This window comes from Myotis nattereri (genome assembly GCF_964212035.1).
Source record: "Myotis nattereri genome assembly, chromosome: 8".
Lineage (NCBI taxonomy): Eukaryota > Metazoa > Chordata > Mammalia > Chiroptera > Vespertilionidae > Myotis > Myotis nattereri.
This window is the reverse complement of record NC_138083.1, coordinates 83,443,373-83,730,840: the sequence shown is the minus strand read 5'-3', so window position 1 is coordinate 83,730,840 and position 287,468 is coordinate 83,443,373. Positions and strand designations below refer to the sequence as shown.

Sequence of the window (287,468 nt, the reverse complement as noted above, 5' to 3'; positions counted from 1 at the left end):
AGCAGCTGGAATGCACCTATGGTTAGTTTCAACCAGTTTAACTCTTGATTTTCCCACTTCAGGTGTGTATGCTGTAGCTTCCGAACCAGGCAGCGGCCCTCTGAGTAGGTGCGGCACCCTTCTAAGGTGCTGTGCTGGGTAGTGCAGTGATGTCATTGTCAGTGCCCATGGATTATGGAACTCCTTGTCTCATGAGAGAGCAGAGGGGGGCCCTGGTGTAGTGCAGGAGGCATGGAGTCTTCACCTTTCTTAGAGCCATAAGGCTGATTTGCAGGAGGGAGAGGAGCGGGTGGAGTTGCCTGAAACTTACCCACGTTTCTTGCTTTGGGTAGAGAGTGTCAAGGCGACATGGTGGTGCAGGTGACAAGGCTTCCCCTGTGGGGTGTGAGCTGTGTGGGTTGTAAGATTGTCGGGAGAGCTGGGTGCCCATCAAGGAGTACCCTGTGACTGGGCGGGAGTGAGCTCACTGAACAGGGTCCCACTTTTGAAGAGGAGAGAAGCCCATATATGGGAAGGCCTGGGCAGCGGGCTGGGGTTCGAGTCAGTTGTGTCCCGGGGGTTCCTCTGCAGCTGGGCTGTCTTTGTCCCATAAAGATAACCAACTTTGGGGCAGGTGTTTCATGTCTTTAAGCCTCAGCACATCTGCACAAAGCGGAGAAATACCCAAACCTGCCTTCGCTGTGGCAGAGCGTTGGGAAGGTGCTGGGATTACACGCTGGGCGGCGATTTCCTCTGGTGGTGGGCTTGTGTGTTTGGCCGCACTCGCTGGATCTGGGCAGCTTGGGTCCTCCCTGTCCCTCTCCCTGTCCCAGGAGCCCTCCTGGGCTGTCTTTTCCTCCACATTAGGGTTCTGAGCCCCCCCTCTGTGTGGCCTCCCTGGATGCCTCTGATGCCCCCACCCCGGAAGTCCTGGGAGCAGCCTGGGCTTGGTATTTATCTTTTTAAAAATTGTGTTTATTGATTTAGGGAGAGAGGAAGGGAGAGGGATAGAGAGATAGACACACCGATGAGAGTTTCTTCCTGCACACCCCTACTGGGGATTGATCCCGTAACCCGGGAATGTGCCCTGATCGGGGATCGAACCTGCAACCTCTTGGTTCATAGGTTGATGCAGAACCACTGGGCCACACCAGCTGGGCTGGGCTTGGTGTTTCTTTAAAGGATCCCCATGGGATTCCAGTGTGCCTTGGGTTGAGACCTACTGAGAGATAGTTTGTCAAAGCTCATGGGCAGCATATGAACCTAGAAAAAAAATTTTAAAGCACATTTATTAGATGCCATGCCATGTTTTAAACCTGACACTGGGTGTATTTTGCAAGGTTAAATAAAACTAAAGGAGTACTTCGGAGTTTTATGTTTATTGGAAGACTGTTTGGGTGAGTTAATGTGAGTCTCCCCTGGGATCTGAGAGTTGAGACGGAGGGAGGGACTCGGAGCCCGGCAGGCTGGATGCGAAGGTTGCCTCCATCACCTACTCGCTTGGTGAGTCTGGGGAAGCTTCCCCATCTATCACGGGGGAGTATTGGTGCCTGTCTCACAGAATCATTGTGAAGAACAAGTGAGATCATTCATGAAAACATTTTGAGAAACCAAGACTTCTACACAAATGAAAATATTGCATAAAAACAGTGTGTTCTGTATTTGTCAACTGTGACTCTCTGGACACCATCCCTTAGGATTTGTGGCTGACACAGGGAGACCAGATGTCCCGAATTCCTGGGCTCTTGCTCAGGTTTATACCACCATGTGCATTCCAGACCTCATCCACTCCTGGCAGCACTGACCAGCCCCCGCTTCCTTCACCCCAATCTTGAAATTCCAATGTCCTTCACTGTTCCTCCCCTCAGGACAGACACGTGTTGCTCTCTCCCACAGTAAAAATGAAACACACCTGTGACCATTGGGCCCCTTCTATCTCCATCCTTCCCCCTTTGCCTTGCAATCAGGTCTCTTGGACATATAACTCAAGTGGAGACCTCCCTTTTCTTTCCACCTATGCCCTCGCAGAGGCCACCAGTGACCCATGGCTGCCAGCTGCTCTCTCCTTATTTATCTGGGTCTCTTCAGTATGTGTCCTATGGACCATACCCTTCATGACACACTGTCCTAACAAGGCATAGTGACTTCTGGATGTTCAAGGAAAGGTCCATTTACCTTCATATTGTTCATGTATTACAATGCATGGAAAGTAGTTACCTTCCCATGGGATCTATTGCTAGCACAGCTGGCAAGAGTCTTGAATTTCCAGACTCTGCCATGTTCTGATCTCGGCAGACAGCTGGGAGCTTCCTCCATGAAGGCCCCATTCATGAAAAATTCTGGAGATACGCACGTCCTAGGATGCTGTGGCGGGGCCTGTGGAAGCATCCAGAATACTGCAGCTCTGAGCCAGGGAGAAGCTCCAATGTCCTGTCAGCTTTTCTGGATTCTTTTTCCCAGGTCTAATGCCTCGCATGGTAAGTCCCCATAAGAAGGGCAGTGGTCTCTGGTCTCTGGCTTCTCCTTGCCCCTCCTCTGTGCCTGCACTGTCTCTCTTCGACCTCAACACAGATAGTTTCTTGTTCCTATTTGAACCACCCATAGCTTCCTTTCCAAGTCCTCTCCCACCTTCTCTCTGTAGGTACAAGGGAAGGGATGGCTGTTGGAGTTACAAAGCGTCATTACAGAATGGATGCTGCCCTAACAAGGGGCCATACTTGCAGAGCGGGCATTCTCTGGCCTCCCTGTGTATCCTTGATCTGTTGGAAGGCCCAACTGTTGTTAAACTCATTCTTGAAGTTCTCCTTTGTACGTTCACATCTCACTCTTACTGTGGCACCTGTCATGTTGCCTTCACTATAAAACCTTTACTTTCAATTTCCTGTTATACATAAGTAAAATAGATCCTTTGTGCAGGGGTTAGGGGCACTGACCACCTGTGCAATAGAAAATTTGAGTGTAACTTATGACTCCCCAAGAACTTAACTGTTACTAGCCTACTCTTGACTGGAAGCCTTACCAATAATGTGAATAGTCTAGTAACACATATTTGCATATGCATTACATACTGTATTCCTACAATAAAGGAAGCCAGAGAAAAGAAAATGTTAATAAGAAAATCATAAGTTTCATCTATAAGTTTTTTCAAATTGTTGCAAATCTCCTAAAAAGTTTCCAATATCTATATATTTTAAAAATTGCATGTAGCCCTGGCTGGATTTTCTCAGTGGTCAGAGTGTTGGCCTGTGGACTGAAGAGTCTTGGGTTCCATTCCTGGTCAAGAGCACGTACCTCAGTTGCAGGTTCTCCAGCTCTGGTAGGAGCATGTGTGGGAGACAACCAATCAATGTGTCTTTCACACTGATGTTTCTCCCTCTCTCCTGCTCCTTCCTCCCTTCCACTCTCTCTCTCTAGAAATCTATGGAAAAAAATATCCGCAGATCAGGATTTTTAAAAAAAATTGTGTGGTAAGTGGACCCGTGCAGTTCCAACTCATATTGAATGTTGTACATTGTAAGACTGTACAGTTATATATTGCAATAATGTCCCCTGCCATCATCTTTGAAAATCATATCTTGACTGTCTTCATGGTTTCCTCTTTCTAAACTTGCTCTGAAAGCTCTCCTTCATCTTGGATGAAAATGACAAATAGGAGGAGAAAGTTTGGTTCCTCCTTGGGGAGGAGGGGGTGAACTCTGTTGGAGAAACGTCTGCAGCAGTTCTGGTGGCTGTGCCTGTGCACGTGTGGGTCCTGTGGTCATTAGCTCTCTGTCTGCTGGCTCTTGGCAGGCCTGTCCTTCCTGTACCCCTTGTTGTGGGGTGGGGCCACGAGACGAGTCCGGTTAGTAGGTTGTGAGTGTCATTTGGGCTTCACGTCCAGTCAGAGCATTTGATCACCCGTGGGAGGGCCTCCCGAGCTGGCAGGACAGTCGGCAACTTTGGAAGTGGTGGCTACTGCCTAGGCCTGAAGCCCTGGGTGACTGCCACAGGCACAATGGTTGGTTGTTGTTGCTGTAGCCTAACCTAGCCTATCCTGACTGGCATGGAAACTGTGCTGTGTAACATAATGCCAACTATGTGCCATTTGTGTAGAGCAAACATGAACATGAAAAGGTTGGAGTGTTGGTGGGCATGTACCATGAGCATGAAATCACTTTTGTGGGATGTTTTGAAGGCCAGTGAGAACGTCCTGGAGCCCACTGCAGGCTCCTCATCTCGGCAGTCACCTTCTGTGCCACGGCGAAGCCCGTCCTGTGCCCTGCACCGCACGGCGCCCTGTGAGGATTCCCTGGGCCCTGTGAGACAGGACCGACAGGCGTGTGTTCTCCTTGGAGCTTCTCGTTGTCTCTGTTTCACTGTCACCTTTTCGTATGTGTCCGCATTAGGGCTCTTGAGAGCCAGAGGTGAGAGAGTGTGAGCTCTGTGTCCCATTTCCCAGCTGTGTTTTTCCAGGCTTTGGTCTGAGCAGAATTAAGGAGAAAGTCCTTTGTCCTTTGGCCCCTTCCACCCTCCACCCAGCTTCTCCCCCACGGCGGGCCTCCCTCCTGGCCTTCTTTACCTGTTCTGCAGTGGCTGTTTGTTTCCATCAGAATGTATGTTCCCTCCCCGCCCCACTCACACATCTCCCAGTGCATTTCAAATGGACAATGTGTAGGTTCATCTCAGCACCTATGCTAATGAAGAGTGTGGGCCATGGGGTGGGGGTGGGTTATTGAAGCTCCCCTGTGCCCAGAACTGAGCACAGTACCATGGCAGAGGGGTGGGGGTGGGGGGACCCTGTCAGATCAATGCAGGAGGAAGAACTGAGCAGAGTGTTGAGAAGTGTGGCGTAGGGCACCGTGCGTTAGAAACTGCGTGTATTCTGGGGGCTGAGAGGGTGGAGAGGCTGCTCTGTGGTCTGGGCTGGTCAGGGAATGCCAAGTTGCTGCCCAGGGGCCTCAGTTTCCCCACGTGTTAGATAAAGGAGGGTGGGCTCGTTGGGTGTTTTTTGGTGGCCTGATGATGAGAATGACCAGGGAGACTCGGGGCTCCCAGGCCCCTCCTAGAGATTCGAATTGAGTGAGTCTGGGGCAGGGCAGGCCACCTGGTTCTTTATTTCTTGTCTGGCTTCCTCTCCCCACCCCAGTTTTGCCCCAGAGCTGGGATGTTGGGGGCTTGGCCTGGGCAGGCTGGGAAAGGTGTGGGGGAGTTAGAGGAGGCCCCTCGAGGTGCCCAGCTCTGTCAGAACAGCACCTACCGCACTGGGGCAGGTCACTGGAAGGGAGACAGGGACATTGTTAAGTGCGATTGGTTGATGGATGACTTACCTACGGAGCTCCCAGGACCAGGGGGAGGTTGTGGAACAAGCTTTGCTTCCTTTGGAGGAGAACGGCAGGCAGCTGGCTGCTCCGAGCTTCATGTTCCGCCTTCACATGATGACACCAGGCTGCTGGGAAGGCTGTCCGGGGAAATTCACTCTGATTCTTTAGAGCAAACATGGGAGCTGGGTCCTCATGACAGACCAATGGAGTGGACAGCCTCAGCTGGGCCAGCTCCTTTCCCAGGTGGAAAACCCTGCGAATCAATTCAGCAAATCCAGCAGGGTACACGGAGGAGCCTATTCCTAGAGGTCCTCAAACTTCCTCGAATTGCCGACAAGGGTGCTGGGTCCACCTCCAGAGCATCTGATTCAAAAGGTTGGGGTGAGGGAGCCAAGACTGTGTTTCTCACAGGTGGCAGGGTGCTGCTGCTGGTCCCAGGACCATACTTTGAATACCAGTGATTTCTACAGACTCGGACCCAGTTACTGCCCCCAGGGCACTTCTACTCTAACCAGGAGCTACTCCCACCCACCCAGTCGAGAGACTGTGAGGCAGTGAGTGTCAAGGTCCTGGCATGAGCTGAAGACGTGAAGCACCAGGGAATCTGGGGAGAGGGTGTGCAGGGGGGCTCCTGGAGCAGAGGGCGGTGGGGTGGCACCCCCTGGAATTGTGCAGTGCAGTGGCTCTGGTGAGTGAGAGGGCCCTGGGCTGGGCCGTGTGCAGGGGACAGAGCAGAAAGCCCAGAGGAGGCTGGGGCATCGCGCGGAAGCCAGCACCCGGTGGCGCTCCTAGCAGGGGCAGGAGGGAGAGAAGGCTTTATAGGGGGTGGCCCGTGGCAGGCCTGACATGCTTGGGTGAGGAGTTCAGACTTCATTACATAGTGAACTGGGAACAAATCAACAACAGTTTGGCTGCCCACAGCAGACATCTGGAAATCGACTCTTTTAAAAGGTTTGAAAAACAGATTTTCAGTAGTAGCTCGCAGCCTGTTTGTGACACGATTTCAAGGCTCCGTGAGACTTCTCTGTTGTTCCCCTCCTCTCTCACCACCCTGTTTCTCCCCCACAGTCCTTGAAATGTCACTCCTGGAGATGATATCCTTTTGTTCTCAACGTCACCCTCTCCAAGGGGCTTGTGTTATGAACCAGAAAGGCCCCAGAAGAAAGTCACTAACCTTGGCATGCTATGCTGGGCCACTTCAGAGGAGGTTTCCATGCCAGGCCTCTTCTCCAAGGACCAGCGGGCAGGGCAACCAAGGCCAGGGAAGCTTGGATGAACCTGGAGGCAGAGGAGGGAAGACCAGGTGCGGCAGAGGTGGAGCACCACAGCTCCCTGTCAGAGGAGTACAAGACAGAGTGGGTGTCGGGAAAGCCCTCGGAGACCTGGTCAGCAAGGTTGTTCTTGGGGTGGGTTAGGCCAGGGGGCCTGGGTGCCGATGGCATAGGAGGGCATCAGCATGCTTGGCCGGCTCACAATAGCTCAGCCCCGTTTCTTTGTCCCCATTCCTCATCTTCCTTCCTTTCTTCAGAACATTGAGGGGAAGTGTACTGCTCTGTTTCAGACCCTGACATCCCAGCCTTCTCCTCTCCTGCTTAACAGGCTCCACGGGCTGGAATTGGTGCTAGATTTGCCGTCAGGAAGCAGGAAATAGCCACGTCTCTCCATCATGTTCCCGAGTCCATTAGATACATATGCTGCGCAAACGGAGTAGGAAGGGAAACTCTGTTCTAATTTTATTTGGGGATGATGTGTTGACAAGGAGATACCAGATGAGCCCTTTTGCCAGGTGATTAATCACCTCCTTATTTTCCTGTTTCCAAGTCAAGGTTTTCCATATCAGATGGTCTGTACGTGAGAACATAAAGTTCCAACAGGAAGCTGTAATGAACTAAGCCATTAATTGTGTTCGTGTTGAGATTGGTCACATCAGCCTACCACACCTGTTTACATGGGTCCTGTAGGTGGATGGAGTTTTGCCCACAGGTGTGAATTTCATAGGTGGATTCCCGGGCAGTCTCACCGCGAGATGATGCTTTCATAGAATGAGAAACTGGAGGCTGATTTCTGCTCCCCCTTGAATGTCTCTTGTGTCACATAATTTACGGAAAGAGGAAACTTTGGAAGGCCCAGGAGGCGGCTTGGAGTGGGGATAAAGCCTTTTTGGGGGAGGTGGTGGTGATAAGAGGCCTGACGCTGCCCCCATGGAAAATGCAGGGATGGCCCTCTGGGCCCAACCACTTCAGGCTGATGACGGCTGTGGGCAGGCCATGCAAGCATCTGCTCCTCCTCTGTTCTAACACTGCCCTGATATAGCTGAGAGAACGTGCCCGGGGTGACCTGACGGAACCTGGTAGGTGCCTCTCAGTGAAGGCAGCTCTGCCCTGCCCTCCGTGTCGTCACAAAAGGACCAAGGCCCTTTGAGGAATGCCCTGAGTGCACTTTCCTGAAGCCGCCTAGATTAGGGTCATTACGTGGTTTTAGCATCAAAGATACATAGAATTAGAGGAAATGGGGGGACAGAGAAGGTCTCACAGTCCCACAGTGGGTCAGGGGCTGATCCCAGCCTGCAGCTGCATCAAGATGTTCTGCCCACCTTCTCCCCCCGCCCCCACACTGCTGGTTACAAAGAGCCTGGGAAAGCTCACTCAACAATCAACAGATTTGGGGAAAGTGACAGGATTGAAGAGGAGGAGGGCTTTTGGCACAGATAGAGGCTGTGGTTCTAAGCAATGCCGGGACATCTCGGGGGTGGCACAAGGAACACTTTATTTGGAGTTAGAAGACCTGGATACTGCTCTCAGCTCAGCCCCTTGATATCGGTGTGATTCTGCACTGGAACGAGCTGCACCGCAGCTTTTACATCTGTAAACTGGGTCTGACTATCCTTTCCTGTCTCCTAGTGTTGCTTTGAGGACCAGGAGGCACTGGATCAGAAGCTCCAGGCAGACTGCAACGCATGACAAAAACAACAAATTATTATTATAACAGCTTCTGTTTCTATACTGCTTCCAGGGTTCCGAGAACTTCCTCACCTACTCTCTTACTTAATGTATAGCAGTTGATAATATGGCTCTGGTATAAGGTGTCTAAGGCTGATGGCTTGCCCAGGCTCCCCTGAAAGCCAGGGGTGAGGTAGGCCTGGGGCCGGCCCTCCGACACAGTGAGAACAGCTTTTTGGCTCACCTCTGAGCCTAGCATCACTTTGCTCACCTGCTTGTACATCACGTGTGTTTTAACTTTGGTCACTTCTGTTCTTCTCTAAAGTTCAGCTCTTACCCTGGCACCCTCCGAGGCACCTGTTCATGTCCTGGTGCCTGATGCTCCCAAACTGCCCATGGGATGCCCACTGATGTCTGCCCCGCACCCCTGGCAGTATCCTGGGCCTAGATCTAACCCCCACTCCTGTGCCCCACCCTTCACTGGCTGAACTGCTAAAGAGGACCACTGAGTGGCAGTGTGACTTCTCTTGGGGACAGAACTTCCTGGAGGTGATGCTGCCACTAAAAAGAGTGGCTCAAACAATGGTCTTGGGGGCCATGGCGGCATTTTAGGACAAGAAGCCCCATTGGAATTCCTTCGATGCCCCCAGGGCCTAACACAGTGGTTGGTGCCAGGTAAGGCTATGAACATTTGCCTAGGTTGGAGGGTGGCACCGTTAGGGCAGGTGGCCATTCTGACTGCTTCTGGGACTCGGTTTCATTCCCTCATCAAGCATTTATTGAGCACTTAGTGGGCAGCAAGTATTGTCCCTTCAGAAAGTTCACAGTCCAGTGGATGCCAAGTCAGGTGGATCAGACAGGTCACATTTCAGGGTCAAAGATGCTCTAGGAACATGAGAGGCACCTACTGAATCCTGGCTTGTGGCTTCCTGGGAGAGAGGACCCTGGAGCTGAACATAGAAGGTCAAATAGAATGAGAGAGGGGGCTGGGCAGGGGCATGGCACCTTCTGGCCTGCCATGCCCCTCAGGAGTCTGTCCTCCCAGCCTCCTCCATGCTCTGTGAGAGCGAAATCTCCCAGTGGCTAGGACTCTGGGTCCTGGGCCCAGCCCGAGTTTATTCTGTTGCCGAGGTGGGGCCAGGCCACACTGGTGGGGGGAATGGGCACTTTCTGGGCTCCCCAGGCCCCACAACTGCTGCTAGGAAATCTTAATCAATTACTCTGATCAAGGTTTCATGTCTTCCAGAATAAGTGATCCAACTTATCCTTTAGGTCGCGATTGACTTCCACACATAAAAGGTTCATTCAGTTTGAAGCAACATGTCCGCCAGGAAAGGATTAAGAGCAAGAACACGGTTCTGTCTTAGCACAGGTGCAGCTGGGACTTTAGAAACCCAAAATCACTTGCAATCTCCTTTCGGAGCAGGTCAGCGCTGAGGGCCCCCCTTGGGTCGGTGGTAATATTCTCTCCCCACTGGGGAACCCGTTGGTTCCCAACCCTGAGATGGCCATGTGGGAGGAGCCGTTTGGCTGGTTGAGGTGCACAAGGCCACTGTTCTTCAAAAGTTTTTGAACTTGGGCCCCTCCTTTGCTGGCTGCTGCCTTCATCCTCCTTTCCATTCCCTGCCCCCGTCACCAATGGGAGTCCAGGGAATTGTGAGCAGTGGTGACTCCCACGGGCTTTCTGAATCTGTCCCTGGAATGATTACCGTGGGGGACACGGAGGATATGTGAGCCGCGGCTTCCCTCCCAACGCAAGCGTACATGTCACGCACGCCCAGGGTTGGAGGAGAAAGTGTGTGTGTGTGAATTGATTGAACTCTATGGGGGGGCAATTCAACAGTGGCTGTGAAATTTTAATGCACAAATCCTTTGACTCGGGAGTCTGCTTCTATGAATTTATCCTACAGATTCCAGCATGTATAGGAAAGGACATATGGATAAGCTTGTTCATTGCAGTGATGTGTATAAGAGCAAATATTTGAAACTACAAATGTTTATTAGTGGGAGACTAGATTTTTCATGCAGGGACACAGCAGGGTCCCCTGGAACAAAGCAGCCGCAGCCACTGTCCTGGGCCCGGGAGAGGAGCATGGGCTGCAGGGAAGCGCGGTGGTCCAGGGGCATTCCTGGGAGGCAGGTGGCCCGGGTTTGAATCCTCCTCATTTATGAGCTGGGAGGCCTTGGGTGCTCACCCTTCCTGAGCCGCAGTTTGCTTATCTGTGAAAGCGGGAGCTGGACCCAGGGCTGGGCTGACGGCAGGGATGTGCAGAGTTGGGGTTGAATTCTGAACCCGAGCTGGCGTTCTGGTCTGGCCCTTGTGGTGACGTCAGCTCTGACGGTTAAAAACCCTGCTTCTGGGAAACCCCACACAAAGCAGAAACAGGTGCGAGGTCAGGGCAGGGGCAGCTGTGATGACCGGCTGACCTACCTGTGGGAAACGCCTGGCTTTCGGTGGCCGTTATGCTTTTGCAAGGTTCATGCCACTCTCTTGGCTCATTTCTTTGCTGCCAGACCCAGCAGGGATGTGGGTTTGCGGAGCCCCTTCCTGGAAGCCCTCTGGGTGGAATCTTGGGTTCAGTCCATTCGTCAAACATGATGCTAAACCCGCCGTCACATCATATGCCCTCCCGGCCTCCGCAGCCCCCTTCCCCGGCTGTGTATCCATCACTCGCCTCTTTCCTCGGCAGCCTCCCACGGGTCCGCCAGGCCTCCTCTGCCCCATTTCCTGCCCTTTTTTCTTGCCGACCTCAGCATTTTGCAAACCATCTCCCACCTTGGTCTCAAAGTGCCTTTCTTTCCTGTTTCATTCCTGGAAGCTCCCCCTCCTGGAGTTGGCAGCCTGGCCTTGTCATAAAGCCCTCCGTTCAGAACTGCCACCTCCCGCTCGCAAACCCCAAAGTCCTCCTTTCTGACCACAACCTCCAGGCCCCTGCTGGCGTCCTGCAGAGAATTAGTGATGCGGTGGGCCCCGTCACGCATGGAACAGGGAGTTCACGTGTGTCCAAGGACGTGGGGGTCGGTGATAAAGCAGAGGCGACCAGGTCAGGTAGGAGAAGTGTCCCCCAGAAGCTCCGTGTGCAGAGGGGACAGGAGGCGCTTGTTGGTGGCTGTTGGCTCCCACCTGGGATCGTGGGGCAGAGGCAGAGGGCGGAGGCTCTGGGCTGCCTTGTGGGCACATGGATTGCTCTGCCACGTGTGTCTGGTCCGGGGTGAGCCTGCATCAGGTCTGGTCTTCTGGTGGCTTCCTGGGGAGAGCAGGGAGAAGAGCGCCGGATTGGGAATTGGAGCACCTCTTAGGGCAGCGGTTCTCAAGCTGTGGGTCGCGACCCCTTTGGTGGTCGAATGACCCTTTCACAGGGGTCGCCTAAGACCATCCTGCATATCAGATATTTACATGACGATTCATAACAGTAGCAACATTACAGTTATGAAGTAGCAACGAAAATAATTTTATGGTTGGGTCACAACATGAGGAACTGTATTTAAAGGGCCTGAAGGTTGAGAACTACTGTCTTAGGGGAAGAAGCAGGCAAGGGCATATTGAAACTGGGGGTCAGTTTGCAGAACACTCCTTTCCGACAGCAGGAACGTATGGAGTTGGGGTTGGATGCTAAGCCTGAGCTTACCTCTAGTCCGCCCATGTGCTAAAGTCTGCAGTTCTCACAGTCTCTAAACCACACAGCCAGTGAGGCGGGGATAAGTGCCTGTTCCGGTGAGGGCTCAAGGCAGGGACTGCGCGCATCCAGAGGTCGGCCTGCCATGGCCCCTCTTACCCAGCACAGAGCTGTCAGCGGGAGGGAGACGTACCTCTGAGCATGGCCGAAACCGTGCTCCTCGTTCCTAAGGACACCCCTGCCGCTGACCCTGCTCGGCGTCCCAGGGTGGCCTGGCCTGGGAGTATTCCGAGTCGCACGTGGAAGCAGGGGGAGCTCCCGTGGGCAGGCACACCCAGGCAGGCACAGTAGGGCGCCTCACTGTGGAAAGCGGCAGGTGGAAGAGGAGAGAGACCCGAATGTCAGGGACCAATCGCCCACACAGCAGAGCCTGGCAGAGGTGTCAGAGGGCCGCCAAGACAGGTTGCCTTATGGTTAGCACCTCAGCCTCGCAAGGAGCAACGCTGGGACAGGTGTTTTTGAACGTGTGTGTGTGTGTGTGTGTGTGTGTGTGTGTGTGTAACAGAGCTGGGGAGAGACGTGCACAAACAAATTTTAGGTTTTATATTCCTTGCCACAAGAGGAAGAGAAGTATATGAACATTAAAGAAATATGTTGTGCAGTAGGGTTGAAACAAAACACATTTTGTTGCTGGAAGGACAATTTCAGTCATCTAGAAAATTCTCGTTAGTGAAATAACTCGTGTGTACGGCTAGATAAAGGCTGTTCCTGACGGCATCATAGAGTGTTAAGGCTGGAAGAGACCATGCGATTCCGTACACCCACTGGAAACTCTTTATAGATGATGCAATCGAGGCTCAGAGCTGTGAAGTGCTTTGCCCAAGGTTCTAGAGCCAGATGGCGGCAGAATGGGGCTTTGAACTTGATTCACTAGCATGCAAAATGGATTCAGGGGCTGGGTTCAGACATGGTACCTCGGGCAGGAGCAGCCAGACCAGGGCTGGGACCCCCTCCGGCCTCCTAGAGGTCAGAGCCACGGGGTGGATGGGAGATTGGGGGCCTGAGACATCTGCCCAAGGACAAGTTGCAGAGACACTGTGCAGAATGGGATGGGGCCCAGTGAATGGGAGGGTGGTGCTGGTGAGCCAGGAGAGCTGACCCGAGGTGCACAGGGCGGTCTGGAGACAGGGAGTTGGACAGGGTGTGAGCCTATCACTATATCAGTGAACCCCAGGCATCCACCCCATGGACAGAAGCTTTGATACCTATTCTAGAACAGCCCCCCTTCAGGCATGTCAGGAACGGGTTTGAAAGGCAGCTTACAGCCCTGAAGTGGGAAACAAAGAAGAAAATGACGAGCACTCCTTGTACCTTCGTGGGAGCCAGCTCCTGGAGTCGGATTCTTGTTTTCTATTTCCTGCGAGAGAGGCGGAGAGGGCTCCAACCCCGGCCCGTCCAGTGCAAACCTGCGGCAGCTTTTTCCTGAACATCTGCCACAGACTTCCCATTTCTACTCTTAATAACCACAAGCTCGGGGTTACCAGGGTCTCCTTGTTGCTATAGTGACAGGTGATAGCGCCAGACTTCCAATGCGCTGGACCCTTGGCTTCGAGGGAAAACAGAATCTGGGTTGCTTTATTTATGGGTTTGATTGAGAAGGTTTAAGGCACCATTTCCCAGCTCTTGTAACTATAGCAGTTGGTGCTCGACATGTACCAAACCTCCGTATCACAGCATAACGGACAAGTTGGGGGAAGTGGGCATCTGAGAATGTATAGAAGATACATTTTAAATTACAAAAACGATAAAACTTCTTTAAGAACATCTAGAAAATGACAAATAAATAATTTTGGGAAAGTGTGGTTACCTTACTGTGACACGGCCTTGGTGGCCCTGAGCCGCAGCCTCCATCGGGTTTCTTAAACGTGCATTTGGCAGAGTGGACGGTGAGCATGCATGGGGTTGCCGGTCTGCTTTTTCAGTTACCATGTCCTACGCATCTTTCTGAGTTGCGGCGTTACCTCAATAAACATTATTTGTATTGGTTGGGTGATATCACATCTTTTCAAAAACATTCTCCCACTTTGCCTCTTCAGTGTCTCTTGAACCCATCATGCCATCGCTGTGAAAATTCTACTCCTTATGATTTGGCCAGCTGGCCAGCTTTGTCCCTGTCCCTGTCCAAACGTGTGTCTCCCCCCCCCCCCCCCGCGCCCCCCCCCCCTCCCCGCGGAAACGAACACACACACACACACACACACACACACACACGAACGCCAGGATTTCCTCTGCTCTACAGACTTGCTAATCAAAGGGTGGTCCCAGACCAGTGGCATGGGCACCCCTGGGAGCTTGTTAGAGATGCAGAATCTTAGACCCCACGTGGGACCTACTCAATCAGAATCTACATCTGTATTTGGACAAGATCCCCAGGTGATTCATAAGCACGTTTTAAAAATATATGCATATTTTTAATTGATTTCAGAGAGGAAAGGAGAGGGAGAGAGAGATAGAAGCATCAGTGATGAGAGAGAATCAATAATCAGTTGCTTCTTCCACACTGCGGATCCAGCCCGCAACCTGGGCATGTACCCTGACTGAGAATCGAACTGTGACCTCCTGGTTCATAGGTCAACACTCCAGCACTGAGCCACGCCAGCTGTACCATAAGCACATTAAAGCTTGAGAAGCACTGACCTGAAACACACCTTCCCCATGGCCCCAGGACAGAATCGACACTCCTGGCCAGGCGAACAACCTGCTGAGTGGAGACCAAATGGCGAGGGGGCAGGGTGAATAGGGCCAGGATCCTTGGAGAGGTTGTGCGGAGGGGGAGGTCTGTGAAGGAAGGTCGGTAAGTCAAATCCGTGGAAGATGCAGGATTGAAACTGAGGGCCCAGCTGGCTAGTAGGGGCAGGAATGTGAGCTGGGGTAGCACCACCACCACAATCACGCCCACTGTATAGATGAAGAAGCCGAAGCACAGAGAAATACAGTTCCTGCCCAAGGTCACAGCGAATGGGTGGTGGAGCTGGCGTACAAACCTGAACCCAGAGCCCTCACTCTTAACCACCCTGCAGTGCAGTGTAGGGTACCGACCGGAGGAAGAAAAGAATAAAAGGATGTTAAGCTCCTACAATAAGCCGGGTACTGTTTTATTTTATTACATAGAATAGTTATAGTAGCCTTTGGATGTGAGTATTCTTACTCCAGTTATAAGTGAGGAAGTCGATTTTACCAGGGATAAACTCTTAAGTTCACATTGTTACTATCAGCTGGAGTCAGGATTAGAACTCAGGGCATTTTGGGTACTGAGGGATGTGCTTTCTACCTTGCAAACTTCATCAGCAAGGTATGGAGTTGGTCTCTGCCCTCAAAACAGCTTCTCTTCTTCCTACCTAGCTCCTGCTTTAAAACCCCACCTCTGGCCCTAGCCGATTTGGCTCAGTGGATAGAGCGTTGGCTTGTGGACCAAAGGGTCCCGTGTTCAATTCTGGTCAAGGGTACGTACCTTGGTGGTCGCCTCCTCCCTGGCTCTGGCCCTGGTCAGGGCTCCTGCAGGAGGCAACCAATCGATGTGTTTCTCTCATATCAATGTTTCTCTCTGTTTTTCTGGACACATTCTCTTTGCCCATTAAGGATAAACATGGGCCAAGTCTCAGATGTTCTGTGAAATGCTAGGATGTCAGAAGGTACCTGGTTTAGCATTTAATCCAACTCCCTCATTTAAAAGGCAAGGAAATTGAAGACCAGAGAACTCAAGTGACTTGTCTGAGGTCACACAGCCAGCTAGTTACAGATCCGAGACTCTGGACTCAGCGCTCCTTTCCTGACTCTGGGCTGTATTTTTATCTGTTGCCCCTTCAGGCCAGCCAGCACCAGGCAATGTTGAGTTGCCAGGTTAGTCCAAGTTCAGGCTTAAGTTTAGGCTGGAGGATGCAATGGATGAACCTCCGTTTCATAAAACAAACTAGTTAAAATAATGTCTGCTTGTCGTTAAAAATCCAAGCAGTGTAGAAGTATGTCCGGAAACACTTGAAAACCCTCCTCCGGGCCGTCCCCAGCCCACTCCCTGGGGGTAACCACTTAGCTCTGTCTTCAATGTCTCCTTAACTTTCCTGCCAGCGTTGGGTCTTGCAGGATCCGTGCACAGCAAGGCTATTTTTAACAAGCATCCCAGGCTTCAGGGGGTTGAGGAGAGGGGAAGAAAAAATATTCCATTTGTGTATTTTTAATCCATGCACATTTGAGGAGGCAGTGGCTTCCTGTCCACCCTGCCAAGGGTTTCGGGAAATTTATTAGACTTTCTGGGTGCAAGGTAATCCTTTCTCTTCCCTAATGAGGCTGGAAGGCCAGGGAGGGGTGCAGGTGGTGTATCCGGGGCTGGTGGCTGTCTCCGCTGGCTGCCTCCTGATCCCGCCTGCCCCCTGCCCTCACCCTCCCGCAGCCTCAGAAATCCTGGCTGGGTCTCCCAGGGCAGAGGAGGCCTGGGAACCTGACTCCTTGTGCCAGGCTCATATTTGGAAATGTCTCCAGCCAGAGGTTGGCATCTGTCCCGCTTGGGCTCTGGGCAGGGGGTGCGGTCACATGTGCTGCCTTCGAGTGGGCAGATTCTGAGTGGGCAACAGCCCACTTTGAATATAAACACACTCCTTTATACCGAGGCGCTGGCATCTGAGCCGGTGCTCCTGGTACTGACTGAGGCCAGTGCTGGTAGCCAGACGGGCGGCAGGGAGAGGCAAAGAAGATGCCCTGTGGCTCAAACTGGTCAGAATGGTGGTGGAGAGCAGTCCCAGCTGCCTGCCCCACCCCAGTTGCAGGGGGTGGGGCGGGGCGGGAGGGGTGGGGGTGGGGAGCAACAGTGCCTTGTTCTTTCCTGTCCTCCAGGGGCAATCTAGGAGGTGGTGTGGAGTGAGACAGGGTACGACCTGGATGTGGGGCCACCTGTGGCAGGGTCTCTTCCACCTCTCCCCATCTGTGAGCCACCAGCCCTTTACTTTCTCCAGGCGGCACCTGCAAAACATGGCCCCAGGTGACATCATCATGAAGGCTCTGACAGAGAAGGTTCTACAATTCCTTGCTCACCCTGCCTTCTTTTCCATGACAGTGCACGACGATGGATGGACGAGACCAAATGATCCCAGCCTTCAGCAGGAGACTCCTGGGTGGCAGGCGTCATGCCTCAGCCCTTCCATTCACTCAGGCCTCCGTAGTTCGTGAGGACCTGCGAGGTGCAGCCCTGGCTGTCACTTGCCCGCCCGCGGTGGCTGTTAGGAACTTTCAGCTCTCCTTATACCGCACGCCTCCACCTCTGCAGGCCTGCCCTGGGGGCCGCAGGGCTTGCTCATCAAATTCAGCTCTCTGTAGCGGAGGCTGCCTTCCTGCAGCCAAATCTTCAGAGAGAATCCAAATGCAGCATCAGGACTTCCCTCCTAAGCCTTATGCCAAGCGAGCGTCAAGTCCTCAAGCCCCTGGCAGCCCCCACCTTCCTGCCCCCTCCTTCCCTCCTCTCCCCACAACCCAGAGGAAGAAAGCTCAAGTAGTGGTCAAGAAGGGCGAATAAATATTTTCTTTGTACCACCTGGGAGAAACATGGTAAATACACAATAACAGGATGGATGGATGGATGGGTGGATGGATGGATGGATGGATGGAAGAACAAGTGAGTGGATGGATGGATGGATGGATGGATGGATGGAAGAATAAGTGAGTGAATGAATGAATGGATGGATGGGTGAATGAACAGATGAATAAGTGAGTGAATGAATGAAGGAGGGAACAAATGGCAATTCAGTCTCTGCTCTAAAGGAACTTAAATTCGAAGGAAAAGAGCTGGGTTTGTGGGCCTGAAGGGGACCCCAGGAATCCAGGGATCAGAGTCACACCCTCCTTTTATGGCAAAGGAAATGCAGGCTCAGAGGCGGGAGGGGCTGCGGTGCAATGCCTGTGGCCGACCTTGGGGGTTAGAGGGTGGCGAAATCACCCAGGGAGAGTGAGATCCGGAACCCAACACAAGGCTGCCCTATTTTCCCTGTGCCGCTGCCCTAAGTGTCCCTCGTCCTTGGAAAAAAATTGCCTTTTCATGTGGTTGGGAGTGGACGGTGCAATTTTTCTTCGAGGGTTAATTGTTTTGCTGACAGCACAGATAATTAGGAATGAGAATCCCGGAGTGAGGACGACAGCACCATCTGCTGTGAATATGTTTCAGCCCCACCTTGCAGGAGGGCTCGAGGGCTCCTATTCTCACCCTCCCCACCCCCAGCAAAAACGGATGTGCTCCGGGCGGCTGGCTTCAGGAGCTGCCACCAGGTGACCTGCAGCCAGCGGGGTGGGTCGGCTGGTGGCCGGCTTCTAAAGGGTGCAGCATGGTCTCCCTCCTGCATGGCACCCGGTGCACACAGTAGGCCCACTAAGATCTGCAAGGATGAATGAGGCCCCTGGGGCTATCCGGGACACAGAGCGCTGACACCAGGAGGTGCCTTTCTCTTCTTCCTGTGGCCTGATGCTCTGAGGTCTGGTCCTCTGTTGGCTGGAGGTGGGCGTGTGGGGAGACTCTGCCTCCCCTCGCCTGGTAGGAATTTCCTCGGTCGGGACTTCCTCTGTGTCAGTAGAAGCAGAGCCGCTTTGGAATCCAGCAGAGAATTCCACTGCCAGGGGCAGCCGAGATCTTGCTTCACGTATACGGGTGGGACTGCATGGTCCCCCCCCTTCCGCCCCCCATTGTTATTATTTAGAAATAAGTCATATATACAAAAGAGCATTGGCACATACATGTGCTTTTTGAAGGTAATAGTAATAATTTCTTTGTTCTTTCAAAGGGACTTCTAAGCCCCAGTGCTGCCTTGCCCAGAAATGCCTCGGACACCAGAGCCACTGGGAGCCAGGCCACCCAGGGGCTCAAGGTCAGCACAGGCCCGAAGCATGGCTATTTGTCACTGCCAGTTTCCTCTGCCCGGGCTGCTCCTGGCGGCTGGGAGCCTCCACAGCCCTGTCTTCCCTATTTATCACTTGTTCTCTCTGTACTTTCTCCTCCTAGACTCTCCTGTCAGGGGAGGAACCAAAGGCATGTTTGTGCTCTTCTCCCCATCCCCCCATCGCAGGCCAAGCCTGTCTCTGTCCCCGCCTTCCCACTCCTATCGGCTGGCCACACCCCAGAGGGGACATGAAATTACCCTAGGATCATGGAACTTGATGGAAAGAATGATAATTGGGAATCAAGAATTCCAATCTTGACTCTTTCATTAACTTACTGTGTGACCTTTAGTGAGATTCTTAACCTCTCTGTGCTTCTGTTGTCTCATCTTTAAAATACCCCTTTACATTCCAATGGATGCAAACACAGCTTGAAGGGTATAAACCATTATAGGTGTTGTAAGACATGGCCATCCTTGTGTTTACAAAATCCATGGGACTTCCTGTGCCTGCCTTCCTTCCCCACCCCCACCCCTGTCCATGGTGCTTCCTCTTATCTACAGTGCTGGGTGCCCTGGCAGAGCTGTCCACCTGCTACAGCCCCTTCTCAGCAGGGTTAGGGTTAAGGTTAGGAGCCTGAGATTTGCGTGGAGCTCAGGGTCACAGCCATGAGACAGCAGGAGCCCTTCCCTCCCCTCCCTAGTTGCTGGAGCCTGTGCCTGGTCAGAGGTGCAGGGCTGAGCAGACCTCTACAACAGGGCAGGGCTGCTTCTAGCTGGAGCCCCTTACCACCCACCCCCACACCCCATAGTGTGAGCCACAGTCTTGGCTGTGAAATGTGGTCACTCAGTGTCCAGTGTCTGTGTCCCTCACCCGGTGAGGTCTGCACCCTCCACTCTTGTCTCTCGCTCTGCGTGAAGGTCTATGAAATGAGGCTCTCCATCAGCCATAGGTCGGGGGCCTTCTGGAGCCCCCAAACCACAGCATACCGGAAGCCTTGCCCCAGGGACCTGGGCTACCAGAGTTGAGGACGGTCCCCAGTAGACATGTTCTTGTTCTTTGTGGTCTCGTTGGTGGAGGAGAGCACCCCAGTCCTTCCTCTTTCCTGAGCAGTGAGGTTCTGTTGGTGATTATGAGCCAAACTCTGAATGGTGGTTAGGATGAGTGAGTAAAGGTGGGTCTTTCAGGAAGATAAGAAATATGCAGGGTAAGAAGACAGGAATACAGGTGTGTGTGTGTGTGTGTGTGTGTACATGCAGGCTGAGGCTTGGGGATTGTGTTGGTGGGTGGGACATGGACAGTGAAGAAAGACTCTGGCTGATGTAGAATTCACATAGTCACCAGGAATTGCAAGACCTAATAATAAAGAGCAATGAGAAGATAGCTGGAAAGTTCTAGAACAGTTAAAACTTGGACATGTGTCTTTGGCCCTGGTAACAGAGACCTCCGTTCTTCCGCAGGTCCCCTCTGAGGCAGCTGGGCTCTCAGGAGGCCTCACCACCCCTGAGGAGTGGGCCCGCCAGCAAAGCTGGAAGGGATGGCGTGGAGCCCTCCCAGGGCCTGAGGAGAGCGTGTAACCCACAGCCCGTTGGACCCGGAGCCTCTAAGTCAGTGGGGGGCTGCACCAGCCAGGAGACAAGAAGAATGGATGCTTCGGCCCCTGGCGACATGCACACGGTGTAATGACAGGTAATGAACCTGCGGCTCATCTATTCTTCCTGAATGATATGACAGGTAGGAGAATACATCAGCTTGCAGGAGACATAAAACGTCAACCCTTGGGAAGATAACTATGCAAACAAACCTTGTAAGGCCTGATAAGATGATAGATGGATGCTTCCCAGTTATTAGTTTCTGCCCCGTGTGCTTGCTGGAGCCAGGCCCCGGAAGATTTAGCATCAGGTGGGTTCGCTTCCTGTGCCTAATGGGAAGGCCTGATGCCGTGATGTATGTAACACCTCTTGTTTGAAGAACTCAGGGCAACAAATCAAGAAGTCATTACTCCCCGTCAGATCCCCTGGGAACCAGGGAATTTGGTGGCAGGGAATCAGGGAGCAGAGGCAGCTATAGGCACAGGAGTTCTTCGTGCCTTGGTGATACCTGAGGGCTGGACTGGGGACTCCCTGGGTGGGAAGCCTGACGATTGGTTCAGATTTTTCAAATGACAGAGTGAAGCGATGGGTCGGTATTTCTTGTAAAAAAAAAAAGGGGGGAGGGAAGGGGGACTTTGTGGCTCCCTCCATCCCTGCAAGGATGCCAGGGCAAGGAGCCGATGATCAGGGATGGCTGGGGGAGGTCATGAGTAGGGGTCTGGAGTGCCCGGGAGAAGCTGACAGACACAGTGGGAAGGCGGCTAAGACAGGAAGCATTGAGCAGGTCCCCAGAGCCTAGAAGGCAGGGCCTGAGTCTGGAAGGATGGGGGACAGTGGGACTGGATACCCCAAAGATGACCTCTGTCCCATTGGTCTTCTGGTCTTTACTGTGTGTGTTTTACAGTGCGCCACTCTGGCAACTTCCACCGGGAAAATGGCAAGCTGGGGTGGGAGCAAAAATAGCTTGGGGCCTTGGGAAACTGACCAGGGCAGGGGGAGAGAGCCAATGACCTGGGGCAGGAGGCCCGAGGGGGTGTGGCAAATTCCTTTCCAGCACAGGCCAGGGTCAGGGTCCACAGGGTCGAGGCCGGGGGTGGGGAGGGGCAGAGTATTAAGACTTCTGGGTGGCCTTGTTCTAAATCAGGCAGAAAGAATTAGATGAAGAAGGAATCCAGAAATCTGAGCCCAGCTCTAGGAAATGGAGCAGCTACAGGCATCAGGCAGACTCAGGGCTTGGCTCCTGTCTATATGAGGAAATGGACAGGGAATCGAGTTCCAGGGACCCAGCCAGGATAGTCAGGGGACTTGTTACACCTAAAGGGGCTTAGCGAGGGAGCTGGCAGCTCCACAGGTGCCCGGGATAGCTGTGTCCCTCAGTACCCCAGACCATAGTGTACTGGCCCTGGGCCACTCCCAGACCCCTCCTCTCAGCGGGGCAGGTGGTCTGTGCATCTCAGACTTGACTGGGGATCTGAGCAGGCCTGACCCTGTGGGGCTTCATGGTGGGAGGCGATGGAGGTTATGGGGAGACCGGAAAGGCCCAGCCCTGCAGGTGGATGAGTGAGGACTTCATCATGCATGAGGCCAGAAAGGTAAGGGGCAACATACGTCTTGATCAAGGCAAGAAAGAGCATAGGATTTGGTCTATCAGAAGGTTCTTAACCTAGTTTACCAGTATTTACCGCATACCTATTATGCACTGGGCACTGTGCTAGGTACCAGAAAAGCAAAGATCCCTGAGGGATGTCTGCCCGTGGGGAGGGGTACGTATGGGGCAGAGGAAAAAGCATGGGAATGGAGACAGATCCACGACTCTGAGAGCTTAAGGCTCCTATCTTCACAACAGGCCAATACTTACTCACAGGATGGGTGAGAGAATTATAAAATAAAATAACATAAAACATGCAAATCACTTGGCACAGCAGCGGTGCCCTCACAAGCGATCAATGCATTTAGTTTACCTGCCGTGTTCTGCTTTGGAGGAGCTCACAGTCTGGCAGGGGTGGGAGCAAAGGAGGCTGGGAGAAACGTCGGGTGCTAACAGGGTGTGAGACCTGGGCATGGACACCTGCTTATGACACTTCCCCTGGCCGTGGACAGTGTGGTTTCAGGTGGATCCGAACACTCAGTACTGGTGCCTGCACTTCACATGACCCCCTGGCAGTTACTGGGCTGGAGACTCTTCATGGACACTGAGTGTGGGTGGGAGGACGGAGACCAGGAATTTCCAGAAGAGTCCAGAAGAGACGAATTGTCGGAATGTTTGGGAGGCTTGCCTCCCCGGCTTGCAGCGTGGCTTTTGGGAGTGGGGCAGGGGGAGGTGGGTAACACCCATCAGAGACGTGGCACTGGGAGCAGCGCTGCCCAGGAGGGGCTGAGCATGAGCCACGCATTATTTGTAATTTTCTAGTAGCCACCTGAATAAAGGTAAGCACAGCAAGTGAAATTCCTTGTAGTAATGTGGTTCGTTTAACTCAACCTGGTCCAAGTATGACCCTTGCAACTTGTAACCAATACACAAATCATAAGCGATAGTTTACATTCGTCTTTGAGGTCCAGAGGGTATTGGACGCCGAGTGTACATCTCAGTTTGGACCAGACACGTTCCAAGTGCTCAGTAGCTCTGTGTGCTAGTGGCAGCTCTACTGGACAGCTCAGGTCCCTGATCTAGACTAGAATCTGGAATATCTTGCCAAGGGGAGTCCGGAAGTGGGGTGAACCCTGAGCTGAGCAACAGGATTTACTATTATGGCCTCTTCTTGTGGCACAGCTGGAGTGAATCCCTGGGGAAACTGGCTTGAATGAGGAGAGATGCGTTGAATCACTTGTTCTAGATCAGTGGTTCTCAACCTTCTGGCCCTTTAAATACAGTTCCTCATGTTGTGACCCAACCATAAAATTATTTTCATTGCTACCTCATAACTGTAATGTTGCTACCGTTATGAATCGTCATGTAAATATCTGATATGCAGGATGGTCTTAGGCGACCCCTGTGAAAGGGTCGTTCGACCGCCAAAGGGGTTGCGATCCCCAGGTTAAGAACCACTGTTCTAGATGGTGATGTGTTTTCTGGAACCAGCCCTGGCTGCGTCTCACCTCCTGGGCTCAGAGCGCTGCCACCTGTGCTGGTCCTGGCGCTGACCGCAGGCAGTTCCTCAGACTCTCTGGGCCTCAGAAGCTTCATTCAAAGTGGGACTAGTCCAGGGGTGGGCAAACTTTTTGACTCGAGGGCCACAATGGGTTCTTAAACTGGACCGGAGGGCCGGAACAAAAGCATGGATGGAATGTTTGTGTGAACTAATATAAATTCAAAGTAAACATCATTACATAAAAGGGTATGGTCTTTCTTTTTTTTAGTTTTATTCATTTCAAACGGGCCGGATCTGGCCCGCGGGCCGTAGTTTGCCCACGGCTGGACTAGTCGTTTCTATCTTGTTGGGTAACTATCGGGACTAAATCAAATAATGAATAATTGCTTGGTGCCTTTTTATTTTTCTAAATCCAATGAAAGCCCATTTGAGTTCCCCTACTGGCTAATCGGTAAACTTTTCCTAGCAGGTACGTCTGGTGCTCCCTCTCCAGCCTTCTGCTGTTTGAGGACATGGTGCTGTTGGGTCAGGACAGATGGGGAGGGGTGAGGCTTGGACCTTGGCCCAGGGTAGTGGCAGCTGCCTGTGGCCCCTCCTTATCCAGACCTGGTCATCTGGAGGAGCCAAGCCCTGCAGGCAGCTTGTGTCTCTATGTCAGCTCTGCCATACAGAATGCTACCCCCCACCCCCACAAGCCCGCACCTTAAGGTGGGACACCACCAAGGCGCTGTGCTCCTGTGGAGTGGGGGTTATCAGCCACTCCAGGCTTATCACCTGTCCTAAGGCATCTTGGGACCCAGCCCAGGGATCCTACTCCCAAAGCTGTATATCCGCAGACCTTCTTTCTTCTGGAAAAAAGTCCCCTCCTTACCTTACCTGCCCATTTTCTTTGCCTCATCATAACAACGCAAGTAACTCCCCCTTAGGGCCAGGGAGCCCTTTGTCACAGAATATGGCTGTTCTTTCTGGGCGTGGGGAAGTACATTTTTTATTATTCTGTGAATGACAGCTGCTCCAGCCACTGGCCCCCAACAGCAGCAGAAAGTAATTGCTGTGTATGTTTATTCACATAGGCTCAGGGTCGGCACTCCACAAAATCAAGTTCTCCTATGCCCAGCCCACTCCAAAGAATGAATTACATAATTTCTGCCTTCTGGGGGTGTTTCTGAGACTCAAGTGAGATCGGGTATGTGAAAGTCCTTTGTAAAGTTATGAAATGTTATTGAGACTCTTAATTCCCTACCTGGGGCTATTTTCTGGGCCGGAAGCTGGGCTGGTTCTCCAGACGCCCTTGCACTCAGGATCACCAGCTCTGTCCTCGCTGCAGCCTGGGCTGGTGCTCCCTCTGGGTGACCCTCTCCCCCAGGGGCCACCTTGGAATTAGCCCCTGTCTCCTGTTCTCCTCTGGGGATGTTTTCCTGACACCTGGGTTTGGAATCCACCCAGATTATCGTGAAAATTCATAATTCGCCCTTCTGGGCCTGAGGGGAGCGGGGCAGCCATCTACGGAAGTTCTGTGGGTCCTTCTCTCTGACCTGGTCTGGGTGTGGTGAGGATTCTGCGATAGGGAAGGAGGTTTGAAGGGAGTGTGTGCAGGCAGACGCCACGTCCTCAGGGCCTGGCGTGGAGGGAGCAGGGGAAGGCAGTACAAGTCAGTGATGTAAAGCTGACTTCGGTGTCAGCTGCACTGGAGTCAGTGCAGAATCTACAGAATGAATGGAAGTTCTGCAGGCTCAGGGGCCGAAATGGTGTCTTTAAGGCTGGGTCAACATGACATGAGTGTGGCTGGGTCAGGGGTCCTTGGGTGCTCACCGTCATGATCTGTGGGTGCCTGTGCTGCTGCCTCTCTAGACTGGGGTTCCTCACGTTGGAGCAGCTGGCTCCCGATTCCTGGGGCCGGAGCACTCAAGGCTGTCACGAATCATAAGAGAGTCCTACAAACCAGTGTCATTATGACAACATCTATTTAAGAAACCAATTTATGAAGTATTTGGGGAACGGTGAGGGGGTTTTACTGAACCAAGCACATTTAGATAGAGATGTAATTCTGGCTCCTTCCCAGCTTGCGCTGTGACCCCATGCAGAACTCTCACCTTGCCCAGGCCTTCAGGGTCTCGTCTATGAAATGGGCATGAGAAGTACTGCAATGATTGCATCCTGTTGCTGGGTCTGCCTGCATTTATTTGAAAAGCAAGAGGCGTTATGAATCTTAATCTCCAAAGATTTGAGAGTGTTACATGGCGACGCCCTTTCCGTGCCAAGCCCGCGCTGCGTAATTCTGCTCTGAGTCTCTTTATTGCTTCCTGGGGGCCCTCGGGGGAACGGCCTCTGATCTGTCACCTTAAAATGCTGCAGCAGGGAGAGGCGGAAAGGCACATTGCCCTTGACTGACAACCTTCCTGTGACTATTTAACAATTTTAATTTTTCATGATTCCTCTGATAAAAATAGTGCCCGACTAAAAACAAATACATTTGTATTTTCCATCTCTTTAATTCGTTTCTAATTTGGGGGTTCTTATTAGCTTAAAATTATCTCGCTGAAATGGCCTTTGGGTGGTAAAAAAAAAACACAACAACGTGAAAACCACAATCAATTCTAGAGTGATCGTACTATTTAATTATGCTGATTGGAGCACTAGAGACCCCTGGCAGACGAACCTCTCAGAATAAGCTTGATTTGTGTAATTTGGTTTTTAAAACTTTTGGATGCATATTTATGGTGTTGAACTATGTGTTCCTGTTCTCCTTGAGATTCTGACTCCTCTGAGAGGTGGCTGGGGAAATCCACAGGCTGAGACCCTGGAACCCTTAAGCCCCCGGAGTCACTGGTAGGCCCTGACCTGAAGGGAACACAGGCTCCCAGCTTGTCTGTCCATTTAAAAATGTCTTTTCCTTAAAGGAAAAAAGAGGAAAGGTAGAGGGTCGCTTAGAGACAGCCTAGGAAAGGACAGGTGGTAGAATTTTGGAGCTCGATGGTAGGAGAGACCCTTCCATAAAATCATAGAAAACGGGAAAATCCTGGGTCAGAGATGACTCTAGGACCCGATTCTAGCATGTGACAGAACTGTGGCGACACCGGGAGGACCCGGTTGCTCGAAAAGGATGTGCCCCTCCATCCAAAGTCAGGGATCAATATTAGCTTTGCTGCAGTTGGACAGCGAGGGGGGACGTAATAGGAAAGACACAACACCACTCCCGATGTTTTCTTGCCGTAAAGCTGAGCCGCAACGTGTCCGAGCCCGTAGATCTAACCACCACCTTGTGCAGGGACTGCAGGAACATGTGAAACTCCGCCACGGGGGTCATCCCCAAACCCAGACCACGCGCAGCTCCGAACTTCTCTGACAGGGTGGCGAGGGGGGGAGTAAGAGGGTGGGGGAGAGGGAGTTGTTCTAAATTAGCAGACTTTTAAGAGCCTTTTAAGAGCGCTCTGTGGGGCTGGTGTGAGTCCTGATTCAAGCTGGCTGCTGTAGAAGGGCAGGCATGAGAGAATCGAGGAGGCGGGGTGTTCGTTATTCAGGAATCATTGCTAATGTTTTTAGGGGGCGTGATATTGTGGCGGTGTTACTACTGAAGTAGCATTTGCAGAGGACATGATATGCTATCTCGGATTTTCCTTTAAGTATTTCAGAAAAAGAGGGTGGGAGAAGCAAATACAGACCGTTGAATATTGTTGAAGCCAGTTTGGTGATTGGTGATGGCTATGTAGGGATTTATGGTGCTCTACTATTTTTATATATTTGAAACATTCAGTAATAACAGGTAAAAAAACAGTAATAAGAAATGTTCTTATGAGCTGGCTGAGCCCTGACATTTCACCGTTAGAGCCTTGCTCACCTAGCTGAAGCCTTTCTCAGTCTGTAACCTACAGTTCTCCTGGGAGCGCGGTTCACACACACCCCCTCCCCACACCACACCCCCCCCCCCCACCTCCCCCGCAAAAGGTCCCATGCAAAGGGTCCAGGAAAGGAAAGTTTGGAGAAGGTTGTGTTGAACGAAACGCAAAAGGTTTCTTCAGCGCTTCGGTTATGCTATGACACACCGTGCATCTTGGATGGGGGTGAGCTGCAGCAACGCAGTGTCCCCCGAACCATGTGTCATGTGCTTTGAAGGAGATGGACACCTCCAGACTCTCCCCAGAAAATGTGGACGTAGGCAGACACCTGGCATCCAGAGCTGTTTCTGTGTACTCACTGCTCACTGGGCAGTCACTACCGCTTTTGAGCCTCAGCTTTCTTAACTGTAAAATGAGCTTCAGATCACCTGCCACCTACCCGATAAGATTATGAAAGGGCGTCGTACAGTATAAAAGCCAAGGCCCAGGTTAAGTGGTGTGATTATTCCGCGGTACCATTTTCTGAAACTTGGTCCACGATGCTGACTTGGGAGCCGTGGGTCTGCACACAGGTGTAGTCTAACATCACCCAAGGTGCGGACTGGTGTGGGTGTCACCTGCTCAGAAGATACAGAGATGGTAAAAACAGGTTCTCTGACCTTGGGGCTCCTGATAGCATCGGGGCGGTGAGAAGAATAAGCAGTGATGGGGACCGGCTCTAGGGATAAATGACAAGGTCAGGTTCAGAGGAGAGAGGGTAGCTCTTAGCTGGGGTGGTGGTCCTGGCAGGCCACCTGGAGGAGGTGGCACTTGACCTGGGCCTTGAGGCTTGGGGAGGATTTGGACAGGCCATCCGTTTTTGGTTATGGATCACTCAGCTGGAACGCTTCCCTTCTCCCGCCTCCACGCTCCCACAGTCTGCAGCTGAGCACATAAACCTTGTTTGGATTACAGCCTTATCTGACTTGGGAGCCCGAGTCCTCCCTATCCGGAACTGGGGTCAAGGCTCTCTCTTCTCTGCCCGGCCCTCCCAGCCTCTCCCCGGCTCTGCCTCCACCCCTCGTTTTCATCTTTCCACCAGAGCTGAGAGAGGCTGGGATTACTCACACCGTCCACTCACTCACTCCAGCCCCCTCTCTAAGTTTTTTTTAAAAAATAGATAAACCACAGAAACAAAGCAATGAATTATGACTCAGAGACACCCAAGCCTTCATGTGAAAATGTTTATCATCATCAAATCATGCCTTAGGGCAGTGAGAGAAGACATGCTGCGTGGAAATCTTGGAAAAGGTGGGCAGCAGCTGCATAGGTCAAGGTGGAAGAGTTTGAGGCGCTCCTGGGAGCTGACATGGTTTCTTGGGTGCAGGGAGCTGGTTGGGGGGGCTCTGACTTCCCCTGCAAGGTGTGCCTGGGTCATTCAGGATGTGAGTAGCAGTCCAGGGGACTTGTTATCCAAGAGCCCACACTGACCTTCAGTTTACACCGAAGGAATGAAAGGAGGGGCCTAGGAAAGGACAGGGCTGGGGTGGACGCTTCACGTCAACAAGGAGGCCCAGCTCTGTGCCACGTGAGGACTCGGAGACGAGCTGGACACATTCCTTGTCCGCCGGAGTCCTGCACGGGCAGATCTCAGCCCTCGCCTGGTGCATGCGAAGGCTCAGAAAGCTAGGATTGATCCTAGATTGTTAGGATTGATATTTTGAGAAAGGACTCACCCAGTGCCTGGCACAAAGTTGGCCCCACTGCGGACGTTCACAACCACCCCAGACCTCAGTGTTGGGCTCCGGGGGCCCTGGTGTTGAGTTCTGGCTCCGACACTCTGGGCAGGTGTCTCTGACTCTCTTGAGTCTCAGCGTCCTCCAGTGTAAGATGGGGTAACAGGGCCTCCCTCCCAGGATGCTGGGGCAGATGAAATGAAATGATGTAGAGAGCCCTTGGCCTCCATGGACCCTTAACAACATTTAGTTTTCCTCTCTCCCCGTCTGCCACTGAGAGGAACAGGCCTGGGACAGAATGTGCCAGGCCCCAGTTTCCTTACCTGACAAATGGGAATAACTACATCACTTGTCCTGCTGACATCATTTAACCTTGAAGAAAGAGTTTAATGGGCAGTGTATGTAAAACACTTCAAGGGTATACAGAGTTAGTCAAACATTTAAAAAATGCACACACATGTATTCATATACTCAAACCCACATACACAAACCATACTCAGAAGACGAGATCTGAGTGGCAAAATGTGCCCACATCATGGTGCTGGTGGTCTGGGCGGGAGAGATGTGCCACCTCACTCTAGACTGGTCGTATCATGGTTTTCGGCTGTTTCACTTTCCCTGAGGTGGTTTGTCCACTTTTCTGGGCCTGTAGCCCCTGACAGGCGGGGGTGTAGGAGAAGCGCATAGCCAGGCCTGGAAGATCTAGCATCCAGATCTGCCTCCGACAGTGCCCAGGTGACCCTGAGCTAGTCATGTGGCCACCTCCTGAGACACAGAATGAAGGTCAAGACTGCTGGTCACAGGGCATCAAGAGGATCCCATAGGACAAGGAGCCAAGCAGGAACCAAATGGGAGAGGTCACCATCCTTGTAACTGCCAGCCAGGCCTTCGGAACCTAGTGCAAGAAAAGATTTAATAGTGCTCGTTAATTGATTAATATGCCTCCTGCCATGTCAGCTGCCCGTTGGGGAGACAGTGGTGATTAGTTTTCTGTCAGAGAGACACACCGTAAAGAAGCCTCCCCTGACCCTGACCCTGACCCTGACCCTGACCCTGACCCTGACCCTGTTGCGTTTCTGAGTCAGACGGTATGTCTTCTCCCGGCTTGGTGGTCACTGTCAGGTGAGCGCTGGGGAAAACCAGCCTCGCATTCTCCCACTTGGTCTAATTTTCTTTGTAACTAGCACTCACTCTGGGGCTCTGATTTACAGTTAATGTTCACCTTTAATGAACACTTGTCCGGAACCTTCCATCAGTCAATGGTGGTGGCATGGACCTGGCTGCCAGGTTCCATGGGGCCAAGTCTATTTTTGCTTTTTGGCCAACATTTCCCCTCCCAGCTACATAGAGAACCCTCCACAGATATGCACTTATGTAATCTCCAGGCCACAGGGCACGGTGGAGAGAGCCCAGGGCTGAGCCTGAGAGAGGCGCGGCCAGCTGTGGCGCCCTGCAGGAAGGCCGGCTGCCCTTGGGCTTCAGGTTCCCTCTGCTGATGGCACGGGGGTTTGGGAGTCGGCTTCTCTCCCCGAGTCTCTGACTCGGCACACAGGCCCAACCTGGTATGCAGTGATGAGAGAGATCTGTGTGCAGATTACAAAAATAATAACCGCTTTGTATAAGAAACAATTCAAACAATATAGAACTATTTCATGGAGAAAGTGTTAGAAATTGTGAAACTCTCCCTCCCTCTTCAGAGCTCACCCCTAGCAACAATCCAGGGAATTGTTACATCCATATCGCCGTCCGTATCTGTATTGCGACCTTGGAGATGGAAAGGATATCTCTATTTCACAGATATGGGATTAAGCTACATATTATGTTCTGCAGCTCGTTTTTACTTAATAGTTTTTTTAAAAAATTGCTCATACACCCTGCTCTAAGTTTTTATAATATGGATATAACTTATTAATAGGCTAGAATTAATTTCACCTCCTCGATGAATGTCTGGGTGCTAGCAGTTCGTTTCCATTGATCTGATGGTTGGCCGCCCCCTCCTACTCCAGGAGCAGGTCATTTCGTTTACACACAAAGCCGCCATCCTTCGCTGAGGGTGCTGCCCTTTGCCTCTCTGGATTCTTCTCCCACAAGGACTGTAGCTGAGCCCCAGTGGGGCACAGGGCACTGCCCCCCAGAACCGAAGGCACCTGGGCCAAGCTGGGACGGAGTGAGGAAGGCTGGGTGGGGTGGCTGGAGCTGTGGGTCAGAGTGTGCTGGACGGGCAGGAGCCTGAGAAGGTGAACATGGCGCTTGCAGTTTGGTTGCTCCTGGAACCATGTGCTGTCAGGAGCTGGGGTAACAGTGATCCAGGGCTGAGTCAGCAGATGTGGGCACAGCCCTGCAGAGATGGGCAGGCCTTGGGTGGCACTGGTTTGGCACTGACCCGGTCCTTCTACCCTCTTAGTTTCCCCCAGTGACGAGATAGGGAGGCCAGGCCACTGTGGCCAGGCTGAGCTGCCTGCCCACCCGCAGGCTGTCTCCAGCCTCCTCCTGGCTAGAGGCTGTGATATACCGTCCACTCCTGGGCCCGGGCCTGGCACTATAAGCATCCATTTCTGGCTTATTCTTCCAGTGTTTCTTTATGCTATAATACAGAAATTTGATATCTATTCTTAGTTTATCACTTTACCATACACAAGAGCGCCTAGTGTGTATTCTGCACCTTGCTTTTTTATTTCCTTAAACTTATATCCTTGAAATATCTCCATATGAGTTCACAGAGCACTGCCTGTTTTTAATAGCTGTGTAGTATTCCACTGTGTATGTACGGACAGAGTTGTGGTAGTGGTTGTTGTTGTTTAATCAGCCTCCTATAGAGAGACACTTGGGTCATTTCTAGTTTTTTTTTAATTAAAAATAATTCTTCAATCTGATGTCACTCTGAGCTATTCTGTTGTGTGTGTGTTGAATTACAAACTGCCCCCAATTGTTTCTAGAAGTAGGCAGAGTACACATCCTATATAATAAAAGGCTAATATGCAAATGGTCCCCTCAACTGGGAGTTCGACCAGGGAGCTGGCCGGCTGGCCAACCGCCAGCGCCCCTCCCCTTCCCACCCACCCCCACCTCCCCACCCCGCCAGGATGCACTGTCCTTTGCCTTCCCGGACTGTTAGAAACAGTCTCCACTCCCATTTTCTCCTCTGATTTCACTGACGACTTAGGAACCCTGAGCTCTGGAGATGTGGAACGTCTAGCGAGGCTGGCCGGGGTCCTGACATAGGGAGAGAAGCAGCGTGGCCTGGACTAGTGAGATCTGCCCTGAGGAGCTGGCATCCCTGCTCAGGCCACTCCCCTCATCCCTCACACAGACGAGGTGAGTGGCCCCACACCTGGACCCCTCGTCCTGTGAATAGCCCACCATCCACTCTGTCCACCAGGGCTCCGGCTTCATCCTGACAGTCAGTGGTTCTAGGTGCAAACACATGGTGTTAAACACATGTTTAAACCCTCAGGTCCTGGGTTGCAATCAAGTGTCACTTTCTCAAGGAGGGACCTTGTGCTGGTGTTTCTGCACCTCCTGGTGGCTGGGGTGCTTTCCTAACCTGAACCCAAAGCTTCAACAAGCTGGCTGGTAGGTGGTGATAAAACGATGCCCATGTGCAGACTCCCATTACTCACAAGTACTTGCATTTGGCTGGAGATTTGTGAAGTCCTTTCATTGCTAGTGCATGAAAAAGGGATATTTCACACATGTTTTACATTAGCACCGTGATTTAGCTTCTGAGTGAATAAGAATCAATGCAACAGCCAGCTGCCACCCGAGAGCCCATTTATATTGTATTACAGGCTGCGGCGGCCCCACCTTTGGCTGCGATCTTGTCAGAGCTGATAAGGTAATAGTAATAATAATTTATATTTTCATTTGGTGGACTTGGTCCCCGGGCTTGGCCGCCTGCACACAGGCCTTCTCTGTGGTCTGTCTGTCCCTGTCCAGGCTGTGTCCTGAGTCAGGGGTGGAGGCCTCACAGTGAGCGTCCCCCTAGGAAAGAGGTCTGGGCGTCATTTATCAATGAATCAGTTATTAGATCAATGAGTTACTCAGTGCAACGTTGTTGGGCACAGCATCTCTGAAACGCAAGGCACCGGTGAGGGTGAGGAACTCCTGCCCTCGATCCCACCCCTGACCCTTCCTCCTGTGAATAGCACCACTGGCCACTCTGCCCACCAGGCCTCCAGCTTCAGCCTCACCTGCTGCCCTCTGCTCTGCATGTTAAATGCCCCTGAAGTCTGCCCTTCTCCCCACCCCCCTGTCATCATGCAGCCCAGGTCACCCTCCCCTGGACCAGCCAGCAGCCCAACAGGTGTCCCTGCATTTTCTCTTGCATACCATCCCCCTGCCTTCCCCTACCCCCCCCCCCAAGTCTCCACGCAGCACACTGGGGTTTCTCTGGTCAGTATATTCATCGGATCATGTCACTCTTTATTTAAACCCTCCAATGGCCTCTTGTTGCTTCTAGGTTAAAGGTAGAGATTTTCACCAGGGCCCACAGGGCCTGTCCACCTCCTCCAACTCCTCTGCACCCTCTTCCCTTTGGGTCCTAGAACCCACCCTAGGCTGTGGGCACGGCTCTCCCTTGGCGCACAGGCATCTCTCACCTTCGGGGCCTGTGGGTCTGTCACAGAGCAGCGAGGCTGTCCCTTCTCTGACCCTCTGGGCTGGGTCACGCCCCCTGTTGGCTCTCATTGTAGTTGTACATGAACGTCTAACAGGCTGTTTAATACTGCCTCCTCCCTGGAGGGTAAACTCCATGCCTCACTGACAGCTGGACCCTGGCATGGCACTTAGAACATGGTAGGAGCATACGGACTGAGGGAAGGTGTGTGCTCGTGCGGTCCTGGAGGGCGGGGCCAGGGGACACGGGATGCAGGACACCCAGTGGACACCCTTTTATATCAGCAACATCAAATGAATGGCAGAGTCACAGAATTGCCACGGACCTCAGAGGTGGTCTCAGGCACAGTCCCCTCGCTAGGGAGGGGGACCGACTGTGGATAAGACCATGGGCTTTGGAGTCCAACTGCCTGCCGTCTCCTTGTGTGCTCTCGACCAAGTTGCCTGACCTCCCTGAGCCTCGATTTCCTCCTCTGTAAAAGAGGGACAGTACCTTTTCCAGGAAAATGTTGTGAGGATTAAATGAGAAAATACACGAAAGGTGCCTAGCACAGGGCCAGCCCGGAGCCCATGTTGGCTGTTACGTGATTACAGAGGACGATGCTGAAGCCCAGAGAGGTTAGGCCTCCTGAGCAAGCTCACACAGCCACTAATGTGCAGCGGGCTTTCTGTACTGCCACGGACTGCACTGTCTCTCAGAAGCGCGGGCACAGTCCCTGCCTTCCAGAGGTCCCCGGTATACTGCTATAGCTCAGTGGTTCTCAACTGGGGTGATGTCGCTCACCCCCTCTCCGCAGGACATTTGGTGATGTCTGGAGACAGGTTGGGGAGGCTGGCACTACTAGCATTTAGTGGGTAGAAGCTAGGGATGCTGCGAAACATCCTACAATGCACAGGCCAGTCCCCCACAATGACGAAGCCCCAGTGTCAGCAGTGCCTCTGTTGAGAAATCCCACTGAGGCCACCAGCCGCTGACCGGTGAAGGGTGCCCTTTCTAAAAGGCAGGAGGAGGGGCCTATCTGCCTTTGTCCAGGGCGAATGGCCTTTACCGTTCGGGGCTGAGCAGGGATGGGAGCCTGGGGATGGAACTGAGGAGTGGATGAGAGTCAAAGTAGCCGTTTGGAGCAAAGAGAAAGTGGATTGGGGCAGCCTGACCGGTGTGCATGGGGCTTGGAGAATGCGGGTAATTTCCCTGAGTGCTGTCTTTGCTGGAACCTTACAGACACCAGCATCCATCTTCCCCTAGTCGTTCCTCCAAAGGGCCTTGGGCTCACTTGGGCCTTGGGGGCACTCACGCAGAGATGTGACTTCTGGCTGGTGGGGTGCAGCCTGCGCCGTCCTACCCACCTGCCAGTTCGGTTCGGGCTGCCCTTGGGAGGTGTGAGGACTCAGGGTGAGTGTAAATCACACTCCCTCCAGTTTCCCCACCCCCAGCCCGGCACCATTTTCACCTAGGAAAAGCTTAATAAAAATGCATTCCAGTCTTAGGCCTGGAGGAGGAAGATGGGAGGAGCTGGGGAGGAGAGCCAGCCTGGCCTTGATTAAATGCATCTGAGCCGCAGGGCTTTTCTGGCCTCAGAAGCAGCCTCGGGGCCCCTGGAAGCGGGTGGTCCTGGGTACCGCTCCACTCTCCAGGCCTGTGGGGCAGCCCTGCAGAAAGCCCCCGAGTCCCAGCCCACGGTGGGAGGTAGGTGGGCGCAGGCTCTGCCCTGCCCAGCCCCCACCCGTGTGGGCACTCTCAGCTCATCTCAGGGCTGGCCAGGCTCTGCCAAGGCGCCTCGCCTCCGGGGAGATGCAGCAGCCAGGACGTTGCCTGGGAGGGCAAGTGACAGGGGAGAGGCTTGTGGGCATGAGCTCCTGCAAGGGATGGGGGTGGGGAAGCTTGACCAGGCCACTGGAGCAGTGGCTCTCAGCCCTGACTGCACGTGAGACTCACCTGGAAGCTGAGAAGATTCCAGTGCCCAGGCCAATAGGCAGGCTCTGGGGTGGCACTCGGGCTCCTGTCATCTTTCAATTTCTTCAGGGGATTTCCAGCCCAGATTGAGAACCACTGGTTTAAAGCTTCCCCTGGGATCTCCAACAGTCGAGCCACAATGAGGCCTCTAATGAGGGCACTCGGGAACCTTGTTGGGGTTCGGTGGGGGAGGGGGGGCAATCAGGGGCCAGGCAAACTCGGTGGGGAGGGAATGCGGCCGGTCTGACTGCATAGGTGACCAGCATTTCTGGTCAGGTTGGCTGCAAGAGGGTTCAGGGAAGAGCTGGAGGACCCCGAGGTGGAGGCTGCCCAGCCAGGGTCTGAGGAGCGGGCCGAGGCGGCCAGCACTCCCTGCGCCTGGCTGGGTGCTCTCCTGTTGGGGCTCGGGACTGCTGTAGAGTTTACGGTAGGTTTTGTTTTGTGGTTATTTGCACATGTGTCTGGTCTTTGCTGCCAGCCGGGGAGTCCCAGGAGAGCAGCAGCCGGGCCATCATTCTCTCTGGGTTTGGGCACTGGTCTCCTCGCGGTTATCTCTCCGGTGCCAGCGGCCCCTTCTCTCACCTGGGCTGTTACAACAGCCTCCTGACTGGTGTCCCAGCCTCCGCCTCTGCCCAACCATCTATTCTCAGGGCAGCGGCCTTTCAAACATGTCAGATAGTTTCCTCCTTTGCTCAGAGCCTTTCAGTGGCTCCCGAGTAAAAGCCAAGGTCCTCAGAGTGGCCTGCAAGGCCCCACTGCAGCTGCACCGGCCGCCTCTGATCTCCAGGGTCTTTGCTGAATGTTCCCTCTGATCAGAAGGTCAGCCCCCAGCACTCTGCAAGCCCCCTCCTTCCTCTTCTCTGGGCCTTTGCTCGAATGTCACTTTTTCAGTGAGGCCTTCCCAGACCGCCTGCTTCCTGTCCCCGGGATCTTCATTGTCCCACTGCACTCACATGCCGACACCGTGTGTTTGCTTTCTGTCTGTCTCCACACTAGCCTGTGAGTCCAAGAAGGTGGGGTTTTTATTCTATTACATTCCCTGGTGTAGACGCAGAGCCTGGGACAGTGTCTAGCCTGTGATGGCTGCCCAATACATTTGTTTCTGTTTCCCAGGGACTGTTGATGGTCAGGACTGGGGTACTCACAGTCTTTGGCTCCCGACATTCTCTCCATTGGTCCAGGCCCAGTCTGCTTTTATTTAATTATGTAGTTATGTAGTTATTTTTATTAATGTAATAAGCACCCAAGAGCTCATCACCCATAACAAAGCTAAGATTCGACAAATCCTACATCCAAACATAAGATCCTGCCTCAGACCCGCCCCGCCCCCCTGCCGCCCACCCGAGGAATCATCCCATCCTTATTCTCCTGCGTTTCCTTTATCTAGTTTTATTGCCTCCATATGTATTCCTAAAAAGCATATTTTCTTGTAGCTATTTTTAGTCTCATAGACAGCCCTGTGCCGTGAATAATCTTTGGCGTCCGTTTCACTTGATGTTGTTTTGTTAAGATCCACCTACATTGTTGCATGGGCTGGGGCTCATTGCTCTTGGTGACAAAAAATATTGGTGGAATGAATATTTAACATTATGCCCCCACAGTGCCAGGTGCCTAATAACAGCCAACATCTATTAACTCCTTCTTCTGTGCAGGGCACTCTGCTAAGTGCCTTATTAGCCCCACTTAACAGATGGGAAAACTGACACTCGAGAGGGGAGCAACTGGCATAAGGTCACACCCGAATGACTCAGGAGACAGAGGCAGGAATTGACTTTGCATTGTGTGCCTCTGGTGGCCTTGCCCCTGCCCCTGTATCACACTGTTTCTCTAAATGAATGATTGAATGAATGAGCTTATACACAGACTTACCACCACAGCCCCTTAGGAATCCCACCAAATGACTTGGTTACAAATTGAGATTCAACACACACACACACACACACACACACACACACACACACACGCAAACATTTTGGAATTGCTCACAAATACTTGTTAATTGACAGTAAGTTTACAGTAGGAGAAATAGGCCTTACCTTCTGATGCTTGCCAAGATCTGTCTGTCTGACCCTGTCTTTCTCTGTCCATCTTCTCTCTATTAAAAGAAAAGGTCAGCTGGGCCTGGTGCTCACAGGGGCTGGAGGCTCAGAACCGATACCTACAGTCTGTGCCTTGGGTGTGGCTCCCGGGAGGGGAGCCGGCTGGGGCCTATGCCCTTGGTCTGTGGGAGGAAGAGGCTCACTCAGGGCAGAGTGTACCTCCCTCTACACCAGGGCCAGGCTGACTGCAGCAGCTCACTGAGCCAAGCTGAGCTTGCAGCAACCAGAGTAGGCAAGGGCCGACCCTGTCAGGGACCCCTGGCCACTGGGAGCATCTGCTCAGGGGTGAGACTCTATTTACATTAGGAACGAACAGAAGTGATGGGGAACCAGAGGGCTGAGCATGGGGTGGAGCAAACGACAGATATGTTCCAAGAACGATTGCCCCTGCTCCAGGGGGCATACCCAGCAGGGCCGAGGTCAGGCAAACAAATGAACATTTTGGTAACTGTGATCCCGAACCCAATACTGGGCTTGAGTGAGCCAGGTTTGACCATGGGGAGGATAGGGCCATGGATTTTACCATTCCATGTGCAGAATGGCCTGTCCACCAAGCCAGCATTTGCCCAGGCCTGGTGCAGAGCTGGTGTGGGAGGGGCTGGCTGGGAGTTGCCTTACTGATCACTGGGGAAGGAAGAGGAGCCCCTCTAGGAAGCCAGACGCCTGAGTACAGAGCGGGTGGAGGAGGCCCGAAGCTTCACCTGGAGGGATGAGGGCAGGGCCAGGTCAGAAGCAGGTGGATCCTAGACCAATCTGGTGAGAGGAGGAAAGTGAGAACTGTGACATGTTCCGCTGGCTGGTATCAATAGGGGGTGACAGAGAGCAAGAGACAAACAGCTGGGCCTCTGCTGGTGTTTTTACCCAGCCTCAGTTTCCCCTTAGCACCTGTGCACCTAGAAGCCTTCCAGCTGGGTACATGTGTGGCATGGTGGAAGGGGGCAGGGCCTATTGCTAGTGTGTATGCACTTAAGTGAGACTATGTGGGGGGGGTGGGGGGGAAGAGGCAGGGAATCCTCCGGGAGAGGGAAAGGACTGATTAAGCTCAGGGTGAGTTTCCCCAACCCAGGTTGCATCCTGGAACTGTCCCAGGGAGCTTCTAGAATATTGAGGCCCTGATTCATCGGACTAATGGCATACTGGCACTACCAGCCTGAGTGGCCAAGAGGGATGTTCCCCACCTCAGGCTCACCAGAGACCTCGCCAGAGACCTCGCCAGAGACCTCGCCAGAGCAGGAGCAGAGGAGAAACCCTAGGCTTAGTGGCAGAAGTGCCGAAAAATATGTCCTAAAAGGAAACTCAGAAAAGCCATTGGGCTTGGGTGAGGGCTCATCTCTTGGGCATTCTGAACGGGGGCTGCTCGCCATCCTTTGGAGAAAACAAGTAGCCAACCGTCTTTCTCTCCCCGGCTTTTGTAAGCTCCAGGGAAGAAAGAAGGCTGTGTCCCCACAGTAGCCTTTCTTTGGAAGTCTCGCACACAGCTCTCCTTTCCACTTGAACCCACTTCTTACAGTTCTGGTTTTAAAATCCAGACCTCCCCGAACAGCCGGGAAGACAGAAAGAGGAAGGAATGGTTCTCACTTGCCCAGAAGGAGTGGCAAGAAACGAAAGCTGCCCCCAAACCTAATAATAATAAAACAAATGCGATTTAAAAAAAAACAAAAAAAACAATGGCGATGACAGATCACAACCAATTCCTGAGTGCCTGGTGTGTGCAGTTCTCACCAGACCACCTCCTGCCCCTCTCATGGGTGGGCACCCCATGTCTGATGCTGCCCAGGTAGCCTGTGGGGAAACCAGGATTCAGCTCCTGGTCTAGGAAGAAATAAGAAAAATAAACATAATGCAGTGAGTTTTTCATAAGGTTAAGTTTATCTCCCTTAAAAGGGTTGCCCTTTATCCTGAAATTTACATTCTTTCAATAATTCTGATAATAAGATATACTACCTTTTATGATACTGTGGACACAGTAGATGTTGGCAACAATGAAAATGCGGTGCTCTCCCTCTTAAGACATTGAGATTACGGAATTCTGTGGAATTCCTAAATCCGGCATCCCTTCGTGCGTGGGACGCTCAGATCACCAAGAACAACCCGGGCTGCCCCATTCCATCAGTAGCCACTGTCCCCACTTCTCTGCTTCTCTCCCTTTTTCACACTTTTGCTCAGGGTTATGGACTTGTCAGAGAGGGAGGGTGAGGGGCAGAAAGCAGGAAAAATGATTAGTGACAACCCTTAGGGCAGCAGTGGTTTTCTAAGAAAAGATTGTAATTCTGTTGAAAATTGCTAGAGAAGAGAGTGCAGTCCAAGTAGGCCTATGCAAATGATATGCAAATTATGCAGAGCCCTCCTATTTCATAACCTGGATGTAGCCCTTGGGAAAATGCTAATGGAGAATGGTGGTCTCCCTCCAGCCTCCCTTGGCGATCTCCAGGAGTCTGGCCCTAATTAAAGAGTATTTTCCCGGCAGTGTGTGGCTCCAATGATCTTTATTTTATAACTTTTTCCTCCCTTCCTCATCTGCGCAGGCCCATGGCCCAGCCTGAGCGGGCGCTTCTCCTTCCATGGCAAGTGGGGTGAGGAAGGTGGCCAGCAGACTTGACCTCTGTATGGCTGGCTCCTTGGGTCCCAGCCCAGCTGACTCTGAGAAGAGGCTGCTCAAGGCTTTGTTCGCACACTAGAGCAGGCATCGGAATCACGTGGAGGGCTTGTTTCAGACGCAGGTGCCTGGGCCCCACCCCAGAGTTACAGATCCTCAAGGTCTGAGGTGGGCTCATGAACTGGCATTTCCCTTAAGTTTCTAAGCGATGCCCCAAGCTGCTGGTATGGAGACCATAATTTGAGAACCACTGGCCTAGAATGAGCAGTGCTACTCAGTGTGGTCCACTGGTTACCAGTCAGCGGTAGAAATGAAGTACAGATATTAAGAATAAACATATAGAAACTTTTCTTGAAGTTTGACATTGCCATGGCATTCAAGCACTTGATTATTTTTCTGTTAATTCGTTTGTGTGGTCTTTCACAAAAGTGTTGGCCTATGATGGTTCAGTAGTTTAAAAAAACAGCAAGTCTTTTGTCACAGACCGCAACTTGGTGACTCTGATCCAGAGGGCCCAGCCTCATGGCCAGGGTTCGGGCAGCCCCAGGCTGGCAGAGAATTGGAATGCCCATCAAGAACCCCAGGCAAAGGGGCTCTGTGCAGGCGGGCATGCAGTGGACTGGCCCTAGAAGGTGTTTGGAAACACGGGGGAGGGGAGCAAGGGGAGGGGATTGGTTGTCACATGACTGCTGGAGTTGGAGGAAAACTGGCATTTAATGGCTGAGTGCTGGGCACAGGTACCACGGGGAATTGTCCTGCCCTAAACGCCAGTAGAACCTCTCTTGAGGAACAATAGCTGGGGAGGGTTGGAGCTAAGAAGCTGGCCTGACTCCAGACCCCCTGCCTTCTCTTGGCGGGGGGGGACTGGGGGCAAGGAGGGGAGGGGGGGGTGCACTGGTCAGAACGAGCTCGACCAGAGAGCCCTTGTTTGTACACAGTAACCTGGTGTGTGTATGCCTCTGCGTGGTGATGTGCATACATTGTTGGAACCTGATGGGTACCTCCTACGTTATGCAAAACCAGTATACAAAAAAGCTCCTGCGTAGGAAAGGGAGAGATTGGCAGGAGCATGGGCATAATTCCTTTTTAAAAAGAGTAATTGTAGGCATCCCTGCTCCATAAAAACAATGTGCCAAGAAGCAGTGCGTGCATGGCTTCCCGGACAGCTAGTTGCACCCTTAGGGACACCCGTTCTCACCGAGGGAGGGGGCAGTACTTAACGGTGGTGTGATTTTAGACGGCATTGTGAATTGTGTAGCTGGTCTAATGGCAGCCGATACCATGATAACAAGTGATTCTAGGACCTCGGTGGACGGGATCCAGCCTGAGTCTGGCACTTGGCAGCCTGTTTCGTCACCGGCCCTCACTCGACCCCCGGCCTGGGCAGCGCCTTTTCAGCTGGGAAAGAAAGTGCTGCGATTCTGACCTGCCAGCATTTTGACATTTTCTGGAGACAGTGTGAGTGAGAAGTAATTAGCTGTCTTGTGCTTTGGGGCCTATGGGGAGGCCCCCAGCCCCTCAAGCTCAGAATCAGAGAATTCGGAGGCTGGACGGGGCTTAGCATTGAGCAGCCCCTCACTGTACAGGGTGGAAAAGTGAGGCGCTGGAGGCTGCAAACTGGCCCCACGTCCAGCTGTGTCAAGGCAGGCAGCGGGCCTATTGTGGGAGGCTTACCGTGTAATTAATGGGATTTGGAGCAATTACAGGGACAGTAAAGCCCCTCATTTGTTTCTTGGGCCAGACATGAGATTCCTTAGGAGGGTGGGGTGGGAGGGCGGAGCGGAGGTGGTAAGAAGGTGGCAGAGAGTTGGCGAATCATCTCTGGCCAGGCCTGTTCCTGGCCCGCTGGCTTCCATGTTATCCTGGGCGCCCCAAATCCCGGCGCAGCGGTGCATGACTGTCCAAGGTGCCCCACCTAGTTTTCCTCCAGGGCTCATTCTTGTTGGTTTTCAATGCGGTGCTCTACAGAGCCTGCTTTTCTCTTTTCTTTTTCGGTGAACATCAACTAGGACATCATAAAAGTTGGCATCATTCTAGGGAGGGCTGTGCCCGCTCCTTTCTGGGCTTGCGGACGGTGGCTGAGCTCGAGCTGAACAGTCGCCAATGGGGAGAGGAGACAGAGCTGGTGTGTGATGGGAAGGTCACCACATCGAGGTTTTGCAGCTGAATGGGATTCTGTGTCAGAGCCAGACCACCGCCAGGCACCTGAACCCTGGATCATTCAGCAAGTATTCACTGAGCACCCACTCTCTCCCAGCCATTGTGCTAACTGGAAATGGATGGAGTGGTGATTGCACAAGAGCATGAATGTACTTAATGCCACGCAACTGAATACTTAAATATAGTTAAACGGTAAATTTTATGTTGTGTATACAAGGTAGGGCAAAAGTAGGTGTGCAGTTGTTTGTATGGAAAATAATACAGTAATTAATAAATAATAATACAAGAATAAACTTTGTTTCGTGTACGCACAACTGTAAACCTACTTTTGCCCCACCTTGTATTTTACTGAAAGAGGGAGGGAGAAAGAAGAGAGAGAGAGAGAGAGAATAGGGTCTCTGCTTCCTGGAAGTATCTCAGATTCTGCAAGCCCCCCCTAACTGTGGCCTGGGCTGAGCAATGGGGGTGACTAGCCCCCATGGTGGGGGTTTTCAGGAGGAGGTATGGGAGGCTTGGACCCAGGGCCGGCAGGGGCTGCCTGTCTGCATCCCCATTAAAGGAGACGTCTGTGCAACTGTCTTGAGACGCATTTCTCGCTAAAATGTGATTTTGAAATGTCGCCAGCATAGGGACAGTGCTCCCCTTTGAATCTCTGTATGGAACTAACAGACATTTCAAGTGGTAAAAACCTTGGGTTGCAACCATGGTGACACCCAGAGCTGGGCTCTGGTCTCCTCTTTCCAGGATGTGTTTCTGAGTTTCTCTCACAAAGGCGGGTGAGCAGAGGCTGTGTGGTATGAGGCATGGCCTTCCTCGTGCTTCCTGGGCATTAGTCAGTCACGTGCATGCCACCGGTGGGGCCGAGGGGGCCTGGGCCAGTGACGTCAGCTTCCTGAGCCTCAGTTTCCCTGTCTGTACCAAACCCTTCGGAGGCTCTGAGCACATGGATGGAGGGCATGGAGAGAGCATGTAGCCACTGGCCTGCCATGCTGCATCAGTCTTGCTACTGTCAGCTTGGAGTGTTACCACTCAGTGGGCATTGCCATAACCTGTCTTACAACGAACCATGTATTATTTAACATTTTCCCCTTGTTAATGTTTTCTCCACTCGGGTTGCCTAGCACACAGGAGGGGTACCACCTCTTCGTGTGCCCACTGTGGCTCTCAGTGGTGGGCACATGGCAAGTGCCCTGCCAATGGTATCAGCTGGTTGAATAGTCTGTTTCTAAAGCCACAGCCGGGGCAGTGTTTGCAAGGGTAGCCCTGCTACTTCGCTGGCAGAGCACCCCCGCTCCGGGCCTCAGGGTCAGGTGTTTGGGCGGTCAGTCCTGCAGGGCCGCTGGCTGGGCCCCGCCAGCTCTGTAACTGTTTCATTTGGGAACTTTACCTCTGGCCCCTTCCATGGGCTCAGGCGATGATGGCGGGTCACCCAGCAACAGCCACTCAGATAATTACACGGGTTTCAAATTGTTCACCACTTTCCGTCCTCAAAGCAATTTCAGAATCAATTTGAGGTTTGACAGGGGGCTGGTGGCAGTCTCACGGGCCTGGGATGGCGTGCTGCGCCTGCTTAGCGCTCGTTATAATTCTTGTGGCAGGCCCCGCGCGCCCGGGGAGCAGGGGCGCTGTCCTCTGCTGCAGCTCAGGGAAGAAAATCAATCAATCAATCAATGAGCGCTCACCTAATTAAAGGTAACAAAGGCTCTGGGCACCTCATCCCCGCCCCCCTTCCCCGCAGTGTCAGGCCTGTAGAGCGCCAGAAGGAAAACCAGCCTTGTCTCAGACTGGATTAAATGAAGTCCCCGTGCCAGGATCCAATCTAGCAAGGCTGCCTTTTTAACAGCAGAGGCCTGTCCCACACTGGAGTGGAGAATCCCTTCCCACGTGCCCTCTTAAAGTGGACCTAGACCGTTATCTGCTCTCAGAGAATAAGGATGCGACCGAGCCACACTGTACCCCTTGTGCACGGATGAGAACATTGGCAGCCTGGCACGTGTGGTGTGCTCGCAGACCCAGCAGGCTGTGTGCCCGCAGAGGGTGATGGCCAAGAAGTGGGCTCGAGAGCCAGACTGCCTGGGCTCATTCCTGCCTCTGCCACTCACCCACCAGCTGCCCCCAGCTGCCTGCCCCGAGATCTTCATCAGCACAACAGGGGTGGTCCTAGCTCCCACCTCCTGCTCTCGGAAGGATGACATGAGTCCGAGCACTGAGAGCAGCACCTGGCACAGAGCAGTCTTGCTGCTCTTATTATCACAGAACCGTTTCCCCAACAAGGGAACCTGTAAAGCCACCCTCCACTCTGCAAGGAGCAAGAAAGGTTTGTTGTTGGTTTCACCTTGAGAAAAGGATACGGAGGCTTTGAGGGGTGAGTTAGCCCAAGTTCACAGAGCAGAGTGGATGTGGCGCTGAGCCAGGACCTGTGGCCTGGTCACCCCCTCCTGCAGGGCACCCTGGCTCTGTCCCCAGTCTTCTTCGGAACCTTGCTCTGGGATCTTCCACCGCCTCATTTTTTCCCGCCGAGATGAACCCAAAGCATCACCTGTTGCTGCGCCCTTTGTATTTTCACAGGGTCAACCCTGTGAGGGAGAGGGGACTGGCCTGTCTTCCCCTGCTCCTCCAGTCTGATGGATGAGCAGGTCAGGAGGCAAGGCAGAGACGATGATATCACTGAGCAGGAAAATACACAGAAGTCGAGAAATTCGAAGATATGTGCTCCACGGTGTAGCAAATCGGTCCTGTTGCCCGGGTGCATGTGAAGCGCTCCCAGCGATAGAAAAGGCATGGGAGGGGGGAGGGGGGAGAGGAGAGGGGGGAGGGGAGCGGGAAGCTTTGGCCTGACCTACACGTGCTGAGCCACCATCATAGCGCTGCTTTCATTCTCCCCTGCTTGCGTCATTCCTCACACCCGTGGGCACTCATGGGACTAGAACCTTCCAAGACCAAATGCTATGCTTGGATGGTGAGCTCTGGGCTTGCAAAGGGAGATGACCCTGCTGACCCCAGGCCAAAGGATGGAGCCGCCGATCGCATCCAGGGAACAGAACAGAACTGCAAATAAATGGCTCACAGACACCTGCCAGGTCCAGAGCTCTCCTGGGACTTCGCCAGCAGCGAACTGGGGGGCAGCGGTGGAGTGCAGTGTTGGGGGAACAGGCTTTGCGGAGGAATGTTATGTGAATCCACTTGAGACATTCAAGTTCAGATTCCTACGTTCACAGTTCACACCCTGCCAATGCATGCTCGCTCACCAGATAGAGAGCAGACATCGATCCGGCCCGACTGGGCCGGCTCTGTTATCGGACATGCAAGGAGGAGAAAAATTATTATTTTCTATGCTGGCGTTAGTGCCCTCCCAGGGAAAGGACTGCTTTCACTGAAGAGCTACCTTGATATGTCATTTGGGTGAGAGATGAGGTCTTGAGGGCATGTGTAGAAAGATAAAAAAATAATACATATATAGGGAAAAACAGTGTAAATGCGAGTGGGAATGCCATTAGCCGGAGAGGAAGTGTGGGCAGGGCACTCAGGCACACCCCGCAGAATCCCAGTGGGTTGGATTTCCAGTGGGAGGTGACTGTAAAGATAGGAGGTCCTTAAACAGCCAGGTGTCGAGCCCTGGGCTGCCTTCTGAGCCCAGCCCGCCACATTAGCGCCATAGCCATGTCCACCCACGAGGGCCTCTGTGGGAGGAACAATGGGTAAGTCAGTCCCCAGCCCCAGACTAGAGCAAGACAAATAAGGCATGCCTGGCCCATGTGCTCAGCGTTTGAGCATCGACCCATGAGCCAGGAGGTTGCGGTTCGATTCCAATTCCCAATCAGGGCACATGCCTGGGTTGCAGGCTCAATCCCCAGGAGGGGGTGTGCAGGAGGCAGCCGATGGATGACTCCCTCTCATCACTGATGTTTCTCTCTCTCTCCCTCTCCCCTCCTCTCTCTGAAATCAGCAAGAAACATATTAAAAAAAACACAGGACTAACAAGGCAGTCAACTCAGAGCCCTTTCTTTGATCTCACACCACATAGTGACTAAAGCAAAGAGATGAAGCTTGCATTTCGCAGCTACCGCAGGCATTTATTGCGTGACACAGATCATACCAAAACCGAGGCACGTGTTTTCATAAAGGACCTCCTCCAAAGCAGCGAAGAGCCTGGCCCAATCGGAGCAACATTTCATCCTCCTAACGAGGGTGTAAGCAGAAGGAGAATTCATAAAGTTAAGGTTTCTGCCTTCCTGCAGGGATATTTGCAAGCATTGATTTTTAGCCGTGATGTATGCCACTGGCAGTGACTTCTGACTGAAGGGGACAATGCTGTTTGGGAGTCTGTGAGGTTTAAAACATCCTGCAATTGCCTGGTGCTGTGCAATGCCGAGCCCGGCTCTAATAGCACCTCATTTGTTAAGGTAACAGGGAAATCACTGTGAAAGCTGCCGATTCCAAACCAACGACCTCTAAAACCACTGAGCGCATCGTAGCCCAGGAGGGATTTCCTCAGGTAGGAGGGGGGAGTAGGAAGGTGGGAGACTATACACAGCCAGTGCATCAGAGAGTTTCTCTCTGGGGAGGGAGGAGCAGGGAACCCGACCAGGGATGGGTCCATGGGACCTCAACCATACGTGTAACATTTTATTTCTAAAATCCAAATCCAAAGGCAAACACAGCCCGTAATGGGATCACATAAGATGTAATGAAACTGGAGGGGTGTTCAAGGATGTTTTGTTGTGACTCACTATCTGTCAATATATTGGGGATATTTTATAATTAAGCAAAAATATAAAAGAAAAAAGCAAGGCCCAGGGCAGTTTGTGCAGGAAGCCACTACCTGTGGAGAAAGAGATGGCTTGTGAAAATCCTGGCATACAGTTGGCAGATCTCTGGAGAATTCACAGGACACGGGGGGGCAGAGGTCTCCTCACAGAGCACACATTACAGGAGAGAAAGTGCACTCGGTCCATAGGCGGATACGTTCCAAGACCCCCAGTGGGTGCCTGAAACCACCGCTAGCACCAAACCCTTGATATAAGATGGTTTTTCCTGTACAGACAAACCGATGATAAAGTTTAACTTGTGAATTAGGCATAGTAAGAGATTAACAACAGTAGCTAATAATAAGAATAGAATAATTATAACAATACTAGTAGCCCCGCACACGAATCCATGCACCAGTAGCTCGCTGCCGCCCTCCTGTAGCTCTCCCCGCCCCCCCCCCCCTCATAGCTTGCTCCCCTGCCCCCTCCTGTAGCTCTCCACCACCCACTTGCAGCTCACTGCCCCACCCTTCTGCTGATCCATGATCCGGTCATTATGCTGTCGTTATGTAATGACCATTTGCATATTACATCTTTATTATATAGGATACTGTAACAAAAGTTAAGAGAATGGCTTTGGGGTCATTCTTAAGTAAAACAAAGGTTGTCTGAACACAAGCACTGTGATATGGTGACAGTTGATCCATCACCAAGATGACTATGAAGTGACTTACAGACACGAAGCGACTTACAGACACGAAGCGTCTATGGAGGGGAGACTCCCGGACAAAGGGCTGAGTCACGTCCCAGGTGGGATGGAGTGGGTGGCATGAGGCGGCATCACACTGCTCAGAACAGTGCGCAACTTGAAGCTTACGAATTGTTCATTTCTGGAATTTTTATTTAATATTTTTGGACCGTAGTTGACAATGGGTAACTGAAACCGCGGATGAGAGGGGGACTACGGTATGTCCTTTCATGCTTTTCAGAAGTTGTGCTGTGTGCCTGCATTACCTGGTTTTTAAAATGAACATAATTATTTCCAAAAGTTAAGAAAAGCCGAATAGAGAGGGGTTAGGAACCCAAAAGGAGAAACTTAAAAAAAAAAAAAAGGAGGGGAGAGATTAATGAAATGCCGGAACTCATCCTGGACACTCGGTAGTTAAAGTTTAGCAGCGGCCGTCAAGGCTCCCTCCAGTCAGGAGCCCTTCGTAGAGCAGCTTTCTGAGGACACAGAAAGGCAGCCTGGAAGCAGAGGCTGCCTGGCTGGACAGGCGCCTGGGGACCCTCTCCCCTCCTGCCCCCAGCAGCCCTGATCTGCTCCGCCTGCTGGGCTTTCCCGATGCCTTCCAGCCTGAGTGGGGAGTGGGGACAAGGAAGGTGGGGATGGAGGGTGTGGGTGCAGTCCAGGTGACAGGTTCTTTCTGTCGGAGGGAACCCACTGGCCCGGACATGCTTCCTTTCTGGGCTCTGACTGTTGGGTGCCCGTGGAGAAGGGCATATGTGGTAGGGCAGATTTAACACCTGATCCCAGGCTGTGTCCCTGTTGGCCCAACACAGCACTCCTTCCTGGGATTTTTCAGGCACTCAGAGAAGGACCCCTTTCCACCGCCTCGCCCCACCCACCCCGCTCAGCTGCTGACAGAGCTGGAAGGGGAGCGGTCAGAGGGGGCAGCGCTTTTGCTCTTGAGCTGCCTCAGGCCTGCCATCTAGACTTTAAGCTCCCGGGATTTGGGCTGCTTTAGGTCTCCTAAACCATTTGAGCCCCAAAGTGGGCCAGGTGCCTAGAAGGAGGTCTCAACGGTTTGTTGAGTTGAATTTGACCTCTGAGAGCAGCTGACCCAGGCAAGGCTTCTTGGGTTGGAGTCCCAGGAGGCAGCGGCTCTGTGGGTGGCCAGGGAAGAGAGAAGCACCCAGCTCCCTGCCCCCATGGACCCCATGGAGGAAGCCTCCTGGAAGGAACCCTGAACTGGAGCTCATGGGGCACCAGGAGTCTGGTCCTACTTCTGTCCCCACAAAATGCTGCCCAGCAAGTCCAAACAAATTGCCAGGGATAAGCCCGGGTGACAGCCATCACCCAGAGCAGCTGCTCTCCAAGTGTGGTCCCTGTGCCTGCACCATCAGCATCACCTGGGAGCCTATGAGGATGCAAATTCTCAGCCCCACCCTGCACCTGCTGGGGCAGAGACGCTGGGGCAGGGCCAGCGCTCTGTGTTAACCAAGCTTGCAGGTGATGGGGAAGGAGAGTGGAATTCGAGACCTGAGCTTTTCCATTGTACAGGAGGAAGGGGGTGGGGCAGACGCAGGTTTGAGTGATGCTGACTTCCACCCTGGGTCTCCTAATTCCTATTCAGTTGCATCAGGTTTATGAATGAAAGGGATGATGGTGAATGGCGGGGTGGTGCGTGCAGGGGAAATTACAGATTCTGAAGGGAAGGGTCTCAGTCAAAAATCTGGAAACCAATAGCTCGATCAGCAGACCCTAGGAACAGTAGTCACCTTCCCGGCCACACCCAAGGGGCTGCTCAGAGGTCAACAGGTGCTGGAGGGGCTGAGGCCTCTGTGCAGGGACAGACAATGACCAGGGAAGGGCCAGCGCAGGCAGGTCACAGAATGCTTGTCCTGATGTGAGGGTCCTGCCTTGCTGGCGGGGTGGAGGGGGCCCTGGTGCGGGGTTGGCCTGGCCTTGCAAATGGCCTTGCTCCCGGCACTCCGCACTGCGGGAGCGGCCAGGACAGCTGGGAATTGTGCTTCCTTCCAGCGCCAGCACCAGAGGAGCTGGCCTGGGGCACCTGTCAAGGGGATCAGCGTCTGGAGGCCCATGTTATAATGTGAGCCAAGCTAGAAACAGAAAAATCCCACCTGGGAACGGGGCCTGGAGGGTGGAAGGGGGTGTGCAGGACTAATTTAATTAAGTCCTGCTTTGGGGACCAGGTTAAATTTAGCAGCTGCCTTGACTGCTGGTTTGACTCCTTCCCTGTAACTCCCTCCCATCTGCCCACTATGCCTCCTGCAGGTGATTAATTCAGAATTCTGGGCTGGAATGTGCAGACCCACCTTCTGGTGGCTCAGTCCCCTCTCCAGCCTCTGCTGCCTTCTCCCTGGGTCCCAGAGCCACCGGCTCGCTCTCCTCCGGGGATGTAAACACCTCGTCCCTCCGAATGACTCCTGCAGTGGCTGCAGCAGGCCCAGCCCAGGCCCCAGCACTTGGCTGAGAAAGCGCCACCATCATGGGCCTGGATCTCTAGTTTGTTTCATTTCATTGTTCTCAGGGGAGTTAAAAACGTTGATAAATCTTCGCAGTGTTCTGCACCAGAAGACTGATGGTGCAAAGCCTCGCGGCCTGCACCTCCTAGGGAGAAGGTGAGAGGCTCTTTTGCTACAATTTTTTGTTCCGATTCTATCCTCTCCCCCTTTGACAATTCATGTATTTTCAATATTTGGACTTTTGTTTTTTCCTCCTGATTCCCCGCTTTCTTATTTGGGGGCCGCTCTGAAGTTTGTTAGTATTTCTACCAGATGGAAGTGGTATCAGAAAGAGAAAGAAGTGAGGTGGGAGATGAGGTGAATAATAATAAATGCCAAATGATGATTCACAGGTTGGAGCATTCCGGAATCAGACCTTCATTGAGGGTCTATAGTTAACACACTAACAGAGAAGCTTCAATACTGAGCAAGACATGGGTCTTGCCCTCAGAGAAATGGCCATCTATGGAGGGTGGACACAGCAAGGTCAGTTACAACCAGGTGACGTGTCCGCACAGTGCCTGCCCCTGGGTGAGGGATCCAAAAATAGTTAAGAGTCATCGTAGTAGCTGATGGTTTTAGTGCTTTGTGCCATGAGCCAGGGCCCATGGGCAAAATCATAGAAGAGCTTTCTTTTTCTCGCCTCACTGTATATTTCATACCACTTCCTGGGCTCTTCTCTCCAGTCCCTGTATCAAATCTTGGGCAGACCCCTAGCTTTCCTGGTCAGACCCGGTATTAAGGAATGGCTTCATTCTTAGGTATTGTAAGTCCAGTCCAGTTTAAAACCCAAATCTCAATCTCTCTCCCCATTTCCAGCTCCAGCTCCGTCTCTACCCGCCTCACCCCCAGGCCCCTGCCCATATTTGGAATCTGCAGAGGAGCATGGGCGCAGTGGCACCTTTGCTCTCTGCTTGCCCCTCCTGCCTTCTTGCCAGCTGCTGTTTCTGGCCTCTCCAAGGTCAGGTGCAGGAGAAGGGGGTAGAAGAACAAAGCAGAGTCCTCTGTGGCCAATTCTGGGGTAAAACTGGGCCCCTCTGGGAGGCAGGTGCCTACATACAGGTGTTTCTCTTTTGGGGTGCTTTTGTGGATCTGGGCAACTTGGAGGCTAGAGAGGCAGGGGCTCATGGTGAAAAGCTTGGAGTCAGACAGGCCCAGTCCCAAACCTTCCTCTGTCCTCATTAGTAGTATTACCTTGGGCAAGTGGCTTAACCTCTCTCTTCTTTGGTTTCCCCCGAATGCCTGCCTCCCAGAGGTGCTTGGTTTTCGAGGTTTAACAGAATGCCTTTCCATGTCAATACATGTAGACCTGCCTCATTCCTTTCCCTTGTTGCATAATATTTCTCAGATCATCAAACCATTCTCTTGTTGATGGACATTTAGGGTGCATCTACTTCTGTCACTGTTTCAACGCTGTGATGAATGTCCTTGAACTTGTCTCCAGGTGCGTACGTGTGAGACTGGAAATGAAGAACATATCTAGAAGTGAGTTTGCTGGGTAATTGGAGACACGGGTCTTTATTTATTTTTATGTCACCCCGTTGCTCCTCAGTGTTTTTAAAACCCATTTACACTCCCAGTAACAGTGTGTGGGTATTCCCACCTATCCTCTTCAATGCCGGGGACTATGGGTTGGAGGGCAAGTGGTGTCACATTGCCCTGATTGGCCAGCGAAGTTCCGTCAGCAGTTTCCACTTTTTTTTTTTATTTCAATAGATGTTAATTCTTCCTAATACCAAATTATATCTATTTAAAAATTATTTTTAGGAATATAATAATACAATTGATGTATATATTGATCCTAAAACTAGCAACCTTCCTATTCTTATTTATTCTAATACATTGCTATATATTTTTTTACATCTCTGTGGAAGGTTATGTCCTATTTAAATAATGATAGTTTTTTTTCTTCCTTTCCAATTTGTATGTCCTTCATTTTTTTCTTGCCTAAATGGGCTGGCTAGGGATGCCCAGGTCTGAGTTGAATAGAGGCAGAGATAATGGGCAGTCTTGTGTGGTTTCCCATAGTAAAGAGAATGCTCTCCATTAGGTATCATGGATGCAATATGCTAGGTGACCTTTATCAGGTTAGGCAAGCTCCATTCTATTGCTAGGTTGCTAAAAGTTTAATCTGTATTGACCATTGTACTTTCTCACATGCTCTTTCCCCTTTTCTGAGATGATTATATGATTAATCTCCTTTAATTCCTTACTATGGTGAATTACACTAGCAGATTTTCTAATGTTAGACTATTATTTCCAATTCCTTGAAAAAAATTCACATTGATAAAGATATATATTTTAAAAATATATTTCTGTATTTAGCTTATCAATTATTTTTCCACTTTACTCATGAATGAGATTGGCCTGGTAATTTTTTTCTTTTTCACACTTTCCTGGTCTGAAGGTTTTATTAGTCTTACAACATAGGCCTTCTTTTCTTATCCTCTAAGAGGACTATCTAGATGAGATCATTTACTCATAGTGTGTCAGAGAGAACTTGCCTATAAAACCATCTGTACCTCTTGTTGTTTTTGTGGGAAGATTTTTAAAATTACTTAACATATTTACTGGTTATAAGATTCATCAGGTTTTCTACTTGTTTTAAAAACCATTTTTGTAAATCCATTATAATCTTCCAGGAAATTGCCCTAGATTTTCAAATATATTGGCCTAAAGTTCTTCATATCATTTTCTTGTGATCTTTTAAAACCATTATAGATCCTAAAATTAGTCCCCCCTTTCTTTCCTAATACTTGATTTTCTTCTCCTCCCTCTCTTCAATCAGTTTCACCAGAGGCTAGTCTTTTAAAGAGACATCTATTTGCTTTGCTAATTTTCTCTATTGTATCTTTATTTTGTATTTTGTTAATTCCTTCTTTTTATGTTTCTCACTATAGTCTTTGGTTTTATTTTGTTTATTTTTTCTAATTTAGTTCATTATTAAATAATTTCTCTTTATAGTGTCAGAATTTAAGGCTATAAATTTCCCTCTACATATTGCTTTATCTTCATCCCTCAAGCTTGATAGATAGTATTTTCATTATCATTCAGTTCTAAGTATTTCAAATTTTCTATTATGATTTTTACTTTGATCAGTGTTTTTAAATTTACAAGTGTAATTTTTGTTTCTTCTCTCTCTCTCTCTCTTTTTTAAGTGGGAGCTGAAGTCAAATGACTCATTAGGTATAGACATCTAATATACGGTAAAATGAATACAAACTGAAGTTCTAAACCCATCAAGGGGAGGGGAGCTCAGGTCCTAGTATTTGGGAAAATAATGGCCTAATTCCAGGAGTCACAAAGGGTAGTTTCTTCTGTAAAATAAGAACCATGAACACTCTCACTCATCAGCCCAAGGAATCCACAAAAAAATGTACCATCTTCCAAGGACCAGGACTGAAAAGCAAACAAAAACTAAAAAAAAAGTTTGAGAAATGGAACCCCAAGCTGATACCATACCACAAACAGATAAAATTTCTCATTAAAAAGAAACTTTTGTATTAAAAAAAGAATTTTTAAAAAGGACAAAATCCAGGTATATGCTATTTATAAGATACAGGTACAATTTCATGACACAAGAATATTGAAAGCCAAAGGTTGTAAGAGAATATGTATATCATGCAGATACCAAAAGTAATCTGGTGATGCAACGTTAATTACAATGCAGAATATAAGGAGAAAAGTATAAATAGAGAAAGTAGATTATTGCTTAAAGATGAAAGGGACAGTCCACTCAGACATATAATAATCACGAATCTTAATGTGTCTAAAACATAGCTTTAAAATAAGAGAAGCAGAGATTGAAAAATTGAAAGAAGAAAAGGACAAATCCACAATTCCTGGAGGAGATTTTTAGCACACCTTGCAGATCAAGGAGATAGAAAGTTGTAAAGCTATAAAAGGTTCAAATAAGACAAGCAACAAGCATCAGCCAGTGGATCTATTTATAAGCCTGCACTCTATAAACGGAAACTATGCCTTCTTTTCAGGCGCACGTTATAGAAACTGAGCTTGGACAAGGCCACTGAGGAAATCTCAGCAAATGTCAAAGAACCCACATCACTCAGACCACATTCTCCACCACCATGCAATGCACATAGAATTCAATAATAGGAAGAACTTCCCATCTGCCTTTAATTACTAGTCATTCTACTATGGATGCTGGCACTGAGAGCAAGCTCAGGGGAGCGTGGCGTAACCTTGAGGCAGGAGGAAGTCTTGGGGGGAGGCAGGGGTTAGTGATGTTTCTTAATAGAACTGGAGAGCATGTGTGCCCTTTCCTTCAAGACATGAAGGCTCACCTGATCATGATATTGGGCCAACATCTTCAGGGCACACTCAGTAGAGTTTTCTGTGCAGCCAATGACGTCAGGGTGAGGTAGCCGGGAAAGCCCTTATTATATTCATTTTACAGGTAAAAAAAATGATGACTAGAGAGAAGCAGCTCACCTACCAAGGTGCTGAAAAAAAAAGTAAATGGTAGAGCTGAGACCAGAATCATGTAATATGACTTCAGATTAGTTGTTCTTCCTATTTCATCAGCTGTGAATAATTCACATTCAACTTCAAGTCTGACTACACTCAAGTACTTGAGGCCCTAAGCCATATTCATTACTCTCCCCAGTGCCTGGCAATGGAATATTTATTTCAGTACATACATGTTCAATGGCTGATGAATTAATTTATTAATTTCTGCATGGCTATCTGCGTTTATCCTCCTATCTAATAATAGACAAACATGGTAATTGACCGTACCTTCGCTACGCCTCCCATCGGCTAATCAGCATGATATGCAAATTAACTGCCAACAAAGATGGCAGTTAATTTGCATACATAGGCTCCAAGGGGTGCAGTGAAGCCTGATGGCCCGGGGCCGGCAGAGCAGCGAGGCCTCACGGCTCCGGGGACGGCAGAGCAGCAAAGCCTAATGTTTCTGGGGCTGGCTCCGGCCAGAACTCGGCCAGAGCAAAGGCCTGGGCCCAGGGTGCCGGAGGCAAACCGGTGCCAGCAGCCAGGGGAAAGGAAGGCCTATTGCACGAATCTCTTTGTGCAACAGGCCTCTAGTTCATTTATAAATCGGGCTTTTCTCATGTGATACATTGTTATTAAATATTTTACAAAACATAGTTTAGTGGCTGCATAATAAGTATACACATGCCCTACATTTATTTAGGTTATTTCCAAAATTTCCCTCTCACAAATAATCCTATGACAAGTGCCATACTCTCATTATTTCCTGAAGACAAATTCCTAGAGCTAGAATTACTAGGTCAAAGGATATGAAGTTTCCGAAGGTTTTGATAAATATTGCTGGATTCCCTTTCTTAAAACTATACTAATTTACATCCCTAATGTGAGAAAATATCCATTTCTGTGCACTCTCATCAATAGTGCTTTTTTCCTTTTTTCATGCTTTAAGATAAACTTTTTCATTGCAGTATTACATTCATAGAAAAATGCAGACATCATTAGTGTTTGGCTCACAGAGTAAATATACTCATGAACCAGCACCTAGATCATGACATGGAGTATGATCAGCATCCAAGAAGCCACCTTCCAGTCATTGTCATTTCCCTAAGGGTAACCACTGTCCTTTCAACATCATAGCTCAGTCTTGACCATGTTTGAACTTTATCTAAATGGAATCATGTTCAAATAAATAAATAAATACATACATACATACATATATGGAATCATGTTTGGTTACACCGTGTCTGCCTGATTTCACTCACTACATGTGTGAGGATTCATCCATATTGTTTTGTGTAGTTGTATCATTTACGTTGCTCATACTGCATTTCATTATGTGACTGTGCCATAATTCACCCCTCTTTCTTTAGATGGGTATGTGGATAATTTCTAGATCGGGACTATAACAATCAGTTACAGCTGCCATGATTCTTCTTGTACACGTCTTTTGGTGAATGATTGTAAGCATTTCTGTTTGCTTTATACCTAGGACTCGAATTACTAGGTCAAAACACTAAGTGTTTTTAATTTTTAAAAAATTGCCTAGTCAAGCTCAAGTCAACAAGTAATAGCCAATAGGAAATTTCAGACCATCTGGGTGTTGGGCCTGGGGTCCTGCCCTGGATTAGATAAATCATGGTTGGGGCTGCGGGTCTGAGTAAGTGAACTGTGCGAATACAGAGACCCTGGTGTTCAAGGTTATCATCTAGAAAGGAAATGTTCATAAATATATAAGTAAATGTGGTAAAGTTGGGCTGGAGCTAGTCACATGGTTGTGTAGGTAACTGTGGACAGAGGTTGACCTTTGGTTCCAGGTGTGCTCTGAGGAATTGATGGACTGGGGCACATTGTCTAGGGGGTCTGAGGTTTCACGGAACAGTCAGCGCTCTGTGTTCTGAGGAGAGGGGTTGGGCGGGGGGCGGGGCGGGGGGGGGGGACCAGCTCCATGGGGCTGCCCCCCAGGCCCTGGGAAGGTCCACACCATGGACTTCCTCCCTCTGAGCACATGTGACACACCTGTGATAGTGTCCGGGCAACCGATTCCCCCTCAGGCAGGGCTCTTTCCATCTCAAATCAATTTTCCCTGTCCCCAGCAAGATTCTCCAGCTGATGAATTTAAGAACAAAAAAGCAGACACAAAATCAAAACTAAAACCATTCCAGTCCCCCAGGGCACAGCCTGGGAGAGATTAGTTGGCAGGAGAGCGCAGTTGGTTGGTGTTTTTACCTACTGCTACACAGCAAACCGTCCCCAGATAGCGTGGCTTGAAACAGTCATTTGCTCACAGTCATGCGGCTCAGGCATTCAGGCAGGACTCTGCAGGACGGCTTTTGTGTCTCCCATATGGGTCACTCAGCTGGGCTGGAGGGTCTGAGGGAGGGAGTGGGGGCTCGGGAGTGGGGGATCGGTGCTGGAGCCTCAAGTTTTCTGCACGTGGCCCCTCAGTCCTCAGGACCTCTCTCTCCTGGGCCTCTCTCTGCAGGAAGTAGAACAGCCGGACTTCTTTATGTGGCTGAAACCTGCTTCTGTGAAAGTGGAAGCTGGACCATTCTATTGGTCGATCAAAACAAATCATAGGGCCAGACCAAGGGGAGGGGGATACCCATCTATTGGCAGGAGATTGCAGTGGCCATCTTTGGGAATTATCTGTCTGTTGGAGCCACCTGAGTGTTTCCTGCAGCCATCCTGCTGAGTGCGCCTATATTCCTCACCCACCGACTCCTGCTCCACCTGCCCTCAGTGCCCAGAAAGAGAGGATGCTGCTAGCTGGCAGAAAGGAGGTTGGTTTTTTAAAAAGGCTGCTGTGTTATTTTTGCGGTTCCAAATTAATTTTGGAGTGCTAGAACTCCATTGTTCATTATCAACCTAGTGTGCCTGTCTCTAAGGTTAGCCGTGGGAGGAATGCTTTCCGCCTTCTGTTGCAGGAAACTCCAAAGCTGCTGTGAGGCAGGGCCGAAGCTACGCGCCCCTTTCTCACGTTCAGGTGTGTCCCCACCAGCCCGTGTTGTCCTTAATTATGCAGCCGCAAACGTGCACCTCGCACACTGTTACACAGCTTATGAGGAGGTCTAGCCTTCCCCGGAATAGCTGCGAATTCTCAAAATCTACGCAGAAGAGCTATTTATTTTGCACTTTTATTTGGGACAGAACATCTCGGAGTAAACTTAGGAACACACCTGCAGCCCTGCGAGGGCCATTTCGCAGCTGGAAAACAAGAAAGTGAGAGTGGGAATGAGAAGCGTTGTTTTTCACGAGGTAGGGGAAGGATTTTTACAATAGGAGGATTCTGGAAGTGACTTTGGATCATAAAATCTGAGGCCATGGTATTGTCCTGGTGATCTGTGCCTCATCATGGTTGCCGCTGTTTTTGTCATCTGCCTTGTCCTCCTCCAGCACCTCACAGCCCATCCTTCTCTCCTTCTGAGTCCATATCCTGAGCCCATTTCTGGGATTCCACTCCTAAGATGTTTCCAAAAGCAATTTTCCAAAATCAGATTAGCCTTCGAGGAGAGGAAGCAGGTCTGTAGTTTGTTGGTCCCCGTTGCTTAATGTTCTCACCATGATGCTGCTCGGCAGGTGATTGGAATGTCAGAGGCTTCTGTTTTTCATTGATTTTAAATGTGGCATCTTTACCTGCCAAGGAAAGAACGCGCAGGCTCACCCAGGGCGCACGTCTGCACTGCGCCCGCTGTTTACCTGCGCGTTGGAAGACGGTGCTGAGCAGTCCTTTCTGGGTCACGTAGTGCTAGAAAAGCACATCAAGTGCAGGCAGAGAAAGTTTGAAACCTTTTTCCTCCTTTGAACACATAACATAGTGTGGACCGAGGGTCAGGGGATCTGCGTGTGCTGATCTCACTCTATCAAAAGTGAACCCTGAAATCTTAGGCAAGTCGCCGACCTCTCCGGGCTTCAACTCTTCTCTTTAATCAGAGATTTGGATTCGACTCATTTTATCACATTCCGGGTCAGGCATGGTGCAGGGCACTGGGCTTAGATTCCGAGAGCTGGGCTGTGTCCTGCGTGCGGGGAACTCAGGGGAATGAATGATCTTTGAGGCCCCTCGATGCTCGAAATTCCCCACTGCATGCACGCCCTGATGCTCTGCAGAGCCCTGCACCAACCCCGGCCTCCACAGAGGGCAACCACACTGAGTAGGAAGTAGTCTGACACCTTCTAGGAAACCATCGGTTTAAGAAGACTATCCTGGCATTGGCCATTAGCATTCATATCTGTTTTTGCAGGGTTTGTTTATGTAAGCACTTTACCAGTTCAGCTAGGGCTGTTTTGATGATCTGTTAATTAATTAACCAATTATATTTTCATTGCTAAAGATCGGGCCTTTCCATTAATTGTCATTGTTTTTGCTCACTCGTGACTCTTTTCTGGCAGTAAGTACGTCTTGTAATTAGGAAAAATAAATTTAGCTTCAAGTTGGAAGATGACAAAGCCCCGAGAGTAAGTCTCTGTGACAAGAACCAGGGGCCATGTGGGGTGGAGTGTGTGTGGGGGTGGGGGAAGGGGGGAGGGAAGGGGGTAGTGAGGACACTTTTGCAAATAGATCCTCAGCCAGAACAAGATTAGATGCTCACTGATTTAATAAACACCCCAAACCTGAGAGCCAGGACCCTCGTCTAGGGACCAGACTCCTATTCTTTGCTTTCTAAACAAGGGTCCAAAGGTTGTAAGCTAGAGTTCTGGGGAGAGGGGATGGTGGCCTGGATCATATCAGTGACAGGAGCATGGAGACAAGTGTGTGGAACTGAGATATACTTTAGAGACACGCTCAGCAGAATTTGGTGATGGGTTGGATGTCAACAGTGATGAGATGGATGGATGGGGACTGGGAAGGAAGAGGCCAAGTCAGGGATAATTCCCAAAAGTTTCTGGATTGAGCTACCATGGGCCAAGGTGGCACTTATGAAAAGAAGGAAAACTGGGAAAGGTTTGGGTGAAATGTAAACAGCTTAGTTTTGCCAGCGTGGAGTTTGAGATGCCTGATGAATCATACTGATGGAGATGACCCAAACCAATAGCTGGTTGCAACTCTTCCAAGAGAGGTCAGGGTGGAAATGGTGACTTCTGGGAACCTTTGAACTAACTTGCTATCATAATGCTGTTTCAGTGAGAAACTAGGGTTCAAGTTCAAAGTACCTGATTTAACAGATACACCATAAAGCAGATACTTGGGAGCAGCTGTATGCATTTATATCAATGGCTGTTTGGTTTGTCAAGAGGTAGTTTGGTGCAGTCAAAAAAGCATGAGATTAAGGATCCTTAAATATTAGTCCTTGAACCCAGCTCCATCCATAATAACCATGTGTAACCAGAACAAACCATTTATTGGCAAACTTTGCCTATCTGCTTCACACACTTATGAAACACATGGATGGAAGTGGCATGTAAAGAATAACACACCATGGAGTTTACAGAAATTATCATTTTATTCAGGTTACAGTGTGTTTCTTAGTGAGATAGCAGCGACCGGGTGGATTGTTTCCCTTTTTGATAGGTCACATGTTCTCCCGTCTTAGCAAAACAACACCTGCTTATCCTAAAGGAGGAAAATACAGAAAAATAGAAAGAAGAAGAAAATCACCCATGTTTTCACTACTCCGAGAAAATCATTCTAAATATTGTGGCATATTTCCTGCAGGTAATATTTTCATGGAAGTTTAAAAGTTAGGAATGATTTCAAACATGCATTAATGTACAGGGAAATTACATAACTATGATCCATATTCCATGAGCTATAATTAGTCAGCGTTAACATTTCTGCCATATTTAACTTGGATCCCTTGTTTTCTTTTTTTAGAAATAAAGTATCATGGTTATCATTGAAACCCCTCCTTTACTCTTTCCTTCACTGTGGGCCTGGTTATATTTATTTATTTGTATATATCCATATATGCATTGATTTTTATATCTCTATCTCTATATCCAATTATATCTATCTCTAGCACTATATATCTATATCTATATCTATATCTATATCTATATCTATATCTATATCTATATCTATACACCTACATGCAAAACTAAAAAATATCTACTCTACAAAGTTAATTATAACACAAGGGAAAAATGAAACTGGGTGTGGGAGCAAGGAAAAAGAAATTTATTCCTACCCTTCTAAGTTCTTCTGACTGGACTAATAATCAAATTGACATGAGACAGGTTAACAGGAGAAAATGACCAAGTTTATTACATATGTACATATGTAGGTTCCATAAGACTATGAGACCCAGAGAACAAATCAGAGCTTATATGCCTGAGCAGGAAAGCAATGCCTGTGGAGATGGAAGAGCAAATGTTTGGTAAATGCTGGGCCATCTTTAACAATGGAGCACAGGGCAGACTTTGATCAAGCGCACTTGTTCATGCAAAACTATAGCTATCTATAATATCTCCCTTCTCAGAGCAGGTCTTCCATCTAAATTCTTTTAGGCAATGAGGAGGAAGGTGAAAGGTTTTCCCTGAGTCTTTCATTTTTAAAAAATAACCAGCTTAAAATAACCAATATTCTGAAAGGAATATTTTGTAGGTGCATTGATCTAATTTGTAGGTGCCTTATCTTTCACAAAGAAAGTGACTCATACTAAAGTCCTGTAAACTAAGTCAGTGCAGCATTGCTATTGTGATGAGGATTCTTTAAAATGGTGAATAAAACAAAGTACAATTTTTCTACAGTGCTAGTGTAACCAGACAATCAATGGGTCCATGCTGCCTATCACTACTTGAGCCAATTAAGCAGAGACAGGGTTGAATCATATGAGCGTTTATTCCAATACTGCCAGCAATATGGGAGAGCAGCAGGGCATCCATAAAAATCTGCTCTGCCTCTCCCCATAAACAGCTGCTTATATTGAGCAGAAGGACAAAGATTACATGGGGAAGTAGGCAAAAGGGTGTGCCAATGGACAGTTTACAGGTAATAAAGGAGATTTGCAAAGGCCTGCGGGCATGCAAAGACTGTGGGCCTTCAAAGGGCTTAGTGATATGCAAAGGGCTGGAGGTCTTCAAAGGGCTATCCATTCTGGTTTCTGCAACAAGGTTGTTAATCTTTTCATGATAATCTGCATTTCCAGGTGAGCTCCCAGGTCCCACATGCAACTCCCAGCCAGGTTAGAATGTGCCTTCTTTAATTAGAACAAAACAATCACAGTTAACAGAGCATGATCAGTATTTCTTACAATTATAGCTGGTCCCCAATATTCTATTTCTGCTCCTATCACTAGGATGCAGGGCAAGTCTCGGCTGTGTGGGATCATGGATATCCTGTACCCATACTTCCCATCATCCAGGCTGTGTTGGTGCCCTTGTTAAGGAACTCAGGGTCATAACTCAGCTGGGCTGGGCGATGAAGCTGGGAAAGAATGAACTGGGCAAGCGCCAACAAAAGACAAAGATGAGTTGAGAATGAAATGCGGCTCCCCAGCCCCACGGACTTGACCTGCAGGGTTGTGATGGGCTGAGGAGCCCAGTGGGAGAGGAGGTCCCTCACCTCCAAGTGCCTCTAGCCAGGCAGGGCTCATGCTAGGATGCCTTTCAGGAGCTCGGTGTTCAGGGGACAGAGTTGTAAACCTGCCCTCCGCTTTGTGAGTGGGGGTCACAGACACCCTGCAAAGAAATGCTGTGCCCTCTGGAAAACATCGAGCTTCCTCCGGACTTCCACATCTCATCAGCACGCCCCTCCCCTGGCTGCACCCTATTCTCTGTTCCCAGCCGACTCCCCCATCTTTGAGTGTTTTGCTCCAGCTCTGGATCCCAGATGCCTCGTCATAGATCGGCAAGCTGTGGTTCTCACAATGTGGTCCCAAACTAGCAGCCTCAGGGAGCTGGGAACTTGTCGGAAATGCAAATTCTGGAGCCCCCCCCACCCCCCCACTGAACCAAAAATTCTGGGGTGGGGCCAAGGAATCTGTTTTAATAGGCCCTGCAGGTTCTTGAATTCTGGCTCAAGCTTGAGCCCCAGGGCATTAGCGAGAAGGGGACAGAGGGCAGTGGCTTCTGACAGGAACCCAGAGATGGGCTCCATTCTCTCACCCCATTCGAGGCGCCGCCTGGCCTTTACCTTTTCCTGGAGTGCGTATCATCCCGTCCTTCACCAAGTGCACATGGTCACGCCAGGACCTCACGGCCTTGCTGGGGTGGGGTGCGGGTGGGCTGCACTTGGGACCAAGATCCTTTTAAAACACACTGGCCAGCAAAAATTCCTCTGCTTAGAAGAGAGGTTAACTGGGAAAAGCTGCAGAGGAAAAGGAGAAACAGAGGTTTTTGTCTCTTCAGGGGGGAAGTTGCTCCTGCTTTGGAAAAATAAAATAAAGCCAAACAAAACAAGGGTGCCATTCTACATTGCTGGGTCCGGCATCGCCCCAGGGAGATCCAGGTCTTGGCGCCAATGGAGAGCTCACCCTGAATTCAAGTCCATTCCTGGGATGGCGATGTCCACTCTGCTACTTTCTGCAGGATCACTGGCCCTTCAGAGGTTCCCAGACACATGCCCTCAGGTTCCTACGAGTTGTCACTGAAGTCTTCGCCAGGCTGACGTGAAGTGAGAAAAATGAGTCTGTACAGTCATGCCTCACTCTATTGCGCTTCACAGCTGTTGCATGCCTTTGCAAACCGAAGGCAAGACCCTCCGCCAGCAAAAGGTTACCCGTCGATTTACCACGATTCTCCCTTCATTCCAAGGTTCTGGAGAGAACCCACAATATCTCTGAGGTACACCTGTAATGCTAAATATATCCAAATAAAGGATTATTCTTTATTTTGAGATTTTGCCCTTTCTATTTGGAGGGAGTTAAAGCGTCTTCTTTTTTAGAAAATATAGTGATACTGGATGGTTTAGAGTGGACAGAGAGTAGATATGCATGGTTTGTAATGTAACTATGGCAAGCCTGGCTACCTTAGGTTGGAACTCCCACTTTTATTTTTGCACTACACAGTTTAATCTGAAAGCCTAGTGTCTCTGGCTCCTGTCCAGCCCTCCATTTCCCCCTTAACCAGAGAGGTGAAGTGAGATACCCAGGGTGTGGCACCACCAGGAATAGAACACATCCTCCTCCAACCTCACCTTCTCCCAGTGTCTGCCCAGATAGGTGGGCCTCACTCACCTGTGAACTCCCCAGACAACTCACCCTTTCTGTCTTTCCCTTTCTCATCTGCAACCCCTGTCCTTCCACCACCCTCCTGCCTGTGGGGCTGAATTGAGACAAGGGTGGCAAAGTGCCTGCGAAGGCCTCTGTGAAGGTAAAAGAGTATAGGCCGCCCTCTCTCTCGCTCACAGGCACAAGCCTGTGGGGAGTGTCTGCCACATGGAGAAGCAGTTAGTCACAGTCCCTGTGAGAGCAGACCAGTTGGTGGGGGCTGGCCGGGTTAGGGAGGGTGATGCCAGGGAGACTGTTGCCATGGTGACTTGGTGGTAGCCCTCCCCAGCTTCCCTAATCCCAACCCCTGCAGCCAGCTTTTCCGAAGCACCACCACTTTCCAGCACATGGAAAAGCTGTTTCCCCACCTCTGCGAAACCAGGATGGTGCCTGACAGCGGAACCCAGCCACTCAGAAGAGCCCAGGAGGTCCTTCATCCAGCTGAGCCTGGGGAGAGTGGCGAGCCTGGCTGGGCGTGTGAGGATGTGCTGTGACACAGCCAGCTGTGTGAAGTGACGTGCGGCGAGTGCTCCTTCCTTTGTTTCTCTCTGATTTATCCCAGTTTTGTTTATAAAGGTGATTTGATTCTGTGGTCTTTTTAAACAATGAGCAGCTCAGTCTGATCCACCCCATGATTACGGCCCGGCCTTTGACTGTAATTGATGTGAGCCAGGCTGGCTAATGTTATATCTTACAAAGACGGGCTCATTAATTGACTGGAGAGATGTCACCCACACACTGGAGGCATTAACAGTCGGGGCCTAGAGTAGTGCTGATTCAGCAGCGGTGGCTGAGAGAGAGGCTGTGCAGGCCTCCAGGATGAAATCCCAGTGGTGGGATTACTAGGTCACAGGGCACGAATATCGAGATGGGTCTTGATATGTTTTGCTAAATATTTTCTCCCAAATGTTGCACCAGGTCTTAATGTCATTAGTCATTGATGAATGTTCTCATTTCCTCACAGTCCTACCAACATTTGGTATGTTGATTCCATTTTTGGGGCTAATTAATAAGTATAAAATGGTACATGATGGCCTTACTTTGCATTTGAGGGGGCTTGAGTGGTTAATTTGCATATCGTTGATTACTGATTTATTCTACATGTTGGTTTATTATTTTATTTCCTCCTGTGTATTGTCTATGTCCTTTGCTCCTCTAGCAGCTTTACTGTCACCCAGGAGCCCCATGGACTGACCACATATAGTACCCCAGAGCCTAGAGAGCAGGTAGCCCACCAGCAGCCCTAACACTACTCACCCCTCAGCGCTCTGCTGCAGTAGGTGGATGGGGCCAAGGGAGGGTGGGTAGTCATTTTAAGGCTGCCATAGAGCTCAGCTGCATGCACTCATTACGTTTGTTGTTGAAGGTCCTTGGTTCCTTCAGCTGAAAAAAAGAAAGGGATGACTAGGTCACCTCTGCGTCTGTTCCCGTCCCCTAAGCCTTAATTCTGGAGACTCATTGGGCAGGTGCAAGATGACCACAGCGTGAGGCTGCCCTCGGGGTGCTGGGATCATAAGTGGGAGGATGCATGAGCATGTCACTGCCCGTCCACTCCCATGACGCCACTTGCAAGGGTACTGGAGACCGGGAGGACGGAGAGGGCCACGCGAGCTATAGCAGTCCGGGCATGGAGGACAGTCCCGAAGAATGTGTCAGATTTAGCCAGATGGAGAGGCAAGAAGGGTGTTCTGGGCGAGGGGAAATCACCCTCCAAGCTCTGGTGTTTGTGGTACCGGGAGGAATCAAGTCAGGCCCCAGGCACAGGGCTCCCATGGGAGCTGGGGCCACTCTAGGCCAGGGAAGAGAGGGGGCCAGGCCAGGTGGAGGTGATTCATGAGGGAGCACAGAAGGCTCTCCAGTGGCGGAGCATGAAGTGACAGCAGTGTTGCAGGAGGCCTGGGAAGGTAGAGACTGCCAAGGTAGATGGCTCTCCAGCGGGACCCGCGGAGGCTCTGGGCCAGTAGGTTCTACGCCAGCAGATATTGGCTGGTATTAGGCTTTGTGAGTGGTCCAGGATATGCTCTGTGGGCTTGGGCTTGGTGCAGCCTGACACTCCCCCAGTCTGGCCCCATATCACTAGAAACAATGACAGCGGCATGAGTGAGTGTGACCTTGCATCTCCTAGAGAGTGCTTATGCTATGTTGGTGGTTGCGTGTTAATGGGTACTTATCTGTAGGCTATGTCCAAGAAGACAGGAAGGCTGAGAAATGTTTTTTTTGTTTTTTTGTGTTTTTATTTATTTATTTATTTTTTTTCTGAGAAATGTTTTTGTGCATGCTGGTTATTTGGGGGGACATTTATTTATGAAGTGGGCCCATAAGAACACTCTACTGGTTCCATTTTCTTGGCATTTTCACATGCCCTGTCTCTCAAATGATGCTTGATTTTATATACCGCCCGACGTTTCTCACAGAGGGTTTCTTGTGGCTCAGCCTCTCCTCCTTGGGAGAGAGTAAGCTCTCCGAGGGCAGGTCAATAAGTCTTTTCCCTGAAGTTCCCACAGGGCCTGTCCATAGGGCAGAGACTCAGTAAGTGTCCAAGACACACCTGTTGCTTGATTGTGGGCCACCTCTCAGGTGTCTCATCCTTCAACTTCACTAACCTGCTGAACGACCCAAAGCACAATGCGACAGAATGGACCATGAGACAGGGACCAGGGCCCACGTCAAGTGGTACAGCCTTGAGTTGGCCATTTTATCCTCCTGAGCTTGATTTCCTCAGGTATAAACTGAGAGCATTGTTGTAAAATGGGGGCAAGGACACCTCAGGCTCTTTTCCATCTTCATGTTCTTTCACGTGCTCATGAGACTTCCCAGGGTTAGGAATCCCAGCCCTGTGTCCAGACAATGCCCAGAATGTATCAAAGAATAGAGAAAGTCACCTTTCCTCCTCCTGGCCCTTCTGCTCTGTCCCCATTCACTGAACCTGAGATGGGCCTGTCCAAGGCATTTTGTCCAGACCGCCTGCTCCCATTGGGTGCAGGAAATAGACCTCAATGAGATTGGGAAGACTCGGAGTGACTACATCCCTAAAATGCCTTTTCATCATGACCACATCCCTACTTGGAGGGGAGGTGGGCAGTGTTTGGGAGGCCTTCGGAGTCCAAGTGGAAGCCCCTGACACTTACTTCCCAAGAAGAAGTGGCAGGCAGAGCTAGGGGTCTCTGCCAGCCTGGAGCCCAGGATGAGAAGACACACTGTGATGCAGGGCCTGACTCCAAGGAGAGGAGCCTTTGTGGGGGGAGTCTAGGGTGGGAGGCATCTTTCCAATGAACTCTTATTTTACAAAACATGGTCCTCAGAGAAAACAGCTCTCCGAAGCCTGTGACTTAGTGCCGTCTTCCCCACATAGTTCTGGCAGCTCCAGGCTGTTATTACACACTACAGCAATAATCATCACCATGATAATAACAACACTGCATTTGTTCAGTCTCTTAACTTGAAAATAAATAAGACAGCCGATCCAGGGTGAGTTCCAACTCCAGTCTCTCTCCCCCATCATCACTTAATAATGATTACAGAGGCTCCCCTGGGCAAACGGCGCCCTGCCCAGCACTCCAGATATTAAATCCACCTAGAAGCAGGGTGTAATAATGCTGACCCCGCAGGGATGTTTCAAGAATTAATTCCTGCGGGCTCTTCATCCCGCTCTTCTCCGATGCATTCAATCTTAGGAACCCAAGAGTTGGTGACGTTTACACCATGAATTAAGACATTCCGCTGTTGCCCCTGGAACTCTTCATTACAATCCTGGGCCGATCAATGGCAAAGAGGAATACTATTTATTAGTTAAGTGGATGCTATTGAATTCTTAATTTAAGTGGCTTTTAATTCAGTGTTTTACTTGCTGTCCTTCATTTTGCCCCTGTTCATACAAATTTGCCCATTAAAAGCTGGTATGAGGCCATGATGCTGTCTTTTATCACAGTTTTGTTTTTCTGGAGAACAGTTTTCAGCTGGGAAGAAGGCAGAGATTCTCAGAGTGGGCAGGGAGGCCAGACGTCCAGGCCTAGAACAGGCGTCCCTGCTATCTGTGGGGAGGAAGTGGGTGACAGAGGAGGGGTGAGTCCATCAAAACACCTTCTCGATAAGGTCCTACAGCTCCTTTGGCCTTCACTGTGTTTCTCGCTTTGGTTTTACCGGCTTGAAAACTTAACTGCAGTTCTCCCACTCAGACATGAGTCACAGAGACAGTAAGTGGGAGGCGTGGGCTGTCTCCATGACCAGAAGGAGGCTCTGACTGGCTCCTGCATGGTGGCCGCTGGGGTCTGGCTTAACCCCCTTCTGTGGGATACCCAGTAGCAGCTGATAATAGCCACTCCTCACTGTAGTGCACATTGTTTATAACAGCTTCACTGCTGTATAATTGAAATATAATAAGTTGTACTTGTTCAAGTGTACAATTTGATAAGTTTTGACATATATACAACTGTGACATCAGCATCGTAATGAAAATAATGAACAAATTCTTCACCTCCTGCCCCTTTGTAATCATCTACTCTCACTCTTCCTGTCCCTGGGGAGCAGGGGATGCTGTATGACAGATTTGCTTTCTGTCACTGCATATTATTTGCATCTTCTAGAATATTATATAAATAGAATCACACAGTGTGTACTTACTCTTTTTTATCTGGCTTCTTTCACTCAACACAATTATTTTAGTTTAATTCATGTTGTGGCAAGTATCAATAATTCCTTCGTTTTTATTGCTGAGTAGTATTCCATTGTATGGATAGATTATGGGTGTTTATCCACTCACCTGATGGACACTTGGCTATTACAAATGAAGTTGCTGCAAACATTCCTACATGAATCTTCATGTGCACATGTTTTCATTTCTCTTGGAGACAGAGACTAGAATGACTGGATTACCTGATAGGTAACTTTAACTTTTTAGGTAACTGCCAAGCTGTTTTCCAAAATGGTTGTACCATTGACCACTCCCTCCAGCAGCACTCTGAGAGCTCTAGTCATCCCACATACTCCCCAATACTTGGTATGCTCAGTTTTCTTAATTTTAATCATTCTAATTGTTGTATAGTGGTGTTTCATTGTGATTTTAATATGTATTTCTCTTGGCTGGGTAGTTCAGTTGGTTAGAGCATTGTTCCAACACACCAAGATTATGGGTTTAATCCCTGGCCAGGGCACATACTAGTATAAGAATCATATAATGAATGCATAAATAAGTGGAACAACAAATCGATGTTTCTATCTATCTATCTATCTATCTATCTATCTATCTATCATCTATCTATCTATCATATATCTCTCCCTTTTCCTCTCTCTCTCTAAAATCAATCAATAAATTTTTTTTAAATTTGTATTTCCCTTTCAATGAATGATATTGGTTATCTTTTCATGTGCTTATTTGATATTCGCATATCTATAGCTACTATGCTTTCCTTTGATTAGTGTTAGCATAGTATACCTTTTTTATCTTTTTATTTTTATCTATTTATTTCTTTATATTTAAAGTGAGTTTGTGTAGGCAGCATATAACTGAGTCTTTTTAACCCCATCTCTACCTTTTAATTATAGTACATAGAGCACTTATGTTCAATGTGATTATTGATGGTTAAATTTAAATCTATCATCTTCCTATTTGTTTTCTATTCAGCCCATCTCTTATTTTATTCTTCCTGCTTTTATGTGGATTACTTTTCATGATTCTCTTTTATCTCCTTTGTTAACTTAATTATCTATAACTCTTTGCTTTGTTATTTTAATGGTTGCCTTCAGGTTCATAATACAAATTTTTAACCTCGCATCTATCTTCAAATGATATTGTGTCACTTCATGTATAAGTATATGAACCTTACAATAGTACATTTCCATTTCTTTCCCACTTCTCCTCCTTCCATTTCTTCCCAAAGACCTCCTGACCTTTATGCTAGTGTTATCATACATTCCACTTTTACATAATTATAAATGCCATACTACTTTGCCATTATTTTTTGTAGAAATACTCAACTATTTTAAAAAATACAGCTACAAATGTAATTACCATTTCTGATACTATTATTGCTTGGTGTATGTCCACCTGATATCATTTTCATTTTGCTTAAAGAATGTCCTTTAATATTTCTTTTAGTGTGGGTGTGCTGATTATTATTTTTTTCAGCTTTCATATGTTTGAAAAAGTATTTCACCTTTGCTTTTGAAAGATATTTTCTCTGTGTAGAAAATTCTAGGTTGAAAGTTTTTTTCTTTTAGTGCTTTAATGATAGTGCTTTTTGTCTGAATTATTGTTTATGAAAAAGATGCTATAATTCTTATATTTATTGCTCTGAATGTAACATGTCCTTCATCTCTGGCTGTTTTTAAGGTTTTCTCTTTATTATTGGTTTTGAACAAATTGATTATGATATGTCTTAGTATGCTTTTCTTCATATTTCTTGTGTTTTAGGTTTGTTGAGCTTCTTGGATCTGTGGTTCTATAGTTTTTGTTTTGTTTTTAATTCAAGTTTAGTGATTTTCTGGCTATTACTTTTTCAAATACTTTTTTCTTCTTTCTTTTGGGGACTTCAATCACACATACGTTAGGCTGCCTGAAGTTATCCCTACAGGGCACTGGTGCTCTTTCTGTTTATTGTTTTTCATTCTTTTTTTGTCTGTGTGTTTCTTTTTTAGATAGCTTCTATTGCTATGTATTCCAGTTCTTTATTCTTCATCTTTTCCTTTTATTTTTTTAAAGTCTAATCTGTGTCAATATCATCCAGTACAATTGTCATTTTAAACATTGTAATTTTTCATCTCTAGAAGTTTGATTTTGGTCTTTTTTACCTCTTAACTTTGTGAGCATATGGAATACAGTTAAAAACTGTATACTTTTACTACTTATACTTTGCTAATTCTAACTTCTGTGTTAGTTCTGTGTCTGTTTGGTTTGATTGCCTTTTTCCTCCTTATTGTGGGTCATATTTTCCTGCTTCTTTTTATACCTGGCAGTTTTTGATTGGATATAAAGCTTTATGGATTTTATCTTGTGTGCTGGATATTTTTGTATTCTTTTTAATATTCTTAAATGATATTTTGGGACTCAATTAAATTATTGGGAATAGTTTGATGCTATTGGACCTTCCATTTCAGATTTGTGAGGGAGGGACCGGATTTGTGTACAGTCCAGTGTTAAGACCTTTCTGAGTCCTCTAACCAATGCCCTGTGAGTTGTGAGGTTTCCCAGTCTGGTCTGTTCCTGCTCCATGTGAGTGCCAGATACTGGTCCCTGGAGTCCTGTTGGGTGGTTCTTCCCCTGGCTTTGGATGTGTTTTGTCACATGTGTGCATTGACCATTCTCTGATGAATACTTGCAGGGAACTCCTTGCAGCTCTCTGCGTTCTCTCCCTGTGCCACTCTTCTACCTGGCACTCTGTCCTATGAACTTCAACTGCTTTGGCCTCCCTGGACTCTCAGCTCTGCCTCAATTCCACCTTCCTGCTCTGTGGCCTGGACACTCCCATGGCTGTAATTGGGGCAATTGTAGGGCTCGCATCAATTTTTTCTCATCTTTCAGGTATCACCGTCCTTCAGTGCTGGATGCCCAGTGTCTTAAAACTATTATTTTGTGCATTTTGTCCAGTAATTTGGCTTTTTCGGGCAGGGGGGGGGGGGTAAGTCCGGTTTCTGTTTCTCCATCTTGGCTAGAAGCAAAAGTCTACCTTGAGCTTTACTCACTTTGTAAAGCCTTTTTATGTCCATTCTCTTATTTTTTCCTCACTGTATCCCTGGCCTGCGAGGGACTTTTAAGTTCTCACTTATGGATAAGGAAACTGAGGCCGAGAGAGAGAAAGTGACCTTCCCAATGTCACATAGGGAGTCCCAGTGGCAAGAGAGGAAAGTAAAATGTTTTGAGGTTCAGATGTTTCTGACATGGTGTTACACTCTCTACACAAGTCGTCCCAACTCATGACACCTCTCCAACCTGTGATCATCCTGTATGTGATGAAGAAATGGGCGCTCAGGAAGGTGAAGACACTTTCCCCAGGCCTCACAGCTAACCATGAATTTTCAATCTATAGTTGAATCCATAGTCAGCAGTGCCTTGTAATTGTGCCTCCATTCTTCTAGATAAGTGCTTTTTTCATTTGTTTTTAAAGATTTGTTCTCTAATCATTTAATATCTTAACCAACAGTGATTGACTATTTTTTATGTATTGTTTACAGTATTAAGTTCTGGATAAAAATATGGCTAAAAACAAGTATGGTTTCTGCCTCCCAGGGTCCTTATTCTAATATGAAAATTAGAAAAGAATACAAATAAATGCTATTAACTGTTTTATGTACTGTAATAGGTTTCTTAAATTTTTTTTCACACATTTTACTTTTAAACATGTATCAAGGTTTTAGTTCAAACAGGTCACAAGTAAGGAGGCTTAAGCCTTCAAGATTGTCCCAAAGAAAAATTTTATAGGGAAACAGAATGATTAGGTTATCACTGTTAGACTGGATACAAGAAAAAGGATTGTTTCCAGATCATTAGATTCCGACTGACAGTCCACTGAGTGGGTGGGTATCTGGCTTCCCAGAAGAGGTCTTAATCTCATTAAAGTTTATCAGAAAATTGCTTAAGCATTTTATCAATGCTAATTTCTTCCCAGAAGGAGGTTGGGGATTACATCATGCCAAAAGTTTTGTCCCGTACCAGGTTTGGGACCGTGTTTCTTTATTAGGAATGTGTATGGAATAGAGTGGAGAGGAGGGATGGTGAATTCCACCCAGGGATGATAGCACAGTGGTAACTAACATTGTGTGAGTGGGTGTTTATCAGATGGCAGGCACTCTTCCCTTTGCTTGGAAGACATTAACTCATTTAATTCTTGCATAGCGCTGTGAGGTAGGGGCTTTCGCTATCCCCATTTTACGGAGGAGGCACAGAGTTTAAGGAACTTGCTCAAGCTCTCAGGAGTGGGATGTGGTGGAAAGGTCAGGAAGGTACTATAATGAAGGCCGGGGAATCTGTTCTCCAGATGGATGACAGGGAGGAAAGCATTCTGGGCAGACAGATATGCACCCTTACTTATGCCATCAAACCGTGTTGGTCTGCACTGGTGCTGAGGGTCTGGGCTAGTCTGCCTCCAATGCATGATGACCAGCCGGGAAATCTATTTGGGCTTGTCTCATTGGCTGTAGAGGTGGTTGACTCAACTCCCAGCTGTGTTTTCGGAACATGTTTTCTGGCTTGGGCAGAATAGAGAGCTCCTTCCACCTAGAACAGCGGTTCTCAACCTGTGGTTCACGACCCCTTTGGGGGTCGAACTACCCTTTCACAGGGGTCGCCTAAGACCATTGGAAAACACGTATATAGTTACATATTGTTTTTGTGATTAATCACCATGCTTTAATTATGTTCAATTTGTAACAATGAAATTGGGGGTCACCACAGCATGAGGAACTGTATTAAAGGGTCGTGGCATTAGGAAGGTTGAGGACCACTGACCTAGAAGCTTTCGGAGATACAAGCAAAGTTTCTGGCCAAGGCAAAGCCCCGTTAGCCCAGCTGGCCACAAACAGGCTGCTTGAGTGGTTATGAGGGTCACTTTCGATGTAGCCCGAGTGTTGTTTTGTTTATTGCTTTGTTTGACATGTTTCTGCATCTTTGCCATAGCAGAGGGAGTGCTGAAAGTGGTGGTAACTGGGGCCCTACTATTGTAGTGTAAATGAGTAAAGGCAATAAAGGTTTACAGGAATGTAGACAAATTGGTAGTTTGTGCCTTGTTATGTCAGGCACAAGATCTAACTTGTTAGAAATCTCAGGAGCTTCTGGGTAGAAATTTAAAGAGAACATTTAAAAAATAATATTTTTTATAACTCACTATAAAATTCCACTAACCTCTATCCAACCAGTATATTATTTGTGCCTATTATCTTCTAAATGCATATACATGCTGGGTGTTTTGGTCATGGTACATACCGACTGTTTTGTATTCTGCTTGTTTTCAATGACCAGTGGATCATAAACATTTTTCATGTTTCTGCATAATTATCATTTTAATGGCCACATAATATTCCATTGTGCGGAGGTACTGTAATTTATTAAACCATTCCCCTTAATGTTGGCCATTTATGTTTCCGTTGGAGCTTTTATAGATAACACTGAGCATCTTCTTGTAAATAGCTTTTTGCTGCTATTGAATTTCCATAGGAATAATTCCTAATAGAGAAATTACTGGTAAAGGACACAGACATCCCTGTGGCTTTTTCTCTATATGGCTGAATTGTTTTACAAAAATATTGTTTAATACAGTGTCACCACTCTGGGATGTGTCTACTAGTTTCATCTCAACTTCAGAAGCAGTTAGCCAAAAATATATACATGTATGCAAATTTGAGAGAGAAAACGGTAACCCAATTTGCTTTAATTTACATTTCTTTGTTTACTACTGAAGGTTATGATTTCTTTATGTGTTCATTTATAATGTATTGAATTATCTGTGAATTATCTCTTGTTTTATCTATTACGGTCTTGGTGCTTTTCGTATAAATTTAAATGGGCTCTTTATAGATTATAAGTATTAATCACTTTTTGTCCTGTTGGTTCAAATATTTATCCTAGTTTGTTGCCCTCTTATTTTAATTTTCATGATAGAGAAGCTCTATATTGTTATATATAGGAATTGTTGATCTCATTTTAACACAGAAGAGAAAGTGATTCCTCTAAGATCTTTGGAGTATTTTATATGCCTTCCATTTAATCATTTATTCGACACAGAGTTATCTAATGCCTTTTATGGGCCAGATATCCTTCTAGGCTCCAAGGATATAAAATTCCCATTTTCTTGGAGCTTTCATTCTAGTGAGAAGAGCAACGATAAGCAAATATGTAACTAACATGCCAGGTGGCAATAAATCTTACAAAGAGAAAATGAAGAATAACAAGGTAAAAATGTAGTGCTCAGGAAAGACCATTCACAGAATGACATCTGAGATAGTGACCGTCAATGGGCATCATTTGAGCTGAGGCCCGGATGAGATGGCTGAGGAAACAGCAAGTGCGAAGGTCCTGAGATGGGGACATACCTAGCATATGGAGGAAATAAGGAAGCCATGTGTCTGGAGAGGAGCAGACAAGGTAGAAAATGGGGGGACATGAGGTTGTCACCAGGGGATATGGGGCCCTAGTAAGGACACTGGGTTTAATCTCAATGAGATGGGACACTACTGGAGTTGAGAGAATATGAGTGATAAAACCTGTTACACTTTAGCAGAATCACTAGGTATTTTTACATCTGAATCATCTTGGCTGATTTAATTGTCTAGGTGTATAATCACATCATACACAAGCAATATTTTTCTCTCTTCTTTTTCAGTATTGATTTCTCTGACACTGTTTTTATTTCTTTTTTGACAAAAACTTTCAAGATAATGCTAAGTAATTACATATTTATTAATTATTTCAATAATTAATGGCAGGCATTTTTATATGTTCTGAAATTTAAAGGCATTATTACTAATTTAGTATAAATATGGAGGCTGTGTGCTACCAACAGAAATTTTTTTTATTCTAGGCCTTAAAGTTTTATTATAAATGATTGTTGAATTCTATAAAATATCTTATAAGTACACATTATAATTATAATATACTTTTCCTATTTAACATCCTGATATGATGTAGCATATGAATAGAACTCTTGTATGAAGCAATTCTTGCTTGTAGCCCTGGAGTCATCCTACTCATCATGGTATAATTTTAATGTATTGAATATATGTCTATTCTTTTATGACTGTACTATCTGTGCTGATAGTCAGTGAAGCCTGGTGCCTTCCATCTATGACTATGGAAGATGACAATTTAGCTCTCTTTACCCTAGATCACACCGTAGGCACAGGTTTCCTGTGTCCCCATCCTTATATCATAACTGTAGTTAGATCAATATGTACTGTTTACATTATTGTAACCATGTTCTCTGATTGTAATGCCCAGCATCATGGCTGTACATACAGTTGTAACCATACTACCTGGGCAATGTAGGATATTTTATGGTTCCTTTCTGACACAACTTTTTGTTTTCCCTGGAGTTCATAATTATCTTTGGTTTTGCTTATATATTTGGTTAGTTTTCTGTGAATTTACCATTAATTCACCCCCCGATGTTCCCTTAGTTAGGTAAACACCTTCCCAATCCTTTCAGATACATCAGGCAATCTGTCAAGTTCATCTCCTGAGGAAATCTCTCTGCAGACCTCTGACCTGCTCCATTCTTGTCTGGTGGCTCTGCTGCATAACTGCCTGTGTGGAATCATCTTCCATCATCATTTTAAGGACTCCCTTCCTCTCTCTCCTGTTCAGAACTCCTGTTTTCTAGATTTAGTATCTGCTTTCTGGGTTTGCTCTCTTGTTTTGATGATACACATCCTCCAGGAGCTTCATGAAAAAGGGTGCTGGAGACACTTCCTGCCTCCATTCCTCCATCTTTTTTATTTTAAATTTTTATTCTTAAACATAGAAAAGTGCATAACATTTGTACATACAGGTTAGCATATAGCGATAATGCAAACATCCAAAACTACTGTATTAAAAAAAAAACACATGGAAACTCCTTCTCTCTCCTGAAAGGTAACTATTAGCCTTAATTTTTCTAGTAATAATTTCCTTGCTTTTCTTTTACCCGCTGTGCTTTCATCTTTATCATTTAGATCTGCCTGGTGAAAATGGAATCATTATGTATGCCTTCTTTTAAGTCTTGGTCTTTAGTCAACATTCACTTTCTTGGACTCATCCATTTGGTTGTGTATAATTGTAGCTCATTTTCATTATTGTATACCATTTATGAATAAACAAGGATACACAGTAACTCTTTTATATGGCTTCTATTCTTGATTGGATTATTTATTATTTCCACTTTGGGGAAAATACACACAAACTGCTGTAAGTCTTCTTGGCACGTACCCACGTGGTACCCATTGCTGTTATGTATATAGCCAGGGATGGAGTTGTTTAACTTAGAGTATGCCTAGCTTCCTTTCTACTAGGTAATGCCAAACTGTTCTTTTCCAAAAACGTTTATATCAAATTATATTTCCACAAGCAGGCAAAGACTATATAACAAATTACATTCTCCATTGCCCCACCTTTTTGCCAACACTGGGTATTGTCAGATCTTTTAATTTTTGCCATTCTGATGTATGTATAGTATGGTTTATATTTCATGTCCCTGATGCCTGAAGTTGAGCATCTCTCAAAAGGAGCCAGAAAATCTCTGTTTCCTGAGGCTGGAGTGGGTTTTATGTTGTGTCTTTGTTGACTTCCTGAGCTGTGAGTTTATTTCCCTAAGGTTCATACATCTATCTTGTCAACAAAGATCATCAGACTCCTAGATGATCAGGCTGGACCGTGAGCCTCCTCCGATTGGTCCTCCTGCATGTCAGGTCTCCCTGCTCATCCTTCCTGTAGCAGCTTCCAAGCCCTTAGTCCAGATGAGGTCGGGGCAGGGCCTGTAGAGATGGGCAACTTCTAGTGGCCAGGGTGAGGGCTCCATGCTGCTGACCTTGGACAAATCCTTCCTCTTAGAGCATCACTAGCTGCTCAGCTCCACCCATTGACGGTTCATGTCCCTGCATTGGATGTGGTGATGTCCCATCTGCCCCCTCGCCCATCCTTTCACTGGTCTGGCATGTTACCTTCAAGCCCCTTCAACAAACTTGTCCTGAATACCAGTTGTGGCCAAATATCTGTTCTCCTCACAGGGGCAGCGCACTGGTCATGGCACTGGGAACTGGAAAAAGACCAGAAACATCATGTTGCTCACTGACTTTATTTTAAAGGGGAAACTGAGGGTCAGAGAGGGGAAGGAGTACATGGGGATTCTGCAGGAGAGCAGAGGTTTAAGCTCAACCACCCTTCTGTTTGTTCCAGGGCTGCTTCCCAAACCACTTGGTCCCTGCTCCCTTGGTCCTGTTTCCCTGGCAAACCTGCCCAGGCACTGAGGGTCCCTGGGTGGGGGGTGGGGGTGGGGGTGTCCACAGAGCCTCTGAGGACAGGGCTGGGCAGGTTGGGGCTTCCAAGCCTTCTTCAGGGCAGAGTTGTTTGATGAGCCTGTAAGGAATTTTGATTCCTGCACTTAGTTCCTCTTTATTGCTAATCTGCACAAAGAAACGTTAATGATTTTAATTATGAGGTCGGGTTAATACATCATGTAAATGACTTTATTTAGAAAATGCAGACTAATCCCCTTTGCAGAAAGACTTTGCCTGGCTGGGCCATGGGAGGGAGGCGGGAGGGTGGGGTGGTTGCCTCCCTGGCCACGTGTAGGACGCATTCCCCACGACAAGGAGGCCCAAAGGGAAGCTGGGTCCTCCGGACATGCCCCGAGCGCCTGCGCAGTGCCGTCTGTCCCCTGGACTGCTGGTCTCCGGAGGCTGCGGACCCACCGCGTCTTCCCCGCTCCTTCCCGTGGACTCTGAGGCAATTCCCGCCACCAGGGCTGATTATTCCTCAATTTGTTCCAACCTGAAAATAAAGACAGATAAAGTGAAAATATTCCGGGAACAATGCCAAGCCAAAGGCATTAAATTATTAAGCGATCTCTATCTGAGTAATGGATTTATGCCTTTTAACAACTTTAAAAGAAATATAATGTTTTTCAATACCCTCTTTTAGGGAACTTCTTATAAATGAACTGTCCATTTTATTAGTATTAAAGGAAATAGGGGTTGAATCAGAGCTTCTAGGGCGGGTGATTATCTGCAGATTTCTCCTTACAGCTGGAAAATTAACAACAGGGTCTAATCCATGCATTTTGTTAAGGACACTTTACAAGATACTGTACAATAAATTGGAAAATGTATGACTATCCATCAAGGTAAATCTTGGGAATAAAATAATTAGAAATCATACAACCATAACCAGGGAAGATTGGAGCTAAAATTGGACTTGTGTGGCTGTTTTAGACATCACCAGAGTGGGTGCTGGGGGCAGAAGGGGGCAGGAGGGTGCGTGAGCAGACACAGGAAGGGAGTTGGAGTCGGGGCGAGCTGCCCAGGTGGACATGGGGGTGCTGTGTGGGGCCTTTGGGGGGCAGGTTTGAGGAGGCTGAATGGGCTTTTTGGATTGGAATCTGACAGCTGCCTTGCTTTCTCTCCTCCCCGCCTCTGACCTGGCTGTCTTCACTCTCCGCCTGGCACAGTCCTTCCCTGCCTGTCTTTCCAGATGGTTCGAAGTGCTATGGTTGCCACTGGAGAGCCAGATGGATTCCTTTTGTGGAGGTGGAGCATAAAGGAAGGGGGAAGACATGTCCTTATTGTTAAGTCTAGAGTGCGTGTGTGTTGTGAGTGTGTGGATATGCATGTGTGGGTATGTATATCTATGTGAAAGTATGCTGGTATGAGTGTATGTGTATGTGGGTATGTATGTGTGTGTGAATGTATGCATGTGTGGGTGAGTGGTGTATGTGCATATGTATGACTGTGGGTGTATGTGTGTGTGCATGTGGATGTGTGGATGTGTATGTCTGTGGGTGTATGTGTGTGTGAATGTGTATGTCTGTGTGTGTGAATATGCATGTGTGGGTGAGTGGGTATGTGTGAGTATGTATGACTATGGGTGAGTGAGTGTGTGTGTGTATGTATGACTATGGGTGTGTGAGTGGGTGTGCGTATGTATGACTGTGGGTGTATGTGTGTGTGGGTGTGTATGTGTGTGTGTGTATGTGTGTGTGTATGCATGTGTGGGTGAGTGGGTATGTGAGTGTGTATGACTGTGGGTGTGTAAGTGGGTGTGCATATTATATGACTGCAGGTATATATGTGTGTGTGCAGGTGTATATGTGGGTGTGTATGTCTGTGTGTATGTGAATGTAGGCATGTGTGATTCAGTGTGTGCCCATGTATGTGTAGGGGTGTATGTCTGTGTGTGAGTGTGTGTGTGGAATGCCCTCTAAGCTGGACGACCACCTCTGTCTTTGCTTTTACTTCTGCTCAGAGCCTCCTGACTCCTGGCCTCCAAGGCAGGGGTGTGGTGGGCAGGAGGAGGCCACCCCAATGTCCCAGGGCTCCTTCTGTTCTTCCTGCTGCAGCCTCCACCCTTGGCAGGGCTGTGAGGCCAGTGGGTGGGGTGGGCAGGCATAGAGATCCCCCAGGGAGGAAGAAGTGGGGTAAAGGAAGGGAAGAGACTCTGCCCTACCCTTTAGCAGCCAGCCCAGCAGTCCCATGACCCTCTCCCAGGGCAAGGACTGGGTGCCATCTATGCCGAGATGGTGAGCAAAACCCTCCCTACCAGAGGCAGGCTTGGGAAGGGATTTCCCCCAAGGGCTGACCCCTAATAGTGACCCATGGTCAGAACCAGCAACTGGCCGTAGAAATATAGCCCATTCCTCCCACGTACAGATGACAAGACGGAGGCCCACACAAGTGAAGTGCAAGGATGTAAGTGAAGTGCCTGTTGGTTACTGTGATTGTCGTGCTCATTATTGCCCAAGGCCCCACTTTCTTTTCTTTTCTATAGAGATGTTCTTGTGGATTTTTAGAGACAGAGGAAGAAACATCGATGGGAGAGGAACATCACTGATAGGCTGCCTCCCGCAAGCCCCCTGCTGGGGATTGAGCCTGCACCCCGGCGTGTGCCCTGACGGGGAATGGTATCAGTGACGGCTTGTTTCATGGGTCATTGCTCAGCCACTGAGCCCCGCCAGCCAGGCCCCAAGCCCTACTTTCTGCCAGTGCTGTCTCCCTGGCTGGGGAGCCGCGCTGTAGAGAACACCCCCCTACAATCCAATGTTGCTTAATGGCAGCCTCTTCCTTCCTGGAGGTACTGGGAGCACCCGAGGGTCCCTGGAGGGTCTCCCCAGCACCCGCTTAGCCCTGAGCTCTCTCTGTGGTACCCAGGCCCCTTCTCCTAGTGCCACATTGCAGCACCGCACAGAGCTCACCCTCTCTGGTCAAGAGCCAGCTGCCTGAATCGGGCTTTTGTATGGACTAAGGAGTTGTGCCCTTAAGTGCCCCCCCCCGCCCCTCCTATCCAGATATTTCATTCTGACTCCTCAATCTGAGACGGAGGGAGAAGCAGAGGGAAGGGGACCCTTCTTCCTGCCATGCCCGCAAATACTGTAATACCTTCCAGACAGCTTTTTAATTCCTTTAAATGCTTTTTTTCTTTTCCTAATTTTCTTATTTTTCCCTTTAGTTACTAGAAGGTAAAGACTAGTCCAGTGAGAATCCCTATGGTAAAGCAGGGGTTAGTAAAACAACTATTTAGGATCTGAAAGAATCATCACAACTCTGAAAGGTGGTCAGCGTATTCCCTATCGTTATAGGCTGCAGGCCATAATAATGGTCATTATACTAATACCAAACAACCGTGTAAACAGTTGTTGGTACCATTAAGTTCATTGGAAACACCTGTGGGCCAGGGGAGCCCAGGCGCAGACAGACCCACCAGCTCTGACGATAATTCCCAGTGTTAGGTGGAGGCCATCACTAACAAGGAGCACCATGACTCTCCTCCTGCCCTTCGTGACTAGAGAGCCAGCCAAAAGGAAGGGATGGATCAACCTGGCTCAACCACAGACTCTCAGAAGTGTATGGGTACCTGGCTAGAGGGTGGAGCCGAAAAGCAATGGGAGGACGTTGGCGAAAGTGCTCTCTGAATTGCTGAGCTCTGCAACATGTCAGCCAGCAGTGGGAGCACATCCTGTCGGACACAGTGGCATTGCTCTCTTCTCTGATGGACACACTGTGACCCTTCAGTTCCCAAATACTCGTCCGGCCCCTCCTGGCCCAGAGAGCCTTGCCTGGACTCCTCTGAGGGTGGCTCTTCTGTGGCTGAAGGCAGAAGGAGGTAGGCAGTTGCTGTATTTTAGGGGTGCAGAGTGGGGTGTTAACTACCTGGATGAGGACAGTCACTCTCTCAGGGAACATAAACTGGCCACCCACTGTGGGCGAGGCTCCATGTGGCACCTGGAGGGTGCTAAGGTATGTGACAGGCATACCTTACCCACAGGTGCTTCCAGTCCAGGTGGGGAGAATAATCATGAACATACAATTTAAATTCCCTGGCCCTCAGTTTTAAAAGGCCAGCGTTGGCCTTAGATGCCTCTGTAGTTCCTCCCTTCCAGCCCTACCCTTGTTTGAAACGCCTTTGACTGAGATGGGAATCCCCAGCTCCTTAACAACATAGCATTTGGTTCGTGTGTCTGGGTTAAGGCCTAAGACCGTGGACGGCAAACTGCGGCTCATGAGCCACATGGGGCTCTTTGGCCCCTCGAGTGTGGCTCTTCCTGAGACTTAGGCGCACCCTAATTAAGTTAATAACAATGTACCTACCTATATAGTTTAAGTTTAAAAAATTTGGCTCTCAAAAGAAATTTCAATCATTGTACTGTTGATATTTGGCTCTGTTGACTAATGAGCTTGCCGACCACTGGCCTAAGACATTGGGAGAAAGTGAGAACCACAATGGGAGGGGAGGGCAGCTATTTGGTGTTGTCATTGCATAATAGCCTGGGATGGAGGAGGTGAGAAGACACCTTGGAGAGGTTTCCAGGGTTGACCTATATCAGTGATCTACTGCTGTGTAACAAACAGTCCCAAAACGTAGTGGCTTCAACCATAATTGTTTATGTGTTTACTGTTCTGTGGTTAGCAGTTCGGATGGGGCTCTAGGTGCTGTTGGTTGGCTCATTCCCATGTCTGGGCTCAGGTGGAATGGTGCGAGATGGCTGGGATCCTCTTTTCGTGTGTTTCTCACCCTTGAGGACGCTAGATTATGTGTCTTCATGTGACGGTGACAGCATTCTGAGAGGAAGAGAAAAGCTGTAAGACGCCTTGACCCCAAGTTTCAGAAGTTACACAAGTCACTTTCGTTGCATTCTATTGGTCAAAGCAAGTCACACAGCCAACCTATATTCTGTTGGAAACATTTCAAATATGTATAGAATAGAAGTAGCTGCCTGGTTGATAGAGAATAGGGAACCCTTCCCGGCAAAGACTTGTTAATTGGTTATCTCTGTGAAGCAGGCACTGCCTGCTGCTGGCGGTGTGAGAGCCAGGGAGTCTGGGCTGGAGCCCTTGGGGTTACAGGATATGCCAATGATGGTGATTCGAAGAAGGGGTGTGGGTGGGGACCTCCCTCGCCTCTATTCTAACACCTCTGTCTTTGCTGATCCCTCACCCACACTCCTGGGTCTCAGGCTGACCAGGCCCTGCATTTCACCTATCCCTTCTGCAAACCCCAGGGTCAAACCACCTTCCAGGTCTTCCCTAAGGAAGCTGAGCAGCTCTTCTGGGCCCTGTGTAGTTACTGGGCTGGGCGGGGATGATAAATCTACTCTTCGGGGTTGGTTGGCTGGGTTTTTATTAGTGCTGCTGGCACAGTGCCTGGGCTCGGGCCTGCTATCTCATAGGCCAGCTCCCCTGTCTCCTCCTCTTCCCTCCTCAGATTTCTAGCTACTCCTCTGAGGTTCCTTTGGGTGCAGAGCCCAGGGCACAAGGGTGTCAGAGCTGGTCCCGTGCAAGGTCCTGTGGGGTGATAACACTGAAGGAGATGCGTTCTCATGCCCTGGAGTAGGGGGCTGCTTGTAAATTCTGGTAATGACCCCGTCTCAGTCACGAAAGTACACACTGGAACAGGAATAGACTGTGCAAGCCCACAGGTATCGGTTCCTTAGTGTGGGCTGGTGCACGGAGCTCTGAATCTGCCGCCTGGGCCTGAATCCTCTCCCCACCACGTACAGGCCATGTGACCTGGGAAGGCACGTAAGCGGTGCACTCCGTGTGCTGCCCTGGAGCGTGGAGATAGCGATGGGGAGTGGCAGGAATCAGTGAGTTACTACGTGCGAGTGCCTGGACCAGGGCCCTTCCCATGACGGCACTCATTAGATGCTGGTGTTGCTGTTGTCATCGTTATTATTACTCTTTCTCCAGCCAGCTGTGGCCTGGCTTGGCTCAGAGGCTGAGATCAGGGCAGTGAGGGCAGGAGCCAGCAGTGTGTGCACTGCAGGAGGAGAGATTTGGTCTCAGAATGGGGACACCTGCCGGGGCAGACGGCTCACCTTCAGCTCTTGCTGCTGCATCTATAAAATGGAGATCATAGGAATCTTAACTCAGCCCCCAGCCACATCCCAAACATGAGGGCTCAATAATACTGCAGATAGGAAGGGCCTTGTGGCAGAGACTGTTATTGTTATAAAGGTGGGATTGGCAGCCAGTTCCTGTTAACCGTGGGAAGGGGATAAGGCCCTGCAGTGAAAGGGGGGGGGGGAGGGGAGGGAGGAAGGGAGGGCCCCTGTGTGCCTTTGCTGAGAGCTGCTGTGACAGAGGCCTTCCCTCTCAGCACCCAGCAGCACCCTTCAACACATATTATGAGTCGCTGCCAGGCAGCCCCAGCGGCTAGAGGGCTGAGGGCAAGGGATCAGGCATGTGCTGGGCCGGGGTATGGGAGCTGCCATGGCAAGAATGAGCACAGAAGGCTGTTAGGTGGGGTGCATCGGCCGGACCCACGGCTGGAACTGAAAGGGAAGATCTCAGACAGAGGGGAGCAGATGCAGGACTGGGGGACACAACAGCTGCTTTTAGGGGAATAGAGGGAAAATGTGCTTTTAGTTCAAACAACAATGACAACAGTAAACAATACAGGCTTGCTACCAGCAGAGGCAACTTTCCAGGCACCTGTCTGTCCTGTGTGGTGAGAGGCTGGGCCAGGTGACCCCCACGCTTCCACCCATCATTCACACATTTCCTCCTCTGACAAGCTGTGTGGAAGGCTTTCCCTGGGCCTGCTCCTGTGCTGGCTCCTCTGCCTTGGGCAGCTCTCATTACAGGAGAGGTATCGAGAAATGGTGTTGAGGGGACAGAGTCAGCGCCCCCGGGACGAGAGGAAGTAGTCAGCCAGGGCCTCTGGCATGTGCTGGGCTGTGTCTTGCATTGCTTTTGAGGTTCCGCGTTGGGAGCACTGATTTTCTGCAAAACATCAGGGATGCTTCAGGGGAATGGGCTGTGACCCTGACCTCCCAGGCCTGGAGTGAGGGTTGAGAACATAACTCCACAGGGGCAGCTGAAACGGATGCTGGCAGCACCAGTGGGCCACCCTGGAACCCTGCTGTTCAGATGCTGATTTTCACCCAGGCCCATGGATGACAGGGGCAGGGAGGGAGAGAGGCCCGGGCAGGTCTGGCACCCGAATCCCTCCAGAGTGGGACGGCAGCCTCTCTGAGTCATCGCCGTCCTTTGCCGAGGCTCTCTCCACCTCAGTGCACCCAGTTGGCTATCCTGGGTCTTTTGCCTCTCCATAGAAATTTTATGGATTTTTAAAAAAACAGCTTAATTGAGATAAAATGTATGTCATGCAATTTATCCATTTAAAGCATATAATTCAATGGTTTTTAATAAATCCACAGAGTTTGCAACCAGTGCCACTAATTCCATAATGTTCCCATCACCCCGAAAAGGTATCCCTTATCCGTTAGCAGTCATTCCCCATTCTCCCCTTCTTCAGTCCCTGGCAACCAATTAATGTGCTTTCTGTCTCTATAGATTTTTCTATTCTGGGCATTTCATATAAATGGAATAATATGTGGTCTTTTGTGATGGCTTCTTTCACTTGGCATGTTTTTAAGGTCCATCCATGTTGTAACATGTATCAGAATGTCATTCCTTTTTATGGCTGGATAATATTTCACTGTAGGAATATACCACAATTTATTTATCCATTCATTAGTCAGTGGACATCTGTTTTCACACTTGGCTATTTTGAATAATGCTGCTATGAATATTCATGTGCAAACTTATGTGTGGACATATGTTTTCATTTCTTTTGGGTATATACCTACGAGTAGAATTGCTGCATCAAATGATAACTCTGCACTTACCCTTTTAAGGAACTGCCTAACTTTTCCAAAGTGGCTGCACTATTTTACATTTCTACTAGCTGGATATGAGGTTCCAAAGTATCCACACCCTTGCCAACATTTGCTATTAGCCGACTTCTTGATTCTAGCCACCCTAATAGCTGTGAAGTGGTAACTCACTGTGGTTATGATGTGCATACTTCTCGTAGGTAATGATATTGAGCATCTTTTCATGTGCTTATTGGCCATTTGTATACCTTCTTTGGAGAAATGTCTATTCAGGTCCCTTGACCATGTTTTTAAAATTGGATTATCCTTTATTTTTGAGTTCTAAGAGGTTTTTATACATTCTAGGTGTAAGATATATTGATTTGCAGATTGTTCTCCCATTCTGTGAGTCATCTTTTCACTTTCTTGATGCTGTCCATTGAAGAAAAAAAGATTAATTCTGATGAAGTCTAATGTATTTCCTCTTTTGTCGCTTGTGCTTTTGGCATTGTATGACTTGAATTTCTAAATGAACTTCATTGTGAGCTTGGGGTAACTTTGCGTCATGCTAACTCAACTAAATTGTAAGTTTGTCAAGGGCAGAAAATTCCTGTGAAATTCATTATTATGTCGGCTTCAGCCTCTGAACCGGACTTGATTTGGATGCGCCTTCTACCTGGAGTCAGAATGCAAACACTCATCTCACCCAGGTTCCCAGACAACAGCTGCCTCTTCCGACGCATTAGCCTCTGCACAGTCACAGTCTGAGCCTGAGGGCTGAGTCCCAGGTGCCAGCACGGATCATCCATCACCTTGTTGGCATCCGAGAGGGTTAAATGATGCCGCATTCGACGGGAACCCGTTCTTCTCACTCCCATTCTGTAATACCCATCTCCATATAAATATATCCAGGGGAATATATTCTATTTTGCCTTATGGGCAACAGCTGCTGTTTTTGCCAGGCTGTCATCTATTTGGTTGTTACTTTTTTGACTTTATTTTTAAACAGTGGAGCATGGAGTACAGCAACACTGCGCGTGGGACAGATGGAGAGCAAATCCAAATAACAGACTTCCAGAGCCACCCTAATATAAGCGACTGGGCTGGGTGGGGGAATACAACCAGATTGTCAGCTTGCTCAACGCAAACAAATATCAATAAATCACAATCTAAGCGGGGAAAGGGGCAGCAAATAAGGAAGTGGCACACCTAAGCCATTCTGCCACCGAGAGTCTGGGAAGGGGGTGGATGAGCCCACGTTGCCAGGGGCTGCCAGACCAGGCTAGGATGAAAGGAAGTGCCGACAAAGCCCTCCTGGGTTTGGCCACAGGTTCCACATTTAGTGGGTGGGGAGGAGCTGGCAGGAGAGAAATGGCCTGCAAAGCCACCTCTCTCTTCCTCTCTCTTATCTGGGTGGGGAGGCCCCAGGCTCCGTGCCAGCTAAGATATTCCCCCCCTTTATCTCATGGGGAATAAGTGGAAGTTAGAGAGAAATGAGTTTGCAGGTTGGGGCTTTTTAAAAAGGAGAAAAGAAAACGCCTTTTATTGGTTTCCTCTAGAGCAGCCAGCACTTGGTATAAGCCTGGGGCCGGGATAGAGGCCTCTGTGTACAGTCCCCACAGTGGCAGCTGCTTCATGGCCCCTCTCCCAAAGCCACTCTTGTTTACTTGCCTTTTCAAAGTGGACCAGGTGCTGGTGAAACGTGCCTTTATATTTTAGGGGCTGGCCCTCAATGCTGTAAACATCTTACTGAAATGCTGCCCCTTCCCCACGGCTCCTGGGCACAGGGCAGGCCCCCAAGGACAGCTTCAACTCTCAGATATTCCCTGACTGCTCCTGCCTCATTCTCTCCCTTGTCCTCTGATTACAGTCTTGTCCTCCCACCCACCCACCCATCCTCTTTTTCGTAGAGTGCCCAAATCTTAAGTGTACAGCTTGAAGAATTTTTACATAAGTAAACACTCTTGTCATCAGACCATGATCATGTTACAGAACATTTCCAGCCCTGTGGACAGCTCCCTCTTGCCTCCTTCCAGTCAGTGCCCCATCAAGAGTAACTGATTTCTGCCATGCAATAGTTTCGCTGTTTTGAACTCATATAAATGGACTCACCCACATTCACTCCTTTTGTACTTGACTTGGCATTATATCCAGGAGATTTATCCATGTGGTAGAATATGCCAAAAGTTCCTTCTTTGTCATTGCTGTGTAGTATTTCTGGTTTGACTATTCCTCAGTTGATTTACCCATTCTATTGTTGGTGGACATTTGGGTCACTTCTAGTTTGAGACTATTTTGAAAAAAAAAAAAAAAGCCTCTGTGAATCCCTTATTGTTCATGTCTTTTGCTGTACGTAAGTACAATTTCTGTTGGGCATATAGGTAAGAGTGGAATTGCTGAGTTACATGGTATGTGTATAGTTAGCTTTCATAAGTATCGCCAATCACTTTTTTGAAGTAGATGTATGTATAGATTTACAACCTCACAGTAATTTAAGAGGTTAATTGCTCCACAGTCTCGTCAATACTTGGTGTTTTATTTTAGCCTTTCTGGTTGGTGTGGTGAGGTGTCACTGTGGTCTTACTAGTATTTTTTGCATTTGCATATTTAATGTTTATTGGCTATTTTGATATCCTCTTCTGTATGGCGCCTGTTCAAATATTTTCCCAATTTTTAATGGATATGTCTGTCTTTTTCTTATTTGTAGGCTTTTCTTTGTTCTGCATGTCAGTCCCCTCTCATGTGTCTTCTATCTATGGCTTGCTTTTTTGCTCTCTTAAGGGTGTCTTTAAATAGATGAAGGCAGCAAGAGGGAGAGGTAGAAACATCAATGATAAGAGAGAGTCATCAGTCCACTGCCCCCTGCATGACCACCACCGGGGAGCTTTTGATTAACAGGTGTTGTTAATTTTAATGAAGTCAAATCTATCAGTCTTGTCTTTCTGGTTAGTGCTTCTCCTGCCCTGTTTAAGGAACCTCCTTGCCTACCCAAGGTCATGAAGCTCTATTCTCCTATGTTTTCTTTGACCAGCTTTATTGGTTTTACCTTTCACGTTTATTTCTGTGATCCATCCCAAATTATTTTTTGTTTGGTGTGAGGTTGAGATCAAGGTTTATTGTTTAACAGAGATTTGGTTGACTCAGCCCATTCATTGGAACACCATTCTTTCCCATTGAATTGCAGTGGAGTCTTTGTCATCAGTGACCATGTATGATTGTGTCTATTTCTGGACTCCTTTCATTGGCCTACTGTCTATCCTTGCAGTCTGTCTCATTGCTGACACTTTATAGAGTTCTGACATCGGGCAGTGGAATTTCTCCAGCTTCATTCTTCACTATGGCCTTGGCTAGTCTAGGTCTTTTGCATTTCTATATAATTTCAAAATCACTTGTCAGTTTCCACACACACACACACACACACACATATACAAACACATGCGCACAAATCTGCCGGGTCTTTAATTGGACTTGCGATGAATCTGTAGATGAAATTGAGAAAAACAGATATCTTAACACTCCTGAGTCTTTCAACCCATGAACGTACTGCTCCCACTTACTAAGTATTTTATCTCTCTCAGTATTGTTTCACACTTCTCAGGGTAGAGGTTGTGTCAATATTTCATGGATATATTTATTAGGTATTTAATTTTTTGGGTGCTATTGTAAGTGCTATTTTAAATTCTTTTTTTTTCCTCCCATTTGTTTGCTACTAGCCTATAGAAAATACAATTGATTTTTGTTTATTGACCTAGTATCCAGCAACCTTGAGAAATTCATTTACTATTTCTAGTTGACTTAACAAAGCGGGAAACTAACTGGGGAGAGCACCCCTAACCTCTTCTGCAGAATGCTGGGCTTCAGTAAATAGTCACTGGCTGTCCTGAAAACCTCCTCACAGCAGGAGGAGGGGAAGTGGGATGTCCTGGGGGGCCTGGAGGCTCAAATCATAAGCCCCCTCGAGGTTGCTCTCCACCAGCTCCTAAGCTGGCTTGCTTTTGTTACAATACACAGTCCCTTGTCACAGTAAAATGAGTATTTACCTCTTTGTTTAGTGGCTAAGAGAAGTCAAGCAAACACCAAATGAAAATCACCCGTGGGCCCAAAGGAGAGAATTTACATACCCTTTTTCTCAGCTTGAGGGATCTCAGCTGCGTTTCTGCGGGGCTGCGGTGGGGGCTGAGCTGTGTTGGCAAGGGAAGGTGGCACAGACACTGAGGAGTGGGTGTGTCAGATTGAGACCTTGGAACGCGTGCCACAACCACTCACCAGATATTCGCCACGGCCCTGCTCTGGGCAACCCTTTGCTTGGCCCTCAAGTAGGGCTACCGCAGGGTGTGCAGCACGGTCCCGCTCTTCCAGGATTGTGCGGCGGATAAGGAGGCAAGCGCCAACCTACATGGAGAGGAGGGCTCCCTGAACCAACGGCAGGAGACCTGGGGTTCGGGCTATCGCCAACGGGCTCAGAGCCACCAATGTGTGCCCTCCCCTCTGCATGGCCCTGCTCCCAGCGAGGTTATGGGGGGATCCATTGTTCTTTACAGTGCCATTCAGCTCTGAGGGTGTCCCTTAGAAGCAGTCCAGAGGGAACATTCCTGCTCAGTGGCCAGATGAGCAGACAGCGAGAGCAATGCGTACTTAGCTGGAAACATCAATGTGGCTGGGGCATCGGGAAGGCTCATGAAGGCGGGCCCTGAGCAAGAGCTTGGGCGTGGAGTTGGATGGGTGGAGAGGAGGGGCCAGAGTTCCAGTGAGACTACTGTCTGTTCAAAGACACTCTCCCCCCGGAGACTCTGACCTGGTAGGGGAGCCTGGGTGTAAGTCAGGGATGGGAAGGATGCAGAAGAGGGTGGGCACCTCAGAGAGAATGGGTGAGGACCATGAGGTGAGGGCCCCCCTCTGCTGGGAGTGTGAGGGAGGCATTATACTATGGTTCCCAGGTTGGGACACCTGGTTCAGGCCCAGAGGCCCAAGAGAATGGTTGGGGAAGGTCTACAGCTGTCACTGAAGAATCGCCAGAGAAATTGTGGGGGGAGGAGACACGCAGACTCCCCTCCTTGAAGCCCTGCGAAGCACAGGCCACTTGGGGTGGCCCTTCCTGCATTTACCCCCATGGAGCCTCTCCTGCGGCTGGATGCTGGGCCGATAAAAACGAGTAAGACACGGCTCATTCTGGGGAATGACTTACAAGATGGTGCAGTGGGGGAGGTGGTGGAGCTCAGTGCTGGTTCACAGGAATACCCAGCCCTGATGGTGGGGCTGAGCATGGGCTGGCCCCGGGTCAGTGTGAGCGAGGGAGGGGTGGGCGGCTGTAGACCAGTGGCAGGGCCTCATGGGGAACAAGGCCAGGAGTGCAGGTGGGAGGTGGTGGTGAACTCCAGTCTGGATACATGCAGGGGTGAGGAAGGCACCCTCGCTCCCTGCCCCCTGCCCAGGGCAATGGGTGCCAGGTACCGTGGGAGACTCCTGGCTGACCCTTTGTCTCCAGGAGTGGACTGCAGGTGAGCGCCTATTCAGCGGTCATCTTCCGTCTCTGCCCAGGCAGTGCCAGTGTCAACAGTGTGGTCAGTGTCCGAGCTGCCCTTCCATGTCCTCCCACAGGCTGTGTGCAGAGGGGCCAGGTGTGGAGGGCGGGTGGGAAAGCAATGACAACGGTCTTCTTAACACACACAGCCAGTGTCTGAGAACAAGGGCAGGCCTGGCCGAGGTGGGGGCCTAGCATTCTTAGCATCAAAACCCACCCCCTTGGCCCACTGCCACCCAAGACCCTGCCCAGCCTGCTCTTCTTGCCTGCCTCATCTCGTCCTCTCCACCTGGCTGGGCTAGCCTTCTCTGCTCCCTCTCCCCACCCTATCTCTGTTGATTCATGGCTTGTCCTTCTGGGTTTCTCTCAATCCCACCCACTCCTTGAGCTCAGGCTCCAACCCTTCTCAGCCTCTCCAGGCTCATTAGCCTCCATTCTCACTGCACAGGTGGGTCCCCCAGGTCCCCCTAACTCTGCTTTGGCTGCCTCTGTGCAAGTGTCCATTGTCCCCAAGAGGCTGTGAGGCCTTGGGAAGCAGAGCGTCCTTCTGTCGCCTCCTCTCCAGCCCCTGCCCTGTGACTGATGCACAGAGGGGCCATGTGGTCCAGCCCTGGCGGTATCACCCAGGTGTGACTTCTAACCTGGCAGGACCCCAAGCAAGCCACGCCCCTCTGGGACAGGGAATCACAGAAGGAGCTGGCAGGCTGGAAGCTGGGAGCTGTGTGCAGCCATGAATGGTAGAGACAGAATTCATGCAGAAAGTCCAGGTGACAGCTGGCTGGGCCTTGGATTTGTGCTGTGACCTGGGCTTTTTCCAAGGAAGAAATGGAACAAAGGCTGCTAGGAATTGTGGTGTCAGAAAGGGAGGTGGGCCCGGGATTAGAAAAGCTGCCTTTTGTTTACGTAGCCAGGTGGTGGGAACACAGGTGTTTGTTATATGAGTTCTGAGCCTTTTTGTATGCCGGGAATATTTCATAACAAATTTTTAAAGGAAAGAGGTGCCTGAGGCCAAGACAAAGGAGTGGCTCTGGAAAAGATGGAGGGAAGAGGCAGGAGGAAGGCAGGACACCTGGAGTCAGGTGGAAGGAGGGGCAGGGTCCAGGGGGAGGAGGAAGCAGCAGGAAACCAGCGGCATGAGTCACTGGGGCTCCGTCAGGAAGTCGCCAGAGTGTGGACGGTGGCCGGGACAGAGCCCGAGGTGATGGCATCATGGGAATGGACAACAGATGAGGTTCGATCGAGTGGGTTAGGGTACAACAGAAACCCTCTGTGGCTGCCACCCTGCTCCCAGGAACATGGGCATGGCTGTTGGTCGGGTGGAAAGTTCCTTTATTGTCGTTGTTATTGTTTAAAAGACAAAAACAACACATTTAAAAGTAAGTGGGTTTCCTTTTCAGCGAGCCTGGTGTTCAGAGTCTGAACCTCTAAAGAACAGGGGCAACAATTCACTTTCCAAAATTGAGGTATTTACGTAACAATGCCTTCAGCGGCTTCAATGAGATCTGCGGCGCCGGGCAGTTTGCAGCCAATCTTGTGTGGAGAGTAGAGTTCACCCGCACAGGTGCGGTGACCCAAGCTGCCGTTGGCATGTTCTGCCTCTGTGTTGGGCCCTGAGAGGGCAGTGTCCAGGGCGCTGGCCTTGCCCTTCATGGTGCTGTGGTGAGCCACTCGCCATTGGCCTCTCCGCAACTAAATGGGAACCACGTTTGTTGCTTTTCATGAATGTTGACGGCCGCACAAGGGACCCAGCCATGATCTGCCCTCCAGCCAGTGTGAGCACTGGAGAGGGGCCTGTGGACCCTGAATTGGGAAGTATGCTAGGAACTGGCTGCCCAGCATGGGCAGTATGGCCTGAGCTGGGAACTGGCTGCCCAGCAGGGACAGTGCGGCCTGGGCCGGGGCAGTGTGGCCTGAGCTGGGAACTGGCTGCCTAGGCCCGGGCAGTGTGGCGCGTGTGCTCTGAGCTGTGGCAGGTGCCTATCATGCAGCTGTGTGCGAAGCCGGGCACCCTCTGCCTCTTGGGACTGAAACCCCACCTAGAACAGTCCAAAGATCAAAGAGAGGCTTTCTCATTAAACATGGTGCGTTGGCCACGTCCATTTATCTCTGCCCCCTTCCTAGTCACCCCTCACTCATGGCATTGAGAAAATGACAAAGCCTAACTCTGCAAGGACGAGGAGAACATGGGAGAGCTGACCGCAGGAAAGAGACGTCAGTAAGTCTGTAGAGGCCAGGAAGGCTGTGGATGGGTGGTTACTCATCTAGTGGAGGAGACCTGAGGTCACTTGCTTTGAGATGGAGAGAAGGAGCCAGGAGCCAAAGACTGTGGGCGCGTCTAGACGCTGGACAAGGCGAGGAAACAGACCCTCTTCTCCCCTGGAGTCTTCAGAGTAAATGCCACCTGCCACACCTGGATTTTAGCCCAGCGAGACCTGTTTCAGACGCCTGACCTCCAGAACCAGAAGATAATAAATGTGTTGCTTTAAGCCACTTCGTATGTGTGATCTGTTACAGCAGCAATGGAATGAATGCACCTTGGGTTCCCTCACTGGGACACAAGGGATCTCATGTATGAAGTCCCAGGTGACAGCAGTGCTGCAGGCTCAGGTCCAGACTGGAGCCAGAGGATGGGGGACTCTGGATGGGATGACTCCTGAAAACGGAACTGACAGATTCCTACTGCACTGCAATGTGTGGGAGTGCACTTGTGTGTAAATAAGTGTTAGGTGCATATGAAGCTATTTTTAACACTGGAGAAAACAAGTTATGCAAGAAAGGAAATATAATGTGGCTCATCGATGACCAACAGCTGCACCGTCACAATGCTGGGAACACAGACAATTGATTTAACCAAAAATGGTGGGATCCCTGCATTGGGAGGACACAGGAAACAGAAATGTGGGTTTAGAGGAGGTGGAGTTGGGGGCATAAGAGATAGAAACTCATTTTCCATTACAGAGCTCTAACAGATAATACCCAAAAGTGGGAGTCTAGAAATAGTAGCTTGTGCTATGAACGGAATTGTGTTTCCCCCAAAATTCATAGGTTGAATCCCTGACCTCCAGTGTGGCTGTATAAGGAAGCAGTTAAGGCTAATGGGGTCTAAGGGTGCAGCCCTGATCCAGTAGGATTGTCATCCTTATGAGAAGAGACACCAGCGAGCTCACTGTCTCTTCACCATGGGAGCAAATGTGAGAAGGTGGTTGTCTGCAAGCCGGGAAGCAGGCTCTCACCAGAGACCAAATGGCACCTTGGCCTTCGACTCCCCAGCCTCTAGGACTGTGAGAAGTAAATTCGTGTGGGATAAGCCACCTAGCTTATGGTGTTTTGTTATGGCAGCCCTAGCTAACTAATACACCGTGTTATTTAGAAACACGGAGTAAAGAACTTAAGGAGTAACTGAAATAAGTGGAACTCAGTGTGGGAAGGGCTGGAGCGAGGACTGATATTTGTCATGGTTGGGCTTTTATTCCTTTTGATTTTTCAGGCCATGTCTATGTATTAGTTTAATTCCCTTGAAGTTAATCAATTAAAAACCACTAAAGGGAATTTATCGGCTGAGGTAAATGAAGAGTTCAGAAGCCCGATGACGTTCAGTAGCTTGATGAGTCTCCGGCTCCTTGTTCTGCGGCACAGTGCTGCCCTCTGAACTCGGTAATAGTAACAACACGGCTGCACAGCTCCAGGCTCAGTGTGTGCCCTCAACCACTCACTCCACTGACGGAGCTTCTCCCCCAGAGGTCCCAGCAAATATCTCCTTGCAGCTGATGAGGTGGAATTTGTTCCAATCACCATGGCCAGGGAGCTGAGCTGAGCTGAGCTGAGCTGACCAGCTTAAGCCAATCATGACCCACCCCTGAAACACATTGGCTGTTGGGGCAGGTCGTGACCAGGGAGGCAATTAGGGTGCTCTTCCCAAGAGGAAGAGGGAAAGAATGACAGGTGGTTCAACACAGCCAATGTCCACCGCAAATGTGTTCCTCTGGGGGAGGGCTTTCCTTCGTCTCCCTGTGAGCTGTCAGTGCTGCTAATGCTTACGATTGATTGGTTGGTTGGTTTGATGGCATTTGAGTTAAATGTTAACATGTTCTGTGTGACCCATGACATGGGGAAGACTGCATATAGAGAAAAACGACTTTGATAATGGAGGTTAAAAGAGGGGAGACATCCCATGCTACCATATAAGGGGCTTGGGAAACAAAGAAGAAAGCAGAGGTGAGTCCATAGCCCCATCTCCTAAGGGGAGGTGAGAAGTAAATTCATGTTGGTTTGACCTGGGCCTCTGGAGTGGGACATGGTCAACAATTTCTGCCTCGGGAAGATGGTGTGATTGAGGGACGACTCCTAGACGTTCCCCTGACTCCACATCTCTCCCCAGACAACTTACTACAGATGCCTGACATGACATCATTAGAAACTCCTTTCTGGGAGAAGTTCCCATCATCTCTGGGAGGGTGGTACATTTGGCTACTGCCTGTCACTAAAGCTGTGGTGTTGGTTTGCCAAATCCTTCCTAGACAGCTGCAATGGGTGGGAGCCTTGGGAGTAGGAGGGGAAGAGGCGAAAAGCATCTGGAGGGCCAGGGCCCGCTCAGCATGGGGTGGAGGTGGGAGGAAGCAGAACCAGGTGAGGACCAGCATGGGGGACAGGGCGGCATCAGGTCCTTAGTCCCTGGAGAATTAACCTCACCCTGGCTCCTGAAAAAAAGGGAAGCACTAGAGCACTCTCTACACTGCAGTTCACTATCCTGCCAAACTCACCAGCTCCCTCAGCCCCTCTGATGGATGCCCGCAGCTGGGGGAACACTTGGGGTAGGAAGGTAGCTGTCCAAAACAGCCACCCCGTCTGCTCCCACCAGCTGAGCTGAATGCTTTCCTAGAGGCAGCTGGCTTAGTTCCCAAACCTGTTTATGCCAGTGGAAGTTGCTGTTGTAATTATGCAATTTAATTAAGTATTATACAAACCAATTAAATACCATTGCAAAAAAAAAAAAAAAAAAAGAGGGCGGGAGAGTTGTTTCAATAAAAACTAAGCTGGAGCTTAGGAAAAGCCCAGAAAAGACTCGGCATTGTTTAAGAATGCTGTTAGGGTCGGCGTGGGTGAAACAACTATGAGAGGTGAGGGGAAAGGTCCAAAAAAGCAAAGGAGGCTTTGCATGCGATTATTTTACGCGTATATTTAATTTATTATTCCCCCTTTAAAAGTCCTGTAATTGGAAATGGTAGGTAATGTTGTAGGAGTGTGATACAATAAAGACCACAGGAACAGCCCCATCCAGGGGACACAAGATTGAAGAAAAGACCTTGGCTTTGCATCCAAGGTTTGGCGAATGAATGAACGAGAGCATTTTAGACATTAAAATGTTTCTCTTAGCTGGCCACTCGTCTCAGCTAAGAGGACATCTACCACAGCGTGTTTGCAAGGGCTTTGCTCCTGGAAACTCCCACCCATCTGGCTCAGAGGCTGGTGTGCAGGGGGAGAGTACACTTTTGGACCACGGGTGCTCAGTTGGCTGGGTTCCCTGGAGGTGGCAGAATTGGGAGCAGCGAAGGGGAAGCAGGAAGAAACTCGGGGATGCCTCCAGCCTGGCCAGTCCCTCTGCTCCCTCGCAGATGTTTCCCTGGGAGCCTGAACAAGAAGCTACTATCCAGCTTCCACTCCCTTGGTTCTCCGGACAGGCCATTGCGGTGGGGGCAGCGTGATTCCACAGCTGCCCAGACTTAAGCCCAGAGGTGGCCGGCATTTGGAGTTCTTTATCTGCCCTCATAGTGGCCTGTTCTGTTCTTCCTTGCACACACCCTCTGCTCCAGCCAGACCTGGTAGCTCACTGTCCTGATTATGCTGGACCCACGCCTGTTCAGAGTCTCCCCATTTTAGATTTCCCTTTGCCCCTACTTTCTACACCCTCCCCATCCTTCACAACTCTGCTTGCTGTCTGCTGCCTCCAGGAACCCTCCCTGATTACATCCTGAGCTTATGCGTGCACCACCTTCCTATACTTCATCTTGATGACTTTGTTATCTTTCCAAGCTATAGGGAGATTTTAGGTAGTGAGTGGAGGTCCTCACCCAGGTACACTGGCCAAGTCATGCTTCCCCCAGCTGTGAAAATAGAGTTCTTGTTGAGCCCTTCCTGGATTTATCTCAGACACCCCCACCCAATAATCACCATGCCGCATGATTGCATAAATCCCGCCATTTTCCCTGCAATGGACATAGAAATTCAGGAGTATTTGCCCTGAAGGTGATTTATAAGCCGGTGTGGGAGAACCAATGAATTTCCAGAAAGCTAAGGACACCTTCTAGAGCCCTGGGTCCCTCAAGGAGAAATTGCAGGAGTCCATTCAACTTGGTTCTGTCCAGCAACTTGAAATCAGAGGCTTCCTATAAGCTAGGCACTGGGGTGGGGCATGGGGCCAGAGGAGGGACAGCAGAGTCCAGAGAAGAATGACACAGGACGCTCCCTGCCCTCCAGAGATGATAAACTGGTGGGCAAGGTGGCCACCAGTAAGAGGAAATAAGATGCATGAGATACAATATGCTGAGAGATGTGGGGTATCTGAGCAGACTTCTTGCAGGAGGCGGTATCTGAGGTGGGGAATCTTGGAGGCAGGCAGGCCCGACAAGAGAGTTCTTGTATGTCACACGGATGCATGTGGTGCTTCCACAGGGTTTTTTTTTTTTAAATATATTTTATTGATTTTTTACAGAGAGGAAGGGAGAGAGATAGAGAGTTAGAAACATCGATGAGAGAGAAACATCAATCAGCTGCCTCCTGCACATCTCCTACTGGGGATATGCCCGCAACCCAGGTACATGCCCTTGACCGGAATCAAACCTGGGACCTTTCAGTCCGCAGGCCGATGCTCTATCCACTGAGCCAAACCGGTTTTGGCCCACAGGGTTTAGATAGGCGTGATGGCGTCTCTCAGGACAGTCCTGATGCCTCCTCCTGAGGGGAAGCTGGGTGGCTGGGGCAGGCACCTCTTTTCCAAGTCATGCCATGGAATTCCCAGAAAAGAGCTCGAACTGGGTTTTCCCAAGCCCCAGAGGTTGAGGGGCACTGCTGGAGTGACACACCTGCTTGGCCTGGAATAGCCACTTTGTGCCTGGTGTCCCAGGTAAACTATTAAGAGTGTCCCCATTCACTGTCAGAAGTGTCCTGGTTGAGACAACAAAATGTATGGCTTCCTTGCCAGGGCTCCGTGTTGGGAGGGAGTGGTCCAGTGCCAGGAAGGTAAAGGGCTGGAGCTGGAGGGGACAGCTGTGGGGGCAGCCCTCTCCCAGGGACTCCCCTTCGGTTGTAAGGGTTGCCGTTCCCTGTGTCCCCTTTCCCTCCATCCATTACACCGCCCACACTGCCTGTGCATTACTTGTCATTGGATGTCACTGCCGGATTAGTCATTGTTGTGATGCAGAGTAAACAGTGAAGTTCAAAAATCACAAGCAAGTTCATCTCTTTCCCAGGAGATCACTTTTTCCTTTTATCTGAGAGAAGGGGTGGGGGGAGGGTGTGAAAATGCCTTTTCTCTGAAAGAAGACCTGGCGTTATGTAGTCCTGTCACATTGGACACCAGGTGGAGATAGAACATTCTGGAAAGCAGGTTTAGGTAAAGGAACGAGTGTGAGAAATAGGACTCAGGGCACCAGGAAATAGGTAAGGGGCAAACCCCACAGCCAGGCTCCTGTGGTCAGGGAAGACAGACCCAGCCTGCCTCCCTGTTTGCTACGTGGAGTCCCAGAGGCCATCACCTGCCTGATGTTGGTCCCTACAAGGACCGACTGCCCTCTGGTTTACTCTCCCAGCACTTGCCCACAGGCAGCCTTGGCATCCTAGCCCCGCTCAGCGCAGAACCAGGCCGGCCAGCTGGGGGTACCACTGAGGTAGTTCCACAGCACGCGCCTCCTCAACGCCATCAGCCAAGGGAATGGGGACAGAGAACCATCTCCTTAAACCCAAGAGACACCCACCTGCCCTCAGCCTGCAGGGGAGGGTCCTGCTGCTGCTGAGACACCTTCCCCTCGAGCCAGCAGACAGGAGACGTCCTCGTGCTGCTCTCTGTTCCTTTTTCTCAGAGGGAACTTAGTCAATATTATGTTAGTGAATAGTCTTTGTCATTCCCCTGCGCCCACCCATATTCTGACTCAGAGTTAACCATCCATCCCAGCTTCACCCGCCAGATACAGCGGGAGGACCCTCAGTGGGCAGCCTGCCCTTTCCTACACCTCCCCCTCCCCCCACCAACTCCTCCAGGTCCCCCGAAGTCAGAGCAGGGGCCACTGGGGCAGGGGTCTGAGCAGCCATGCTCTCTCTCAGCTGCTCCAGGCCACTCCTGCTGACAACTCTCCCTCCAGTTTGCCCAGCCCCTGGAACATCCACCGAGGCCAGAAAAAATAAGTGCGTGACTGAGCAGCAGGCCTGGGCTTTTGTTCCTTGGACAGGCTTTTCTCCCCCCACCCCCACCCCCCTCTCAGGCCCAGGCCCCAACTGTTGGCTTTGGCTCCTGGCTCGGCCTCCCGCCTTCTCAGAGCTATTTTAAGATTCCAAGCCAAGGTCACAGAAATTGGGACTTCTAAGGGCCGTCACCCCCAAGCAATGACTGAAGGAGGGAGGATTCCATTGCCTAAAAGACGTTCCCCAGTGACACACAAAACACACACTTCCCTTCTCTCTGTCTTTTGTCTGTCTCTCTGGCCAGTACCCTGCTGGGCTTGGTGGGATGGGCTGGACCCCAGGTCACCTCTATAAACAGATCCTGGGTTTCCCCCAGGCACCTCTACGTGGGGCTCTGGGCCCACGGCCTTCATTCTGCTTTGGCCTCCCTGCTGTCCCCATGGCCTGCTTGGCAATGACTCCACACACTTGTCCCCCCGTTTCAGGACACGCTAGCCTCGCAGCCCTTCCCAGCCGGAGCAGGGATACGTCCATCCCATTGGGTGGGGCTCAGGGCCGAGCAGGCCAGCGTGTGCCAGACGTGCCCCCTCAGAGACACACTCAGGGCTGTGGACCGTGGCCCGGTGACCAAATACAGGTCTCTCCCACCGTGTCACTCCCACCTGAATTCTGCTGTTCGTTCTGTTCAGCAAATCCTCTGCTGAGGGTTCAGGGAGCTTACAGTCGGTTCTTTCCCTTACTGGGGAGAGCAGCAGGCAGGCACAGTCACTGTCTGATTCAGTAAATGGTTGTGGGCACCTTCTCTATCTGGATTGCAGGGGTGGGGGGACAGGAAGAGGCTGGTGTACGGTAGTCTGGCTTACAGGCAGCGGGCTGAGCCTCTTTTTGACACCCTCTCTGGGAGGCAGGGAGGGTGATCCTGGCCCAGGCCTGTGTTCAGGGCGGACAAGTGAAGGCTGAGTCATTGCCTAGTAGCCAGGGCTCTCCTGGTTGCTGGGGTGCAGACCCTTTCTGTGTCACCAGCGGGGGGCCCTGCTGGCCTCCCCCTTTGCTTTCCCACACTGTCTCTAGCATGTTGGCCTGACAGGGTTGTACATCCCGTTGGGAGGCCTCTCCTCCAAGCCCCCAGCATGGGGCCCGATGCCCAGTGGGGGCCCCATTTGGGGTGATTGATTTTTTTTTAATTAATAGATTTTATTTTGCAGAGCAGTTTTAGATTTATAGGGAAATAATGAGCATTAAGTACAAAGAAATCTTACATACCCCATTCCTCTCTTCTGCCCCCCCCCCCCCCCAGTTTCCCCTGCTTATTGATACCTTGCATTAGTGTGGTACATTTGTTACAGTGGAAGAACTAATATTGATAACACCATCTCACTCATTTACAGTAGTGTTTGCTCTTGGCGTTGTATAGTCTATGGGTTTTGACAAATGTATAATGACATGTATCCACCATCACAGCATCATAAAGAGTACTTTTATGGCCTTCCCATTCCTCTGTGCGCACCTATTCATCCGTCCTCTCTTCCTCCTGGGAACCACTAGTTTTGTCTTTTCCTGAATGTCATAGTTATAGCAATACGGTCTGCAGTCTTTTCAGATTGGCTGCTTTCACTTGTAATATGCATTTAAGCCCCCTCCATATCCTTTCATGATTGACAGCTCATTTCCTTTTAGTGCCGAATAAGATTCCATTGTCTGGATGTACCACAGCTTACTTATCCATTCACCCACTGGGGATCGAGCCCACAACCCAGGCATGTGCCCTGACTGGGAATCGAACCATGACCTCCTGGTTCATAGGTCAATGCCCAACCACTGATCACACCTGCCAGGCTCTCTTGCTGTGGTGGTTTCTGCGAGAGAAGGGTCAGGCAGATTAACAACAACAAAAAGGTTTTATGAATTTGCATCAGCTTGCAAGGTCTACAAAGACTGCTGATGAGGAGAGGGCCTTTATTGAGAGGGGCCAAGGCCATGTCTGCAGTGGGCTGTCACCTGTCCCCCGCCCAGGGCCTGCCCCTTTGGGGTGTCCAGGGCCAAACCTGGCCTGGCACACCCAGGCATTGTTTCCTTCTGGACATGAAATCCCCGCACTTGTCCCCAACCATGCCATCCTCTGGCTGGTTCCTTTTGGGTGACACTGTGCAGGCTAAACTTCATATTGAACTAGAGGCCCAATGCACGGAATTCATGCAAGGGGCTCGGCCCTGGCAACTGCAGCGGCTTGCCTCAGCAGCTTTCTTTGGCCTTTGCGGCCGTGTCAACATGCCCCGGCCATGGCAGGCCTGACTTCGTTCCAAAGGTCATCCAGAAGGACGTCTGGAAGGTCATTCAGCTGTCCAGTCTAATTAGCATATTACGCTTTTATTATTTTAGATTTGCAGGCCATGCAGGAATAGTTGGGAAAGGCCTCTGAGTCCAAGGGCTTGGCCCGAGCAGGGCTAGCACGCTCGCTGGATGACTCTGAGATAGTCACTCAGCTTCTCTGTGCCTTATCTCCCTGGGGGGAGTCCACAGGCAGGAACCACACCTCCTCCTGTCTGCGTCCCCAGCAGGTAGCAAAGCCCCTGGGCTGCAGCAGGTGCCTGGCAAGTATGTGGGGAAATACAGACGGTACCTGACTCACGATGGTTTGACTAGGGTTTTTCGACTTGACCGATGGTGTGAAAGTGATGCATTCACCTGAAACCGTATTTCAGAGTTTGAATGTTGATCCTTTCCCGGGCTAGCAATTTGCAAGCAATACTGCTCATAGTGCTGGGCACTGGCACAGCTCCCAGTCAGCCCATGATCGCAGGGGTCAAGAACCAATACTCTGCAGTGTGGCATGAAATGCACTTTCAACTGACGATATTTTCAACTTACTATATGTCAGTGGTTCTCAACCTTCCTAATGCCGCGACCCTTTAATACAATTCCTCATGTTGTGGTGACCCCCAATTTCATTGTTACAAATTGAACATAATTAAAGCACAGTGATTAATCACAAAAACAATATGTAATTATATATGTGTTTTCCGATGGTCTTAGGCGACCCCTGTGAAAGGGTCGTTCGGCCCCCAAAGGGGTAGCGACCCACAGGTTGAGAACCGCTGTTATATGTTCATCAGATGTAACTCTATGTCCTGTGCTTTTTTTCAAGTCATAGAGCATCGCACTAATACTAGTGAACATTAACTAATATCACTGCTGACGTTAGCATTAGTGTTGTGAGTCGTGCAGCTTTGATTCCAGAGGTGGGGGCATGGTGTTGCTGGGCACACATTTGCAGACAGCGTCCCAGTGCCTGTGTACCCTCAGGGCAGAGAGAAGGAGGGCGAGGCTAGAGAGAAGGAGTATCGGCCTGCACAGTCTGGGCGAGGGCTGTCTCTCCCCACGACATGGGCTGCGGCCGGAGCCCTGCGGTCCCTGGAGGCTGCTTCCTTCTCTCCTGGGGAGGGAGTGGGGGGCATGAGCAGCTATCTGCCCGCGGAGGTCTGGCCCTTGGCAGACAGCATGGACTGGTCCTGGAGCCAGGGGCTGGGGAGACAGAGTCTACTCTAGATGATGCCCTTTGGCGCATTCCCAGCCTTTCTCGAGATTCGAGAAAACAAGTTATTAGTCCCGACTGTTCCTTAATGATCTAATGAGAGCGAGGCAGCCAGACGGTCGGGCTGAGAGCCGGGGCCTGGGGAGGCACCTGCAGTGACTAGGGCCCTTTTGCTGGCTGAAGGGGTCAGGAGCTCACACCTGACCTCTCGGGGGGGGGGGGGGGGGGGGGGCGGGCACACCTGGGAGGATGGGTGAGGACAGGGGAGTAGCTGTTAGCCTGGAAGGTTGCTAACTTGACATTCTCACCTCGATTCATAATTTTATTTTTTGTTTAAGTTGGAAGGGCCCTTGGCGTCCACACCCTCCGTTTGCAGAGAAGTCTAAGGCTCAGAGAGGGAAGAGGCTTATGCAGAGCTCCCACCCGGCTTTTCCTGTCTCGAAAGCCTGGATCCCACCCCCCCAACCCCCCTTTTTTTTTACTTGTTACGCTATTTTTTAAAATATATTTTATTGCGTTTTTACAGAGAGGAAGGGAGAGGGATAGAGAGTTAGAAACATCGATGAGAGAGAAACATCGATCAGCTGCCTCCTGCACATCTCCCACTGGGGATGTGCCCGCAACCCAGGTACATGCCCTTGACCGGAATCGAACCTGGGACCCCTGAGTCCGCAGGCCGACACTCTATCCACTGAGCCAAACTGGTTAGGGCGTTACACTATTTTTTAAGGCTTAACGAACATTCCAAGAAAGGAATCAGGACCCTGAAAAAATAATCTATGCTATTCATTTACTCTCACTCGGAGAAGCTGTTAGCTCTCATAACCTTTCCAAATTAATAAAATCTGTAAATGCTCGATTGTTTATTGCACGCATTGCGTTACACTTCTAAAGGACTGGTGGGAACGCGTGCCCATCTGGAGTGCTTAGCTGCAGGGCTCTGCGGCCAGCACTGCTGTGTTCCCCGCCACCCCCGCAGCAGGGGAGCTGTGGTCAGATTCCCTGAGAAAGGGCCGCCCCCCGCAGCCTGGAGCAGCCCACTGATGCTCAGCCTTGAGAGAGGGATTGTGGTAGATGAAAATGTAGTGACGATCCCTGACCAGGGTCCTGCTAGGGATTTCTTGGGAGAGGGGTCACTTCCAGACATGAGGACCTAAGCAAGTGTTTTGTTGAGGTCTATGACATTCAAAGAAAGCAGAAGAGGGAGGCATCTCGAAGGCTTGGTAGAAGAGGGAGCTTGATGGAGGTGCACTAGCAAGAGTAGGATTGCCCGGCCGGTGTGGCTCAGTGGGTGAGCATCAACCTATGAACCGGGAGGTCGAAGTTTGATTCCCAGTCAGGGTACCTGCCCGGGTTTCAGGCTCAGTCCTCAGTGTGGGGCATGCAGGAGGCAGCTGATCAGTGATTGTTTCTCATCATTGATGTTTCTCTCCCTCTCTCCCTCTCCCTTCCTCTCTGTTATCAATAAAAATAGTTTTTTAAAAAAAGAAAAAGAGTAGGATTAGGTTGGGTGGGGGCACTGTAAAGGGCTTGTTAGGCAGGGAGCACAGCATTAGTCAACAGTAACAATGGGGGTGCCATTGCAGCCCACGTGCCTGGGGAAGGAGGCAGGCAGAGGACATGGTGAATGGGACCGTTTGGGTACGAGGAGGCCACATTCTGGAGGGTGATGGTGGAGGTGGGCACCAGAGAATTCTGTTTCTCAACCTTTGACACCTCTGCCTGCGACGATGCTGCACAAGCACTGTGCTTGCCAGCCACGGTCTCCCTGGCCCAGAGCCCTCCTTTCCAGTGTGTCCTTGCGTCCTGGTGACAGTCTCCCTGTCAGAGCTGTGGGTGACTCAGGCCAATTTGAGAACAGGGTTTTGTGGATATGGACAGAAGTCTTGCAGAGAAACGCTGTGTAGGTTGCACTTCTATTGCAGAGGCATTTTTAAAATTGTAAAATATGCACATAGCAAAAAAATTAAGTTGCTAGCTATATTTAAATGTACAGTTTAGTGGCATTAAGTACATTCACATTGTTGCACAATCCTCGCCACCATCCATCTCTAGAACTTTTTCATCTTCCTAGACTGACGCTCTGTACCCATCAAGCCCTAACTCCCTATTCCCCACCCCTGGTAGCCTCTATTTTACTTTCTGTCTCTATGAATTTGACTGCTTAGGGACCATATAAGTAAAATCATGTAGTATTTGTCTTTTTGTGTCTGGGTTATTTCACTTCCCATAATGCCCTCCAGATTCATCAATGCTGTAGCATTTGTCAGAATTTCCTTCCTTTTTAAGGCTGAATAGCATTCCATTGTAGGTATATAGCACATTTTGTTTACCCATCCACCCATCGATGGGCACTTGGGTTACATCCATCTCCTGCTGACTGTGAGTGATGCTGCTATGAACGTGGGTGTGCAAATATCTGCTTAAGTCCCTTGCAGGAGCATTTTGAGCTCTTCCCCAAAATGTGTTTTAGGTTTTCAAATTGTCAGGGCCGATCGCTGGCCCTCGCTGCTATCGCTCCACGAGAAGCAGGCTGCCAGCTGGCCGCTGCCCACGTGCGCAGGCCTGTCTGCCTTCAGCGGAGGCATTACCCTCCGCCAGGGACGCAGTGTGAAGGCCGGACTCTGGCCCATGTGGCCTTCCCACACCCCCTAAGCTGCTCGGTCTGTGCCTTGGCCAGTGTCAAGGCCTCCTCGCCTTCACGTCTTGTCCTGAAACACATCAGTCATGTGGAATTTGTCCCTCACTAAGGTAGCAAGTGTTTGGTTCTCTCTCTTGATAAGTCCTTTCTCCCCCCTTCTGAAACATATTAGGCTATAGTTATAAAAGCCAAGGGAATCACTCATGCACTGTTCTCCCTCCTTGTCCTGTACCCCTCCATCCCCCCGGCCCACTCCCTGCAAAAGAAGGACTGAAGGACATCCTTTCTTGAAGCATCACTACCTCTGGGCATTAATTGCCTCTGCAGAACCCCAAGTCACTTAAAACACATTAAAGTGGTGACACACTCGGGCAGAAGGCAGGAGGATTCACCGTTGAGGTTGGCATTGTCATTAACTCAAGTCTGTGGTGTCAGCTCCTCCCACACGGAGCATCCTGCCTGGCCTTAGAGCCGACCCTCACAATGTGTTCTCTGGCCTTTGTTGGTTTGTGTCAGCTCTTGAACATTATTTAAATGTAGTTTGGGGCCCATGCATGCAATTACCATTGTGTTATTATTCAGAACCAGATTGTTAAGATTCAGGCAGCTGTACAAGGAGATGCCCTGTGCTGTGAGGTCCAATTTAGGAGGGCCTTCCGAGCTGGCAGCAGGGTTGCTAGGCAACCCCATGCTACAGCAGAGGAGGCCTCACTCCAGAGTGGGAAGAAGCCCAGTGCCTTCAGGGAATTGGAGGCAGTGGTCAATCTGAGACTGGCATGGCGCCGGGGAGGGGGAGGGAGGCGGCATGGATGGAGCCCACGGCCTGGGAGGGGTGGGATCCTGTGGGGAGCCAGGGGCACCCACCCAACTAGCACACGGTGTTCCTGGGAGGGGAGCGTGCTGCTGGGAGTGAGAATGCAGGGAAGGCACAGAAGCCGGAGGTCAGCCAGGAAACTGCCGAAGGATGCTCAGAGCAGATGCTAATATGCTTTTCCATCCGCTTCTTCTCTTTGCAGGAAATGAGCAGGTTTGCAGAGAAACTACTGGCCTGAAATTTAAGACAAAGGCGTCGTTGCTTGTGAGTATGAATTTTGCTTTTTTAGGTCTGTGGTTTGACAGTGTTCCTGAGGAGTGGGCGGGTTTCCCTGTTTGGGGAAGGGAGCGTGACCTGACAGAATTGGCTTTCGGCTCTTCTTCTGGAAGGTGCCTCTGGCTGGGTGGGGCTGGACCAGGACTGTAGGCTTTGAGTGGAAGGCTCATGGTTTGAACCCAGCTCTGCCCTCTAAGTGAAGAGCGCTCCCACTGGCTCCTGAGAGAGCGTCCTCCCTTGTGGTCGCTGGCACGGGGAGAGCAGGACTCCGGGGATGAGGAAGATGTGCATTTTTTTTCACATTGAAGCCACAAACAGTTTGCACAATTCTAAGTTTGGTGCAAGGCTGACCCTATTCAGAATAGTAAATTCTCAAATAGGCCCTTTAACAGTGTGTTAAACTAAGAGCAGTCCTATGACCCAAACCTTTCCTTAAGCTGAGAATATCTGGCACTGGCTGGAGCCTCTGAAATACAAGAGAGGCAGCAGCTGGGGCTCTGGGATAGAGCTGCTGTCAGTCCAGGGAGGGAGGACATCTGTACATGAGACCATCAAAACACTGTATGAACGGGCAGACCGTCCCGCACTGGCTCCCCTGGCACAGGCAGAAATGCTGGTGACAAAGAGCAGTTGGAAAGACTTCCTGGGGAAAGAGGGACTCAAACGAGGCTGGTGGAGGAGGGAGGAGCGGGGCAGAGGCACCAGGGTGGGAGCACCAGTGGCCTTCGAGGAGGCTGTCAGGCTTGGGTCTGATGGGGAGCTGGTGAGGTTGGGCAGGGCCAGGTGGTAAAGGACTTGGAATGGCTTCATAAATGGTCCATGTGCAAAGAGTCAGGCTGGAATCAAGTGCCCCTCATTTCTGCAAATTAAGTTTCTGCCAGTTTGTGACTCATGCCATGAATGGGTTTTTCACCTTCCCTAAATTCAAGGTTGTATTTGATGTCACTATATACACTAGATAGATTATAGGAAATTCACATTGGGGATCCTCCCTATATTTCTCCCTCTCTCTCTCTCTCTCTCTCTCTCTCTCTCTCTCTCTCTCTCTCTCACACACACACACACACACACACACACACACACACACAGCCCTCCCCAGACAGCTGCAAGGCCTCCAGACACCATGACATCAATGATGGAGACGCACCCTGAGCGTGAGATGGACAGTCACCGGGACAGGTCTCCCTGTGTCCACTTGCTTGTCCCCAGAGCTGCTTCTCCCACAGGGAGCTCTGTGATGCTATGCCCAGAATGAGGGGCAGTGGGCTTTATGCGTTTCACAGAGGCTAATTAATTACTTGTTCCAAGCAACCAGAGGAAGCCAGCCAGTTCTAAATGTCAAGAACCACCACCAGTATTTACGTCGAGTCGCCAATTGCATCACGCTCGACACCGCCTCACATGGGCCTCACGTGCTCCATCGGGTATTGCCATTGTGCAGGTGACAAAACTGTGGCTCCAAGTAGTTAAACGTTTTGTTCCAGTTCGCTCAGCTAATAAGTGGTGGAGCTGATGCTCACACCGACTTTCTGACTTTCTGCGGCAGGTAACTAGATATCTGATTACCGGACAGGCCTTCTGGGTCTGCCCCGCCTCCTGCTCCTCATTCTGGGGAGGAAGAGGACTCGTGCGGTCCTGCAGGGGTCTGGTTGGGGAACTCTCTGTTCTGGATGGTCCCTTTGTTGCTCTGCTGGCTTTCATGGATTCATGGTGTCAGCCTGGTGGTCTTTGGCTGGGCAGGAAAGCGATTATGGTTCTGCCCTTGAAGATGGAGTATCATGTGTGCTCCTGTCACCGGGGGCAACCCTCTGGGAAGACACAGGGGGGCTCCATTTGGAGCCATTGGTGACTGAGTTAGGGTGGATTCCCTGGAAGTAGAGCCTGAGACAAGGATTCAGGTGCACTGAATGCATCTAGGGCAGGGGTGGGCAAACTTTTTGACTCGAGGGCCACAATGCGTTCTTAAACTGGACCGGAGGGCCGGAACAAAAGCATGGATGGAGTGTTTGTGTGAACTAATATAAATTCAAAGTAAACATCATTACATAAAAGGGTACGGTCTTTTTTTTTTTAGTTTTATTCATTTCAAACGGGCCGGATTCGGCCCGCAGGCCATAGTTTGCCCACGGCTGATCTAGGGAGAGGTCCAGGGAACACGTGTCAGAGAGAGGAAAGCAGGATGGGGAAGGAGTGGCCGAACAAGGATGGGACAGCGCAGGTCTCTCCTTGGCCTGATCCATGTGCCTTGGACTGCAGATGTCTGTACCGGAGGCAAGGGGAGGCCTTACCTATCCCCTCATTAGCCATCGGGACCCAGAATGGTGCTGCTGACACAACCTCCAGGCATCATCTTGACCATGAGAAGGGGTCCGAGTCCATCACAGGTGAAAGTCGCTGGGGAGTGGGTGCCCAGCAGGTGGAGGGGATCTGAGTGGGGCATCTGCTGCATTTGCCACCATGTCTGCGAACGCCCCTGCTGTGAAGACAGCCAAGTGAGCTTTCACCTGACCCGGCAGTAATCTTCCTTCTAATAAGTCTGCATTTTAAAGAGTGGGGGTATTCAAATAGGAATCAATGGTGTCAGAGTCCGTTTTCACTGACGCACTGTGTGCCTTTTCACTAATTTTATTCTTAATACAATACCATGGCTCTGAATTCAAAAGTACAGAAAGTATCCTGTGCAGTCTTCTTCACATTGTTTCTGAGATTCTGTGTTACTTTCCAATGATGGTCTATGCATCCCAGCAAAGGTGTGGTTAAGAGTTCAATGGTTTGGTGATTCTGGTGCAGAATAGGTCCCCAGGAGTCAGCAGCAGCCATGCTATTCCAGAGGGATGGAGCTGAAATGGGCCTTTTCGGTGGAGAGAGAGCAATTCCTTGAGTCAGCTCTCAGTGGAATGTTCAAAATCCATAAAAACTTACAAGCATTTCCAAACTCCTTAACATCCCTATGTAAAAATTGATATCAGAATTGCCAATTATTATTTCCTCATTACGACAAATCACATATGAAGAGTTTGAGATGCTGTGGTACAGCCCTTGAAATTTCCAAACATTTAAAATAATTTTAAACTTCCCTGAATTCACTCTTCATCCAGATTACTGCAGTCCTGCTGCATTTATCACATCATGCCATCTGCATATAGTTCGATGACTTACCGAAATGTGTACTATTCCCCAAGAGTGTTTAGATCCACGTCAGACCGCGTGAATCTTCACTGTGGTTCCCTTTAATGAAGAGACTGGACTGTAATTGGGAGATGCTTTCTCATCACAGGGGCGGGGCCATGATGGACAGGCTCTTTTGTTGGCGAGCTCCCTGTCGTAGGAGGTGTGCTGAGAGTCGAGAGAGCGAGAGAGTGGCTGGGTCATCTGTCAGCTGAGTCACGCAGGAAATCTACCCCATGTGACAGGCAGGCTTAGGAGGCTCTGAGAGTCTGGTCTGTGCAGCTCCTTGTTGTTATTGCCTTTATGGCCATTTGCCTCCCTTGAAATCCAGACGGGGCTCAGCCTGCGTGCTTATCTTCCCAATTTTGGTTTCCCAGGTTTTGTCTAATGCCTATAAATGTCCACATAGAACTTACTGTGGGACCACATAGGCCGGGCATGTATGTTTTTCTCTTGCAAGTGAGCCCCTTGCTTCCAGTTCTCCTTCATGTTGATGCTCTCTCTCAGGTTGCAAGAAAATCCTCTAACTTTGGCTCGACCTGTTCCAGCCCAAGACAGATGTTGGGGGCACTCCCACAAGGCAATGGAAAAAAAAAAATCTCATTTCCGCCCAAGAAATAGAATCATTATCTTGATTGAAATAATATCTTGCCTCAACCTGCAACCAGATAAAGCATCAAATTGGTGGCGTTTTCTTATCGCCACCAGGAGTGTGCAGGACACAGAGTAATGGCCTGTCAGCTGCCTCTGGTGGGGCGGGACTTACACGCAGGGCCCACAGCTCGCGGCCTGATTTGGGTTACACGATGTCTGGTGCCACATAGCACAATTCCATTATGACGAATATTATATTCAAAGGGGAAGTTAGTGGAGAGCCTAGAACAGTATAAGCAATAAAAGCAACTATGATTATGGTGATCATTGTTAATTAGACGGCGTCTCACAGACGGGCGATTGCAGGAGTGATGAAAAGCAGTAGATGTTCACGTCCTTTCAGGATGTGAGTGTCCTGGAACCTGTATCCTAGGCCTGAGCTTCCCAGGACTCGGTCAGAGTGAGGGCATGACTGGGCTTGAGAAGGCAGACAAGGCCCTAGTTTGGGTGGAGAACAGGACAGCAGAGGCCAGCAAACCAACATCTTTGGGAAGGAAACAGAAAGAGCGGGGGACAGGGGGGCAGGGGGTCTGGATTCCAGCCCAGGCCCTCCATTTCCCCCAGGCAGATTTGGCTTTCGGGGCTCAGTCTCCTCGTTGTTCAGAGAGGGTAAATGGGGGTGTCAGGAGAAGGAGGTGAGGCAATGTTTATGCAAAGTCTAGGATGCTGGCTGTACCCTCAGTCCCCCCTGTGCCCTATCCACTGTGGGAGGAGGCTCTGCTTCGTTCTGGGAATGTTTGAGTGCCTACTCTGTGACGGGCACATTCTAACCATTTTGCATGTATTAATTTACTTAATCCTCACAGCAATGCTACACATTACAACTTTTATCATCCACCTTTTATAAGTGAGAAGGAACAGAGGGGCTCAGTAAGTTGCCCTAGGTCACACAGCCAGTAAGTGGTAGAGCTGGGATTTGAAGCCAAGCAGTCTGGTTGGAGCACTTGAAAACAAAATAGACTGCATCGAGACTAAATAAAATAGTTACAGTGCACTGGGCTTTCTCCAGACCTTCAGATATAATCCTGTGAGAGGCAGAAACAATTCTAATAGCATCTTTGTAATGTTTCAGGAGGCATAGAGGTGGTTCCTGCGGTAGAGGAGGAGGGTGGAATAATATTCTAGCCAAGATTCCTGACCTTGGGCCCCTGGAGGCTCAGATCCTCCTTCCCATGGCATCCTGCAAAGCTGTCCCCAGCTGTATGCACACTGGTGTGAGGTATAAAACAGAGGTATAAAATAAACAAACAAACAAAGCATACAAACTCATAGACACAGACAACTGAAGGGTGGTTACAGAGAAAAAGGAGAGGTGAAGGGAGGACAAAGAGGGGTCAGATATATGGTGATGGAAGGAAACCAGACCTTGAGTGGTGAGCATACAATGCAATATACACATGATGTATTATAGAATTGTACACTTGAAATTTATATAATGCTATTAACCAACTAGAGGCCTGGTGCATGAAATTTGTGCATAGGTAGAGACCCTAGGCCTGGCCAGTGATCAAGACTGATTGGGGCCTTCTGGCTGCCTTGTCCCATTTACCCCCGCCTGGCCCACCCCCAGCTTCCCTTAGAATCCTCCTGGGCCCTTGGGCTCTGCTGTCTGTCAAGCCTTCCCCAGAGAAGGAAGCCATCCCTCACACACCCCCATGCCTGCTTCACTCTCCCTGTGGCTTCAGAACCTTGTTCTCAAGCAGAGACCTGGTCCGTCAGTGAGCACGCCTCATTACCATGGTAATCACCAGCCGAATGGAGGGATTTTATAATACATTTTCATCAGAAATATAAACAGGTGTGCGGGGAAATCGACATGTATCAACAAGATAGGTGTTGGGAGATTAATATGGATTTAGGATTACTCAAGGAAGCAAAAGGAAAAAGAAAGAAGAAATACCTTTGCTTGCAGTCAAGGTCCTGCCAGCCTTACCTCTGACCACTTCCTGCCACACCCACACCTCCCTCCCACCTGGGCCTTGGAACTTTTCACTCACAGTTGTCCTTGCCCGTCCCTCCCCTTCTCTTCTTTCTGCTGCTTAACCATCTGTCCAATTCCAGCTCCTCCAGGAAGCCCTCTTTGGTCCACTCAGCCCCCAGGCTGCCTTCCCTGGCCTTCTGCAGCCCCACACTGGGCCTTGTGTCCCTGGCTCCCCGCCGAGCTGGAAGGCCCCCTGAAGGACGTGCATTCATTGACATAACAACCTGGGCCAGCAGACCCAGACCTGCTGACCCACTCTTACCAGCTGGGTGCTCGGTTCCACCCATGGTCCTCCAGGACAGCGAGCCTCCAGTGAGCTAAGAAGCTCGCCGCCTTCCTTGGGGCCCCATTAGAAACACCACAGGGACACCTCTGGGTGAGTGGAGAGAGCTGAGAGCCAGACTGTACAGTTCCTTCCAGAAGTGAAGGTGGCCTGGGGTCCGGGAAGGCACGCAAAGCGCTCTTGATGCCTAAGCCTCAGGGTCCCTGAGCCGTCTGGCCTTGGACCCCCTTCTAAGTCAGTTCTGGCTCTGCAGATGGGAGACCACACTCCTGGGACCAGGAGAGGCCTTCCCGCCCAGCCAAGGCCACCCTGGGCTCCTTGGGGTAAGGGGTCCAGTGCAGGTTGGAGCCAAGGAAGAGGCAGCCTCGCCTGCTGGGCCCTGACACACGGGCCATCACTTTGTCCCGGGCCCGCAGTGTTTCAGGCACAGCAAGTCAGAGTTTCTCTGTCCCTGAAAGGCTTCCTCTTCGCTTTGAAGTAGGACAATGCATCAGAGAGGTTGCCAGACTCCTCTGCTTTTACGTGGATGAATAATAAAGAGCCCGAGTCTCTGGGCACTAATATTGAAAATGTGTCCTGCCACGTGTCCCTCCAGCTGAATTGGTTCCTAAAGAGTCAATAACAAAAGGTTTAAACCAAAAAAAAAAAGAGAAAGGCCTTCCTGCACCCACTTTTCTCTCTTTTAATTCCCTTCTTATAATGCTTCTCTGTTAACAGCAACTTTAGAAAAACACAGTAACATGAAAAGTAGGGAAAGATGAAATGAAGTTGGAACAGGAAGCAGTGAGCCCAGGAGGAGGCTCAGAGCAGCAGCCCTTCAGCCCTTGCTTTTGTTTTGAGCGTGAATGGCTTCGCGGTGGGTCTCCTCCCTGAGCCTGGTAACGCAGGCCTCACCGGGCCAGGCGCTGCCTCCCTCCACAGGTGTCTGCTCCAGGCTGGGCTCTGGCAGGAAACACAACATGCAGCCCATGCAAAGTGGGCGATTTGAACAGAGATGGATCCAAAGGCCGGTGCAGGGTGTAAGGCAGCCACAGGACCCAGGGAAGGATCCCCAGCACTGGGTGTGGTGACACCCCCGGGGCTGAAGGGACACGGAGACAGGGTGCTGAAAGCAGAGACAGTGAGGGTGCTGTGGGGGGCCACCCTACCTGAGTTGTGACCTGAGGCACCCCTGAAGACAAGAAGTCCAGGCATAGACATCCGACCTCCACTCTCTCCCCGTCCCTCTCTTGGGGCCCCACTGCTGAGCGGACAGAAGGGAGGGTAGAGGGCAAGGAGCCCAAGGCTGTGGTCTGGAGGGGTCAGCCTCCAGGGCACAGGGTGGAGAGAGGGCTGGAGGGACAAGTGGAGACAATGACACATGCCTCTTCCCCAAATGACAGACCAGGGGTAAAGCGGGAGGCAGTATTCTCATCTGGACAGACCTGATATAAGGGCCTATTTCAGGGTCCCCAAGTGCCCCTCCCCAATCTATTTTCCAGGGATCATAGTTTTTACTGGAACGATGCTGTCCTGACGGGTTCCCCTGGGAGAGAGGAGATGGGGCCACAGTGAATCCACACTGAAATGCCACATCCGATTCCTCACCAGGAGGAGGTGAAGGCGGGGACTGGAGTAGCTCCAGCAAGGTGCCAAGGGCGTCCAGGAGGGGGCCTGGAAGGAGGTGTGAGCTGTGGGGAAAGGACTTTGTAGCTGAGGAAAAATGTAGGTCAAGGCCAAGAGCACAGGGCCCTGAGTTCATCCACCAGAGGCTAGCCCTGGGCTCTTGGCCTTGACCTACACTTTTCCTCACCTACCACGTCCTTTCCCTTCCCTTGCACCCTCCAGCTGCAGTACCCCCATGGCTCTTGGAACTGCAGGCAGCTCTCAGTTCTGCACCCTCCCCCTTCAGGGCTCATGCTGATGAGAAGCAAGGCCAGTGTAGTGACAGCGCATGGTGATCCAGCCCTCTCCATGGCCTGTTCTGAGCTAAGCACTTGCCAGCATAATCGGTTTTAATTGTCCCACAGCCCCTGAGGTGGGCACAGAGATGAATGTCACTTGTTCAAGGCCACATTGAACCCCTGATTGATTGTGGAGCTGTCCCCTGACCTAGCACCTGCCTAGGGTCCCCTGGCCGATGAGAGCCTGCCCTGCAGAGAAGGGAGCATCATTCATTCACAGGGTGTCATGTACATTTCAAACTGTTTCATTTGGAAAAAAATTCAACTTGAAGAAAAACTGCAAAAATAAAAATGATACAAAGAATACCCTTATAGCCTAGACTCATCTGTGGTTAAACTTTTACCCCATTCCCCTTATCATGTGTGCTCTCTTTTAATTATTCATACACATGTTTTGTTTAAGTGTTCACACACACAGAAATTACCCCCTAACTACTTCAGTGTTTCCTAAGGATAGGTATATGCTCTTATGTAATCACAGTATGGTTGATCAGTAAATGTAACATTGCCACACACTCTCACCTAATTTGCCAGTATACCATCTGTATTCCTATTTCACCAGTTAACCTCGCAGTGTCCTTTATAGCACCTCCGCCTCCAATAGCAGGTCCCATCTAGGGCTGGCTGTTGCTTTTAGTTGTTATGTCTCTGGTCTCCTTTAATCTGGAGCGTTTCGCCGCCTTTCTTTGTCTTTTATGACTTTGACATTTTTTAGGAGCACAATGTCTCCTTACGTTTAATAAAATGTCCCTCCTTTTGGGTTTGTCTGAGGTTTCCCTGTCCTTGGACCCGAGTAGTGCGTTCCTGGCCGATTGCATGGGCAATCTTGGGTTCTCAGGCAATCCCATCTGCAGGCACTCAGATCATTGGTCCTCATTGGTGATGTTAATTGTGATCGCCCAGGTAAGGTGTTGTCTGATTTCTCCACTATACAATAATTATCTTTTTTCTCCCTTGTAACTAGTTAGTAGTCAATGGGGAGACACTTTCAAATTACTCAAGGACTCTGTTCTTTGTGCATGTCCCCCTGGACATACATCATTGATGACTCTGGCCTGATCGTTATCAGGATGGTTGCAAAACGATGCTCTTCCATCTCCAGCACTGCCTCTGTATTTACCAATCGGCCCTTGGCATTCACCTGCAGCCACAGAATCCTATCTAATAAAGACAGAATATGCAAATTGACCATCACACTGTCACAAAGATGGTGGCGCCCATAGCCACAAGATGGCAGCTCCCAGTCCCCTCAGCCCCGCCAGAGTCCCCCAGTCCTTTCAGCCCAGCCGGCGGGGGGGGGGGGGGGGTAGGGAGGGGGCAGGCACATGGTGCAGCCAGACCCACCCTCAGCCCCCCAGGTGCAGGCCAGCCTGAGGTGCAGGCAAGCCTTGGATGGCAGCCAAGGCTCAGGTAACCAGGGCCAGCCGAGGCTTGCGCTGCCGGCAGTGGGAGCAGCAGAGGTGTGATGGGGGCATCACCTTCCCCTGATGGCCGGGTCACCTCCTGCCCCTGAGGGCTCCTGGACTGTGAGAGGGGTCAGGTCGGGCTGAGGGACCCCCCCTCTCCAGTGCATGAATTTTCATGCACCAGGCCTCTAGTATATTTATATTGTACGCAGTATGCATTTACAATCCTGAGCAGTCAGATGTATTTATCTGTCTGATACCTATATGGACAGATGAATTCCTGTTTTCCAGGAGTTTATTATTTTTTACTGTAGTCAATTGGTGCTTCAATTTTTGCATATTTGATCCGTGGGAGCCCCTGCAGGCTGACTCCCATGATACTGATAGGCTGCCATTGCTGTCTTGGAGCACTTTCTTACTTTCTAGTGTGACAAGAGGCCGCAGGCTCATCCTGGACCTGCCCAGCACTGGCCTCGCCCTTCTCTGAGAGGTCCTTCTTCCTTTCCGTGGGAATGGTATTAGACACCACGCTCTGGACTCTGAGTATACACATTGCTGCTGGCTGTCTTTGCTTCTCGGCCCTTCCAGGCAGCAGAACTAGGAAATACGTGCAAGTGTACACATATACATACACATACATTTCATTCAACACACACATGCATAGGCACTTACATTTTATATGTTAGGAATCACGAGCCCAATTCCAATCTAAGGGTGCTTCTTGTCTTCCCCCAGCCCATATTTCTGTGTTCCTCTGCAGTGGACACCCAGACTCCCAAAGCCATAAACATATTCACTCGTTTGCTCCATCCTGTATTACATTTAAAATAGTGTCAGGATTGCTTCACCCATCCCACTACACTCAGTCAGCCTTCTTCCCCTCACTCCAACCCACCTGGCTGTGTTCATAAATAACTGGAATTAATCCTTCCTTCCTTCGTTTCTCCCTTCCTTCGTTTCTCCCTTCCTTCCTTCTTTTCTTGACCTTCCGTGTGGTTATAGTATTTATTTGACATACAGTTAAGTACACTTTTTCTCAGGTTTCTTTAAGCTTTAGGGATTTATTTTTCTTTCCCATTTGTATTGATTTACTTTTATTTTTCTCATAGGCAGAATAGTAACATACTTTCAAAAGTCAAAATTAGCCAAAAGGTATACAAAAGATGTGCCACTCTCTGCTATATTCCTTCTACCACCCCTCACCCTTGCAGGTAGCCAACTTAATTGTTTTATGCTTACAATGCTAGTGCTTTTTTGTAAAGACAAGCACATTTTAATATATTTTAAATTATTTTCTTCTTTTTTTATACAAAAGATAGCATGTTATGCATGGTTTTTGGTGCTTTGCTTTATGTATCCAATAACTCCTAGGAAACACTCCATCCAGTTCATAGGGTCTTCCTCATTCTTTTTCAGAGCTGCATAGTACTCCGTGTATGCATACCATAGTTTGTCGCACCACTCTCCTAGGTATGACTGTGTAGGTGGTTTCCTGTAGTTTACACTTACAAAAAATGCCGCAACACTTGTGCAGCTGTTTCATATACTTGGAAGTATATTTTCAGGGTAAATTCCTGGCAGTGGGATTGCTGGGTTGAAGAGTAAATGTGTATGCAGTTTTGTTAGGTATTGCCAGATACCCCTTTAGGGTTTGCATCCCAACCTGTTTCCTTACAACCTTGCCAACTGAAGGTACTGTCAAGTTTAGAAATTTTTGCCAATCTCATGTATAACATGGTAGCTCAGTGTAGTGTTAATTCACATTTCTCTTATTAGGAGTGAAGTGGAACATTTTTCATATGTCTTAGGATAATTTTTATGTTCCTTGTGTGAATTGCCCATCCTTTGGCCCATTTTTTTATTGCCCACTTTTGAGTTTTTGGTTCTTTGTCCCTCAATTCTTAAGAGCTGTTTCATATACTAGTGATATTAACCCTTTCTCTATGATATATGTGGCAAATATTTTCTCCCCATCTATCATTTACCTTTCATAAAATCTTTTTATGTAGTCAAATTCATCAGTCTTTTATTTTATGGCCTCTGGATTTTCAATCACAGTTAGAAAGCCTTTTCTTACACCCAGGTTATAGAAACACTCAGCCACGTGGAAACATCATTTTTAATGGTAATATTTCACTGAAAAGATAAACCATCATTTTTATATAGATTCTAGAAGATGAATTGGCATTCCGGGGCAGAGGGCAGGGTAGGGGGGAGCAAGTTCCAAGGTGGGAGGTCTGAAAGCCCTGAGCCCAGCTGTTCCCAGGATGGGGACAGAGGCATGTCATCTCTGCCCTGAAAGATGGACACTTCTGTAAGGAATTCAACTTGGCCCTGTGCCACAGCCCAGTGACAGGATCCAGGGAGGGCTGTGGGCACTTCAGAGGAGGGACATTGGGGCAGGTCTGGGACTAGGGTGGGGAAAATGAGGCACGCAGGGCAAATTTAAGGAGGCCACACTCTCAGGGTCGTGCAAGTGCCTGGTTGGCACCTTCTTCAAATGTGCTCTCTTGGGGCCTCACTTGCCTCCCCCTGGTCCTGGTCCTTGTTTGTGGAGAAGTAGGAACAGAGAGAGCCAGGGTTTGAGGAAAGGAGGAAGTTAAATGGATGGGTGAAGGGGGAGGTATTGCCGGTCAGGCACTGAGCATGGTGGGAGGAGCACATTCTGTCCATCAAGGCACTGGCCCAGCCGGGGAGTGGACAGATGGGGTGGGGAGGAGTCCGGATTTCATCCTGGAGGTGGTAGGGAACCACTTCAGGACTTTAAGAAATTCTGTCCAATCGGGGGAATTGGAGAGCGGACTCTTCCCAGGGCTGGTGTCTAGATTAAACATGATAATCAATATAAACATTGTCAGTTGCATAAGGCCTGGCATGAAGTGGAAGCTCAATAAACATTAGTGTCCTGTATTTTGAGGGAATTTGCTGATTTTCTTAAGTAGGTGTCAGGTCTATGCCCTTGACCCAGTGGGAGTCACGATGTAGGAGTAGGAAATTGTAACAAAACTTGGAGTAGACTAACCGTTCTCTGCTGTGGGAAGAGGAAGAGGCCTTGTGCAAGACCATAAGAAAGTTGGAGCTGGAAGGCAGCGTCGAGGTGTCCATTTTACAGAGATGGAAACGGAGGCCCAGGAAGGGTTCCCAGTATTTAGTGATTCACAGTGGGTTAATGTTTGTGCTTCCATTAGTCTCCTTAGGAGCGATATGGATGCTGGCTTCCCGCTCCCCCCCGCCCCGGCCCTGGAAAGCACACGCGTTCCTGTGCCTCTCCCCAGACCTTCCAACAGCCTGGCCAATGTCTCCTCCCTGAGCCACGCTGACTGGGAAGGAGACAAAGCAAACACCTGGAAGGAGGCAGGAGGCAGGATGGAGAGAGAGCAGCAAGCCCACTGGCCCGTCTCCACCCCAGGCCACACCCCTGAGGGGGGGGCCGCTGAAGGACCCAGACCTGTCATGTCCCTCCTGTTCTCAGCAATGGACAGGTGAAGGCCATTCCCTGTGCCCTGTGTGTCAAGTCAATCAAGTTTGTGGGGAAAATAATAAGTCTGCAGTCATGTGGCCAAGCTCGTCCTTCAGATCTCATGTATCTGCCTCTGTCCCCGGCTCCGCTGATTGAGGCCAGGAGGCGGCTGACTCTCCCAGAGCACATTTGAGGAGGGAGGCCTGTGGATGCCTATATGGCTCCCCACTCCCACCTCTCACACCAGGAGGGCCTCCCCGCCTGCCCCCTCCAACCTGAAGCTCTAACTGGGAGAACTGAATGATCCTGGAGCCGAGTCCCAGAGGGCACCAGCCCTACCTCCCCTCCAACCCCCTACTCTGCCCGGCTGGTGTAAGTGGCTGCCTCATGACCTGCATCATGAAATTTAAGGGGTAGTTATGAATGAGACTTCCTGCCCTTTCAGTCTGAGAGCTGGGGCTACTTTTCATTCAGCTTTGAATCCCCCAAATGCTGAGCACAGCCCATCAGTGATGACTGAGTTGCTGTAATAGAGGGACCACAGTCTTTAGAGACAGGAAGGACCAAGCTTGAACTCTGGCTGGACACTTAACCTGTCTGACCTCTATTTCCTCATCCATTAAATGGAACGATCATATCTGCCTTGCAGGGCTATTGCATCAGATAAGTAGGCAGCCTGTCCAGCACGGAGCCTGATACCCAGTTGGCACAAGTCCATTCATTCACAGCCACTGTGTGCCTAGGAGTGTCCAGCTGCGGGGCAGCCAGAGGGCAGCAAGCTAAGACTCCAGCCTGTTCTGCACACCGATGTGGAGAGCCCACTCTGTCCAGGTCATGCTGAGGCTGGGACTGGGGTGATGGATACGGCATCCCTCCCTCAAGGCATTAACCTCATTCCAATCATAGGGACAGTGGGTTTTCCAGGTCCTTCCCAGCTGCACAGCTGCTGAGATCAGCTCCCAGAGTTTGGTGGTGGATGATTTGTGGGGAATTCCTCACGGAGTGGAGGGCCTGGCCTGGGTGGGGAAGTGCGAGCTGGGAGGGAGAGGGGACTCACAGAGGGCTGGTTCCTGATCTCATGTTGCTCCTGATGTGCCACACCCATCGCTCTCCCAGGATGGGGGGAGAGGGCTAGAGCAGGCCCGTTTCCTCCTCTGGGGAAACGAGGTCTCAGCCAATCTGGGGAAGAAGCCAGGACATCTGCTTTGTCCTGCCTTCAGAGCCAGCCCAGAGCGCTGCGAGCCAGGGGCCCACAAGCACAGGCAGGACATTATTATAATTATAAGGGAAAACAGGTGTAAAGTGGGACTTTCCTGGCAACATAAAACTTCAGGAGCCAATGTAATTGGCTATAATTTCTCCTCTCCGTTTTGTCCCTGATAAAAAGAAAGAAAACCTCACACCCCCCTCCAGGGAATTAACGAGTTGTGTGGCCCTTGGGATATCACGTCACCTTTCCGACTCCGACTCCGGGCTTCCTCACTCACAAACTCCATTCCTTCGTTTTGTGCTTCCCACGTGCAAGGCAGTGTGTCAGGTACTGGAAGTGCAGAAGTGACCATGGCAGGGCCGGGGCATGAGTCCAGCACTTTTGGCCTCTGGGGTCCCCGCCCTGCCAGACACACAACTGCAGCCCATGAAGATGTGGTCTGGTTTGGGAGCTGAGCAAACAGTTAAGGAACAGCAGGGCACGGCTCTCTCTGAAAGATGTCCATCAGTACAGATAATGACAAGGAAAGAAGACGGGGAGGTGGGGAGCATGTGCCCCTTTTACGGAAAAGGAGCCTGGAATCAGAGCTGGGTACTGTGCTCAGTGGCATCCAGCCAGGAGGTGGAAGAGTTGAGGTTCGACTCCAAAGCTGCCTCACTATCAAGTCTGTGCTCTCTCCTTACCCCTCCCCTTTCTCGTGTCTCACCCTTGCTTGTCTCCCCTACTCATCCCCATGCAGCCATCTGGCCAGCAGACTCTGTGACATAGACAGCCCCCGACAGAGCCAGAGCCAGAGCCCAGCCGGGACCACCTGTAACACCCACCAAGGGCGGCGGGGAGGCGGGGGGGTGTCTTAGCTCAGCCACGTCCCTTCTGTGCTCTCAGGTTCCACAGCTGGGAAGTGGACCCCATAAAACTGCTCTTTCTAATCTTCCAGCATGGAGAGGGTGTGATAAACATTCTAGAACTCAGGAGAGGGGAAGCTAGGAGATGCCACTTTTATGCTTGATGCAGAAGATATGAGACCAATAGATACCATTCTTTAGGCACCTGCCATTAGAATATTAACTAGCACACTGTCCCAGGCAGAGAAAATGATTTGACTGGGGTCTCACAGGACAAGATGAGTAGATCTCAGGTCTTCTACCTTTTTCATCTAGTGCCTTCCCTCTGAATATCAGCCACCCTCACTTCTTCATAGCACCTAACAGTTGGTTTTATGTTTTAAAAAAATCATTAGTGAGAATGAGCAGTTTACATAATTTTAGTGGACCTTTATACTTCATGTTTTTTTTTCCTTATTGATTTACAGGAGCTCTTTGTATATGATAGATTTAAACCGATGTCTCTTAAAATAAAACACCAGTATTTTCTCCCAGTCTGTTGACTTTTAAGGTGGACTGATGTGGTAACTTGGTCATATAAAACTTTTTTATCTTGTAATCAAACCCATCACTATTTTTCTTTTATCTCATGGGGTTTGTGTCATGTTTAGGAAAACCTGCAAATTGACCACATATTTGTCAAAGAAAACCAAAATAATGTTGCCAGAGTTGCAGGATCTGAAAGCTTTAGCGCCAAGATCCAAGGAGATTGTCTTGCATGAGCAAACTTTCTGAGGGCTTCTTTGCAGGGGGCCTCCGACCAGGAGGCCCAGGACAGCTGTTGACCAGCCCAGCTTCATGCTGGACGCCTCACAGAGCACCTCGGCTTCTGTGCCAGGCTCTGCCCTTTGCTCCCACAGGTGAAGGCCTAGCTGGAGAGCTCAGTGAAGGGAACACTGACCGTTGAATTCTCAGAGTGTGTTTACCTGGTCACCGAGGCCATATCAAGGCCTGGGGACATTTTTTCCCCTTTTAGTAGCCCTGTCCTCCTCCCCCCTCCCCTTCCCGCATTCTAAAAGGAATCCGAAAATCTACTAGGCCTGGATTATGTGGGCGGGCACCTCTATCTGACTGTTGTTGCTTTTATGGGAAACATTTCACGGAGCCGAATACAGAAAATTACCTTTTTAAACATACCATTCAGTGTCATCTTATAAGATCTGCAGTAATTGCCCCAGCATCTTCTCAAAGGAACCTTGAAATCCAGTGGCTGCTTTGTGATAAAAGAAGCGGGAAGCTTGGGTAACCAGCAAAGCACTATTAATCCTGTGGGGGCTCATCCTTACTAATTCATTGTTTCTGGCGAGGGGGAGAACAATTGCTTTGCAACGCTTCTTGGAGGGACCCAGCGTCTATTGGCGCAACCTAGCAGCGCGGTGGCTGTACTTCACACCCAAATAAGTAACGCACGCCTTTGGAGTCCGCATATCACAGGGCCACATACTTTCATGGTGCATTTTTTGTGGGGGGGGGGGGGAGGGGAGCAGGGCTGAGTGGTGGTCAATTCCAAAGAAAAGAGGCAAGAAATGGAGACTCCAGTAAGGGAGCAGCTGGCGAGGGGAAGGAGCTGGACCAAAGGCTCGGAATAGCTGGTTCTGGTGCCAAGGGTGAAAAGGGCAGAGGAAATGGGTAGGCTGGGGCCGTGGGAGGAGCAGCCGACTGGGAGGGGAAATGAGGGTGGGTGTGCGGCTGTGGCTTGGAGATGGCGCGTCCATGGAAAGTTTTCAAAGTGGAGATTCAGGAGTGGGCGGGAGGCCTGTGAGGGTGGAGGAAGGGTCTGGACTTTGCCTCTGGCCAAGGAGGGACCGGACACAGGGCTACTACCCCCGGATGGCCACTGTGCAGAAAGCGGGCACAGGCTGCTCAGGTGGAAGGGTGGGATGGGGTTCAGCTGGCAGAGAGAGAGGCTGGGCTTAAACAGGGTGGGGCTGGGCTCGGCCCTGGGCTTACCGCTGAGGAACCCCCTGAAGAAGGAGGAAGAGACCAGGGCTGGGGTTTGGGGAGTGGGACCCCGCATTGAAAGCTCCCCCGCTCCCCATTCAGGAAGGACAATGCTACTGAGCCACCGCCTTGTTCAGTGTGCAGGTGCCCAGTTAGTGTCGGTAGCTTCACTGGCTGAGTCCTAAGCGGTTTGTTTCCATGTGGACAGCAGCTTCCACAGCCAATTCAGCAAACCATCACCAAGTACTAGTATTTAAGACACCTACTGGGTACTGTGTTCTAGATAAGACTACGCATAAAAGACACGACAAGTGAGGTACAGTAAGCAAAAAGAGCAAATATGGCCCTGGCTGGGTTGGCTCAGTGGATAGAGCGTTGGCCTATGGACTGAAGGGTCCCGGGTTTGATTTCGGTCAAGGGCACATGCCCGGGTTGCGGGTTCGACCCCCAGTAGAAGGCGTGCAGGAGGCAGCCAATCAATGATTCTCTCTTATTGTTGATGTTTCTATCTCTCTCTCCCTCTCCCTTCCTCTCTGAAATCAATAAAAATATATTTTTTTAAAAGAGAAAATATGAAGCCATCGCACTGAGCAGCCCCTCCCTCTCTCAGAGCCAGCTAGCATTCTAGAATCTCAGCCCCTCTCTTACCCTTGGCAGTGCTGACTACTAAAAGGAACATGGTGACGTGGGTGGAGCGTCACTGGGAGTCAGAGAGGGACTCCCGGCTCAGCTCAGTGTCCTGGCCTCCTGGTCCTCATGTCTAGAGCGTTCAGCATGGCCCCGGCCCCACGTGCCTTGCAGGGCTGTGGGAACAATGCTTTACACTTGGGGCTCCGGTTGCTGTTCACGCAATGCCTTACCTGCCCCGCCTGCCTCCTGAGCTGCAGCGGGCAGCAGTGAGGAGCAGGTGGGGGCTTCCTTATCCTGGCTGTTCCCACCCACATGCTCTGTCCTCTGCACAGAGCCCTGCCAGAAAGCCGTGTTAGGACGTTTCCTCTCGTAGGGAAGGAACCAGGCTGAGAGAGGTTAAGTGATGTGTCCAAGGACACACATGCCGCTTGGGCTGGCGGAGAACAGACAGAAGTCTCCCCCCGCCCTGCTTCCCAGCCCAATGCTCGGCCTCTCCCAGGGGAGATCCAGAGACAGCACCCACAGAGGGTGCGTCAACTGCAAAGGGCCAGGGCAGTGCTGTTGCTTTCAACTTGCTCCCCTGAGACAACTCAGGCAAACACCACACTCTGGCAGCGAGTGCCAGGCACTTGACCTCCCCGTGTCCTCAGCAGCTTGCGTCAGAATTCCCCTCTGGACAAAGCTGGAGATGCACGGCTCCAGGAGAATCGCAGACGTGGCTCCCAGGAAGCAGAAATGCCCTAGAAATTGCCTGTTTTGTCTTTTAAAATCATTGTCGGTTTTTTACTCTTCTCCATCATCATCTCAACTTTTTAATATAAACAGAATGCATTTCCCCAAAAAAGTTGAATAAAAGTGAGCATCGGAAAGATCTGCCATGTAGCGTCCTGTGTCTTTGTGTAGCATCTGCCACACACCGCAGTGTGCGAGTCACGGACGTGCTCGCCTTCTGGTCCTCATGGCGTCCCACACTAGTACGGTTCCCCTTGCTGGTCTAAAATGTCCTCCTCTATGCAGTGTAGGGTGGTGCATGTCCACCGGGGACTCTGGGACTTTGTGACCTTACTTGTTTGCAGGAATATGTCCAAATAGGTTGATGCCATCGCTTGATCAGCAACAAGGTTTATGGATGGTCTGGGTTTCAGATTTACTGAGAAGGGATAGGGCTCTGCTCCTTTACCTGCTGGGTGCTGTTTACACATCTGTGACCTAAGGACAACAACAATTCCAATTCGGGGAGGGGGAGGGGCCGTGATGGGGACTTAATGGGCTACTACATGTAAAGTCATTTGAACAGTGCCCAACCCATAGTAGGTGCTTAATAAATGTCTGGAGCGCCTTCCATGTGCAGAGCTCTGTGCTGAGCTTCCTGAGAGATCCAGAGACAGTCAAGGCCCCTTCTCTGCAGTCAAGGGGCTTGGTCTTTGTTTAGAGATTCAAGCTGGTCTCTCAGGAAAGAAGAGCCAAGAAGGAAATGCATCATCCAAGTGCATGGATATACTTATTGGAGGGGTCGGAAGAAGGGGAGGGGGCGGGCAGGGAGAACAAGAGAGGAAAGTTCTAGTTGCTGAATATGTGAATGTACACGTGTGTATGTGCGTCCATGTGGGTGTTTGCCAAAAGAGCGTGGACAGCGTTTACCCCAGAATGGTCGTGTTGCCTGTGGCTGTGAGCGGGAATGCGCCTGCGGTGAGCACAGGAGCAAACCTTTGTGCATAACCCAGGGTGTGATTAATTTAATTATTTCAAAAGCCCCTTCGCTATTTCACGAGGGTCGTGCCCCTGGCTGTGGGCTGGAACACAACTGCAGCAGGTTTCAATAAAATCAATTAATTTAATTTGATTTGGTTTTATGTACTTGGAGCTGGTGCCTCTTGAACTCAGTATGAAAATTATTGCAGAATAAAAATGCATATTAGTCCTCAAACTCCGTGTCCTTGGGCTCTCTTCAGGGAGCCTGCAGGCTGATCACAACAGCAAATCCCCCCTGGCCTGGCAGGGGCCGCTGCTGCCTGCCGTCCCACTGTCCCACTGGCCACCCCTGCAGTGTTTATGGAGGCTGCCGGAGCTATTTGTATGGCACTCTCACTTCCCGGAAGCACTTTCTCACCTGGCAGTGAAGCGAATGCATTTTCATTTTGCTTTTATGAAAGGAACTCAGAGAGGTTCAGACAGCTTACTGGGGTCTTTTGTTGGGGTTGTTGCTAACTAAATTACTTGGAGGCAATATGTTGCAGTGGATTAAGTCAGCCTGGGCTGTGCCCCTGAAGAGAAGTGAACTTGGATGAGTCCCTTCACTTCACTGGACTATTGTTCCTCATCTATAAGTGAGGGGCTGGACGCCTGCTTGCAAGGCTCCTTCCGGCTCAAAGAGCCATACGTCCGGGACAGCTGGTCTTCTGCCTGGAAAAGCCCATCCAGGGCGGAGCCCCATCTCCCTCACTAAAGAGGGCTCGGCCCAGTTCATGGGGTGGTTGGTGGGAGTGAGCCCTGCCCCTCCAAGGAGGAGTGGCTTCTTCCCCATGTTCCTACAGATCAGAGCAAGTGCTGCTTTCAACAAGATGGAGGGGTGCAGCTCAGGGGGCCCAGAAAGCATCCCACGCACCCTGTTATTTTACAGATGAGAGAACCCTGCTCCAGAGGCACAGCCATAGCCACAGACAGTGACTCCATTTAGCCATTAGAGGGTGGTCATTTTACTCGGGCCGCATTTCCCAGCTGTCCTTTCATTCCTTTTCCTCCTGTCAGGATGGGAGAGAGATGGCCAAACCAACTCTGGGGCCTCCCCAGGAGGGTGGATGCTGCCATCAGTCATTCGGGAGCACCTACATCCCCTCTCAAGCTCGGTGGCTGCCCGCTTATCCTGCTGGGAGAGGGTTAGGGTGGGGTGCCATTCAGAAACAACCCCACCGATGCCTGAGAATCACCCTTACAGTTTGTCCATTCCTGTAGGTGCTGAGGGCATGCTCCTCCCACACCCTTCTCCTGGCCTGGCATTGGGAACTGCGCTTTGATCCCCCGGAGTTAGTGGCTGTTTTTTTCACAGGCAGCTTATCTCCCCCAGAGTCCCATGTAGCAGACAGGGCGTCTGTCCTCTCCATCCCCACGCTCTTAGCTTTGTCCAGGCCTCCCATTCACCGAGAGGCACCTGTTATTGTGCCGAGAACTGTGCGGACACTCTCATTTAAGCCTGCACTGCTCTGCAAAGTGGGTGCTGCTGCCACTGTTTTACTGTTGGGGGGACCATGACTCAGAAAGGAGAGATCATTTTTTCAGGATTGCACAGCTACTGAGGGACAGGGCTGGGATTCAAACCCACAAGACTCTTGCACCACACCAAGCGGCCTCCCTTCCCCACAGACTTTTAGTGGCAGATTATACTACACTTGCCAAACAGCAGATGTGCCCCAGAGAAAATAATTGATGTGAAGTATATGAATTAATTGTAATGAATATATTAATATTATATAAATAATTAAGATGTTGTTGATTTAGATAATATATTATTATTATTTAGATGGTATATAATTAGTTGTGTAAGTAATTACAGATTATATAACTAATACAAATAATAAGCAATATAATTAATATTAAGCAATGTGCCAAATAACAAAATTTACAACACACCGTGAGGTGGCTTCTTTATTGCGTCCATTTTACAAATGCAACTACTGAGGCATAGAGGAGTGACCTGCCCTAGGTCACCCAGAAAATAAGTGAGCTGGGCTTTCCTCCTGCCCCGACAGTGAGGCCCAGCCCTTAGCCTCCTTGTTGGAACAAGATCAAAGCGAATTGGGGTCCCTGCCTTTGGCCCTTCCAGACTCTGGGTCTCAGGTAGAAGGTGCTGCTATCTGGGAAGGAGGCCTGGGGGTGGGGGTGGTGAGGGTGGTATTTGCGCTTCAGGGATGCCTGCAGCTGGCACTGCCCTCCACCCAGCTGATAGCTGCAGCTTGGCTGGGTGCCTGGGCCTTGGCAGGGAGCCTTGCCTGCGGGTGAGGGGAATGGGAGGGCAGGGGTGAGGGTCCAGCTCTGCATTCTCCCCTCCTGGCCCTCAGGCCCCTCCCCACTGCCCGCCCCTCTCCCTCTCTGGGTGAGTGCAGTTCCCTGGGGTTAACTGCCCTCCCACAGGGGAGGCAGCCTGTGAGGAGGTCGGGCTGGGGAGTGAGAATGCGGAGGAGGGGCCAGAGAAACAGGCTGGGGCCAAGAGGGGCTGGGGAGGACAGGGGCGGGGATGCCCCAGAGGAGGGCCCGCGCCGGGGAGAGGGCGGGAACCTGGGGTGCCTGCAGGCTCTGGAGGGGGCGCAGGGGTAGGGGGCCTGTGCTGTGGCCGGGTGGAGTAGCTGTGGTTACATCACGTTCCCCAGGCTGCTTTCTCAGGAATCAGGCCAGGGGGCTGGCGGGAGGGAGAGGTGGGCAAACCAGTCTGAACCAGCCAGGCAACTCCAGGGGCGTGGGCCCAGCAAACTGGGGTGCTGCCCAGCACCCTCTACCCTCACCACCCTCGGGAATTTGTGTAAATCCACCCCGTTGGTTTTACAGTCCCCCCTCCCCATTCCGGCCCCACCCTCTCTCCTGACTTGCCTTGCCTCCCCTCCCCTTCCCTCTCCCTGTTGGCTCCTCCAAAGCATAGGTTAGCCAAAGGGAGGCACCGAGGCCTTGCCCTCCACTCTCCCACTCCCCCCTCCGCCCCCCTCCTGGGGAATTCAAATCCGGTGCTGCCCTCCCTTTCTCTGTCCCTGCACCGCCCTTTCCCCAGCCCTCTGGGGCTTAGTGAAGGAGCTAAGCTAATCAGCCCCAGGGGCCCTCCCTCCCCCACAAAGCCCTTCAGGGGCCTTTCAGGGTACCTACCCTCCTCCTCCAGTCTTTGGGGCGATGCCACAGGCCTTCAGGCCCCTGCTGGCCAGGAGGGAAGACCCAGGCAACCTTAGACGGGTAAGAACCTCACCCTTCTCCTGGGTCTGCATTTTGCACAGAGATTCCTGCAATGGAATAAGCCCCCCACACCCCCACCCCCACTCTACCCCCTTCGCCTCCCAAGGAGTTGCTCTCAAATGTGGAATTCCAAAGGCAGGGCACCAGACTGGGGGGAGGAGGTATTTGGGGCAGGGGAGGCCTTTCAGGGATCCCTCAGATCACACTGAGAAGGCCACCACAGTCCCCTTAGGCCCTCCAGTGCCCTGCCCTGTGTCTCTCTCCCTGTGGCCAGTTCAACTTCTACTTCATCCCCTAGACTTCCTATATTTCCAGGTGGTGAATCAGAAGCCTTGCTGTGGAAGGGGGGACTTCGTGGGTTGCTGAGCTTATGTCTGTCACAAGCTTGGAGCTCTTGGATCAAGATGGCCACTATCTATCCATCAGGGCTGACATCTAACAGATTAAATAACAGGGATCTTTTATTTAATCTGTTAGATATCAGGACCATGGGTTTCATCAGTCATGGACTGAGGGCTTTGAGCCCCAGAGCGGGAAGTGGCCTGTCCCCATCACACGTCACACAACTCCTTAGTGGTGGGGCTGGACCTCTAGTCCACCTCCTCGCTCCCTTTCCAGGGAGCTGTGACTTTAGGGTAGCTCTGTGTTAGGACCCAGCTTAGCACCTGCATGGCACAGAGGAGATGCTCAGTAAATATTGGTGAGGTGAACAGCCCCCAGAGGGAAAACTGGAGACATATATCATTTGGGAGAAGTGGAAGACCTCCCCTACCCTCCCGCCTGACCCACGCAGGCTTGGGAATCTAGTCCCTTCCCACTGAGTGTACGAGTGGAATGTTCCTCTGGCCAGCAGGAACCGTCGTGTGGAGACTGGCATCAGCTTTGGTCACTTCAAGCCCCGTCATTGTGCCCAAGGAGACTGTGGGTCTGGAGGTGGGTCTAAGCCAAATTGGCAACTCCAGGTCAGAGTGGTTAATGCTGGGACTCTTCCATTCATTGTCCTCAGCCAGTATCAGAGCAGGTTGCAAAAGATGGAGGCATGTCTGTTCCTGCAGGTCTTGTCATCCTGGGGCCCTGCCAGCCATTGTGTTAGGAGACCAGAACCTCGGGGCTGGAGGCCCCTGTTGCCGGCTCCGGGCTGCCCAAGGTTCTGGGTCCTGCCTGCTGGACCTGGGCTATTCACAAGCACTGCTATGGCACCTGGGGCTGGAAGAGCAAAAATGGGAGAAATTCAAGTCAGTCGGCTGCCTATTATCCGTTCTATTAAAGTATTAGGAGAGGAAATAGGCTGCAGTGAATGATTAAAATAGTGCTTCCAGTTTTAGTAGAAGCTCATGAACTTGGCTCTTATTGATTCGGAGTTTGGGAGAGCAGAGCTTGGCTGTAGTAAGGCCACCTTTGCACTGTCTGTGAACACAGAGCCTGATGAATAAGTTAACAGTGCACACGTGATTTAGAGTAGGAAGGAAGGCGCGTGCATGAGACTCTCTTGTGATGACACATTCTGACCAGAAGCAGGTCAGCTCCGTTCACCTTCATTTTCTGTGTGCCAGGCCCTGGGCCAAGTGTTCTATAAGCATTAATTTTTTGAATCCTCATGAGAACCCTCTGAGGTAGGAATTATTATTCTTCCCATTTTACAGACAAGTGAGGCTGCTAGTTGGAAGACTGCCAGGATTCGCACCAGGACAGTCTGGCACTAGGGTTCGTGCCCTTAAACACCACATGTGCAGCTATTTTGTGTGTTAGGATAAAGGGGATAGGACATAAAAAAAAAAAAAGGACAGGTCATGGCCCCTCTCCCTGCAGATGCTTCTGATGTGGTTGGGCCTGGAATATAGTAGGTGCTCAGTAAGTGACTTAATCAGTTAGGGAATGGTCAAGGCATGGGCTGAACTCCTTGAGGGAAGAAGTGGGTTTGAATCTCTCCACATCCCCCAATGCTTTGTGCATAGGAAACATCAAATAACCAATAAGATTTAGGAACTGAGGGTGGGAGAGATCAGCATGTCTAGCCTGGGCATTTTTCAGATGAGGAGACTGGCCCATGAGAGGGAAGGGTTGTGCCCAAGGCTACAGGGGTTCCTGGTCTGCTGCTTCCTCCGTCTAGCGTTCTGATACCCAGGAGGTAAGGTGGACACTCTTCCCCTTGGCCTCTCCTTGCCATCTTCTGCCTTTGGAGTCCTCCCTCTTCTCTTCCCAGCAGGCAGGGCAAGGGACATGGAGACACTTAATCCAGTTGTTTGTTGAATGAACAAACACCTCTCCTCGCTGCCAGGTCAATACTGTAAACCAAGGGAGTCTTGCAGAAGAGGGCCCTGGAGCCAGGAGAAGGCAGGTCCACCAACAGCCATTGGGAATTCTGCAGCTCTGGCTCCAGAACACGGCCTCCAAGCTCACAGATGAAACAGTTGAAAAGGGTCGTTCAAGTTCATTGCCCCCTCGCCACCTCCCAAGACCCTCATTTTACTGATGAGAGCAGGGAGGACCTGGAAGGGAGTAGCGCTTGCCCAAGGACACACAGCACCTTCACTGCAGAGCCGGGCTAGAAGCAGGACGCCTGCCTCCCACTTTGGACCCTGCTCTTTAGTGCATGGGCCCCTGGCTTTGGGGAAACACGGTTCAGTCCCATGGTCATCCGTAGCCTGTTAGGACCAGCATTATGAGAAAGCCAGCCAGGGCTTGTTTGCCCGACACTTTTGCAGCCCTCCCCAAAGTCATTTCTGATGAGTGCCCTTGGCAGCAACTAGAACAGATCCACCAAAGCAAAGAGGAGGGGCAGGAGGAGGAGGCCAGAGCTGGGAGCTGATATTTGGTGGGAACCTGGACATAATGAATTTGTCAGCTCATCCGGCCCAGATACCATCTTGTTCCTGCTTGGCACTGGCCTGTCCAGCCTGTGTGTTCTTCTTTGGCAAAGTCCTAGAAGGGAGAGGAAGTGGCACTGTCCCCAGGGCACTGGGAAAGGTTGCCAGCTGCCCGCTCCCCACCTGCATGAGGCTGTAGCCCAGGGGTGGGCAAACTTTTTGACTCGAGGGCCACAATGGGTTCTTAAACTGGACTGGAGGGCCAGAACAAAAGCATGGATGGTTTGTGTGAACTAATACATGTTAACACTGCTGCTGGTGAAGGAGCGGAGGGGAGAGCAAGAGAACCCTCCGCCCTTTCGGCTCCATGGGCAGGATAGAACAGCCGAACGGGCCGGATCTGGCCCGCGGGCCGTAGTTTGCCCACGGCTGCTCTAGCCCCTCTCTCCACCCCCAGGGACGCCTTGACGGACACTGAGTGGGATGAGACTTTCTCCCACAGGATGGAGCGCAGGGGCTTGGGTCCTGCCATTGGGCGGGTTTGGTTTGGGGACTGCAAAGGGGGGCTTTGAGCTGGGAGTGTATGTGTTTATCATGTTTGTGTGGCACTTCATTATGTGTCGGGGACTTTTCTGAGCACTTTATAAATATTGGCTCAGGTAATATGTGTAGACCAATAACTTTTCCAGGTGAGGACACTGAAGCAGAGAGAGGCTAAGGAGTTGCCTAAGGTCACGCAGTGAGCGAGGGCAGAACCGGATGCAGAATCTGGCTTAGAGTCCATGCTTGCAGCCCTGATTCCAGCTGCCTTTCTGCTGAGACAACCAGATTCTTGCCATTTGACAAATACTTTAACCAACCCAGTGTCCGTTTCCTCATCTATAAAATGAGGATAATAATATAAACTCTGCATTAACCCCTCATGGAGTAACTCTGAGAAATGGGAAGGGCTCTACAGACAGGAGGGCTGGTTCCTACCCACCCATTTCCCAGCTGAGGTTGATCCATCCCACTGCTTACTTGCCCCTCCCCCTCCACCCCCGCCCTCTGCCCGCCTTCATATCAGCAGGTTTGGGCAGCAATGGCCTGGTGGGACCACCACCACCACCACCACCACCACCACCCCCCCCCCCCCCCCCGCCGCCCTCTGCCCACCTTCATATCAGCAGGTTTGGTCAGCAATGGCCTGGTGGGACCAGTGAGGAGAATGCTGGACCCCCTTTGCCCATAGTGACCTTCCCATGTTCAACCCCAAACCAAACATATTGTCTAGATGTTATTAAAATGATATTTCTATTATTATGATTATTTATTATTCCTTTTGCTCTGAATACCCTTGTTTATTGGAAAGCTCTTCTTGGTGAGTACAGCAAAAGCCACAGAGGGGAAGCCAGCCGAGCCCCCCAAAAGCTCTGCTCACCCAGACCTGGTGGCTCCTCTGCCCCACCCTTCCCTTCGCAATCACAGCATGCCCATTGCAGACCACTAGGTAAGTTTCCTGAAACTCCTGGCCTGTGTTCCCAAGATGCGTTATTCCACCCCCAACACCTAAGGCTGGAGAAACCCTCTGGGTGACAGGTAAGGGAAGTACCTGCCAAACTGCAGCTGGCAAGAACCCCGAAGGGTCCCCTCTCCCCTTCCTCAGCCCTGCTCTCTCTTCTCCATTATCCAACATCATTCCACAGCAGAGGAGAGAAATTTCTTAAACTTCACATTAGAATTTTGTATTCTCTGCTGCTCTTAAGTACCTTCACTTTCCCCACTGAAGCAAGGAACAGGGAAAGGGGCGATGGAAATGGGCATGATTTGGGCTCAGGAAATGTTGCAAGGCTTCTTTTCACCCAGTGTTTGGACAGTGTTTGGTGTTCTTAAGAATGCATAGCGAATTCACTTTGACCGACTGAAACCTGGTGGCCACATCAGCCAATGGGAAATGAATAGTGACTCATTCATTACAAATAGACCGTGAGGTGATTAAATGATAAACCTTTTGTGCCCTGCACTTTCGGAGTGCGTTCTTTTACATACAGTATTTAACTTGATCACAAAGATTCTGCAAGGCACGATCGGCCCATTTGACAGACTGGAAAACTGATGCCTGGAGAAGGAAATAGCAAGTCCTAGAGACTAAGAAACCAGAGCCCCATGGGGCTAGTGTATTTCCCCCTACGCTTGACTGCTGGGCATCTTGCTACCACACCTATAGCCATTCTGGATTAGGCACAGAGCGCTTGCCAGTGTCCACTTTGGGTGCTGACCTTGAGCCTGACTCCGTCTTCTCTCTTACTTTTCCCTTGCTTCATTTTGCTTTCTTATTTTTTTTTACGTATGTCTATCTTGCATTGCAGGCACATGCATAAGGTCGTTCAGATCCTTCTGGAACAAGATGGGTTATGAAGGCACACATTCCACCACAGGATGTTGTTGTTAATCATTTCATAAGGTCTCCGGTGGAGGAGATATTTGCAGATTGGCCAATAGCTTCCTTTGTAACCTTGGACACACCCTGCTTCCTCGGGGGAAAGTGAGGGTGTAGGTCTGTAGGGGCTGTGACGTCTGAGTAGGCTTCTGTTTCCAACCCTGTTAGAGTCCCACAGCTCATTGAGATAAAGAAGTTCCAAAGGTCTGGTTTTCCTAGTACAGCTCTGACTGCACTGAACCAGTAGTTCTGCGTGGGCAGAGGAGCAACCCTGGATCCAGAGCATCCCCCTCCTCCACCAAGATGGCCACACTACACACATGCCAAGGCATCGAGGAGGGAGTCATTTAAAATTCCAAAGAAATAAAGCCCATGGAACACAATAAAAGAATATTAGAGGTATAGGGAAACCTTCATTTGCCTGCTTCCTCTCTGGGACATAGCTAAGAACCTGAGAGAAGAAGAAGACAATTTTGAACCACGCGAAGAAGTCACAGGACACAGGCTCTAACACGCCTTCCCTGGGGCCTGTGTCACTTGGGGGTCTATTTGTTCTTGTTTTACGCACAATTCTAACATTCTAGGTTTTCTAGCTTCACACCTGCACGAGACCATATGGAACAAGTGAGAACACAGGGTAGAGGACCGACAATGAAAATGCAGTTTTGTATCCACTCTCTCCACACTCGCTGGCTCTGAGAGGTAGCCCTGGCTGATGGCTAGCATGTCTGGTGACATCTCTCTGGGTTTCTGTTATGCAGAAAACATATTCTTTAGAGTATTTGAGCAATTTACATAAAGAGACCAGGATTTCAGCGTTTAGAAGTGACAATGTGGCTCAGAGGGCATCTTGCTTAATCTGAGTACACAGATGCCAGCCAGAGGCACTGGCAGGTCAGACTTGCAATGAGGTGGTGAGAAGTGCCCAGCTGAGGGACGATGGCAGGGAAGGGGCGGGGGGGGGGGGTGTGGAGGGGGAGAGTTCATCGTGGAAAAATGCTCACCACAGTGGCCAGTGAGGAAAATAGGATAAAAGAACTGCCTTTATCATAGAACCATAAACACATAATGTTTTCTTTAATGCCTGTCTATTACTTTCAAGATCAAGAAACACAAAAGTTTTATTTTCAGAAATGAAAGGGATAACTAGACCCGAGAGGGCTGTAGAGTCAGGGAGGGAGCCCCCTAAGAACCAAATGGGGTGGCTGTGGAGACGCCTGGGAAGAGAGCAGCTGTGGGGTTGCCTGGCTTCCAGGACAGTCACCAGCCACAGTCTCAGGAGGGGCCGCTCTCCCTGGCCAGGCTCCTCGTCCTGCCCTGGAGAACAGACCCAAGACTCCGAGTGCGAAGCCCATCCCGCAGAGAGCGCCTCCCTTTCCTGGTGTCCCTACGGCTCACTGGTCATTCCTGAGAGGCACCCCTCACCCCACCAGGGCCTGGGATCCACCCCAGACTGTCTCCTGCCTTGACTGACCTCCTGGCTGTTCAGGCGGGCCTCTGATCCCTGATCATGCTGCTTGTTAGGAGCACGGGCGAGAAGGTCACACATCTGGCACAGACACCTGGCCTGAGCCCTGCTTGCTTACTTGAAACGCGGGCTCCATTCTCTGCCCCAAAGGCCTCTCAGACTCTGCGTCCAGCTTTGGCCTCTGGGCTTGACAAGACTTGCACAGTCCACCCCCACCCCTTCTGTTTTCCCAGCCATGACCCCGAGCCACAGACATGACCCTGTCCATCCCATCTTCCTCGCCCCATCAGGAGCTGACTGGCCCTCCTGCCTCCTGCATTGCATGCCTTCCAGGCTCTACAGCTTCCAAAATCAAGGTCAAAACCCGAGACAGAAGAGGAGTTAAAAGGGCCACCAATTTTTATCAAAGGCTCATGCTCCACTTGCACCTGAATCTCACAATAACATTTGAGGCTTTGGCCTCAACAATTATAGTTAAATTCCAAAAAGACATGGGTCATGCCTCTGCTTGATCCTGGAGTGAGTGACTCAGGTGGACTGAGTCACAGCACTGTGGCCAGTGGCCAGTGCCCGCTTTTTACGGCTCTAGACTTGGATCGTTCATTAACATCTTGTGCTGCCTGACACATAGTCCATGCTGTGTTCACATTTCCTCCCTCCCTCTCTTCTTCCTCCCTCTCTCCCTTCCCTTCCCTCCATCCTTTTTTCTCTCTTTCCCTCCTTCCTTCCTTTCTCTCTGGTTGACCATGGCAGTGAGCTCCCTGGGCCTTTTCTATGCCCTGAACATGAGGAATTCAGCCCCTTGCACCTCCGTGCCCTGCATTACCCAGCCAGGCAGAGAAGCAGAAAGAGTGTGGGTGCAGTCCAGCACCCTTCCACTCACTAGCTGACCTCAGGCAGGTTATCTAAACCTCCTTGGACCTCAGTACCTCTATCTGTAAAATGGACACACTGACATCTTGGAAGCTTGTATGGATGACATTTTTTAAATGTCTGCAAAGCCTTTTGTATATTTTCTGACTCCGATGCTTAATAAATGGGAGGTATTGCTATAAATACTACTACTATGACTATTTTTTTTATAAATATAGACAATAAGTCAGGATAATTTCAAGTATATTTACTAAACTATCCCTTTTAAGGCAAAGAGAACAGTTAGGTTATGGTGCGCAGGGTCTAGCCCTTTTGTGGAAGACCAGGATGAGGTTGATTACTGACCACATGATGTGACTGCCCTCAAAGGCTGCGGGATCCAGTCCGCCTGGCTTCAGTGCCTGCTATTCCACTCGCATGTGAAGTCACCGGCTTTAGTGACTCCCATCCCTGGGCCTCCTTTTCTTCTTTTGTAAACGGGGAGGAATAGTACTGCCCAGAGCGCCAGGGCTGCTGAGGAGTAAACAAGCCAATACTTGTAAGCGCTTAGCACGGTTCCCGACACCCACTCGGTGCTTGGGAAGGGCTCCCTGGGATTATTTTCAAGTGTGTCCCATTTTACGAAAGAGGTGGCTCTAGAAAAGTTGTGAAACCAAATCCTTTCTTCCCACTAACGAACTCGTCACTTCTCCACCGAGGCTTTATCTTTGCCTCCGATCGTCCTTGGAGGGCAGTGACTCTGAGCACCTCAGCACCAGGTTCGCCATCTCCTCCCAGCGCTGTCGGCTCCTTGTCACGCAGGGGAAAGGACAAAACTTAGGGGCACAAATAATGATTCTTTATGTTTGTTAAAGGTAGATTTGATCTATCTATCTATTTATCTATCATCTATCTATCATCTATCTGAGGACCAACTATAATTATTTATTCTGTCTTTACTATGGATAATCTATAATAATAAAAGCATAATATGCTAATTATACCGGATGACCTTCTGGATGACCTTCTGGACGACCTTCCGGACTAAGCCGAAGCACCATGGGGGCTGAAGCAGAGGCAGCCGCTGCGACTGTGGGGGGCCAAACCCCTTGCATGAATTTCGTGCATCAGGCCTCTAATATATGCATATTTCTGACATGATAAACAATTTCTATTTCTACTTGATTTCTACCTTTCATCTGAATTTTATTTTTTGAACTCCTGGCGGGGGGGTGGGGAGAGGTCGATCAGAAACATTGTTGAAAATCTGATCAACACATGGGCTGTCTCTCCAAATAAAGGAACACGCTCACGCATTCATTCAACGATACCTCTGATTTAGCTGCGGTTTAAGGGTCCTCTGAGCCCACCAAGACCCTGTTAGGGACCCTGTTGAGGCCAGAGCCCAGTTTCCCTATGGAAACAACGCGGGTCATAGTAGCTGCAGGTGGCTGGTTAAACATGCGCTCACGGGTCCTTGAACTCCCTCGTCTGGCATGCCAGGCCCCAGCCGCCTCCGATGTATCTTTCCTCTTGGGGCACCCCCTGCTTTGGCCAGTCTGGCAGGCCTTGGTCCCTCCCCTTGGCTGTCATGCCTTTGCCCCACGGCTTCCCAAGCATTTACCTACAGTTAACCCGCAGGCAGTTTGAGTAGTAATGATGCCCTCTGAGTGGTCAGAATCGGGTTCACAGAGAATGTGGATTTGAGCAGAAAGAGGAGAGGCCGGGTTTTAGAGGCAGAAAAACAATGAAAGCACTGAAACATGAGCTCCTGACATGGCTGAAGTCAGAGCTGGCAGGGACAGCGGGACAGAGAGAGAATGATGCACCGGGAGGAATTCTTCCCTCCTGCCTGGTGGAGGTTGGGAAGACAGCAGAAGCAAAACCCCTTGCCCAGTGGATCAGAAATCCCTGGGTTCATGTCCCTGCTCTGGCATTGACTAGGTGTGTAACCTTGGACAGGTCACAGGTCAAGCAGCCGTCCAGCTGATCTTCCTTGTCTTTAAGATGAGGGGTGGAAATGCTGGCAGCGCTGTAGTAAGATTGACTCCTGAGCATTGTCAGCCCAAATGTGCAGCCTTTTTGAAAAATGAAGTTTAGCACTATATGTTAGGAGCCATGAAAATGTACATGCCCCTTTCATGTCTCTTCTGAGAATCTAATCGAAGGCAGTAATCCAACATATAAGGGACGTATGCATAAGGATGTTCACCCCAACATTACCCATGACATGGAAAAGCCACAGTGTCCATGAGTAGGGAGTGGTTTCATGTGTAAAGTGTGTCCACTCAGTGGAGTTCTATGCAGTTATTAAAAATGGTTGCTGCAGCCCTGGCTCAGTTGGTTGGGCATCGTCCCATGCACCAAAAGGATGCTGGTCCCGTTCCTGGTGAGGGCACATGCCCGGGTTGTGGGATCGATCCCCGGTAGGGGGCCTATGGGAGGCAGCTGATGTTTCTCACTCTCTCCCTCTTCCTTCCTCTCTCTAAAAGTTAAATTTTTAAAAATGGTTGATGCAGAGAACACGCTTAAGGTGCAGTCCAGCAGCTGGAAAAACTCCGGCTCCCCACTCACCCCCACATATACCTGAAGGACCTGGGTCAGTGACGGTGGCTCTTCCCAGCACAGACTCTCACCCAGGGGCCACTAACCAGCAAAGCCAAACCAACCAGTTACTGGTCACCACTGCTCCTGCCACACCAGTGTGCACCTCCTAGTAAGCCTGTGCACATGAAGGTTGGGGTTCCGATTCTGCCTGAGGGGACTGAGGTGCAGCCCAGGAACCTGCATTGTGACCATCTTTCCAAGAGATTCTAGCAGAGGATTGGAAATCCGTATTCTGAGAACCGTCACCACACTTTATCAAGTCTTTAGGAAGGACTTCTAACATACACTTGTCCTAGAGCTCACTGCTAGGCGAGCCTCTAACTATGCCGGATGGATGGCCATCTAGTATCTGCTTGGAGATGCCCCAAGCAGCATCTACAGCCTCCAACAAGGGCCTGTTCTGCCTGTTTTGCTGCTGTTTTACCTTCTGTCTCACCCTGGTCTCTCCTACTTTATTTGAAGTCACCTTGTGCTGCTCCCCAGGATTAAAACGGACTGTTCGAGGTGGTCAGTGTGACCTGAGTTCAAGTCCTGGCTCTGAGCTGCCCTCTGTAAAAGGGGAAGAATATGTACTGACTTTGTGGGATGTTGAGGATTATAAGAAATCATGCATGCGAAGCTCTTAGCACTACACTTGCGGCTCTGATCATTATAATTATTTTCCTGTCCTGGGGGGTTAACAGTGAGTCTTTTCTTTGATGTGGTCCTTAGAGGAGGCCAAGTTCCTTGTTTTAATCTCCATTCTGGTCTTTCAATTCTGCCCTGTTCCCCCGTCCACCCTACACGCCTGACTTTGAACTTCAGTGAGAAAATCCCTGCCACCCTCACAATATGGTGAAGGTCACTGCTGACTCTCCAGTCTGGCTGGTTTGTCTGGCTCTGGGGAAGGGCTGTGGGCTGGCCCAGCCACGTTAGTACCCCTGGCAATGGCATGCGGACCAGCACCATCGGTGAGGCCAACCTCTGACGGAACACACAGGGCCAGTTCGAACAGACACTTTTCTAGAGGGTGTCAGGACCCTGTGTGCTGCTTTCTCCAACAGAGAAACCAGGTACACACCCCTCCCCAGCTAGCAGTCAGCCACCCAGCCCATCTGCCAGCCTTCCACCCACCAGTCCTCCTCACACAGGACACCCACGTGAGCACTCCTGCACGTACACAGCCCTGTCCTCGTCTTCCCCATCACCACCACCAGGGAGGGGACAACCGGGCACTCAGGAAGTATTTGTTATGCCCCAAAGATCCCAATAACCTGATTGGGTAATGGGGCCCTCACACATTTGCAGGGGCTCTGAAGGGGACAGGCCAACTTTCTCAATATTTAAATATTTACTAGAGGGAACTTGGGTCAAGGCCAGAGTGTGCAGTGAGTAGAGCCTGGACCTCAGCTCCCCAGGCGACCTAGACACACAGGGTCCTGTCATGCAAGTGTCATTTAATATTAGGTGAGTTCATTGTTTGTCTAGATTGAGGTTCTTAGTTATTGTCTTGGAGGTTTGTTTGTTTTCTGTGTATAAATGTCTCCTTAAAAAGTTTCTCTAGAAGCACAGAGTTAAATCCTCCCCTTGCTTTGCAGGTAAGTCCAGGTGACTATGCTAAGGAAGAGGGACAGCTCTGGGCGCACTGGGCAAGGAGTCAGGTAGATAGTATCCCGTGGCAGTTTGACCTTGGGCAAGTCATATGCCACCCTCAACCCCGTGTCCTCACTGTATGTGGGACAGTGACTTGGCCGCATGCATCTGACTTCATGGTAGATGGTTATCTGTTTATTGTCTTTCCCCTGCGAGAAGTCACCTCCTTGAGGGACAGGGCTGTGTACGTGCACAGCCCTTGTGTTTACCACGTTATAGCTAAAGCCTAGCGCAGTGGGGGTGGGGGACACAGAAAGGCAATCAGTACAGACCTATGGAGGGAAGGAAAGGAGGGAGAAGGACAGAGGGAAGAAAGGGAGGATAGAAGTGCCTCCTCTAGCTGGTAGTCACACCTCCTTCCCAGCCGGTGCCCCAACCCCCTGGGCCAGGTCCTGGCTGAGCTGTCTCCTTGCCTCAGGCTCCCAGCCTGCTCTGGTGGTGACAGGCCCAGTCACCCAGAGCCCCAGCTAGGTCTAGCTGAAGCTCTTAGCACCCTCCCTCCTCCCACTGTGGGTGCCTGACTGCGCCACCCAATATAATCTGGGAGGAGGGTGAGGCCCTGGCAGCCACAGGGCCCTTGGGCTGTGAGCAGAGGCTGGGACCCTGTTCCTTCGCCCCATCTATTGTGCAGCCAGCCCTGCTCAGAGTCCTTCCAGCCCCCCAATCAGGCGGGGTACTTTCCCCTCACTTCCCCCACAGAGAACAATCCGTGCACCTCTGCTCAGCCAGCACCGCCCGCCCTCCGAGGTCAGGACAGGCTCTGGCTGGTCTCCCTGTGCCTGAGAGGGGGAGGCGGCTCCAGTCTCAGGGCCGCCCCTCCGGGCCTCACCCTCCAGCTCCCACAGGACGGTAGTCAGAGGCCAGCCAGTCGCAGCACTCAGCTTCTCTGGATCACCTCGTGGGGAAATGGAGGAGTTTGGTCAAGGCATTGGGCAGACTGCCAGTGGGGTGGGTTCCGGATGACTGGGTCTGCCCCCTAAAGTACAGTGGCAGTCATGTGTGGAGCACTGGCCGCTGGGTAACCTTTGCCACTGTATGAAGGACTGTTAACACCTTGCTTAGACTCCATTTGTAGCTCCTCTGCTGTCCATGCTCAACAGCAATAAGTCATTATTCCAGATCTGCATTTTAATGCATTTCCGTGAAATCTGATCTGTGGGTCAAAGTGATAGCCTCAGGATTGCAGTCAAGACCCCTGTGACAATAGTACAAACAGAAGACTTCAGAGTGGCGAGGGCTTGGAAGCTGGGGGGCCTCGAAGGAAGAGGCTGGTGTGCCCAAGTGCCACCTCTTCCTCTGGCTCCAGTGGCTGAGTTTTCTCTCAAAGTTTGGATGTCAGATAAAAACCCTGGTCAATGCAGTGTGGACTGAGAGAGAGAGAGAGAGAGAGAAAGAGAGAGAGAGAGAGAGAGAGAAAGAGGCTGAGACCAACTGCCCGGAATTGCTATGATGCTACAACTATTAGCCTGTCTCATAAATTTCCTCTAAGATGGAAGAATTTCATATACATATTTTTCAAATACATTTCATATATTAATATTATCATAAAATTATATATCCCTATATTAAAATTTTTGAAAGAGTTAATCTCACTGGAGTTTTTCAATCTTAATTTCAAAGGTCTCCATTCTGCCACTCACTCACTGTTTAATCTGGGTTTTAGTTTCCTCATCTGCAAAGTGGGAGGCGGGGAGGTGGGGAATCCCTTCTTGGTCCCGTCTCAGGTTGCCATGCAAATCAACTAGGATAACAGGTTTAGAATGCCACTAAGGCACTGTGTGAAGGGAAGTGGACATCATCGAAGGTCGGACCCTCAGACCTGGTGGGTTGGGGGAATCCTGGCTATTGGGGTGGACATCCCCAAATGAAATCATTTGGTCTTGTGCTGGTTCTGCCCAAAGTAGGAACTGCTTTCTCTGGACAAGCCTTGGTCCCCATGCTGGTGTGGCAGCAGGTGCTGTGGGCTGGTTACAGCCCCAAGAAAGCCTCAGTTCTCACAAGCTGATTTTTCTAACAAGTCACCGGGGCAACAACAGCAAAGCCTTCTCAAAGCCATCTCAAGTGCATTATAGCCAGGATTCTCTTCCTGCTTATTGGGTGTCACCTGCAAGTTCTCAGAGAGCGAAGGCCAACCTGACTGCAGAGCATCAGACGTGGCAGGGCTCTTGGTCATCTCATCCCTGGACCCCGTTTACAGAGGGTAAAGCTGAGGATCTGGAGGGCATGGGACATCCCCAAGGACGCAGAGCCAGGACTAGCTCCATTCTTCCTATCTCCTGGACCTGGGGTTCTCTCAGCAAACCTTTGTCCTGCACATATTTGCCAGGGGCCTACTATATACCATGTACACACAGTGCAAAAGAAATACGAGGTCCCTGCCCACAAGCAGCCTCCATTCTAGGGGGAGGGATGTCAAAAATAATTCAACGTAAGCATGTAAAGGTGTGCAAGTTGCATGAGGGTCTGAACTAGATAATGGGGTAGGGAGAAGGTCCCTAATTTATTTGCGGTGGTCAAGGAAGGCCTCTCGGAGGAAGTAGCATTTCTGCAGGACTTGATGTAGGGGGAAAGCATGTCGGGTCGATGAATTCACACATGTGGAGTCTCACAACAGGAAGGAAAAGGTACTCGGGAACATCTGCCCGTGACTGGAGGTTGAAGTGGGAGCCCTGAGTGAGTGTGCAGAGGGAAGCAGGACAGTTTAGGTTGCATTTTAAGTGCCTGTGATACAACCAAGTGAACACTTTAAGACGATTCCTTGGGCAGCCCTGTGGCTCTGGCTGAAGGAGCAGGACAGGAATGGGACAGTGGGAGCAGTTATGAGGCCCCTGCAGAAGCTGAGGTGAAAGGGGGTGGCGGCTGGGCCTAGGGCATGGTGGAGGAGGTGGCAGGAAGAGGGCGGCTGGGAGATCTATTTTGGAGATAGTCTTACAGATGGATGGATTGGCTGGGCGGGGTGTGGGGCGGGAAGGAGAGGGAGGCAGCAAGGGTGACTCTGAGTTTCCGGCTTGAGTAACACTCAAGCCCAGTCCTGTGTGCATTCTCTAGGGAACACTTGCTCGAGCCCTTTACCAAAGTCCAACCCCCATCTCAGCCTCCTCCTGGCTAATAATAGCCTCTCGGTTCAGTGAGGGTCATCACCCTCCCTGTTTAGCAGGTGGAGAAACTGAGGCACACATCAGCAAAGTAAAGACCCAGGTGTCACGTTCACTTTTCTGATTCATCAAGCCCTGTGACCTTGAACAAGTGGTAAGGCCTCTCTTAGTCTATTTCCTCATCAGGAAAAAAAAAAGGGAAAGAAGAGACTCTACCTCATAGGGTGGTTGCAAGGAGTGAGGGGTAGATCCTTAGTAGATATTAGTTATGACTATTTCTAGGTTGCAAGGATCACCTCTGCACCCACCGCTTGATACAGGCACATCTAGTCCTTCTGGGTGTGTGCCTGGGCTCCTCCAGAAGTCATCTGTGTGCCTGGGTCACAGCGGATGCCCAGGGCCCTAAGGTTTCAGGTGAAGACCGGAGCAGACTTGCTCCCTGCGCTTCTGTTCAGCTTCTGAGCCAGGTTTGGCGGTTGCAGTGGGAGCTTTCATCCTCCCTGGAACAAGAGTGAGTTGTGGGTTTGGAGGCAGATGTGAAAAGCCTGGCGCTTGTGAGCCAGCCTGTTTCCCAGTGCTCAGACTGACCTGACCCCGGAAGGAGGGGTGAGCAGGGGAGAGTGAGTAAGAGGGAGGAGGCCAAAGAGGGCCTAGGAAGGGACCACATCCCAAAGGGAAATGCACAAAAGCAGATCTAGAGTCTGGCCTGCCCGGAGCCTCTTCTGGGGGCGGCTTTGAGAGTGTCTTCTTTATGGTCCTATTCCCAGGAGGCAGCTGGCTTGGGACTGAGAACAGGGAGGTGAGGCTGGAGGGGTGGTGGGCAGGGCTCCCCACTTTTTGCCCAGAGCCATTCGGAAGGGTGTGTCCCAACTGGGTATACACACTCAGTGATTAAAGGGGAGGGAGGAATGACATTCACTGTCCACTGCAGGATCCAGCCAGTGGGCTGGACAGTGGCCAGCTCTCCCCAGGCTCTTGGCTGCAGAATCATCAGCCTTGGCACCACCCACTGGCCTACTCAGAAACTCCTTCAGGTCCAGGGGCTGGAGCCCCACTAGGAGGGGCCGCCTGGGGCAGGCTGGGCTGGGCCCTGCAACTCTCCCCCACCCCCTCCCTGCAGCCTCCCTCCTCCACCATCCCCTCTGCCCACAGCCAGCTCCAACCGGGTTTGAAAGAGGTGCTCCAATCCTCCCTCCCTCTTTAGCAGGCCTTGCCCTGCACTCTGTCCTTCCAGCCGGAAGCTGTTTCCATAAACTGGTTTCACCCTGCAGACGCAGCCTGATACTTTATCCACTGGGAGAACTGTCTAAACCAAGCCAACTGCCCCCTCCCCCAGCTTTTCCTCTTCCACCTGACATGCCCTCCTGCTCCCAGCAACACAAGCTTCCTGGCCTGCCTAGCCCACCCCCTGGAGCCCTCTCCCGATGAGCCCTGTCTTCATGACTGCTCTGGGCTCCTTGTCTGCTCTGCAGAATGAGTGCCCTGGTCCTTAATGGACCCCTCACAGTGCAGCCCCACGCTGACCGGCCCACTGTGCTTTATCTGCCCACAAAACAGGAGGCTCTGAGGGCGGCACCGAAATGTACCCGCCCCACCCACCTCCACCCAGGCCATTGAGGCAAACCCCTGTGGCACACAACAGACTCTTCTGGGTGGGTACTGATTCCATCCAGTCATGTGTTGGCACCTTTATCTACCTGGTCTGGGAGTGGAGTGTGGAGTTACCCTTGATTGAACATTTAATAAGTGACTTTGTGAACAAAGGGATTTGACTTTTCATTCTTTGGCCTGGGTGTTCCGGGAGTACGTGGGTTTTGATAAAAAGCTATGGAGTCATCTGATTTTGGAAACTGTCCACCTGTTCTGATTAAGTGCTTCCCCTTCTGACCATCAGTGCCCAATTCCCTGATTTAGCACCCCCTTCCCACCCTCCCTGACTCCAGGCCTCTGTCCCTCATGATGCCATTCATAGCTCTCGCACCATAGCAAGGAGGGTCTGGCCCCTTGTGGAGGATCTCCGCCCACCCCACCCCCCCCCATCCTACCCGGCCCAGGGGTATAGACAGTTTTAGAATCACCGAGAGAGACCCTTCCTGCTTTACTGAAGCGATTGTGCCAGCCTGGCACCGGCTCTGAGCAGGGTGTGCCCCACAATGGAATGAATCACTAACACTGGGGTTTCAGGCGGAGGGGGCGCGGGGGGCCTGTTGGAGGAGATATTTTAGTCTTGGGGTTCCACAAGTCAGAGCCCAGTTCTTGGCCTCCATGGACCTTTGGGCTTTAAGCTCATGGCCTGTCCATGGAAGAGTGGCAGAGGCCGCAGAAGGCCAGGCCTCTCTTTGCGCTGATTCTCTGGCACACAAGGCAGCTGGTCACCAGGGAAGAACTCCCCCTAGCTCCTCCCCCATTTCTGAGCACAGCCAGCCAAGTACCAAGGAGTTAATGGTGGACACCCACACCCCCCCCCCACACCCCCAGGTTAGGTCAGGCCCCTGGAAAGGGAACTGACAGCCGCTGGAGCCTCCTGGCTGGCAGTAGGGGTTAAGGAACTGCCTGGGAGAGGGTGCTCAGGCCACACCTCTCTGTGATTGGCAGCCGGCCCACCTCCAAAGTGAACTGTTGGGTCTCTGGTTGGCATTTCTGAGTCAGCCTTAGACCCAAGACAAAGCAGAGGAGAGCCTGTGTGATTTGTGTGTTTGCTGGGCGAGGCTGTCCAGGGCCGCCCCCCTCCCCCCACCCCCACCTCATGCCTCAGGACTCCCCCTGGGCCCAGCCCTGCTGGGCGGCCCTGCTGGAGAGGCTGCAGTTCTGTGCTTCCTTCCTGCGTGTCTCTTTCTTATTTGCCACTTGATGCTTTCTGTACGGTGTTTGAGTTGGTTAAGTTACACTCACGGCCCTTTAAAGGAGAAAACATAATTCTAGTAATTTTATTGGGCTCAGATTTCAGGCAAATGGAAATAAAATTGCCTCTAAAAATAAAAGACGTGCAGACTTGAATAAAACAATAATAATAAAAAGCCGCCCCTGATTTGAGATAAGTGGTAAGGCATTTTGTGAAATAGAAGAGAAAAAATAAATAAACGGAGAAGCCAGAAGAACAGGGGCGGTTTGGGGAGGGGAGATCTGCCACCACCCGTGCTTGCTTTTCGGCTCTACCTTTTCCAAGGAGCTTAATCTGCGTGTTGTAAGTGAGGCTTAGGCGCGACTGGTGAATCGGTCCTTATCCGGCGCTCACAGCACAGGTGGACGAAAGGGGCTGCTTGCCAAATACTTCTGGTTGGAGGGAGGGGTGGGAGTGCTTGCTCAAAACCACTCCTGGGATGGCTTAACTCGCCCAGCGCGAATCAATGACAGCCTCTGCCGGCTGCAGCAGGCGCCCCGGCAGCGCTGCGCGGATCCCAGCCCGGGACCCCGGCGCGCTCTGGACTTGGCCCCGGCACTAGCGCCGCGTCCCCGGGCCAGCCAGGTGGGTCTCCTCGGGCCGGCTTCGGTGGGGAGAGGGATGTGATGGGGCCCCAGGGAACCAAGCGGGGGGGAAAGGGGAATGGGAGGGTAGGGAGGAAACCCTGCGTGAGTCCGGGAGAGCCCGTGGGCGCCCAGCAGCTGCGCCCCCACCTCCGGAGCTGCGCGGACACTCAGCTACCCGCAGGGGGTCCCTCGGGTGGGGTGATGGCCACCTCTTGCGCTCGCTGGGCAGGGTCTGCGAGAAATTCAAACCCGCGCCCGAGCTGGAGCCCGGAGTGCTAGGGAACCCGGGGCTGAGCCCCCGGGCTGATGGGGGGCGTGCGGCCCTACCTCCTAGGGAAATGCGATGCGAGAAAGAATCTGAACTCGGCGCGAAGCAACTCTCCTGTTTTCTGGTTGCCGTGGCCTCTCGGGCAGGCTTTGTGGGTGGGGAGTGTGAGAGGCACCCAGGAAGGTAATGGTACAAATACACTGTTAGTTTAAATTCCCCGCCCCCCCCCCCGCCCCCCCGCCTCAGAAAAAGCTTACCCCCACCCCCAGAGTCAGATGCAAAACTTGGGGGGGGGGGGCGAGGACAGAAGCCATGGCGACTTCTGGCTCCAGTGGAGGTCCGAGGTCCGGATAAGGGCAGAAATTGAAGAGGATTGGTGGATGGGGGACCCCTCCCTGCGCTCCAACCCGGCGGTGCCAACTCCCTCCAAGCTGGGGTCTTCGGGCTCCAAGGTGGCCTGAGGGAGAAGTGATGGGTGGGGGGACCGGTTCCGGTTCCGTGCTCCCCCATTCCCGCGTGGCGATCCCGAGAGCCTGGTTCCCTGCAGTTGGGCGCAGCGGCTGCAGGGCTGGCCTGGGAAGGGCTCTGGAAAGAGCTGGAACCCCCTGGCATCCCAGCGCAGGGCACCGGGTCCAGGGGCAGTAGTCTTAACGCAGTGGGATGGGGGCGGGCGGGGGGGGGGAGGGGGGCGGTCTGGTTCCGTTGTCCCAGTCTCTGGCTTCTGCAGTCCTGGCTGCAGGCAGCAGGCAGGGGATGGGAAGGCTGCCCTCTTCCTTTTAACTCCTGGTACTGGACTCTGCACCCCAGGCAGCCTCGCTCCGTGATTCATTGGCCCACTGGTGGCGCACCCCTTCCAATCCCTCTAAATGTAAAAATTTGAAAATGTAAAGGAGGTGGTTGCAACCATCAGGCAGTTTTCTCCAGATTCAGAAGAAGATCTTGTGTAAGGGGAGGGGGGGAGGGCCAAGCCCTGCCAGGTTCAAGTTTCAGCTCCACTCCTTCACCCAGTTAAATCCTGGGGATTAAAGGGGTTCAGGAACCTCCTTTGGCTAGATCAGTGGTTCTCAACCTTCTGGCCCTTTAAATACAGTTCCTCATGTTGTGACCCAACCATAACATTATTTTCGTTGCTACGTCATAACTGTAATGTTGCTACTGTTATGGATCGTCATGTAAATATCTGATATGCAGGATGGTCTTAGGTGACCCCTGTGAAAGGGTCATTCGACCGCCACAGGGGTCGCGACCCACGGGTTGAGAACCACTGGGCTAGATCTTCAGGAAAGCAGGGTAACCGGGGTGCCACCCTGTCCCCTTAAGGCCCAACCTGGACTGAAAGAGAAAAGAAACCTCCTGTCCCCAGGTAAGGCTGGGCTCGGCCCGCCTGTGCTGCGTTTCTCAGCGTGTGGTGCCTGGTACTTTCCCAGGCTCTCCCCGCCTACCACACTGAGGACCATGCAAGGGCACCCTCCAGTGTCCTCATCACCCCCAGTTTACAGACAAGGAAATGAGGGGGGCCAGGCAAGGTCAGTGTTCCTTACACAGAACCTGTGCCACACCTGTGCCACGCGGGCCCTGAGGCCACCAGCTTGGGTCGCGGAACTCAAGGCTTAGCCTGCTGTGTCAGTGCTGAGAGAGAAACCAGAGAGGAGACAGGCAGGGAGGAAAGGGATGGGACATGCAGGGCCACCTACCCTGAGCCAGACAGACACGGGGCTTGGCATACATTATCACCTCTGACCCACATAACCTTTAAGATAGGAATCATTAGACCCACTTTGCAGATGAGGAAATTGAGGCCCAAAGGGTAAGTTAAGTAAGCTGCCCAGCTAGTGATAGAGCCGGGAATCAAAGCTACCCATTATACCACAACCTTTTAGAATCTTACATTTTAGTTGGGGAGACAAGAATCTGGTGTAATTATAGCACAACACAAAATAGTATGTACGGCCCTGGCTGATGTGGCTCAGTTGGTTGGGCATTGTCCCTTGTACCAGAGGGTTGCTGGTTAAATTCTCAGTCAGGTCACATGCCCAGCTTGCAGGCTCGATCCCTGGTGGGGGTTGTGCAGGAGGCAGCTAGTCGATGTTCCACTCTCACATTGATGTTTCTGTCTCTCCCTCTCCCTTCCTCTCTCTAAAATTCAATAAAAATCTCTTTAGAAAATAGTATGTAAGTGTTACCAGAATATTAACCTTTTGAACCTCCATTTCTTTCCATTCAATCAATCAATCAATCAATCATTTACTCAGCAATGGTTGCATTGTCTAATGTGTGGTTCCAGGCGCCATGCTAAATGCTGAGCGTACATCGGTAAGAAGACTGGCCTGGCCCCTGGCCTCTGTGAATGGGGATAGTAATAGTAATAGCTCACCCTTCAATGGGAATGGATTGAGTGAATGGAATGAGACAGTATGTGGGAAGGTGTTAAAAAGCATGTCCATGAGGAAGGAGAAGGTGAAGAGAGGGTGGGCGGTTGGAAGGATGAACTGTCCCCATGCTATAGTCGGGAGGACGCATCCCCAGTTCCAGGGGACACTGTGAAGTGCACATGGTGTCCATGAAGCTGTGTGAGCCCCTGCCTTTCAGATGATCGGTTTATGATTGTGGGTTCCAAGATGGGCCTTTAGTTTGGGCGCATCCCTGTGCAGCCTCCAAGAAGACAGTCTCCTGTCTGGAGCAGTGCCACTGGGTGGAGACCCTCCTCCCCCCCCCCATCCCCCCTCTCTACCCCCACGATCACCCTCCTAATGCACCAGCCACGTTCCTCAGTGGCCATGATGACTTGCCGCACTGGCAGGCCTGGGGCCGAAGCTCCGGGACCCTCATCCTAGCATAGGCGAAGCTTGTCCACGTCCACAAGACTTGGCAGCAGAGCCAGTTCTAGAACCCAGGTCTGTTGGCCGTCCGCAGTTCTCAGAGCTGCTCACACCAGCCGGTCAGCACATTTTGGGGCTCAACTGAGAAGACTATGCGACATTCGCTTGTACAGTATCCCCACTTACAATGCCCTTTCCCAACGCTCCTGTCCATTTCCCTGTCAGCTGAACCGACATATCTGTCCCAATAAAGTGGTCTCGGGGGGATCTCTGAGACTGAACAGCCATAAATATTCCGGGACATTTGGCCTGCTAACTTGCCTTCCGTCTCGAGTGGTGTAATAGGTGTAAGATAACTACCTCTAAAATTAACTCTCACTTCGGTGGAAGGTGCACTGATAAATCTTGCCTTCAAGCGAAACCCAGCTGAGTGATGCTCTAGGCCCTAGACCAGTGATGGCAAACCTATGACACGCGTGTCAGAGGTGACACGCGAACTCATTTTTTGGGATGATTTTTCTTTGTTGAATGGCATTTAAATATAGAAAATAAATATCAAAAATATAAGTCTTTGTTTTACTATGGTTGCAAATATCAAAAAATTTCTCTATGTGACACGGCACCAGAGTTAAGTTAGGGTTTTTCAAAAATGCTGACACGCCGAGCTCAAAAGGTTCGCCATCACTGACCTAGAGTTTAGGGCCTTCCTTCTTTAGAATTGACACCAATTCTTTTGGGGAGAACAGTTTTCCTCCTTCTTTCTAAAAACCCCCGAAAATCACAAGATCACATTGTGTGTCATGTTGATGTTGTGGTGCCCGAATAAAGGCACTTTTCTCCGGTTATTGAGGTGAGCAGCCTGATAGGAGCGGTGACCACTCCCGCCCCCCCCCCCCCCCCCCCCGTCTGCCTGGTGTTTACAGCAGGGACACAGGTGTCTCCTTGCGTGGGGATGTTTGTGTGCTCAGGCCTTGCTCAGCCGTGCAGCCCTCCAGGCTGGGCCAGGGAGAGAGCTGTTCGGTTTATTTTCCTGTGGCTGGGAACTGCGGAGATGAATAGAGGGAGGAGAATCTGGGGATGAGAGATTATTGCCAAGAGCAATTTGGAGTCTCCTTCATATTAGTCAGAGATTGTGTTTTTCCTTTCTGGAGCCGCCCGCCTCATAGTAACTTCCACGAACGATTTTTTTTTTCCATCTGTGAGCGAGTATGCGCACTTGTTAGTTTTTATTTTGATTTTTAACTTGCTGGACTTCTCATGACTTAGCAAAAAAAAAAAGCTTGGGGGATGGGAGGATGAAACAGGCCCTTTATACAATGCATTCTTTATGTCATTGCTTAATAAATTTGAATCCTGATGGACCCCGAGGTTCCATGGTGGGGTGAGCTGGGTAACTCCCTTGAAGGGAGCGTTTATCTCCAGTGGAGCAAAACTGCAGCATAATTTAACTTTCCCTCTGTACCTCTTGAGTCTTTGTCCAGAAAAAGAGGAATGCGCGCTCTCTTCTCTCAGACTTCCTTTTATTCCATCTGGAAGGCCCCTCCATCTGGGCCTTTCTTGGAAGAGAACCAGCCAGGGTGGGCCTCCATCTCTCTGTGCCCCCTGCACCCCTCCACCATGCAGGAGGCCAGCCAGTGAGAAGGAAGCTTCCTCCCGGGGCAGGAGATCGTCCCCAGCGGTGGCCTGGCTCGAGTTCATGGGATGCAGAATAGGAAAGCTGGCACGACCGAAGTGAAGCCGGCCCCTCCTTGGGCAGGAACCGGGGCAGGTTGCTCTGCATTAGTTAAGTAGTCAGTCCGTCCCCTGAGCAGACTGAGTGGGACAACACGGAGACGCCGAACTGGGAAAATGCCTAATAATAGAACACCCGATCTGTGTCGGCTTTCTCAAATTGAATACAAACCAGAAACAAATGTGCACGCGACCCTCTCAAATGATAGCAGAAATGAACTTGACCTTCTGGAAAATTCTGCCTTGCCTGCGCACGCATAGATGCACACATACACCCGGGCTCTTGCTTTCTGGGCTGTGGATTCTGGCTGACAGTTCTGTTAAGTTGTTTCTGGAGATAACAGGTTGGCCCATGGGTCTTTGTGAAGTTACTGGGAAAGGTCACTAGAGGCGTGACCTTGATTCCAGTTCCTATGGACACCTACCCTCCTTAAGCCCGAGGGAAGCCTCACAGAGGATGCAAGCAGAACCCAAATAACAGGACCTTTTCTAAGTTTTTTTTTTTTCCAATAGTAGCTTTATTGAGATGTAATTTACATGCCATACAGTTCACCCGTTTAAAGTGTACAATTCAATTTAGCATATATGCAAAGTTTTTAGCATATATGCAAAGTTGTGCGACCATTATGACAATCAATTTTAGAATATTCTTATCACACCAGAAAGAACCCCATACCCATACGCAGTCACTCCTCATTTCACCCCAAATCCCCAGGCCTAGGTCATCAGTAATCTGCTTTCTGTTTCTATACAGATTCCCCTATTCTGGACGTTTCACATCAATGGAAGCATACAGTATGTGGTCCATTATGACTGACGTCTTTCACTTCGCATGTTTTCAAAGTTCATCCACTTTGTGGCATATGTCAGTGCTTCCGTTCTTTCGATATCTGAACAATATTCCTGTACGGCTATGCCACCTTTTATTTATTAGCGGGTAGATGTTTGGGTCGTTTCCACATTTGGCTTTTGTAGAAAATACTACTATGAACATTTGTGTGCAAGTGTTTGTGTGCGCATCGGTTAGCATTTCTCTTGGATATGTTCTTGAAAGTGGAATTGCTGGGGCGGTACAGTGATTCTGTTCTAGCATCTGGGAGACTGTCGGACTGGTTTTCACCGAGGCTGCGCCATTGTACATTCCCATCGGCACGGTAGGAGGATTCTAGTTCCTCCACATCTTTACCAACACTTGTTGATAATATTTGCCTTTTTATTATAGCCATCCTATCTTCAAAGGGTTTATATGCTCAAGGAAGCAACGCCAAGAAATTTTCTGGGATCAGCTTCATCACATTTGCATGCCATGCCTTGCCATGCCTGGTGTTTCCCCTGCAAGTCCCAGAGCTCTCATCAGGTTATCCCCTAAGTTTCTATGGGACAGTGCAGATCGCACAGTCTGGTGCTGCCTTGCTGCTCTCGTTCTGTTTTCCTGAGGAATGCGCATACACTCCAGCGGTCTGGCTGTGGGGCCACTCCCTCAGCCCCACTCTATCCAGATGCAGCTGCTGCTGAAAAGCCAGGGTCTGGGAAGGAAAGAAATTGACCTAAAGGGGAACGAATGTGACATTCTTAGACATGCTGTTCAATGTTTGGGACTTTGAGTGGAGACTTGAATGCAATTCTAACCTTATTATTTCCTTAAATCACTCCTTTGGAACCACAAAGAAAGCTGTTGGAGAGCCCTGACATCTTAGCCAGGTAGCAACCCGTGAATGCAAGGCCATCTGGTCCCTTTCTTGTTGGGGCCTTGAGATGCTGGCAAGATCCATTGATTTACCCCGAATTGCTTGGTGCAGCTGGGGGTTCCACGTTTCACTGGTACTTCAGCTCCACGGTGAAATGATTTTCTCTCATTGTTATAGCTGTGGACTGACTGGGGTAACACTCTTAGCAGAGGTACAGAAGAGCCAAGCGGTACAGGGAGACTCACCTCCCGCAAGAGACTATGACAGATTACAAAGAACTACCCTTTCACCAGAATATGCTGGAGTCCTGCGGCCATTCTCTGGCATCATGTTCAATATAAGCAAACCTCAGTACCAGAAACCAATCCCAATAGCTTCTTGGAAACCTTTGTCACAGAATTTGGCTTGTATGACCCCACGAGCAGCGGACATCAGGCTCTGCTACTAATGTACTCTTCACCTAGTGCTTCATCCAGCGATTCCCAAACCTGGCTATGGGTCATAACCACCTATGAAACCCTTTAAAAAGCTAACGGGTGCCCAGGCCCCACTCAAGCACTGAAGCAGACTCTCAGAGGAGGAGGGCACCAGGCACCAGTGGAGGTTATGATGAAGTCTGAGAACACAGGTTGACCTCTCTGGGCCTCCGTTTCCTTACTTGAAATGAGGCGTTGGGTTAGATCAGTGATGGCGAACCTTTTGAGCTCGGCGTGTCAGCATTTTGAAAAACCCTAACTTAACTCTAGTGCCGTGTCACCTATAGAAATTTTTTGATATTTGCAACCATCGTAAAACAAAGACTTATATTTTTGATATTTATTTTCTATATTTAAATGCCATTTAACAAAGAAAAATCATCCCCAAAAATGAGTTCGCGTGTCACCTCTGACACACGTGTCAGAGGTTCGCCATCACTGGGTTAAATTGATGTTCTCCAAAGGAATCCCCGAGCTGATTCAAGCAGAGCAGGTCTGTGTGGGTCTGTTTTCTTACAAAATTTTATTTGCATAAGGGGGCTCTTGCTGCTGAAAAAGAAAATCAGAGAGCCCTTGAGTAGACAGTGTCTGGAGTTCATCTATGACAATTCTGAGTGTCACATTCTCTAAGGACAATTGTCCCGACTTCTTGGAAGAAGACTTAGCAGGAGTCATACACATGGCAGTTACTGATAATGGGGTCATGCTCTTTTTTTTTTTTTTTTGCAATTATAAGTAGCATTGCTATAAACATAGGGGTGCATAAATGCTTTCTGATTGGTGTTTTGGGATTCTTAGGATATATTCGTAGAAGAGGGATCAATGGGTCAAATGGCAGTTCCATTTTTAATTTTTTGAGGAAACTCCACACTGTTTTCCAGTCTGCATTCCCACCAGCAGTGCACTAGGGTTCTTTTTTCTCCACATCCTTGCCAGCGCTTATTGTTTGTTGATTTATTGATGGCAGCCATTCTGGCAGGTGTAAGGTGGTATCTCATTGTTGTTTTAATTTGCATCTCTCTGATGATTAGTGACATTGAGCATCTACACTAATAAAAGAGAAATGTGCAAATTGACCATACCTTTGCAACACCCACCAGCCAATCAGGAGTGAGTATGCAAATTAACCCAACAAGGATGGCTAGTTAATTTGCATATGCAGGTGCTGAGCCAGCCACCCCAGCTGCTCCAGGCCTCTGGACAGCATGGGGAGGCAGAAAGGCGACTTGGGGCCGGAACAAAAGTAGAAAGGTGTCTGGAGTCATGCTCTTTGAGGGCAGGGCCTGGGCTGCCCTGGCTGGCCAGGTGCACGGGTGATGTGGTGGAATTTGACTCGCACCCCTTTCTTCTCCCATCCCCCTGGTGGCATCCAACCCACTTCCCCTGAGACTCAGAGCTTTCCTTCTTTTCTTCTATTTCTAATAGTAGCCCAGAGTCTCCCTCCCTTCTTTTCTTCCTTCCTTCCTTCCTTCCTTCTTTCCTTCCTTCCTTCCTTCCTTCCTTTTTCTTCCTTCCTTCCTTCCTTCCTTCCTTCCTTCCTTCCTTCCTCCCTTTTCCTTCCTTCCTTCCTTCCATCCTTCCTTCCTTCCTTTTATTTATTCATTCTTTTATTTATCCATTTCACCAACATTTCCCGAATACATCCAATAAATGACAAACGGACTCACACTCCATTTCTATCCTCAAATAATGTGCCAGCACATCTTAACCAGAGGCAGCCAGCCTGAGGCTAATGTCTGGAGGTGCAATTTCAGGGCTTCTTGATTTGAATGAAGGGGGTTTGGGAGAGGCCCAAATTCATGGCAGGTAGGGAGGGCCACCCCACCTCCAACCCTGTCTGTAAGCTCTGCTCCCCCACCTTCCCCCACTGGGGCTCTACCCTCAGCCAGCTGCTCAAAAAATGCTTCTGTCACCCCTGGTCTCAGAGCTGTACCCTCCTCCTCAATTCCCACCTGCTAGGGAGCAGGCTGGCCGGCGGGAGGGAGGGAGGGTCGGTTTATTCAGAGATCTGAGCTCCGAGCTCCAGCCCTTGGCTCCCACCCCATAACCCTGACTGGACAATTCACAGGACAGCTGTGCTCTGAGAGCTGAAATAATCACTGTTTATTAAAGCTGTTGGCGGGAGGGGGAGGGGGCAGGCAGAGGAGGGAAGGAAGGGTAGCATTTCTGCCTTCCAACTAGAGGGGCCAGGTGAGGCCCGGAGCTCTGCCTCCCTCGCTGGTGAATGCACACAGATCACATGAGAGCCGCTGCTTTGGGGTGTTTTGAGAGATTTTTTTTTTTTTTTTAATGAAGGAAGCACCTTGAAGATGCATTTGAATAGGGATTAATGTCTCTGTGGCCCGGACCTGCGGAGGAGGAGGAATTCTAGAAGGCAGGAGTTGCAATGAAAGGAAACAGGTTTGATCTGCCGCCTCCCACTGCTCACTGAGGCCTCCTTGGTTGGCAGTTGGGAAGGGAACAGACCTGGGGGGGATTTCTGGGCATTGCAGTATTTTCCTTTGGGGCGTGTGTGTGTGTGTGTGTGTGTGTGTGTGTGTGTGTGTGTTCCTCAGTGAAAGCGCCACTCTAAGAATGTTCACTGTGTAAGCTTCGGGGTTCTGACAGGTGACAGGGACACTGGGAAGTTATGAGCCACCTGAGTGTGTCTTTAACCTCGAGTTTTTCATCAGTCCCTTTTGACTTTTTTTTTTTTTTTTTTTTTTGGAGAACAGACATTTACAATAAACTTTTTTCCCTGGCATTTTCATGCTGTTCTTGTACGGCTCAAATCCACACGCCCATCCAGAAATCCTTCTGTGTTCCCAAACCACCCCCACCCACCCCCGGCTCTGAGCACCCCTTCAGAGCTCTTGCTTCATCCTCTCTTTCTGATGATCCAACCTAGTTATAAGGAGAAAGCCAACCCTTTATGCTAATTCACATGGAGGTGCATAAGGCACTGAGTGCCCTGTTGCCCCCTCCATGGGGTGCCTGTCTTTGAAAGAGGAGGCCTGTGGGCACACATTTCTAATGGTGGGACTTCAGGGTGAGGAGGAAGCAAAGTAAATCACCCTGGGCAGTTCGTGGGGGGAATGGGGACCCCCTAGAGCAGTGGTTCTCAACCTTCTGGCCCTTTAAATACAGTTCCTCATGTTGTGACCCAACCATAAAATTATTTTCGTTGCTGCTTCATAACTGTAATGTTGCTACTGTTCTGAATCGTAATGTAAATATCTGATATGCAGGATGGTCTTAGGCGACCCCTGTGAAAGGGTCGTTCGACCGCCAAGGGGGTCGCGACCCACAGGTTGAGAACCGCTGCCCTAGAGGCTCTGTGATCGAGCACATTGTTGCCTTCTTGTGAGGCCTGGGTACTGGATTGGCTAAGGTGCTGCAGGAGTGAACTGAGAGGAGGGTGAATGAGCAGAATGGGGGTGCCAGGGGGAGGACTGTCAGTTGGGGTGCACTGCAGGAGAACCAGGGGCTTTGAAAGGACAAGCTGGGATTGGAAAACTAATGGAGTACACGCAGACATGGCGCTTCAGGGGTGCTTCAGAGGACTTGGGCCTTGGGGCTATGGGCCTTTGGGGCTACGGACCCCTGGGCTGGGCATCACCCCTGGCCGGCCCTTGTGCACACCCCATGTGAGGCCTCAGCTCCACTGCCTCCTCTGGTCGGCCTCCCCTTGTCAGGGCTCCCTGCTGAGGGGCACTCCCTCCCCCATCCCTCCCTCTCCTCGCTCTCCCGCGGTGCACCCTCTGAGTGAACCTGGCCTCCAGCTCTTGGAAGCCTTTTCAATAACACGGTGGTGAACTCTTAGCAGAGCCAGGCCAAGGAGAGGGGCTGAGCTTCAGCCAGCCGGAGCCCATGCTGGGATGAAAGGCCAGGCCAAGTGAGCCTCCTTGGGGGCGCCAGGAGAGGATGGGTGGGGCCCTGGGACCAGAAACATTGGCCCACAGGGCCTTCCCCGCAGCCAGTGGGGCCCCTGCAGGTGATGCCTCATGAGCAAGTACAAAGGCAGCCCTCCTGTGTTCTATGCCCCGTCAGGCCCCAGCTCTCTGGTCCCTACTGTCCAAAAGTCCACACAGTTTACCCGGTTAAGACCAGACTCTGAGAATGAAGCAAGATTCTATAGCCTGAGTGTAACACTCAGCTATGTGGCCTGGAAAGGTGCTGCTGCTCAGAGTCAGGGCAGGGGACGAGGGGCAGAGGGCTCGGATGTGCTCTGAGCTGGGACTGCAGGCAGCTACATGGCACAGCCTCTTAGCAAGAGGCTCGGGAATCAGGGCCGGGGCATGTCCCAGGCTCTGTGGCCTTGAGTAGGTATTTAACCTCTCTGTGCTGCTTTTGTAAAATGGGGATGAGACTTCACAGGGTTGTTGTGAGGACTAGAGAGCCCTTCTGCCCAGCCTGTAAGTGTTGGCCTTCACCATTTGGACAGCACACACTGTGATGCATCACAATGGCCCATTCCAGACAGGTGTCCCCGGGGACATGAAGCTGGAGGGGGCCATCTATAGGGCTGGGGGCGGGGGGGGGGGGCAACTGAACTTGGGAAATAAGCTCAGTGTCTTGTGGAAAGAAATGGAGGCATAAATCCACTACTGGTTCAGATGACGGGATTCAAGAGCCGCTATGGTCACATGGAGCCAGCTGGGCGCTGAGCCCTGCTCTGATGGGTACAGAGGGGGGTGGCACACCAGGGCTGTCTTCAAGACCCAGGGTGTCAAGGGTAGATTAAAGATCCAGGTCTTCAGGTGTATTAAACAAGAAACTCCTTAGACCTGTCTTTGGCAAAATCCTGGCCTGCTCTTAGATTAAGTCCATTTATTGGTGATAGTGTAGAATGATCATGTTCACAGTAAGTATCAAATCAGAGCAGGTACTAATGGGGGGAAGAGGGAAGTCGGCATGAGAGGTCATAAAGGAAATAGAAAACATCAGTATGGAAACTTTTAATTGATATCCTTTGAGGAGATGAGCTGTTAGCATAAAAATGATGTACCACCCAACAGTGGCCCTGGCCAAGTTTGCAGCGCCTCCCGGAGCACACATGCCACTCAAGGAGCTCTCTCGGTGGCCCGGCGCTGGCACCCCCGCTGCTCTGCTCTTGGCACAGCCCTCTCAGGTCACTTGCCCAAAGCGACTGGGAAAGGGTTCTCTGTGTCACGCATTCTCAGAACGCACCCCTGGCTCTAGACTTCCTCCTGCTTGTCCCTAGAGTGGCCACTGCTATTCTATTGGTCCCCCTTCAAGAAGGTGTGGTGGCCCCACTCCTGGGAGTGTGGTCAGTGGTCAGCCCTTTAAGGATCGCCCGGGCCCTAGCTGGTTTGGCTCAGTGGATAGAGCATTGGCCTTCGGACTGAAGGATCGCCCGGGCTGCGGCGTTACCGGGTCCAAAGTCATGCCCATCCAGGGGTGTCCATTCTGAGACTGCCTGAGGCAACAGGGGCTGTACAAAGGCATAGGGCAAACCTGAGGGGGACGTGTCAGCTCCAGAGGTCCTGGGGGCGGGGTGTGGGGAGGGGGGATGAGGGAGTGGGGTTGGCTGACACTGTCTGGGCTGCCTCATCGGATGCCCTTCCTGCTCGCTCCCTCCCTCCACCTCCTGCGGAAGTTGAATCCCCCGGGCACCCCTAACTGACATCCGCACACTACACCACCACCTAGCCACTGCCCAGAGCCCTCAGACTTGATGGAAAAAGGAGCCAGAATATAATCTCTACAGTAATATTCAGGGTTAATTCTGTAGTTCGGAATCTAAGCGCCAGAAGAACAATGGCTATAGAAATAAATGCTGCAAGATGCATCCTTGAAATACAGTTCGCCTAGGAATTACTACGTAAGGTTTTATTAATTTGTAAAACACAAACATTTGTCTTACAGTCTTGTTTATGAGTATGAAGAGTTGTTTCTCCCGGGTTTTCTGTGTGATGCTCAGCTTTGGGGTCCCTGATGGACAGGAGGGGATGTAGCCTGGGGACGCTGAGGTGGTTTCTTTCCTGCAGGGCTCAGCCGGCCAGGAAAAATGCCAATTAAGGCAAAGCCATCAGTGAGGCAGCATTTCAGTTGTCACATTAACCCCGCAACCTGGGGATCACAGGCTGGGTACTATCTCCCCAACTCTCCAGGCAAACGGGGTCCCTTTGATTGTCATTCGTTCCTTTGGGCTGTGGTGGTGGTGTAATGTGTCCTCTGTGGCCTGTATATGGCTCATCTTTCTCATTAGTTTGTAAACTCCCTATAGACAGGAAGTGTATACTACACTGCTCTCTCTGTCCCCCTGTCCCTAGAATGGAGCTGAGCACGACGTAATAGGTGATCATAAAGCAGTCAGTGAACTATGCTCAGGTACAGCCACAGGCAGCAAGCTTGCTGGGGGTCTCTGTGCCTGGGGACCAATCACCCAGGCCGCAGCTTCTAGGAGGGAGATGTTACAGCTCAGGGTGTCAGCCCCTCTAGACAGGTTCCCAGGCACAGGCTCCCCCAGCCATGGAGCCACACCCTTTCCGTCTGCAGAGAGTCAGGGACAGGAGGAACTATTACAACTTTCTTGGGAGCGGCAATAAAACTGTGTGAGTTACATAAGCTGCTCCCATCTCATCTGTTCATTCATTCATTCATTCATTCATTCACTGAGCACCTTCAATGATGCTGGCCCAGTGCCACAGAGGCACAAGGTGTGGGCAGTTTCCTTCTTCATGGGGTGGGCTGTATGTACAGCTGAATGGGAATCCTGGAACCTCCATGGAACCTCCCCACTCCCACCCCGCAGGGAAACCTCTCATCCCCACAGCCCAAAGTGGCTGGTTCTCTGTTCTCACTTGGGATCCACCCTTGCGCTTTGCTGCCCTTTCGGATACTTCACCAGAGTTTGCTGTAACACATGAAGTCAGCCTAATTGCCCTGCTCCCAGCCTCCACCCACCTCCGCTACTCTGGGCCCTCTCAGTAAAATTGGCTGTAACCACATGTGCCCCCCACACACCCTGCCCCAGCAGCGATGTGCCCATAAAATAAAGAGGAGACCACCACCACATCCTCACAAGAGAGGAAAACAATTAGTAACAATCACTGTAGCCAAGAATAGGACGATGTTAATATCCATTGTCGTATTGCCGACCATAGAGAGGACAAAAGCAGACATTGCACAGCAACATGGGAGTGGGTTTATGAAGCACCATCAAAAGAAGAAACAGAACAGAAATTACGCTGCCCACACACTGTGCCTCCCCTGGGCGGCGCTGGCACCACTGTCAGTCACATAGATCCCAGCTTCCCACCTCAGCTCTGCTGGCTGCAGGACCCTGGCACCTCCCCCCTATACAAGCAACATACCTCCCGTTCCTGCTGTGAGTCACCAGGGACCTCCTGTCTCCCTGGGCCCAAGGCACAGGTCAGCTCGGCTTAAATTCTCCAGCCTCTGCCTCTGCATGGTGAGAACACCACCTCCCCTGGTTCACCCGCATCCCTCAGGACCCAGAGCCACGGTGCACCCAGACAGCCCTCTTCCCCTTTCTGCACCCCGTTTGGCACCAGGCCTGGGCCTCTCCTGTGTGCCCGCATTCCACAGACCCTAACTCTCCGGGTGGGGGCTCACACATCAGTCTCCCTGTCTTCCCTGCCTGTCCCCAACCCTGCAATCCCAAGCTTCCCTGGGAATCACTGCCCATCAGTTCCGCACACAGCTAAGCCCAGAATCCCATTTGTGTAAATGGGGACACATGGAGTGACAGCTCAAAGGGAACTAGGAAATGGAAACAGGTACATTGAGGGTGAATGGGGGTGAGGGGGGCAGGGGATTCCAGTGTGCATGCCCAAATTGCCCTTTAGTATTGTGATTATATATGAATTAAGTGAGCATTAAGTCAATCTTATAAAGGAAAAAGGAGGGACAGAGCCTTAGTAGAGGGTCATAAAAGGTTCAGGGTACACAGCAGGAGCAGCTGGTGTGGCTGAAAAGGGGAAAGGCTCTGGGGGCAGCGAAGGGGTATGGGCTGATTGTGAAGCTACAAACACATCGGGGCCTGGGAGCTTATGTAATGATTTTACCATCGGATCATGTCTCTTCCTGCCCCGCCCATCCTCTGGATTGCATTCCCCTGGATCTCCCTGGAGTGGAACAGGGAGGATGGGAACTCCTGGGCGTGGCTCTGCAGGACTTGTGGGAGCAGAGCCTCGGGACCGGGGAACAACTCTGGCATGGCCAGGCCGGCCCAGAATCCTGGCAGACCCCAGAGGGGCCCGCTTGGCTCTCCGGGACTCCCAAAGCCATCCACCACCTGCAACCATGTGCCCTCCTTTCTGAGCTGGTGCTGCAGGAGGCCTCAGGCGCAGACATGGAGGATGTGCTTCCCTAGGCTCCCCTGCAGGCCACTCAGGGAGGCCTGGGACTCAGACTGTGTGTGTGCTGCCGAGAGAGCCCGACTCAGACTGTGTGTGTGCTGCAGAGAGAGCCCGTAGCTCAGTCCCCAGGGGACGGTTGATGGGAGGGTGGGGCTCAGCACCGCCCTGCCCTTTGGGGTTATGCAGACCTACCTGCTGGGTGGCAGCTTCAATCTCCTTTGCTTCCACTCTCCCTCCTCCCCCTTTCCTTCCCAGTGTCCAGTCCCTCAGCTTGTCCTGCCAGCCCTGGTTCCAAGATGCATGCACCCCTTTCCTGGACCTGAGCACATATGTACCCCTCCCCTGGACCTGAGCACATATGTACCCCTCCCCTGGACCTGACCACATATGTACCCCTCTCCTGGACCTGACCACGTATGTACCCCTCCCCTGGACCTGACCATGTATGCACCCCTCTCCCGCCGCCTCCGGTGGTCCAGCGCCCTGGGCTCCCACCCAACTCCTGCCTCTCTGCTTCTGCTCTTGAGCCTCCCACACATTCTTCCCCCCAGAGTCATCTTTTTAAAACATAAATAGGAACTGTCACTCTCCAGCCTTACGTCTCAGTGGTTCCCTATTGTAATTAGGCTGAATTCTTCACTCCTGACTGTGGCCCGAGGTCTTGCTCAGAGGGTGGTCCTGGGTCAGCGCAGACCCACCTGGGAGCCTGGTGAGAATGCTGCACCTCAGGATCTACTGAACTGAAATCCCTGGCCGTGTACATAGGACACTAGCCTGAGGGGCAGTGAAATGCTGTCCCTGTGACCTCACCTAGGACCATCGTACTGCAGACACAGATCCCTCTCTGAGCCCCCAGCTAAAGGAGTAGCCCCCCAGCCGCAGTCTGTTCCTCTGTTTTATTTTCTTCAGAGTACTCATCCCCATCAATGAAATCATTATTTCTGTTTTTGTGATATTGAATGTCTCCCCACTAGAATGTGAGCCTCATAAGGGTAGGGCCCAGCCAATCCTCTCCATGTCCCCCCAGCCTATGGCGGTCCCTGGAGCGCAGGAGGGCCTCAATCAAACCAACACACATTTACTGGGCACCTGTGATGAGCCTAAGCACAGTGCCTGGGCCCACCAGAAGTTTATGGTTGGGCTGGGGTGACCCGCCTGTCACAGGGAAAGTTATTCAAAATATAGGAGCTAAAGATTAATGAGAAATGATGCCATTCTCCAGAGTTCATTTGGTTGAAAATGAGAAGGAAAGGGAGGTGCCCAGCCCAGCTGGTGTGGCTCAGTTTGTTCAGCATCAACTTGTACACCTAGAGGTTGCCCATTTGATTCCAGGTCATGGTATATACCCAGGTAGAGGGCTCAATCCCCAGTAGGGGGTGTGCACGGGGCAGCCAATGGATGTTTCTTGCTCATTGATGTTTCCATCACTCTCACTCTCCCTTCCTCTCTATCTAAAAAAATCAATAAAAACATATTTTTTTAAAAGGGAGGTGCCCGGTGATTTCAGGGAAGGAATGCTCGGAACGCAGGTCTTCCGATGTGTGGAGCTGGCAGTGGGAATAGGATGTTTTGCGTGCTGGGCTTGTGGTGATGTCTGGCTCCGCTCTCACCTGGTAGAAACGATTAATCAGTCTTCAAAGATTAAGGAGATCAGGCACCAGTGCTCTTCATTTCCTTAACCTAGATGGAAACAAAGCAATGGGAGAAGGATACCCTTTGCTACTGTGCATGGTTCTCAAAGTGTGTTCCTTAGATCAGCAACAGCATCTGGGAGCTCGTCAGAAATGCAGAACGCCAGGCCCCACCTCAGACCTCCTGTCAGAAACTCTGGGGTGGGACCTGGCCATCTGTGTTTTGACAAGTCTCCAAGGGAGGCTTGATGGGCACTGGATTTTGAGAGACTGATTTGATAAAAGTAAATCTCTTTTTTCAGTTATAAAATAATACATTTATTATAAAAGTTTTGGAGAATCAGACAAGTACAAAGGAGATTAAAATATCAGTAATTCCACCACTCATAAATAACTCAATTAATACTTTTAACATCTTGGTATATCTTCTTGCAACTTTGTAAAAAGCATATGTATATATCTATTTTTTACTTTACCTAAATTGAGATTATGCTGGGCATTGTGCTGCTTTTATCACTTAGCATTTTAGCTGTGAGCATTTCCTAATCATTCATAGAAAATCTCATTTGAATGGCTTCGTACTATTAACTCATATTAATGTATCATAACAGCTATATATTTGGGTAGTTCCCAATTTTCCTCTAACATATGTAGCACTACAATGAACATCCTGGCTCAAAAAATCTGATTATTTTCTTAGGATAAAATGCTAGAAAAGGAATGACTAGGCAAAGGCTAAATATTTTATTCTTCATATTAATGATTCATATGTCTCGATGAACTCTTTACTATTAAACGTTTAAATACATATGTATGTATTCCTAGCACATATGGCCAAAAAGTTCACACATGTAGATTATATATGACAAATGGGCAGTTTGCATAGGAGGCAATGTTGAGCCTCATTACTAGTGAAAGCTCAAGTCATAGCTCCAAGATACCACCTTTTTCTTTTTTAACTCATCAAGTTCACAAAACTTTGTTTAAAAAATAAAAAAATTAGGCTGGCCAGCAAAGATGCAGTGAAATGGGTATTTCCACACACGTCTTCTGGAAGAAACACAAATCGGTAGTGCCTTCTTGGAGAGCAGTTAGTTACGTTTTACTAAAGATCTGTTCTGCTTGGATAGCGCATTAGGTGTCGTAAAGGCCCCGTCCACAGATCAGTGTTTCGTAAGGTGAAATGAGTGAGTTATTTTGTTGAACAGGATGAGTGACCTCCAACTCCGGGCATACCATGGCTCAGGCACTGTTTTAAGTGCTTCACTTGTGGCAACTTGCTGAACCTTCACAACCACCCCTGAGGGGCTATTTATTATTTCTGTTGTATAGGTGAGAAAATGAGGCCAGAGGGGTTGAGTAACTTGCATATGGTCACACAGCAGGAGAGTGGCTGAGCTAGGATTTGAACCCATACATCTCCCTCTAATGGCTGTGCTCTTCACCCCCATGGCAGGCTGCCTCTCAATATAGCAGGCACTGAGAAACAGGGAGGTTCAGTGACCCTCCCCTGAGCCGCTGAGACTGGGAGGCCTTTCTCTTGCCAATTAGCTCATCATTCAACCATCCCTGCCATGACCCTCCATCTACTGACCTCTGCTGTGGGTTCTGGTCAGCCCTGCCTCCAAGATGCTTTCTCTGCTTTTGAAGCACCCACGTTTCAGATAGTCTAAGGAATGATTCATGGTTTATAAAGAGCTGAAAACTTGCTTTGTCCATGGAGGGACTGGTTTGTTCTGGGGTAGCCTGCTTTGGTTGAAAATATACCTTCATTTTCTATGGCTGTAGGGTCATTGGAGCAAAGAGTGGCAGCTGGCTAGATTCATAGCTCTGACCCGTTCCCAGACCAGTTGCATCAATGGGACCTTCAGAAAGTCCTTTCTCAGGTCACAGCTTTTCCTCAGGTGCCCAGGGGTATGCTTATGCCATGGGAGGCACAGAAGATTCAGAGGGTAGAGATCCCCCTCCTCGCCCCCTCCCTCCCCCGCCCCCCCCAGCTTGAGAAATGTACCGCCCTGTGGGCAGTTCAGACCTACTTCACAACATGACTGGAGGAGAATGAGATGGACTCAGTGATGTCGGCCCTGTGCTTTCTCTATTCAGATACCAGCTTCTGGTGGGGTTAACCAGGAAGGCTTACTGGAGGAGGTGTCACCTGAACAGGCCTTGAAGGATTTCACAGCAACAGATGAGGAATAACAGAAGGAAACACATGGTATTGGCAGGCTCAGATATCCTCAGATTAGGTGGTGTGCGTAGGGGAGAGGCAGGATCCAGACAGAAATGTAGGTAGGTCCTACGGTAGGGAATTCAAGGGACAGGCCAAGGACTGCGGACCATGTTTGCTTCATTTTTTGTCTCCCCAAGTTCCCAGCACAGCTTGTGAGAGTCTTAGGACTTGCTGAGGGCTCAGTGTGTGTTCGTAAGTGAATGAATAGCTAAGTGAAGGAGGTGACAGGGAATGTCATGATTAAAGTGAGGTTTTGTTAAGATAGGTGTTGCTTAGCTCTGTTGATATGAAGAGGAGTCCTGGGCAGGGTGGTGAGAACAGATAAGGTGATGCCCAGTGGGAGGCATTTCAAGGCATCAAGACTAGAAGGAGATTGTGCCAGTACTGGCAGAAGCTGCACTGATGGGAAACCATCGCCAGGTGTGTGTTCATCATATCATATCTGCAAGAATCTCTGGGAGAATGGCCACACCCCTTTGGCCCCGTCATCCCAGTCCTTGTCCCGGGATTTGGGGACTCTGATGAACATGGTTTTTTATCAAAGATTTAGTCTGGCTTCTGTCTGGGTCTCAGAGTGCTGCTGGGCCACCTCTGTGAGGCAGCTTTTGAGCCCTGGGTGCCTGAGACCACTCCCCTCTGGGTGGGAATGCACAGGAGATGCAGGCTAAGATGAGAAGTGGAAAGGTCTCTATGTGTCAGCGTCCTTGGCCAAAGGCAGTTTGATTGTGTTAGAAGAATTGGTTCCACGTGACGTGCAGGATGGGCACCTGCCTGATGGGGACAGAGGCAGAGGCGGGTGTGTTGTAAAAGCAAACCAGACTACACCGAGGCTGGATCACCCTTTGTGAACCATCCCCCAGCGCTGTCAGATGCTCATTGTGTTATAGCAGTGCCGGAGCCATGATGGCCACTGTCCCCCGGTCACTGGGCAGTGAGAGCTTGTTAAGCACATAAAGGGATTGCTGTAGTCTAGGAGCAGAGGTGATCCGCATACAGAGGGCAGATGTCCAGACAGACAGTGGCCAGGATAGCCAGCAGAGGTGAAGGGTCACAGCAGGGACCCTTTGATGCTCTGGCAAGTGGCACCAGGAGAGGCATTGGCATGAAGGCATCAGGCGTGGTAGCCATGGGAAGATCAGCACCTGACTGCCCCCAGTGCGACTGGCTTAGCGACTGGAGATGGGTGACAGAAAACAGCAAACTCAGCAGAGACTGGGGCGGAAGCTGACTTTGGCCTGGCTTCATGTGCTCTGAGGACTGAAGAGAGAAGGTAGCCTCAAGATTATGACTAGATGCATGTGATGTGGCTAGAAGGGATAGCTTTCTGAAGGCCACAGCTGTCAGCTTCTGAAAAGAGGCTGCTGAGAAATCTTGACATAATCATTTATTCATTGAACAAACGTGGATAGAGCGGGCACTATCTACCAGAGTCCAAAGATCAATGAGACCCCACTGCTGCCCTCGAGGAACTTGGCGTCTAGTGGGAGAGGCATGCTGACATAGGGCTTCTGACCTTGACTGTACCTTGAGCACAGTGGGGGTCTCCCTATTACCAGGAGCTATGACACCAGGGAGAAGTCTGTGTTGCTGGTTTATTGGGGTGCAGGAGCATGGATTGGGGTTTTCCTTTACATTTTTCTTTTTGTAATGTAGAATTTGATATATGCAAAGGAGTATCTATCGTATATGAAATAATAAACTCCTGTGAACCCATCTCTCAGCTTAAGAAATAGAACATGACCAAAAGTATTAAAGCTCCTTGGTCTCCCTCTTCCATGGTACCCCCTCCCTTTCACCCAGAAATAATTATTATCCTGGATTGTGGGCCTATCATTGCTTTTCTGATGGTCTCATCACTTCTATAGGACTCTACAAGTTTTTCTGGCTCCTAAAAAAGTTAAATGTAGAATTACCATCTGACCCAGCAATTCTGCTCCCAGGTTTATACCCAAAAGAATTGAAAACAGGGATTCAAACAGATACTTGTGTACAAAAGTTGATAGCAGCATTATTTCTAGTAGCCAAAAGGTGGAAACAACCCGGGAGTCCATTAATAATAGATCAACCAATAAACAAGTGTGAGTGTGTGTGTGTGTGTGTGTGTGTGTGTGTGTGTGTAGTGCAGTTAATTGGTGTCACAGATGACTCTATTGGGCAGCAGGTCCAGGGCCTTTTTCCTTATATCACTGTCCTGTTCACAGCAAAATGTTAATGCTTGGGACCAGAGGAAGGACACCTTCAAGGAATCCTCAAAAAATATCACCCTATCAGCTTCTTGGTTTTGTGCAGGCAGATTTTCCCATGATGCGCACTCAGAGTCAGGTGCTCCCCACACCCAGGCAGGTGTTGCCTGCACGGATACCCCATATTCCCTCTCCCTGAAGCAATGAACCCACGTTCAGCACTCAGCATTGGTGAGGCCACACAATGATTAAGGGCAAAGCTTTTTACATTGGAATAGTCATTTTATAAAGAAAAATGTAAACAACAAGTAGAGGGGGAAAACACCCCTAGCCCCACTACTTTGAAATGCAATTCTTAAAACTGTATTAGATATTCGCATTTTCCTCACTTTTTCTCTCAGTGTTTTGAACACACAAAACAAGGGATTTCTGCACATACACTTAGCAAACTCATTTTCTCAACCATGTATAATAATCTTCTTTCCCTGGAAACACCATATATCATTTTAAATCTCTTCTTAAGTATAAAAGTAACACATGTCCAGTTTTTAAAAGGAAGGAAGGAAATAAGAAAATGAAAATTAAACTATTGTAATCCTCCTACTGAGTATGATTGCTATACTCCAGATATTTTTCTATAAACATATATTTTATTAAGCAAATTGGTATCTTTCTGTACAACATAGCACACATCACAGCATAGCATATTTCCATGCCAATAAAATATTTATTTGTATTATTTTAATGGTTACAAAACATATCATTATATAAATGTACTAGAGGCTCGATGCACGAAGTTCGTGCAAGGGGCTTGGCCCTCGCAGCCCCGGCTTGGTCCGGAAGGTCGACCGGAAGGACGTCCGGAAGGTCATTCAGCTGTCCAGTCTAATTAGCATATTACACTTTTATTATTATAGATATGCTTATACTTTATTCAACCTTTTTCGTTTAATATTTTCATTGGACATTTTTAAATTTTTTTCCATGGCACAACAATACTAATAAAACCATCATACACATTTAACTATTAGGATAAACAATAAGTGGGATTCCTGGCTCAGAGACAATGTACATAATCTTTTCAGGGTCCCAAATTACTCACTTGCCTCCAAAAAAATTGTGCATTTGTGTTTCCCCTCTTTTTTTATTGACTGGCTATGTCTGAGTCTCTCTCTCTCTCTCTCTCTCTCTCTCTCTCTCTCTCTCGCTCTCTGTGTGTGTGTGTGTGTGTGTGTGTGTGTGTGTGTGTATTATTTTCTGTGTTGCCAAAGTTTGCCTTTAAAAATGCATGGGCACAGGACCCATTCATAAGAAGGTTCAGGGCCACTACTGTGGCCAAGCTGCCTCTGCAGCCACCTTATCATCTGTCACTTCTAAGGTTAAACGGGACAGGCCTCCCTGTGCCCCCTTCCTGCTGGCCCACCATCCCCAGGCCTCTCCTCTGCTCCCCTCACCTCCCCCCCTGCACAACTGCGACAGGACCAGAACAGTGCTGGGTAGTGGCTCACCTTGGATTACCAAGTATTTAGAAAGGGGGTGGGGGTGGGGGTGGGGAGCCTTCTAATGACTCTTTTGAAGTTTCATATTGCATTTTTAATTTTTTTAATCTTTATTGTTGAGATTATTACAGATGTCCCTCTTTTCTCCCCTTATGGCCCCCCCCCACGTTTTTAATTTTTAAATTCATTGTTAATTTCACAGATATTGCATGAATTCATTCTACTCCTTAGGGAAAAAAATTAAAGCATGAGAAATAAATCCCCACTGACATTTCCCCAATCCGAATATTCCACTTTGTATCTGTGTTGAGATACAAAATGATTTATGATTTGTTGAATCTGGGCTTGTTTTCTATTCTGACTCAAAGCCACCAACGATCATTGAACACCTGTCCGGGGAGCTGTGAGGGGGGCTGGGGACACAGGTATGAGTTAGGCACAGTCTTGGCCTCGGGTGGGAGTCGGGGTGGCAGACAGACCAAGAAACCTACAATCAGGTTAGGGGGGGAAGCGGCACAAAACAGGGGGAGTCTTTTGTACCTCAAAGGTCGGGGGTCCAGCAGCCGGAGGCTGGTTTGCCCCCCAGGCAGCTCACACCATCCTTGGCATAGCTCCAATTCTCAGAAAGTCATTCTAGGAAACCCAATCAAACCTCCACACAACGTACTCATGGATCCTTCTGTCCACGGAGCAACAAAATCAGACTCTTTCTCTTCTACCTGACAGCCCATCAGATTGCTAACGCTGTGCTGTGTGGCTCCCCCTGGCCCTGGGTCTAGGCACTCTCCCCCACCCCCAACCTGGACCCCCTCCGTGGGTCCTCCTGTCCGAGCACGCCCTCCACAGGACAGCGGTCCCTGGCACAGTGGCCGGGTCTCCGCAGCCTGGCTGATCGCTGCAGGTGCTCTCGGATCTGAGCAGAAGGGAAGGCCGCTTGGCTAGATGGAGCCATTCTCCCTGTTGCCCTGGAGAAGAAAGACATTCAGAGCCGTGTATTCTAGGAAGGCCAAACGGTGCGGAGAATTAAACCTCAGGGGTTCTGACAGGAAAAGGAGTGATTAAAAACCGTAATTAATAATTTGACGTAGACAACAAGCCTGACAGCAAGGAGCTGCCTCGCACAATTGTTTCATGGGTTTTTGCATTATTAGCAGCCTCATAACTTAAGCCTTCCTCTAGATGCACTAATTGGGTAATTAGCTCCCTAAAGAGCATGCCTCTTAGAAACACACTGCGGGCTGCATAGAGGTGCCAGCAACCAAGGGCTTTTAAAGCTCCGCTCTTCAATCCAGGTGAGTGGACAGGGCAGACGGGGTGTGGACAGCAGATACTGTGTGGTCGAGGAGGTCACAAGGCGTCCACCCTCCAAGCAGTGTGGCAGGGGACTGTGAGGGACCCCAAAGACTATGTGTAAGAGACCCAAAAAGTGGGACAGTGGTACTGTGCCCATGGATGATGATGATGATGATATGATGTGGTGGTGGTGGTGATGATAAATGCAATAAAGCAGTAAATGGAAATGATCACTGAGTTTATATTAGGATCCATGGTCTCTCCCACTAACCATGTCCCATGGGCCTGTGGTTAAGTCACTTTACCGCTCTGTCCCTCAGTCTCCTACGCTGTGAAATGGGGCCATCCCTCCAGCCTGCAGCTCCCTTTGGGCTGAGTGGTCTATGCTCCTTCAGCACCATATCTGGGGAATAGGAGGCAACCACGTTCCCTGAATCTGGGAATAAGGTAGACAAGTGTGAACAGGGTAGCTGCTTGTGGGTGAGTTACTATCTGCACAAGAAGGTGCCTCTTTTTAAATTTTTTTTGGGGGGAAAATTTAGTATATTTTCTCCTTCCCATAAATAACATGCATTTGTGTCCATTATACCAGTAATGCATGCTCAGTATAGAGCATCTAGAAAATATACAGCTACAGTCCTTCTGCTCCTCCACGTAGCACATCTCTCATCCCAGGCCCTGCCTCATTCATCATTTGGCTGTATCCCTCCTCCTCCCTTTCCATGCATGGTGTGTGTGTGTGTGTGTGTCTGTGTGTGTGTATGGTGTGTGTGTGTCTGTGTGTGGTATGGTGTGGTGTGTGTGTGTGTGTGTGTCTGTGTGTGTGTTTGTGTGTGTGTCTGTGTGGTGTGTGTGTGTGTGTGTAGTGTGTCTGTGTGTGTGGTGTGTGTGTCTGTGTGTGTGTATGTGTGGTGTGTGTGTGGTATGGTGTGGTGTGTGTGTGTGGTGTGTCTGTGTGTGTGTGTGTGGTATGTGTGTCTGTGTGTGGTGTGTGTGTCTGTGTGGTGTGTGTGTGTCTGTGTGTGTGTGTGGTGTGTGTGTGTGGTGTGTGTCTGTGTGGGTGTTGTGTGTCTGTGTGTGTATATGTGTATGTGTGGTGTGTGTGTGGTGTGTGTGTGTGTCTGTGTGTGTGGTGTGTGTGTCTGTGTGTGTGTGTATATGTGTGTCTGTGTGTGTGGTGTGTGTCTGTGTGTGTGTGTGTGTTGCAACACAGTGATTATATGGTTTACAATTTTGCACCCTGCTTTTTCACTCATCTTCATGAGCATTTTCTAGTTATAAACTGTTCACAAGCGTACTTTTTAAAAAATACATTTGTATTGATTTCAGAGAGGAAGGGAGAGGGAGAGGGATAGAAACATCAGTGAGAGAGAAACATTAATTAGCTGCTTCGTGCACGTCCCCTACTAGGGATGAGCCCACAGCCTGGGCATGTGTCCTGACTGGGAACTGAACCAGAGACCTCTTGTGCAGGGGTCAATGCTCAACCATTGGGCAACACCATCGGGCATAGGCATCATTTTTAATGGCGGAAGTAACGTGGGTGTTTCCAATTCTAGGAAGGGAAGGGGCTCTGCGGGTGGCTAGGATTGGGAAGCCAAGGGTGGGACAGGGCTGGCTGGCCGGGGGCCCCTCTGCTCAGGGCTGCAGGCGTTGGCATGTCCCTGGCCTCTTGCTTTTCCCCTGGCCGTCCATTCTGACTGCCACCTCTGGCCGGCTCCCGGCAGTGCCCCAAGGCTATTGCTGGGACCACTTTCCCTCCCCCCACCCCATCCTGGGAAATGTGGTCTTTCCCTCCAAGCTTTTCACCTCTGGGAAGTCTCCCCACTCCAGAACCTTCTGAGGGATAGCTCCTGCCAGGGCTTTGTCTAGCTATAGCTCACTGTCCCTCCCACCCCCACCCAGGGCTCCCCTCTCCCCATTTTTTACACAGCATTTCAGGGACATTTAACAGCTCTGGTCATCTCCTGACCCGTGGCAAGGAGCAAGTCCAGCCTCAGTGAGAACGGAGAAGGCGGAGCAGGACAAAGGGGAGGGAGGCCCCGGCCAAGCCCCGAAGGCCCTGCCTGCAGAACTCTGAGCCAGGCTGCTTTGCCCATGAGATCGCCCGAGGACACGTGCAAAACTGCGTGCCTCGGTTTCCCAGCATCGGCCTGGGGTTGATTCTGGCATCTCTTGAGGGCGCGCCCTCACTTTGGTGCTGCTGGCCTTCCCGCTCACATTCCTGGTCTCGCCCCAGGTCCTCTGACTTGGTGGTGCGATGCGTGCTGAGCCCTGACACAGAGAAGAGAGAGCTGGGCAGCGAGTCGGGAACCTGTGTTCTGGCCCCTCTGTCCCAGACCCACGGGGGGCAGGTCCTTCCCTTGGAGCTTCAGTTGCCTTGACTGTAAAGGGGTCCTTGTACTACATGAGCCTGGAGGTCTGTGCGCACGGGCTTGTGTGTGTCTTGCCCCCCTGGACCTCCTCTGCCAGGCGAGCCTCCTTGTGCTAAAATCTCCCTCCTGCAAGGTTCCTCTGTCCATTTCTTATTTCCCACCTCCCTGCTCTAGGTTTCCCCTGCATGAGAAAATCCCAGCCCCTGGACCTTACAATCCCCCCACATCAGCCTGCAGCTGCTGTTTCTGGGTGCTTTACCCTAAGGGCACCCCCCTGCTCCCCTCAGCTGGAAAGGGCCCAGGCTGTGGAGTCAGACACCTGTGACCATGAGCAAGTTACTTCATGCAGTCTCCTAGCCTCGGATGGACTCAAAGGAATGACTTTCTAATGGTCGAATGTCATTGTTTGTCAATATTGTGTTCTGACAAATATTTGGGGGGAAGGTTTTGCTTCCTGAGGGGAGGAGGAAGAGGTGACATTTGTCTAGGCATAAAATCAAACCCCAGGAGCCTCCAGACTCCTGTTGAGAGCAAGGGAGGATGGGGGCTAAGGAAATCCGCTTTACCATCCAGTTCTGCAGGCACTTTCTAGGTAGCACGGGCTCCAGGCAACGTGCCCTTCACTTTACTGGGCTCTAGAGCCAAGCTCCTGCTGGAGTTGGGGGGGGGGGGGCTGCCCTAGACTCAGTCCTCATGTGATAAGCATCCCCCAGGGGCTCAGGGACGGCTGTGCAGGCAGGGTCCCTGTCAGTGCAGTTCTGAGATGCACCCCCCCCCCCCCCCAAGCACTGCAGGCCAGGCCAAGAACCAGGGTTCTCTCCACCCTCCACCCAAGCTGGGCTTATTTCCAGAAACACCTCCCCTTTCCATCCTGGCTGCCTGGAAGGTGTTGGTGACCTCCAGGCATCTTCTCAGGAGCCCACTGTGTGAACTTCTCCTGGCCCTGCTGTGTCAGCGCCTTTCCTGCCTTCTCAGCCCTCCTCCCTCCCTCTTCCTCCTCCTCTTCCTGCTTCCCCCTGCTCTGCCCTTCCCCACCCCTTTCCCTGCTCCAAACCCTCCTCCCTCCTCCTCAGCCCTCCCTCCCCCTTCCTCCTCAGCCCTGACCCTTCCTCCACCCTTCTCTGCAAAGCTCCCTCCCCACATTCTCTACCTCTCCTCCCTCCTCCCTCCTCCCTCCTCCCTCCCTCTATCCTATCCCTTTGGTAAACTTTGCATCCTGGTATTTAAATCTCCTCTTGTTTCCTGGTTCAGCTAAAGCTCTGATTCCAATTATATCACCTTCATCCTCACTCCACAATTCTGGGCAGTGTGACGCTTGCTGAGCCTGCTTATATAATCATTTCCTCTCCTCCTCCCTTCACCCCTCAGGGGCCCCTGCAATCCAGGCGGTTTGGAGGTGGGCAGCAAGAGAAGACCCATCATCCCACCTCATCTCCCTCCCTCCCTCCCCCAGATACCCTTTTCCTGGTTCTTCCGAAGGCCAGGACCAGCTTGCTCCAAACTGCTGGGTCCCTGTGTCCAGCCAAATACTCAAGTCCAGTCTCCCAGTGTGCCTGGAGGATGCTTCGCAGCTTTAGTGAGGTATAATTGACACACAATCAATGGCATGTGTTTAAAGATACACAGTTTGGTAGGTTTGCAGGTGAAAGCAACAGTACAATCAGGATAGTGAACAAATCCGTTACACCCACCCCCCACCCCCCCACCCCCCCACTACCAGGGACCTCCTGCCCCTCTCCCTGCCCCAACCTGGGAACAGTCTCAATACATTTTTCCTTAAGGGTTCCTTTTTCTTTATTGTTGAAAGTATTACAGCCTCCTTTTATCCCCCCTGTTAGCCTCTTCTAGCCCGCCCAGGCCTTCACCATCCTATTGTCTGTGTCCAAGGGTTATGTATATATGCATACAAGTTCCTTGGCTGCTCTCTTCCCACCCACCCACCCTCCCTGCTTCCCTCCTTGCTTGCACCACCTCCTACTCCTTCCCTTGCCCTCCCCCATTGTAACAGGGTTCACACCTCTTGTTTCGTGTGCCAGCTGCCCTGTCTGCTGTGTTGGTCTTGCAGGGCCCCCTGGTCAGCTCACACCCAGGTCTGGGATTCTTTGCCTTCTTCCTTTTGTTGCCACTCTTGGAAATGCAAGGTCCCCTGGGCAGGGCAGCAGGAAGCCTACCGCCTGGGGATGAAGGAGCTGCAGGCAGGGAAAGGCTAGGAGGGCTGAGCCGGACCCTTCAGCCCCTTACAGTGGGGGGCAGGGCCTGCCACCAAGGCTGGGTGGAGTGTGAGGAGCAGGCAGCTTCCGGCCCTGTGCTCACCTGGCATTAACTCAGCAGCATTGCTGTTCAGTGAAATACTCTTCATTTTTCTTTTTTAAAAGTATATTTTTATTGATTTCAGAGAGGCAGGGAGAGAGAGATAGAAACAACAATGATGAGAGAGAATCATGGATTGGCGGCCTCCTGCACGCCCCCTACTGGGGATCGAGCCCACAACCCAGTTAGTTGTTCAGTGCAGCCATCCTTCAAACGGGCATCATGGGAGAATTTTTTCTGGAAAACTGGTTGTTTTTCTATCATCACACCACTGGTCAGGGCTGGAGGCCCCTGGAGCTCACCAAAACACTACTTCCTACCCCGTGCCCTGGAGCAGTGTCTCCTCAGGGCATTTGGAAAGTGGGGAGGGGGCTTATTTGGGGCTGAACCACTGCGGGGCACGACTAGTGATAAGGGGGCCAGGACCACGGACACCAATTGTCCTCCTGCAGGGCCCCAAAGTCGTTGCCCCCAGAGCAGCGGTGCCTCTGCTGAGAAGCATTAAGATGCTTCACCAGGCTCCTGGCTTTGCAGCGAAGGCTCCGCGTGCAGGGTGACGGAGATGGGCACCGGGCCCCACCTCCCATGGCCTGCGGTCACTTTGCTATGGAAGGTCTGCCATGGGCACGGGAGCCAAGGTTGCCCATATCCCTAAGTCCCATTCCAGACTCTTCCCAGGTCAGCAGAATTGGGGCTGGAAAGGCGGGCTTGTCTTCTGAGGAGGGGACAGAAATGAAGGGGATGGGGGCCTCCAGCCTTTGCAAACACTCTGGACCCGGTTTAGCCCTATGCAGGCGAGCCGCCCTGTTGAAACACATCTCCTGCAGAGCTGCCAAGGCATTTATCAATGTGTTGCCAGCCAAGGCGGCAAGCGCTAGGGAAGTGCGGCTTTAGCAGAGGTCAAGGCCAAATTCTCCTGTGGCAGCTGGGTGTGGGCTCCTCTTATATAAGCCCCACACCCAGCAGCCGCCGGGTGCTGCAGGGCTGCCCTGCCCAGGGTCTGGGAGGCACTGCAGGTGTGCCCTGGCATTGCACAAGGTACCCACGCCCTGCTGGGTTCTTTGTTCTCTGGGCCCCTTCACGTCCCACTTGGGAATGGGCCATCCAGGGAAACCTGAAGCCTCTACCTGTTGGGAGACCGGCTTAGGAGGGCATTTAGGTCCCCAGGTTGCTTGCTCCTCTTGCATCTTCCCAGCAAATAAGGAGAAAGGATCTTCTGTTACAACTGACAATGGCCAGGTACCTTCTATATGCTTTTTATATGGAAGCCACTGGCTGGATTTTATATATAGTTATGTCTTTTTTGAATTATAATTCACATCCTATGCAATTCGCCCCTTCAAATTGTACAGTTCAAAGTTTTAGTATATTCACATAGTTGTGTAATCATCACTATCACCCCCGTTATTTTTTTTTTTTTATATTTTATTGATTTTTTACAGAGAGGAAGGGAGAGAGATAGAGAGTCAGAAACATCGATGAGAGAGAAACATCGATCAGCTGCCTCCCGCACATCTCCCACTGGGGATGTGCCCGCAACCCAGGTACATGCCCTTGACCGGAATCGAACCCGGGACCCTTCAGTCCGCAGGCCGACGCTCTATCCACTGAGCCAAACCGGTTTTGGCCACCCCCGTTATTTTTTAGGATATATTCATCACCTGAAAAAGAAACCCCATACCTATTAGCACTCACTGCGCATTCACCCTACAGCCCCTCGCAACCACTAACCTACTTCCTGTCTCTGCACATTTGCCCATTTTTTCACAAAAATGGAATCATACTATCCATGTTCCTTGGTGACTGGTTCTGCTCACTTAGCATGGTGTTTTCAGGGCTCGTGCTTGTTGTAGCTGCTGTTAGTACTTCGTTCCTTCTTATTGCCAAATAATATTCCACTGTATGGACCTACCACATCTTGTTTTTTTTTTTTTTTTTTTTTTGTTTTTTTTTTATTGCTTAAAGTATTACAAAGGGTATTACATATGTGTCCATTTCACATCTTGTTATTCAGTCAGCAGTTGATGGGCGTTTGGGTTGCTTCACTTTTGGGCTTTTATGAATAATAAAAGACTGCTATGAATATTCATGTACAGGATTTTAGGTGGACAAATGTTTTCATTTCTTTTGTGTAAACACCCAGGAATAGAATTGCTTGGCCATAGGATAGCTCTACTTTAAATATATTTTTACCAGTTTCTACAACTTGCCAAGGCAGCTGTCACTATCCCTATTTTACAGAAAAGTAAGCAAGGCTCTGGAAGGTAAAGAGAGTTGCTTGAGCTGGATTCAAACTGGGTCGTGTGACTCTCTCCCCTGGGCCCTGTGCCTGTTGCTCTAGGTCAGAATCCTTTGCATCCCAGCAGGCCGTCACTAACGCCAGCCTTCTCGTCTCTCAACTCCGTAATCCATGATCCTGTTTGCTGTGACATCTTTGTTGTTTCCTGGTGGGATCAGACCTGCCCTCTCATCTCTTTCTGGGAATGTGCTTATCTGACCTTTGGAAGCCTTAAGCTGGCCTGTGAGCCACTATGACCCTCAGCATTTTCTTCTACTATGTATACCTGCAACCAGGGTTTTCCTGTCTTCTGTTTGCCTTTCCTGCCTCCCTTCTTTATAGCTTTGATCAGTTGAATTGATTGTGATAAAATGTAAAGCCAAACGGCGTTGCTCTGGATGACGCCCACCTATTGGAAAGGCTGGCATTCCTCCCCCACTTGCCCCTTTTTATGTGTCTTTGGGCAGATCTAGTGAGGATGATTGACCGTGTGCGACACAAACGCAGTGTAGCCATGAGTCATCACGTTTTCTCCCCTTCTGCCTTCCTCCTCCACCAGAGACCCTGCTCTCCTTGCATGCAAACCTGTCCGTGTGGGTCGTCCTACCCGTGGTCGGCAAACCGCGGCTCGCGAGCCACATGCAGTTCTTTGGCCCCTTGAGTGTGGCTCTTCCACAAAATACCACATGCGGGCATGCACGTACAGTGCGATTGAAACTTCGTGGTCCATGCGCAGAAGTCGGTATTTTGTGGAAGAGCCACACTCAAGGGGCCAAAGAGCCGCATGTGGCTCATGAGCCGCGGTTTGCCGACCACTATAGCCTATTTCCCTGGTTTTGGTAACCATTCTCGGTTGTGCTGGGGTAAAGTCATTACCATGGATTACTGCTTCTATCAAGCCCTGTCTACTGTCTCTGAGCAGCCTCGGTTGGTAATTCTTTCAGCCAGCATTTACTGAGCATCTACTAGGCTGGAGTATGTGGTGCTTTTACAGTGAATGTGTATCGTTTTGATGTTGCGATAGTAGTAGCTGGGGAAACAGCTGACTGCTATCTTTTGCTCTCTTACTGCTTGGCAGTGAATTTTAGGATGTTTTTCAATGCTTCAATGTCAGAAGTTGTCAGTGTCAGAAGTGTTTTTAAGAAGTTGTTTTCTAAAGGCTATCTTTTTCTAGCTAACCTCTTGATTTTTTCCCCCAAAGTAAAGACTGCTTGTTGGCAAGTTTCCTATTTGAGGAGGAACTCACACACAGGCCTCTAGACAGGCAGTTGGTGTCACCTGGGGCTTTCATGACCAGGGTATTAGTCCCAGAGCCAGCGAGCCAACTGTGACCAGATGGCTTGGGATGGTTAGCACCTTTGCCAGGTCTTCTAGGGCTCAGATGAATTAGGCATCAAATATATGCTGAGCCCATAGCTACAATGTGCTCCATTTGGGAGTAGCACTCACAAGCTCTGAGACTTAGAACAAGTTACATAACCTCTCTGCCTCAGTTTCCTCGCCTGTAAAGTGGACATAACAGTAGTATCTGCTTGATGAGGTTGTTGTGGTAAATGAATTAATACATGCAAATTGCTTAGAAGAGTGCCTGGCATAGAATAAGTGCTCGGTAACAGTTAGCTACGTGGAAAACCAAAGCGTATACCTGCTCCATCCAGAACACAGCCTCTACCCACATGTGGCCATGGAGCACTCGAACTATGGCTAGTCCAAATTGAGCTGCGCCGTCTGTGTAAGATTGCTATGAAAAAAGAATGTGAAATAGCTCACTAATCATTTTAAAAATACTGATTACACGTTGAAATGATAATATTTTGGATAGACTGGTTTAAACAAAAAAATATGTTGTTAAAATTAAATCTACCTGTTTATTTTTACTTTTTTAAATGCTGTTACTAGAAAATTTAAAATTACACATGTGGCTCACATTATATTTCTACTGGGCCCTACTGGTCCAGAGCAATAACACGTAGCCAGCAGTGACTGTCAGAATCTTGAGCTTCAGTGTGAGAAGGGCCAGGGTGGAACCTGTGTTGCAGAGGCAGCTGTGAGCCCGCCTGACATCGGAGGCCAGGGGAGGGGGAAATGGGGCTCTGGTGATGGGCAGAGGCTGGGGAGGAGGAGCTGGGCTGGGCCTGCGGGCTGCCTCCTTCCCCGGGCAGCAAGGAGGAATCCAGGGACCTGGGCACAAAGGGGTGGCAACAGGTCAGCAAGCTCCTGAATGAGGTACAATAAGGCCAGACCACCCCACGACCTGCCCCAGACGAGACGGCCCTTCCAGTCCCCCACTGTCCCACGGACAGGGCCCCGCTCCCACTCAGGTCCCCACATTTGCTCATCTGCATCCCCCTTCCAGGTCTCGGGCTTGATTTGCAACCTTGTTTTCCAAAGGCGGGCCTGCCTCCCGGCTCCCTCCCCCAGCCCCCGGGGGGTGGCTTCAGTCTCCATTACCAAACCCTGTGACAAGAAATGCAGCCCCCTTATTAAAATAATGTAATGTCTAACTAAAATAGAAACCCCAGATAACAGTTTTTGATGTTTTAATGACTGGGCTCATTAGACAGACTTCCCACTTAAAGTGTCTGTCTAGCAATTAAGGCTAAAAAATCATAAATGATGACCACACCTTCTGTGGCTTAATGGTTACTCTGAAGGCTGGTCTTATTATCTCGGTGATACAGTCTGTGATAAAAAAGAATTTAAGATACTCTCCCAAGATTTATTTCCCCATTAGCAAGCTGGAGGAGGAAGGTTAAGAGTACTCTTAAGGTCAGAAAGAGAGAGGGAAGGGAGAGGGTGAATAATAAGACGCCTAGAATTTCCCTCCCGCAGAACCAGCCCCACGGGGAGGCCCCGCACTCCGAGGGGTTTAACTTCTGCCTGTCACAGGGAAGTCTGTGAATTGTTACTCCAAGTGACCCCAAGCAGTTTATTTAGTTAATTGTCAAGCACGCAGGCTGAACTGTAGAATCGCACTGCCTCCAAGAAAATTATTTGCCATCCTAATGTGCTGACGACGGAGGAAAAGTAAAAGGGAGCGTTTGATGGGAAAAGCCTGGGAGAGTGCGTCCAACTCCCCCGAACCGAATGTCTAGAATGAGGGGTTGCTGATGGGAGCGAAGGGACGCACAACCAATAGCTTGCTGTCGCCAAGGAAATGGGGGCGCGAGTGCCCCATCCCACCAGTGACTTGGGCTTCGGAGGAGGAACCTGAGAAGGCGGCCCGCAGTGGCTTCAAGGAGACACACACTCGTGTTCAGAAGGAAGTAGGGAAGGGGGGGCACCTTTAGCCTTTTATTAGGCCTGTCTGAAGTGATGAATGATATTTGGACAACTGAAGCCATTAACAGAGCCCTTGTACTTGTCCTGGTGGGAGGGGCCTGCAGCCAGCTGTCTGAGATTGGAGGGTGGTAACCAAGCTTCTGCCGCTGCTGCTTTTTTAAATCCTCACTTGAGGATATGTTTATTGATTTTAGAGAGAAAGCAGGGGGGAAAGAGGGAGGGAGGGGGAGAGAGAGAGAGAGAGAGAGAGAGAGAGAGAGAGAGAGACATCGATTGGTTGCCTCCCATACCCACCCCACTGGGGATCAAACCTGAAACCTAGGTATGTGCCCTGACCTAGAATGGAATCTGCCACCTTTTGGTGTCTGGGATGATGCTCCAACCAACTGAGCCACCAGGCTGGGGTGATACCCAGGCTTCTTATAGAGGGGCCTACTCCGAACCAGCTGGAACTACCTGGCAACCTCCCCAACCCCAGCCAGCAGGAGGGGTTGGTGGGGCTATACCCTGCCAGTTCATTTTCAGGAATCACACTTCGTCCTCAAACTTGCCCGGTCCCTTGGCTCGATCTGTCAGTCTCCTGGTAGACAGGTAGGCCTTGGGGGGGGGGGGGGGCGGTTGAAAGGTGTGTATGGAGCACAGGGCATGCTGGGTGGTCACAAAATTTAAAGCGATTGTGAGAGTGGAAGTTCACTTACATGTCATCCACAGGATGGGACCTCCTTGAGCTGGCTTCACCTCATACAGAGAGACTGGGAAGCCCACAGGCTCAATGGCAAGACATTGAGGTGTGTTCTTTCAACAGCTTTCAACACTTGATTATTATTTATTAAGTATTGATTCTGTGCCAGGCATTGTGCTGGGATAACTTGTGTGAAAGATGAGATGACATACTTCAAAACCACTTATCAGAGTGGTGTTATCATTTACCCCTAGGGCCTGCTTGGTAATAAAGCATTTCTAGGCACTGGGTCATGCCTGACAGCAGGAATGTGAAGGATAGCTATTGTTAATCCCATTTTATTGATGAGGTAACTAAGACAGAGGGTAATAGAACTTTTATGCCAGTGAGAGAAGACCCAATTCAAGCTGGCTAACGTGAGCCAGAATTTGAATTGGCTAGGTAAGGCAATGATCTGGGCTAGGCGCAGATTCCCACACCCCTGCACCCAGGCTCAACAAACACAGGATGCGAGTATCTTTGTCTCCTGGCTTCTTCCCACATGAATTGACCTTATTCTCAGGTGGCAAGATGGCAGCAATAGGGACAGCCTCACAGCCTTACCTGTCCAAGTCCAGTAGAAAAAGAGAAGACCTCTTGCTAATTGTTAAAGACCAAGACTTAGGATTAGCCTGATTGGCTGTGCCCATCCCTGAACCGTTCCCTGTCGCCAGAGCATGGCACTCGCTGATTGGCTCATGCCTGGTCATACGGTTCACCCTGGAAGTAGATGTGGAATCCTTTCTTCCAACACATGGGCCACAGAGAGTAGGAATCAGAATCCACACGGAGGGATAGTCAAAGTTCAAGATTCACTAGAGGGTTCACTGGGGACAAAGCCAGGCTTCTCCAGGTCTCAGAGGCAACTGGGAAGCAGTGGGAGAACAGCATGCTGGCCCTGGCTGACGCCAACTTTGGCTTTGGTTCGTATCCCTTTTCTAAGCAGATCTTTCTAGAGCATCCTAAACAACAGTGACAAAACAGTATTCTGAGACCCAGAGACAGCATACTAATATGTCATTAGGAAGACACGAAGGTGTGCATTGGATTCATCCCTTATGCAATGGCTGACCCACAGAGATGCCCTTGTCATCCCTCGCACCTGAAGAGCATCCTGTTCATCTCAGCCTGGTAAAATCATAGCCAATGTTCAAGTTCATGCTCAGAAGTCCCTGTCAGAATGAATCACTTCCTCTCATAGACTTTGGGCTAGCCAATAGTTTGTAGGGTTTGTTTTTACCAGTAGATCTTTATCTTATCTATGAACTTGGCTCACCTGGTGATGATCGTCAGATGAAGGATTCTGAGGCTTACCAGGAAGACTCCTGTGATTGAATTGTGATGCCTGCTGAAAGGAGCAGGGTGGTAACCCTTTATTAGTTAGGACATTTTCTATTGCAAGTAAAGAAAACGAACTAAAACTAACTTAAGCTGAAAATGCCATTTATTATAAGGATACAAGGATATGTCATGGGTCTTAAAAGCAGAGAAAACACTATAGCCAGACCTCATGAAAGACTGAAACCATTGGAAATCAATTATCTATAATAATAAAAGCATAATATGCTAATTAGACCAGACAGCCAGACATCCTTCCATACAAAGCCACGGTGGCTATGAGGGCTGAGGGAAGGGAGCTCTGGCGCTGGCAGCAGCAGCAGTGGTGGGGTGATTGGCCTGGTTGCCTCCCACAGAGGGAGGCTATACTGCATCAGTAGGACATCCCCTGAGGGCTCCCCAGACTGTGAGAGGGGGCAGGCCAGGCTGAGGGACACCCTCCTAACTACCCCCCCCCCCCACCCCCGGCTGCAGTGCACAAATTTTCAGGCACCGGGCCTCTACTTTCTTCAATATTTATCTATCTTCTGGGGCCATATGCTATATCTTCTTACAGATGACAGAAGATGGTCATACATGATCTATATTTATATGACCATCAGGTCTAGCAACATGTAGAGAAAGTCTTGGCTAGTCTAGCTTGAGTCATTTATCTACTTTTGATCCAATCAACTATGGTCAGTGAGTTGGGTTCCTTAATAACTTGGGGAACCCTGTGAGGTGAGAGAAAGGCCAGTTTTCAGGGAGAAGAGGGTCATCTGGACAGACACTTCAGAAGAAGGCTCCTTTCTATTTTTTCTGTGTATTTGCTGACCACACTTTGATAGTAGTGGTAGCCACAGTGATAATGGAAGTAGCAATATGGTGATGATGGTGACAGGGATACATAAATAAGTAAAACTTAGACTTCCCTTCAGGGACTTGCAGTCCAGTAGGAGAAAGTGACTTAGATACCACACAGGCTCTGATAATGTCCAAAAGGCAGATCCTGAAGGGGCAGGATCATTGAGTTGAATCAGTTCACCCTACCTCCTTGCTCCCTCTTCACCCATTCCTCTCAGACTCACACAAGATGGGGCAACGTCTATTCATAAGCTTTTTAATCATGTTGATTTCAGACTTTTGACCTCAGATGAAAGCATCTTGTCAATTGTCCCTTCCCCACTCACCCCTACTCCTGACAGTTGGAGGGGTACCCTCAGCACCCCAACAAACTTGATATCCAGCCAGCCCCCTGCCATCCCGTTCTGCCATCTCCCTGTCAAGCATTGTCACAACCTGATAATTATTTTTTATTTGTTTTTAAATATTTTAACCATTATTAATTTTTAGAGAAAGGGAGAGGGAAAGAGAGAGAAACATCAATGTGAGAGCGAAACATCTATCGGCTGCTTCCTGCATGACCCCCACCAGATATTGAGCCCACAACCTGGATATGTGCCCCAACTGGGAATGGAATCAGCTACCTTTCTGTTCACAGGACGACACCCAGCCAACTGAGCCACACCTGCCAGGGCCTGATAATTATTTTTTTAAAGAGGAAAAAATAAGGTTGAAGTCATGCCAGAGCCCGGGAAGCAATCTGTGGCCCCCTGGTGTCATCAGGAGCTCTATTTTCTTTAGTCTAAGTACCCTGCCCAGCAAGTATATTACAGCCTCAGAACTTAGCATTTCGGAGCTTCCATAAGTCACAGCTCAGTGTGTGGCCTGCCTTTAAGGGGTCAGGCTGTGATTCCGTTTCCTCCCTCTCTTTCTCTCTTGCTTGCTCTCACACATTCTCTTTTAAAACCAAAATGGTTCCTTTCTTTTCTTTCTTTTATTTTTGGTTTTCCAATCAGATGCTCACAATTGCCACCTTCTTCTTTTCATCTTTCCTACTAGAAGAATGTAACTGTGTACCTGCCTGAATTAAAAGGATCTTCTATCAGAGGAGTAGGAGCACATTCATGGGACCAGGGGCCTGAGCCCCCAGTAGAGGCAGAGCTGCAGGTGCTATGGGACAGTGACAGAGTTTCCATAGGAAGTGCCGCTTTCAGAAGAGATTGGGTGATCGCCTTGATTGAAATACGGCTTTTGGTGTGTCACTGGGTTCTGCGGAAGAGGTTTCCAGCTGTTTGTCAGCTTGCAGGCCATGGGCTTTTCCTCATCTGGCTACTCAGGGGGAAGCATGGGGAGATGACAGACATCTGTCCCTCAGCTGTGGGCTGAGGAGGACACCTTGGCGAGACTGAGTCCTTCATTCATTCCTTCACCCAGTCATCAGTTTCTGAGATCCCCACTGGCTGACTCTGCCCTGGGATTCTCCCAGCTTACTCTGCCCTCTTTCATTTTGACCTCTGGCCTGAATGAGAGTGCAGGTCCATACATGGCTTTGCTTTTGCAGACCTCACTCACCTCTGAATAAAATGACAATACCACTGCTTGCCACAGAACTGCCTAAGAACGGCCATGGGAGTTTAGGACTCATTTTTCTCCAGACCCAAGAATGCCTGAGTTCCATGCACAGCATTTGGGAATATTGACATAATCTGTTACACCGCCTAGCGGCCCAGTGATGGCGAACCTTTTGAGCTCGGCGTGTCAGCATTTTGAAAAACCCTAACTTAACTCTGGTGCCATGTCACATATAGAAATTTTTTGATATTTGCAACCATAGTAAAACAAAGACTTATCTTTTTGATATTTATTTTCTATATTTAAATGCCATTTAACAAAGAAAAATCAACCAAAAAAATGAGTTCATGTGTCACCTCTGACACGCGTGTCATAGGTTCGCCATCACTGGCCTAGCTAAACAAAGTGAAATGATGGCTGCTACTAGGAGGGGATTGAGGGAGATTTTTTGCACCAAATTGACCTCAGAGTGAGAAGAAGAACCTAGAAATGCCTCACCAAATTGAAAAACGCTGTGAAGTGCGGTTGTCAATGCAATGACTGCCGCTCGGGCGGGGCAGCTAATGAATGAGCGTGGCCGGACGCCGCTTTCCATCACCTTGGCGGCGTCTCCCCAGAGCTGTGTCCAGGTGGAACCATTCTGCTCCGTGCTCTCATCTTCGTTTCTAAGTGTTCAATTTTAATAAAACAGATATGAGGTCAGGGAACAGAAGTCACTTAAGAAGTAACTGCATATGCAAACCACTGTGTAACTCACTGCAATTGAAAATGCAGTAAAACCTTGATTAACTACACCCCAAGTAACCAGAACTCTCAATTAACTAGGATTTATTTTGTAGAATTCTGCTTTTAGGGGGAAAAGCATGTGATGAAGGGGGGAAATCTCATCTCAGGGATTTTTAAAAAACATTTTCCAAGGTCTATCTGATCTCAATTTCCCTTCTTCCTAATATCCCTTTCTTCTTCACCTCCATTTAAATGCCTGTGTGATGAAAACTAATGTCAGAAGGGTGACCCTGGAATGTGTAATGTCAGTTCAGCTCCATCATTTTACAGACAAGGACCCTGAGGCTCAGAGAGGTGGAGTGACTTGCCCGAAGACACACAGCTGAGGGCTGCCAGCAGTGAAGTCTCCGAAATGCTAGTCAAATGCTATATCTATGACCTGCCACTGGCCCTGCCCCTGACCTTAGCTGCCTCGTCTTGTTAGTCACCAACGTGGCTTCATATGAACTGAAAAGGTGGGGGGAAATGAGAGGGCCCAGCGATGAGAGCGTCATTATCCAGGCCTCCGTGCCCACACTGGGTCGAGCACCTGACTGTGGCACGGCAGATGGACAATAGCCAAAACAGGGTGCATGGCCATTTAAGTTAGTCATCCTTTGGATTTTGGTTATAATCAACAAGAAGTCTATTAGACTTTAAAAGCCTTTTTTAAAAAAAACTTTAAAGCCCCTTTTATTTTTTTGTTAATCCTTGCCCAAGGATATTTTCCCATTGATTTTTAGGGAGAGTGGATAAGAAAGGGAAAGATAGAGAGAAACATCGATGTGAGGGAAACACATTGAATGGTTGCTTCCTGCATGAGCCCTGACCAGGACCCGGGCCGGGGAGGAGCCTGAAACCAAGGTATTGGTTTGACTGGAATCGAACCTGGGACCCTTTGGTCTGCAGGTCGACGCTCTAAGCAAACCAGCTAGGGCCAAAGTCCCTTTCAAAAAACTTTAAAAGCCTTAAATATGAAAAGGCTGGGATGCAGTGGGCATTGCCTCCTACTGAAGACTTCTGATTTCCCCAGGCTCTTTGTCACCTCCTGCCTGTAAACACCTATGTTTACATCTCCGCCCTGTTTTTTCCTCGTAGCTGCCCTTAAGGCTAGCCTCAGAATAGCCAGTCACGTATGCAGCAGCATCATAGGGCACCAGGAGAACAAACCTTTTTCTGCTCTGGCCCCAAATATCCACTTGTCCATGACCAGCCATTTAAAAGCATCTTAACTTCCACTCCCTGAGTCATTCACTGGAGACTGCGTTTCAGGGGCTCTGGGCCAGGCCTGGCCTGTTTGCCCTCACATGCATTTATTTCTTCCCTGCTCTGCTCTGCATCCTGGTGCTGGCCCACCAGCTGCATGGTCCGGGATCCCTTGCCAGTGAGTTTCTGGCTAGATTTGGTCAAGGACAGACCCCAGCTCAGGGCAGAAGGAAGGTTCTCCCTTCTCCCTGGCTTCTCCCTAGGAATCTTTTCCTCTCCCCGACTCCTCTCTAAATCCGGTGGCACTGTCATTATGCCCGTATCCCCTCTGGCTCCAGCTCCCCCCGGGTACGCCACCATGGCTCTGGCACCCATGGGAAGGCTGAGTCGGCGCCCTGTTAACACCTTCCCCTCTCTGGGTATCCTAGCCGCTTCCTGCTCTTGCTAGTCATGAGTTCCCTTAATTAAATGCTCTGTTGAATGGCCTGGTTGGGACCATTCAACGGAGCATTTAATTGGGTCCTTGGCCAATGAAAGAGCCCTGTATTATAGTGCAAGACTGCCCTACACCTCCAACCTCACTGTTCGATGGATACCAGCTGTATTTCATGGCCTTCCCCAGGATCAGAACCACAGTTATTCAGTCACCGGAAACCAAAGGTATATGAATACCTTAAATCTTTTATTTTAAGGACATATACATGTACATTTCTTCACCAATCTCTTGAGGTCCAGCGAGGCCTTTTATCTGCATATGGGTCTAATGGTTAGGGCTCCCCACTGTTCTTGCATAAGCCACCCCTTAAATGAAGCATCTTCTGGGGTTTCTAGAATGGATGTGTTATGGTTAGGAACTTAAAGACAACACGCAAAGCATATCTGAGAGCAAAATCCTCCCAGGTTTCTGGTTTGCTTTCCGATATTTATTATCTCATCCACACCTAATTCAACAGCATTTTTTTTTTTAAATGACTCACTTTTAGGTCTGTCGCTTTGGTTTGTGTGAAAACTTCAGCTTGCTTTCTTTTTGTGGTTCTGTTTCATCAGTTTACATTACATTTAATTAAGTTGTGAAATAGTAACAAGCACGAATGGCAGGAACAGGTTTGGGCACAGCACAGGCGCTTGGCTGATGGGTGCAGAGAGAGAGAGAGGTGTTCAGAGCACCTGGTTCAGTGGGTCTGCAGAGGGGACGGAGAGCACAGTGAGTCTAGTAAGTGGAGGTGACACTCCTTCTGTAATTCCAGCCTGGGCTCTGTGGTGGAGGTGTGGACGCCGTATAGAGAAGCAAGCATTCAGGCTGATTGGATGGATGCTTCCTTCATTATTGCAATATCAGTGCATTAGTGCATGAATAACTCCCAGAATGGCTTCTGCTCCACACCCTGCCTGTTTGCCAAGTTCCTTCTTCCTGTGTCCTTATCTCTCCATGGCTAAACCCAAGGCTGGAGGAGTGGGGAGGCACCGGCCTGAGTGTGAACACCCAGAGCACTGGACTCTCCCAAGTGGGTAAACAAAAAACACTGAGTGGCCCCTATAGTATCTCTGGGCACTGACCCGTCGGTGCCATTCTCAAGGATCCATCATGGGTGAAGGGCAGGGTGTTCCTGCCTGGAGAAGACCACACAGACTGAGACACAGAAAGGCTGATCAGTGGTTGATCAGTGGGTGTTGTTTGGAAGATGAGACTCCAGCCTGCCTAGACCTTCTAGTCACTCTGACCCAGAGTGAGCCACATCCCTCACGAACAGAGGAGTTGGACCAGGTGGTCCTAAGATTTCCTCCAGCTCTCCCCTCCAACGTGTCCGTGAGCTCGAATGTGTGGTTCCTGCCCTCGAGCTGCATATAGTCAATACACTAGCCACGAGCTGCCTGTAGCTATCGAGCGTGTGAAATGTGGCTGTAACAAATTTGGATGAGCCATCAATGTAAATGCCAGATTTTAAGAATTTAGTACAAAAAAAATTTAACAAACTTCAAGATGGATGCATCTTCAGTCCGTGGGCCTATGCTCTATCCACTGAGCCAGACCAGCTAGGGCGCAATGGATACATCTTAACACAATCTTATCTTGGACATATTGGGTTAAAATATATTCTTAAAATTAATTTCACTCTTTTCATGTGGCCACCAGACAATTTTAAGGCTCACATGTGGCTTATGATATGTTTCGAAAGGAGAGCATGGGGCGGAGAGAAGCTGCATGAAGAGACAATGGGCACCCAGGCAGGGCCTGCTGCAGGAGCTCACGAGGGAAGAGGGGGGTGGGCTGGAGTCATCCAACGAGACATGGTGGGAAGGTGGGTGGGCCTGATCAGAGAACGGAGAGGTGAGGGCATATCTGTCTGGCCTGGGTTGGGGAGCAGAAAGCACTCATCCTGCTTGCAAGTGGCCTGGTTGGCCAACCTTTCTGGAAGCAACGGCTTTGGGAGGGGACCAAAGAGAGCAAAGACTCGAAAGACAGGCCTCAGTCATGCTGAGCATTCATAGTCCCAGCCTCTCTCCACTCCCCTCACTTCCCCCAGCACTCATCTTCCATCCTCTGCTCCTCTCTCTCTCTCTCTCTTTTTTTAAAAAATATGTCTTAGAGAGATGAAGGGAGGAGAGAGAAACATTGGTCAGTTGCCTCCCCTGTGCACTCCACCTGGGGATCAACCCTGTACCTGGGCATCTGCCCTGACAGGGAATCAAACCTGCGACTCTTATGTGGGATGACGCGCAACAAACTGAGCCACACCAGCCAGGGCTCTTCTTTCTTTTTTGGCGTTCCGCACTGAGCATGCTCAGCCACCTGGGGGCGTAACTGAGAGAGGACTTGGTTCATTCTTCCGCCTTGTGTGTCTATAAGACCAGTTCAGTGTTGCTCACCTGGGGACGATGATTGTTCGGAAAAGTGCAGAGTGGCACCTAGAACTCTGTAGGTGTCATTGCAAATGACTTTTTGGTTCCATGGCAAGAACTCCCTTTGATAGAAATTCAAACCCCAGGATTAGCCTGGATAGCCAAACAGTACAGAGAAAGCGGTTCCCGGTCGCCAGCCAGCCAGCCAGCTGGGGGAGTTCGGGCTGTTGAGCACTTTTCCTCACCCCTGTCCTGGGCACTTGTGCTTCCTACGTCAGCACACAGACGCACATGTATGTGCCGCCTGGCCTTCCCTTTTATGACCTGAGAAAATCCGGGGGCTCATAGGAAAAAGCGCATGATGTCTGTGGATGCGGGTGTTTTCCTGTCACTTTCCATGCCTGTGTCCCACCCATGTAAACCTTCCTGAGCACCAGCCATGGCCAAGGTGGGGAAGGGCTTGGGGCTGCCCACCTCACTGATGGGCGACTGGCCGAGCTCCTTCTGCCTGTGCCCAGTTCTCAATCATCGGACCATCTTGACGGTCTTGGGAAGAGAGGAGCACTTACCTTCCAGAGTTAGAGATGGCGGATCTCAGCCGTTTTGGGGTGGCGGATCTCTGCCCACTGCATGTACCTGAGGAGCTTTTAAACTCTACCCAGGCCTGGCTCTACCCCAGAGAGTCTGATTCATTAAGCTGGAGTAGCTGGATGAAAGCATCTTTTTAAAAAGCTTCCAAGGGTGGAAAACAACTCTTCAGCTTTAGGACAAAACTTGACTACCAGCAACCCAGCTGATTCTAATTAATGGGAATAATGGGTTTAGGACTTTAGTCTTTTCCAGCACTTTTCTTCCCTCTCTAATTAGTAAACCAGGAGGTTTTAGTCACAGTACCACGAGGTGAATTGTATTTTCAAACCATTACTCTTGCTCCCCAATAGCTTCAGTGGTTCCCCACTGCCGATAAAATTAAGGTCATATTCCTTAGTCTGGTATTGAAGAAACTCCATCATTTGACCTCCTGTCCATTGCCAAGTTCACATCCACAGTTTCTATCAACCCATCCCACCAACCAAGATGGAACCACCTGATACACTACACACATCTGTATTCATTTCTTTGTTCCCTTGTTTAGACAGGCTTTGCTTTGTTTCGTTTGGGGTTTTTGTTATGTCATCTGCCCAGGCCCCGCTCTGCCTAAAACTTACCTATCTCTAAACGTCGTTCATCCCTCAAGGCCCAGTTTCTCTGGCAGCCCAGCCTCAGAGCAATGAGTCCCTCCTTGGAGCTCCTGTAGGGCCAATTTAAGACCATCATCACTTGATGGAGCCCAAGGTAACCGCAGGCTATGGAGACCTGCTTGTTTTTCTGGGCATGGGTGTTCTCGCCCTGGTAGACCGTGGCCTATGCCTGGCCGGAGTTTCATTTGATGGAAGGTGGATGTTCAGAGTAAAACCTTGTTGAGGAGGGTGTTAGTGCTGGTGCTGGTCACACATTCATTTATTTACATGTTTATGTAAATCTGCTGCTTCTAGGCTTTTTGAAAAGTGAATGGTGGCTTGAAAGAATAAAAAAGGTGAAGTAGATCAGGGAAAGAAATTCGTTAAGAAATAAGAAAAATCTGGGAAACTGTATCCTTTGGGTTCTGTCAATCACTGGTCCTGGGTCCAGTATTGCTCCCAGGAGCAGGGGCTGGGGGTCAGGGGGCAGCACCCCTGAGACCAGCTTTCGTCACCCACTTTGAGACCCAGCAGAGGCCCAGGCACAAGGTAGACTCTTGAGTTCAGCTGAGTTGATTTGAATGAACTCATTCATTCTAAGATGTGAATGACTGATAAGATTTTAAAGACACCACTCCCAGGGATGGGCATTTTAATATGGGCTAAAGTCTAGGTTGGGCTTGCCCCAAAGGAAGGAAGGTGTGCTTGTGGAATCGGGCATCAGCCTGCCAGGGAGGGTGGAGGCCAGTAGGAAAGGGGTGAGGGTGACAGAGGCACTTCCTGGCCCCCAGATAACACCCCACACCAGCAGCCACCATTTCTGCCTGCGCCCTGCCAGGTGCCGCCAATACATACTTTTCAGTCCTGATGCACGTGAGGAGCCCAAGAAGCACATGGGAGGGCTCAGCACAGCTGAGAGTGTTCTGGGAAGCCTGTTTTACCATCCTGGGGCTGAGTCTGTGAGACCTGGGGCAGGGATCATGTTGAAGGGGCCTGAGCAATTCCTCCGTCACGGCTCCCAGCCTGTTGTGGTGTCCAGGCATAGGAGGGGCACCCCAGGGAAGTGCTGCGGTGGTGTCCCCACCGGAGTCAGCCTGAGCGGCACAGGAGCAGTGAGGGAGGCAGGCCAGGCAGGAACCACCTGCAACCACTCCTAGGAGTTAACCCAACGCCAAAGACGGAACCACTCCCAATGCAACAAGGGAAATAAAAGTTGAGGTGAAACACAGGGCAGTAGGTGGAGGGTCACTAAAACACCAGCATGTGGAGGGCACCTCATCCCCTGTTTGCCCCATGACCTCTGCTCCAGGCTGCCAGCCCCGGTCTCTGCCTTCTGAATGCTGAGCCTCAGCTGGGCTCACGCCTGCCCCCAACACCCCTCTCTACCCCCGTCAACTGCTCTGGGACTGGGTATGTGCCCGCTTCTTGCCTCCCAAAGCTGCACTTCAGCACAGTGGGACGTTCACCCGGGGGTAATGGACAAGGAACATGGGTGTAGAGGAGGTGTCATGCTCACGGAAGCTTCCAGAGCACTAAGGAGTGGAGACCTTTAGGCGCTTGGCAGAGAGGGGTTGAGGCTGTCCCTGCAATAACCCAGACAGACATCTCCGTCATGTCTGTGGGTCTGCCTTGGCCAGCACGATTCCCCATTCACCATGTGGATGAAGGCACGTCTGGAGGCATTTCCTTCTCCAGGGACAAGCTAGGAGGAAATATGAGCTCCGGACAGGGGTTGCTAAAATAAGGCTCTTTATTACCTGATGATCAGGAGGGACAAAGGGGTTTCCTTAGACTGGCACCGTTTACAGTCAGGAGAACTTCTTCAATTTCGTCCTTTTCGGGGCTCTGAAATGTACTTTGCTGCCAGATTGGGCTGTAAAACCCCATTACAGCAAACTCTATTACAGAGACGCATTTCTTTATAATAGAGAGATTTCCGTGTCTCTGCAAAGGGCCTAAAGAAACCGGGATCTGCTGATGGGTTCGAGGCAGTATTTTGTGCAGGATTTCAGTGAGCCCTTGCCTGTCTGTGCCGGGAGGGGCGGGCAGCTGGAGCTCGATGGGCAGGGGAGGCAGTGAGAGAGGACAAGGCAGAGGAATGCTAAGAAGAGCCGAACGCTGGTCTGAGACCAAGGTGCTTACAGATTTTGTTTGGCATCAGTCATAGCCCCTCAGGATGTTAGTTCTGGAGAGACCCTTTAGAGCAGTGTTTTTCAAACTGGAGGTGGCAATTTATTATGGGTCATTTGATCAATCTAGTGGGTTTCAAATTCACTAGCTTTATATACATCTCTCTCTACATATATATATATGCCTAATATGCAAATTGGCCCCTCGGAAGTTCAACCAGGAGACCGGGAGTTCACTGGCTCACTATGATGTGTGCTGACCACCAAGGGATGGCGTGGAATGAAGGAAGGCCCCGATCAGCCCTGATCGCCAGCCAGGCCTAGGGACCCTACCCGTGCATGAATTTCGTGCACCAGGCCTCTAGTATAATAGAATAGAAAATACCAGCATGCGCGTCATAGGTAGTTAAAGTGATGATGTTCAATCAACATCATGTGCAAGCTCTTCTTTGGTTTAACATCCTAGTCATGAAAATGGTATAGTGGATTATAGTTGGAAAAAAGTAAAGACTGGTCTTACTGTATACACCAATACCTACATTTTCATTTTAAGAAAATTGAGGTCCAGGGAGGAAAAGCCTCTTATCCAAGGTCATCCAACATCTGAAATTTGACTCTAGAACATGTGACCTGATTTCTAGGCCAGGCCTCATTCGCCCTCAACCCCCAAGCAATTTCTGTAGGAGCAAGTCAGAAGCAACCTGCACCAGGCCCTGGGAGAGTCACTGAATCCTCTGAGCTCCAGTTTTCCCATCTATAAAATGGGCCCACACTCACCCAACAGGGTCATGGCGAGGACTGAGATTTATAAAACCCATGCCCAGCCCAGCCAGTGTGGTTCAGTGGTTGAGTGTCACGGTTCAATTCCCAGTCAGGATACATGCCCGGGTTGTGGGCTCAATTCCTAGCGTGGGACATTCAGGAGGCAGTCTCTCTCATCATTGATGTTTTTATCTCTCTCCCTCTCCCTTGCTCTCTGAAATCAATAAAAATATATTTAATAGAATAAAATAAAACCCATGCCCAGCACATGGAAAGGACCAAGAGTATGCAATTTACTTTTACCTTTTCTTCCTTTCCATATATCTAGTCACAGAATACAACTCCTCTAACCAATACCTCCACACAAGCAAACATCCTGGGAAGAAGGCAAAGAGCTGAGACTGTTTGTCCATCTCCCTTCTCAGCCATTTCTCTGAGCTTGCTGGTTGTCTGCTGAAGGCCTGAGTGACAGCTCCATTCCATCTTGGGTCCCTGCAGATAAGGAACATCCTTGCTAGGAACCAAGGGGTGTTGAGAAAACCAGCATGACTTGCAATTTGGTTGCACATGGAGACCATGGTGGAGGGGTTTCACTTGCAGTCTGACCTGGAGAAAATGCTGGATCGGATCCCACCTCCTGTCCCAAACCTTCTCACACTCTGTTGCCCTGTCACAGGCTCAGTGTACAAGAATCTTCTCCACGCAGGTAGCAAAAGGGGATGGTGCGTAAACATGTGGGAAATAAATGTTTTGTGGGGACTGCTTTTACTGCAACTCACTTGGAATGCCCCTGGCCCCAAACCATTGTGATGCCTGAAGGGAGAGGACTGGGTTTCTTCTCTAGGCATCACTAGAGTATAGACCAGGACTGTCCTACAGAAATATCATGCAAGCCACATATTCACTTCAAAATTTTCCTCGTAGTCACATTAAAAAAAAAAAAAAAAAAGGAAAGAAAGCCCTGGCCGGTGTAGCTCAGCTGGTTGAACTGTGCACCTAGAGGTCCCCCATTCGATTCCAGGTCAGGGCACATGCCCTGGTTGCAGGCTGGATCCCCAGTATGGAGCGTGCAGGAGGCAGCTAGCTGATAGATGTTTCTCTCTCCCCTCCCTTCCTCTCACTCTAAAATCAATAAAAAACATTTTAAAATGTATTTTTTAAAAGAGAAAGAGAAATAGGTGACGTTAATCTTAGTGATGTATTTTAGTTAATTCAACATATCCCAAATTCTCATTTTATTATGTAATGCATATAAAGTGATTAATGTTCCACTTAACATCGTTTTTTGTACTGTCTTCGAAATCCGGTGTGTACTTTACCCTCACAGCTCACCTTCATTTGAGGAGCTGAATTTCCTGTACTCAATGTTCACACATGGCCGGAGGCTTCCATGGTGGACGGCTCAGAGAAAGGCTGACCTGAGCTTGATGCTGGACACCTGTTGAACTGGAGGCAGTCTGCTGAAATGTGAGGACAGGGATTGAGAGGAGAGAATGAGAGGAGCACCTTGGAAAAAAATCCCTTAGATTCTACGGCTTAGAATGAGCAAAATCACAGCCTTTACAACTGCTGCAGAACTGCCTCCCTTCTCAGGCTATTTCGGACTGGTTAGGTGTGGGTCACGTCAGCGGTGCTGTGTGTGTTGGTGGGGCCAGTCACACTATGCGGGCAGGGGGCATATGAAGCCTCACCAGACGTGTGGCTGGATAGCTGGCTTGGGCTTGAGAGCTGACCCCCTGAGGTCTCATTTTCCTTGCAGGCGAGGTTTCTATTCCCCTCCTTGAATATTTGCATCCAGGAGAATCATAATTGCAACTTTCCTTGTTCATGCATTTCAAGGAATCCACCCTAGATAAGAAGAGAAACTCCGTGGTATCTTTGGAGAGAACCAGTTCCCACCCTCCTTGAGGAGACCATTTGCTTTCGTTGTTGCAGCACCTACCCAGGGCCATCTGCTGCACAGATGGGGCTCAGCTGGTATTTGTCGAATTTGCCTGAACCTGCTCTGGGGAGGAAGGAGTTAAGGGAGGTAGGACGACGGAGCAAACATTCCCTTAGCACCTAGCTCTGGTGCCAGGCACTGCACTGTCTTAGGTGCATGTAGATGGATTATGTGTTCAGTCTGCCCCTCCCCGACTGGAAGCAGGCCTGGGGTTGTTGATCTCCGGGAAACTGCAGGTGAAGCCCTCAGATCCCATTCTGGGAGTGGGGAGGCAGGAGGTGAAATAAATCAACTCAGATTATGCAATCATCATTGAGCCGATGACCTCCGCCAAGCCCACAGTAGGGGAAGAAGGGCTGCCCTGGGCTTCCTGGAATTCCAGGCACCAAGCAAGGTCCCTGGAGGTTCAGGTACATGCCTCCTCTCTGGCCACTTCCATCTTGCTTCCTGCTGTTGTCTCAGGGCACGGAGTTAGAAGCTGTCCCATATCATCACCCCACCCCAGTCAAGAATGCAAGGAGCTACGACTAAAAGCAAAGGGTCCCTCTTGTGCCCCTTGCCTCCCATAGACCAGGTGGGCATGTGGGCGGGGAGAGAAGGACTAGGTAGAAACTGAAGGTCCACTGAGTGGCTGTTTAGCAATGTGACCTCTGGCGGCACGCACGCTGATGAAACTCACATACAAATTTCTCAGTGGTAATGCCTGCATGCTGTGGGCTGGGAGAAGCAGTGCTTGAGGAAGTACACAGCAGAGAGGCCTGTGTGCCGGGAAATTGTAAAACACCCCTTTCTCTTCTCTTCTTGTACCTTGTGCCACCTCCCTCTGCTCTGGGCCCTTTGATCGATGACCTATTTTGATGCTGGCAAAGATGTGATTAAATTAACTCCAAGAGGTCAAAGGGTCAAGGAAAATTTGAGAATTTGAAGAAAAGTAAGTGCCAGTATGTTAATAAATCTGTGACCCATCACAAAAACATCACTAAATGGGAAGGACTTTGGGCAGCAGGAGACCTAGGTTTCAATTCCTTTGATTAGCCAGGTGACCTTGACCGTGCTATTTCCCCTCTGTCTCTCCCAGGCTTTGATTCTAAGTTGGGTCACACAGAGCATCTTTGAGAGTAGGCTCTTACTCTTCTCTTCATTCTATTACTGGGAGGTTTGTGGGGGTTGGGAAAACTGGGTCACTCTGTGCCAGACCGCGTTCCATCTTTAACTGACCTGAGGATATCATGGAAACACTCCTCCTTATACAAGAAGTGTGCCACCAAGCAGCTTCAGTGTGTGGTTCTCCACACAGCGATGTAGGAATGTTCTAAGCCGCTATGCTCTTGGGGGGGAGGGGAGGGGCCATTGGTACTCATCCATTCATCTGACAGACACTTGCTGAGCCCCTACTTTGTGTCAGGCCTGCCACTGGAGGGCTAGACAGCCACGAAGACAGGGGAGATCCCTGTTCCGGAGAGCACATGTCCCAGCCGGCAGTGTCACCAGGCCCCTATAGGAGGCCCAGCTGGGGGCTGAGAGGCAGGGCAGGAGTTTTTATTAGGGTGGAGAGAGAAAAGGGATAGAACACAACCCAGGACTGGGGTGCTGAGCACACAGGAGCCCTGGCAGGGGCTGAACCACCCACACCAGCAGTAGGAGGACCTGGCTCTTCACAGGAGTGGGTGGGGGATCGGGGCGGGACCGGCTGGCCAGCCACAGCCAGACTTAGCCCTGCAAAAGGGAATTGCCAGGTCTTGTTGGTGGGAGGGGAGGAGAGGCCTTGTCTCTGCTCAGATTCATGGCCTGTTGGAATTATTTGGCCCACAAGAGCAGTCTGCTGGGAGCCTGCCCGTACCTGCCTGCAGCACTGTGCCTGTCCCCGCCCCAAAGACGCCTCTGTTCTATTGTTTCCTGCACCCCACTCCCCAGTCCCAGAATAAAGAGAGCCACCCCTTCCCTCCACCACCCTCCCTTTCTACCCGGTGACTCAAGCCGGTGGCCGGTGGCAGCCGCCCTGCTCAGCCTGGCTCTGCTCAGCTGCCTACATCTGCTGTTGATTTGCCTCGGAACCAGTAGGCCTTTATGTCTCTGCGACCTAAATTAGGGTGGGTTTTTTTTTTCTGGATTAAAAAAAAAATGGTACCTTTCTCCCCCTGTGGTGTGCAGATTATTATAGTGTCTGCTTGCTTCGAGGGGACAAGAAAGAAAGTGAACTCGGACAAGTCCGGTTTAATTGAGACATACAGCTGCCCGAGGTCTCCTGTCCACTCTGGCTAGTTCTGAGCCAAACCAGTTTTCCATGGCCAAATGGGGCCCAGTTTCCACCGCGTTTCCTGTCAGGAAGTTCCCTCGCCCAGTATGTGCTGTTAAATAGGATCATTTTCATTCCTTTTCCTCTTATAAACTTCCCTTTCAGGTCATCCTGAAGGGAGCATGGGGATGTGGCCGCGGAGGGGAGGGAACCCCCGGCTCCACTCCCAAAAGGGAGGTGGCTCTGGAAGGGAGGCCAGAAGGGCACTGGGAAGGGGCAGACACCTGGGGTCCCAGCTCCTGGACAAAGAATAGGGTGGCTTTCTCCTCTGCAGAGGGTGCCAGCTGCCTGACCCACCCAATGAAGCTCGGGGTGCCCCCTCTCCTCCCTGCCCCACAGAGGAGGTGGTTACGGGTGAAGTGGGATTTGAGGAGTCGTGGCAAGAGTACCCCATCCTAAAAATACCTCCCTCCTGCTCCCATCCTAAAAATACATCCGCCACCAGCTTCCCACAGTGTACAATTCTACCTTTCCCATTTCAGTCCAGGCTTGTTTGCTTGTCGCAAGCACCCTGGGGAGGTACTAGTAGCTTTGCCTGCTGGCCACCGCCTCTGCCACTGAGTCCTGGGAAGCTGGTGCTGCCCTTGGGGACTGGGACATGGGAAGGCTGCAACTCGCTGGGAAGGGTGAGCTGGAGTTGATGCCAAAGGCAAACCTGGTCAACTGAGGCAGTTGTGGGACCTGGGTGGGAGAAGGGAGGAAGGAGCAGGTGGGGCAGAGTTCACTGCTTCTGGCCCTGGGCTACAGGCTTCTCATCTATCATCCCACTCAGTCCTGCGATCTGTTTTGTAACATGGGTATTGCCCTCCTGTTTTGAGTCTTCTTACCCCATTTTACAGATGAGGGACTTGAAGTTCAGAGAAAGTGTCACCCGATCTCACACCGCAGGCACTAGAGAGTATGGCTGTCTGATTCCAGAGGTCTATGCCTTCCTCATGCCCCTCAAAGGGGCATCCATGCTTCATTCATTCATTTGCTGTAAAATATACATAACATACATTTCACCACTTAGGTGTGTAATTCGGCGGCTTACATACATTGAATTGTTGTGCAACCATCACCACTATTCGTCTCCAGATTTTTAAAAATATATATATTTTATTGATTTATTACAGAGAGGAAGGGAGAGAGATAGAGAGTTAGAAACATCGATGAGCGAGAAACATCAATCAGCCACCTCCTGCACACCTCCCATTGGAGATGTGCCCACAACCAAGGTACATGTCCTTGACCGGAATCGAACCTGGAACCTTTCAGTCCGAAAGCCGACGCTCTATCCACTGAGCCAAACCGGTTACGGCTCGTCTCCAGATTTGCTTCATCATCCCAAACTGAACTCTATTCCCATTAAACAAGACTCCCCCTATTCCTCTCCCGCTACCCCTGACAGCCATCCTACCTTCTGTCTCTGAATTGGACTATTCTAGAACCTCATATACGTGGACTTATACAATATCTGTCCTTTTGTCACTGGCTTATTTCACTTAGCATAATGTTTTGAAGGAACTTCATTCCTTTTTGAGGTTGAATAATATTCCATTGTATCGATATGCCATTTTATTTCTCAACTCATTTGTTGGTGGATTTTGGATTGTGTCCACTTTTTGGCTGTTGTGAATAAGGCTGCTATGAAAAAATATCTGTTGGGTTCTTGCTTTCAGTTCTTTTGGGTACATACCCAGAAGTAGGGTTGCTGAATCATATGATGATTCTCTGTTTAATTTTTTTAATAAGCACTGTACTATTTTCCATAGTGGCTGTAGCATATTACATTCCAATCAGCAACGCGCAAGAGTTCCAATTTCTCCACATCTCACCAGCACTCATTATTTTCTGTTAGTTTGGGGTTTTTTCATTGATAGTAGCCATCCTAATGGGTAGAAGGTAATATCTGAATCTCGTTGTGGTTTTGATTTGCATTTTCCTAATAATTAGTGATACTGAGCAAAATATTGAGCATCTTTTCATGTTCGTCATTTGATCTAGAGAAATGTACTTCAAGTCCTTTGCACATTTTTGAATTGGGTGGTTTGTGGGGGGTTGTTGTTTTTTGTTGTTGTTGTTATTGTTGAGTCATCCATGATTCTTTACTCAAAATTGCACATAAGGAGGAGTTTTTCAGAGAATTTAAAGTCATCATTTATGTTCATAACGAGGACCCCTGGTTAAGCTGCTGTGCTCTCTGGACCTGCTAAATAGTTCATGCAGTGGTTTTGTGTAAAGTGTGTTTTATTGCATTTGAAATATCTGAAAAATCGACAGCTCCTGTGAAGTTTTCATTCATTTATCATGCGTGTATTAAGAACCTGCTATGCACCAGCCACTGTGCTGCAAGCATGAAAGATGACATGACCCTGCTGGGGAAAAGTAGCTACAACACGAAGTGATACATGCACATTTTCTGAACCAGAAATCTCAATGTATAATGTGTTGCGAATTTGGGGTGCACTAGGCTGGGCTCTGAGGTAGGCTGGGAAAGGGGGACGCCTAGGCTCAGAGGAAGATTTAAAAAAAGATCACACAGAAACATCAGGAAAGAGGAGAATGGGGTGGGGATGGAGGGGTTCTGGGTCTCTAGACTCTTCCTGTCCTGAAGCTATCATGTTGGCATGTCTGCACCCCATCCCTCCAAAATGCACAGGTGTCTGTCCCCCTTGACTGCTCTGGGCTTCTACTTGGGTACAGACTTTTAAGGGAGAAATGGGATATATGAATGCAAAGTATGACTCAGAGGGGATCTCTGAACTCTGGGTGCTGATTCAGGATGGGGTTTCCCTTCTCCAGGAGAACGTTGTGTGGTGGAAGGTGTGGCCCCCACACTGAGATGAGGCTGGTCCTTTCCAGCTCTGCTGGGGCTCTTGACTGGCACCCACTGGGATAGTGGGGCAGCCTTCTCCCTCCTTCCCCCTGCTGCCTCTGGACCTTGACCAGCAAGATGGCACTAATTCTTTTCTTGGGTGACACCATTTCATGAGAGTGTCTTCCTGGTTTTCACAGCTGGAGACCAGGTACCTCTCTGTAGCCGGAGGTTCATGTGCAAGGTCCTGGTGGGGATAATTCTGGAACCAGGCAGACAGGTCCAGTCGTTACCTTCCAGAACTCCAGGGACTAAAAGTGTTCCATCCTTCATTCACTAGACTGGAAACTCACTGTAGACTTGTGTTAACTTCTCTGTGCCTGGCGGTAGCTGGCACATCATACCTATTGAACATTATTTGTTGAGTGGGTGAAGGAATGAGTCCCCGTCTGCCTCCTTGACATTCACTGGGTGCCCCCTTGAAGTCACACAGCCCTGGGTTTGGGTAACACAGGAGCACGGACACCTTGGGTAGGTTGATTCGTCTCCATGAGCCTCAGTTGCCTCACCAATGAAATGGGGTAGTGATTCCAGGACCTTCATCCAGGGAATGTGCATCAAGGGCCTAGAAGAGTGCCCGACATGCCACTTCCCTCTCCTCCCTGTCCAGGAGCCAGACCTGACTACCCTGGAGGATTTCCCAACCACGGATTCCTTCTTCTTGATCAGATCTTCTTTCTAATCTCCCACAGTGGCTCAAATCCTGCCCTGCATTCCTGCCTTTCTCGGGGACAATCAACACCCTTTTTCTGCTTCTCTCACGGGGCCATGGGGAGGTCCTATGTCTAGTGGTTAGAGCATAGGCCTGGATTTGAAGGAACAGGATCTGAAATAATGCGTGTATAGCTCAAAACCTTGTTCCTGGTAACAGAGGCACCTCAGATGGGGGGTGCAATGGTGGGAGAGGTTAGAGTGGCCCACTTGCTTCCTTGGGCCTCTGTTGACCACAAAGTAGAGATTTCTCTGGCATGTGCCACGCGTTCTCACAGCTGCCTGCTCTGGGCCAGCCCTGGACAGACCCTGGAGGGTGGCCTGTCCTCAAGCTGCTCAGGATCTGGGGACAACCAGGATAAAGGCAATGGACAAAACTGGCAGAGTGCTGGGTGGCAGCTCTCAGGCCTGTCTGTGAATCCCATCAGGTGCAGTGGTGGGAGAGAGAAGAGTCAGGGAAGATCTTTTGGAGGGAAGGGGTGTAAGCTGGACCCTAGAGAATGCTATGAGCTGAGACAACAAGGAAGGGACAGGCCTTCTCAGATGGCAGCAAGGAATTGGGAAAGGGGAGAGGCATGCCTCCCACAGAAACACCTGGACAGGGATGAGCCAGTGGTGGTGAGACAATGTGCTCATTTATTCAGTGACGCAACACAAATGTCTGAGCACCTCTCTGTGCTGTGCCTGCACTGGAGCTGGGGATACAGAGGTGAGTGGGATGCTGTGTGTGCCCTCAGGGGTGCAGGTGACCTTCCTGGTGGGTGACATGTGCCATTGGTGAGGGAGGGAAGAATACAGAATTTGTCTCCTTTTCAAATCATGGTGCCCTGTTGGCTTCTTCCGCTATGATGTCCTTGGCCTTCATTTGGGAGGGGCTATGTGTTCCAGCCCTGGAACTTGGACCACAGAATGGTTGGTTGTCAAAGTGAAGAGGGCCCTGAGAGGCACCACATGTCCAGGGCTCTCAAACTTTAGAGAGCATCTGACCCATGTGCTGGGGAGGTGGTTAAATCGGAAGATGACAGGAGCCACCCCAGAAGGGCTAATTTGTAGGTCCTGAGTGGAGCCTGGGGAATATGCATTTTTAATAAGTTCCAAAGTGACTCAACAATGGTTCTCAGCCTTAGCTGCATATGGGAGGCCCTGGGGAGCTTCAAATGCTGATGGTCTGGCCCATCCCAGGAAGTCTGGGTTGGGGTCTAAACACTGGTGGTTTTAACAGCTCCTTCAGTGATTCTGAAATACAGTCTGGGTTAATACCCAGGACTCTCCTTCATCTAAATCAGTGGTTCTCAACCTTCCTAATGCCGCGACCCTTTAATACAGCTCCTCATGTTGTGGTGACCCCCAACCATAAAATTATTTTCGCTGCTACTTCATAACTGTAATTTTGCTACTGTTATGAATCGTCATGTAAATATCTGATATGCAGGATGTATTTTCATTGTTACAAATTGAACATAATTAAAGGATAGTGATGAATCACAAAAACAATATGTAATTATATATGTGTTTTCCGATGGTCTTAGGCGACCCCTGTGAAAGGGTCATTCAACCCCCAAAGGGGTCTCGACCCACAGGTTGAGAACCGCTGATCTAAATACTTTGCATTAGTCAGGGTTCTCCAGAGAAGAGAACCAATAGTGTGTGTGTGTGTGTGTGTGTGTGTGTGTGTGTTTGTACACATAGAGAGATTTATTTTAAGGAATTGGCCCTGATGATTGTGAGAGCTGGCAAGTGCAAAATCTGCAGGTAGACCAGCAGGCTGGAGATCCAAGGAAAAGTTGATATTGCAGTTTGAATCCAAAGGCAGTCATGAGTCAAAATTTTCTGTTCTTCTGGGGATCTCAGTCTTTTCTCTCTTAGAACCTTCAACTGATTGGATGAAGCCCACCTATATTAGGTAGTATAGTGTGCTTTACTCAAAGTTTACAGAAGTAAATGTTAATCTCATCTAAAAAATACCTTTACAGCTACATTTAGATTAAATATCTAGACTAAATATCTAGAAATCATGGCCTACCCAAGTTGACACATAAAATTAACCATGATACCCTTCTTTTTACAAATAATAATTGAAACCCAGAGAAGTAGAACAACTTCTCCAGGGCCCCATACCTGGTTCCCCCATTGCTGCTTTTCTTGTCATAGGCTTGTATATCCTAAAACCGTAGGTAAAGTCCAACTCCTTTGTTTACAGAGGGAAGCTCTGACTCCAGGAGGCTAACCACTATTCCCAAGTCATGCATTTTGGCAGGGAAGAGAGCTGGCCCTTAAACCCAAGCCTCCTTTCTCTGTTCCAAATGGCAACAGAGTGAGGGCTCAAAGAGAAGTACCTTTCCATGATCATGTGAACAAGCCCTGCCTCTCTCTCTCTCCAGCCTGCAACCTCGCTCTGCAGGGTCTTGGGAACAGGGAAGGGGGAAGCTGTAAATTGACTCTGCCTCTAAGTAGAGGGGAGAGTTGGGAGGCCTCACAGTGGTTGCTGACTCCCTGCATTTATATCCAGGCCCCACTGGTATCTATCATTTTGTGGCTGCTTCCTTTATGCTTGGGTTTGCACACTTAATGCCATCATCCACAGAGATGGCCTCACAGAGATGATCGCCTCTTGTTTAGCATTAACCATGGCTTATGCTTTAAATCAAAGCCCAGTTACAATTGTTATTCTTGCGAGTAGCATGTCACCCTCACCTCTGCCCCCAAAGGGCTTGGCAGAGCCCACATCGATGGGGTGTGTGGGCCCTATGAAACAAGCATGTGATGTTGGCCAGATGTGACCCAGAGTCTGGATGAAGCGGGCTTTGGGGAGACAGAGAACTCCAGGGCCGAAAATCATGGCTGGCAGAGCCCGGGTGGGCACTAGGCCAGGCCCCAGGGCTGCCCTGCAATGATTGTGGGGCATCAGAAAATGTACAGCAAGGAAGCTAAACGTTCAGCTGGCTGGGAGATGATACCTGGCTGGCAGATGGAGTGAGCAGACACTGCATGCTGGAGACAGGGGGCCTCCAAAGGCAGGGCTGCCTGACACAGGAAGCTTCCATGGGCTGCCTGGTGGGGCTGGATCCAGGCACGGGTTGCAGGGAGAGGGAGGGGCAGAGGAAAGAGCTGGCAAGCCCTGACCCTGGGACGGTGGCTTGAAAGATGGGCTGCCCACGCTGCCCTCTTCATGTGGTGGCAGAAAACAGGCGTCCTCAGATAAGACCACATCTCCAAGAGCTCTGGACAGGGATCAGTGCAGTGGAAGAGGCCCCGCTGAGAGTGCAGATGCCCAGGCCAGGCCACAGCTCCCTGTGACCTCGGGGAGGCAGGTTGGAGCCAGAGCCAGGGCAGGAGTCAGGCCTCTAGGCTCCCATCCCCGAGGGCTCTGTCCTCAGACTCAGAGATCTCCAACCAATGGCTTTGATTTGCTCCAACTCAGAAAGTGACCCCCTAAGTCCTCCTGTCAGCTGAGCAGCCAGTGGCCTCCTACTCCTGTGTGTCATGAACATGGCATTGCTCTGTGGATCCCATGACTGGGAAGGTTTGGGAAGCACAGCTCCCCACCATGTTCCATGCAGGGTCCTCGTCACACCGGTGCTGCAGATATTGAAAGGTGCAGGCGAAGCAGAAAGATTAAGCAAGGTTAGAGAATTCAGAGTTAAAGTTAGAAGGAACTGTGGCTTTCTCAGAGGTGTGTGTGTGTGTGTGTGTGTAATAGCCAATGTGACTCTCCAACAGGGCTCTAGAATTCAGGTCTCCCAAACATAGTCATGTCATTTGAAGTTCATAGTTGCGAATAAGAGACACAAACCACTCTTGCTGGCTGCCTTTCACTTCGGATCCAAAGTTCTGGCAGCAGTGCCCAGCCGGCTGGGCCTGGGCCCGTGAGCTCTCTGCTAGGGGTGGGAGCAGGAGGTAGGATTCTGCTTCCCACCGAGTTGTTCATAATGGGGGCCTCTCCTGAACCAAAAGGACATGTCAGACCTTGGCAGCTGAAATCCTTGACGACGGGGTCCTCTCCTTGGATCAGACAGGAGACCTCCAAAGGGAGGATGCTTAATAGCGACCCCCGCCCCCAAGGAGCCAGTGTTACGAGCAGCCCACTGTGGGCTTTGCCTCTCAGCACTAGGCTGTGCCCTGCTGTTTCTCTCTAGCCCCTCCCGCTTTCATTCCCTGCCCCTGGAGAGGCCTCCCCTGCTCCAGGCCCCTTCCTCGCCCCGCTCCTATCACTGTCTTCCCCGTCCCATACCTCACATGGCTGGTGGTGTGGACAGGAGCCCCTAGGTCCCAGGGAAGGCTCCCTGGCTCTTCTGAGGAGACAAACGGCTGACCTGATACTCTCATACCTACTACTCTCAGGCTAATCAAAAATCCTTGAAAACTTAGATGCAGGGGAAAAATGGCCTTGGGGGATTCCCACCAGCAGAGTTCCTTGTTATAACCTCTCCTGGTGGGAATTCTCAGGGTGGGCACAGCAAGCTGGATGGCATCATCTCAGGCTGGTAGAAGAGATGTGCATTGGGGTGGGTAGGGCTCAGTGAGGTGCCCTCCGGCAGCTGCCCACATGTGCAGCCAGCCCTGCTCTGTTTCCCAATGGATTGGGCCACCTTCTCATCCGTAATGGTCATATTGCTCAAATTTCCAAGATAATTATCCAGCCGTGTGTTGACAGTGACTCGGAAAGACCTGCTTCAGAGGACTGGATTGCCAGAGATAACTATCGCTATTGTCACCGTCCTTACTAATGAACATAGAAGAGGCTGCCACACGCAACATACCACGAACGTGCTGGTTTGGGTGCAAAGTGTAGTTTGACCTGACTTCTAATACGGAGGGTTTTGCCTTCCAGTCCCACAGGCTCAGTTTTCTCAAAATTTACAAAACGGGGGCATGAAACCAGGTAGTTCCATAGCCTCATGTCTAAATGTGTCTCTGCCCTGTGGGTATTCTTTGAAACCCAGACCACAGCTGGCATGGCCATTGGTGGTTCCCTTACTTATATGACCATATCGCCATCTCTCCTTCTTTCTCTCTTCCTCCACACCTGCCTCTTCCCTACCTCGGCTCCCTTTGCTCCCTGTCTGTTTCATCAACTTCCCTGCCCTCCTTCTTCCGTCATCACATCTTTCTCCCCCACTTCTGCCCCTCCCTGCCCCATATCCCTCTGGGAGCCTGAGGCAGAGGGCTGCCCCCTCACAGGTAAAGCAGAAAGGTGCCAGGGTTGAGCAATCCTTGGTGACAACAGACATTCTTTCTCTAGAATTGACTGGGGCAGGGCAGTACCCCAAGGGTGTGGGCTGGGGTCCAAAGCCCTGCTGTGTCTAATGAAGCCCAGCCCCATGATCATGAGGGCAGCTGAGGCAGGGGGTTAGACAGGGGGAGTCTAGGGTTTAGGTGGAGATAGTCTAGGTGACCGGCTATCCCACTCTGCCTGGGGCCAAGGGGATTCTGAGAATGCCCGGCTTTCAGTGCCTAAACCAGGAAAGTCCTGGGAAAACCAAGACACAATTGTCCCACCTCTTTCTTGGCTTTGGGTGGTGGAAGAAGGGAGGGGAGCTTTTGAGGGAGAATGGTGTATTATATTCCTCTCTGGGGTGCTGGCTGGCCATCACAGACTGCTCCCCACCTGCTGTTGCCTGGGCCTGTACCCCACAGTGGAGAGCTCTGTGTCTGCCATTGAGGTTCCCTGTGCTAGAACAAGCACTAGGGCCATGGCTAAGAGCTCATGCTGTGTTTGCTGCCACGACTCGGTGGACAGGTCTTTTTCCCTTCCTGGGCCTCAACATCCTCAATTACAAAAGGTTCTGTTTGGTCCTGACATTCTAGAAGCCTTCTACAGGTGTTGGCAGACAGCATTCCCAGCTCTTTGTACCATTATCCCAGTTTCTGGCCTTTGGATGCTTTCAAATGGAGCTCCCGGAATGGAACACACCGCTGACTCACTGCTCATCCTGGACATGGGGCTTGACCACTTCCGGCTCCATCTCCTCATAGGAAATGGGGGTTGAAGTAACCAGCTCACAGGGTGATTGTACGAATTGAATGAGGAACTATCTGTAAAAGAGTCCACTCAATACCTGGCACTTAGTAGGTGCTTAAGAAATGGTGCATGAGATCAAAACTACTCCGGTTGTGGCCTGACATGCTCAGAGTTCAGTGGTTCTATGAATATGACCGGATATGATACTTAGCACAGCAGTGATTTTGTGGACCAAACAGTGTGGAAAGCCAGTGTGATGCACCCTTCCAGCTCACCCAGGTCCCCCTGGCAGAGGGGGAGAGGGGCTGCTCTCCTCTCCCTTCCCTGGGGACCAGGCAGATGCTCCCCTGACCTCTCAATGGTGAATACTCAGGATTAGAACAGAGAGGCTCATTGTGGCTGTGTGTGCTATATTTTGAGATGATAGCGATTGCAAAGCAGAAGGTTGTCGGAGGAAATCCTTTTTCTCTCAATTCATAAGTTGCTTACTCAGAAAAAACAAGATTCTCCCGTTTTCCCGTTGGGAGATATAACTCACAAGAGTTTTCTGGTGTCACATTTTGCTCTCCTTGGCTACCTAGAAGCATAGCCAGGCCTTGCATTACTGGAGGGTGAGCATTAGCTACTTACCGAGGGCTTTGCCATTCACTACTACTTAAGCTCCCAGGTTACTTCCTCCATGGGAAGGTCAAGGTGACACTGATCATTTCAAGGTAACCAAGCCCATGTTTGCACAATGAGTCACTCAGCAAACACATGTCAAATGCTTGTGGGTGTGAAGCTCCATGCTCCATGCTCCATCCCGTGGAGGCCATGGAGAAGCAAACCATTCTGACCATCAAGGAACTGCTTACATTCGGTCCTGTGGGCTCCATCCTTTGGAAGATGAGGATCCTTTTTGAACTGAAAACATTTCATGGATGTCTACCTGGCTGTATCCGTCTTGTATGATTCAGTATGTTGTGTACATCCGTGTTGGATCCATCACCATCCAATCTGCACACGTGTGAAAGCTAGCCATATGTGTGTGTGTGCAAAAGTATTTGTTTAGCATCCTAATGGTGTAGGAAGTTTTTATGAGTCTGAATATCCCTGGCCTTTATCTCCAACTGCTTAAGGGGCTCAGTGAGTATTTAGGACTATTGGAGGGAGATGGGGGCTCAGGATGGGAAGGGGAGGGCACCTCTGCTGAAGGGGGCCGAGAGCTCCAAGGTGGGGATGCAGCACAGGGCCCTGGCCCCTCAGCGGCTGACCATGGCGAATGTTGGGGTGAAGGAGAAAGGGAAAGAATGACATTTTCCTGGGGAGAGAAAATAATCCAACTTTTGTGTAACCCTACTCTTGTCTGGGTCAGGAAACCTTTCTCACACCCTTCGTTGCATGTGGATTCGCATTGTTCCTTTTACCATTTAATAGCCGACGCTTTGTAAATCGCCTGTAACGATGTCTCAGGGACCCTGCCTCCCTCACTGCAGGGTAAATGCCTTGGCCTCCAGAGACAGGGCAGGGTCAGCTCCCGTCTCTGCCTCTGTCCATCCCACCCCAGTCCCCACTCCACAACTGCTCAGTCACCACCTGTCACGCACCTGGCTTAGCCTGGGCTCCATTTCCCTGCATTCCTGGCGGTCCCTCTCACCTCATTAGTTATGGGGATCCCCGACACCCCAGTGCTCATCCTGCAGCACTCACCATGATCTGTCTACCCTGAACCCCTCCCTCTCAGTACCTCACATCCTATAGTTACTTCTCCCTCCTCTTCCCCACATCATCTCAATAACACTTATTTTCCAGTTACATCTCCATGTGGTAAGAACCAGGAGAGAGGGAAGGAAGGGAACATGCAGGACAGGCACCTAATTCAGGAAGGCTTCCTGGAGGAGGTGATGCCCAAGCTAAAGCTAAAGGATGAGCAGGAGTTAGCCCAGTAAAGGTGGGTTAAGGTGAAGAAGTTGGGAGGGAAGTGTGCTTCAGGAGTGGGGACAGAATAAGCAAGGCCAAGGTGGTGGGAGTTGGGTGTGCAGGTAACACCTTCCAGTTGTCGGAGGCAGATGAGCAAGATAGTCAGGGGCCGCATGATGGAGCCCAGCATGTATATTCTGGCAGGGGAGTGCTGAGGACAGACTCGCTCCTGAACAAGCAGCAGTGGGAATGGAGAGGAGGGGCAGGTGAGGAAGGTGGTGCCGAAACAGTGGGCTGATGCTGGGAGCAAGGGAGAGGGAGGCCCGTGATCTCCGCCAAGGTGTTGGACCTGACGGCTAACGTGGAAACAGAGACACGGTGGAAGGAAGCCGAGGGCCGGCCTCCGAGTGCCTGCTCAGTCTGCTCCCTGCTTTCCCGTTCTTCCAGGGAATGGGGCTATGTGTTTGTTCCTTCACCCCTCTGCTTCCCCCTCTGGCACAAACTCCCCAGAAAAGCTAAAAATTCATCTCATCTGACCCAAATCAGAGGGTGGATGCGCTGGGGCTTTATTACACACTGGTTAAATGGGTCTTGTGGGAGAGGATGGGCTGCGTATAATTGTCTCCTTGGTCACCTCCACCCAGCCGGCCAGAAAAACAGTGGGGCTGCCTCTGTTTAGACACCAGTCTACAAAAAGGCCGCCTCCTCCCTTCCACTTTTTCTGATTAGTCTTGAAAAATCAGACTGCAGGCCTGGGAAAGAGATGGGAGGAGGGAGAGAGAGGAGAAAGGATCCTGCCCTCCCACCCGGCCGCCTTTAAGGAAAATAGCCTGGGCGGCTTTGAGATGTCTCTGGGGACAGGGCGGGCAGGCTCCGTGAGAGCCTGGGGCAGGAGCAGCAGCTCCCTTCACAGCATTTTTTAAAAAACGATTCTTAAAGTCCTAAATTGTTCTTAGGGTTTGAGCATGCCATCTATTTAGAAATGAGTGTCAGAAATACTGACAGAGGGGGCCATCACTCTGGCTTTGAAAGAAGTATTTTTGGAAAGGGTGGGGAGCAAGCAAATAAATCATGAGTAGCATTCGGTGTAATAAGTAGGAAGCAAGAGCCCTCTCCTGGCCCTCCCCTCCCCTCCCTCCTTCCCCGGAGTTGGGCGATGAGCCTGACTCACCGTGGAACAGTGGGAACGCTCACACGTGAATGCTCCGCTGTGAAGGTGAGTTGTAGGTGTTAGGTGGTGGGTTTGCAGGTAGCTTGCCTGTGCGGTGTTTGATACTTAATGAGGGTACCAGTCCATCAGGAAGCTTTGTGCAATTGTGTACGGTAGCCTTTCTACATACCTGCCTTCTCTTCATAAAACAGTAAGCTCGAACATCACTGTGAATCTCTCCCTCTGTTCCCAGCCTTCCACTAGGCATGATGGGGAATTAGAAACCACACTTGTTTATTGTTTTTTGTTTTTGTTTTGTTGTTGTTGTTGTTTTTTTTTGGGGGGGGGGTGGCGGGGGGAGACAAGATTACACACATGGAAAAGTTAGGTGAGACAATAAATGGGCAAGGACCAAGGTCTAAGGTCCTAACTCCTAAAGGAGTTAAGAGGAATATACATTAGTTAGTTGTTGCTGTGTAACAAAAATGCCCCCAAAACTTTAGCAGCTTAAAACAACAATAAGTATGTATTATACTCATGATTTTTATTGTCAGCAATTCAGGAGCAGCTTACCTAGAGAGTTTTAGCTCAGAGTTCCCCATGAGGTTGCAATCATCTGCATGCTTTTCAGTTCAGTCTTAGAGTTGGTTCTCTGCACATCCGTATACAGATCGCCTCATTCTTTTTAAAGGCTGCATAGTACTCCATGATGTATCTAGAGAGCCTCCCACTGGTGAACACACTGTTTGCTTCCAGTCTTTGCTATAGAATCAATGTGCAGGGATGATCTTTTTATGTAAGTTGAGTTCATCTGATAATAAAACTGTAATGATACATGTAAGAGAAATTTCTGGATCATCAGATTTTTTTTAAATTTTGCCCATCTGATGGAAGAAAATTAAAATCTGTGTATTTAATTTTTATGTCTTTCATGCTGAGTGATGTGGAGCATTTTTCATTTTTAAAAAAGCTATTTGTGTTCATTTTTCTGTGATCTCCCTGTTCACTTTTTTATGTTTTTCTCACCAATTTTTCTTGCAAGCTATAGGTCTTTTCCTGATTTAATATAAACTCTATAAAGAAAAGTAGCCCTTCATCATATGTTGTGCAAATATTTTTCCCAGTTATTTGTGACTTGATTTTGTTAGGGAATTACACAAATGTTTGTCATTATTTAGTCAAATTTATCCATCTTTTGTGGCTTCTGGATTTTCTGCCTTACTTAAAAAAAGCATATCCCCTTTGAGATTATAAAATAATTCTTCAATATTTCCTTTTCATGATTCTTCTTTCTTTAACTTTTAAATCTTTGTTCTAGTTGTCACTAGAACAAAGTGTCCTTATTTTGGTGCAAGGAATGAGGAAGAGATCCAGGTTTTGATTTGTTTTGTTTCCTACATTATTGGCCAGTTGTGCCAATCTCATGTTTTTTAAAAAATCTTGTCTTAAAATAAACAGTGGAATTCCACCTTTATTATGTGCTAAATTCTCCTATATATGAATTTATGTGAGTCTATTTACAGACTGTCTATGACTTGCTGTTGATGTGTCTCTCTGTTCATGATCCAGTACCAGATATTTTATTTTTATGGCTTTATACTGTGTTTTTATATTTGATAAGGCTAGTCCCCCCTACTCCCATTGCTCATCTGTTTCAAAAATCTCTTGGCTAGTCTTAAATGCTAATTTTTTTCTATGTGAACTTTAGAGTCAGCTTATCTAATTTCAATAGAAATTCTCATAGATATTTTTATTGGGATCATATTGCATTTATTGAACTATCTAGGGAAAATGGACATATTTACAATATTGTGGCTCCCTATCCAAGAGGAGGGCATGCTTTCCATTTAAGTCTTTTTAAAGGTGCTTCGCTCATATTTTAATACTTTCTTTGAATGGATCTTACACATTTCTTAGGACCTTATTCCTAGGTGTTGTGTCTGTTCTCGGTGCCAGGTAAATGGGATCCTCTAACCTATTTTTAAACTTGTCTGTTGTTTGTATAGGAAAGTGTCCAATCATAGCCTCAGCAAATAATGCTGGGTTTTTTGCCAGCCCTTTTCTAACTTTCTGACCTTGTTTTTCTTATTCAACATCTTTTATCTTAAGATTTCAAAGGGGAACCACTTTTCTAGGTTTGCAAAAATCACTGCGTCCATTCTCATCAGTGGATCTTCCGGGCTTCTTTGGGCTGGGGGCTGAGGGGTGCGTTCTTGTGTCTTAAGGGTATTTCCAGTTTAAGTTATAAGAGTCTGGAGACCAAAACTCTTGGCGCAAATGGATGAGTCATAGCGATCAGAGTGGGAAGGGGTGGGTAGTTCCTCTGTAAGTGCTGACAGGTGAGGCACCCTCCCAGAGGCTGAGAGAAAGTCCAGTCCTTGTGCTGGGCTCCTGGGCTGGGGGAAAATGTGGCAGAGGGAAGGCGGGTTCTGCCTTTGAGATGTGCACCAGGGAAACAACATGAGGGAGGCGGGGCTCCCGGGCTGTGCTCTGCGGGGGACCCTTGCTGCACACCATCATGCAGTCTCCATCACGGTGGTCTGACGCTGGGGTCCTGCCCAGTCACCCACCTGTTACTTACTGGCACTCAGCTCACATGTATTCCTTCTTGGTTCCTATTTCATATATATATATATATATATATATATATATATATATATACACACACACATATATATATATATATATATTGATTTCAGATAGGGAGAGAGAGATACAAACATCAGTGATGAGAGAGAATCATTGATTGGCTGTTTCCTGCACACCCTGTATTGGGGATCAAGCCCGAAAACAGGGCATATGCCCTTGATGGGAATCGAACCCAGGACCCTTAATCCACAGGCCGATGCTCTATCCACTGAGCCAAACTGGCTAGGGCTTGGTTCCTATTTCTCTGTAACACAGCAGGTCCTCAAATAACATCAGTTCGCTCAATGTTGTTTCACGACAACATTGATGAGATGCTGTAGGAACTTAACTCGTGTTTATATCAATTAGCCTGTGGCAAGATTGTTTTTGTCAGACATCAGTGAGTTTAGGTGAAGCCTTACTGCATATGCTGTGGGTGCGTCTTACCTGCTCAGGGAAGCCAGAGCCCCTCAGAAACAGGTTTGGGGTCTTGTTTAGAACCCCGCACAGCAGGAAGCCCAAGTCAAGCACATGGTGAGCGAGGAATAACATTTGTTAACTGCGTTTCCACTCACATTCTAACTGCCCTGGAACTGTCTAGCCCTCGGCTTCTGCAGCAGGCAAAGTGGGACACTGTAGCGGAGGAGGGACTGGGCTCGAGTATAAATAGGAAAAGGAAATGCTTGGACTTTCTCGGCGCAATAAAAGTTATATTATAATATTATATACAATTAAGCCTGAAAATTGCAAGCTTCCAGTTTGTTCTCCCCAGCTGGATGCCAGGCGGTTCTCGTGGTGGATGGCGTCTGCTTAGAAGAGAAGGGCAAGTTCGAAGGCAAAGCTGAGGTTTCACTTCCTTTGGAAAACAGATCCCTGAGGGGGCCAACTGGGCCGCTGATCTGGGCCTTGTTTCCAAACTGAAGTGGCCAAGGGCAGGGAGGCATAACCAGGACAGCTTCCACCTGGAGGAGGCCTTGGAGTTCGACTCTGCCCTCCTTCCTCCCACACCCGCTCCCCCACAGGAGCCCCTAGACTCGGTTCCCTCCCCAGAGGTCTGGGGCCGGACAAGGGCAGGGGCACGGCTGTGAGTAATGAGCAGCAGCTTCATGGTCTAAAGGCACGATCTTCTAGCTGGTTTCCAGCCGCCCGCCCCTGCCTTCTCCAGGACTGCCGGTTGCTGGCAGCTGTCAATTCCTCTCCCATCCAGAGCCTTCTCTGACCTCCCCACCCCGCTGGGACTCGCTTGCCTTTCTGAACTCGCCGACCCTCTGCCTTGGAGCCCAGCACCTCCACTGCCCATTGCTCCCGCCATGCTAAGCTCACACTTCTGTGCCTGCTTTCCCCACACTGTGCCCTTTGCTGGAATGTTCTCCTACCCCTGCCCCACACCCCTGGCTGCCCCGGGGCCTCGGGGCTCAGCTCATCACCTTCTCAGTAGAGTCCCCCCCGACCCCAGCAGAGCCCTGCCTCCTGGCCTCTGCCCCCCAGGGACCTGTCCACAACTCTGGATAGCACTTAGCACTAGGTTAGGTCTTGACTTGTCTCTACCACCTGCTCTTCTGACAGTTCTGAAGGCCAGGAATCCCATCCCTTCACCCCATTTCTCCAGCCCTGAGCAAAATGGGTCCATTCTCCTGGAGAATGCTTAGGAAACCTGGCATCCAGCTGCTGGGGTTGAAGTCTCAGTTCTACCTCAGTTTCCCCATTTGAAAAACAGGGGAACGATGATGGCACTAGGTACCTCCTGGGGTTTTGAGAGGATTAAGTGAGAGCGTCCACGTAGAATATTTAGGACAGTAGCAGCACAGAACGAGCACTCACAACATCTGTTACCTATTTGATCCTATCGACCTCAGTTGGAGGAAGCTCAGCATGAACGCTCTGTCTCGCGTATATTGTATCTCTGTCAAGCTATGTCCCTGTCTGTTTCCCCGCATCCCACACTCAGGGCCTGTGGGGTTGTTGGTAATGAATTTGTACACACTCTGGAGGAGCAACTTCCAGACACTGCCCCAGCAAACATCCTTGGCCGCTGTCTGAGAGTCCGGGCCATAAACCCGGATCCGCTTCCTGGCCTCCCTCGGGGGCCTGGTGAGGGAACAGTCAAGTACTTTGTACCACCCGAGGCATCTCATCACTCCGCTCAGCGTGGCCTAAAGCTGATCCCGCCCTGACTTTGTAGCACGCCCGTCCTTTAAAAGCCCAGCATACGCTGCTCGTGACCTCACAGTCCAAGGATCCACCCGGGAGCCAAAATATTTAAGTGGATTAGTTGAGGGCAGCATAGAACCATCGAGTGTGTGGGCGGCAAGGCACCTTCAGATCCTTCTAGTCCGCATTAAAGAAGAAACCGAAGCTCAGAGAGGGAACTCGGCCGGCCAGGGCTGCTGTAACGCGTTGCGGAGCGGAGACTAACTGTAAATACAGTCTTTAATGACGGCTCTTCCCCAATGGGCATGAGCCCCTCTTTGCACATCGTATACCTGGGCACTTCTCAGCCCTTACTCCTCGCATTTTCCCCCAAAACAGTGGCCCTCTCGCCTGGCACCCGCTTTCCCTCCTCCCACTGTGAAGTCCCCTGGCTTGGTGGCCGTGGGGGGCGCTGGGAGTCTTTGGCCCACGGGTCAGGGTGGCCCGCATGCAGAGTGCCTCCGAGGCTGGCGCTGTGCAGCCGCGCTGGTGCCTCTAGGAGAGACACTAAAACAACCCCAGGAAAGTCCAAATGCCACCTAACCCAGGCATCCACACGCAAACCCGAGTAACTACCAAAACCTAAGCCATCCCCACTCTTCCACAGGAGCTGGGCCTCTGCTAAAAAGAATGGGGCTCCCGGGGCTCCTGTGTGCCCCCCGCCTCCCCACCCCCAGTGAGTGTGAGACGGGGAGGACAGCAGAGCAGCTGGGACGCCTCCTGGAAAGGCCGCCAGAGGCAGTGGGGCTCTGAAAGGCAGTCACGTGGGCCTGGTGCTGTTTATGGGGGATGAATGATTTATTTTATTATCTACATTTTCAGTGGCTTAATAAGGTTTAATAAGCTTCCCAGGGAGTTTTCTGGCTCGGGAAATGGCCTCTCATAAACACGAGTAGTAAATCCTTTATTTTGAACATAAAAAGGTGTGCAATTTTTCTTAAGAGGAAACAAGTCTTCCCCCACCCCCCCCCACCCCCCCCCACCCCCCGCCTCACTCTCTAATAAATAAAGGATGGCTAAATAATTAAAGAACAATGGTTGAAAGGGGCACCACTTTGTCTGGCCCACACTCCCCAGGGCAGCACACTCCCCTGGCCTGCTCTGCTGGCTCTGAGCCCCTCCAGCTCCCTGAAGGGGACGCTCCTTGCCTCAGGAGACCATGCAGCCCCTTAGAGACCCACTCTATCTTCTCTGCAAGGTCACCGCTCAGGGTAGGAGAGAAATCAGTACCTTCAGGGGACATGCGGGTTGTCCAGGAGTCATTTAAGCACATTACTGTGTGACCTTCACCGCACTTACCTTGTATTTCCTTATCTGTAAAATGGGCACAACACTGGCCTCACCTGCCATCAAGGAGGTGGAAGTGCTTTGACAAGTAAAGGCTCCAAGCCAGCGCTTGGGCGAGGGTTCCTGGTGGGCAGCTGCTGTGAAGAGGAAGGGGTTCCTCCAGGGGTGACTAACAGCTCAGACACACATACCCCCACCCCCATCACCAACGCCCCCGTGAGGAGCTGCCCCTCACTCCTCCTCGCCCATCTCTCGGACCACCTCTAGGTACCCCTCCAGTCTGTCCCAAGTGTGTTTCATCCCGGTAAGAATTGAGGGGGAGAGGAGCTGACCCTGGCTTCTGCCCCTCTCCCAACCCCTGTGGGTGGTCCTAGACCTTGTTCTGATAAAACCAAACCAGTGCAGCACTGAGGGAAGGGGGAGGTGGTGAGGATGGTGAGGGAGGGTCTGCAAGGGATACCGCAGGGTACCGTACAGTCTGGCCCCTGTCACTGACCCAGTGCTGTGACTTTGGGAAAGTCAGCTCACCAGCGAGTTTCGGTTTCTCCTCGGAAAAGTGTGCCAAAGAATTCTTTCTGTCCCCTGGATCCTGGGAAAATGTATGGAGAAAGGAGATTTGAACAAGTCATTCTGAATCTGAAGCTCAACAGGGAGGTGGCAGTGCTAACTCGGGGGCTTCAGCAGAGGACAATGAAGCCGAGGCGTGCATGCCTGGTCACAGGAGCAAAAACGCAGACCCCCAGATATAGGGACACAGAGAGAATCTGTCTGGGGCAAGGGAGAGAGCCCACGTGTGCCTGCCTGCCAGGCCTGGCCTCTGCCCTGGGCCTCCAGTCTTGTTCTGTGGTTGGGGGACTAGGCATTGGGGGGACACAATCGTGTGAATCAGGGAGGGCCTGCATTCCAGCTGTAAGGGAACATCTGGTGGAGAAGGGAAGCTCAGAGCTCATTTCACACAAACCAACCAGCTCTAAACCCTGGGCCTGAGGCAAGCTAGGGACTGTGGGCTCCGGGCGTGTCCTGGCAGGTGGCAGAGCAGGTGGGGCCGGCTGTGCTCAGCTGTGGGCCCTCTGCCTAGGGTGCTCTGGCAGATGGGGAAGAGCCTAGAAGTTGAAGTGGCCCTGCCCAGCCTCCTAGCCCACACAGTCTGGCCCCAGCCTCAGGGGCAGCTGAGGCTCCAGGGCATTCTGGGGGCAAGAGGTGTGGCTGCCCTGCTCAGGGGAACTGCCAAGGGCAGGGTGGGGCAGGCCTCAGCGCTCCAGCTGCTTGGACCAGGCCTCGCTGCCCTCTCTCCTGCCACCCCCGCCCTCCCCCCCGCCCCCCTCCGCAGGTTTCGGTGCCTACACAAACCACAGGAACTACAGACCTGCCCAAAGGGTGCAGGTAGCTGCTCCCCACCTCATCCCATGTCTGGGAAAGAACCACATCCTTCTCGGCCCCTGGGCGGCACCCCCACTGTCACCACAGCCACCAGTTCTGCAGGTGGCTCTGAGGTCGCAGGCTGGGGCAATGGAGGAGGTGGAGGCTGGAGGTGGTGGGACCACTCCCAGGGCAGTGGGAGCCGGCCAGCTGGGGCCAGCCTGCCCTGCGATTTGGCAGATTTGCTGAGCTGAGCAGGATTTCGGAAGGCACTGGACTTGTGGATCAGAGCCATAGACTTGTCTCAGAAGTCACACCACCAGGCAGCCACAGAGGACAGGAAGGAGATGGGACTCAGAAATCAAGTAAATCAAGAAATCACTTTGCCTCTCTGATCCCCACCCAATGGGGATCATAAAAAGGATAAGGTGAATGAATGTAAGTGCCTTATGAATGACAGGGCTCTGTTCCAAGCCAGAGGACTGGGGCCACCCCTCCACCTTTTGTGACTTCCAGGCTATCTCTTCTCTGTATTTGAACTGATCTCATTCATTCAGGGTCTACCATATTCATACTAAATGGCATCCTGGGAATGACACGGGCATATAAGAAACAGGCCCTGCCCAGAGCAAGTGAGATCTAAGCAATGAATTCCCCATTTTCCAGATAGGCAAACTGACGGCAGTGGAAGTATATACTTTGCCTATGCCCCTGTGCTTCACGTTCCTGGTAAAACCAATCCTACAACATGGGGCCCCTATTAGCCAGACAAGCCTGCACCTGGCTGAGGGCACAGGCTTGGCATCAAAACACTCTACTTCTAGTTCTACCTCTGACACTGATTGCCCATGTGAGCTTGAGCACCGGTTCCTCTCTGTGCCTCATTTTCCTCATCTGTAAAATGAGTATAAAGTTGATACCAGCTTCGCCTGCCCCATAGGAGTGCATGAGCTAGGAGATGTGAATGAACCTTAGCACATAGGACTCACACATGCCGGGGTGGCCTGGGAACTTGTAAGGGCTGTTCTCAGAGTCTTTGGTTGGGTGAGGTGCTTACTGGTAAGTCGGTGGATCTGCAAAACCATGCGGAAGGCAAATTGGCTCCCAGTAGGGCCCCACCGCCCTCTGCCAAAACCCCTATGATGCGGCTTCAGGGCATTCCGGGGCCAAGGGGTGTGGCTGCCCTGCTCAAGGGAACTGCCAAGAGTCTTGTACTTCCCGGACTTCAGAATTGCTAGCATTGGCTGAGCATCTACTATGCATCAGGAGGCCTTTGCTCATTTGACCCATACAGCAACTCCGAGAGGTCGACACTATCATCCTCTCCATTGTGCAGATGAGGAAACTGAGCTCAAGGACGGAAATACCACGTCCCAGAGGCCTCAGTGTGGGTGTCGGATGTGGACACGGGCGGCCTAAGAGCAGGGCTCTCACCCTCCACCCCTCCGTGTGGGCCGTGGGTTGTCAGATGACCATCAGCCAACCTCAGCACGTGCTGGCTGGGAGTGGCTTCTGGTGCAATCCCACTCAGGATCCAGGTGAGGCACAGCCCCCTCTGCCCAATATAACCCGCTCTATCCTTCACAGCTCAGACAAGCCCAGCCCACAGGGACCCAGTGCCGTGCCGTTCACACCTCTCATTCACACTCAGCACTGAGACCCCCAAGCCCCTGGCATGTGTGAGTCTCAGCTCATCCTCACCCCTGGCTCTGATCAAATCTCTGAAGTAAGAGACAACATTTCGGGGGGAGTGAGGGGGGGAAGAGTTCAAATCTCCCTGCCCTGTAGAGGGCAGTGTGGTAAAAGGAGATGGATATGAACTTTGGCACCAAATACAGCTGGGCCCAAAGCCTGGCTCAGACCCTTGTGGCACTGGGCAAGCCACCTACCCTCTCCACACCTTTTCTTTATCCCTAAGCTGGAGATGACGATACAAATGTGTACCTTTCAGAATTCCATTGGTTGAGGAAAGAGTAGAGGTGCGATGCCTGACATGTAGCAGGCGCTCAATAAACGATAGCTAGTACTGACTATTCTTATAAAAATGCTGGCTGCCTAGCTTGCTTCATTTGGTTATTAGAACAGGACACAAATAAGAAAACTCAAGTCACACTCAAGAAATTGGTCGTGGAGGACTTCTGGAGCCAGATTCCTACAATGCATTTCTGTGGTGGGAGGTCCTCCGGCCCCTTCCAATGTCCCCCTCCCCCCCCACACACTTCTCTGTTCTGCTCATAGAAGCACCCTGTCTGTCTGTCTGTAGGTGGTAAACTGAGGGCAAGATCCCTTCTCGTGGCAGGGAGAGAGGGGAATGCAAGGAAGTTACCCAAGCCAACAAAGTTCTCATCTTACAGCTGAGTAAACCAAAGCCCGACATGGGAAGTGCTGCCTTTGTCAGACAGGGTTACTTGGACATTCTGGGCTCTAGAACCTTCCTCTGGGGGAAGAGGCCCTAGGAGGCTGTGGCAGGCCTCCTGACGGCCGGAACCACACCTGCAAAGGTTCCACCTGCCTTCATTCTTCCCCTATCTCCTCCCTCCATTTCCAAGCATCTCTTCCCCCCTTTCCCTCCTCCTTCTTTGTTTCTGATCTGTCTTTATACCTTTTTCTATCCCCTTTGTACCAAAGACCATCTTTTGGGCTAAGCCTCTCCTGGCTGTTGAGAGTCTTTGTTTTGTTGTGTTGTGTGTGTGTGTGTGTGATTCTCTTTCGTGAGCATGTTATTCTTGGAGACAGAACTGCCCTGGCTTAAGCGATGGGAGGGGAAGGAAGGAGGGCCTGGGTGGGGAGGAGGGGAGGTGGGGGTGGGACATGGCCACCCCTTTGGGACACTGCTGTCTGGGTCCTCCAGGGCATGGGAATCTTAGGGTCATCAGGGAAGCTTCCAGAGTGAAGGGCAGGGACAGGTCTCCCCAAAGAGACAATGAAACAGCAAGCGTCAGCCCTCACCTCCTGCCTGGAAAAACAGCCCAGCGACACAGCTACATCCCCTCCTCCAGGGATGGGACAAAGGCGGCAACCAGGCCACTGTGAGAAGCGGCTGCTGGGCAGAGCAGCCTGGCGTCCAGTGTCACCCCGGCCTGTTGCCCTTTCCTCATCCAGGTCCACTTTGCCCTTCTAACCTCTCATGGTCATGCACACTGGTCATTAGATTTCCCATGACCACCCATGACAAGATGAGGCCACAGGAGCCCAGAGAGCTGAGCAGCCTCCCAGCGTCTCAGAGCCGTGGGCCCTGATTCCCAGGCTCCAGCCGACGTGGCTACTAAAGCACAGAGATGGGACATTTAGGCGAAAGGACAGCAGTCTCCATCCCTCAGGGAGCTTGGCTGAGACACCAACCACCAACACATGGCCCAACAGGTTCAATTCCTCTCTGCAAGAAGGTGGGGAAAAGCTTAAAGAATTGTGGGCATTTCCCCTAAAATAACATTTAAGAACATTTTTATCTCTAAAGCAGCAGTTCTCAACCTGTGGGTTTCGACCCCTTCACAGGGGTCGCCTAAGACCTTCGGAAAACACATATATAATTACTTATTGTTTTTGCGATTAATCACTATGCTTTAATTATGTTCAATTTGTAACAATGAAATCGGGGGTCACCACAACATGAGGAACCCTTTAATACAAAAGGGTTGCGGCATTAGGGAGGTTGAGAACCACTGCCTTTGGCGAGCAAGAAAATGGCTCTAATTTCCTGAGATTTTACTGATTTCAGCTTTTCACTTAACAGTCCAAGGGGCATTTCATTCACAAACAGTCTTCAGAGGGGAGGGTCCCTCTGAGGGTCAGGACCCTACTACCCATTTGGAAGCTTCATGAGAAAAAGGTGTCATTTCCTCAATACGTATTTAGTTTTTAAAGAAACTGCTGAGTTGATCACAGAATGGCTGTACCACTCGTACTCTCACCAGCAATGTATGAGTGATCCAGTTTCTCCACACCCTCACCAGCATTTGGTGTTAGCACTCCGTTATTTTAGCCATTCTGACAGGTGTGTGGTGATAGCTCACTCCTCTTCAGTGAACCTTGCTGTACGTTTCTCACGGTTGTGTCACTGCTCTGGAGGCTGGAAGTTCAAGATCAGGGTGTCATCAGGGTTGGTTTCTTCTGAGGCCTCTCTCCTGGGCCTGCAGATGGCCATCTTCTCCCTGTGTCTTCACAGGGTCTTCCCTCTGTGTCCGTGTCCTCATCTCCTTTGATGAGGACACGTCATAATGGATTAGGGCCCACTCAGGTGACCTCATTGTAACCTTAATCACCTCTTCAAAGGTCCTACCTCCAGACATAGTCACATTCTGAGATACTGGAGGTTATAACTTCAGCCTATGGATTTGGTGGGCGACACAACTCAGCCCATAACAGTAGCCAGTAGCCAAATGTTAGTCTGTTACAGGAGTCAGAGGAGTTTTGCAATCAACCAGAGCATTTTCTCAGCAGCATTGCGTCATGAGAGAACATTCCCCCTTTGGCCTCAACCCGCAGATGCTGTGTGAGGAAGTAGTGGACGTAGCAGCTGAATGTCAGGTGACTGTCCGTCCTGGTGTCTCACCATTGCATATGAACAAAGTTGACTTCAGTGAAATCATGCCCACGAGAAGCTTACAAGCCTTTGCCAAACAGCCTACGCCACTGCCCCATAGAGGTCAACTCCGTGAGGGCTCCGGGCAAAGACCCCATGGGCCAGTGAAAAGCCCCAGCCTGTGAGCTGGGCTCTGCACTGCAGGTGGGATTTAGAAAAGCCGAGAGGGAGGAGGGCTGGAGGCGGGGGGAGCCTTAAGCAAAGGCAGGGGTGGTTTGGAACACCATGCCCACCAGCCTCGCCTCCCTGGTCCAGCATCCCAGAGCTGGGTGTCCCCTCCTGGGACGGCATCCTCTAACCCGGTCTCCCTCTCTGTGTCCGTCTGCAGGGCTCTGGCTGAGACCATGGCCAATGGCGTTGACGAGCTCATCGGCATTCCCTTCCCCAACCACAGCAGCGAGGTTCTGTGTAGCCTGAACGAGCAGCGGCACGATGGCCTGCTCTGCGACGTGCTGCTGGTGGTGCAGGAGCAGGAGTACCGCACCCACCGCTCCGTCCTGGCGGCCTGCAGCAAGTACTTCAAAAAGCTCTTCACAGCCGGCACCTTAGCCAGCCAGCCCTACGTCTACGAGATCGACTTTGTCCAGCCGGAGGCCCTGGCCGCCATCCTCGAGTTCGCCTACACCTCCACGCTCACCATCACCGCCTCCAACGTCAAGCACATCCTCAACGCCGCCAGGATGCTGGAGATCCCGTGCATCGTGAACGTGTGCCTGGAGATCATGGAGCCTGGCGGGGACGGCGGGGAGGAGGACGACAAGGAGGACGACGACGATGACGAGGATGACGATGACGAGGAGGATGAGGAGGAGGAGGAGGAGGAAGAGGATGAGGAAGAGGATGACGATACGGAGGATTTCGCTGATCAAGAAAACTTGCCTGACCCCCAGGACATCAGCTGCCACCAGAGCCCTTCCAAGGCGGACCATCTCACTGAGAAGGCCTATGCGGACACACCCAGGGACTTCCCGGACTCCTTCCAGGCCAGCAGCCCTGGCCATCTGGGCGTTATCCGGGACTTCTCCATTGAATCTCTGCTGAGGGAGAATCTGTACCCCAAAGCCAACATCCCCGACAGGAGACCCTCCTTATCTCCCTTTGCCCCAGACTTCTTCCCACACCTCTGGCCAGGGGACTTTGGTGCCTTTGCCCAGCTGCCCGAGCAGCCCATGGACAGTGGGCCCCTGGACCTGGTCATCAAGAATCGGAAGATCAAGGAAGAGGAGAAGGAGGAGCTGCCCCCACCCCCGCCCCCACCCTTCCCGAATGACTTCTTCAAGGACATGTTCCCGGACCTTCCCGGGGGGCCGCTGGGCTCCATCAAGGCGGAGAATGACTATGGTGCCTATCTCAACTTCCTGAGTGCCACCCACCTGGGGGGGCTCTTCCCTCCCTGGCCCCTGGTGGAGGAGCGCAAGCTGAAGCCCAAGGCCTCTCAGCAGTGCCCCATCTGCCATAAAGTCATCATGGGGGCCGGGAAGCTGCCGCGGCACATGCGGACCCACACCGGGGAGAAGCCATACATGTGCAACATCTGCGAGGTCCGCTTCACCAGGTGCGCATGGTGGCCCCCAGGTGGGGGTCCCAGCTGGGAGAGGGTCGGAGGCTGCAGTGATGGCAGCAGAGAGGGGATGGGTGTGCGGGGGTGGGGCAGGGATGGAGAGAGAGACCCAGTTCAGGGGAGGTCCCACTGGATCCTAGATGCACGTCAAATTCATTGTAAGAAGGCGTGCCAGGCATTACTTGGTGCAGTGATTTTCAAGCTCTTTTTAAAAGGGAAAATAGTTCCTTTAAAAATATTTTTTTTCTTAACTACAATATTAAGTGGAAGGCAAAATATAAACAGATCAGAGCAGAGCTATAAGACAGAAGTGAGGAGCCTCAGTACCTTGCTCACTTGGCCTCCCTCCCTCCCCAATGTAGATCCACAGAAGCCAATTGAAGTTCCCCCGAGGAGTGGAGTGCAGCCCTTCTATTTTATTTGGAGCATGTTCAACAGGCCAGAGCTGACCTAAGTGTATTCTCTATCCTCTCACCCCAGCCCTGCCCTTTGAAGACAGGGAGGTGCTATATGGCCTTTGTTTACAGATGAGCACTCCATCCCCCCCCCCCCCACCCCCCCCCCCCCGTGGCTGGTTGGCCACTCAGAAGTGCAGCTAGGAAATGGCAGAACCGGGACTTACTCGTAGGACAGCAAAATCTGTGACTGGGGTGGCTACAGAGGACTCTCAAGTTTTGTAGCCAAAATTGGTGGGTGGGACGTGGGGGTCGGATTTGCCCACTGCTAGGTATTGATGGGCCTGGTATGTTGTGTTGGTGCTGTGAGACTGATCTTCCCAGCCATGTCCTCAGTGGGGACGATTCTGGTGGCGGCCTTGCATCAGGGCTTGGTCGTTTCAGTGTGTCGGATGTACACAGCATCTTGTGGATGTCTGTCCTGTGACCCTGACCTTCTCAATGAGGTCCTTTCCCCACACGGCCACTGTCCGTCAATGAGCTCACCCCGAGAGACCCACACGTCTGCCAATGGTGCTGCCGTCAGCCCGCGTCTGGGAAATGTCTCCGTGGGAATTGCTGGGGGGCTTGTTCTTCTGATTCTCTTCTTCAATGGGCCCAAACCTTTGGTCTTTGAGGATAAAGCGAAATTTTTTGAATTATGTCAAATATTGAATAAGGGCCATGTTTTTCGGGGGAACACAAGTTCTGTGAAGTAACGAGACCTACGTTTTTGGGTGGCCTGGAACTCTATCAGAGGTTACCAGAGAAGGGCATCAGAAATATATATTCAGGTGACACTGGCATTGCCAAAATAGCTCAGTGGGCTCGTTCATTCGGTGACTACTTCTGGCCTTGGGGTCCTCGCACAGCTGCTTCTGTGAGGGAATCCCCAAGCAGAACTTCTCCCAGACCCTTGGCGCTAACAGTGGGGGGAGAACTGGACCTGGACCTCAGATTCCCTCCCCGAGATTCACCTGCCCTCAGGTGTCTTTCATTACTGGCCCTGCCACTCTAATGCTGCCTTAGGCGCTGCTTGCCTCTCCCACCCCGCCTCCTCCTGAATTCGCTGAGCCCCACAGGCCTGGCTGGAACACCTGAATGAGGCTGACAAAAGCCCAGGAGAGCAGATGGGAGACCAGCCAGAACATCATAGGGGGCCAGCACAGCTCACTCATCTCCTGCCGGTGACTCCCCAGCCCAGCCCCAGGGAGTGACTTCAAAGCGTTGACGCTCTTCCCAGGCCAGATCCAAGACAGGCAGCCCTGCAGTGGCTCGGAGCTTCCCCTCCTGCCACCCAGGGTCCAGCTCCCGAACTTTCATGTCTGTCCCCTGTGCCGATGGCTGCCACTGAGACCTCTCCCGGCAGGAGGGGCTCAGGTCCACAGCTTCAACAGGATGCATGTCTCAGGGCACAGCACCATGACCCTGCCCAGCCCCCCAAGTCTCCACCCTTATTCCCTCCCTGTTTCTCCCCTCCAGGCCTTTCCCACCTGCAGCGTCTGTGAGGACCACACCAGTCTGGGCCCTGCCTTCCCTCGGGAAAGTTTTAAACGTGGGCGGACAGACTCCTCTCCCTCCTGACACTAGAAGGTTCTCTGAGTAGGCCTCCCATTGGGCAGCGATGCTGGGTTGCACAGGAGGTCTGCATTCCAGAACCCTTCCTCCCAGCACATTCCTGGTGATCACTTAGGGTGGCCTCTGCCTGCAGCCTCCCCACCCTCCAGGTCATATGGCCTGTGCCCTCCTGGCCATCCACCCATCTGCCCTGCCCTCCCCTCCTCAGTGACATTCCAGCCTCCGTCAGCACCTCCCCCTCAGGGTTCCCACTGGGCTCTGACAGGCCTGAGAAAGATCAGAAAAGCTCTGGCCCGCCCGCCTTCCTGGGAGGCTGGAGCGAGTTTTCCTGGCTCCTTCGGAAAAGGAACTGTACTTGTCCCTGTGGGCTGTGCTGTCCCTGTGGAACACCTCCCGACCCCCTCCCTGGCACATTCTTCACAGTCACTGGTTCCTTGCTTCCCTCCTGCCACCTCCCTAGAGCTGCCCTGCACGGATCCTTTTTGGTCTGTGGAGAATGCCAACGCTGGCCTGCCCAGATGGAGGCTTCCTGTAACTGTCTGCAGCCAAATCCCCCTGCAGCCCTACTCTAGGGACCTTCCTTGTGGCTAACTTCCTGCAGCCACCTTTGGTAACACCTCTCCCCTTCCCCTGCTGGGGGCTCTTCAGCAGCCATTTAAAGCAACAGCTGCTGCCTCTTGAACTCAGAATTCCCAGGCTCCCTGGCAAGGCCAAGCCACTCCCTGGGACTGGGCCCCCAGAGGCCGAGGGAGCCAGACCTGCTGCCTGCAGTCCTCCTCTTGGACAATTTCCCTTTCTGAATCTCAACTGAGCTTCTGCTCGCTGGCCAGGCCTCCTTCCTTTCTCCTAAATGCTGACCCATCCATCGCTCTTGGGGGATGTTGGAGAGGGCCTACCCTCCCCCTGCAAGGTGACCCTGTGTCACAGGCTCCAAGTTATGGCCTCAGATGCCAATGCCCAGAATGTCCACACCCCATGAGGACGTCATTCCTCATGACTTCAGCAGCCACAACAGGGTGGAGGGGCCTGGGGTCCTCCCATGCTCTGTCCCTAAAGGCTGCCTGCACCTTCCATGGTACGCTTTTCCCAGAACAGGGACCGCCATTGCTGTCTATTCCTTGGAGTCGGAGCCCTCACCTCTGAATCAGCTCCAGATTTCAGCCAGTCCCACCAGTTGTCCCACCACTGGTTGCTCCAAAGATGAGACACCCCTGGAGCCCTGAGCAGGGACTCAAAGACCAACCAGACTGTGCTTCTGTGGCCCCTTGCTGACCCCGCTCGGCTCTGGTCACCACTATGAGTCCCTCTGCCTTGCCTGAGTCTGTGTTTACACTCTCCAGGAGTTGTCCAATGTCACCATTTTCTTCCTTAAAAAGAGATGGCTTCGCCAGGCTGGTGTGGCTCAGTGGTTGAGCATTGAACCATGAACCAGGAGGTCGCAGTTCGATTCCTGGTCAGGCTCAATCTCCAGTGGGGGGTGTGTAGAAGGCAGCTGATCAATGATTCTCCCACTGAGAGAGATGGCTTCTACCACAACCAATCCCACTGGCTCCACCTTGGAAGAGAGAAGTCTGGATCAGGGCTCCCCCAGGGACTCTTCATCAGGAGTCCCGCTATTCCCAGAAAGTCTGGAAGCAGGGATGAAGGTCAGGACCACAGGGTTCTGCCAGACCTGGCCCCTAGCACGGGCCTTGAAGAAAAGGGAGCAAATGAGCCGGGAAGATGAGAGGCGTTGTCTCTCTGCATGCAGAGGGATGCTGCTGCCTCGGTGGGCATTTTCCCTGCCCACCCAGACCCCTGGTTGTCACACTGCAGCCCTCATCACTGCCAACAGGGCCTGGCCCTGGGCTGTGAAGGCCTCAGAAGACCCTTAATTTTCCCTAATGTCTGTCACCTTGGTCCTTGGGTGCAGGCAGCCTGTGAGGGGAGCACCTAGAGAGCATGGCTGGGCAGCCTTCCCTCCTGCAGCTCTTGCAGCCCCTGCAGCCCGGCTATCAGAGGTGCTCCAGCCACGTCCGGCCGGGCAGGTAATAAAGGCATGAAACTGCAGGATTTGCGAAAGGGCCGGCCCCTGAGCAACAGAAGCCCCATCCTGTCCTTGGGAAAAGATGGACAACCTTTGAGCCCTGAAAAGTCACTCTCTGGTGAGCCATGTTCTCCCCAGTTTCCACTGGATCCCCTCCCAGCAGCCCCTAAAGGTTGCAACTTCTAGTTTTCAACCCCTGCCTCCAGGGTGAGTCAAAAAAGCTGTCTGCTCTCTGAACAAGGCCAGAAGCATGGCTTCTTTTTCATTCTGTATTTTCCTTTTAGCTTTCCCAGTCCTGGCAGCTCTGGGGACCTTATTAAGATAATGTAATGTCATTAGCAGTGGCAGAAGGAAGAGTTGGTCTCCGACCATCAGGTTACCATGAAGTCTGAGAGGATGGTGCTGGGAAAGCATTCGCCTGACAGGGGCCTTCGTGGAGGCTGAGGTCCTGGGCGAGACCTGTGGTCCCTTATTTTCCCTTGGGGTGCTCACGAGTGCAGGCACATCTTTCTTGATGCTGAGTTCTCCCAGCTGAAAGGAGGTGCAGATCAAGGTTTGGGTGCACGTGACCTGGCTGGTCCCTGGTGCAGGGTACAGGGAGGGGATGGCAGACAAGGGGATCAGGATGAGAAAGGACCATGCTGGAGTTTCGGGTTCTGAAAACTGGACCTGCACCAGCAGGTCATTAGTCAGTCAACAAACGCTCCAGGAGCATCCACTCCATTCAGCGTCGTGCACTGAGCAGACTACAAGAGCGTCTGACAGGTTCCTATCAAAGCAGGGGCCAGTACCATCTGCGCCTCGTGCTAGATGAGGGCCGAGAAAGCAGCACCTGGCACTGGCACACAGAAGAGCAGCTGAGTGAGTGGCTGGAGAGCTAGCATCTCTCAGTGACTGTGTGGCACCTCGGAGAGCACTAGGCGACCATCAGGAACTCAGGTCCGGGGTCTGGTTCTGCTTCCAACTAGCTGTGTGACTTTGGCCAAGTCTGCTCCCCACTCTGGGCCTCAAGTTTCCCCATGTGTAACATGAGGGGGTAGGAGCAGGTGCTCCCTAAGGTGGCTTCCAGTTTTATGACTTCATTTACATATTGCCCACGATCAGGAAAGCTATGGACGGACACGGGACTAATGGAGGCTTTTCATGGGAGCAGGGCAGAGCGGTGAGTAGAGTGGTCAGAGCTCATGGGAAGTTAGTCCTGGAAAAAACGTACAGATCATCTGGTTTATCAAGAGCCTGTTAACATGTCTGATTGGTAGTCTGAGTCAGGGGGCCCAGTGACCTGTGTTATGTGTATTACATCTCTCAGGACTTTGAAAATTCTGATCTAATCCAGTTTGCCTTCATTTCCTCATGGGAGCGGGGACTGGAAGTCCAACTCATGCCAGCAGGAGTTCAAAGATGCAGCGTTGACTGGCATGTGGCCTGCAAGGGGAGCCGCATGTCCGTGGTGTGTGGGTGCAGTACTATGTACGGGGAGGGGCGGGGCTGGCAAAGTAGGTGGGGTGATCTTTTCTTAGCTTTCCTGAGATATAATTGACATATGTCATTGTATATGTTCAAAGTATGCACTGTGATGATTTGATATGTGTATTATTGCGAAATGATTCCCACAGTAAGGTTAGTTAACACTCATCACCTCACATCGTCACCTTTCTAGTGTGGGTGTGGTGGAACAGTTAAGATCTACTCTCTTAGCAACTCTGAAGTTCACACTACATTCTTGCTAACTGGTCAACGGGAGTCCTCAGAACTTAGTCATCTTGTAAGTGATTGGAAGGGCTGGGCTTGTACAGGCCTGGAAAGCTATGCTAACGGTGAGTTAGCACCTAGGCCACTGGACGGAGGAGGCCTCGGGAGGTTTTAAGCAGGACCATAGGCCTCCAGTCCTGGCGGGGGGTGACCAAGAGCTCAGCTCCTGAGGTCCAGGCTAGAACACTTTCCAACGACACTCATGCTGTCTCCGTGGGCAGCTTAGATCCGAGAAGAAGCAGGCGTAGAAGAGCCATGCTACGAATATGAAGCCAACTCACAAGAAAGAAATTCGGTTATACCCCTTCACTCAGACGCAAGCACTGAACACCAGAGGTCAAAATGGTACAGCCCAGCCCGAATTTTAGAGGTCAGGAAACGGGGGGCCCACTCCAGCCAGGGGCCTGCTGTGGCTCTGGGAGGATGCCAGGCCCAGCCTTGCCAATGTGCACACACATCCCACCCTCCACCCCACGTCCATTTCCCAGGCGCACGTTCAGTACAGCCTGGTAAAAGGGTCATTCCAGGAATAAGGAGGCCGTGTGATCTTAGAAGCCCTCCCCTCTCTGGTCTGTGGCTTTCTCATCTTGAAGGTGAGGGAACTGGATTAGATCAGTAGTTTCAAGGTCCCGAGAAATGTACTGCTCATAACACAGGTCACTGGGCCCCCTGACTCAGACCTGTTAACAGGCTCTTAGCAAACCAGATGATCTCTAAGTTTTTTTTCCAGGACTAACTTATCATGAGTTTTGCCCACTCTACTCACCACCCCGCCCTGCTCCCACGAAAGGCCTCCATTAGGCCAGCTCCCTGCCCAGGGCTGGGTTCCCACCGCAGCATGTCCCAATCTCCTGGGCCCAGAGGCAGAAAGCTGGCAGCAGATGCCTCATCTTGACTGTTCTGGTCTTTACTTTCTGGGGCAGCCCTTACAGGCCTTGGGCTGAAAGTCCCAGTTTGAAAATCCACCTGTTTTCAACCTCAGAACAGCTTGCAAACAAACCACACCCCAAGTAGCTCCCAGCTCCCTTTGCCCATCACCGGCTGGATACCTTTGGGAAAGCTGCGTGACTTCTCTGAGCCCTGACTCTCCCTCTAGGTGAGGAAATTACTCCGGGTGTGTTGAATCGAACTCACACAAACCTAGATTTCCTCATTAGCCCCGAACAATAGAATTACTGTCTGGCCTTCGGTTCAGCTCTGTACAGAGGGTTAAATAACATGCCTAAAGGTGACCCAGCAAGTTAGTGGTGGGTCTGCTGCTACAGCAGGGGCTCCAAGACTCCAAATAGGGAACCCACCCCTACACCATAACCTGCCTCTGAATAACAGCTTTCCCGGGTCACTGAAATGGTATATTCACCTGCCCATAGCAGGTGCTCTATGAAAGGAAGATATAATCACCTTCTTGGTACTTCTCACACATTTGAGCCAATCGCCATTGAAATGTGATTTATTTTAGATGCCCGAATGAAAAGCCTGGGAGAAGCTGTGGTTATGTACAGTAGGCCCTTGCTATTAGGAGATTTACCCTTTGCATTGTCCATTATTTGAGGGTGACCCCTCAGGGTCATTACTACAAATTATGTGTAATAGTGATTTTGAAAAGAAATCTACCTTATAAGGCTGTGGTGAGGCTTAAATGAGGTGCTATATTTAAAGCCCCTGATAACTCTAAGCCAGCGGTTCTCAACCTGTGGGTCGCGACCCTTTTGGAGGTTGAACGACTCACAGGGGTCGCCTAAGACCATCCTGCGTATCAGATATTTCCATGACGATTCATAACAGTAGCAACATGACAGTTATGAAGTAGCAACGAAAATAATGTTATGGTTGGGTCACAACGTGAGGAACTGTATTTAAAGGGCCAGAAGGTTGAGAACCACTGCTCTAAGCGGAGTCCTCCGCCTGGTGAGTTCAGGAGTCAGACAGCCAGTGGGTGAGCCTAGCTGACCACCTAACGCCAGTTTCCATCAGGGCCTGGGTGAATGGGTGGGGTCCCAAGACATGTCCCTCAGGACTGTGCAGCTTTGCTCTCAGGGTTTAAGCGCACTGTGCACCCCACTGTACGTCCTACAGTGGTGAGGAAAGAGGCCTGGGCTGGGAGCCAGCAGGCCTGATTCTCGTCCCAGCTCGGCCATTAGCCTCTGGATGGCCTCGGGGACTCCCCCTCCCTGGGCCCCAGTTTGCCCACCTGCAGAGTGAAGAATGAGCCTAGGCCCCTGGTTCTTAGAGTGGTCCATGGGCTCACCAGCTTCAGCAGCGGCGGCGGCATCGGTCCGCTTGTTAGACATGCACATTCTCTGCCCTCTCCATCCCAGACCCACTGAATCAGACTTCTGGGAGTGGGGCCCAGCACCGTTTCATCGGGCCCTGGTAATGGTTCTGATACAATATCAAGTTTGAGGCCTGCTGGCTCAGATGCTCTCTAAGGCTTCTTACTGCTCAAACATCCCATCATCTGGGGGAAACGAGGGTTACAGCATGCTGGGGGGAGGGGGCATGGCATGTCACATCAGGGAACTACCAGCCTGGGGGCAGCTGGTGGTTGTGGGAGGGACAGGGGATGTGGGAGAGAGGAAGGGCTGGTGTGTGGAGGACACCAGCCAGCCCACTTCCTCCTCTCTGCCCATCCCACTCCCCACACCCACGTCCATTCCTCCAGCCTTCCTGTGAGCACAGGGGGGAGGGGCAGGTCTGGTCCCCTTCCCTGGCCCCTGCCAGTGTACACAAGAGCCTCCTGCCTGGCCCCTGAGGAACCAGTCGGAAAATGAGAGCCAGTGAGACCTCTAGCGGCCAGGGGACCCCAGGAGACCAGGCCCTCTGCTCCTGCTGTCCTGGGGTTGTGTGAAAGGCGGTTTATTTAAATCTGGCCATTTTAGGGTGGACACCTGAGCTCCACATCTGCTCTGATGTCAAAGCCCAGCCAAAAATTACAGGCAGATGTTCCACCCAAGCCAGGCCTGCAGGGTGGAGGTGGCCGACTGGACACAGAGCTGCCTGGCCTGCGGGTCTGACCAGGAAAGGCTTCCGAATGATCCTGAGAGGAGTCCTTGCAGCCCAGCTGACTCCACCGCAGCCAGGCTGAACCACTCCTTGAGCTGGTTCATGCAGGCTCAGTGTTGAGGGAAAAACCCTAGGATGTCAGCTTTCCTCTCAAGACCGCCAGGAGGTGTCCTGAATGTAGTACAACACAAACCCGCATTCTCTTCGTCAGCCCTGGACAGTAGGAATTGACGCCTGGGCGGAGGTTCGCCTCTGTGCGGAGCGGTTAGGGAACTTGCCCAAGGTCCCCCAGCATGTCAGTGGTAGGTCTGCAGCTGGAGCAGGGGCTCCGAACCCCCAGTGCGAGCCCCACCCAACACCATTCCTTACCTCTGAATAATCCCACTTACACCCTCAGGAGCTTTGCCATGGATTAGGCCGCATTCTTGTTGCACCTGGCTCTTTTGTCAACCCTGGAATTGTCTGCAGACAAAGAGCAGAGCCCAGGCTTGGGATAAGAAAACATCATGCAGGAGACTTGAATGAGGTGTGCGGCTGCTATAGCCTCCCAGGCTAGCCCTGAGGACAGACGGAGCCCCACAGCCCGGCTGGGATGGGCCCTGGGGCTCTGGGCCAAAGCACATGACACACTGGAGGGAAGTGGGCAGGAGATTCAGGTGCAACCCCGTTTCAGAGGTCACTGTCCCTCCGGGGGACTAAGGACAGACTGCTGACTTGTGGGGATGTGTGTCGCCAGCAGGCCTTTGTCCAGCCTGTGGGCCGGCCCTGGCAGACTGGGCACTTCACTGCTCAGAGCTCAGCAGCAGGAGGGGTTCTGAGTGGGGGAGGTCTTTCAGGACCCCCTCTTTCTCCCGCCGGCTGAGCCAGGTGACAGCCACACCTGTTGGGTGGGGCAGTGGTGCCATTCCTGGGGTTTGAGACCAGGGCAGCATAGCCTGTTCTGGAGGCAGGGGGCAGGGGCAGAGGGTTAGGACTGACTCCCGGCTCTGCATTGCAGGCAGGACAAGCTGAAGATCCACATGCGGAAGCACACGGGGGAGCGGCCCTACCTGTGCATCCACTGCAACGCCAAGTTCGTGCACAACTACGACCTCAAGAATCACATGCGCATCCACACGGGCGTGCGGCCCTACCAGTGCGAGTTCTGCTACAAGAGCTTCACGCGCTCCGACCACCTGCACCGCCACATCAAGCGCCAGAGCTGCCGCATGGCACGGCCGCGGCGGGGCCGCAAGCCCGCCGCCTGGAGGGCCGCCAGCCTGCTCTTCGGGCCCGGGGGTCCGGCCCCGGAGAAGGCGGCCTTCGTGATGCCCCCGGCGCTGGGCGAGGTGGGCGCCCACCTGGGCGGGGCCGCCATGTGCCTGCCGGGCCCCAGCCCCGCCAAGCACTTCCTGGCGGCGCCCAAGGGCGCGCTGAGCCTGCAGGAGCTCGAGCGGCAGTTCGAGGAGACGCAGATGAAGCTGTTCGGGCGCGCCCAGCTGGAGGCCGAGAGGAACGCAGGCGGCCTCCTGGCCTTCGCGCTGGCCGAGAACGTGGCCGCCTCCAGGCCCTACTTCCCGCTGCCTGACCCGTGGGCCGCGGGCCTGGCCGGCCTCCCGGCGCTCGCCGGCCTCAATCACGTGGCCTCCATGTCTGAAGCCAACAACTAGGCTGGTCCTGTCCGCCCCGGCCCAGCTGACCCGGCCTCTCTCCCAACGGGCCCACCTGCCCCATCCAGCGGATCGGAACTTATTCCAAAATCACAAAGAAAGAGATGAAATATCTGTCAGCAACAATGGTATTTCCAGGGCCTCCTGAGGCAGCTGCCTCCCTTTTGCTTCTGTCTGAGATGGGCATCTCCCCTCAGCGGGGCCAGCCTCTCCCTGACTGTCTGGCTCTCACAGGGGACTCACAGGGTCCCAGCCTCAGAGGAGGCCCCACGCTGGGTGCCCCAAGCACTCCCGAGCTGTGCCTACAGGGAGGAGGCTGGGCCAGAGGCAAACCAGATGCAGCAGATGAGGGGAGGGGCCTGGGCACACCCCTGGCTGAGCCCCACAGCCCAAGGCAGAGTCCCTGCGGACACTGCTCTGGTGGGTCCTGTTGGCAGGGAGGCCTCCTGGAGTCCGGAGCGAGTCTCCTGGAGTCCGAGCCCATTTTTTCCTCACCGTCCTGTGACCTCGAACGGGTCAGCTTTCTGTACCCCAGTTTCACACTCCTATGAAGGGGGGCTGGTGATTTAGTTTTTCCTCTCCCACCACCCACCCACTTGCGCATGCCTGTTCCTCCAGAAGCAGTTCTCGTGAGGGCAGCAGCGGGTGCAAATGGCTGGAATATGGGAGTTAGTTTTATCACATCCACCTCTGTATCCGCACAGGTGAGACGTGTGGCCAAACTAGACACCGGTGACAGGGAGAGGGCTGGGTGGGGATTGGCCACAGGCCACAGGCAGCTTTGGGGAAGACCACACATTCCCCTCTGTTCTCTGGGCAGCCTGCTGTGCATGCCTGCGATGACGTTAGTATCTACCCCACCTCCACGCACCCCCTCCAAAGCTGCAGGGCAAGCATGTCAAACTCGCAGCCCGAGGGCCACATGCCTCTTTATTTGGCCTGTGTTTGCCTTTGAGTTTGACATGCTTGCTGTAGGGAGGCCTGAGGTCAACACAGAAGGGATGGGGACCCCATCTTAACGCCGGTCAACCGCCTGCCTCTACTTTGATCCCCGGAAATAGACCAAACTCCTGGTTCCCCCGGTTTATCTGTTTGCTTTTCAAGTTGTGGGTTTCCCTTGGCTGCATTTGAACACCCTCGACCCTTCCCTCCAGGGATGAAGCTGGGGTGTGGCTCCCCTCAGGGCAGGGAGGCTGAGCCTAGGCTCCAACATGGGTCTGACGGGCTCTGTGAGGTGGGCTGTCCACACACTCTCCCTGGTTCTCGAGTTTGTAGCAGGTCCTGAGAAGGAAGACAGCTCTGCTGGCCCAGTGCCTTCCTGCTCTCTCCCCTCTCCTGACTTCCCTCCCTTTCCTTGCTGAGTTTGCTTTTGTTTCCCAGTAGCCAGGAAAGGAGGAGCGTTCATCCACACAGGCTGACGCTCCCACCCCCGGAGCTGTGGGCCCCGAGACTTTACTCTTCTTCTCGCCTTGGCTTCTTCCTGCAAACACACGAACAAAAAGGCCAGAGAAGACCACGGACTCTGCCACGCCCCCAGCTCCCCAGAAGAGACCCCTGACGCCACACCAGACGCCCTCAGATGCCATTCCGCCCAGAGGGGATTGATTGCTTCGGACACCCTCTTATCTTCACAGCCACTGCTTGGGCAGCCACCTCTTAGATTTCTGTCTCCTTTCCTGACACTTGCTGACATGCCATGTCCCCCCACAAGCCCGGGGATTGGGGCTGACCCAAACTTTAAAAGAAAACAAGGGAAATGAACTAATTGGAATCCAGTGGTATCGGGCTTTTGTTTTTATTTTGTAAAGGTAACGCCTTCTTATAAACTCCGTTTTTTCAGATGACTGGTTAGTTCTCTTTGTTTTCTCTTGGCTGCAGTCTGGAGCTGTACATTGTAAAATATCCAAAGATGCTGAGTACTGTACGTCCAAGGAGAACCTGAAGCGAATGGGTTGTGGGGCAGGGGGTTGTTTGGTTTGGTTTCCCTTCTATTTTTTTATTTTTGGATGTTCCGATTTCCCTCTCTGTCTGTGGGAGAACTTTGGGATTTTTTCTATTTATAACTCTTTTTTTTTATGTGATTGCTTTATGTAAAATGACTCTCAACAAAGTTTGCCTTAGTGATTCAAGGGACAATCTTCCGTAACGTTGGTCGCACGCTGCATCCCGCCGAGAAAACTCTCAGCTACTTTTCTGGCCTATTTATTAAACAGTATTCCTTGACTTGATTAAATTATATTGAGAGGTGACAGCAACAAGCCAATCTGTAGACGTTCGTGGCTTAAGGTTTTGACGATTGGGTGTCATAAACTTGCAATAATGTCAAAGACACCTTTCCAACACAGCCAACCCTTGGCCCTTATTTAATCGTTTGGAGGACAGTGTTTTGAGGGACAGAAAGCTACCCCTGCTCAGTGCCCTGGTTAACCTGGACGCCCCCTGCCCTTTCTCATGTTGGTTGCCAGTGGGTGGTTGACTGATGGGGAGGCCAGCACTCAGTTCTTTATGGTCTCCTGCATTTCAGCTTTGCGAGCCACTGTTTGATCATAAGCTTTTGGGCATCTGGGAGCCTGAGGTGAGAGGTGTGTGCGCGCGTGTGTGTGTGTGTGTGTGTGTGTGTACGCATATACACACGCATGTGCAGATACAGCCTGTGGTGTGTGAGCAAAAGAACATTGGAGTGTTGCTGACCGTTTTAACGCGACCAGTCCTACCGGCTCCCTGGTGTGGCGTCCAGGGGGTCTGCGGGCGGCCCTGCTACCTGGGCCTCCTTCCTCGCGTTCCCTGGCACTGGAGTTGGACTGCTCTTCTCACCTGAGCCTTTTCCCCGAAGAGGGACTGCTGGATCCAGAAAGAGGTAAGGAAACACACTCTGCCCTCGAATGGGGTCAGCTCTGCTCAGAACCCAGAGCACAGATTCTGAATGAAACTGTCCTTTGAACTGCGTTTTCCGGGTAACGAAAGCCAGCCCGAACCCCCTTTTCTGTGCCGCTCCCTTGCTTGCCATAGTAAGCGCTCCTATAAACCTAGCACAACGCTTCTCGGTACAGAGGAAAGGACAAGCCTGGGCTTCAAATCCAGACTCCTCTGAGCTGTGCATCCTCAGGTTAATTACTTCTCTTCTCTGGTTTTGACTCCCCTCTCCTCTAATAAAAAGGAGGTTGAGTACATCAGTGTTTCTCCAAGTTCTCTACCCAAACACCCCTCAGCAGAGGGAACCAGCCCACTGGGGGACGGCAGAGCCCTGAGGAACCTTTGCGTGGGGTAGACGTCCTCTGAGGCCTCACGTTCTGGCTCTGGCCAGGGCTTGCCCTTTCAGAGGAGCAGGCAGGGACTCGGAAGGTGCCCACCTGCAGGGCCACATCCCAGCAAGCATTTTCTCCCACACGTTCCTTCTCTCCTGGGACCCTGCCAGCTCTTCCTCCTGGAGGTCCTCTGAGCTACTGCGGTGCGTATTTCCAGAAGCAGCACCACTGGGTGTCCCCCCGACCCCCCACCGTGTGCACCCTCCCTTCTGAAAGCTGGGGGAGTTGGGGCTTCTAAGGGAAAGAGAGAGGGCGGGGCAGGGAGGCCTTGTCTGGCACAGGCCCCTCCTCTGCAGAGTCTGTCCTTCCCAGGAGCAGCGAGGGAGGAGGCCCTGCAGGAGGGAAAAGCAACCTGCACGCAGAGGCCCTCCAGGGACCTGGGACAGATTCTGAAGTCAAGCATGTTACTATCCAGCGGGCCCACCTCCCGACCCCCCAGTGCACGCCTCTCTCCTCCGGGTGCCCCTTCCTACCCCAGCCGCCCTTCAGGATGTAGGTTCCCTCCCCTCTCTGCCCTCCCCTCTGTTCCAAGGCTGACCAGAGCCACCCAGGGTGCACGCGACTCACGGGCTCCCTCTCCTGACCTCAGCAGCCCCTGGGCCTCCTCCGGGCTGGAAAGAAACACCCTGAGCCAAGCGATGTCAGGCCTCAGGAGCAAATCGGGTGGCTAATTTGGACAGCTGGCCTTGAAATCAGACCAGGGAGCAGTTACCAGCCAGCCTGGGCCTCCTGCTCCCTCACCTCCCTCCCTCGCCCCGCCCCTCCGATCCCAGATGCAGGAGGCCCATAGCCTCCCTCCCTCCCTTCAGGTTTGCAGTGCCGAGGACTGAGTCAAACATGCATTTCCAGGAATTGATGGGGAGAGGATTCCCTGGGGAGGCCCCACTCATTTTCCCTCCTCGCTACATCCTGGGCAGAGGCGCCGTGACCTTGGTCGGTAGCACCCACGTGGCCTAAGCCAAAAAAATACGGGTCCAGAAATGGCCTCACAAATAAGGACAAGACATCTCAAATCGGACAACCCTGGAAAACCTGAAAACTGATCACTTTACCTGCAGCCAGACATGCACACACACAATCATCAGACAAGTGATACACAGGCTGATGTCATCCTCCTTGTAACCATAGGAGACATGGCAGTGCGTGGACAAGACCCGGCAAAGCCATCTTCCCCACGGGTCTCCCTGCTGGAATATTTATAACGCACTCTCACTTTCATCCCTGTGGTTCCCCTATTGAGCCATGAACTCTGGCCCTGACAACAGAAGCAAATGAATAAACAAATCATTTTCTGGAATAAGGAAGGAAGAGAGAGTGAATCAGACGCCTTTCTGGTGTTCCTCTAAAAATTAACCAATTAAGCACAAACCCTCCAAGTAACCAGGTGCCTTATCGGTGGATTTGGAGTCCATTGATCAGTGGGATTTAGCCCCAGGAAGCACACACCATAAATACATGTCCCCGTTTGTATCCGTCGGAGTTTCGTCAAACACCAGAACCCACTCTAAGCAGCTAGAGAAGCAAAGGCGTTTATTAAAGGGAACTAAAGTCTCTCACAGAATTCCCACCAGGGCCAAAGAGCCAGGCCTGCAGGGCCCCCAGAGCAGCTGTGCGGGTTGCGTACTGCACAATAGTGGCACCGTTGAGGGGTGCCCTTCACACCCTACACTGATTTGTACATTTTTTACAATATACATTAGATCTGTATATCATAGCAACTTCCCAGCAGATGGCAGTAATGTGTCTAGAAGGAGTTCCCTGGTCTAATTTTGCACAAAGTCCATGGCCTGGAAGCGAGGAAGCAGGGAGAACCCCACACGGCAGCATCAGACTGCTCCTACAGAGATGCGATTGCTGCTGCTGCTGCCAGGCACAGACCCCACGCTCACCCGACTAACACGAGGCCTGCCCGGGGCACTGGGACTCAACTCTTCTCCCCAGAAAACAGATTTCACGTGTCTGGACTTGCATTGCTTGGTGCCGGTGCATCTGATTGGGAAAGCCATGCCTCTGTTGATTGCAGGTTGACTGGGAAAGGAAACTTCTGGGTTCTACATTTTTTTCTCCTCCAGGCAGAGTTCCAGGTGGCTGGGGAGGACTCAGAGACTCCCTCCAGTCTGCATTCAGACTCAGCCCTCACCCTGGGGACGCTGGCAGACTGACCCAGGGCTCCTGTCCAGTGGGTACTAGTGTTCCTCAGCATCCTTGCTCAGCCTGTTTCTCTGTTCGTAAAAAGAAGGAGGCGATACCATCTGCTTGGAGGGTCTCTGATGAGATTCCAGGGGGCATAGGGAACACCAGCCCTGCCTGCCACCTAGTGCCTCCTCTGTCAATGTCGGTCTTCTTTCTTCTTTCCTCTGTGATCCATCAGTAACATTGAGAGTGGTGGTGCTTATTTATGTTTCCTCGCCTTTTATTCTTCAAATGAAAAAGGAAGGAGGGAGGGAAGGAGGGGGTGAAGGGAAGAGGGGAGGGGAGGAGGGGAGGAGGAGGAGATGCACTCATTACTAATCACAGTGATTATTTGAGTTGCTGTTTTGGATAATCTGATGATGGTGGTTAATCAATTGCCAGTTCCTGTGGGAAAGCTGGAGGAGGAAGTGACAAGGACATCCTCTTTTTAAATCAGAATGTGGAGCTGGTGATTTCTCAGAGTTTGCTGGCATGTAAAGCTGTTTGAAAGCACCCAGGGAGACCCATTCAACTGCAGAACTTTGATTACATGTGGCTGGGGCCTCCTCTCCAGATGCTTCCCAATTACAGCCCAACCTCCCTGGGCTCCCCAGGGCCCGGTGGGGACCCCTCTGGGGCTGACAGAGCCGTGGGCAGGGAGGCCAGCAGAGGCTGCGGTGCCTGAGCCACATGTTGGGAAAAGGAATCACCGTCGGATCCTAAGGATTAGGCTTGGGAAGATGGGAAGAATCGTCAGCACTGCCTTTTGGCCTGGCAGCCAGGCTCCTGCCCTGGCCCCATGCTTTGCAGGGCTCCCCGTGGGGCATGGAATCTGAGGAGCCAGGAGCCCATGCCCCTTATGGGCAGAGAGTGGGCAGGGTACTTGGGACCCTCTATTCCCTGTTCCCAGCACCTCCATGGACCTCCCCCAGGTGTTCCTTCCTGAGGGCAGGTTGTTGCTGGCATCCCTCTGCCTATACTGAGGGGTAGCCGGGGAGGGGGGCTGTTTGTGGGGAGGATAGAGAGCTTGGCCATGTGGATTCAGTGTTCACACGCAAGACCTCTCAGCGTCCCTAACAGAGTGAGGGGCAGGAAGAGGGGGGGCTGGGGGGCTGCCAGCCAGCAGACTGGCTCTGCCCCACCAGAACCCCAAGGATCTGAGGGTCTAACTGGGATCTGGCTTTCCAGGTCTCTGTGCTGGTCAAGATAGGAGGATAGAACAGAGTTTATTTAACAGCTTGTTAGCTGGACGTCTGTGTTTAAATATTTATTTTTTTTAAATATTCTTATTGATTTCAGAGAGGAAGGGAATGATGGTTTCTGCGTGACCCCCCTGCAACCTCGGCATGTGCCCTGACTGGGAATTGAACCATGACCTGGTTCATAGGTCAATGCTCAACCATTGAGTCACACTGGCCGGGCTGTGTTTAAATATTTAGACATGACACGTGGACCTCTATCTGTATTCTAGCCCAGGTAGGGAAAGATGGAGGGAAAGCCGTGCTGGTCCCATAAGTTCTATAAAGGAAGGGCAGGGGGTGTGAAAGTCTGGCAGGTGATGGGGACATTGGGGGGCTGACACTGATTTGCACTGACTTCACTTAAAGTTGCCTGCACTTTGTTGAAGGAGCCAGACACAGTAGGGTGCCAGCAAGAAGGTGTCATTCCCTTTCATCACTTCCCTTCACCCAACTCTGCTGGGTCTTCCTTCTCTGACTCTCCATTTTGAGAAGATCCCATACATTTTCTGGGCATGCTCAGTAAAAGAAAAGTCTCATTTTCAGTCATCTATACAGTCCAGCCCAATCCAACACCAAAACTTCCCTCTCACCCATCACTGCATTCCCTTCCCAAGGTCCTTCATGCAGGTCCTGGAGCAGTGGGGACAGGAACAGGAACTCTATTCATCTCTTCAGCTGCTATAACAAAGTACCACAGACTGAATGGTTTATTAACAACAGAAATTTGTTTCTCACAGTTCTGGAGGCAGGAAGTCCAAGGTCATGATGCCAGCATAGCCGGGTTCTGGTGAGAGACCTCTTCTGGTTTTCAGTTGACTATCTTCCTGCTGTGTCCTCAGTGGCAGAAGGCAAGGAGAAACAAGTTCTCTCATGACTCTTGCAAGGGCACTAATTCCATTCATGAGGACCCCACCCTCATGACCTCACCTAACCCTAATTACCTTTCAAGAGCTCTACCTCCTAATACCGTCACATGGGGGTTGGGTTTCAACATACACATTTTGGGGGACACAAGCATTCAGTCCACAACAGTTTGCATTTCACTCTTTGCTCCATGTCCTCAAACACCCACCAGCAACTGCGTCTGGCTCCTCTGGGGGTCAGCAGAGAGGAGAAAGGCAGGAAAAAGGTAAGGTCACACTGCAGGTGGACAGTGCCCTCGCAGTGGCAGATTGTTCTCTCCCCATTGGGCACTCCAACCCTACACTGTTCCCTGATGGGAAAGACGCCCCTCTAGCTGAGTTCCTAGAAGAGTTACGGTATCCCCACAGACCAGCCTGAATCCCAATGGAAATGACGGAGTGAAGAAGGGCTTAAGCCCCTCCTTCATGCCACTTGGAGCCGCACTAAACATTCCCCTGCCTGCAGGTGGGTCTATTCAATTGTATGAGCAGCCTCGCGTCCCAGCATTGGTCACTCATGAATGAAGACAAATGACAGAAGAGGTTCTGGTGCCTTACACACGTTTCTGCAAGTTCCACGGGGTGACCAGCTGGATTGGAGACATTCTGACCTTTAAAATTCCTTTCCCTGGGGCCAGGCTGTCCACCCTGGTGGAAATTAATTATAACCTCCAACTTGATTTTATTTGGACATCAAAGACGAGTGCCTCTTTAATCTTTATAGTGAGACATACCTAACAGAGAGCCAACAAGAGCGCTGTGTCTAGGGGCTTGGGCAGGCTATTCATTCTCCTTTGAATGTAGCTGTCAAGGTTCTTGTATACGAGCCAGAGGAGACTGGCAATGAAGGAGAAAGTGGATTTATTTGAAGGATATTGCAGCTCAAGGACTGAGGGGAAAGTGGGAGCATCAGAAAACAGGGAGGAAGCAAAAGGGGCAGAAGGTCAGCTCCATCACGACCAGCGTGAGAAGCTGCTCCTCCATGAATATGGCCCCATATGAGTGTCACCGTCTCCAGATGCAAAGTCCCAGGCGGGAGCATCCATGTGGCCAAGGCTGCAAGAGGCAGGAAAAGCTCGTTCCTGGCCCTCCTTGCTCCCGCTCCCTTTAATACTCGCTGAAGGAGGGTCTCCAAACAGGAGGGTGACTGAATGCCGGGTCCCCAGAAAGTGACAGAGGTCAAGCACAGTCAGGGGCGTGGCCTGAGAACCGTGGTCACGCTCCATTACTCGCATATGTCCACATGAGAACGAAACATCGCTGTGGCTTCGGATGCCAATAGCAGGGGCCAACCACTGGTTTAGAGTTTTTGTATTCCAAAGCCACTTATTTATGATTTGGGGACTTGGGAAAGCTTCCCTGGTCATTTCTCATTTCCAACCCTTTATGCCCACGGCTCAGGATAGACGGGTGGGGTTACCAGAAATTAGGAGGCTGGTTTCCAAGCCGTCCCCCTGTCACCGACTCTCTGTGCAACCAGGAGGAAGTTGCCTCAACTCTAAGTCTGTGTTTTCTCATCTGGAAAGTGAGGGGGCGGAGGAGATGATCCCCAAGACTTCTTTCTGCTCTCACACCGCGAGATTCCATGCTTCTGTGCCAAGGAGCATTTGAAAAGGGCCTGATTTCCCAAAGGCCCTCCTCATCTCTCTCCAGAACTGCAGTTGCCTATTATGCAGGATGTGCCTCACCCTTGAGGTTGTTGGATGTAAATATTATTGAGAATGACTCCACTCTGGGGCCAAGATCACCCACTGGAGATGCCATTCAAGTCAAATTACCAAACAACACACAGGAGGGCTCCTGCTTTCATCTTTCCTGAGTGGGGAAATTTGCTAAATCTTATTTTCTCATATATCCATCCATCCACGCAGACATGAGGGCACAGACGCACATACACACACGTTCCTGTGTTATCATCACTGTGGCTTAGAGCTGCATATGTAACTCTATCTGTAAAAAGCTCTTTTTCGTGGGTTGTGCCTTACCTAAAGGCACAGGACCAGTTCCTTTCTTTCTATTCACACTGCATTTTCCCTTTGTTCTCTATGTTGGACATGTCTTAGCCATGCCCGCTGCCATCTGGAGTGACTACTATGGAAGGCGAGGAAGAGGAGGAATGGTGGGAGTGGAGTCTGATGAAAGTGCCTTTGAGGTGAACACTTGCAGGAGCCTGCATCTGATTCCAAGTTTTGTCTGAAGATAAATTACATTTCCATGACCCCAGTCAATGCTGTACCTTGATTTCTGAAGGGAGGCCAAGTTCCCAGCAGCCCCCGGGGGCGCTGTGGAGACAGCCCTGTGGAGAAGTGCTGCAGGGCAATGGCAAGGCAATGGCAAGGCAATGCCTGCCTGGGTGTGGGAGCCCCAGCGGGGACCTGTCCTGTGCCTCTCTCAGGCCCACTCTTCCACCAGTCCCTAAACAGAACTCTTAGTGATAAAAAGTGTGTCCAAGAACCAGGCATATTATTCTATGGAGAATCCGCAGACTTTTATCATATTAGTGACCAGAAAGTCTGCATTGCAAGTATTTTGAAATCCATCCCAGGCCATGGTTTTCTGAGGTTCTCCATGGGCCTCTCAGCCCGGCCCTCATAGCAGCTGGCAGGTGGGAGAGCCTGCATCCACAGGTGCAGCCTGTGCCCCTCCAGCCCCCCCCCCCCTCCGCCTTCCCCCCCCACCCCGAAATTAGGTCCAGAAGAGCAGGATCCAGCAAAAAGCGTGCGGTGGTGGCAGGGGCAAGGCACGGCGAGGTCATCCAGTCACTGCCAGGTGAAGGGAAGCGACAGCAGCCAGTGTGCTGACGTGCTTTCAAGCAGGAATTCAGCAGGGATCTTTCCTCATGTGAGCTGCCTGGGAACGCTGCCTTTGTATGATCCCAGCCTTTGACCTATGTGGGACCACTCATGTAAAAATGGGGCTAAGCTTCCACTTCCACCAACGGCCAGCTAGGATATCTTGGACTAGCCTTCCACTGATGCCACATGTAAAATCTGGGGAAATATTTTTAATACATGTTTATTGATTTCGGAGAGGAAGGGAGAGGGAGAGAGAGAGACACACATCATTGGTCGGCTGCCTCCTGCACGCCCCACACTGGAGATCTTGCCCACAGCCAGGGCCTAAACCCTGACTGGGAATCGAACCCTGACCTCCTGGTTCATAGGTGCACGCTCACCACTGAGCGTCCTCCCCCTGTAGCCTCCTGCCGTGGCTGATGGAGTCTGCGAATGCTCCATCAGCAACATCGTCCCCGACCCTGGAGCGGGGCGGGCGCCAGGACGGGGCCCCCAGGCGCATCCCCAGGAGTCTGCTCTATCTAAAGCGGAGGCTCCAAACGGGAGGTCACCCTCTGCGACGCCTCTCCTCCTCCCCGCGCCCCCAAACCTCACACCCCACCCCCACCCCCGCCTCCAGGAGCAGTCCCCGCGCTCAGTGCCCAGGGCGGCCAAGGCCGGGCACTTCGACCAGGGCAGCAGAGGAGGGCACAGGGACAGGGAAGCAACCTGGGAAGGGGACCAGCCCCGCCAGCCGCCGCCAGCCCTGCTGCGCCCCCGTGTGGCCTCCGCGCGCATCTGCGTCGCGCGGGAACAAAGCCCGCGGCGGCGAGGGCGGGGCCCGAGGGGCGGCGCGTCCTGGGGGTGGAATCCGAGGCTCGCGAGCTCGGGAGCTCGGGCTCTCAGGCCCCGAGTCTAGGTGGGGTACCCCTGGACGGCTGACGCCCCAAATAAAAGAAACCACGATTCTAGACGTGGCTGCTGAAGATTATTACTCTTAGGGGAGCAAATAAGGAGGGGAGGCAGGCTGTGGCGCCTCAGCCGCTGGGAAGATCACCCCGTCTTCCGCCCGCTGCCCTCTGCCCCCCTGAAGCTCCAATCCCAGCTCTGATCAGCGGGCAGACAGCGACTCAGAGTTTGAGGGCGAGACGGGGAGGGCGCCCTGCCTGGGAATGGGAGCTCCTGGCCGCTTAGCGAGTCCCGCAGAGCCACGCTGGGTGGTGGCCGCAGACGCCCCACCTCTCAGGCCTGGGACTTGGACAGAAGTTGGCGGAGGCGCAGACACGTGGGAGAGTGTCCACCACCCAAGGCTCCTGTGCGCCATGAACCCGCAGCCCCCGGTGTGACTGGCCGCAGGGCCTGTGCGTAACCTGGTAGGTTCATGCAGAAACTGAAAACCTGGGAATATCCTTTCTTTCCTTCTTTCTTTCTTTCTTTCTTTCTTTCTTTCTTTCTTTCTTTCTTTCTCTCTTTCTCTCTTTCTCTCTTTCTCTCTTTCTCTCTTTCTCTCTTTCTCTCTTTCTCTCTTTCTCTCTTTCTCTCTTTCTCTCTTTCCCTCTTTCCCTCTTTCTCTCTTTCTCTCTTTCTCCCTTCCTTCCTTCCTTCCTTCCTTCCTTCCTTCCTTCCTTCCTTCCTTCCTTCCTTCCTAGGCCTGCCTTCCTCTCTCTCTCTCTCTCTCTCTCTCTCTCTCTCTCTCTCTCTCATTTCTTTTTTTCCTTTTCTCTTTTGCATTCTTTGAACTATGGGTGAGCAAGCCAATGGCTGCACAGCGCTTTCATTTCTGGTGACTTCAGTTTCCATTCTTTTAGCTCCAGCTGGGCTGGGGCAGCTGCGAGCAGAACACCTTTGCAGACGGAGCCTTAGCAGAGTGAGCGGAGGAAGGTCGCCTGCTGTGTGTTGGGCTCTGCACAAGCATCTCTTGCCCGGATGGAACATGCCCAGACTCCACTGGCCACACCACGAGGCTACAGGGGAGGACGAAGTGGGTGGACTCTGTCCCATTTCTCCTCTTGCCCGGGGCGTGGTCAAAGGCACACTGTCTGCACCAGGGAGTCTTCTGAGAAGCACGCCGGCGCCATCTCCATCCCAGCGCCTGGGCCCGGGAGCCTCGGGGCTCGGGCTGCATGGCGTCTGGGCGCCACTCCAGGGGCCTCTGTGTCATTTCCTGGAGACCTTCGCACACAGAGGTTGTTAGGTGGGGCAGCCTGCAAAGGCCCAACCTTGCTGGGAACCGGGATAGCATCTGAGGAAAGGCGTCAGCCGCTGCCCTGGGACTCGCCTTCTCCCAGTTCTGCCTCTAACACTCGTCGCCACAGATTAAGATCCCGGTTCAAGGCCAACACCCTCGCTGTGCAGTTGAGAAAACTGAGACCCAAAGAAAGGGCTGGCAGGCCCTTCTGGTGAGCGATACGGTTCTGGAGTCGGGGTCTCTCCCAATCCTCCATGGCAGGCAGCTTCTCACACCAACATTAACTGTTTATTGCTTTCGCCCTCCCTCACCACCACCGCCCCCCAGCAGAGCAGCTGCTTGGGCCCCTCAGAGGTGGGACCCCGCACAGCAGGGGCTCAGGCCACTGGCAGAACCTTGGGGAGCTGCAGCTGCACAGCAAGAAGGCGGAGTTCTGTCCTCCCTCCCGCGGAGGGGGGGGGGGGGCCAAGGCCGGGGAAGTGAAGGGAAGGTCAGGTCAAGAAGAGCAGCCTTTCAGGCAGGGCCTGCTTGCTCTGCCCTCCAAAGGGAGGTGCAGGATGTCCGCCACCGAGGGAGCCCTTGGGGTCCAGCCCCCAGAGCCTGGATACAGTGACTTCATCAGACATTTCCAGCTTTTATGATCTGCCAACAGGGCCCTCAAGTGACGCAGGCTGACCCCCCTGGCAGCCCATCTTCCCGGGCACAGTGATCTCAGCCCCATTGGAATGCCGCTGCCCTTCGCACGCCCCTTCGCAGGCCACAGGCCACAGGCCCCAGGCCACAGGAACAGGCCCGGGCACTGAGCAGGGGCCAGGGGGAGTGGTGTGGCTAGAAAAGGACAGGAAGTGCACAGGTGAGCTGGGGATGTCACCTGGGAGGCTGGAAATGGGAGCAGGGAGCACTCAGCCCTGGAGAGACAAGAGATCGGGCTTGAAGGGTCAAAGGAGCCATGACCAGCTGCTCGGCAGGTCCCCCACCTTGGAATCCCCATGGGCACCTTCCAGGTGCTGCTCCCTCTTTGTTGCCTTCCTAGGCTCGGGGGTCTCACACAACCACTGTCTCCCTGCGCATGTGCGTGCACGTGCACGCACACACACACACACACACCAGACTTCCACATGCAGGTGACAAACCACTAGTATTGTGTGCGTTCAATCCTGGATTGGATGGAATGGCCTTGGGCAAGTTGCCTCCCCTCTCTGAGCCCCGGTTTCTTTGGGGGGGGGGGGGGGAATGGGAATAACACTAATAGTGTCTTCTTCATAGGGCTATGGTGAACCAATAAATAAGGTCCTACATGATGCTTGGCACATAGGAAGTGTTCAGAAAAGAGTAGCTATTATTGTTACCTTTGTCTCCCAAGTGAGTAAGCAGAGATTCCTGGCAAAGACAGCAATGGGTCTCCAAGTGTGGCTGTTAGGAAAGGGAAGCAACATTTGCATGATTACTGGTCTAGCCCAGTGGTCAGCAAACTGCGGCTCTTTGGCCCCTCGAGTGTGGCTCTTCCACAAAATACCACGTGCGGGCGCACATGTACAGTGCGATTGAAACTTCGTGGCCCATGCGCAGAAGTTGGTATTTTGTGGAAGAGCCACACTCAAGGGGCCAAAGAGCCGCATGTGGCTCGCGAGCCGCAGTTTGCCGACCACTGGTCTAGCCCATTAAACTTTAGGCTTCAAGGAATTATTCTCCCTGTTTTAACAAATGGCACTCCTGCGGCTGAGAGAGTATAAACAGCTACTCAGAGTGGCACAGCCAATAGATGACAGAATGAAGGTTTAAATGCAGTGCTTCGCTACCCAAAGAAAGCCCCGTAGTTCACCAACCTCTCTGTTTCCAGATTTTTGGATTCAATTATGCATAGTTGCATTAATTAGATGAATAGGGCATTGCTCCCTATGTGACCCTGATCTAGGTATTGTCTGCATTCAAAAGAGGAAGAGATGGCTGGGAAGAGCAACAAACACAAAACTATTCAAATAAGTATATAGAATCTACAGCTATCAGCTGTGGATAAGTACATTTTACAGAAGACACAACAATTCATTTTGTGCCTGTAAGTAGTAGTGAGGCTACTATAGAGTGAGCTGTTATAACAAAGAGGCCCACCATTGCGATGCTATACGTTTCTCTCACCCCATGATATCTGAAGGTGAGTGCCTCAGGGATCCAAGTTCCGTCCTGCTTGTTCTCTGCCATCCCATCTCTGCCATTCTCAGGCAGGGGTTCTCCCATTCTATTGATGAGGATTTGGTCGCGTGGCGCTCAGCGCTGGCTGTAATAGAGTGGCAGAACAAGGTCTCTAGTTTCCGGACCATTTGCCAAAACTCTATTGTAAGGAAGGAAGGGAGGAAAAATTTTAAGGTGTATAATGTGGGGTTTTCTTAGCTGTAAAAGTGGGAGGTGGAAATAGAGTAGTTTCTTTTTCTCTTTGATCATTTCATGTCGTTTTTTCCAATGAAATCGCATGTGCAGACAAAAGCAGGGTATCTTGGTGAAGTAAGTAAGGCAGGGGGCCCAGGGCCCTGCCAGCCTAGCCTCCCCCTTCCCGACCCTTTCCCTAAGGTGGTTCCCTGAGGCACCTCCCCGGAACCCCCAGGCCTAGAACAGTTTGCAGCTCATGGTCTGGGGGTGGGGATGGGGGGTGGTATCTGAGGCCCTTTCCACACCTGCCTTTCCCTGATGACGCTGTGGCCCTGAGGACAGGTCGTGTTAGACACTCAGCAAGGGCTGCATGATCTCCCCAAACAGGGACTCATCTCTGTGGGTGAGGTAGGAAGGGCAGGAAAGGCTGAAACATCCTAGTGGTTGGTCGAGGAGTACAGTGAACACAGAAAGAAAGGTGACATTCGGAAACACTCTTTGGAAAGGCAGAATTTTAAGAGTCGGTCACACTTATGTCATATTTAACTCGACCACTGCCGGCTGTGTAGCCTTGTGCACGTGAGCTCTCTGACTCTCCGTCTTCTCATCTATGAAATGTAACGACCTGGCAACATTTCTGTGAAAATTCAGTGAGATAAGCATTGAATACGGGACCTAGTATACAAAGTACCCAGTAAATGTTTTGCTGTTATTATTAACTAAAGGTGGGCATCTTTAAACAAAAATTTTTGCAGCGGTTCCTGCAAACCACTCGGAAAAGTGCAGAGATTTCAACTTTAAGTCAGAGAATGGAAAGGACATAGGCTTAGCGTTTAGTTATGTGGTCCCATATCCCTCTCTGCTAGTGCCTCATTTCTGGGTTTCCTTTACAGAAAAATAAACAAACTCCTCAATCCCATTTATATGTAACATCCAGAATAGATAAATCCACAGAGACAGGAGTAGACTGGTGGCTGCTTGGGGCTCAGGGGGAGTGGGACATAAGGAGAAACTGCCTAATGGGCATGGGGGTTTATTCTGGAGAGATGGAAATGTGTTGGAACTAGCAGAGGTGGTGTTGGCACAATATTGTGAATGTACTCAGTGCCACTGAACTACTCACTCTAAAACAGTTCATTTTGCCCTGGCCAGTGTGGCTCAGTTGGTTGAGTGTTGTCCCATGCACTGAGGGGTCGCCGGTTCAATTCTCATTCAGGGCACATACCCAGGTTGCAGACTCAATTCCCAGTGGGGCGGGGGGGGGGGGGCGTGCAGGAAGCAGCCGGTTGATGTTCCTCTCTCCTTCCCCCTTCCTCTCTCTCTAAAATCAATAAAAACATACTTAAACATGAAATAAAATAGTTAATTTTATGTTATGTGAATTTCACCTCAATAAATTATCAAAAGTTTAAAAATTGTGTAATATAATTCAGAACCATTGAGGACTTTAGTTGGATTGCTCTGCATAAATTTGCAAATCTGTCTCATGGATGTATGACCAGATTTAGATACAAGTAAGGACCTTTTCTTGATTAAAAATAATTAAATGAAAAGTGATTGCCTGTAGTAACAGAAAACTCAGCACATCCCTCCAGAGACGTGTACCCAGAATTGCCCAGGGCTTCCTTATTCAAAGGACTCAAATACCAGGCAGAGAGAAGTGCCAAGTGTGCGCCATTGAGTCTTCGTGCTGCTTCCGAGGCCGCCCAGGGCGGAGGACAGCCCCGTGGATGCTCGGCCGGTGTTGTAACAACAGTATCCATGCTAACAGTGTTACTAACAGTAAGCAGCACTGTCAGGACCACAGAACCCACATCCAGGCCTGCGTTCCTGCCATTCACTCCCTACTCACCCACTGTTTCTCCAGCACAGTCTCCGTGCCAGAGGGGCTGGTCGAGAGAGCCTGCCGGCCACAACTTTTCCTACAGCCTCTGGGCCCAGGTGATGGGTGGGTGAGCAATCTCCCCTTTCCTCCTGCTGGATAACTGTGACTCCCTTGTAAACTTACTTCCTCCCCAGCCACCAACTAGCACATTGACATGTTAGAATAGCCGCACTGATCCAGCCGCCAAAGGTCTTACTGTTCACTTTCTCCCAAGACAATTGGTGCCTTTGCAACTTTAGATATTTGCATAAAGGATAGCCCCGAGAAGACACCTCTCTGCTTCAGCTTAGATCAGGAAGCAACTGGCTCTATCATCATCATCATCGTCGTCGTCATCATCATCATCAATAGCTAATATCTGTTGCATGCTATGTGCCAAACTCTCTGCTGTCTTACTATAACCTGTGAGCTAAGTACTATTATTGACTCCATACTTCAGGTAAGGAAATGAGGCTTTGTCATTCACCCCAGCCAGGTAGACTACATACAAAAAAAAATGTATATAATCTATGCTTTGAAAGCAGTGCTTATTAAAATACATTTCATTTTCAAAATGTAATAGAATCTACAGCTATCAGCTGTTAAAGTGTGTGCACATTTGGGGGGACACATATCTCATTTGGGGAAGATGATCACTGAAATCGCTTATCTTACTTTTTTAGTCTTGCTACCCATATTAATTCTTTCTGTTCCTCTCCATTAAGCACGTTTAGAAAATACTAGAGTAAACAAATGGTAACGAGTTGGAAGAAATGGTATTAGACTAGCAGTTGGAGACCCGAGCTTTAGTCCCAGCTATGCCGTTCTTTCGATGCATAAATTGGGGAGAAATCATATCACCTCTCTGAGCCTCAGTTTCCTCAGCTGTGAGATGACAGGTGGACTGAATACTGTCTGAAAGTCTGTCCTTCTGTGTCCTAGCCACACTTTAAATCTCGAATCCACGAGGCATGGCAGCGTGTGTGAGCACCCATGCATAAAACACTTCAGGAGCAACCGCTTGGCCACACCATCCATGTGTTCATTCCTCCCAAGCGGCCTGAAGGGAGGGAACCGCTCAGGAAAGATTAGCGGCTTGAAGCAAATGACTGTGAAATCCCTGGGTGAGCCCGATGCTCTTAACCCAGAGCTGGTTATTGGATCATTTCTGACTCATGCCTCCTGGCTGGTCTTCACTGGCTTGTTCATAGCGTGTGCTCTTTCTCCCTCGCTTCCTGCTCTTGTCCATTCTTGTTCCTTTCAGGAATGGTGGGGACCAAATGTCACTCTTCTACCAGGAGAGAAGGTTCTGCCTGGGGAGACCCAGGCCCCTCACGCTCTCCTTGCTTCGGTGCAGACACATGGGTTGTAGAAGGCAGAGCTGATGGCAACAGCCGCCATTTTTATCATCTCCTGGGCAGCCAAATATTTAAGTATGGCATGGAACTTTAAAGCTTTGTGGGTGGTTTCTGCATTGATTGCCTGTCCTGTGCATGGGTGCTAGTCAATTTCTCATGATGTGATTCTTACACACACACACACACACACACACACACACACTTCAGAGTTTCAAAAATCTTGTAAAACCCAATGTTGATGAAATAATGATGACACAGACGCTTTTCAATGCCACCGATGGGAGTACAAGTAGGTATGACCTCTCTGGAAGGCAACTGGACAAATGAATCAAACGTTTTAAAGAACGCACACCTTTGTAGGAGCCAGTGTTTCCTATGAGAAAGTTGAGGTCCAAGAAATAGTCATAAGAATGGCAACATGTAGATATAAGGCTGTTCACTAAAGCATGTTTGTAATTGAAAAATGTTGGGCACAAAGCAAATTTCCAAGAACAGGGGGGTTGCAAAAAATAAATTATGGTGCATCCATTACAAATCATGCTGTAAGAACATTTAACAACATGAGAAAATGCTCACGATACTGAATTAAGTGAAAAACTTGGGTTCCAAAGTAGTACATGTAGGATAACTTTTATATATATATAAAGCAAAACATAACAAAGTAAGCATGCAGGCCAAAATGTCAGTAGTGGACTAATACACGATGCTTGGTTTCTTTTTCTATACCTTTTTAAAATTTTAACTTTATGAAACAGGAGGAAATATTTATATATACATACATAACTTAAAAAACAAAACACATTCAATACATCTTTGTGTCCCAGGTCACCAGGCAAGAGAAGGGCAGGCAGGGGTAAGTTTCCTCTCTCTTCTAGGAACAAGCCGTTGTTGCTTCTGGCCATGCTACCCTCTTACTTTCTGCTCCTCATTCTTCTACTGGGAGGCCTTGGGAATCCTGCGGGGGGGGTGGGGGGGTGGTGGTGGTGGTGGTGGTGGTGGTGGTGGTGGAGCGCGGGGCTATGAGTCATTCCATCAGACTGCCCAGGCTTCAGCCGTCCCCGAGCAGTAACCCACCCCTGTCTGGGATACTGAAAGAGCTGACTGTGCACACCTCTCCCCCGTGTTCAGTGGCACCATGTTGGTAACTGGGAACTGACCGTGATGAGAGCAGTTGCACTACAGAAATAGGCAAAAGCCACAATCAGGGCTTTTCCGGGCACTCTGGGTGGGCCCCGCGATGGGTGTTTTCACAAGCCCTGCAGGTGATTCCGGCACACGCTAAAGTGTACGTGGGGCAGGAGATCCCGAGGCCCCAGGAAGGACCACGCACACCCACCAGTGAGAGGGCCAGGTTCAGGGCTACCCCTCTCTGGCTTTGCCAAACACAGAAATCCTGAACTTACCCCTGCCCACCAGAGAGTACATGATCACACAAATCACAAAGGCCCCACCCCCTCCCATTCTCCACTTTTCCATGGGGAAGAAGATGTCAAAGACCGTTGAAGCCCTAGATCCTGAAAAGATCGTATGCCTCGGCCTACTCCCACACATGCATCTAAATTAAAGTGGCACAGAAGGAAGTCTAGCAATGTTCAGATTTTGTTACACTGAGGGAAGTATCAAATACCGAAAGTTTAATCGTCCTCCACCTCTTCTTTTTCACCATGCCTTGCTGTTTTCCTAAATAAATGCTTTGTCGTCCTCTCAGGTGATCAACCCAGCACAAAATTGTCACCAAGAAGGGGCATACGTTTTCATTCAAGGCCTCCCAAGCAAACCTTGGCAGCTCCAGTTCCCCAGACAGCCTTCTGCGAATTCCAAGCAGGTGGTGAGGACAAAGGGTCCCTGTTGATACTAGGCTCTAGCCGTGGGGAGCCGTGGAGGGTCTGTGAGAACAAGACAGATAATCCGGGCCTTGGTCTGACATCCACAGCACAGATGGGATGTGGGTACCAATGCTCTAGATCTGATTGGTCACTGGACTCGACCAACGCTCTGAATGGGTGGGCAGCCCCTTGCCAGTCAGGACAGAGACATTTTTTCCCTCCTTCTCCCCTCCAAAGCTGAGCTGGATTGTCTTGGCCTCTGTGCTGCCGAAGCGAGCGCATGGATTGTCTTGGGATCCACAAGTCTCCAGGCATCACCTCCCGGCTGTTTGACCATCACCTCTCATTTCCACGGCAGGCATCTCCCGATCCGCACTCACAGAAGAGAGCAGTCGCATCAATAACTACACACAAATCAAATCGCTCACTTTTGGCTCCATCATGCACAGCATGTTTCAGGAAGAGCAGATTTGCTCTTCTAATTTGCTTTGGCTGCCATTAATATTAAAACGAGGTGTCAGGGAGCAGGGACGGAGCCTGGCTTCAATGACTTATCACCAGCAGAACACACAGAGCAGCCAGCAACTGGAACCGTGCCCTGTGACTGCGAATGACTGGCTCAGCAGACACGGGACAGGAAGCAGGCAGGCCCCCCCCCCCCCCGCCACAACTGCCACCCAGGCCCAGCCCAAGACCACAGCATCACCCTCCTCACGGCAGTTCTCAGAGATCCCTGCTTTCCGTCTGCCCGATGCCAGAGAGGCCAGAGCTCGCAAAGGATCAGCGTGTTCTCAGGTGGTGTGCATGGACGGCCATGCCACATGGCCATGGGTGGAACTTGTATGTTTCAGCCCGTTGGTTCCGGTCGCCATGGCTCAAGGAAAAATTTCAGCACAGACTAAGAGAGGGAGGCATTGCTTTTAAGATAATGTGCTATCATTTATTTTTAAAAAGAAAATTACCTCCACATCTCAGCACTCCGGGGTGAATAATGCTTGCAACGTGCGTCCTCTCTGCTAGGGAAACACCGGAGCCGCCACACCAAGGCAAGGAAACTAACTCCAAGAGGACCAAGACCACGTCCTGTGTCTTCATGGGCCCAGGACCCGGAGGACAGTGGCTGGGACTAGGCTAATGGCCATAAATTGAACAGAGATGGGCAAGAATTAGAAGACCCATGGGGCTCACTCACTAACTTGGAAGACCTGCCAGAGTGCCTTGTGTGGAAGAAAATTAACTACATATCCTAAAGGGGGTGCCTCCAAGGAGCTAGAGGTCAGAGGAAGGGCGGATGAAGCTGAGTTGGGGTGGTCAGGGAGGGCTGCATGGAGGAGAGGGACTTGAACTTCATTGAAGGTTTGGGAAGTATTTGGATTAGCCTAAGGGCTTGTCCACACACTCAGATAGTGCACTGGGTCAGGGTCCAGGTAGGCAGAGGAGCAGGACTTGAGGCGAAGTGCAGTTGAAGGCAGCCAAGTGTGTCCCTGGTTAGACACCTTTATGTTGAGAGAGAGTCCTGCCCAAGCAGAAGCCATGAGAGGACAAGAGCAGACCAGCTCCGCCCGCTCCCAGGGGCTATGACCTCTCTCCTCGAAAGGTGGGACTCTTCAGGCCTGGCCACTTCTAGGAAGTATGTGGCACCCAAGTCCTGGGGCATTGGGCTGGGAGCTTTGTCCACAGTGCCTGGTGGGTGCCAGTTACTGTGTTAAACACCTGCTCCAGGCTCCCTTTCCACTCTGGGGAATCTGACAAAGTGGGTTTTAATTTCTCACCAGGTCTCCTCCACATTTCAAAGGCAGAGGCAGAGGGTGGAGGAAGTGTCTCTGTGACTACGGTGGGGCTGTGAGCACTGACCTGATGCCCTGGGGGCCACACCCACCTCTCACTGGGACCGAGGGCAGCCCTCCTTCCTGGCTGCCTGGGCTCTGCAGTGGGGGCACCTCTCCCTCACACTCTCAGCTATGGCTGATTCTCCGCCCGGAGTCGCGCGTCTCAGTGTCCCGGTAACGGCTGCAAGCACCTCTGAGGGAAATCCGCCCTCAAGTTCACCCGCTGCCCGACAGACCAGCTTCTCCCCGTATGAGTCCTGGGTCCCCAGAGACTTGCCAGAACCGGAGTTCAGAGCAGTCGGGAGCTTGTGATTCAAAAAGACAGCCGCGTCCTCAGGTGCCACCCCCTTTCCGCGCACGCGCATGCGCGCGCGCAAGCCGCCATACCTCTGCACTTCACCTCCGCAGCTCCTCTGGCTCTCAGCGTGCTTTTCTTTCCTTCTAGTTGTAGAATTTACACTCAGCCAGCCTTCCTGTTGTTCTGGATGATGTCTGCTCTGTCCTTTGTGGTATTTTTCAATTGTTGTGGGAGGCGGCAATTTCCCGGTGTTTATCTATGTCGCCATCTTAGTTTCTCCTGCACAATTGTTTATTGAGCACTTGCTCTCGGCTTAGCTCTGGGGACCATAATTGGTTTAGGGTCTACTTGGACACATATGGAGCATCCATTTTTCCTAATGCTCACAACAACCCTAGTCTTCCTCACTCCTAGTACAGGTGGGGAAAAACAGAGACCTGAGAGGTAAATACCTGCAAGGTCACAGTCAGTGAGGGGAGCACCGTGATTTCACCCGCAGTCTGATCCCCAGATCTCTGTTTCTGCTCTTCCTCACTGTGCCCCATTCCCTTCAGATACTTCCAAGTCACCCAAGAGAGAAATGTACGGACCCAAAACAGTGACTAACTTCATCCTCATCACCATATCTGATTCTCCTGCAACCTTATGAGGGATGAAAAGCACCCTCTTTTCACCAACATCACATAAATGTCACATAAATACAGTTGGCATTACTGTTGATATGGTGTTACAGTAACATTATTGTAAGTTCAATTTCAAAGTTTTTTTGGAGCCCATGCTAGTGGCCATGCTCTTAGCATACAACTTGTAAAGAAGACAATGAGCCATATGCACATCAGGATGGTTGCACAGTGCCCTGGCCATGTCGCCAAGACCACCCCCACCAGTCCCACTGACCACACTTCCACTCTCCTCTGGTCCCCAAATTGCCCGGCCCCATCTCCATGGGTGCCATCTTTCCTGCTTCCACAGCGGAACTATACAAACCCTTGTCAGTCTTGGTCCCCTCATCCTGCCCCCTCATTTTCATCATTCTTTGGACCCATTAAACTCATCAAACTCTCTTTCTCAAACATCAGATATTTTTAACCAGCTTCTTGCTCCTACCCTTTTCCATTTTTCTCAGAAAACATCTCCCCTGCCTCTTCTCCTCTCTCCCTTCTTCACTCACTCTCTCCCCACCCTCCCTCCTCCCCTCCTCCCCCTCCACTTCTTCTTGCTCTTTCTGAGTTCATTCCATTCCTAACCTCCAGAAAGCGTTGGGGTCAAGGTTGATAAAGTTAAGTGCTGTGCTCCTAATGCTCTACCTCCAGGGAAAGGCGCGCCTGAAGCTTTGAAGTGCGATTAGCCATGATTAGGGAGCCAGCGTCATCCCCTGCTGGAGCCTTGGACAGCGCCCTGAAGTTCTCTGAGCCTATCCGTGGGATTCTCTTCCACCTAAAACTAAGCTGCCTTATCCCGGGTCTCCTTTCTGGTATGTGCCAGAGCGCAGGCATGCACAACACACAGCCCACTTCCTCCAGCAGGCTGAAAGGCTAGGAGGCTTCTCCTCTCACACATGCGCAGGCAGGACATTTAGCCACTAAAATGCAGAGGCAATTTCCCATCAATACGTTGGATCATTGTGTTTTTTAAAATACATTTTCCCCGTGAGACTCAACCAAGTTACTTTCCTTTGGGATGAAAATACGTTACCTATAAGTATTTTCACTTTTCTTAGCTTGGTTTTCATGGGGGGGAAAAAAAGACTTGCTCACCGTTAGTATTTGGTGTTACATTGATTGCAGTTTAACTCCTGCCTCTGCTGCTTACCAGCTGTGCAGCCTTGGGCAAGGTACTCACATGCTCTGTCCAAAGAGGGGTTAGAAATAACCAACTCTTGAGGTTGTGTGAGGAGTAAGTCAGGTGGCATGTGACACCCCCTGTGGTAGTTAATTTTGTGTCAATTTGACTAATGTTTGTCAAACATTATTCTTGGTGTTTCTGGGAGGAGTTTTTAAAACGTATGAGGTGAACGTGTAAATCAGCAGACTTTCAGTAAAGCAGATTGCCCTGCAAATGTGGGTGGGCCGCACTCAACCAGTTGAAGCCTTGACTAGAACAAAAAAAGACTGACCTCCCCCAGCAAGAGCGAACGCTCCAGCATGCTGTGCTGCCTTCGGACTCAGACAGAAACATGGGCTCCTCGGGGGCTCCAGCCTCCAGCCCATCCTGCAGAGTTTGGACTTGTCAGCCTCCATCACTGTGTGAGCCAGTTCCTTATAACAAATCTCTTTCTATGTATATGCACATCCTACTGGTTCTGTTTCTCTGGAAATGGTACATTGCCCAGAAGCTCCCAAGTCCACCCCTTTCTCAGGTTTCTGTCCGTTTTCTCACCCAGTAGTGCATCACTAAATCATTACCATACATGTTGCTTTCATTCAACATTGTGTTGTGAGATTCATCTATGTTGTCGAGTGCAGCTTCACTTTGTTCATTTTTTATTGTTGCATACTATTCTGTCATGTGAATCAACCACACTTTATATAGCCGCTAGAGGCCCGGTGCACAACATTCGTGCACTGGGGGTGGGGAGGCGGTCCCTCAGCCCAGCCTGCTCCCTCTTGCAGTCCAGGACCCCTCAGGAGTCCTTAGCACTGCTGCAGAGGTGGGAGAGGCTCCCGCCACCACCACTGCACTTGCCAGCCTTGAGCCCGGCTTCTGGCTGAGCAGCGCTCCTCCTGTGGGAGCACACTGACCACCGGGGGGCAGCTCCTGCGTTAAGCGTCTGCCCCCTGGTGGTCAGTGTGCGTCATAGCAACTGGTCATTCCACTCTGGTCAATTTGCATATTTGGGTTTTATGATATAGGATCTACTGTTAATAAACTTCCTGTACGAAAAACACGATATAAATTCGGAAAATTTGGTGTGCAACTGGGCCATGATCACTTTTTCAGTAGACACTAAAATTGTGAGGAGGTTGAAAGGTTATGAATGCATCTGAAAACATTGGTATAAAACCAACAAAAAAGAAGATAAACACTGATCTATTAACTAACGGGTCCACTGAATGTGAAATACTTCTGCTGACATGAACCAGGTTTAAATCTAACAAGAAAATATAAAAAATTAGAGAAAGGAATTTTTACTTTAAAAATTGTTGTGAAGTAATCCGCAAATGAACAAGCACAAACCCGAATAAATTATATGGTAAAGAAACAAGTTAGCAGCCAGTGCAGTTGTGCTGTAGTTCATGTGACTTTAAACCGTAATGTTTATACACCAGGCCCAGCATGGGTGTGGAACACCTATGGGGTTCTCTGAGAGAGTGGCATCCACGTGAGCAGAAGCAGGTATAAGGAAACCATTCATGACCTCAATAAGTGGTAGTGGCTCCTCAGAGCAAACCCTGCCAGCCACCCTGTAAGGGGCAGAAGGAAGCAGAGCATAGAGTTCAAGTCTCATATTCACATTGTGACCAGTTCTCCTCCCTGCTTCCAAATAGCCAGCAACATTTGCCCCAAATCCACAGGCAGTGTCTGAGGTTTCCTCGAGCTTAAGATCAAAGTTAGCATGGCCCTTCCCCATCACCCCACCCCTTGGAACCCTATGCTGTTATTAAATAAAGAAAAATCCCCTTCTTACTCCCTTTGTTTATTTAATTGTTAATTTTATTTTCTATTATTATCATTTTTCTAATAAATATGTACAGAGTTTCAGGTGCATCATGGTCTCAGCCAGTGTTATGGGTTAGCCTGGTACTATCCTATATAATAAAGATGTAATATGCAAATGGTCATTATGCCGCGAAGCGTAACGACCTACCACATAGTGACCGGATCACGGATCAGCAGGAGGGTGGGACAGCGAGCTACAAGCAAGCGGTGAAGAGCTACAGGAGGGGGCAGGGCAGCAAGCTATGAGGGGGGCAAGGAGGAAGTTACAGGAGGGCGGGGCAGCAGGTGGAGAGCTACTGGAGGGCGGTAGCGAGCTACTAGCGAGCTACTGGCGCACAGATTCGTGCGCAGAGCTACTAGTTATTTTTAAGTTAAGAGTTGAGGTTTCAGGATTTCAACAGTGTTTGTTGGGAGGAGACTAGGAGATGGTTTCTACATCACACCAGGGGAAAGGGAACCAGTATTTCATGAGCAATTGCTCACTGCCCAGCCCATGCGTGAGCCACCTCATTTAACCTTCAAAAACCATCATTCCCAACCAGTTACATATTTTTTCTCTGCATTTCACAGTCAAGGAGAAGGAGGCCTGGAGAAAGTAAGTACTTGCTTATGGTCACGCAGCTCATATAACGAGTAAGCAATCAGGAGTCTGGGCTGTGAGCTCAGCCAGCTTGGGGGATGGCCCAGTTGCATCACTTCCACGTCATGGGCCTTGGCAAATCACTTAATTCCCCGTGGGGTGGGGATAATCATGGCGCCCTCACCGTGAGCTAATATGTGTGAAGGTACATAGGACAAAGCCTGGTAGTAAGCAGTTCTTAAACAGCAGAGCCAGGATATGGACCAAAGTGGGAGCTGACTCCAAACACCCTAAAACAACAGCCATTTATTTGCTCGTGGCTGCAATTTGGTCAGAGCACTCAGGATAGAAGCTCTCTGCTCTGCATGGCGTCAGTTGGGGCAGCTTTACCTGGGGCTACAGCCGGATCGGCTGGGTCGCCTAGATCCCTCTTTCTCTCTTCATGTGGCCTCTTCTCTCTAGCAGGGCAGTTAGACTTCTTCGCCTGGTTTCTAAGGCTCTATGACTGGACTCTGAAAGGGAAGTGCCTGGTCCCTTAAGGCCAGAATTGCTTCAACTGAGTTCCATTGGTCAAAGCCAGTCACGAGGCCAGCTCGGTTGCTAAGGGAGGACCAGTGGACTCCAGCTTTGGAGGGAGGAGCAGCGTATCCTGCGGGAATGGGGAATGAAAGCACCTGGTGGCCATCTTCGCGGAGGATGTAGAAATTCAGGGCAGGTGAGCCAACGCGGTTAGACGTCGTAAGAGGAGACATTCTGGAGGCTCTGAGAAGAATGGGTGCGACTACAAAAGGAGCAAGATATTCCGGCAGAAAGAGAAATTTGAACAAAGACTCTAAGCAAAGTTCCATGAGGTGGCTTGAGACTCGGCCGCTTGATTGAGGTAGGGCCTGTGGATAAGAAGCTGAGCTGGAGGGAGGGAGGGAGGGCAGAGAAGGGCGGTTGGAGCGTAGAGGGCTTTGAAAGCGAATCCCAAGGGCAGCGGGGAGATGAATGTCCTCTGGATGGAGAGAGACATGCTGCGAGTGGTGTTTCGGGAAGTCGTCTGCAGCCAGTCCCGGAGAGGGGCGGAGCAGAGGCGCTGCAGTCAGCAGTCATGCGGGTCTGAGGGCAGGAGAGACCAGAGGGTTGTCCAGAGGGAGGAGGCAGGGCAGAGCATCTCTCGTTGATGAGCCTTTGCCAGTGTTTTATATCCTTCCTATGGTTTTCCTGGAGGAGGGGAGGGAAGAGAGTAGGCCTGCCTGAGCCCCAGCTCCCTGTGTGACAGACCAGACCTCCATCAGGAACCACAGGTTTCAGAGGAGCAGGTGACACTCAGCCATCAGAGAAGGTGTGGCCCAGTCTCTTTTCCCCAGAAGGACCAGTTTGTTGGACCCATTCTCATTCTTTGCCCTTAGAACAGGGCGCTTTCTCCTAAGTGCTGAGCCAAGGTCCCCAGACCTCAACCCCTTCTTCCTACGCAAACCTTCCCCCCAGAAAAACATCCCCTCCCAGACTTCCAAATGCACCCGAGTCTCCCTGCCCTAGACCGTGGTCTCCTGGGATGTCTCTGCTCTCTCCTTGTCACCTGCCGTAACCCTTCTCCCATTCAGAGCCCAGCTGCACCCCTCTGCCGGGAAGCCAGCCAAGCACCCCCAAGTCTCCGCTGTGCTCACACAGCCTCACCACCTCAGCAAACCCCAGCACACTACATGTTTTCTCTGCATTTCACAGTCAAGGAGAAGGAGGCCTGGAGAAAGCAAGTACTTGCTTATGGGCATATGGCCCTTCTAACATGTGGTGTATGAAACCGTCTTATCAGCACAGCTGCTCCGGAGGGCAAGGGCTGTGTCTTTCTCATTTCTCTTTCCCTCACAGAGCTTAGGACCGTGTTGACTATGCAGTAAGGACCTAACATAAAGGTAGAGAAGATGAATGATTCCCGGCCTCAAGCCCCCTGCTTTCTACGCAACTAAGACACAAATTCCTCGATAACTAGCAAGAGTTAGGAGGTATCACAGGGAAACCAAGAGGCCCCCTGAAAGTCAGTCAATATCTGACTACCCTCGATCATTCTTTATCAGAACCATTAGAAGCGCCGATGCTTGTTAGGTGTAGTTTGTTATCGGTGGCGATCAGGTTGGAAGATGGATGTCGATGTCGTAGGCTGGGTTCACTAGAAGCAGAGCCTGAGGCTAGGATTTGGCACGAGGTGATTGATTAGGGGAGTGCTCTCAGGAGGGAGAGGAGCACAACCTGGCCCGAAGGACCTTAGCAAAGGACGTAGTTTCTGCTGAAGTCTGTTCTCAGCCTGATAGGGGTGAGGGTGAGGTGGGGGGGTGGGGGGGGGCGGGGAGAGACGGGTCCGAGGGGCACTGGCTTGCCTGGAGCTGTCTTCGTTTTAGCAATGAGAGTTCTTTGTCCCAGGGAACCCTTCAGTTACGGGCAAACACTGTGAGAGGTCAGGTTTGGTACCCCAGGTCCATCAGTCATCAGCTGGGGGTTACTCCTGGGCAGGGGACAAGCGAGGCTCCTAGGCCAGAGACAGGCCTCTGGTGAACAGGTGGTGGTAGTGGTGCGCCAGCCCAGTAAAGGGATGGGGAGTCACTAATGGCGTTCACTCCCCCAGACAAGCCCCTCCACAGCGTCCCTCCACCCTCCACACACACCTGGGAGCCGCACCCAGCACAGGCCAATCTGCCTGACCCCTGCAGCAGGGGATGGGCCCACAGAGCGCAGCCTCCTCCAGGCCCCTCTCTGGGCTGATTCTGAGAACACCTAATAGGTGTCATAAAACCCTGTTGGCTTCCTGGTTGTTTGCGACTCAATTAAATTAACAAATTGGTCTCTTTGCCCAGAGTCTTCCCACCGCCTGTATTTTAGCATATGTCAGTCAGGAGGCTCAGCATCTCCAGATGGCGACGCACTCACTCTACAGATCTGATGCCAACTCGTTGCTGGGAAGTGTGTGTGTGTGTGTGTGTGTGTGTGTGTGTGTGTGTGTGTAGGCCCAGAGACAGAGACACAAAGCCAGAGAGGGGAGAGATGGAAAATGAGGCAGAGGAGACAGAACAAACGAGCGAGAGGAAGAGGGAAGGGACATTGAGGCAGGAGAGCCTAGATTCTCCTCACAGGCTAACCAGCAGGGGCCAAGGACCCTCACCTCCCTGCAGGGAAGCCCTCCTCAAGGTTGGGGGTGGAGGGGGGGTGGGTCAGGGGTGCCTGAAGAAGACTCTCTTAGCCTCGAGTTTCTCTGGAGGACAATGCCAGTGGTGGTTCTCGAAGTGTGTTCCCTGGGCCAGCATCATCAGCCTGACTTGGGAACTTGTTAGACAAGCTAATTCTCCGGCCTCGCCCCAGACCTCCTGAATCAGGCTGCAGGTGGGGCCCAGGCCTCGGGGTTTCACAAGCCCTCTAGGCGTTTCTGATGCCTGCTTTGAGAACCACGCTCCTGAGGTTGTAGCACTTGATGCGGGCTCCACACACGGAACCCACCCTCCTCCACGGCCACGGCCACGGGCTGCTGCCGCCCAAGAGGAGTGAGGTGGGTGGTCTTCGAGCTGGCACCACGCTCAGAGTCGCCTGAGTGATCCTCTCTAGCCCTCAGTTAAATGTAGGACTGGGGGGAATGGGAAGAGGAGTCAGGCAACTGCCGGAGGAAAGCAAAGGAAGCCTGGAGCAAAGGCTGTTCCAGGCCAAGGCTTCAGCTGGCCGGTGACAGCTCCTGCGTGGCAGGCTCTGGGCTCCCGGCACGCAGGACCAAGATGGAGAGGAGGCACTCATGGAAGTGCAGCCTGACCCAGCCCTGCGCAGTGATGGAAGGTCGGTCTGGGGGGTAATTGTGCTGTGCTGTCTGGATTCTGCTGGGGAGGGGCGGAGGAGGACAGGAGGGGGAGGAAGAGGAGTGGGAGGGAGAGGGAGACAGATGCTGGGGAGCTGGGAGCCCAAGCACAGGCTCCTGCTCCAGGCCTAGAGTTTTTGGAAGACCATCATCATTGTCCGTCCATCCACCTTGCTCTTCTGGCTTCTGAGGCCGGAGACCAAGGGCTGAGAGGCTTAGTGTGGTCCTTGGGGAGAGGCCTGTTCTCATTTCAGCGGGAGGCGTGGGTATTAAGGTTGGTCCATGTGCCTGGCATGGGTAGGGTGGCCAGTGACCTCGGACTCAAAGGTCTTCAGGGCCCAGGCACATAACAGAAGAGAGGAACACAGGCTGGATGGGAAAGCCAGAGCAGACGTGTGCTGGGGGTGCATACACTGGGATCCTGGCCCTGTCTAGACCATGGCATCAGACTCCAGCCTGTTGTTAGCACCCATGTGCCACCAGGCTGACCAGCTCCAGATGGAGATATTAGATAGCAGGTCATGCAGGAGAAGCTATAGAAGCTCACTCGTGGCCTGAGGGTGGTGGGGAGGCCTGGCCATGGAAATGGGCTGTGAGGGGCTGGAACTCTCCATCTTGTGGTGATGGGGCAGTGAGGCTTTTTACAGCGAGGACCACTGTTGTCAGATTCCCTCTAAGAATGGGCCTTAGAGGGACTCATTCTGTGTCTCCTCTGTACTCCGATGCCTGCTCCCTTTCTTCTATTTAAGGGCAAATGTAATGCTGGGCACCTTGAGTGCATTCTTTGTACAAGCCCCCTGCCTTCAGGAACATAAAATATTTATCTTCTTTATTTGATCCAGCAGAGCTGAGGACCCAAAAGTGCAATAACCTGTACTGAGTCCTTAGCCAGGAGGTGGGGAATTGGAGGCAAGACAAGAATGTAGTCTCTGGCCCCGGGGCTCCCACTCAGGACAAAGATTTTTGTAGGGAGGGCCTTGCAGGGGGTAGGGAGCAGGGAGCTGGAGCTGGTGGGGCTCCACAATTTTTATTTATCCAAGAACTCCTTTGAATTTGGCCTTGGCCTTGAATAGCAGCTGAGGCCCTCCTCACCTTTGCCTCCTTCAGTTGTCCTCAAACACCCTAAGATTTATTTCTACTTGGAAATAGCAACAAATCAATGAAGGAATGTCAGGGACACGGCTCACCTTCCTCTAAGGGGCTCAAAGCCCTATGTCTTACTTCCCAATCAGTACTTCTGAGCATTAGGGTGTCCCCTGGGGTTTGAAAACCAGAGGCCTCAGGTTACCTGCAAGCTTTAAAAGTGGTTTCTTTTGTTTTTAATTTTCAATAGAAAAATTATGGTGATTTTTACTTCTTACTTTCTATGTGATTTGAGGGTTCTTGAATTTTTTATTTTTTTAATATATTTTTATTTATTTCAGGGAGCAAGGGAGAGAGAGATAGAAACATCCATGATGAGAGAGAATCATTGACTGGCTGCCTCCTGCACGCCCCACACTGGGGATTAAGCTTGCAACCCAGGCATGTGCCCTGACCGGGAATCGGATCATGACCTCCTAGTTCCTGGGTCGACACTCAACCACTGAGCCATGCCAGCTGGGCTTGAGGGTTCTTTTAAAAACAGGGAGAAGGTAGGTCATTTTAACATTTAAAAAATAAAAAACAAAGGGAGAGGTAAAGAAAAATTATTATTTGTACCAAACTGTTCACTCTTTGGCTTAATGTTAGTTTTGTTTTGTTGGTGGTGCTAAACTCTAAATGCATCAGGAGCAAATGAACTCAACATTGGGGCTGCTTGGAGCTCCCTTCTCTGCCATGAGCCCCCTCTCCCCGGGAAGGTTTAGGTGCCTCTTAGAATTGGCCAGTGAGCCTCAGCCTGATGGACTTTTCCATTTCAGTAGTCAAATGAGGTGGGTGGGGTGGAGATTAAGGTGGATTAAAGGATTACAGTTAGGATTACCGTTAATCAAATGCCCAGCGTCTACAGAATTGAATTTGGGATTGGGGTTAATAGCATGTTCCTGTGAAATAAGGTAATTATGTTAGTGAGGACCGCTTAATGCAGTGGGAAAGCCGCTTCTGGTTTACTAAGCACTTGTATGTGTCAATATCGTGAATGCAGAATTGACAGGGATCGCTTCAGTAACGACCCGGGTGGCCTTGTTTTCCCTTCTAACCGTATTGATTAACTTGGTTTTCAACAGGGCCTCGCCCTCATTTCTAAAGTTGGAAACAGGAAATGATCTTCTGAAATAAATTTCCCTGGAGCACAGCCATTCATTTAAAAAAAGAAGAAGCAAGGAAGACCGAAACACTTTGTTCAGTATATGGGAGATGCCAAGCCCTGTGGTGATATGCAAAGTATAGAGAGGTTGGAGGCAGGAGTGTGGCTAGGAATTGGGGCGCCCAAAATACTCTCAGATAAAAGGAAAATAAATAGACCTGGCCTCTTCTAAGAGGAAAGAGAAGGGAGAAAATAACCCCACCTTATCTCCTCTCCTTCAGCCCCTACCCCACCCCCGACTGGAATAGCTCATTAACCCTTGACAGCCCCTTTCCTGAAATAGAAAAAAAAAGAGAGTTTTGAAAAAAAGAGTTTTTGAGGGCCCTGAAAACCTGAGGTGTGTTGCAGAGTGGGAGAAGGGGGTGCTGGGTGTGGGGGTGACAAGGAGGGCCCTGGGCTTCTGAGGGATGACCTTCGGCCTGAGGTAAAGGAGATCTGTGAGGGCCTGGAGGGGGAAGGGAGAGAAGGAAGGTATTCCTAAGGATGGAACAGCAGGTACCCAGGCCCAAGGACCCAACTGGGGGGTTGGATAGAGTGGGCATAGGCTGAAGGCAAACTCAGAATTGGTCTGATTCCCTTTTGTGTCCCTGTGACTTTGGCAGCATGAGGCTGGTCATGTTGAAAGTGGCCGAATGGAGAGCCAAACTGAGCACACATTGGATAATAGTGTAGCCTAGTGGGAGCGCCCTGGGCCAGGTGCCTGGCTTCTTTCAGGGTGCTGGTGTGGACCTGGCTGGCATCAGCTGCCCTGGGATCAGGGACCTGCTCTCTAGGTGCCTGCAGAGGGGTGGGCCCAGGACCAATCCCTCCCCGCCCCCGCCCCCCCTTCTAGAGGATGGGAGTCACTGCCGCTCTCCCTGGGGAGGACCTGTGAGCTGGTACTTCTGGGAGAAACAGTGGCATTGGAAAGCCCAGAACTTCGTGAGGGTTCAGATAAATTTGGTTCAAAGCACAGAGTCCCATGTAGTCGAGGAAGGGTGGCAAGGCTGAGGGGGTTCAGAAATGGGTAGGGAGATGGCAAGTGAAGCCAACCATGTGGTCACTTCTGAAGATACTGTTGCCAGGTAACACACAGGGTGCCCAATTACATTACAGATAAACTACAAGTAATTTTTTAGTGCATATATAGCTCAAATGTTGCATTTCCTTCCTTCCTGCCTTCCTTCTTTCCTTCCTTGCTTCCTTCCTTCCTTCCTTCCTTCCTTTCTTTTTTGTAAATCTGGCAACCTCATCTGAAGATGATAACAGGTGCTTTTTACTTCCTCCTTTGATTCTTTCTGTATTTGCTACATTAGCTCATGACCAGGTATTACTTTGGCATCAGGGGAAAACAATGCTAGTCCCAATCCTGCACTAATTTCTGTTGGGTCAGGCTTAGGAGATGGCCAGTCTGGAGACAGGAGGGCACTGAGGAGCATGTACACCCTGCCAGCACCTGACTGGGTCCAAGGCTCCCAGACTTTGCAGCAGCTTCCAGTCTTACATCCTTATCATCATGGATCATTTCAGTCACATCCAATCTCCTGAAAACTCTGGTCTTTCCCTCCTCCCCCCTCTAAGTCCATGAACAGCCTTTGCACCTGAGTCCCTAGGCCTTACAGATCTTTCCTGTCCATCAAGCTTTCCTGGGAGAAGGGCCCTCAGCACCACTGTCTGCTCACCTTACAATCGCAGGCATCTTTCCAGCCCTTTCACTTAACTCTTGGGACTTCCTTAACAAGAGGTTAGACATAAAATCATATAGATACCAAAGTGCCTAATCTCATTCCAACCGTCAATCCTTGCTTATTTTTAGCCTATTTGAATTCTTAGTGAAATTCTGTTTAAGTATAGTACATATATAATAAGTGTTTCTTAAAATATTTAACATCCAAACACTGTCAGAGTACTCATCTGGATCTCACTATTTAGCACTAATTAGAAACAATCCAGTCTGGCCTTTGTCTTTAATGGTTTTATAAGTGCGAGGCTTGCCTTCTAATTACACGATAAACTGGTGTTTTGCTTCCCTAATCTCTCCCAGGACCTGCCACAGAGTGGGACGCACACAGCGGCAGCTTAATGACATGTCTCAAGCCCCTGGCTCAGGTCTTCTGTTCTCTCCTCGCTGCCTAAGTCCCTGCTCCCAGTCCAGTCCCCCCCTCCCTACCATTAAAAACAGGCTCAGTTTTAATTTTATTTTTAATATGTTTTTATTGATTTTTAGAGAAAGAGAAAGAGAGGAACATCCATATGAGAGAGGAACACGGATTAGCTGGCCCCTGCACACCCCCTTTTGGGTATAGAGCCTGAAACCTGGGCATGCGCCCTGACCAGGAATCAAACCAGCAACCTTTTGGTGCATGGGACAATGCTCAACCAACGGAGCCACATCGACCAGGGCTGGGCTCAGGTTTTTAACCTATCATTTGTAACATCTGCATTCCCTGATGAATGAGTTACACTTTTTAAATTTAATTGGCACATCACTCAGAATCACACTTCTATAGCTATTAAGTATGCCCCCAATAAACCTCCACTTCTCTTGAATTGTGGGGCAAAGGGTCTTGAGTCTCCTTGATTTCCTCAACTTTGTGAGAGTACTGATTAACGCGTATTAGTTATTCACCAATATTGTTGTGTATATTAACTTGGATAGCAATGTTGCCATATAAAGCCATTTAAAAAAAAGAAAACATATGTTTCTCTAAATACAAAAGCAATGCAAACTTTAAAAATATAGACAAGCACAAAGGCAAAAAACAAAAACAAAAAAACAAAAAAAACACCAAACTTTAAATCTCCTATTGTAATCACTTCATATGTATTTTTCCAGTATTTTTCTATTTATACATTATTACAAAGCAAAGGCACGTATAATTTTGTTTTATTTTCCTAGACAGGAAACATTTAGGTATTGAGCTTTAAGTATTTAGCGAAACCTGTCCTTCAGAGAGAATTGACTCTTTATTTGGGGCCCCTGGGAATCCTGGTGAGAAGATGGGAGCTTTGCATTCCTCTTCCTGCTGCTCACGCGAGTCACTTATTGGGGGGCAAAAATAGTCTTTCCAGGGACTCTCCAAATACGTCAGCATTTCTAGCTGCTAAATTGTATTCCAGCCTTTCTTTTAGGTGCCTTCACTTATCTATCCAAATAATGTTTTTGGCGTTTTTTTGAGCACTTACTATGTGCCAGGCACCGTTCTAGGTGCTGGGGACATGGCAGTGAATAAAACCATGTTTCAGTCCAGGGCACAAAGAATCTTATGAAAGCTCTGGGCTGTAGATGAACTTGTCAACTGTAAACTTCATCTTAGTGTGTTTGGCCTTTTCCTCGTGGAACCGCCATGTTGGTATCTTTGGGTCTTTCCTTTGGTGTTGATCAGGTGATCAGAGGAGACGCTATCAAGCTCCTGCATGAAGGGTGATGTCTGGCTGCCAGACTTCCAGGAGCTGAGTTGGGGAGATGGCACCTGGAAACTCAAGCAGATTCAAGCTAATCTGATGGCATTGGATTCCAGAACCACTGACCAGCTGGGTGAACATGGGCATGTTACTGAACCTCTCTGTGCCTCAGTTTCCCCAGCCCAGATGATGAAAACAGCACCTCCTAGGTTACTGGGAGAAATAAAGGGTTCAATAGCTATAATGCACTTGGGAATTTTCTTGGCATATAGTAAATGCTCAGTAAATGTTAAGCTTGCAGTTACACTGGGTCAAAAATATGGCCGCAACCTCAGGCATCCTCAGATTGCTCTCACAAAAGAAACGCTATTTTAACAGTTTCTCTTCTGGGCTTGCTGTTACTATCTTTTCATTATAGTCTTAACTATCAGGTCAAACCCTACCTTTAACAGGTACTTTTGAAGAGCATACTCCTTCCTGAGAGCTTGGCTACTGGCCCAGGTCCCAAGTAACCCCGTGTGCGAACTTGTCTTTTTAAACCATAATACTACAGAACATCTGAAAGATTCATCTGGACAATCAATCTTCAAAATAAATGCAAACAGAGTGAATGCCCAGTTGTGCAAAGGTAGAATCAGTGTCCAAGTCCTTAGCAATTGTATTCTATTCCCACCCTGATGAATTTCTGACTCATTAACAGCATCATCACAGAGCAGGCCGGGCAACTGAAGATGATTGCAAAGGAGGAACGTTCCCTGCTTAGTAACACTCTGTAAAAGGAAGAGTTTTGTCGTCTTCTTTGTAAGGTAAAGAGGATCTAAAGCACTTGGCTGAGAGAAGTTTTAGAAGTTTGTGAAACCTGTGTTTTGACCCCATCGCTGTCCCTCCTCAGGGGACAGGTGGCTCAGCCTTTCTGGAGACCAGCTTCCCACCTGTAAAACGAGAGGGTTCCCTTGCGGAGAGATGGCAAAATGCACATCTGCATCGCCACTCTCTCTCTGGAACCCACCAGCATGAACAAAGGAAAAAAATGTCAACCGTAATATGACTAGGGAATGAACACAATCTCACAAGACAGATGAAAAAATATTCATTTATTCATTCCTGTTTCATTCGCTCAACAAATACGTACAGAGCGCCTCTGAGATGCGAGCACGGTTCTGGATGCCAGGAGTTCCAGCAGCTACACGTGATGAAAGCCAAGCCGGAAGAAAGGGGAGCACCAAGGTCTGACACCTTTGTTCTCTGACTCAAAACAGGTACAGATTTAGGAATGTAAGTCAGAACGTTCATAGGATTCTGTAGCAAAGACTTTAATCTTTCCCAGGGAGAGGCCTGGTCTTTGCCCGTAGCTTCTGGGATGTAATCTCTAAAGCCCTTGGAATGTCATGCCTGATAGGAATGTTTTTGTTTGTCCAGGCCCTTGAGTCACTCCAGATAGTCTAACAATGTGATTGGGGAGGGGGGTGGGATCGGAGTAATGGTATCAGCGAGGCCTTTGGAGGCTGGAGACTGAGAGCAGGCCCATGGGCAGCCACCCGTGCCTGTGTGGCAGAGCCCTAGTCAGAGCTCTGGACACTGGGCTGGGTGCCCTGTCCTGTGGGCAGTACTCTGTGAGTAGCATCACACATCGTCACTAGGAAAAGGGGCACGGCCCCCACTTCACTGGGAAGGGACAGCTGGAAGGTCTGTGCTCGGAACGCTCCTGGACTCTGCCCCCTGCATCTCTTCCTGTGGCTGACGGTGATCTTCCACTTTCACGAACTGTAGCGGTCAGTGTAACGGCTCTCAGGGAGTTCCGAGTCTTTCCAATGAGTGACTGAACGTAAGGGTGGTCTTGGGGACCCCTGGACTTGCAGTCGTTGTTCAAATCGGCAGGAAGAATATGACTTACACAGATATCCACTTCCTGGTTTAAGCGAGAATAAACCTGGTTTCCTGCCTCGTATTCATTCGAAGATGAAAATGTGAACGAGAAAGAAAGGAAAAAAGAAGCTTTCTAGAGGAAAATAGGAATGAATTCTTTTTATAATCTTGCAATAAGAAAGGCCTTTCTAAGCATGATGTGAAAAGCACAAGCAATAAAGAAAATGTTTGATAAATTTGTCCACTTAAAAACTTGAACATTTTTGATGGAGAAAAAAACAAAAGACAGTCTAATAAAGTCTAAGTCCATACCCGGCCGGTGTGGCTCAGTGGTTGAGCATCAACCTATGAACCAGGAGGTCACAGTTTGATTTCCGGTCAGGGCACATGCCCAGGCTGTGGGCTCAATCCCCAGTAGGGAGCATGCAGGAGGCAGCTAATCCATGATTCTCTCTTATTGATGTTTCTCTCCCTCTTCCTTCCTCTTTGAAATCATTTTTTTTAATCCAAAAAAATTTTTTTAAAAAAGATCACTGCAAAAACTTATTTACAACACATTATACAGATAGGGATTCGTTTCTCTTATGTAAAAATCAATGAGAGATCTTTCAAATTAAGGCCTGATAGTTAAGAAAAACTATACAACATCACTAATACACAAATAAAAAGTAAACAAGAATAAATTTTTTGTTTGCTCACTAGATGATACCCAATGTTGACTAGGGTATGGGAAAATATGCACACTCATATATTTGTTAATATAACTTTTTAGGAGGAGAATTTGTCAAATCTATTTAAACTTAAAGTATTTAGACTTATTGGCAAACTCATTCCTTTCAGCATCATTTGTAGCTTCACAAAATTCAAAACAACTCAATCATCTATTATATGGGGTCAATGAAACAAATTAGAATACTTTTATTAATTCAACAAAATGTTGATTGTCTGCCATCAGATGAAACTTGCATTTTTGTGGGAGGAATGGCAGAACAAATAAGCAAATAGATAGATACAAGGTTTGTCACAAATGCTTCAAAAGAAATAAACCTGATGATGTTTCCTAGCAAGGATTGGCAAAATATGTTCTCCAGACCAAATCCGCCTGCCACTCTGTTAGTATGGCTTGAGAGTTAAGAATGATTCTTACACTTTTAAATGGTTGGGGGCGGGGGGGGGGGAGAATTAAAAAACAAAAACAAATAATATTTCACGATGTGAAAATTAGATGAAATTCGAATTTCAGGTCCATAAATGAACAGCCATGTTTAGTTGTTTACATCTCATCTATGGCTGCTTTTGCCACTGCAGTGGCAGCTGAGTTGCTTCTGTAGAAACTGTCTGTCCCACAAAGCCTAAGATATTTGTTATCTGGTCCTTGGCTAGGAAAGTTTGCTAACCCCCATTTTAGAGGAAATTAATGGAGGACCCAAGAGAAATGAAAACATGTATCCACACAAAAACTTGCAGCATTATTCATAAGAGTCCCAAAGTGGAAACAACCTTAATGCCCATCAACTGAATGGACAACAGAATGTGGTAGATCCAGACAATGGAATATTATACAGCAACAGAAAGAAATGAATGAACTATTGGTACATGCTACAGCATGGTACATGCTGAACCATGAAAACATTATGCTCAGGGAAAGAAGTCAGATGTATGATTCCATTTACATGAAATGAGAAGAATAAGCATATCTATAGAGGTAAGAGAGTCAATTGGTGGTTACTTAGGCCTGGGGGCTCGAGTGGAAATAGGGAACGACTGCTAAAGGGGTTCTGAAAATGTTCATGATTCCTTGCCCAACCAGCAGCTCAGTGGTTGCGTGTTGACCTATGAACCAGGATGTCACGGTTCAATTCCCTGTCAGGGTATTTGCCCAGGTTGCTGGCTCAATCCCCAGTGCGGGGTGTGCAGGAGGCAGCTGCTCAATGATTCTCTCTCATCATTGATGTTTCTATCTCTCTCTCCCTCTTCCTTCCTCTCTGAAATCAATAAACATGTATTTTTTTTTTAAAAAAGAAAATGTTCACAGTTCCCGATAGTTTCTTTTGGGAGCTGCTGCACCAGTCCTGGCCTGTTCACCTCTGCACTTCTTGTGATGCAATAAAAAACAATGTTTATTTTGTTAAGCCACTGCAGTAGAGCTACTATTATGTGAAGCTAAATGCAATTTCCAAATGATACAGTGGGTTAGAAAGCCATGGAGAGCAAAGAAATGATCAGTAGCTAGAAGGAGAATCAGAGAAGTATAGCGCCTTAGCGGCCAAGGGAATCGAGTTTGCACCAAAGAAGGCCATTGCCAGCAGTTGTAGAAAGGCCCAGAAGGCGACTGTCGAAAGGGCATTCTAAGGACAAGCGTGGCAGAGCGGAGCTGTGAGCAGATGGAAGGCTGGCAGGGCAGCTTGTATGTGGTGGAGAAGAGGCCCAGGGAGTTGAAGAGGCAGAAGTCAACACATTTGTCAGGTTGTTGACATGAATGTTCAAAGTGACTGGGATAATGGCAGGGTGAAAAGAAAGAATGGGAGTCAGGTGCCAAAGAGTTATCTAGGAGCTTAGGAGCGGGTCCCAGAGAGCAGGGCTGAGTCCTGCATGTAAAGAGCGTCCTAGCAGCGCCCAGACAGCGTTTCACCAGCCGGTCTTGTCTTGGTGATGTCACAGCAACTACTTGTTTCCAGTTTTCTGTGGTTGGCCAGATGCTCAGGAACAGTCTGTCACTCTCATGATTAGTAAAGTTGGGCCTAGAGAGCCATGTGCCTATTGACTTAAGGTGGGAAATGTGCCTTTCCTCAGATTAACACGCTGAGAATTTCATGTGTTTCTTGGCCTCCTTTACCTGGTGTCCAGGTAACTGGAAAACCAACTTTATTTATTTATTTTTTTTAAATATATTTCTTTATTGATTTCAGAGAGGAAGGGAGAGGGAGAGAGGGAGAGAAACATCAATGATGAGAATCATTGATCGGCTGCCTCCAGCATATCCCCTACTGGGGATTGAGCCCGCAACCCAGGCATATGCCCTTGGCTGGAATCGAACCTGAGACCATTCAGTCTACAAGCAACCTTCTATCTACTGAGCCAAACCAGCTAGGGCAAAAACCAACTTTATAGTCAGAAGATTGCTTGATGAGCTCAGGACCGGAATGCTTAGATTAGTGTGCTTTCTCAGGAGCGGTGGGGCAGGTGCATCCCCTTCACCTGGGCTGTGTGCACCTCTCTCAACTCCGGTCCGCACATCTTTTCTCAGTTGTGCAGAGCCCATTAGGGCTGCTGGAACTAGGGCTTCCTTCATGCTGAGATATCCCGGGTCACCTGGGGAGGCCTGGTGTGGCTGTGTTCCTGTCTTCTCAGCAGCTCTTTTAGAAGCCACCGAGAGCTAGATGGTGAGACTTCTGTAGACTAACATTGCATTGATTAGCACCATTTTTACTTTCAAGGAGTGATAGTTATTTAGCCTCATCCTCAAATTCAGGGCTGCATGACTGATACTCCTATAAACCAAAGACAAACGTGGATACTAATCACTTCAGTTCTTTCCAGGTTGATAGCATAGCTTCAAGTCCCAGGACCAATACAACCCCTAACGGTGGCCAGAGGTGGGCCAAGGTGCCAGCCCACCTGTGCTGTGCCTGCTCTTTTCTGCATAGTGGGCAAGTGATGGTCTTCCCCCCAGAGCAGGCAAGCATTTACCTGGTGGCTGATGCACCTACTTTTTGGCTCAGAAAATAGAGCCACTAAGCCCATGGGATAACACTCGTTCTGGGTGTTTTCAAAGAGAGTAGAGAAATATTTGGAAAAGGTGAGCAAGTAATATCCTTTATCCCTAGGCACAACTCCGTGCATATTGTCCGGAGCTCCCAGCCTCCCCCCACCCCGGTCTGAGTGCACCTCTTTCAACAATATGGCAGCAAGGCACTGCCCAGGATGGCAGGGGTGCGAACACCTGGGTGCTGCTGAGCAGTGGGAGGCCCGGGAGAGGGGAAGTCTGAAGATAAGACTGGAGGTGCCCTGGCAGCAGCCATTGGATTCCTGAAAGGAGCACTAGGAAGCCACGCTGGAGGTATGAGGACTGTGCACGCCCTGGCAGTCGAGTAGCTTGTTTCGAAGGAAATTGGATGCTGGGCAGGCCATCTCACCCAGAAGTCCAGTGACACTGTGAAGAGGAATGTGGGAAAGATTCTTTTACTGGGAAAAAGGTCACACCTTATATAACTTTTGAGGTCCCTTCCGACGATCCTGTGCCGGATTCTGTGACCTGATACTATGGCAATTTACCAGAATTGTATGTAGAGGGTATCTCATGTTTGTGTGTGTGTGTATGCTTATGTATATCCTGGCCATTGGTTGCCAAAATCCTCCCAGCCATAACCTTGCGATGTGTAGAAAAGTTTTGGTTGAGTGTAAATGGACACAGAACATCATGACGTTGGAAGGAGGTCTTAAAGCACTAGGTATAGTTGGCATTGAAAATACATAGTTGTATTGTTTTGGATATGCTAACTTATGAAACATAGTCCAGAAGTATTGAGTGAAAAAAAGCAAGGGTCAACAGTGTGAATAGCACACCTCCATCCATTTTTAAAATGATATATATGTGTCATTTACAATGATATGTATATGTATGTATTTATATATTCATACATAACTCCGGAAAGATACCCAAAAATCTGGTAACAGCAGTTGTATCTGAGGAAAACTGAATGACTGAGTGTGTGGAATAAATTATTTTCCACTGGATTTATTTACTTATTTATATATTTATTTTACTTCTATGCAATGTGGTTGTGTTACCTATCAAAACAACAACAACAACAATAATAAAATAAACCTTAGCAGCCTTAGTGAGAAACCCAGTTAGCAGCGAGCACAGGGGTGTGTGAAGAGGGCAGCCTCTAGGAGTCCCAGGGAGACGAATGCCCATATTTAAATGAATGTCAACCTCGCCCCAAGTTTAGAAATCATTTGTGGTGAATGCAACATAGAACTAGATTAGTTTGAACTTGAGCCGCCCTCAAATGGATCAAAAAAATGAAAAAGGGTCCCATGACTGTTAATAAGTAAGCAAGTGGCATTCGCTTGGGCTGGGGACACTAATTCCTGTTCTCATGGATGGGCATGCTGGCACCTGGGCAGGGTTTCCTTCTTGCCACCAGCTGGTGGTGTGACCTTGAGTAAGACACTTCGTTCCTCTTGGGCTCCTGGAGGAGTAACAAGCTCACAATTCGTTATCTGAGTCATTCTGTGGGACTCAGGGTGTGTGGGGGAAAACCACTGCAGAGCAATAGAAACCTAAGGTCCCGGGGAACCAGAGAGCCGATAAAGGAAAGCACAGCCGGGGTGGGCTACGCTTGGAGAGCATTGCCATGTCCTGTTTTCTGCCGGAGCTTGGCAGGCCCTTTACCAGGCTCCAATGAATCACCAAATCTCTGTCCTGCGTGGCTAGAGGCTCAGCTCACTGCACAGATGGTGCTGGGAGCCCAGCGAGTCTGGTTAGGTGGTAAATCTCCTCTCCAGCACTAATCCCAGTAAGCATATGCTTAATTAGGCAAGGCTGTGTGGGACCTCCACAATACAGATGATTGAAAATCAGTGCAGGAGATGGTGCAGTTTCATTTTAAAAAGAAAGATACACATATGGGTAAGGTGTGACTAAATTAAGGAGACAGATTTGGTTAACCTTTGCATTTTTATTGTATACTTAACTTTACAGAGACTAATTTTAACTAAAACACCACCCTAGATTCTTTTCTGATCTTGTTTAACATGCAAACATATGTTTAAAATTATGTATTGTATTTTTATTTCAATGGTAATGCATGCTTTTACAGAAATATAATTTTATTTCAAAGGTAATCACGCTTTTTATAGAAAAAAATTAAAACTACAGAAATATATAAGACAAAATATAAAACTCATGAAAGACAGAGAAAGAAAAAAGAAAGGTGCCATGTTAGTAGGGTTGCAAATTATTCCAGTTATACTTAGCTGTGTTAAGGAATAGGAGTTTCACTGAGCTATAAAAACTTTTAAATGCTCTATTTCTCACAAGCACCTCGCCCCGGATAGTAGAAATCTTAAGACTTGCCAATGAATAGTATCCCCATGTTCTCTGGTTAAACATGTATTTTTAAAAATATGTTTTTATTGATTTTAGAGAGAGAGGAATGGGGAAGGATAGAGAGATAGAAACATCGCTTGTCTGTCTCCTGCACACCTCCTACTGGGGATCGAGCCCGAACCGGGGCATGCGCCCTGACTGGAATTGAACCGGTGACCTCTTGGTTCATGGGTGGATGCTCAACCACTGAGCCACATTGGCTAGGCTAAACATGTACTTTTAATTTACAAATTCAGACTTCTCAGAGAGTAATTCCCCATTAGGCATCAGCTGCTCGGGGATTGGAGCAATCTGATACCTAAACCTGGTTACTACCACTGAAGGGCACAGCACCTCTTTGGATTATGTGCCTCATTGCCAAGGTCTTTGAGCCCAGCCATTCCTTCAGCTGCACTTGCTTCTGCTGGTCCCCTGACCCTCTCAGCACTATTGCATCCTCTGCAGGCATTTGGCTCCGGGTGGATCCTTTGCTGGCTGCAAGCAGGCCAGGGAGAACCAGGAACACACCATTTGTCTAACTCCTGTCCGACCCGCCTCAGCCTCTCTCTGCCCTTGAAGTAGCCACAGGTAGGGTTTCTCCCACATGGCATCCAGGAAGTGAGCTGCTGGCCCCACGTTCTTGGGCTTCCCAAAACTTACCTGGATGTTTAAGTGCCCGCCTGGCCAAAATGGGGAGGAAAAATCAGCCTTTCTTCTGTGTTGTGCCCCCTGAGGGTCTCTGTATCATGCCCTCCTTGTCTCTAAGTCAGCCAACCTCGGCGTTCAGTCACGCAGGCGGCCGAGGAAGTTTCTTGCACAGCGGAAGGAGCCACATGCCCTGAGCCCTCCTGGATTAGCCCCTAATCTGGTTAGCCAGGAGCTCCAGGAATTTGGAAATCCTGTTTGTCCTGACAAAGTCTGTCTCTCAGGACTTTTTCCATGCTATAAAACCCAATTTTGGATATCAAAAGCAAATTATTAACTCTTCCTTTTTCTTACAGTGCAAACTATAAGTAAACACATTAAGACCTGCCTCTCTTTTCCTCTGTCCCCGCCTCCCACACACCTCTCATTCTCTTTTACCCAACACAGATTTCATTGTCTGATTAAAGTCAAATGCATGCAATGGACACAAGCCACTGGGGGGTATGGGAGGCTAGGGGAAGGTCAAGGGGAGAAAATAAAAAGGAGACATATGTAATACTCTTTGTAATACTTTAAGCAATAAAACAATAAAAAGAAATCAAGTCAAATGCATAGAACCGTTAAGCAAAAAAACACATTAATATACTCAGAAATATTACTTCAGTCACATAATTTTTATTGTGCAATTTTTTCTGACAACTAGTAAGATGGAACATTTTAAAAAATATGTCATATATATAATATTTTTATTGCTTTATAATAGTTCTATTTATAGTAAGGCTGTTAACTCTTTTTATTTAATGTATCACTTTCCTATAATATGTTTTTTGGTCTTATAAAATGTTTTACGGAAACAGATCTATAATTCTTGCATTTCTATTTCTTTCATGATATTATGCTTAGATAATCTGTCCTAAGACCATTTAAAATGTTTACTTATATTTCTTCCACATTTTTACATCACTAAGGTTTTTATTATTTTATTTTTTCCCTTTAATATATTTTATTTTTCCCCTTTAATATATTAATTTACTTTAAGATATAGTGTAAAGTGAAGCCCAAACTTGACTACTTCTAAGTTGCTGATTTTTCCAGAGTCATTTGGTGAATATTCTAGAAACAGAAATATTTATATTGCTGTATTTGGTGTGGATGTATTAATTTATGCTTTTCATCACTTAACTTTTTGAATGACAAGCATATACAACCTCTTACAATCCGATGACTGGTTTCCTCCTGAGTAATCTCTTTAGAAGACTATAATTATTTTAAGGATGCTTCCATTGCTGGAAAATTCTTTGCTGATTTACTTTGGAAATTGGTTTTGGAAGCAGCTTTTGAGCCACATAGAAACCAGTCTGGTAACTTAATAATACTTCTCTTCGGACCCCAAATTGCACGCTGCAGCTCGATTACCCACCTTATTTGCCAGAGAATCTGATTCCAAATGACTCCTTTCTGTTTCCAAAAAGAAAATGCACTTAGAAACATGCTGAAGATAAGCAAAAGGATGGGGCTCCGTTCTGTTATGTTTGTTTTAATGTTGATCTTGTGACTTTGTAGTTGCGTTTGATCAAGTGTGTATATGCATGTACACAAACAAGTTTCTATCTTCCTGCTCTACATATTTGACTAGAACTATAAATGAAAGTCTGACAAAGAGCCGTGCGCTCTTGGGAAGAAGGTACTGGCCTCTAAACTAACCCAGTGCTCCTTCTCTCTCCCTCCAGGAGGAGACTCATTGGCTCCTGATCCCGATTCAGATTCACCAATGGAAATAGCAAGTGATTCTTGGAACAAGATAAGCTCCGTATGTCAGTAGTAAAGCCCATGGTTCCATTTAATTTTTTCTAGGGCCCTACACACTTATAACAACAACATTGACTAAAGGAAAGAAATGCCAAAATTGATAGCCCTCTGGATTTTATACATTTCCCAATTTTCTAATTGCTACAGCTATTGCCAACGAAACACACTGAAAGAATGCCCCATAAGGAGAGGTCTCAGAACACACCACAGGATAGGACTGCAAATTTCAGTGATTACAAACAATTAGAGCGGGCAGCCAACATATAATTTTCCTTTTAGGCATGGACATAGAATGAAAAACTACTTACTAGGCTGGAATAGATAGAAATAGAGCTGTTTCCCTTTGTGTAAAAAATCACACTTGATCAAGTGGAGATTAAAGCTAATGTGTTCTCCCCCACCCCCCCCATTTGCTTTTAAAATTGAGGGATGTGGAAATTAGTGAAATTAAATTCACAGCTGCATTAGTTGCAAGTAACAAAAAAATCTTATTTGATCTTGCATAAGCAAAACAGAGGAATGTTTGGGCTTGTGGGGGAAAAGGAAAGAGTTGAACATCCAAACAGTGAGAGAATCAGGGATGCCGTGGGGCCTCCAAGAATGATTGGAATCATGGCCCCAAGTAGGACCAGAACCGTCTCCCTCTGTTCTGCATTTTGGCTTCTTTCCGCACATTGGTGCATTCCATCTCACTTTGGACCGGACTTCTCCATGTGTCAGAAGGGATGTCTGTCCCCAAGTCCTAATGGTTGTTATCTCTACTATTGGAGAGACACTGCCTGTCACACTGTTTTTGGTTTGAGGTCCAAAAATCCCGCTGTTGGAAGGCTACCATTCAGACTACAAATATTATAGATCTCAACAATATCTGCACAGATAGGCATGAAGTGTCTAGGAAGGGGCACCTTTTCTAATTTCCACAAAGATGCCATATGGGCTTGTAGTGACCCTGGGTAGGGTTCTGATTGGCACAGGCTGGGTCACATGCCCACTCCTGGGCCAGTCAACTATGGCCATAGAGTTGAGATCATCTAAGAACATGGCAGCCCCTATGGGATTCTTATAAGTGGAAGAGGAACAGTTTCTAGAGAAGAAAGGTACAGTTCCCTAAAGAAAGGGATATTTATCTGATGGGCAGAAAATATATTAATTGTCCACTATATAACTATCTATAGCAGTTTTGTGAGCCTACTGCACATTTTCTCTCTCCTTTGAAAGTATTTCTTGCTTCTACTCTTCTTTGCTAAATTTAAACTCTAATAGGGCAAGGACTGAAGCTCCATATGTTCCCAAAGCCAACACAAATACTATTTGTTAAAAGAATGCATCAGCCTGGCCAGTGTGGGTCAGTGGATTGAGCATTGCCCTATGCACCAGAAGGTCACTGGTTTGATTCACAATCGCCAGTAGGGGAAGGCAGGAGGCAGCCGAACAATTGATGTTTCTTTCTCTCTCATCGATGTTTCTATTTCTCCCTCCCTCCCCCTTGCTCTCTCTCTAAAAATCAATACAAACATATTTTTAAAAGAATACAGCAATTGCCAAAACCGGTTTGGCTCAGTGGATAGAGCGTCGGCTTGCGGACTGAAGGGTCCCAGGTTCGATTCCGGTCAAGGGCATGTACCTGGGTTGCGGGCACATCCCCAGTGGGAGATGTGCAGGAGGCAGCTGATCGATGTTTCTCTCTCATTGATGTTTCTAACTCTCTATCTCTCTCCCTTCCTCTCTGTAAAAAATCAATAAAATATATTTAAAAAAAAAAGAATACAGCAATTAATTTATTAGATGGTTCATCTGAGTATAGAACATCTTTCTCTTCTTTATTTCTTACTTCCTTAAACAGTTAAAGTATTCTCTTTTAGTGAGGATTTGTGTGTGGTAAACTCTCTTGGGTTATGTGTAGGTGTCTATATTTTGCCATCTCTTGAATGACAATTTAACTGTGTATAAAATTCTAGGTTGCCAAATATATTTCTTGCATTTTGAAGATATTTACCCATTATCTTTTGGCCTGTATGGTTGCTAATAAGAAACCAGCTGTTAGTCTAATTGTCACTTATTTATAGGTGATAGCTTTTTCTCTAACAATTCTTAAAGATTTTAATTTTGATATTTTGCAACTATAAAGTATCTAAGTGTGGAATTAGTTTTATTTTATTACCTGCTACTTGGTATTTTAAGCCAAGGATGTGTATCATCCCTTAATTCTGCTAAATTTTCAGCTGCCACCTCTTCAATTATTGTTTCTCTCTATTCTTTTCTTTTGGAATTCTTATTAGATGTATTATTCAGTTTCTCAGTTTATTCTCCATGTTTTACAACTATTCATGAAAACTTTTTATGTGTTTTGTGCTGCATTCTGAATAAATTGTGATACTATCATTTAATCAACTCCTTTGTTCTTTAAAAGTATCCAGTGGCCTCATTTTTTTTAATTTCAAAATCTATATTTTTATTTCAAATTTTTTAAATCAATTTTGTCATATATAGATATTCTTATATCTGCCTGTTTGATTTTTTATTTGCCTTTCATCTTATGGGTGTGATTTTAGCAAGTAACATACTTATAGTTAGGTCTTTATTTTTTCAGAAGAACCTAAAATTTATCTCTAATGGAGCAAATTTGTATTTCATTTTATATTTTTAGGGACAATTTTTAAATTTTATTTTTCAATTTTAGTTGGCATTCAAATTTATTCATAGTTTTAACAATACCAGCAAATTTGTATTTTAATTACTGATTTCCACTGTGACCTTTCTTAGCCTTAGATTTCTTCATATGCCTTGTATAATTTTAGTTTGTAAACTCACTTGGAGAGGAGAGTTGTTTCTATCTCTCTTCTTTGTTTAGTAGATTTATGATTATTTCTTATTAGTCTCCCCCACCCTCATTCCACTATGTCAGTCTAGGTCTTCTATATGGTTCTTACACATATAACTAGGCCTTATGTATGCAGGTGGGGTTCTGGTCCTATAATGTAGGAGAATGTTTCAGAGCCAGTCATCAGGCCATTCATTGGGCAGCTTATTTCAGTTTCTGGTCATGGGACTGTGTTTCTGTCTCCTACCTTCCTACATGTCCCTCCTGCCTTTATAAAACCTGTAAGCACACACATGAGTCAACAACTTTTCTTTTCCAGCTTCCCTTCATGATCAGGAACATCAGTGACCTTGGCTTCTGTACTCTCATGTGGAGCACGTTACTCTGGGGAAGCTGGACACCTAGCCACCGCCGCTGCCTCTAGACCAGAAGGCCAGCATGCCATGGCTTCAGCTCTGTTTCCTCCTTGATGTTTGTGTTGTTTCTGGGTCATGGAGGTTTTTATCTTGTTTTTGAACTGGTAGTGCTATTTTAGTGTTATTTTTTTATAGTCATCTATTACTGCTATACTTTGGAGTAAAAGGGATGCTTCAGAATTTGCCATCTCCGCTGGAAATGTTAACTCCATCATTTCACAGTGAGGAGGTGAAGGGGTTATTCACCAGATTGAACACTAGCATGTGTACTCATTTATTTACACTTTTTTCCATAAACGATTTGAGGAATTTTTCTATAATACTTAAAATAGTAAAATAAAATTAGTTTTAAGAGGAAATAGTAATTAGAATAGAATATTAAAATTAGGAGGAAAATATACAATTCACATATTCACACATGCTGTTGATAAGGGCCCACATTTTAGGCTGCCTCTTTGGCCCTGAAATTCCAGGACAGCCGATGTGAATAAGCACAACAGATTACCTAGTTCTCTCTTTCTACAATGAAAACCCTTGCCAGTTTTTTGAGAGAAATAAAGTATTTTTCTGGCAACAAGTTATAAGATAAATTGGTCCTATGTGCATCGTAGCGGGGCACTGAGAAGTGAGACAGATGATGCCTTCGACAACTCTGTTACAACATTAGCTTCCCAACAGAACCTAAGCCATAATGCCCACTCAGCGAGCATATGGCAGGTTTGAGACAAACTCAGGTATGAGTCTTTTTTTTCTTTCAGAGCATGTTTGTCACAGCTGGGACAGTGGAACAAGGAAGGGCTGGGACAGAAGAAGGAACAGCAGAGAGCCTCAGTGGTGCTCTGCTTTGGCTCCCTAGATATGTTAGAGGAAAGAAGCGAGCCAAGGTGGGGCTGCTGGCAGCTCTCTGGAAAATCAGAGAAATCGGGGCCTTGGAGACAGGTTCAAGGGGTTAACCTGGGATGAGCTGCCACTGCCCACTGCTCCCCTCATTACAAGTCTCACGGGAGCCCTTAGAATTTAGGAGAAAAAGTAAAGATGCACACCTGAGGGGGAAGAAAGGCATGGGGGTGCTCCAGAGAGAGCCCGCCAGGAAGGAGTCTTAATCAAGTAATGCTCACAATACTTCCTCCTCTCTGTGGCTCTAAAAGATCTCCATCTAAGAACCTTGCGTTAGATCACTTTGACCAAAATGAGGCAAGAGGTCACTTCCCTTATTATTTATTACTAGAGGCCTGATGCATGAAAATTCGTGCAAGAGTAGGCCTTCCTACCCCTGGCTGCCGGCACCGGCACCCAGGACCTGGGCTGGCTTCCCTCTGGGCCGCCCGCAGGCACCCGGGACCCCGGCTGGCTTCCCTCCAGCCCCGGCTTCGTCAGGAAGGACATCCGGAAGACGTCTGGTCTAATTAGCATATTACCCTTTTATTATTATAGATATTTTTATTGTTGTTGCAAAAGACAGGAACTCAGCTCCAACTAGCTTTAGCAAATCAAAATGAAAGTTTTTACAAAATTTTTATTGTCTCATGAAAC

The 287,468-nt window shown here is 50.1% G+C and overlaps 1 protein-coding gene across 1 annotated transcript; it reads left to right on the top strand.

Annotated features, from left to right (window-relative positions):
• Nucleotides 1-106,883: 106,883 nt before the first annotated feature.
• On the top strand, nucleotides 106,884-238,655 carry ZBTB7C (zinc finger and BTB domain containing 7C). Its single transcript, XM_081096915.1, has 3 exons — nucleotides 106,884-106,948; nucleotides 224,758-225,984; nucleotides 235,781-238,655. The coding sequence occupies exons 2-3, from the start codon at nucleotides 224,774-224,776 to the stop codon at nucleotides 236,430-236,432; spliced, it is 1,863 nt and encodes a 620-aa protein (XP_080953041.1). The 5' UTR covers nucleotides 106,884-106,948; nucleotides 224,758-224,773; the 3' UTR covers nucleotides 236,433-238,655.
• The last annotated feature ends 48,813 nt before the right edge of the window (nucleotides 238,656-287,468 follow it).

What these genes read in the sequence shown, in the direction of transcription:
- ZBTB7C (XM_081096915.1), top strand. Translation starts at nt 224,774, where the DNA reads ATGGCCAATGGCGTTGACGAGCTCATCGGCATTCCCTTCCCCAACCAC. An exon ending in TGCGAGGTCCGCTTCACCAG is followed by an intron (nt 225,985 to 235,780) that starts GTGCGCATGGTG and finishes TCTGCATTGCAG; the next exon opens with GCAGGACAAGCTGAAGATCC.